General features: G+C 38.8%; 3 protein-coding genes, 3 long non-coding RNA genes and 1 pseudogene across 9 annotated transcripts in view; 3 read left to right on the top strand and 4 right to left on the bottom strand.

The window, feature by feature from the left end:
* Positions 1 to 9,807, top strand: part of LOC132533464 (uncharacterized) — a 15,910-nt gene extending 6,103 nt beyond the window's left edge. Inside the window, exon 3 of the long non-coding RNA XR_009545355.1 lies at positions 9,428 to 9,807. This is a non-coding gene — a long non-coding RNA (uncharacterized LOC132533464). The remainder of the gene's footprint in view (positions 1 to 9,427) is intronic.
* A 15,228-nt stretch (positions 9,808 to 25,035) lies between these two features.
* Positions 25,036 to 40,258, bottom strand: DTD2 (D-aminoacyl-tRNA deacylase 2). Its single transcript, XM_007516845.3, has 3 exons — positions 40,105 to 40,258; positions 35,631 to 35,700; positions 25,036 to 27,353 (listed from the first exon to the last, which is right to left on the bottom strand). Exons 1-3 carry the CDS (start codon positions 40,213 to 40,215, stop codon positions 27,028 to 27,030), a joined length of 507 nt encoding a protein of 168 aa, XP_007516907.1. The 5' UTR covers positions 40,216 to 40,258; the 3' UTR covers positions 25,036 to 27,027.
* A 94-nt stretch (positions 40,259 to 40,352) lies between these two features.
* LOC132533465 (uncharacterized) lies at positions 40,353 to 42,295 on the top strand. The gene is made up of 3 exons (XR_009545356.1): positions 40,353 to 40,413; positions 40,962 to 41,114; positions 42,082 to 42,295. It is a non-coding gene; the product is annotated as an uncharacterized LOC132533465 (long non-coding RNA).
* Positions 42,296 to 71,310: 29,015 nt separating this feature from the next.
* On the bottom strand, positions 71,311 to 72,333 carry GPR33 (G protein-coupled receptor 33). Its single transcript, XM_007516829.1, has one exon. The coding sequence runs from the start codon at positions 72,331 to 72,333 to the stop codon at positions 71,311 to 71,313; it is 1,023 nt and encodes a 340-aa protein (XP_007516891.1).
* A 40,852-nt stretch (positions 72,334 to 113,185) lies between these two features.
* Positions 113,186 to 227,186, top strand: NUBPL (NUBP iron-sulfur cluster assembly factor, mitochondrial). Of its 4 annotated transcripts, none has more exons than XM_060175216.1 (11): positions 113,186 to 113,250; positions 114,037 to 114,184; positions 119,126 to 119,154; positions 143,861 to 143,951; positions 149,132 to 149,171; positions 149,259 to 149,349; positions 177,233 to 177,326; positions 200,578 to 200,663; positions 216,618 to 216,738; positions 221,143 to 221,225; positions 226,933 to 227,186. In XM_060175216.1, exons 1-11 carry the CDS (start codon positions 113,245 to 113,247, stop codon positions 226,993 to 226,995), a joined length of 852 nt encoding a protein of 283 aa, XP_060031199.1. In that variant the 5' UTR covers positions 113,186 to 113,244; the 3' UTR covers positions 226,996 to 227,186. The 4 variants fall into 4 exon arrangements, with proteins under 4 accessions (XP_060031199.1, XP_016040932.1, XP_060031198.1 ...); XM_016185446.2 differs by having other exon boundaries at positions 113,211 to 113,352; XM_060175215.1 differs by lacking the exon at positions 221,143 to 221,225 and having other exon boundaries at positions 113,211 to 113,352.
* LOC132533463 (uncharacterized) lies at positions 221,848 to 253,371 on the bottom strand. The gene is made up of 2 exons (XR_009545354.1): positions 252,978 to 253,371; positions 221,848 to 222,180 (listed from the first exon to the last, which is right to left on the bottom strand). It is a non-coding gene; the product is annotated as an uncharacterized LOC132533463 (long non-coding RNA).
* Positions 253,372 to 253,773: 402 nt separating this feature from the next.
* Positions 253,774 to 254,477, bottom strand: LOC107522197 (small ribosomal subunit protein eS24-like; annotated as a pseudogene).
* Positions 254,478 to 288,358: the final 33,881 nt, after the last annotated feature.

Raw genomic sequence — 288,358 nt, 5'->3', positions numbered from 1 at the left:
CATGTGGCGCAAGGCGCAAGGACAGGAGTAAGGATCCCGGTTGGAGCCCCCGGCTCCCCACCTGCAGGGGAGTCACTTCACAAGTGGTGGGTGAAGAGTCTTTCTTTCTCTCTCCCCTCTGTCTTCCCCTCCTCTCTCCATTTCTCTCTGTCCTATCCAACAACGAACAACATCAACAATGGCAATAATAATAACCACAGCGAGGCTACAACAACAGGGGCAACAAAAGGGGAAAAAATGGCCTCCAGTAGCGGTGGATTCATGGTGCAGGCACCGAGCCCAGCAATAACCCTGGAGGAAAAAAAAAAAAAAAGAAAAAGCTTGATAAATCGTAAACTAGAAAAGTTACAAAAGATGAGCAGATCTTTAGTTAGAGGTGATAATCAATGTCATTTCAGGTTTCTGATCACATTGACATTGAAGAGTGAGAGATGACCCAACCCATATATTTCATGACATGAGTTCCCCACATTTTCATACCAGTTTCCTACATGGCTTTGTCAACATGGGCATGCAAACTTGACAAGAGTGAATCACTAAAAATTACAAAATTCTAGAATTGTTTTCCCCAAAGTGTGTAATCAAGAACACTAAATCTGAAAAGTATTAGCATGCATTCCTTTTCTAGAATACTAAACAGACATATATAAGAAGAAAATTGGTCCTCTTCACAAGCAGTGAAGCAGGTGTCTATCTTTCTCTCCCTCTCTCTATCTCTCTATCCTCTCTCAATTTTTCTCTGTCCAATCTAATAAAAATTAGAAATAAAAAAAAAAGGAAAGGGGGGGTCGGGCGGTGGCGCAGTGGGTTAAGCGCACGTGGCGCAAAGCACAGGGACCGGCGTAAGGATCCCGGTTCGAGCCCCCGGCTCCCCACCTGCAGGGGAGTCGCTTCACAGGCGGTAAAGCAGGTCTGCAGGTGTCTGTCTTTCTCTCCCCCTCTCTGTCTTCCCCTCCTCTCTCCATTTCTCTCTGTCCTATCCAACAACGAATTGTGTCAACAAGGGCAATAATGATAACCACAACGAAGCTACAACAAGGGCAACAAAAAGGGGGGAAAAAATGGCCTCCAGGAGCGGTGGATTCATGGTGCAGGCACCGAGCCCAGCAATAACCCTGGAGGAGGAAAAAAAAAAGGAAAAAAAAAGAAAAAAAAAAAAAGGAAAGGAAAAAATGGGCACCAGGAGTGGTGGATTCATAGTTCCAGCACCCAGTGATACCCTGGCAACAAGAAAAAGAAGAAAGAAAATACAGAGTGATCTTATCCATATGGGATAAATGAAGAAACTTAAAGCAAGGAAAAAGAGTCAAATAAAGACAAAATTTTAGATTCAGAATGCAGAATTAATGTTACCCAAGTGAACTTTCGAGATAAGGGGAAATGTCCTCTGGCGTATTATTCCTTTAATACAGTTTTGACCTACTTTAACAGACAGATAGGATGTGAACTTAAAGGACGATTTCCATAAAAGGGGGATGACTGGGTAGCAACAAGCTTATGGTGGTCAAGGAGAGAAAGCTCTAGATGATGGGATATAGAGCAGATCCAAGAAGAGGGTGGGGGAAGGAAGTGGTTTTTTTTATTGTTTTATTTTTTTTAATTGGAGAATTAATGTTTTACATTCAACAGTAAGTACAATAGTTTGTACATGCATAACATTCCCGTTTCCCATATAACAATACAAAAAGGAAGTGTTTTGAGGAATCAATAAAAGTGGTGCTGAGAGAAATTACAAGAGTCCTTGGTCAGACTGTCAATGTTGCCCTGCTAAAAAGTTCCTGATGAAAACCACAAAAAACACCACAAGAGAAATTAATCATGCACTTCATCTGTCAAGGTGAAAAAGCAAAATTTAATGACATTAGCGGCTCAGTTCTAAAATCAAGTACAGGATATATTGAGCTGGAGTTAGGACTGAGGAGAAAGGTAATGTTAATAAATTAATCCTCAATTTGGCTGCAAATTATTTAGATAAGTCAGCTATTAGCCTATAAACTGGTAACCTAAGAAAATAACTTAATACAGGGCTGGGCATTGGTGCACCTGCTTAAGTGCACATAGTACTAAGAGCAAGGACTCACACAAAGATCTGGATTCAAGGATCCAGATTCAGGGATCCGGATTCAAGCCTCCAGCTCTCACCTGCAGGCGAGGACACTTCATAAGTGGTGAAGCAGTTCTGCAGGTGTCTGTCTTTCTCTCTCCCTCTCTATATCCTGCTCCTCTGTCAATTTCTCTCTGTCATATTCAATAAAATGGGGGGGTGGCCGCAGGAGCAGTGGATTTGTAGTGCAGGCACTGAACCCCAGCAATAACCCTTGAGGAAAATACTACTACTACTACTACAACTACTACTACTACTATTACTACTACTACTAGTAATGTTTTCATTCAGGAATGTGTCATTCTCTAGATATAGAATATAAGCTGAGGGGTGGGTGTTGGCAGTATACCTGGTTGAGTGCACATATTACAATACACAAGGACTAGGTTTCAGGCCCCTAGTCTCCACCTACAGGGGGAAAGCATGCGAGTGGAGAAGCAGTGTTGCAGGTTTCTTACTCTCGGTCTCTCTCCTTCTCTAACACGCCCTTCCCTCTCGATTTCTGAATGTCTTTATCCAATAAATAAAGAGATAATTTACAAAAATTAACAAAAAAGTTAAAAGGGGCGTCGGCTGGTAGCGCAGTGGGTTAAGCGCATGTGTCACAAAGCACAAGGACCTGCATAAGGATCCGGTTGGAGCCCCCGGGTCCCCCACCTGCAGGGGAGTCACATCACAAGTTGCCAGGATAGCCTGAGCAAGTGCTCTGGGTTGGAGAGAACTCAACTGGAGCCAACCTAGGCTGCTGTGTGGGAGAGGGATCAGGGACTCGTGCCAAGCTAACGTGGCAGGAGATACACTCTGGGAGAAGGAAAGCAATTCCAAGTGTGTTTACTCAGAAAAGCAGCTGTATATATACTCACCAAGTAGGGTAGAAACAGGATGTGACTTAGAGAGGGTGGAGCGAAAAAAGACTGGTGGAAATCAGGGTGTACTAGGAAAGGGGGCGGAGCACCAGTGGGGATTAAACCAATGCCCTGGAGGCAGGGTGGTGCTTAGTTAATAATAGTTTATGTAAATAGACTGCAGCTTTAAGTGGGATCAAACCAATGCCCTGCAGGCATGTGGATGCTTGGTTAAGCAGGATTAGAGACAGAAGCTTTAAGCCGGGGGAGCTGACATGCTACCTAACAACAAGCAGTGAAGGAGGTCTGCGGGTGTCTACCTTTCTCTCTCCTTCTTTGTCTTCTCCATTTCTCTCTGTCTTAGCTAACAACGACGACATCAACAACAACGATTATATCTACAACAACAATGAAAAACAAGGGCAACAAGAGGGAAAATAAATATTAAAAAAAGATATAAAAAAAATTTTAAAGGATATAAAATATCCCACCAAAATTGTATTCACTAATGGGAGGCATAGTGAAGTGTGAAAACTGATGATGGTTTCTTATTTTAACTAATTAATTAATTTTTGACTCTTGGGTTATCATTGGATTCATTGTGCAAACACTGTGAATTCACCATTTCCAGTGGCCAGTTTTTCCTTTTTTTTTTTTCCTATAGGACAAAGCAAAACTGAGAGTGGGAGGGGGACACAGAGAAGGAGAGAGAAAGACAGACACCTGCATAACTACTTAATTAGTCATGAAACGTCTTGGCTGCAGGTGGGGTGTGGGGGTTCTAACCCAGGTCTTTGAGCATAGTACTGTGTGCAACACACAGCCCAGCCACCTCCCCAACCTCTTTTTTTCTGCTTTTTAAAATATATATGTATTTTTATTTATTTGTTTTGGATAGAGACAAAGAGTAAGAGATAAAGAGACACCTGCAGCACTACTGCCCCATTTGTGAAGCTTCCCCCCTGAAGGTGGGAACCAGGGACTTAAACTCCAGTCCTTACACACTGTTATATGTATGCTCAGCCAGATAAACCACATAAGTAATAATTTCTAAATGTTGTGTATGCATTAATATGTACACTCCCAGGGAAATGGGCAGTAGCACAGCAGGTTAAGTGCAAATGGCACAAAGCACAAGGACTGGCGTAAGGATCCCAGTTCGATCCCCCGGCTCCCCACGTGCAGGGGAGTCACTTTACAGGCCATGAAGCAGGCCAACAGGTTCATAGGAGGTGAAGCAGGTCTGCAGGTGTCTATCTTTCTCTCCCACTCTCTGTCTTCCCCCCCTCTCCATTTCTCTCTGTCCTATCTAACAATGACAACATCAATAACAACAACAATAATAACTACAACAATAAAAAAAGAACATGGGCAACAAAAGGGAAAATAAATAAATATTTAAAAAGTATGTACACTCCTTACAAGAAACTAATACCACAGGTATTGGTTATGGCCAGCATTTTAAGAAAGAAACAAATCTTGCCATAATGGTGACCCGGAAGGCTCCTAAATCTCCCTTTTTCCACTTGGACCAGTTCCTTCTCAGAGAAACTCAAAGACACTTGTGTGATTCCTACACATTGGGCAACTGAGAAAAACAAACATGTAAACATTCACACCATAAACTCATATATATAACAACTTACATTCAGGAGGAATCTGAATTGCAGATTCTGTCAGAGTAGTGAAGGGTTTGGAACTAACAGCCCAGTTTTTAAGATTGACATTCAAGGTCAAGTCTCCCAAAATGCCTTGCTCTGAAAGCCAGTGGGGCTTGTGCCCCATAGCCACCAAAGAAGCCCTTCTCCAATGGGCACAGTAGCACTCCCTGTGGTTCTACTAGTTGTAGAAAAGTTATGATGCATTTTTTTCTTTTTTTGCATAAAAAAAAATTTGCTCCTTCCTCCACAACCCCTCAGGATCTCCAGATCTGTTGTGACAGGATTCATCTTTATTGTCCTTTGCTGTGTTTCTTAGAGCCCAATTATGAGTGAGATCATCTGGTATTTGTCCACCTCCTCTGGCTTATCTCACTCAGTATGATGCCCTCTAGATTTCACGATGTACCAACATGTTGTCATTGTAATTGCACAAAATAATGACTTATTTTATCCTTACTTCTCTTTCAACCTCCTCCTCTCTCAATTTCTTTCTGTCCTATCAAAATAATTAAAAGGCACTAATTTCATTTTTATCCATTCACTTATAATCTTTGTTCCTAACTACATTTTATATACTTCAATTAGTATAAAAAGACTTTAAATTTTGTTTTGAAAAACATTTCCTCTTACACAAGGGACTTTAAAAAATTATCTGAGGTAGTGTAAAGTAGAGGAAGCAGACACAAGGAGAAAATGTGTAAGTCAGTAAATTATTATTAAGATGAGCAAGAATGGTCTATAAATGAATTTGTGCTCTGGTCTATAAATGCCTGAAGGCTAGCAAATTGAATTCAAGAGTGTATAATTCTATTCCATATTATTAACATTTTTCGTTTCTTCCTTATCTTTGACTCTGGCTCCACTGATTACCCAAACCACATATCACTAATTTAATTCCTAGCGGTTGTTCATACTGGTCTGTGAAATATTTGCATCTAAATAAGGCTCTTACCTCGAAGTCTGTAGCTAAACAAGATTGATATAGAAACCAATCTTTATTCAAAATTGCTTCAAGGATAATATGATCCAAATAAATTAATAATAGACACAAAGAATTTCCATAATTTTTCCCCTCCAGAGTTATTCCTGGAGCTCAGTGCAAGCACTACGAATCTAAGGCTCCTTGTGTCCATCATTTCCATCTTTTTTTATTTCTATTTTAGTTTTACTTTATAGGACAGAGAAATTGAGAGGGCAGGGGAGATAGGAAAATAGACAGGCACCTGGGGCCAGATGGTAGAGCAGAGGGTTAACTGCACATGGCTGGAAGCACAAGGACTGGCACAAGGTTGGAGCAGCCCACCACCACCTGCAGGGGGGTTGCTTCGCAAAAGTTGTGCAGCAGGTCTGTAGGTGTCTTTCTTTCTCCCCCCTCTCTGTCTTCCCCTCCCCTCTCGATTTCTCTCTATCCTATCAAACAATGACATCAATAACAATAATAGTAATAGCAACGTTAAACAAGGGCAAGAAAAGGGAAAAAATAGCCTCCAGGAGCAGTGGATTTGTAGTGCAGGCACCGAGCCCCAACAATAACTCTGGAGGAGAAAAAAAAAAAAAGAGTAAGGAATGAAGGAGGAAGGAAGGAAGGAAGGAAGGAAGGAAGGAAGGAAGGAAGGAAGGGAGAAAGAAACGGGGTTGGGCGGTAGGGCAGCGGGTTAAGCGCACGTGGCATGGCGCAAAGCACAAGGACCAGCATTAGGATCCTGAGTTGCTTTACAGGCAGTGAAGCAGGTCTGCAGATGTCTATCTTTCTCTCCCCCTCTGTCTGCTTCTCTCCATTTCTCTCTGTCCTATCCAACAACGAATAATATCAAAAACAACAATAATAACCACAACAAGGCTACAGCAACAATGGCAACAAAAGGGGGGGGGAAGAAATGGCCTCCAGGAGCAGTGGATTCATGGTGCAGGCATGAGCCCCAGCAATAACCCTGGAGGCAAAAAAAAAAAAAAAAAGAAAGACACCTGTAGACCTGCTTCACTGCTCCTGAATCCGCCTCCCTGTAGGTGGGGGGCAAGGCCTCGAACCCTGACTTTTGCACGTGGTTATATGTGCACATAACTGAGTTTGCCACTGCCTGGCTCCCTCCATAAGTATTTTTATAGCATAAATAATTTTTCTTTATATATAATTCAACAAGAATACTATTTAGCACCTGTTTTGAACTTTGCACTTTTGCTGGATAAGTTCAGTTTCTTAACCTGGACAGCTATTTTTTTATCGTGAATTTTACAATACTGGATTTGAGCCTGAATATTATACTATTATCTCATGTAATTTTTCTTCCAACATATTTGATACCTTTCTTGGGGAAATGTGGACATGTACCCTTGTGGCAACTATTAAAATTCAGTAAATCAGTATTTCCTTAATAAAGAGATATTGGAGAAATAATAGTATTTATTCATTTATACAGTATTTATTCACTTAGAAGATTTATTCTTCAGTAGATACCTGATGGAAGGCTTTTAATTACCTGACCTTGTATTAGCAGACTGTCCATATAGTTTATTTTTCTCACTTTTGAGAGTGAAAAGAGAAGTTATTGAGGCCTGGGAGGTTGGCACAGTAGATAGTGTTGAAATCTCAAGTATGAGATCCTCAGTTTGGTCTCTGGCACTACATACACCAGATTGATACTCTGGTTCCTCTATCTCCTTCTCATTAATAAATAAATTTTAATAATAAAACCAGGGTAGCTATTTTTAAATATTATGGATTCTAAAGCACAACCAAAGAATTGAACTTCATTTAAATTAAGGACATTGTCTTCAAAATACACTATCCTACACAGCTATTAAGAACAATGAACCCACCTTCTCTGACCCATCGTGGATGGAGCTAGAAGAAATTATGTTAAGTGAGCTAAGTCAGAAAGATAAAGACAATATGGGATGATCCCACTCATAAACATGCCAAAGAAGCACACTAAGGGCAGGTGAGGTAGCTCGCTTGGATCGTGTGCTTCTTTGGCATGTGTGAGACCTGGGTTCAAGCCTGAAGGAAGTTTCAGTGCTATGATCTCTTTCACTCTCTCTTAATTTCTGGCTGTCTCTATCCAATAAATAAATACACATAATTATTGTGCAATTCATTATGATCACTATTGTAAGCTTAGTAGGAGACACCTTGCAATATGCCCAACTGCATGCTCATTGCTTTGCATATGCCTGGTAGTAAATATCTTGCTCATTAAATAATCTTTATATTAATCAAATTGAGAGTAGCAGTGACCTAATATTGAAATGCTTGCCTATTTTCCTTCTTATTTTTTTTGAAACAGATTTAAAAAAAATTTTTTTAATATTTATTTTATTTATTTATTCCCTTTTGTTGCCCTTGTTGTTTTATTGTTGTAGTTATTATTGTTGTTGTCGTTGTTGGATAGGACAGAGAGAAATGGAGAGAGGGAGGGGAAGACAGAGAGGAGGAGAGAAAGATAGACACCTGTAGACCTGCTTCACCGCCTGTGAAGCGACTCCCCTGCAGGTGGGGAGCCGGGGTTCGAACCGGGATCCTTATGCCGGTCCTTGTGCTTTGCGCCACCTGCGCTTAGCCTGCTGAACTACAGCCCAACTCCTTTTCCTTCTTATTTTTAAGTGAGAATGTTAGAGGTAAGAGAATAGAAAATAAGGAAATTCAGGTATACTATTATACTCACATATTTTAGGATAAATGCTGTATGAACTTTATTCTGACTTTTTGATCTCAATAAAAGAAGAATCTTCCATTAAAGTTTTGGATAAGTTGAGCAAATAACAAAATTACAAGACTCCCATTAAAAAAATAAAAGATTGGGGGTGGGGCGGTAGCACAGTGGGTTAAGCGCATGTGGCGCAAAGCACAAAGACCACCTACAGGGGCATCGCTTCACAGGCAGTGAAGCAGGTCTGCAGGTGTTTGTCTTTCTCTCCCCCTCTCTGTCTTCCCTTCCTCTCTTCATTTCTCTCTGTCCTATCCAACAACAAAGGCATTAATAACAACAATAACAATTGTTGTATGATTTACATTGGGTTGTTCTAGCTCTCCCCCTGCCAAGAAAATTGGTTCAGTCCTGCTAGTTTTGCGGGCCACTTGTCCCCACCCCAAGGAACCCTGAGAGAGTTCCAGAGTTCCACAGTGTGAGAGTTGTTGGCGCCGCCGTGGGAGAAGGAGGCAGCAGAGTTCTATTTGGTGATTAGTTTGGTTTAGTTTATGAATCGTTGTTCTTGAATAAAGAAATACAGCTTCCCTGCCCAGCCGTGTGTCTTTGAGTCTCTGTTACCCGCCTGTGAAGCTAGCCCGGCCAGCTGGAGCCTCCGAATTTTAACAACAAACAATAATAATAACAAGAGCAACAAGGGCAACAAAAATGGGGAAAAATAATAATAACCACAATATGGCTACAACAACAAGAGCAATAAAAGGGGGGGAAATGGCCTCCAGGAGCAGTAGATTCATGGAGCAGGCACTGAGCCCCAGCATTAACCCTGGAGGCAAAAAAAAAAAAAGAACATTGAGAGGATATAGACACTTATCATTATTATTTATGAGATGATAGCAAGAACATGAGTAATATTTTAAGAAATACTCTGAAATCATCTTGAAACTAAAATTAGGCACATATTTCTAATGGAAAAAAAAAAAACCACTATCCCACACAAAGGTTACTGAGGACATAACATTCAATCACTGCTTAGAAGATAATAAAGAGAAAGCAGAAGTACACAATAGTCTGCAGTGAGTACCCCCCAACACTTCATCTCCACTATTCCAACCTTTGGGTCCATGATTGTTCAACAATTTGTTTGGCTTTGTATGCTAACTCTCTTTTCAGCCACCAGGTTCCAGATGCCAGCATGATGCCGACCAGGCTTCCCTGGACTGAAGACCCCACCAATATGTCCTGGAGCTCCGCTTCCCCCAGAGATCCACTCTACTAGGGAAAGAGAGAAGCAGACTAGGAATATGGATTGATCAGTCAACACCCATGTTCAGTGGGGAAGCAAATAATGAAGCCAAACCTTCCACATTCTGCAACCAACAACGACCCTGGGTCCATACTCCCAGAGGGATAGAGAATGGGAAAGCTATCAAGTGAGGGGATGGGATATGGAGATCAAGTGGTGGGAATTGTGTGGAGTTGTACCTCCTCCTATCCTACGGTTTTGTTAATGTCTCCTTTCTTAAATAAATTTAAAAAAAGATAATAAAGAATTCTTATCTTTCACTGTACATACAGATATAAAACTTAGAGTAAATAACTTTTGCCAACTCAGAATCCTGAGAAAATGCACTAGTCTCAATATAGGACAAAGAAGAAAAGGATATTGTCAACAGCAAAAAGGAATTCAGAGTAGTAATGGCTCAAAGTGAACCTGGCAGACTATGAACACTAAAATCACCAAGGAAACACAGAGCAATGAAATAGCAATAGGCTAAAAGAAATGTCTGAAGCTCATTCAATGGTTCAACCTTTAAACATCAAATGAAATTCAAGAATAACTTAGTTGTTGTTCTGAGTAATTAAAATTAAAAGAAATGAAAGTAGCACAAATAAACACATTTAGTTCATGTGAGTCAAGTTTAGTTAAGGACTTGTAATTTGTAAGGTTCAATTTTCATGGTGCCATAAAAGGGGGTGAACTTAATGGGATCTTAAAATTCATCAAGTACAATTCCCTCTCTTTTATAATGACTCCTAGAAGGATTGAATTACCCTAATGTAACATATGCAGTCCATAGAAAAGCTGAAACTCTAATACAGGACTCATGACACTTGATTCAGACATATTGCGGCTGTACAATTAGTTCTCAGATGCTGGTCTGTATAAGAATCACATGTGGGGAAAAATGTCATCTAAAATGAAAATTCTTAGAACTCTTTTTAAAAATTTGATGAAGTGGGCCCAGGGTGAGTTGAAGGGATATACACTTTAAACACATCTTCCTAGGAATTCTCACTAAGAGGCCATCAACCCATAACTTAAGAAACTGCTAGAAATTTAAGAAAACTGGGCTGGGTGGGTGGTGGCACACCTGGTTGAGTAAACATATTAACCAAGTGCAAGGACCTGAATTCCAGCCCCTGTTCCCCACCTAGAGGTAAAGCAGGTCTGCAGTTGTCTCTCCTTCTCTCCCTCTACCTCCCCTTCCTCTGTTTCTCTTTGTTGTATCTAAAAAAAAAAAAAAAAGAAAAAAAAAGAAAAATCAGATCTCATAAAAATATGAAAGACAAGTCAAGTAGAACACCTGGAGTAGCAGAGAGGCACTGTTTCTATTCTTATTTTAAACATTTGTTTTCCTGACACCAAACTTTATTCTGTCTGTGATCCTTACATACCACTACCAGGACTCTTCTCCTAAAAATGGCTTTAGTTGTGCCATGTTTTTCTCTAAAGCCTTCAAGGGCAGGCAGCTTATTACCCACTTACAGCCATTAGTGCATCGTGTGGAAAACCCTTTGCCACTAATTGTACCTACATAAATTCTGTTCTTTCCTCAAAGGATGGCCCAAGCTGCCATGCCTTTTTTTTTTTTAATCACAACATTCACCACTAATCTTTTTGGCTCACTGATATCATCATTCAGATGCCACTGATCACACAGTGCTAGCAAATTTCTCCTGCTAGATGGTAAGTAACTTGGAGTTAAAGCACATGTCTTGAATAACATGTTTTTTTTTTCCTTTTGTTACCCTTTTTTTTGTTGTTGTAGTTATTATTGTTGTTGTTGTTAATGTCGTCGTTGTTAGATAGGACAGAGAGAAATGGAGAGAGGAGGGGAAGACAGAGAGGGGGAAAGACACCTGCAGACCTGCTTCACTGCCTGTGAAGCGACTCCTCTGCATGTGGGGGTCGGGGCTGGAACCGGAATCCTTACGCTGGCCCTTGCGCTTTGCGCCATGTGTGCTTAACCTGCTGCTAACTACCGCCTGACTCCCCAATAACATGTGTTTTATGTTACTCCCAATTCCACTCTTTTTTTATTTTAATTTTTTATGTATTTTTTTTCTATTTTTTTCTTGCTTCCAGGGTTATCGCTAGGGCTTGGTGCCTGCACTATGAATCCACTGCTCTTGGAGGCCATTTTTTCCCATTTTTGTTGTCCTTGTTGTTATTATTATTATTGTTGTTGTTGTTGGATAGGACAGAGAGAAATCGAGACAGGAAAGGAAGACAGAGGGAGAAGAGAAAGATAGACACCTGCAGACCGGCTTCACGGGTTGTGAAGCGACCTCCGTACAGGTAGGGAACCAAGGACTCAAACCAGGATCCTTAAGCCAGTCGGAGAGCTTCACGCCATGTGTATTTAACCTGCTGCGCTGCCCCCCAGGTCCCTCCTTAACTTGCAGACTCTAAAAACTCCAACCTTTAACCGGAGAGCAATTACCTATGCTGCAGTACTAAGCAAATGTTTTCAACATCTGTGTTAAAAATAAAAAAAGAAGTATAAATACAATGCAAACGCAAATTTAGAAAAGCTGGGGGAAAATGAATGAAATCAAGGAGAAAAGGAATCCAAGCATTGCGCAAAGTAGACGTTGAAAATGATCACATCTTCTTCGTGTGATTATACGAAGAGCATCATTTCTTCTCTCAATGAGATTTACCTTGGGGCTACAAATTAAAAGAATGCCTAGAGAAATGTGCTTTAGTTTATCTTTTCGTACAAAGCTAATAAACAAAATCTTTAAGATAGAACAATGGTGGTATTTTTGCTAGTATGGTCAGACATTGCCTAAATTAGGAGTTCATACTGGGGCTAGAGAGATTGCAAAATGACTATGCAAACAGACTTTATGCCTGAGGCACCAAAGGTCCCCAGTTCAATCCCTAGCACCACCATAAACAGCTGAGTAATGCTCTGGTTAAAAAAAACAAAACAAAACAAAAAACTATACAAAAAAGTTCACAATTGTGTTTCCAACCCCAGTTGTTTATAACAGTATTAGCCAAAAGCTCTCAGATGCTGTTATTTACGGAATGGTGCATTTCCATACTCTTTTTCATAACAACAACAAAAAAAAGAGGCAAGTAACAGTTTAATAAACTTCTTAAGAGAAAAATGCTGCCTAGCCTAGTGAAGAAACTTCATTCATATGGAAAACTCCAGTAAGAAAAGGTAGGGCCATATATACTACAAAATTAGCCATTGTGATATGTCCTATAGAGCTGCTTTACAATGTAATTAAATGTATAAGAGTCTAAATAAAGCTTGTATCAGAATGCTATTTATTGTAGGGTTTACTATTATGTGTAGGGTGCTGGGGATGGAACTTAGGGTCTCATACATGGGAAGTGATAGCTCTAATTACCACTGTTGTACATTTGCAGGACCTGAGTTCATAATTTTTTTAACATAATTGTAAGAAAAAAAAAGACTAGTTTCATGTAGTGTTAAAGATAGAACTAAGGATCTCATGCATGTGTGATATCATAGAGTGGTCTTCCTTTCCAATTTGAAAAATATTTTTAAGAATTTTAATATTTTTACCACCAGGGTTATTGCTGGGGCTCCATGCCTGGATGACTCCAGCAGTCTCAGTGACCTTTTTCTTTTAATAGATGGGGAGACAGAGAGAAGGAGAGATAGAGGATAAAGTAAATGAGATCTATTCTAGAGTTTCTAAAAGAAGAAACAGACACCTTGCATTTATTTTTAATATTTATTTATTATTTATTCCCTTTTGTTGCCCTTGTTGTTGTAGCCTTGTTGTGGTTATTATTGTTGTTGTTGATGTATTTCATTGTTGGATAGGACAGAAAGAAATGGAGAGAGGAGGGGAAGACAGAGAGGGGGAGAGAAAGATAGACACCTGCAGATCTGCTTCACCACTTGTGAAACAACTTCCCTGCAGGTGGGGAGCCGGGGGCTCCATCCAGGATTCTTATGCCAGTCCCTGCGTTTTGCACCACCTGCCCTTAATCTGCTGCGTCAATGCCCGACTCCCACTTTACATTTTTTTAAATAATGTTTTAAGAGTACAATTTCACACCTCTCAAAACATTTTTACCATACCACACTCAACACCATAGTAGTAATAACTCTCCACCAAAGTCCATTGAATACCCTCTCCTCTGCCATTGCACACACCCTCCCCCTTTGAGTAACTCAAACCTGCAGTCCAAGTCCAAATACTTGTCTTTATTTGACTTTGCTTGTTTTCACTTGCTTTGTTTATTCATGTATCACGTATCAGCAAGATCATTCTGTATTTTCCTTTTATATCAATGTCCTTAGTATTTCTTATAGGGGCAGCTTAGTAGTGAAGAATTCATGTAAGGGGGCCAGATAATGGTGCACCTGGTTAAATGCACATATTACCCTGCATAAGGACACAGGCTCAAGCCCACGCTCCCTATTTGCAGGGGGAACACTTCACAAGCAGTGAAGCAGGTCTGTGGGTGTCCAGCTTTCTCTCTTCCTCTGTATCTGCCCCTTTTCTCTCAATTTCTCCTCTATCCAATAAACAATAAAATATTTTTAAAAGAATATTCTTTAAAAAAGTCCTTTAATAGTTATAAAGTTCTTCATTAGTCCTTCAAACCTGAGTGATTATCTAGCTGAAGAGAGTATTCTTCAGTGGAAGCCTTTTTTCATTCAATACTTTAAACATATCCTGCCATTTAGAGTTTCTGCTGAGCAAACAACTGATAATCGTGTGGGGGTTCCTTTCTAAATGACTCTTGGCTTTTCTTGTAGCTTCTTAAAATTCTCTATGTCTAGATGGCACAGTCGTAGAATTGTGTAGACTTACAAGCATGAGGTTGAATTTGATACCCACTATCACATATACCAGAATGTTGTTCCGGCCCTCTCTCTTCTCTCTTTTTTTTTTTTCCTCCAGGGTTATTGCTGATGCTCGGTGTCTGCACCACAAATCCACTACTCCTGGAGGCCATTTTTGTTGCCATTGTTGTTTTATCATTGTTGTGATTATTATTATTGCTGTTGTTGTTGTTGTTGGATAGGACAGAGAGAAATGGAGAGAGGAGGGGAAGACAGACGGGGGAGAGGAAGACACCTTCAGACCTGCTTCACCGCTTGTGAAGCCACCCCCCTGCAGGTGGGGAGCCAGGGGCTCAAACCTGATCCTTATGCGGGCCCTTGCGGTTCACACCATGTGTGCTTAACCTGTTGTGCTACCGCCGGACGCCCTCTCTCTCTTTCTATAAATAAAATAAATCTTTAAAAATAAAAATAAATAAAATTCTCTATGTCATTAGCAGGGAGGTGGCATAGTGAATTAAGCACTGGAAATAATGATTTACAAGACAGTTGTCATATTGATACAGTTTGCTATTTTTCCATGATAGGTGTATGCATACTACTACCAACTTAGGTTCTTGTACACCACTGTTCATTTGATCACTAATGCTCACTCAATCCAGTTGACTAGAGCCTTATACCTTATAGACAAATACGTTGTGGGTGTCGGGCGGTGGTGCAGTGGGTTAAGCGCATGTGGCGCAAAGTGCAAGGACCAGCATAAGGTTCCCGGTTCGAGCCCCCAGCTCCCCACCTGCAGGGGAGTCGCTTCACAGGCGGTGAAGCAGGTCTGCAGATGTCTATCTTTCTCTCCTCCTCTCTGTCTTCCCCTCCTTTCTCCATTTCTCTCTGTCCTATCCAACAACGAACAACATCAACAATGGCAATAATAATAACTACAACAAAGCTACAACAAGGGCAACAAAAGGGGGGAAAAATGGCCTCCAGGAGCGGTGCATTCATGGTGCAGGCACCGAGCCCAGCAATAACCCAGGAAGGAAAAAAAAAAATTGTAATTATGGCTTTATGTTGGGTTAGTTGTGTGAAAGGGATTTTCTCTTGAAAGTGTCTCTCTTTCCATTGCCTGGATACTGACAAATTTTGTCCCTTGCTACTAAAAGTCTGTCTATGTAGACTTCCATATGTATTACTGTAGTTTCGGTGTTAATTGTGGGAGAAGGGAGACCCAAGTCCTCTCTATTTAGTCATCTTGGCGCCATCCTGGATTAATTTATTTATTCTTTTTTTTTTTTTAGATTTTATTTATTATTAATGAGAAAGGAGGACAGAGAAAGAACCAGACATCACTCTGGCACATGTGCTGCCGGGGATCGAACTCAGGACCTCATGATTGAGAGTCCAAGGCCTTATCACTGTGCCACCTCCCAGACTACAATTTATTTATTCTTATACTTAGAACAAGATGTAAGAAAGGGAGAGACACCAAAGCATGGTTCTACCTGTTATGGTGCTTCAGTGTGTTGCCAAAGGTTAAATTTATGGCTTCAAGCATGGTAAGGTATGCACTTTGCCAAACTATCTCCTAACCCCTATAAAATTAATTGACTATTGGAGGCCGTGAGGTAGTGCACTGGGTTAAGCACACATAGTGCAAAGTATGAGCCCCTGGCTCCCCACCTGCAGGGGGGTCACTTAACAGGCAGTAAAGCAAATTTGCAGGTGTCTTTCTCTTCCCCTCTGTCTTCCCTTCTTCTCTCAATTTCTGTCTGTCCTATCCAACAACAACAATAATAGCAACAACAACTATGGGAAAAATGGCCTTTAGCAGCTGTGAATTCATAGTGCAAGCACTGAGCCCCAGTGATAACCCTGGAGGCTTAAAAAAAATTAATTGGGAGTCAGGCAGTAGCACAGTGGGTTAAGCGCACGTGGTGCAAAGCGCAAGGACTGGCGGAAGGATCCCGGTTGGAGCCCCCGGCTCCCCACCTGCAGGGGAGTCTCTTCACAGACAGTGAAGCAGGTCTGCAGGTGTCTGTCTTTCTCTCCTCCTCTCTGTCTTCCCCTCCTCTCTCCATTTCTCTCTGTCCTATTCAATAACGACGATATCAATAACAACAACAATGACTACAACAATGAAAAACAAGGGCAACAAAAGGGAAAAATAAATAAATATAAAAAAGAAAAAAATAATTAACTATTTTATATGGTTCATGAAAACTCTGTCTTAGAGTAAGTCTCAAATATGAGTTTTTTTTTCCATGTCCAGGTTTACTTGTTTTGTTCTCTTTATTAAATCAGTGGTTTAGCAGAGTTTTACAAAAATATAAGATTTGGAGGGGTATCATTTCACTACCATACAAAGTCAGTGTTAAATCACCACATCCTCCATCAAACTTCTGTGAACTCCTCACTCCACCAAAATAAAAACAAAACCAGTAAAACCAAAGTTCTTACAAAGTCCAAGATACAGTTTGGTAAGTATTTTTTTTTCCCCTTGCAAGTTCACTTGTTTTAGTCATCTACATTAAATGTGTTTCTGTCCTTTTTAAAAATTTTTTATTGGGGGATTAGTTTTACAGTTGACAAAAATGTAAATGGAATGGGTTCCCCTCTGCTATTTTAAGAGTGATTTGGTTTTGTCTTTCTTTTCTTTTTTTAAAATATTTATTTACTGGATAGAGAGCCAGAAATTGAGATGAAGGAGGAGATAGGGAGAGAGACAGAGAGACACCTGCAGCGCTGCTTCACCACTTGTGAAACTTTCCCCCCTACAGATGGGGACTAGTATGTCTTTCTTAGAGTTAGAGCTATTGCATATCATTATGATGTATTAGTAAGATATTACAGAATGATATAGAATGAACCTTAAAAACATGTAAATGATAAATATAAGAAAGTAATAAAGTAGAAACAACAATATATATGATTGTGTTGGAACTTAAAAATCTCTTACTTTGAATATGGACCCCAGATCAAATAGATGGGATTTATAGTTAACAATAATTATATCCTTTTCCCATATTTGGGATCTACTCGCTGCCCTGACCCAGCTTTCTAGTTTTATTTCCAACTCCGACACTAACTCCCCAGACAATACCTTTAGCCCACCTGCATGTTAGCTGTCAGGCTCAGGCAAAAATTAGTAAAGTCATGGGCCCCTAAAAATATACCTAAAATAGACCTACTAGCTTTTTCCAAAATGGAGATCCTAATCTCACCAGCTATATTTTCTTTTTTTTTTTTTTTTAATTTTTTTAAATTAATTTTATTTTTGAGAGATGAAGAGAGGAGAGAGAGAGAAACACCAGAGCACTGCTCAGCTCAGGCTTATGGTGGTGCGGGGGATTGAACCTGGGATTTAGGAGCCTCAGGCATGAGAGTCTGTTTGCATAACCATTATGCTGTCTCCCCCACCCACCAGCTATATTTTCACCTTTATATTCCTGATTATTAAATGATTTGTTCTGCTTTATAACTTTTTTTTTTGCCTCCAGGGTTATCGCTGGGACTCAGTGCCTGCACTATGAATCCATTATTTCCCTTTTGTTGTCCTTATTATTATTGCTGTCATTGCTGTTGGATAGGACAGAGAGAAATTGAGAGAGGAGGGGAAGACAGAGAGGGGGAGAGAAAGATAGACACCTGCAGACCTGCTTCATCACTTTTGAGGAAACCTCTCTGCAGGTGGGGAGCCAGAGGCTGGTACTTGAGCTTTGCACCATGTGCACTTAACCCGCTGTGCTACCACATGGATCCCTCTGCTTTATATCTTAATGCTTTTTCAGCCACCAAGTTGCAGATACTACCATGATGCCAACCTCACTTCCCTGGGCAGATGACCTCACCAATGTGTCGTCACCTCTCCACAGCCCTACCCCACTAGGGGAAGATAGAGACAGGGTGAAAGTATGGATGGACCTGCCAACATCCATGTTCAGCAAAGAAGCAATTACAGAAGCCAGACCTCCCAACTTCTGCACCTTATAATGATCCTGGGTCCATACTTCTAGAGGGATAAAGAATAGGAAAGCTTCCAATGGAAAGGGTGGGATGTGGAACTCTGGTGGTGGGAACTGTGTGGAATTGTACCCCTCTTATCCTATGGTCTTGATCATTATTAAATCAACAATAAAAAAGAAATAAAAATAAACTAAGATAAAATAAAAATAAAATGGTTTAACAACAGTAAAAAATCTTTCACTTTAGTCAATCTCTAAATTTTCTTATGTACAATACTTTTTGTTGGGGGGGAGTTAATGAATTACAGCTCATTTGTCTATACCAAGCTCTGTATAACAGGTATCTGCTACATACTTCCTCCCACCACTGAGGACCTCAGATCCCTCTCCTCCCAGACTCTCTATTCCATTCCCTCCCTAGAGTCCCTTGCTTTGTCGTCGTTTACCGCCCTCAGTCCAAGTTTCATCCAGTGTTCTCATTTTCTTTTTTTTTTTTTTTTAATATTTATTTATTTATTCCCTTTTGTTGCCCTGGTTGTTGTAGTTATAATTATTGTTATTGATGTCATTGTTGTTTGATAGGACAGAGAAAAATGGAGAGAGGAGGGGAAGACAGAGCGGGGAGAGAAAGATAGACACCTGCAGACCTGCTTCACCACCTGTGAAGCGACTCCCCTGCAGGTGGGGAGCTGGGGGCTCGAACCGGTCCTTGCACTTTGTGCCACCTGCACTTAACCCGCTGCACTACTGCGGGGGCCCCCCCAGTGTTCTCATTTTCTAAGTCTGTCTGCTGTTTCACCTACATGTGGAGTCATCCAGTATTCATTTTTCTCTTCCTTGAGAGCTTGTTTGGAGGTTCCAGCCGGGGAGAGCAAGAACCTACAATAGAGACCGTTCTGTCTCTATTCAGGGAAGGCACTATTCTTTGACCGAGTGCACAGCTTTGGGAGGGAAGCACAAGGAGCAGTGAGGGAGGAAGGGGACGCCCTCCTAGCCAGCCAGATCAACCGAATCAAGCTTGGCCATCAATGGGGTGACAAATGTCAGCCAGATCGCCCTCACATCCCATCACTCTCTTCCTGACCTATCTCACCCAGCACTTTTTCTTCTTCCTGCGAAGGTGAGGCAAAGATTAAGATTTTAACTTCCACATTTGTTCTTCTGATGGAATCTTCTATTTCACAGAGAAACGCTTCATTTTTCATGAACTTTTCCTTCTTCAGTAGCTTTATACTCCGAGGGTGTGGTGGTTTTATCTTCTACCCCCGACATTCTTTCCTCAAACTGACTTATTCTGGATACAAGGTCTCTTAGAAAGCTTTAATGCTATCTGAGTTTCCTTTAATTCAAGTGTTTCCTTTCAGAATTCTCTCTGTGATCTTCTTAGTTCTTTGGCAAAGAGATCTCTGGATTCCTTAATTTCTATTTATATGTTATAGTTGGAGTCTTGAATTGCCTTCATAATGAGTTTTCTGAATTCAAACTCAACTTTTTTTTTTCAAGTCCTTGTGATGGACATTTGCATTCTGGTCCATATTTTGATTGGGTGGGTTTCTGCTGTTCAACCAGGAGGTGGCACAGTGGTTGTATTGTTTGTATATGGTGGTGTGACAGGCGTAGGGAGAATCCTCCCTGTTACCTGGGTCTGGTTCTGGTAAACCCACATTGAGTGATAGGAGTGCTATGGCCCACAGCTCAGTGCCCAACTTCACTCTGGCCTCTGGCCACCCTTTGCCACTGTCCCAGCTGTTTCTATGTTGCTCCCTTCCACTAGAGGCTGAGTCTGTGCTTCAATACGGCTCTGTCTGCTTTCTATAAGCTACAGGTAGAGCTCTGAATTTGAGTCTTATGATGTTCTCCCTCAGCCCTTTACATTAACCCATATGCACGCACCTGACCCTCAACAAGTTTCCTCCAAATTTGTAGGTTGTAACATGAGATTTCGGTTGTTTATTTTTTACTGTTTTATCTAGTTTTTCCCAGGTGTGATGATTCAGTCTTTGTTATTCCAAGGCCACGCCCTGGAAGCTGAAGCTGTATTAAATTTGCTTCTTACAAATTTTGATCTTAGTGGCAAAAACAACAACAAAGTACTGACATGACATAACTGAATCAAAAGTGTTTGGCCACTGACATATTAAGGTAAGAACCCAAATAACTTCTTAAAATTGTTGAGTGTAGATAACATACATAGCTATGGAAGTACTATGGGTGGTGAAAAAAATCAAATTGTACTGTGTATACTATACTATGTCTCTTCAATACTATCTTTATTCTTTCAAAAAAATTTAAATTAACTTTATTTGATAAAGACAGCCAGAAATCGAGAGGAAGGGGGGGTGTAGAGAGGAAGTGAGACAGAGAGACACCTGCAACACTGCTTCACCACTCTGTGAAGAAGCTTTCCTCCTGCAGATGAGGACTGGGGGCTTGAACCCAAGTCCTTGCATATTGTAAAATGTGTGCTCAACCAGGTACACCACCACCCAGCCCCTATTATTTATATATTTACATCTCTCTCTCCATATATGTGTGTGTGTGTGTGTGTTTTAAATATTTTATTTTTGAGAGAAAAGTACCAGAGCACTGCTCAGCTCTGGCATATGGTGGTGTTGGGGATTGAACCGAGGATTTTGGAGCCTCAGGCATGAATCTCTTTGCATAAACATTATGCTATCTCCCCTGCCCTGTGTGTGTTTTACCTGACACTCCACCCACCACAACTCAGGTTATAGTGCAGGAAATTGAAACTGGGACTTGCCTCAAGCATAAAAGTATTTTTGCATAATCATTATGCTATCTCCCTCATCCACATCACTATATAGCCAAGAACTATAAACATAAAAAAGGTTAAAGTTGGGAGTCAAGCTGTGGTGCCACGGGTTAAGCGCACATGGTGCAGAGCACAAGGAGCAGTGTAAGGATCCTGGTTCGAGCCCCTGGCTCCCCACCCCCAGGGAAGTTGCTTCACAAGCAGTAAAGCAGGTCTGCAGGTGTCTGTCTTCCTCTCCCCTGTCTTCCCCTCCTCTCTCCATTTCTCTCTGTCCTATCCAACAATAACGACATCAATAACCACAACAATGTTAAACAACAAGGACAACAAAAGGGAAAATAAATAAGTAGATATATATATAAAAGAGCACCTGTGTATACTACCTCACTGTTGAAAAATAAACACACACACACAAAGAAAAGGTTAAAGTTGCAGGCTGGGGTAGATAGCATAATGGTTATGCAAAAAGACTTCCATGCCTAAGGCTCCAGAGTCCCAGGCTCAATCCCCTGCACCATCATAAACCAGAGTTGAGCAAAGCTCTGGTTAAAAAAAAAAAAAAAAAAAAAGTTAAAGTCTAAGTACTCAACCTCATTAAACACATCACAAATTCCTGTTGGGTAGAAGAAACTGGTCTGAGTTAGTGAATAAAGATGGATTTAGAGAACTGAGGGCATGACCTTAAACATATTTAGCACTATTTTGGAGAGCAGTAGGGAAGGAATTGGAAAATTGAGTTTGGAACCAGATTATAAATCCTTAGAAGTCTGGGCTTTGGGGCCAGGCGGTGGTGCACCTGGTTGAGTACACATATTACAGTGCGCAAGGAGCTGGGTTCTAGTCCCTGGTCCCCACCTGCAGGGGGAAAGCTTTGCAAGTGGTGAAGCAGGGTTGAAGGTGTTTCTCTGTCTCTCTCTACCTCCCCTTTCTCAATTTCTGACTGTCTCTATCCAATAAATAAATAAACATAATAAAAAATGTTTAAAAGGAAAAATAAAAATAAGTCTGGGCTTTTTACTGAGTAGCTAGTTCTGGGAATTCAGCGTACAGAAGAATCCCCCATTCGGCTGGGAGTGGATAATGCATGGATTCTCAACCATGAGATCCTGAGTTTAACCCTTGGCAGCACATGTACCAGAGTGATATCTGGTTCTTTCTCCCTCTCCTCCTATCTTTCTCATGAATAGATAAAATAATAATTTTTAAAAAATCCCCTGAAGGAGACTGTTGACTATATAAATTCTAAACTCTTGAGTTTTCTTAATTCATTAAACTAAATGAATTAAAGAAAAAAATTTTTTTCTTGTTTCATTCATTTATTAAAGACAGAGAAACTAATATGAAAGAGGGAGATAGTGAGGGACACACACTTGCAGCACTATTTAACCACTAGTGAAACTTTCCCCCCTGAAGCTGGGGACTGGGGACTTGAACCAGGTCCTTCTGCATGGTAATGAGCACTCATTTGAATACACCACCACCCAGTCCCCTGACAACCACATTCTTTTTTTTTTTTTTTTGCCTCCAGGGTTATTGCTGGGGCTCAATGCCTACACTACAGTCCACTGCTCCTGGAGGTTTTTTCCCCTCCTTTTGTTGCCGTTGTTATGGTTATTATTATTCTTGTTATTGCTGTCGTGTTTTTTTTTGTAGGATAGGACAGAGAAATGGAGAGATGAGGGGAAGACAGAGAGGTGGAGAGAAAGATAGACACCTGCAGACCTACTTCATCTTGTGAAACGACTCCCCTGCAGGTGGGGAGCCAGGGGCTCGAACCAGGATCCTTAGTACGTCCTTGCACTTCGTGCCATGTGCGCTTAACTCGCTGGGCTACCACCCAACTCCTCCACTAACACATTTTGAGACCCTCTGCCCTATGACAAAAGATAAAGACATATTTCTTGCTTCTACTTTTTATTTTTACCCTATTTTTCATAAGCTCAAAAACTACCTACATGGTACAAAGAGCTTTTCTCTTTGTTATCCAATTTATCTTCAATGTATGACACTGACTTTTGTCACTGTGAACATACTTTATGTTCTGAGGAAGATGGGTTCTGAAATTGGGGCAGCTTGGAATGTTCCTACTCATGACCACAGAATGTGAGCTCAGATCTACAGGGATGCAGAGGTCACAGAGGCTCCTAAGCTGAATATGGGCCCCAGATCACATCAAATTGATGGGGTTTACAGTCAACAATATTTATACACCTTTCCCATATTTGGGAGCTACTCTCTTCCCTGATCCAGCTTTCTGGTCCTTTTCCCAGCCATGACATCATCTCCCCAGACAATAACTTGTATCCACCTGCATATCAGATTTCAAGCTCAGGCAAAAACAAAACAAACAAACAAACAAAAAAAACAACTAGTAAAACTAGTATAGCCACAGACCCTTTGGAATATAACTAAAATATGACTATACTAGCTATCTATAAAACGGAGAGCCCCCCCACCCCAACTCTTCATCAGCACTATTCCAGCCTTTAGGTCCATGATTGTTCAACAATTTGTTTGGCTTTGTATGTTAACTCTTTTCAATCACCAGGTTCTAGATGCTAGCATGATGCCGACCAGACTTCCCTGGAAAGACAGCCCCACCAATGTGTCCTGTTGCTCTGATTCCCCAGAGCCCTTCCCCACTAGGTAAAGAGAGAGGCAGGCTGGGAGTATGGATTGACCTGCCAATGCCCATGTTCATCGGGGAAGAAACTACAGAAGCCAGACCTTCCGCCTTCTGCATCCCACAATGACCTTGGGTCCATACTCCCAGAGGGTTAAAGAATAGGAAAGCTATCAGGGGAGGGAATGGGATACAGAGTTCTGGTGGTGGGAATTGTGTGAAGTTGTACCCCTCTTATACTATGGTTTAGTCAATGTTTCCTTTTTATAAAAAATGAGAGAAAAAAAACCTGTCTTCAGTTAATAATGAATTTTTTTCCCCTCCATGGTTATTGCTGGGGCTCAGTTGCCTGCACCACAAATCCACTGCACCTGGAGGCTATTTTGTTCCCTTTTGTTGCCCTTGTTGTTTGACCATTGTGATTATTATTATTGTTGTTGATATTGTTGGATAGGACAGAGAGAAATAGAGGGAAAGACAGAGAGGGGGAGAGAAACATAGACACCTGCAGACCTGCTTCACTACTTGTGAAGTGTCCCCTCAAGCTGGTGGGGGAGGCCGGGGGGGCTCAAATTGAGACTTAGGCTTCTTGCCATGTGTGCTTAACCTGCTATGCTACTGCCTGACTCCCTCCTGCCTTTTACTTTTATTTATTTATTTTTAGCAGAGCATTGTTCTGCTCTGGTTTATGGCAGTATGGAGAATTGAACCTGAGACTTTGGAACCTTGAGCATGAAAAAGTCTTTTGCTCAACCATTATGCTCTCTCCCCCATTAATCAAGACATTCTAGAATTATAAGTGAAAGAAGGTACCTAAATTAGGTATAATCCTACAGCCAAATGACTTAGTAAATAAATGTTGGTTGTTCCTTTTCAAGTCATCCAAACTGGTAGACACTAAGTCTTTCATAAGATCAATCAAATTGTAATAATTTTTGTACAAGAACTTGTACTTCCTATTTTGTTTACCTGTGAAAATAACGCATCATCTTACTTTTATATCACTATCATAATTATATTCTGTGAAGTTTCTTTGGGCCAGAAAATTTACAGGAACTCAACATGTAGTTATTTTTATTTGTTTCTATTATCTTTTTCCTCTGTTTTAGTCACCTTGTAAATGGAACAAAACAGGCAGTCACCTGCTTAATAGAACTTTTAATAGTACCTAATGTGCTTGAATTTACTAGTCTCAAGGACCTTAGAGAGAGAGCAAGAGCTGCCTGAACTATAAAACAATCTAGGGCTATAAGCCAGCATTTCATTCAGACATAAAATCAAAGTTACTTAAAATAGAAAGTATATAGTATTTTTGAAATACATACATGCCTCCTTGGAACTTTGAGAAAAAAGTGTAGTTTGCAAGTTTATAAACAATTTATTAAATTTCAATAGCTGTATTGTCAATCAATAAGGGAAAAGGACAATGAGCAAATTATCAAGCCTATTATTGATTTTCAAGTTCCAAAATAGAGCAGTACAGGAAGGATATAAAAAATAGGATTTCTGTCAGAATAAAAGTATTAAGCATAAAAAAAAAAAGTATTAGGCATCTTAGGAACACAAGAAATTATTAGACACAAAGTAATTATTAGCAGTTACTTAGAATATTCAAGATAACTTCACCTTTTCAGAAGTAATTGGAAATATTTGGTTTTCACTTTTCAAATATTTAGGTTTTTATTAGGGAAAATAAAGTCAGAAACATTTGCAGAAAAAAAAAACTGATTATCTTTTGTTGATTAATTTACTCTTGACTTTTTATAGCTTCCTCATTTGTCACTAAAAAAACGAATTCACTAGTTGCCTTAAATATATCAATTCAATCAATGCAGGCAGTCATTACAACCCAGCATAAACTGGCAACAGAAATTTACTTTCTCATAGATCTAGAGACAAGGTACTAGCCTTGTTGGTTTCTGATAAGGATTATCATTATTTTGTTTAAGGATGGCTCACTCCTTACTATGTCTCCCTGTGAAGAGACCAAGCTCTCTGCCATTTCTTCTTTTGGATTTAATCATCAGTGCTCCAACCTCATCTAATGGCCTAATCTAAACCCTAATTACCTTCACACGCCCATCCCAAATACCAAGACCAAAGAACAAGACTTCAACATATGAAGTTTGGGGGCATATAAACATTGTCTACAACATTTAATAGAAAAAAGTGACAGTGGCTCCAAATAATTTAATAGGCAATGTGGAAATGAAAATGTGAACTTGCTTTCAAGTAATCCCAACAAAAACATTTTCTTCTTCTCACAGTAAGGAAGCTCCCCCAATCAAACAAATAAACAAAAATACTAATTTCACGAAGTACTAACTTAAAAATAAAAATTCTGTACACAATGCTTTTGCTTATTTGTGAAATATACAGAACTGAAACACAGAAACTTAAAAAAAAAAAAACTGGCCCTAAGACTTTGTGAAAACTATAGAGATATGTTGGAGCGTACAGGAATTTGGTGGTGCATGTGGTATGTAACTACACCCCAGTAGGCCATTAACAAATCACTAATAAAAATTTTTAAAAATCAGAAAAAATCTTTAAAAAAAATCAGTTTTGATAAAAAACAATGATAAACAGAACATTAGTATACCATCAGAATATTAAAAAATTAACCCATTATACTTTACTCCTTTACCAATGAAATACTCTTGATTTAAAGCACCTTGAAAAATATTACAATGTACAATAACATTCCCCCTTCAAAAATAATTTTTCTATTTAATGTATGTTAGAGAAAAACCAGAGGACTGCTTTGACATATGTAGTGTTGGGGACTCATGCATGCTAAGTCCCGTGCTCTCCGGCTTAGTCTCCTTTCCAGTTGCTGTGCAATAACATTTGTTTGTCATAATTTTACAAATACTGCTAAAGGAGATGATATAGTAAATATTCTTTCATTCAGAACATGGAAAAATAAAATACCAAAAAACAAACAAACTTACAAACCCCAGGCAAAACTGTAGGTTTAACTTACTTTCAATACAAATAGTAGTTTTTATTACATACTACATCACAGATATGTTCTGAATGAATTTTGTATCAAAATAATAAAATACAGCTCTCTGAGAACATTTCCACAGTGGCCATGATCTGAATAGTAAGTTATTCTTCAAATCTTTTAGTGGAAGTAGAGGAGAAGACAAAACAAAGAAAAGTGACTGAGATTCAGGGTTTAGGTGACTTGGCAAACTCATCCAGTCAGGCGTATAGAGTTGTGGATGACACAGAATTTCTAGCTTAAAAATGTAGATCTACATACTTAAGTGGAAGGTGGTGGAAAGCTAATTATAGCCCAGATCATTTTATACCAGAAAACTACTGCGGAAACTTAATTTTTTTCAAAACTCAATTAGGTGTGTGTATGGTCCATTGGTATCCAGCTTTAATACCTGCCTATTCCCGTAAGTACCATGTTTTACCACAACCCCAGCTTCAGCACACTTGCTGTTAGCAGCGAATTCTTTTTCACACAGAGTCACAAATTGGGAATAAAGTTCCAACCCTTCTGCTTTTCCAGAGTTAGAGTGATATTGCATGTTTCTTCCTTTTATTTTTCCCCCAAGGGTGGCTTGAGGGATGATAAGAATGTCTCCAGGCAGATCCAATATTGAGACGTGCTTGCCATTTTCTGTCTCACTTAATTTCACATTTAAGAGTGTGTTAACTGTGGATAGGGAAGAAAGGGGAGAATATTTTTAAGTGAATACAAACATTATGAAACATTTATTTATTCCCTTTTGCTGCCCTTGTTTTATTGTAGTTATCATTATTGTTGTTTATTGATGTCGTCATTGTTGGATAGGACACAGAGAAATGGAGAGAGGAGGGGAAGACAGAGGGGAGAAAGAAAGATAGACACCTGCAGACCTGCTTCACCACCTGTGAAGCGACTTCCCTGCAGGTGGGGAGCCGGGGGCTCGAACAGGGATCCTTATGCTGGTCCTTGTACATTGCGGCACCTGCACTTAACCCGCTGTGCTACAGTGGGACTCCCCGAAACAATTTTTTTTTAATTTTTAAATTTTTTAAATTTATTTATTTATTCCCTTTTGTTGTCCTTGTTGTTTTATTGTTGTAGTTATTATTGTTGTTGCCGTCATTGTTGGATAGGACAGAGAGAAATGGAGAGAGGAGGGGAAGACAGAGAGGAGGAGAGAAAGATAGACACCTGCAGACCTGCTTCACCACCTGTGAAGCGACTCCCCTGCAGGTGGGGAGCCGGGGTTCGAACCGGGATCCTTATGCCGGCCCCTGTGCTTTGCGCCACCTGCGCTTAACCCGCTGCGCTACAGCCCGACTCCCGAAACAATTTTTTTAAATAGTAAATCTATTGTAAAAAATTCAATTAGGGGCACAGCAGACACTTTTCCATTTGCAAGAACCCAGATATGAGCTCCTGGCATCACATAAGAACAGACTTTTATTGTCCCAGATACAGGCAAAAATGCTGACTTCCTGTTCCTGTTTATATTTCACCCAGCTAACCTCAATGAAAAAGATCACGGCAAAACCTCCTCATACCTGAGCAAGTTGTGGTATATATATATATATATATATATATATATATATACACACACACAATGGAATACTACTCAGCTATAAAAAATGGTGACTTCACCGTTTGCAGCCGATCTTGGATGGAGCTTGAAAATTTCATATTAAGTGAAATAAGTCAGAAACAGAAGGATGAATATGGGATGATCTCACTCTCAGGAAGAAGTTGAAAAACAAGATCAGAAAAGAAAACACAAGTGGAACTTGAACTGGAATTGGCATGTTGCACCAAAGTAAAAGACTCGGGGGTGGGCAGGGAGAAAACAACAACAACAACAAAAAACACCTCCTCATACCAAATTCTGTTTTATATCAAAGGATATAAATAAAAAGAACACTGCATTTATTATTTTAAACTTAGGTCCTGAGAGTTCTAGGCTGAGACAAAGGTTCCAAGCTCAGTTCTACTATAAAGCAACTGATTTTGAAGTTTCACAACTTAAAAGATGCTAATAACTAAAACCAATCTTTTTGTAGATAGAATCCATGGAAGAAGGGCTAAAGATGAAAGCAAGCATCATTAGAAATTCACTGTTTGATAAATTCACTGTTTTACACCTGGCAAAGTAGTCAAACTATATAGAGGTACTGGCAGTATACTATCTTCATATGCTTCGTGTACACATACACTTGTGTATACACATATACATTTATGTATACTTTGTGCACACAAGAAAATGATATTTTATGGTATTTATGAAACTATACCCTTCTAAGTGTCAAGGTTTCCACCAACAGTACATATAGTCATAAAAATTTTAAGTTAGAAAACTATTTTGTTTCAATATTAACCATAGTTAGAAAACTATTTTGTTTCAATATTAACCATTTTCAAAACAATCAATCAAAGAATTGCTCATTATAAATAGTTTTAGAGTTGCCCTACATCTCTAAAAGGCATAAGTTGGCTTTTAAAGCATAGTTTCCAGAGGACAAAGTATGAAAGGATATATATATTCTTTGGACGTGGCACAGTAGTAAGGAACTCTCAAGTATGAGGTTCCAAGTTCAATCCCTGGCATTGTATGTGCCAGAGTGATGCTTTGGTTCTTTTTTCTCTCCCACTCTCATATTAAGAATAACTCGATCTTTGAAACAAAAAAAAAAAAAAGGAAAAGAAAAAAGAATTAAATAAATCTCATGTTCCTGTCCAGCTAACTAACTGCTTGAAAAGATACACTTTTGTGGGATAGTAAATGATTTCAGTATTAGAGAATCTGAAGTAAATACTAGAAAGGATTAAACATAGCTGTCCCACTCTATAAACTAGAGAATAAAGACATTCCAAGGTTAATACCCAAATAAATGCCTATGCTATGTATCAAGCACTACCAATATTCACTTAACTGACAACTGTTTGAAAATGTCTCTAATTTTCTCTATTACAAATAGGATTTTACCCCCTACACCTATGGACATCTAATCTTTGACAAAGGGACCCAGACTATTAAATGGGGAAAGCAGAGTCTCTTCAACAAATGATGTTGGAAACAATGGGTTGAAACATGCAGAAGAATGAAACTGAACCACTGTATTTCACCAAATACAAAAGTAAATTCCAAGTGGATCAAGGACTTGGATGTTAGACCACAAACTATCAGATACTTAGAAGAAAATATTGGCAGAACTCTTTTCCACATAAATTTTAAAGACATCTTCAATGAAACAAATCCAATTACAAAGAAGACTAAGGCAAGTATAAACCTATGGGACTACATCAAATTAAAAAGCTTCTTCACAGTAAAAGAAACAACTACCCAAACCAAGAGACCCCTCACAGAATGGGAGAAGATCTTTACATGCCAAACATCAGATAAGAGTTTAATAACCAACATATATAAAGAGCTTGCCAAACTCAACAACAAGACAACAAATAACCCCATCCAAAAATGGGGGGAGGACTTGGACAGAATATTCACCACAGAAGAGATCCAAAAGGCCGAGAAACACGTGAAAAAATGCTCCAAGTCTCTGATTGTCAGAGAAATGCAAATAAAGACAACAATGAGATACCACTTCACTCCTGTGAGAATGTCACACATCAGAAAAGGTAACAGCAGCAAATGCTGGAGAGGGTGTGGGGTCAAAGGAACCCTCCTGCACTGCTGGTGGGAATGTCAATTGATCCAACCTCTGTGGAGAACAGTCTGGAGAACTCTCAGAAGGCTAGAAATGGACCTACAGTATGATCCTACAATTCCTCTCCTGGGGATATATCCTAAGGAACCCAACACATCCATCCAAAAAGATCTGTGTACACATATGATCTTGGCAGCACAATTTGTAATAGCCAAAACCTGGAAGCAACCCAGGTGTCCAACAACAGATGAGTGGCTGAGCAAGTTGTGGTCTATATACACAATGGAATACTACTCAGCTGTAAAAAATGGTGACTTCACTATTTTCAGCCGATCTTGGATGGACCTTGAAAAATTCATGTTAAGTGAAATAAGTCAGAAACAGAAGGATGAATATGGGATGATCTCACTCTCAGGCAGAAGTTGAAAAACAAGACCAGAAAAGAAAACAGAAGTAGAATCTGAAATGGAATTGGCATATTGCACCAAAGTAAAAGGCTCTGGGGTGGGTGGGTGAGGAGAATACAGGTCCAAGAAGGATTCAGCGGACCTAGTGGGGGTTGTATTGTTATATGGGAAACTGGGGAATGTTATGCATGTACAGAATGTTATGCATGTACAAACTATTGTACTTACTGTTGAATGTAAAACATTAATTCCCCAATTTAAAAAAAAGGAAAAACTAAACAAAGTTAAAAAAACAAATAGGATTTTACTGTAAAGTCAGCAGTACTGAGTGTCTAAGGAAATTGTAATTCTTGGAGCCAGGTGGTGGGGCACCTGGTTGAGTGCACATGTTACAATGTACAAGGACCCAGGAAAGAGTCCCCAGTTTCCACCTGCTGGCGGGAAGCTTCACAAGTGGAGAAGCAGTGCTGCAGCTGTCTCTCTATCACCCCTTTCTCTCTCAATTTCTGGCTGTCTCTAATCAATCAATCAAGATAATTTTTTTTAAAAGCCTATATGGCAAGAAAAAATTATTTAAAAAAAGGAAATTGTAACTCTCTAGAGCACCTTAATCCCAAGAAAATCCAGGTTTCAGGCTTAGGAAACAATTTCAAAATAGCAGGTCAGAGAAGTATAATTTATATATTTCCACACACCTCCCTCTACTGGCTGTGACTGAGAATTCAATTAACATAGTTGGGATATAAATATCACTATGTAGAAGTATAATACAAATACAGATGTCAGTAAGAGGAATAAAATATTTAATCAATGGTATGCTGGAAACTCAAAGATCCTAAGACAGGTCCTCAATCAAGTATTTCTACTGATGTATGTGAGCAGATTTGACATGTCCCTGGATCTCAGTTTTTAGTTATACTAAATGTTGTATGCTTTACATTGGGTTCTGTGGTTTCCACTCGCTCGGGCGAACTCAGAACAGACAGCGGGAAGAGCCAGCGGGCGGGAGGCGAGGCACGGAGCTGCTGTTTCCACCTGGTTAAACAGCCAGCCAGCCGGCTGCGCCCAGACAACCCCGCGCACCGCGCCCGCAGCCCCGCAGCCCGCAGGAGGCTGACGCCAGCCAGCAGGAGCCCGATGCCACCACACAAGAGCCCGATGCCAACACGCTAGAGCCCGACGCCAACACGCTGGAGCCCGATGCCAACACGCAAGATCCCGAGGCCAGCCCACAGGAGCCGGCTCGTGGCGCAGGGCACTGGATGCGTGATCCCTCCACGCTGCTCGGCCACTGCGAGCAGGGCAGCAGACATGGCAGGGCCATGGGGCAGGGCCGCGGCGGCCTATCATGGCCGCCACCCCTGGGCACCTAGGCCCACGCCTTCTACAATGCTGGCCCACCTGCCCTCTTGCTATGAATTCTAGAACGATCCTGGGCCTCCCGGACCCCCGGGGCTCCCTGCCGAAACTGGGCACACGAGATCTCCAGCTGTCGGTCCGGTCTGAAGACAGACAAGCTGGAGTATGCAGAGATTTGTGCAGAGATCGCAACCTGCAATTCCTAAAAGTGAAGCTGCGCGGGAAGCCACCTCCGGATGGTGAACCACCCCCCCCAACAACTAAGACAGTACAGATTTAAATTCGTGTTTAAAATGACATGTCTTCGTAACAAAGGTTTCTCTCCTTGTGTATTAATGACCATGTTTATGTGTATGTTTAAAGTTTGGTAAACAGTAACTTTAAGGCTAAATTCTTACTAGTCAAAGTTAAATGAAAAAGGTTTTCAACGTAATTCTCATAAAGATAAAATTAACTTACATTATTTAAAGTCTGAGGTAAAAATTAGTTAACAAGCAATATATTTTAACTAAGTTGGTCTAAACAAAAGGTTAAATAGACTTGTTGATATGTAAAACTCTTGATTACCTTCTCTATTAGAAATGGTAGATCACACAATGGTTATGCTAATTATTTTCATGCCTGAGGTTTCCTTTCCTGACTCCATCTTGAATGGGTGTAACAAAAGGTTAAAAGACGTTGTTGCTATGTAAAAGTCTCAAATTCCTTCTCTATTAGAAATATGCTAATACAAGTTTTGTTTCATAGTAAGTAAGTTGCAGCCAGCTGCCTTTGGGACTCTAGGCCGTTCCCCACCCCCATACAAATGTCCGTCGAGACAGGTACGCCCCCCAGAGGCAAGAAATGTTTTTTTTAAGCTGATAAAGTTTAGCCCACAGAGGCAGATATGGCCCCCTCAGGCCTTCCCATAGCAGCACACTGGTTCTTGTTACTTGCTTGCATGTTTCTCCATGTTTGTGCCAGTTTCTTTTTATAAAAATGCCTGTACGATATAGGTTTCTGTTCACCCCACACCCTTGATACTATAGCCATTTAGTTAAAAAAAAAAGAGAAATTGTTGTATGCTTTACATTGGGTTCTAGTTCTCCCCCGCCAAGAGAATTGGATCAGTCCAGTTAAGTTTTCGCGGGCCCGCTTGGCCCCGCCCCGAGGAAACCCAAGAGAGGGTTCCAAAGTGAGAGAGTTTCAGAGTTCAAGAGTTGGAGGGTGGCAGAGTTCGAGAGTGCTGGTGCCGCCGCCGTGGGGAAAAAGGCAGCAGAGTTTCAGAGTTCCAGAGTTCGAGAGAGTGCTTGTGCCGCCGAAAAGAGACAGCAGAGTTCTGTTTGGTGATTAGTTTGTCTTAGTTGTTCCTGAATAAAGAAATACAGCTTCCCTGCCCAGCCGTTGTCTCCGCGTCTCTGTTACCCGCCCGTGAAGCTAACCCGCCCGGCAAGAGCCGAGAATTTTAACAACAACTAAAGACAAATCAAGAAAGGTTCTGCATATCTCTGTTAGCTATGCTAGTGATATTTCAGACTTCATGAATATAACTGGTTGTCATGATCCCAAATGGTACATGCTTTGACGGGAAAGACCTGAAATTCATGTAACCAGTATAAGATGAAGTTTATGTGGATCACATCATTCTAACCTAGCCTTCTAAAAGAAAGGGAAATGCAAACTAACTATGAATACTAAGTTAGTACTTTTGCTTATAACTCACATCAGTACAACGGATTCTTAGAGTCACAGTTCTTTTTTTTTAATATTTATTTATTCACTTTTGTTGCCCTTCTTTTACTGTTGTAGTTACTATTGTTGTTGTTATTGGTATCATTGTTGGATAGGACAGAGAGAAATGGAGAGAGGAGGGGAAGACAGAGAGGGAAAGAGAAAGATACCTGCAGACCTGCTTCACCGCCTGTGAAGGGACTCCCATGCAGGTGGAGAGCTGGGGGCTTGAACTGGGATCCTTAGGCAGGTCCTTGCACTTAGTCTGCTGTGCTATCACCTGACTTCCCCTTAGAGTCACAGTTCTTTACCAAAAACTCATGATGTGTAAAACATTACAGGGGCAAGGTGGCAGTACACCCAGTTGAGTGCACATGTTACCATGCTCCAGGACCCTGGTTCAAGCTCCTGGTCCCCACTTGTAGGGCAAAAACTCCACAAGGTGTGAAGTAGTGATACAGGTCTCTCTCTTTTCTTCCTCTCTATCTTCCCTTTCCCCCTTGATTACTTTGTCTTTATCTAATAAAATAGAAATAAATATACTTTTTAAAATATTATATATTTTTAAAATCTTTCCTTTTTTAAAAATTTTATTTATTATTGGACAGAGACAAGGAGAAATTGAGAAAGGAGGGGGAGACAAAGAGGAGAGAAACAGAGAGGCACCTGCAGCCCTACTTCACCACTCATGAAGCTTTCCCCCTGCAGGTGGGGACAAGGGTCTTGAACTCAGGTCCTTGTGTACTGTAATGTAACTTAACCAGGTGTGCCACCACCTGGCCCCTCTTTTATTTTCTTTACTGAGAAAACTATAGAGAAAGAAAGGGATGAGTGAGAAAGAGAGTACAGAATACTCAGTTCATCTCTGGCTTATGGTGGTACCAGATTGAACTTTCAATCTCTGGGACCTCAAACATGACAGTCTGTTGCAGAAATTACTATGCTATGCTGCTATCTCACCAGTTCAAGAGTTGTATTTCTTACTTATATTTTAAATGTAAACACACATGAGGAGTCAGGGGGTAGTGCAGCAGGTTAAGCGTAAGGACCGGAGTGAGGATCCAGGTTCGAACCCTGGCTCCCCAGCTGCAGGGGAGTCACTTCACAGGCAGTGAAGCAGGTCTGCAGGTGTCTATCTTTCTCTCATCCTCTCTGTCTTCTCCTCCTCTCTCCACTTCTCTCTGTCCTATCCAACAACAACGATGTCAATAACAACAACAATAATAACTACAACAATAAAACAAGGGCAAGAAAAAGGGAATAAATAAATATTTAAAAAACATACACACATTTTTAAAAGATTTATTCATTAATTTGTGAGAGGATTAGACTATCACTTCAGGGAATCGGGCAGTAGCGCAGTGGGTTAAGCGCAGGTGGCGCAAAGCGCAAGGACCTGAGTAAGGATCCAGGTTTGAGGCCCCTGGCTCCCTACATGCAGGTGGTCGCTTCACAGGCGATGAAGCAGGTCTACAGGTATCTATCTTTCTCTCCTTCCACTCTCCATTTCACTCTGTCCTATCCAACAATGACGTCAATAACAACAATAATAACAACAATAAAAACAACAAAGGCAACAAAAGGGAATGAATAAATAAATACTTGCTTTCTTTCTACTAAAACAATCTATAAGCTCAGGATGTTTTAAATGAAGTCCACTACACTTACTTACTTCAAAACTTGGACTAGGTACATGGCTAAATCCAAAAATAGTAAGGAGTTAAGTTGTTTATAATTTGCATGCCAGTCTATTTTAAATTGCATTTTTTCCCCTTTCAAGTTCCCCTACTATTCATTATTATTCTCACAAAGAAACAACATCAAATACATACCCATTTTGGGAAGAAGTTCTTTATCAGCTCCCTTGAAAAAGCACACATAGATTACTAATCCTCTCTGAACCTATGAGAAACCAACACAATAAATATAGATTAGAAAGAAACTGGTGTATAAAGACACATTGCTAGATAAATGCAATATCACAACTGTTATATACAATTTAAAAGCTAAGGAAAAGAAATGTTTTTTTAAATAATGTGTTTGATCTCTTAATTCAGTATGACAGAAAAAAAACTTGCAATTTTCATTTATCTTAGTTATCATAATCAAACTTTTTTGGGGAAGTAGGTTGGAAGATAGCTTGCCCAGTAGAGTATACACTTTGCCATGTGCGGGGAGACCCAGGTTCAAGGCCACATACCACATGGAAAAACCAAGACGGCCCCCTGAGGTGGGGAGCAGGGGACTCAAACCACAATCCTCCTTGCTTTGTATTATGTGCGCTTAACCCGGTGCGCCACTGAGTGCACATGATCTCTGACATCTTGAACAATCACACACACAGGGGAAAAAAGGAAAAGCACAAAGAATAAAAAAAAAAAATCAATTTTAAAATATAGCGAAGTTCAACCTCCAAACATTTACGTTGGAGCTGTGCGGTGGTACATCTAATTGAGTGCACATGTACCATGCACAAGGATCCAGGTTCAGGTCCCCAGTCCCCACTTAAGTTTCACAAGCTGTGAAACAGTGCTGCAGGTGTTCCTCTGTCTCCCCTTCTGTCTCTCCATCTCCTCTAATTTCTCTCTGTACTATCAAAATAAATAAATATTAAAGAAACATTTATTATCTAATTACAATTACTAGAACTCAGAACTAGTCTCCTTTTGACTGATAGAAATATTTAGTTTTCAGAGCTCCATTTATTTAATACTAAAGGAATTCATTATACTAAATATGGTTGATATATATATATATATATATATCATGTGACTAATAGACATTTTGACATATTCACTCTTTATTCTTTCTAATCCATTTACTAATGAAAAAAGGGTCATATTCTATTTCAACGAATTTCCAAGAGACTGTCCAATTATTTTTTTGGTATCATTATTGCTTTAAATAAACATAGTGATTAGGTCTTGAAAATTGTATTTATAACATTAAGTTGTATGTCATGAGGTTTTCATCAGAAAAGTAACCTTATTTACTTGATATAGTAACTCAGATATGACTTTATTAGCTCTCACAGGATAGCTCTCATAGGAAAGGAGACATCTGATAAGTGGTTTAGATTTTGCTTCTGAGTGAATCATTATATTCATTTTGTATGTTAACCTTGAGTCCAAAAGCTATTAAAAAGATGAAATGAGTATATAAGATAAATGTAAGGGCAGAGACTCAATTTATTTTATATTTGAACTCACAGAGCACTTACAGACTGCTTTATACATGATAGGAATTAAGCTCATACGTTGGCTTCATCTGTGTTCAACTGTATTTTATAGGCATTAAGAGTTGCCTAGACGGTCTGCTAAGTAAGTCAAAAAAAAAAAAAAAGAAAGAAAGAAAGAAGCAGCTTTGCACTCATACCTTCTTGGAAAAGAAGTAATTAAAAAAGGGAGTCGGGCGGTGGCGCAGTGGGTTAAGTGCACATGGCGCATATCACAAGGATCGGTGTAATGATCTGGGTTGGAGCACCGGGCTCCCCACCTGCAGGGGAGTCGCTTCACAAGCGGTGAAGCAGGTCTGCAGGTGTCTATCTTTCTCTCCCCCTCTCTGTCTTCCCCTCCTCTCTCCATTTCTCTCTGTCTTATCCAACAACAACGACATCAATAACCACAACAATGTTAAACAACAAGGGCATTAAAAGGGAAAAAAAATGCATCTAAGCTTCCGAAAGAAAAAAAAAAAGCCTTCAACATATATCCACAAAGAGTTAAGTTGAAGACAGCTACTTATTTCACTGTCATAGACACTAGGATTGGTTTAGCATGCTCCAAACACCTCAAGCACATTCATTTTTGTTAAAAAGTATACTTATTTAATTATTATTTATTGGGTAGAGATAGATATAGAGAAAAATCAGGAGAGGAGATGAGAGACAACAATTCTTCACCACTCATGAAATTTCTCTCCTTGAACTCAGGTCCTTGTGCATTTTAACATGTATGCTCACTAAGTGCACCACTGCCCAGCCCCTAAGCATATTCACATATGTACACTTGCAATAATAAAATTTAACTATTTCAAAAAGACATTTGCTCTTTTCACTCACTACACTGCCTCATTAAGATTTTTGTTTGTTTGTTTGTTTGTTTAATCCAATAAAATATCTTAAGTTGTGGGGCCAGATGGTGGCACACCAGGTTGAGTGCACAGATTGCTATGCTGAAGGACTTGCGTTCAAGACTTCTGGTCCCCATCAGTACAAGGAAAGATTCATGAGTGGTGAAGCAGTGCTGCAGGTGTCTCTTTTTCTTTCTCCCTGCTTCCCCTTCTTGATTTCTGTCACTATACAGTAAATAATAAAGTATGAAAGTAAATGTTTAAAAAGTTATCAAAAATATCTTAAATTATAAATTAAAAATTTCCAAATCAGAAACACTTGTAATTTTCTTGTACACATAGTTGAGCACACATAACACACAAGGACTCTAGTTCAAGTTCCTGGCTCCCCACTTCTCTCTCCCAATTTCCACCCCCCCACCCCCGCCTCAATTTCTTTGTCCTATCAAATAAAACAAACAAACACAAACTAATAGGGACTTTGAAATGAAGTTTTTTTAAAAAATTCAAATGCATAGCAAAGTACAGATAATTCTCATTGTGACTTGAAAAATTTCACCTTCCAGGAAGAAAAAATAGTCTGTGATAGCAAAGGTCTAAATCTATGAAACTAAAGAAAAGCAAAGTAACCTTTAAATCTTTTGACAATATAAACTTATTTTTTTAATCAGAACTTCTAATAATAAGGAAAGTGATACTTGAGAAAATGGAAAGAAATCACTTTCACTATAACTTGTCAACTTTATACTGATTCAGTCATGTGTGGAAGTGGAAGGGAAAGCTTTGAAGATATGTTTAAAGATTACAAATGCAAACTAAATAGTTTGGAAGGCTACAACAAAACATCTGCAATCTTGCAGAAGGAGATGCAGCATGAATATAAAAAAGACAAAGGGAGAGATAAAAATGATCAATAGTTTGTAATCTATAGCTCCATGAGGAAATTATAAACATAAGCAACTCTTTAGCCAGGATGGCAAATGAAAGAGTAATCTTTTAAATGTAAAGTAAATCAAGACCTCAAAGAAGTAGTGAGAAGCATTGATTTTCAAGAAAGCAAAAGGAAGGGGTAAATATAGGAATGTTTATTTTCACAACTGACTTTCAAATTTGCAAAGGGTAACAGATTCTGATTTAAGAATAATGACCCTGTGGTAGGTGTAGTTTTGTTTCTTTTTAAATCATGTAAACCACTACTAAAGGTATGTAATTAAAGTATGATCCACAAAAGAGTTTTTAAAAAAAAACAAAAAAAAAAAAACTAGGATTGTTAAAGAATGCCAGATCTGGGGCCAAATTCCACTGCTGAGTGAATGCTATTCTCCTATAATGAAGTTTCTAACATCTCCCAAAGCCTTAATTATGAACTACGTATTTTTCTTCAATTTACTCCAAAAAATATGATAGTGAGGGTGATGAGGGGCTCAAATAACACTTTATTTTTCATGGAGTGAAGCTGTCTTAAAAATATAGATGGAAAATGGGGGTAGAGAGCATAATAATTATGTAGAGACTTTCATGTCCCAGGTTCAATATCCCCCCACCATAAGCCAGAGCTGATTCGTGCACTGGTTTAAAAAAAAAATTAAAAAATACAGATGGAGAAAAAATATAGAGATGTAGAAGGAAATCACTGGTGTCAATCTTTTAAGTTCTTAGGAGGCAGTGTGTTCGATAACAACGCAGCTATTGTATATGAAACTTGTGGTCTTTGTTTCTAGATCTACATAAACTACATATATATTTTTTTAATCCTGGGGGTGGGGAAAGGGTACTGTTTCTAAGGAAATTTCACGTCTAAACTAAGACCTATTAACCTTAAGAAGGAATTCAAAGAGCTAAGAAGCAGAAGTCAAAACAGACCTTGGACGCTGGCAACAAATCTAATCTTACACACAGGAAGTAAACCAGAAGAAACAGCCTGGAGCAGCTCAGGCAAAGCAGAGCAAGTGATCTGAAACAATAAAGCTCTCGGAGTTCTGGAAGGCAGATTCGAAGAAGCTGAATTCCCACGCCCCCCGCCCCTAAACGGGAGGCACGCTCTTCTTCTGGGCGAGTGGGTCTGGGAGAAGGTGCAGAGATCGCACCACTGGGGAGACCCGCGCAGCAGCCCACAGCACGTGCGGGCCACCACCAGAGAGATCCGGGCGCGCCCAAGTCACCCTGACAAGGAGGGAAAAAGGGCCACCCCTGAGTCCCGGGGCATAACCCGAGCTGCTGCGGGGTCTGCGTTACCTCCACCCACTGGGCTGCAGCGTCCCCCTCGGCGGGGCGCACTTGGAGGCGAGCGTGCAGACACTGCTGCAGCAGCGCCCGGGCCAGAGGTGTCGGGTCGTTGTCAGTCATGGCTGCAGCCCGGGCGGCGCGCACACGCGTCCAGGCTCCACCCCTGGCGCGCCGGGAGGAAGCAGCTGAGAGCAGCTCTGAGTCTCCCCGACCTCCCGCAGCCCCGCCCAAGGTTCTGGACGTCCCGGATGTTGGGTCCACCGAGCGAGGCGCCAGTGGGGGTGCATGAAGTATCCAATTCAGTAGAATGTACTCATTGTAAACATTATTTGTTTAATTGCCACCAGGAATTCGGTTGGGTTTCTTGTCTGCTTCGCTCCAGATGGACTCCTCTTTCTTTCTCTCCATCCTTCCCTCCACCCTCTTTTCTTTTCGTCCTCCCTCCCTCCGTTCCTCCCTCCCTCCCTTCCTCTGTTCCTCCCTTCCTCCCTTCCTTCCTTCCTTCCTTCCTCCCTTCCTCCCTTCCTCCCTCCCTTCCTCCCTTCCTTCTTTCTTTCCTTCCTTTCCTCTACTTCTTTCTCTCTCCTTTCTTTCCCATCTCCCTTCCACGTTTGAAGACTGAGAGGGACAGACACCACAGCTCTACTTTCTCCTTCATAAAGAGTCCCATGTGCAGGTGTGGCTTGTGGTGGCCTGGGGCTCAATCCTAGGTTTTTGCCTGTAGTAAAACCGGGTGATTTGTGGCCCCCGCCCTCTCATTGTATACTTTCAAACAGTGAAGATAATCAAAGAACTCTTTTCAAGACAGCTTTTTAAAAAAAATTTTTAAAAATATTTATTTAGTTTCCCTTTTGTTGCCCTGTTAGGTCCTGTTATTCAAGGAAGACACCAAGAGATGAGAGTGATGCAAAAGCACAGAGTCTGTTGCTAGTCAGGCTAGGGTCGAGACCATGCACCACACAGACACAGCTGCTCCAGGTGCTCGACCACGAACCCTAACACTACAGTGTATATATTAGGTAAGCTTAGCGGGACAAGTTCGGCCTTGCAATTATCTCCTTTACACATATGGGAGGGAAAATGTGGGGAAATGTATGACAGTCCCTATCTCTCTGGAGATGCTTTTCTTAATGCTCAGCTTATCTTTGTTCCTATTGACTCATGGTCATGGGTTCAATTTCCAGTAACCGTCCTGAATTCCGGGACTTGTTTTTCTGGAAACCGAGGCCTATCTTATTTCTGCAGTTTTTGGAGCCTGTCATGGAGTCACTGCAGTCTGCATCCTTCAGCCCTTGTTGTTTAACATTGTTGTGATTATTGGTGTCGTTGTTGGACTAGACAGCTTTTAATGCCACAATTTTTAGCTTAAAAGCTTTAGTTTCCAGACATTCAAAAAAAGTGAATGTTTAAACCCTTACATGCCCAGCATAAATATAAATAGAACGAATTAATTGAACTACAAAACAAGTGGAGATGGAAGTAAGAGGGATACATGTTTCAGAATGTTCTTTACCTCAATCAGTGAAACGACACTACCTCCTCCATCAGGAATGCTATACATTCTTAAAAAAAATTTTTTTGCTATAAATTATTCTAATCCAGAGATTACACAAAGGTATCAATATGCTCTATGCATAGATATCTAGAAATGAGTCCTTTAAAACTATTACTGCTAATTTATGTGATTATTAGTACTTTTTAGAAATATACGACTAGCTCAAAAGTGAAACAATATATTACGATAAACTATGGAATTCTGTGATGTGTTCCCTATGTACTGTATTAGAATGTAGATAAAATAAAGCAAGGACATGTTTTTCTTGCCTGTATAGAGGATTCCTTGAACATAGTCAGATTAGCATTATTTTTCTGTGGGCTTGGAGGGCTTAGATGAGGAATAATAGTATTACCCTGGCTACATTACCCAGGTCATTGATTTGGACTCTGTTGGCACAATGTGCCTATACATTTGGTCTGTTGTTTCAGAAGATGACATCACTGACAGTGTTGCTATCCATACAAAGTAGTACAACAGAAGAAAATTATCAATGCATGATCAACTTCTCTTCTACACAAAATTAGAACAGTCTATTTGCTAGTTATCTCTTAGGCTGTCGTACACTTCTTATAGAATTGAAAAGGCAAAATACCACATAATCTCTGCTGCATTGCAGGGGTTCCTACATTTGTTGACATTTATCTGCAAAATACAAAATTACTTAATGCCTGCACCTTTATGTTAGTACAATTATCATGTCTCTTTTCTCTTTTACTCCCAGACTCAAGTTTATCATAGCAGCACTAGGCCTTGATGGAGAATAATAAAGGACTTTGGTGTCTATTTGTATATGGGTGCAAGAAACAAGGATGTCTCTTGAAAAAAGGGCATATGGTACCCACGGATTTTAACCTTAGAAAATTGGTGGGAGTTGGGCGGTAGTGCAGCAGGTTAAGCGCACATGGAGCAAAGTGCAAGGACCAGAGTAAGGATCCCAGTTTGAGCCCCTAGCTCCCTACCTGCAGGGGAGTCACTTCACAATCGGTGAAGCAGGTCTGCAGGGGTCTTTCTTTCCCCCTCTCTGTCTTCCCCTCCTCTCTTGATTTCTCTCTGTCCTATCCAACAATAATAACGACATCAATAACAACAACAAATATTTTTAAGAGGTGAAACTGGAAAACATAAACACTTCATCTTAGGGAATGCTACAAGAAATATAATCCTCTACTTGCAAGTTCTTAGATTAATTTTTTTCAATGCTTAGGGAGATGATCAGATGCTGAGAAATCATACTGGTGAAAATGCAAATGAAATTGGAGTAGAACTAAAGTGCTAATTTATTCATTTACAATAACAAATAACGTTATGCCACAGAGGAAATTCTTGTGTAGGGCATGATTGGTACACTTCATCCTGTGGATCAGCATGGGATACTAGGTCATATTCAGAAGTTCCTTTATTATTTCTTTCTTTAATATTTTCATTTTTGTTGGGCCTTTGCATATGTGTGATTTCACTACCTCAGGCTAACTTTTTCATTCAAACAGAGTGAAAGAGAAACAGGGAGATGGATAGTAACCATAGCACCAGAATGCCACTTCAACCCCATCTCCAGCTCACTTACAGAAGTCCCTGCATGATGTGCTCAAGTTCAAACCTAGGCTCTGTACATGAGAGTCTGTTTGCATAACCATTATGCTATCTACCCTCTGCCCCAGGCTATGTACATGACGAGGACAGGCACCCTATCTGTTGAGCTTTTTATCTGCTCCCAGAACTCCTTTTGTTAACTTTCTATGGGAGGTAGCCAGTCTTCTATCAAAGCATCTGATACTGAGATTGTGAAAGAGATTCTTGAATTCTGGCATCAGGACACTTGCCACATGCTTTAAGACTGTGAAGAAAAGAAAACAAAAAGATATTTTTAAATAAGAGACTGAAATACTTCTGTTTTATATCTTAATGCTTTTCAGTCACCCAGTTGCAGATGCTACCATGACGCCAACCTGACTTTCCTGGGTAGCTGTGGACCTCGCCTATGTGTCCTGGAACCCAACTTCTCCAGAGCCCTGTCCCACTAGGGAAAGATAGAAACAGGCTGGGGGTATAGATCGACCTGTCAATACCCATATCCAGCAGGGAAGCAATTACAGAAGCCAGACCTCCCACCTTCCACATCCTATAAAAATCTTTGTTTCATACTCTTAAAGAGACAAAGACTAGGGACCCTTCCAATGGAGGGAAGGGTGTATGGAGCCCTGGTGGTGGGAATTATATGGAATTGTATCCCTCTCTTATCCCACAGTCTCGTCAATCATTAAATAAATCACCAATAAAAAAATTCCAAGAAATCAGATGCCCCAAACTGTAACTGTATTTTGTCATAAAACTTCTTAAAATGCAGAAGCTGAGGCCACAAGTGTTAGACTTCTTGAAACCCCTCTGTATGAAAATATGAGGCCTAGGAAAATGACAATATTGGGGCTAGGTGGTGGTGCACCTAGTTAAGCACACACACTACAGTGCACAAGGACCTGAGTTCAAGCCCTTGGTCTCTACCTGCAGGGGGGAAAGCTTTATGAATGGTGAAGAAGAGTTGCATGTCTCTCTCTGTCTCCCCACTTCTCAATTTATGTCTCTATTCAGTAATAAAAATAAATAAAATTTATTTAAAGAAAATGATACTATTCACTTAAAGTCTGAGTCTATCTTTAATTATTAAGGATAGTTTGTACAACTAAACAAGGGATGAGATTTAGTTTGGAACTAATGATAGTTCTTTTATTCATTTTTTCTATTTTTTTATTAGTACACCAACTATCTAGGTAACAATATAGTAAGTGCTGTTAACTCTAAGGCATATATATATATATATATATAACCTTTTTTTTGTCATTGCCAGTGCTGTTAATTCTTTTTTTAAACAGGGCTTCACATTTTTATTATGTTTAATTTATTTATTGGATAGAGACAGCCAGAAATCAGGAGGTTGGGGGTAATAGGGAGAGAGACAGAAAGACACCTGCAACACTGCTTCACCACTTGCAAAGCTTCCCCCCGCCCAGGTGTAGACTGGGGCCTTAACATGTGCACTCAACCAGGTGTACCACCACCAGGCCCCCTAGTGCTGTTAATTTTAAGGCAATTATGTATATCTTTTTTTCTTTTGTCATTGCCAAACCTGAATTTTACAGATAGAAAGAACAACTGAAGTTGGGTGGTAGCACAGTGTTAAGCACACGTGGCACAAAGTGCAAGGACCTGGTGTTAGGATCCCGGTTCCAGCCCCTGGCACCCCACCTGCAGGGGAGTCGCTTCACAGGCGGTGAAGCAGGTCTGCAGGTGTCTATCTTTCTCTCCTCCTCTCTGTCTTCCCCTCCTTTCTCCATTTCTCTCTGTCCTATCCAACAACAATGACATCAACAACAATAATAACTACAACAACAATGGAAACAACAGGGGCAACAAAAAGGAAATAATTAAATAAATATATAAAAAAGAACAAAACAAAGACAGAGAGATAAAGATACCACAGTACTGAAGCTCCCCCCAATATGGTGGGATCAGGATGGAACCTGGATTGTGTTCATGACAAAACAGGTGGACTAACCAGGAAAGTTATCATACCATCATATATATATTTGTATGTATATATATATATGTGTGTGTGTGTGTGTGTGTGTGTGTATTTGTGAAGCAGGTCTGCAGTTGTCTCTGTCTTTCTCCCTATTTCCCCCTGCTCTCTCAATTTCTCTCTGTCCTATTGAATAAAATGTGGGGGGGAGGAGTATGGCTGCCAGGAGCAGTGGAGTCATACGAAGCTCCAGCGATAACCCTGGATGCAAAAAAAAAAAAAGTATATCACATTCAATTTGAGATGTTGACAATAGGATGAGTTGGGTGAAAGGTGTATGACAACATTGCACTCACTATGTTTGCAACTTTTCTACAAACTTAACCTATTATAAAATGTTATCATATCTTGTTTAATTCATTCTAGAGATTTATTTTAAAAAGAGAACTCAAGCATCTTTAGGTAAAGTACTGAAATGAATTTATACATGGATCTAAAAGTAGCAAAACTGGTCAGTATCTACAGTTCCACCCCATTTTGTCTTTTGGACAGCCTGATTTCCTTTGTCAGGAGCCATTTCTCTGTTTGATAAGCTTTGAAACATGGAAGCCCTCGAGACAAGTTTTCATTTCCCCCACGGGCAGACCATTTCCCCTCAGGTAGACCATTTATCAGAAATCAAGTGACACAACACATAGTTGTGGTAACAAACATGGTTTCAGCCATTGTATGTTGCAAGGAACATTCCACTTTGATGATTGCTCCCCCTCCTCCTCCTCCTCCAGCACTCCCCCCTTCCCCAAAGCCTTATAATGCCTGTGAACACAATAAAATTTTGCAGCTTGATCAGAATTCTGTCTTGCTGTCATTCTTTCGTGTCTCTTGTCCCTGTCATTCCAGGTCCCGAGGTTCTTAGCCCCTGTTCACTGCCCTGCTGGCCGGGGCATTCCTTCCTTTCAGATTTCAAAACATTGTCTTTCTCTACAGAATTATAAGGTATCCTAGTAGAAGGCAAAACCGATGCAATTCTGTAGGACCAACTTATCCCCTGAGGTTTCAGCATTCCATTAAAATAAGATACAGAATATTCAAATTCTTTCATAATTTTTTTTTCAACAATGGATGTAGGTACTGAAAATACCAGAGTGGTGTGACTTGATAAAACAGCTATCAGGAATATACAACTATTCCAAAGTTTATGCAACACGTTGGTAAGTTATCACAACACAACTAAGTGAAAAATAAACCAAAGCTCAAATGATTACCTTATTTTAGAGACTCTCTGAAGACTGCCACAGATATATATATATATATATATACATATATATATATATATATGTATATATATATATGCATATATATATACATATATATTATTACTCTTAACAACGATCTAGGGGCCAGGTGGTGGCGCACCTGGTTGAGCATACATGTTACAGTGCTCAAGGACCGGGGTTTGAGCCTCTGGTCCCCACCAGTAAGGGGAAAGCTTTATAAGTGATAAAGCAGGTATTGCTCTCGGTCTCTCCTCCTATCACCCCCTTACCTCTCAATTTCTGGCTGTCTCTATCAAATAAATAAAGCTAAAAAATAAAATAAAATAAAAGCACAAAGATCTAGGTGTAGGAGAGCTGTAACTGGACTAGTTAGACTAGTTAGGGGAAGGAAAGCTAGAAGAATGATATACAATGCTCCTGAAGCAGATGATCAAACACTGAGTTGATAGAAGATTCCCAGCTTTCCAGGACTCTGATGACTGTCAAAACTGTCACCCAGGGTAATGCCCCAAGAAAGGAAAAACCTGAACTTTCCCCTTCTCAAATACCTAAAGGATACTAAAACTATAGATTAGCATACCATACCCTGTAATTTCCTTGAACATTAGAACAATATCTAAATAAAGGAACTCTGGTTCAGTTTTTTCTCCATTTAAGAGAAGTAGCTCATATAAAAATTTTTTAAAAATCAAAAAAAAAAAAAAAAAGAGGGAGAGAGAAGTAGCCTGTAGATTTTCCTTTACATTTGAATGAATTTTCTCTGTTCTAACTTCTCAGTGGCTGAAATTCTCCCACTTAGCAAGAACTATCTCTCTTCTGGGGAACCCTCTCTTTCTCCTTCCCTTCCACACCAATCTCTTTTTAAAATATTTATTTATTTATTACTGGGTAGAGGCAGAGAGTAATTGAGAGGGAGAAGATAGAGAGGAAGAGAGACAGAGAGACACCAGCAGCTCTGCTTCACAACTCGTGAAGCTTTCTTCTTGCAGCTGGGGACCAGAGGCTTGAACTCAGGGGCCTTGTACACTATAGTGTGTGCATGCTTAAGCAAGTGTGCCACCACCTGGCCCCCTCCCCCAATCTCCTTAAGGATCCTAACAGCAACAGAACCACACAGGGTAGTGTAGTAACCCAGGCAAAGTAAAAGTTAAGGTAATACCACAGCTAAGATAATTGGTATAGAGGGGGAAATGGTGGAATTCTGGAATTCAGAAATAGATTCTTAAGAAAAGTGTATAGATTCTTAAGAAAAGAAGTTATCAGTAAGAAAGAGAAGGATGAATATGGAATAATCTCAAAGACAGAAATTGAGAAACAGGATCAGAAGGGAAAACACAAAGCAGAACTTGGACCAGAGCTGGTGTATTGCACCAAAGTAAAAGACTCTGGAGTAGGGGGGGAGGGCTCAGGTCCTGGAACATGATGGCAGAGGAGGACCTAATAGGGGTTGAATTGTTATGTGGAAAACTGGGAAATGTTATACATGTACAAACTATTGTATTTTACTATTGACTGTAAATCATTAATCACCCAATAAAGAAATTAAAAGGAGAAGAGGAGGAGGGGGAAGAGGGGGAGAAGAAAGAAGGGGAAGGAGAAGGAGGAGGAGGAGGAGAAGGAGAAGGAGAAGGAGGAGAAGGAGGAGGAGGAGGAGGAGGAGGAGAAGGAGAAGGAGAAGAAGAAGAAGAAGAAGAAGAAGAAGAAGAAGAAGAAGAAGAAGAAGAATGTTGTTAAAATTCGGTGGCTCCAGCTGGCCGGGCTAGCTTCACGGGCGGGTTACAGAGACAACCAGAGACATACGGCTGGGTAGGGAAGCTGTATTTCTTCATTCAGGAACAATGATTCATAAACTAAACCAAACTAATCACCAAACAGAACTCTGCTGCCTCTTTCCCCCGCTGCGGCGCCAAGCACTCTCTGGAACTCTGGAACTCTCTTGGGGTTCCTTGGGGCGGGACCAAGCGGGCCCACGAAACTAGCAGGACTGATCCAATTTTCTTGGCAGGGGGAGAGCTAGAACAACCCAATGTAAAGCATACAACAATTCCCCCTTTTCTTTTTAACTAAATGACCACAGTACCAGAGGTTTGGGGTGAACAGAAACTTCTATCATACAGGCATTTTTAAAAAAGAAACTGGCACAAACATGGAGAAACATATAAGCAAGTAACAAGAACTGGTGTGCTGCCAAGGGAAGGCCTGAGGGGGACATCTTTTTGTCTCTGTGGGCAAAACTTTATCAGCTTAAAAAAAAACATTTCTTGCCTCTGGGGGGGCGTACTTGCCTCGACAGGCATTGCATGGGGGTGGGGAACGGCCTAGAGTCCCAAAGGCAGCTGGCTGCAATTTACTTACTATGAAACAAAACTTGTTATTAGCATAACCACAGCACAATCTAAAATTTCTAATAGAGAAGGAATTTGAGACTTTTACATATCAACAACGTCATTTTAACCTTTTGTTACACCCATTCAAGATGGAGACACACCCTAGGTGTGCGCAGGAAAGGAAACCTCAGGCATGAGAATAATTAGCATAGCCATTGTGTAATCTACCATTTCTAATAGAGAAGGTAATCGAGAGTTTTACATATCAACAAGTCTATTTAACCTTTTGTTTAGACCAACTTAGTTAAAATATATTGATTGTTAACTAAATTTTACCTCAGACTTTAAATGTAAGTTAATTTTATCTTTATGAGAATTACGTTGAAAACCTTTTTCATTTAACTTTGACTAGTAAGAATTTAGCCTTAAAGTTACTGTTTACCAAACTTTAAACATACACATAAACATGGTCATTAATGCACAAGGAGAGAAACCTTTGTTACGAAGACATGTCATTTCAAACACGAATTTAGATATGTACTGTATTAGTTGTTGGGGAGGTGCGTTGTCCAGTGGTGGTCTCTTGGGCAGCTTCACTTCTAGGAATTGCAGGTTGCGATCTCTGTACAAATCTCTGCGTACTCCAGCTTGTCTGCCTTCAGACTGGACCGGCAGCTGGAGATCTCGTGTGCCCAGTTTCGGCAGGGAGCCTGGGGGTCCGGAGGTCCGGGATCGTTCCAGAATTCATAACATGAGGGCGGGCAGGCCAGCCTTGTAGAAGGCGCGGGCCGAGGTGCCCAGGGGTGGTGACCATGATAGGCCGCTGCGGCCCTGCCCCATGGCCCTGCCATGTCTGCTGCCCTGTTCCATGGCCCTGTCATATCTGCTGCCCTGTTTGCAGTGGCCGAGCAGCGTGGAGAGATCCCGCGTCCAGTGCCCTGCGCCACGCGGTGGAGAGCTGGCTCCTGTGGGCTGGCATTGGGCTCCTGCGTGTTGGCATCAGGCTCCTGTATGTTGGCATCGGGCTCTAGCATGTTGGCATCGGGCTCCTGCGTGTTGGCGTCGGCCTCCTGCGGGCTGCAGGGCTGCGGGGCTGCGGGCGCAGTGCGCAGGGTTGTCTGGGCGCAGCCGGCTGGCTGGCTGTTCCACCAGGTGGAAAAGGCAGCTCCACGCCTCGCCTCTTGTCCGCTGACTCTTCCCGACTCCTCTGGCTGTTTTGAGTGCGCCTGAGCGCGTGGAAACCACAGAGTGGTCAAGAGATAAATGTTCCAGAAACAGCAAAACAGTCTCGTGAAGAAAGAGCAGATGCCTTTGGAGATCTCTTCACAAGCAGAAGAGAAGGCCATAGTACATAGGTAGCCAAATTGTCTTGACTTATCTGAGAGATGCGCAGATCAGGTCCACGTGGGCGCCATTTGTTGTTAAAATTCGGTGGCTCCAGCTGTCCGGGCTAGCTTCACGGGCAGGTAACAGAGACGACCAGAGACATACGGCTGGGCAGGGAAGCTGTATTTCTTTATTCAGGAACAACGATTCATAAACTAAACCAAACTAATCACCAAACAGAACTCTGCTGCCTCTTTCCTCCGCTGCAGCGCCAAGCACTCTCTGGAACTCTGGAACTCTGGAACTCTGGAACTCTGGAACTCTCTCGGGGTTCCTTGGGGCGGGGCCAAGTGGGCTCGCAAAACTAGCAGGACTGATCCAATTTTCTTGGCAGGGGGAGAGCTAGAACAACCCAATGTAAAGCATACAACAGAAGAAGAAGGAGGAGGAGGAGGAGGAGGAGGAGGAGGAGGAGGAGGAGGAGGAGGAGGAGGAGGAGAAGAAGAAGAAAAGTTATTCTGTCAAGAAGCACCAACCTTAGGTAAGCTTTTAGGCAAGGATCTTAGTCTATAAATACAGAAATCCATTCTCCATTTCCATTTCTTTTACTGTCAGATTTTCTCATAGGTAAAAAATAAACCAGAAGTCAGAAAACTTGGAGACCTATTGATATTCCTGCCTCTAGGGCTGAAAATAGAGTGAATAGTATTTGAATGTAGATCTAGAATGCTTGTTTGAGATATCTGGCTTATCAGTTGAGGAGGTCTCAAAGGCCACAGTTGGAACTCTTTTTGTTGGAAGATGATAGTGGGAAGAAAAGAAAGAAAAAAAAATGCAGTTAGCTGCTGCTTCTATTTTTGTTATTGTTTTGCCAGCAATTATTATTAGGGCTCAGTGCCTGTACCATAATTCTACCATTCCTTAGGATTCCTTCCTTCCTTCCTTCCTTCCTTCCTTCCTTCCTTCTTTCTTTCCTTCCTTCCTTCCTTCCTTCTTTCCTTCCTTCATTCCATCTTTCTTTCTTTCTTTAAAAATTTTTTTTTATTTTTTAAATATTTATTTTATTTATTTATTCCCTTTTGTTGCTCTTGTTGTTTTATTGTTGTAGTTATTATTGTTGTTGTTGTTGTTGGATAGGACAGAGAGAAATGGAGAGAGGAGGGGAAGACAGAGAGGGGGAGAGAAAGACAGACACCTGCAGACCTGCTTCACCGCCTGTGAAGCGACTCCCCTGCAGGTGGGGAGCCGGGGTTCAAACCGGGATCCTTATGCCGGTCCTTGTGCTTTGCGCCACCTGCGCTTATCCCACTGTGCTACAGCCCGACTCCCTCTTTCTTTCTTTCTTTCACTTCCCATCCTTCCTTCCTTCCTTTCTTCTTTCTTTCTTTCTTTCTTCCTTTCTTTCTTTCCGGGACTAGGACGTGGCACACCCAGTTAAGCACACATACCACCTTTCTCCTTTCTTTCTTTCTTTCTTTCTTTCTTTCTTTCTTTCTTTCTTTCTTTCTTTCTTTCTTTCTTTCTTTCTCAGTCTCAGACAAAGAGGCAGAGAGAAAGGGAGAGAGTAAGAGACCACAGCACTGATGCTTCCTTCTATGTGATGGAGATTAGATTCAAACCTGGGTGAAATGTCACACATATGGCAAAGCAGCAAATTATTTAAGTATTTTACCTCTCTCTGTGTGTGTCTATCATAATTAAAATAAGTAAATAAATAAATAAAAAGATAAATAATTTAAAAAGGGGGGAATGACTACTGGGAGACATAGATTTATCTGGCGGAACAGGCTGCAGGTGTTTCTTTTTCTCTCTCCCTCTTTCTCCCCCTCTGACACCCTATATCTGTCTTGGGTGGGGGCATAGCCACCTTGAGCAGTGAATTGATAGTGTAGTCAAAAAATAAACAAGCCTCTGGGAAATGTGAAGTCAGTGACAATACTGGCAGAGAGAGAGAGACAGACAGAATGGGAAACTAGAAGTCCCTTTCCCCTTTTTGCCACTGTGTTCTTTTCCTCTCAATAAGGGGACAGAACTTGGAAAGAGGAGCCGTCTGGATGTCCTGAACTAAGCCAGTCTAAGGAGACTGGCCTTAAATGGAGGGAAGATGAGGCCTGTGGCCCAAACAATTGGCATAAAATGAATTTTCTGGGCTATATCATTTCGAGGCTTTTTTCCTTAGCAATCAACTGAGTCTTTCTTCAGAATCTCTAGGTCTCCTTTCTCTTTTTTTTAAATACTTATTTATTTATTCCCTTTTGTTGCCCTTGTTTTATTGTTATAGTTATTGTTGTTGTTGCTGGATAGGACAGAGAGAAATGGAAAGAGGAGGGGGAAGACAGAGAGGGTGAGAGAAAGATAGACACCTGTAGACTGCTTCACTGCCTGTGAAGCAACTCCCCTGCAGGTGGGGAGCCGGGGGTTCAAACTGGGGTCCTTACGAAGGTCCTTGCGCTTTACTCCACATGCGCTTAACGTGCTGTGCTGCAGCGTGACTCCCAGGTCTCCTTTCTCTTATAGCACTTCCCTCTCTATATATCATATACCCTTCAGAGTCTCCAAAACTCACTCCAGGTTTAACCTCTAATTCAGTGGCTCCTTCCTGTAGGCTGCAATAAAAAATCTAGAGCTCTGAGTACCATGTTTAGCTGCACACTGCTGGGTGTGAAGCTGATTAAAGTAATTTCCATTAATTTGTGAATGAAACTCAACCTTCTTAAAAGATATATTTGCATTTTAATAGCAGTCCCTTAACACACATTAATCTCTAATTGGTAGAATGTGTGAGCTACTTTTTTTTGTAGGGAGAGGAAGGAGGAGGAATTTCTGCTTAATTCTCCACGTTTAAGAGTTGCTACTCTCAGATAGGCTGGGATTGCACCTCCCAGTTGCTGCTCAGCACAGTGCAATTGTATGTCTCTTTCTGAGAAAAGCTTTTTCTGTTAAATTCAGTGGGCACATTTTCGTCCTGTTCTTTAACTATTATTCTACATACCCAGCATCCTAAACCCAATATATTCTCTTTCCTGGCAGATTTGGTTTTCCTTCTCTATTGGGCTTTCCTAAAGTTTCCGTCATGGGACTACCTCCTTTGCTGATCTCTAAATGTGATTTTTATTCTTGGTTCCAGGTTTGGCTCTTAGTTCGTTTACTGCTGTGCACACTTGACTGTGACATTCTTCATTACCATGGATTCAATTACTATTTATTTTCTCACCCATTCAATTAGTTGTTATTGGGCACCAATGGTGTGCCAAAAACTGTGCTAATCAATTTAATATAGCAGAGCACAAAACCATAAATCCCCTGGGCTCACAAAGAGTGGCAAAGATGCAGAGTGCACAAATAGACAGATTTAATATAATGCCCGGTGATTACGATAAAGGCTGTGAAAAGAAACAGAAAAGGTTACAGCTAAAACATTCAGGGCCAGTTGGACAATGAATGCAGTGTGGTGGTTAGAAGACCTCTTGGAGAGATGACAGAGTCAAAAAATAGAGTTTGGGTGAAGGGGGGAGGGGGTCCATATTCTTGTAAGTTAAAATTTATCTTGAACTTTAGCATCTTTTTATTTTTTAAAAGATATTTATTTATTTATTTATTTATTTATGAGAGAGATAGGAGGGGAGAGAGAGAGAGAGAAGGGAGAGAGAAAGAGAGAGAGGAACCAGATGTCACACTGGTACGTGCACTACTGGGAATCTAACTCAGGATCTCATGACTGCAAGTCCAACACTTTATCCAGTGTGCCACCTTTTAGACCATGAACTTTAGCTTCTTAAACCCAAATACTCCACTTAGAGAACTGTCACCTAAAAGTTAACATGTCCAAGCAATTTATTCTTAATCTGATCCTTTTCTCTTTCACTTGTATTCCTTATACCTATGAATGGCATCACCATATGACATAATGTGAACACTTATCACCTTCTGTTGCAGGGAAGCATAATTTTGTCACCTCCTAGAATATGTCTATACTTTTAAAGTAGAGACTTAAAGTCAGTAGATGGAACACACAGTTTTCATGTTCACGGACTCACGTTTGAGCCCCTAGCATGACATAGGAGCACCACGCATGGCACCAAGGGGAAGCTCCTGGGCGTCGGGCGGTAATGCAGAGGGTTAAGCTCACCTGGCGTAAAGCGCAAGGACCGTGGTTGTAAGGACCCCGGTTCAAGCCCCCAGCTCCCCACCTGCAGGGGAGTTGCTTCATAGGAGGTGAAGCAGGTCTGCAGGTGTCTATCTTTCTCTCACCCTCTCTGTCTTCTCCTCCTCTCTCCATTTCTCTCTGTCCTATCCAACAATGAACGACATCAACAACAACAATAATAACCACAACAAGGTTACAACAACAAGGGCAACAAAAGGGGGGAAAATGGCCTCCAGGAACAGTGGATTCATGGTGCAGGCACAGAGTCTCAGCAAGAACCCTGGAGGAAAAAAAAAAAAAAGAGGAAGCTCCTTGAATAGTAGAGTGGGGTCATCTCTTCTCCCTCCCTCTCAGTATTGAAGATGAAAATGGGGAAATTGAAAATGGGGAAAAAAAACTGTCTGAAATTGAAATGGGGGGGGGGGAGTCAACTGAGAGCAGTGGAATTATATAGGAATAAGGCCCCAGAAGTGATTTAAAATAATCATCATAATCATCACCATCATAATAATAATTAAATGAAGTTGTTTAGGGAGGATTTCTTCTGTGGAAAGGGCAGAAATTGCCTTTGCTTCCAAGATCCTTCTTTTTTCTTTTTCTGCTTAAAAGAGGCATCTCTTAAATTTACATTTGAAAGAATGACTCTCCATGGTGGAAGTGGGACAGATTTTCTTGTCTCTAGCCACCTCGGAGAAGATTTGGTAAAACTGGTTTTTTCCAGGCATGCTTTTGGCCTGTAGCAAAAGTCATTGTGGCAATAAAAAGTCTCATGGAAAATTCAAATGTATTGATTAAGTTAAATTCTTAAAATGATGGCAAGGTCACAAAAGAGAAACTGGTGATAATGGTGGATACTTAGACTCTAATTAACTTTATTAATGCTCTTTAGATTCATGAATTTGAATTTAGTGTACAAAAGTTTTAGGAATTAGTGTGCCCTAGAGGCCAGTAAAACCTAGGAGTCTTTTATTATTCTGATTTTTAAATTTAGTTTCTTCCTACTGAACACTGTAGATTGAAGGCTCTCTGGAAATTTTTATTAGTCGACTAAGGATTTCAGAAGTGTTCAAATTTTAATCATGGTGCAACTAAGTTATTTATAATATTTTATTGCTTATTCTAAAGAGCCAGAGAAGTTAGCTTCACATGTTCTAATTCTCACTTTCCCCAAAAGTGTTACAATGTAGAAAATCCTACATTCCTTGACAAAGATCAAGCAATGAAGTTTTTATAGAGTTAGAGAAAAGAGAAAAAGACCAGAGCAACATTCTGCCATTTTATGTGGTGCACAGGATTGAATCCAATCCTTATACATTGCAAGAAATATTTTCTTTCACTGAGTCACCTAGTCCTCTGAGAGCAATGTCTTAAGACACCACAAAGAAAAGAAATTACCTTTTGGGGGGATGAGAACCCAGTATTTCAATGTCAAAGTCATAATGCCACAGTTATTTTACCCAAATATCTTCCTTTTTTTTTTTCTTTTTCCAGTATTAAATTGAGATAGAAATAAAATGAATGCCTCTGGGAGTCGGGCAGTAGTGTAGTGGGCTAAGTGCACATGGCGCAAAGCGCAAGGACCAGAGTAAGGATACAGGTTCGAGCCCTGGCTCCCCAACTGCAAGGGAGTCACTTCACAGGCGGTGAAGCAGGTCTGCAAGTGTCTATCTTCCTCTCCCCTTTCTCTGTCTTCCCCTCCTCTCTCCATTTCTCTCTGTCCTATCCAAGAACAACAACAATAAAACAACAAGGGCAACAAAAAGGGAATAAATAAATAAATACTAAAAAAAAAAAAGAAAAGAAAACTATTAAAAAAATAAAATGCCTCTTACCACTTATTTTCCTTTAGATTTCTTTTGAGAAAGAGAAAACAGGCATGTGATTTGGTAAATAGTTTTTATCTTAATATTATAGTTGGCTTCAGAAGTCTTATATCTTCTTTTTCCATAGCCACCTTGGGATCAAATATTTTCCCAGCCACTTTATAGTGCTCTGAATGGCTTGCTAAATTGTGAGTGTGGAAAGAAAACATCCTGTATTCCAGTGGGCTTTTCAAAGTCTGGGCAGATAATGAAATAATCATGAGCTAGATTGACAAGAAAAATAATAATTGGTTTGGGGAGATAGCATAATGGTTATATAAAAAACTTTTATGCCTGAGGCTACAAGATCCCAGCATCACTCCATAAGTCTAACTGAGCAGTACTCTGATTTAAAAAAAGTAAGAAAGAAAAATAATGATGAGAAATATATTAACAACATTCTGAGTAACTCAGAGTAGTTTTCAGCCTCATTTAAAAAATTTATTCCTTGTTGTTACCCTTGTTGTTTTATTGTTGAAGTTATTATTGTTGTTACTGTTGTCGTTGTTGTTGGATAGGACAGAGAGAAATGGAGAGAGGAGGGGAAGACAGAGAGGGGGAGAGAAAGATAGACACCTGCAGACCTGCTTCACTGCCTGTGAAGCAACTCCCCTGCAAGTGGGAGAGGGGGAGAGAAAGATAGACACCTGCTGACCTGCTTCACCGCTTGTGAAGCGACTCCCCTGCAGTTGGGGAGCCGGGGTTTGAACCTGTCCTTGCTCTTTGCGCCACTTGCATTTAACCTGCTGCGCTACCGCCTTTAAAAAAAAGAGACAGAGGGCAGAGAGACAGAGTGACAGATGACAGCAAGGAAACTTCCTTCATTGCAGTGGGGGCTGAGTTTGAACCTGGGTTGAGCCCACGGCATAGCAATATAATATCCAAATGAGGTATTTTACTAATCCTCAGCCTCATATTTAATAGCTTCTGTCTTCAGAGAATTCACAATAACTAGAAAAAAAGATGAGGGTTTATTGGCTTGAAAAGCAACTTGAGTGGTCCGGGAGGTGATGCAGTGGATAAAGTGTTGGTTTCTCAGGCATGAGGTCCTGAGTTCAATCCCTGGCAGCACATGTACCAGAGTGATGTCTGGTTCTTTCTCTCCTATCACTCTCATTAATAAATAAATTAAATTAAAAAAAAAAGAAAAGCAACTTGAATTGGTAAGGGTGTGTATGTGTGTAGATGAGGGGTACTCAACTGTTGAAGTAGGAGGAGGTAGCTTGATGATAAGCTTCAAAGAAGATGAGAATTTTGTTATTGTTGTTAAAGAATGAGAGACAGAGAGAAATATATATAGAGAAAAAGATACTGCAGTACCACTCCATTATTCATCAAACTTCCCTTTTTGTGGTACTTCCATGTAATGGTCCCAGACTCCACCATAGACCTTGTTAAGGTAACCTGTGAGCTGTACTGGGTAAGCTACCTCTGAGACCAATTGTTGATGTTTTTAATATTTACAGACCTATTTTTCTTAAAAAAAATTATTTATTTGTTTATTTATGAGAGAGAGAGAGAAATGATGATGATATATCACCTGTATGGGTGATTTTTCCAGGAAAAATCATTAATATTTATGAAAGGGAGGGATGGGCTTGTACAGTTGAGGAACATACAATGATTATACATTACATATAAGAAAATAATGGATAAAGCATCATCAGGGGCATGTTTTTTTAGTATGATGATAGGACAAAGCTATGGTGGGAGTCCACTGTGCAAACTCAATTTATCAGTTCTGTCTGGTCAAGGTCCTGTATCATTATCAGTACAATGGCATTTTGTAAGGGGTAAGACAAAACAATGTAACCGTATGTCTTTTCCCAAGGAGCATTTGTCTCATCTTCTAAACCACTAGCCTGGGGCCAGTTTAATTCTGTTTTTCCAAGCCCCTGAGTCCATCTCAGTTTTGTTGGAGGAAAAAAAATGGTGCAAAGTTCCAAAAATGTTAACACTTACATCCTAATGAAGAAGACTTTGAGGGTGGAGAAGACAGTTTAATGGTTATGCAAAAGACTCTCATACCTGAATCTCTAAAGTTCTAGGTTCAATAGTTTGTTGCACCACAATAAAAGCTGAGTAGATCCCCAGCCTCCATTGCAGTTAGGATTCAACCCCCATGCAAGACTAAATTGGAAGGTGGGGGGGAATATAATAGTGGTTATGTGAGAGACTTTCAAGCCTGAGGTTCTGAAGTATGAGGTTCAATCCCCCACATTGCCATAACCCAGAGCTGTATCTCTCTCTCATTAAAAAAATTATTTATTTATTTATTTTGCCTTTTGTTGCTCTTGTTGTTTAACATTGTTGTGGTTATTAATGTTGTTGTTGGATAGGACAGAGAGAAATGGAGAGAGGAGGGGAAAACAGAGGGGGAGAGAAAGACAGGCACCTATAGACCTACTTCAATGCTTCTTCACCGCTTGTGAAGCGACTCCCCTGCAGGTGGGGAGCTGGGGGCTCGAACCAGGATCCTTCTGCATCCTTGCGCTTTGTGCCAGGTGCACTTAACCTGCAGCGCCACCACCCAACTCCCTAAAATAAAGTGTTAAAAGACTAGATTTAGAAGTAAATGATTCATATAAACAGGATTTTCTCGGGACTTCCATTTCTCCCATTGTGTGGTCAGATCTACTAGGCATAGAAGGATTCAAGACTTAAAACAAAAGTGGCATTGGTAGTAGTAGCAGGTGCAGTAAAAACAAGTTGCTGGTATTTTGGGCTCAGTGGCAGTAGCAGGAATAATTGGTACTATTGATTGACATTGAGAATATCAGTGACAGTTTTGGGTACTGTTCCTGGATACTTAAACCTGAATTTTTCCCCAGCCATCCAAAATTCTTTGAGCTATTTAAGATCCCCAAATCACTTTTTTGTTAAAATAACCAGATAGAATCCACTGTCTATAACTCAGAGCACTGATAAAGGAATCATCCTAAATTTTCATCTCTTACCCTCTACCAGAATTTAAGTTCTCTATTTTTCATCGTTCTTCCCCCCTCGTCACTTTTTGCCATTCTTTATCATTTTCTTTCTTTCTTTTTTTTAATTGCCACTAGGGTTATCTCTGAGGCTTGGTACTGGCACTACAAACCCACCTCTCTGGGTGGCCATTTTTCCTTTTCCTTTTTCTTTATTTCTTTCTATTATGTTTGACAGGACAAAGAGAAACTGGGAGGGAGAGGGGAGATAGAGAAGAAGACAGATAGACACACTTGTGTTAAGGAACTATGATAACTGAAGCTGAGGTGGGTGGAGGAAGAAAGGAGCCTTTGGTTTACACATGGGCCAGGAGCTCAGATCATTCTGATAACTCTGGCCCTAAACAAAGGGACAGTACAAGCTTATATAGGTGGTACAGGCTTGAGAACAAAAAGATTTTTTACATTTTCTTAACCCTTTATTATATTTTCAGTCTTTCTGTCTTGTATTGAGGCCTACTTACAAATACATCACAATCATATTATAAGCATATCCAGGAGCTAAAATCTTGAAATTTCCTATCACCTGCAGATCTGAAGCATTCCCCTGCTGGTGGGGAGTTGGGGCTTGAACCCAGGTCTTTGCACATGGTAATGTGTGTGCTCAACCAGGTGTGCCACAACCAGATCACCTATTTTTCACCATTTTTACTTCCACTTACTTATTTCAGACCACCCCATCATTTAGTTACTTGAATTACTGCAACATTGCCCTATTTGATTTTTATTTCCAGTTTTTATCTCTCTCGTAGCAACTACATGGAGTAAAAATCTGCCATCCCATAACATGTTTTTGGAAAAGGTTAATTTTATTGGAGCAACCCTGAAAGAAGGATGAAAGTTAAGTTCTCAGGGAAGAAGACTGACCTTAAATCTTCATGCCTCTTTCTTTCTTTCTTCCTTCCTCCCTTCCTTCCTTCTTTCCTTCCTTCCTTCCTTTCTTTCTCCTTGGTAACTTTACTGTTATCATCCTTTTTCCCCTCTTTATTGCCCTATATATTAGTTTGTCTATTTAAAATGGTAACCTTGGGGTCTGTGCGGTGATGCACTGGGTTAAGTACACATAGTATGAAGTGTAAGGACCTGAGCAGGGATCCGGGTTCAACCCCCCAGCTCCCCACCTGCAAGGGGGTCACTTTACAAGCGGTGAAACAGGTCTGCAGGTGTCTTTTTGTCTCTCTCTCTCTCTGCCTTCCCCTCCCCTCTCAATTTCTTTCTGTCCTATCAAGAAAAAAAAAAAAGGCCACAGGAGCAGTGGATTTGTAGTGCAGGCACCGAGCTCCAGCAATAACCCTGGAGGCAATAAATAAATAAATAATAAAAATGGCTTCCAAAACCATCTGGTGTGTTACTCAGTTTTAGTGGACCTTTCTCATGTATACAGGAGGCCTATGTGACATTAGTAAATTTTGCTCTTACATTTGCCTTTTGATTATTTGGTTGTTTTTCCAGTATCTAAAGAATGCAGTAGAGTACTGGATGACTTCTTTTGCACCCCAGCTGAGTCAGAGTAATCTTTCTATTATGCAAATCTAAGTCTATCATTCTTTGACTTAAGAATCTCTGTGAAAGAAATAAATTAAAAAAAAAAAAGAATCTCTGTGATGTAAATGACTGCCTGACACTTTAAGGATAAAAAGTCTAGGATGTAGTCCAAATTCCTTTATGTCTGATCGTTACATGTCATCATAGACATGTCTACTTCATGTGCCTATTCTTCATTCATAATTTTGCAAGTGAGTAGATTTATTATTTATTTATATTTTATTGCAAGTGAGTATATTTAGTTATGTATACTATTATTATTTTAACTAGTGTATTGCTCAGCTTATGGTGGTGCTGGGAAATTGTACCTGGGCCCCCTAATTACTTAGAAATGAAAGTCTTTTACACTATCATTGTAATTATCTTCCCCTACCCATTTCAATCATTTTCTCTTGCTCTGGACCAATGGGTACATTGGAATTTGATTAGAAATGCAAACTCTTGAGGGTCAGGAGGTGGGACACTTTGTCGAGCACACATGTTAACACACAAGGACCTCAGTTCAAACTTCCAATCCCCACCCGCAGGGGGAAAGTTTCATGAGTGGTGAAGCAGTGCTGCAGGTATCTCTTTTATTCTTTTCTCTCTTCCCCCTCCCTCTCTATTTCTCTCTGACTCTATGAAAAACAAGAAGGAAAAAAAAAAAAAAAAAAAAAAAAAAAAAAGAAAAACAAGAAGGAAAAAAATAAAAAGGAAAATTGGCTGCCTGGAGCAGTGCATTTGTCATGCAGGCACTAAGCCCTAGTGATAACCCTGGTGGCAAAAATAAACAAATAAAAATATTTTAAAATGCAGAGACTCAGCCCTACTCCAGATTCACTAAATCAGAAGCAGCATTTTAACAGTATCACTAGGTCATTTATATGCATATTCACATCTGGATAGTACAGGTTTATAGCATTGTGATTTCTTTCCCTCTGGGACTACTATACACATTCTGTTTCCTCTGTTGGACTGTCTCCCCACTCCCACTTTTTTTTTTTAAATACGTTTAACACTGTCCCACAAGACTTATCCTGCCCACCTGCATGGGAGTCGCTTCACAGGCGGTGAAGCAGGTCTGCAGGTGTCTATCTTTCTCTCCCCCTCTTTGTCTTCCCCTCCTCTCTCCATTTCTCTCTGTCCTATCTAACAATGATGACATCAATAACAACAATAATAACTACAACAACAATGGAAAACAACAAGGACAACAAAAGGGAAAATAAATACATAAATATAAAAAAGCATTAAAAAAAAGAGACTTATCCTGAAAAGTTTCTCTGACTTGTATAGGCTGAATTGGGGACTTTATTTTGTTACTCAAATATTGTACTTACTCTTTTGTACTATAATGATCTATTTGTTGTTGTTGTTACCATAATTTCACTGACTCAAGACAACTTTTTCAGGTAGAAATAGAAAGAGATGGAAAGAAGGGAAAGATAAGAAAGCACCAAGGCTTCCTGTGTGTGGTGGGAAACAGACTTGAGTCTGTGTATGACAAAGCAGGCTCACTATCCAGGTGATCTATTTTCCTGGCCTTGTAAATATCTTTATTTTTTAAAGAATTTATTTATTTATTTATGAGAAAGATAAGAGGAGAGAGAAAGAACCAGACATCACTCTGGTACATGTGCTGCCAGAAATTGAAACTCAGGACCTCATGCTTAAGAGTCTGATGCTTATTCACTGCACCACCTCCCGGACCACTGTAAATATCTTTTAATTGATTTTCCTCTTACAAAGTATTCTTTTTTTTTTTTTTTTTACACTTTTGTTGTACTTTAGAATTAACTTGAAAACTTAACAAAAATATTGATTCTTGGGGCTTGCCCCCCAAGAGATTTTGGTTTTAATTGATTTGGACAAGACCTATACATTGATTAAAAAAAAATCCCAGGTGATTATAATGTGGATCCAAATTCAGAACCCTTGCATTAGACTTTCTGCTTTTTGAGTATAAGGATTCTGTCTTATTCACTGTTATATTCCCAGAGCCCAGCATAGTGCATGGCACATAGACTTTACAATTAAACAACTGTTGCCATTAGTTTCTCAGGATATGCAGTCAGCTTTGTGTTGTAGCCACTGTCCTGTTTTACACCTCAATCCCTCTCATACTGATTATTGTCTGGGTAGCCCAATCATATTCTTAAAACTAAGAATCATTTCTTGAGTAAAGAACCCAAGCTGACTTATCCCGGTATTCTGTTCTTCAGCATGTTTGAAACTGATAGAAAGGAACTTATTTGTAAATTGTATAGTGATAGGCACATTGTTTTGAAACACTGTCTCTGAATTCCATTTCTACTTAGTAAAGTCACTATTTATTTAAAACTTTTAGATCCTGGGATTCATAGTAATGAGATTGATGAAATAGCAAGTAGGTTCCAGAAGTTAACTATGGTAAGTTAAAACTACATTTTGGGAACATTTTCTTAAGCTTACACCTTATTTTCTTGAAGTTCAAAGTGACCTCTAAAAATTATTTTTTTCAGACTTTATTTTATTTGTGATTTAATAATGATCTACATGACTGTGGGATAAGAGGGATACTATACCCACCACCAGAGTTCTGTGTTCCATCCCTTCCATTGGAAGTTTCCCCATTCTTTATCCCTCTGAGAGTATGGACCAAAGATCTTTAAGGGGTGCAGCAGGTGGGAGGTCTGGCTTCTGTAATTGCTTCTCCACATGGACATTGACAGGTTGACCCTTACCCTCAGCCTCTTTCTATCTTTCCCGAGTGGGGTATGGCTCTGGGGAAATGGGGTTTCAGAACATATTGGTGAGGTCATCTGCCCAGGAAAGTCAGGTGCTTAAAAGTATTGTTAGGATTTGATTACAGCAATAACTATCTACTGCCTTCTTAAACCCTAAGACAGCAGGAACCTCCCACTTCCTCTATAGAGCCTACATTTCCCCTAGTCCTGGAACCTCTAGGGTGGGGCTGTCTTTCCTGGATGCTTCTCTCAATTCATACCAAATGATATTGCACCTGCTGATCTCAACGAGTACCACCTCAGCAAATTTCACCTCAAACTGTGTCCAGAGACATCAGGAGTGGAATGTCAACCCTTCAGCCTGATTACTCGGGTGAGACCTTTCTTTTCATAGGATTCTCTAATTCCATTTTGGGTGGTCCACTTCCTAACGAAGTCTCAAAACCTAGATATAGACCAGGTCCTATGAGATAGGGTATAGGTTCACATGTATCCATAAATTAGGTCAAAATATATACCTGAAAGCAAAAATGCGCAATGGTCTGCACTGAGTCAATAAATGAAACAAGCAAGTAGAAAGACCTAAAAAAACACCATAAAGTTCCTAATGAAATAGTTAGACTATTAGACTTAGATAACCTCCTCACCTACGTCCTATTATACTTTCCTCAGTCACTCCAAAGCTAAACTTATCAAAGTAAGGACTACAAAAGCTGAATAAGGGCAAGAGACTGGCATACTTTAACGATGACTCTTTAGTCACTATCAGGCCACCCGGATCAGCTGGGGCCCTAGTTTGGAAGTCCTGAGATTCCCACACAGAGATGATGGGCCTAGACCTTGAATAAATCCCTCTCTCCATTGTTACTGGTCATCTCTATCAGGAACAACAAAATAGACCCCTTTGTGGGCCCCCATAGGACCTTGCCCTCAGTGTGGATCAACAATGGTAGAGAATGTTCCATCCTCTGAAGGGAGGATGGACAACATACTCTATGTTCCACCTGAGGAAGATGGGTCCTGAAATTGTGACAGAAGGTGGAAGGTCTGGCTTCTGTAATTGCTTCCCCACTGAACATGGGTGTTGACTGGTCAATCCATACTCCCAGACTGCCTCTCTTTCCCTAGTAGGATGGGTCTCTGGGGAAGCAGAGCTCCAGGACATATTGGTGAGGTCGTCTGTTCAGGGAAGTCTGATCGGCATCATGCTGGCATCTGGAACCTGGTGGCTGAAAAGAGAGTTAACATACAAAGTCAAACAAATTATTGAACCATTATAGACCTGAAGGCTGGAAAAGTACAGATGAAGTTTTGGGGGGTACTCACTGCACACTATTGTGTACTTCTGCTTTCAGGTATGTAATTTGCCCTAGTTTATGGATATGTGTGAATATATGCTCTATCTCAGGAGACCTGGTCTGTATCTAGGTTTTGAGACTTTTTTAGGAACTGAACCACCTGGAATGGAATTAGAGAATACTATGAAAGGAAAGGTCTCAGCCGAGTAATGAAGCTGAAGGGTTGTCATTCCACACCTGAAGTCTCTGGACACAGTCTGAAGTGAAGCATGCTGGGGTGGCACTCGTTGGGTTGATTAGGTTGCTAAAGAACACTTTCTTATTTGTTACTGTTGCAGTTCTAAGAAGGGAAATTGTTGCTTCTAGGTCTCTAAGGTTGGATTATTGTTTTTATTTTTGTTTCAAAGAATCACGTGTTCCATTCAACAGGTTTTTGTTTTTAGATAGACAGAGAACCAGAGAGAAAGAGAGAGAGTGAAAGAGGCCATAGCACTGAAGCTTCCTTCAATGTGGTAAGGCCCAGGCTGAACCTGGGTCCTGGACATGGCAAAGGAGCACACTGTCCAAGTGAACTGTTTTTCTGGACCTCAATAACTTTCTTAAATCCTGCTTCATAAACTTGTCAAGGACCTGGATGTATTGTTGATGTAGGTAGGAAGAAACACCAGCCTCTTCTTGTTGTAGTGAGACTCAGAACCACAGGCTGGTCATCAATCCTAATCTTCCCTCTTTAGGAAAACTGATTAGACTCCAAAAGCATGAAAGAAAGGGGCAATACTCTACCTACTACCTGTTCCTAGTTGTGACAACAGAGTGCGAGCTCAGACCTACAGGGATGCAAAAGTTACACAGACTCCTGTGCTGAATATGGGCCCCAGATCAAATTGATGGGGTTTACAGTTAACAATAGTTATATACTTTCCCCATATTTGGGAGCTACTTGCTTCCTTGATCCAGCTTTCCAGTCCTTTTTCCAATTATGACACCATCTCCCCAGACAATAACCTGGGTCCACCTGCACATTAGACTCAAGGTCAGGCAAAAACTAGTAATGTCATGGGCCCCTTGGAATATACCTAAAATAGACCTACTAGCTATTTCCAAAATGGATACCCTAAATCTCAATAATATTCTTGCCTTTAGGTTCATGATTAGTCAACAATTTTTTCTGCTTTATATCTCAACTCTTTTTTCAGCCACCAGATTCCAGATGCTAACATGATGTCAACTTGACTTTTCTGGGCAGATGACCCCACCAATGAGTCCAGATCCCTTCCCCACTAGGGAAGGAAAGAGACAGGCTGGGAGTATGGATTGACCTATCAATGCCCATGTTCAGCAGGGAAGCAATTACAGAAACCAGGCCTTCCACCTTCTGCATCCCACAATGATCCTGGCTCCATAATCCCAGAAAGTTAAAGAATAGGAAAGTTATCAAGGGAGGAGATTGGATATGGAATTCTGGTGGTGGTAATTGTGCGGAAATGTACCCCTCTTATCCTATAGTCTTGCAAATATTTCCATTTTATAAATAAAAATTAAAAAGAAAGGAGAGAACCTTAGAAAAAATGGGCAAATATGTATAAATATAGATAGTTATAGAAATAATAGTTAACCCATATCTGTTAACTTGGGAGAACTACTGCAGTTTCCAATGGAGGGAATGGGGACACAGAACTCTGGTGGTGGGAAAGGTATGGAATTATACCACTGCTATCTCATAATTTTGTAAATCACTATTAAATCATTAATAAGAAAAACTGAGGAAAAAAAGAGGGGGAAATAATAGGAATTTTCCTCTACCTAAAGATTTTCATCCTTCATAGTCAAAATGGGAAAAAAAAAATGCACCAGTTGCCATAAAAACACTCATATGAAGTCACTTAGCAAGATTTCTTTTTTTTTAAATTATTTATTTATTTTATTTTTGAGAGAGATGCAGACAGAGAGAGACACAGAGAGAAACACCAGAGCACTGCTCAGCTCTGGCTTATGGTGGTATGGGGAACTGAACCTGGGATTTTGGAACTTCAGGCATTAGAGTCTGTTTGCATAACCATTATGCTATCTCCCCCACCCACAGAATTTCTAAGGTATTAAACTATTACTTTCTCTCAATAAAAAGTTAATAGTGAATGTTAATTTTTCTTCCTGTAAAGCCTTGTAATTAATATGTATTTTTGGAAATGGCTTATCCAAAAGTAGCTGGAATATTAGTGTTGTGTTCCCCCCCCTTCTTCTTCTTCTCTTCCTTCTCCTTATCCTCCTCCTCCTTTTTCCAGAGCACTGATCAGCTTTGGCTTATGGTGGTTCTGTGAATTGAACCTGGGGTCTCAGAGCTTCAGGCATTAAAGTTTTTTTGTATAACCATTACCCTATCTTCTCAGTAGTTGGAATGTTAGGGATGAGTATTGATTGCGGTCTCCATATTTCATTCTGAATGGGATAGATAGAATTATTTAATGAATGACATTATTAATGATACCTACTAAATAATCTATTTGTGATATCAATTAATATTTGATTTATGTAATATATTATAAAAAAAACTTAAAGCAAAGGTGCTGAGTGGTGGCACAGCTGAGTTGAGTGCACATGTTACAATGCTCAAGGACCCAGGTTTAAACCCTTGATCCCCACCTGAGGAAGGAAGCTTCACTAGTGAAGCAGTGCTGCAGGTCTCTCTCCTCTCCCTCTCCCCCTCACTTCCCTCTCAGTTTCTCTGTCCAAATAAATACATAAATAAATTGAATGAAAATAAAACTTGATAATCAGAGAAGATAAATTTATATAATTTTTGCTACTTTAAAATAAAATATAGTATGGGATTATCTTGAGAATTCTTTTTTTTTTAATCTTTTTAAAAAATTTATAAAATGGAAACACTGACAAGACCATAGGATAAGAGGGATAAAATTTCCACCAACAATCTTAGGCCCATATTTCTGAGTAGTTTAATCTGTAGTACTAAAAGGATACATTTAAGATATCTTTATACTTAAACATTAAAGTTTCAATACCTTTGTACTTTGACATGGATAATGACACAATGAGTACCATGTCAACTTCATATTAATTTTTGTCTATATTAGTTAAATATGGGTCCTATTGAAATAAAGAACCTCTATCCAAATGTCTATTTGCTAAAATATTCTGTAAGTGAAAATTCAGAGTAGTGAATATTGTTTTTTATTTTTATTTATCTTTAAAAGATTAGTGGATAAATATTGATTTACAAAGTTATAAGATAACAGGTGTATAATTTTGCACTGTGCCCACCACCAGAGTTCTGTGTCCCCATTCTCTCTATTGGAAGTTACAGTAGTTTTTACAAGGTTGTAGATATAGGTTGACTATTATTTGTATAATTAGTTGTCTGTTTTTACATATATTTCCACATTTTTTCCCTCTGGTTCTGCCTTCTTTTCCAAGTCTCACCTAAACCTATTAATACTTTTGAATGTCCTTCCTTCTTTCCTCATCTCTCTCTGGGTCCTTATGGAGTTGGAGTTCAGAGCCCTCTGTTCATGTTCCCTTATCATTTCTCCCCCTCTAGGAATATGAACCAAAATTCTTTTTGGAGTGCAGAAGGTGGGAGTTTTGGCTTTTGTAATTACTTCTCCTCTGGACATGGGTATTGACAGGTTGATCCATAACCCCAGTCTGTTTCTATATTTTCCTAGTGTAGTAGGGTTCTGGAGAGGTGAAATTCTGGGACGTATTGGTGAGGTCATCTGCCGAGGGAATGGAATCATAGTAGCATCTGCAACTCGGTGGCTGAGAGGTGGTAAGATATAAAGCAGGACATATTGTTTAATAAGCAGGTTCTAAAAGGTAGGAATAGAGATGAAATTAGGGGTCTTAGGGTGAAAAGAATCAAGAAAGTCTATTTTAGGTATGTTCCTGGGGGCCCATGAATAGCTTAGGTTTTTTTTTTTTTTTTTTTGAGTTTGATAGCTAACATGAAAGTGGACTAAAAATATTGTCTGGAAAGATGGTGTCAGAGTTGAGAACAGGGCTAGAAAGTTGGATTAGGTCAAAGAGTAGCTCCCAAACTTGAAGAAAATCTATGAATAAAATTAACTGTTTACTCCATCTATTTGCCCTAGGATCCATATATATTCATATATTCTGAATCCCTAGATTAGTCTGAGCTTGCAGTTCATGGTCATAGCTGACACCATTCTAGGCTGCACTCATTTCAGGGCGAGTCTTCCTTGAGTGGCAGGGTACGCTGAACCAGCTTCCCTTAGGAGAGTGGGGCAATCCCTACCGTTGCTACTTTATAGGGAGGACAAGTTCCTGGAGTGGCTTATAAGATTGCCAAGCTTATTAGGTCTAAATCTAATCACTCAGAGAATTTATAAGCCTTCTTTAGGCCCTTCTGCTAGGATCTCAGGCTTATTAGGTCTAAGTATAATCATGAAGGTGCTATTTTTACATTTGACTTTGCTATTAAGAATTTTTTACTTTGAGTTATATGCTTGTCCCTTGTTTATGGACACATGTACACTTGTACCCAGTACCCTAGGCCCTGACCTATATCTAATATCTATAACTTTATTAGATAACGTGCCATCTGAAATGCAGTTTAGTAGTCCCAGGGGTTAAGGAAAGATCTCACCAGATTAGAGGAGTTGGGAGATTGACATCTCGGGCTTGGTGTCTCTAGCAACAATCTGCTGTAACCAGTCAGTAACAGCATAACATGTCATAGCAGCATTGGCAGCATTGATTTAGTTGAGGTCAACAGAGGCAGTATATATATTTTTAAGATTAATATTCCTATATCCTCAGAAATCAAAAGGTAAGAACCACATTTACATCATTTCATACTGATGAGAATGTCTCTATTTCCTTTCTTCTTTTTATTTTTTAAGAGGGAAATGGTAAGTGTTGGTGAAGATGTACAGAAATTAGAATTTTTGTACATTGTTGGTGGAAATGTAGGATGGTACAGCTACTCTGGAAAAGCGTGGAAGTTCTTTGAAAAGTTAAACATTAATATCATATGATCCAGTAATTAAAAAATAATTGAGAGCAAGAACTCAAGTAGATACTCTATGCCAGTGTACATAATAGCATTATTCACAATAGCCAAAATGTAGATACAACCCAAATATTCTTCTATAAATGAATGCAATATGTTATGTCTATACAGTATTGTTTAGGCATAAAAAAGAATGAAGTCCTGATATATATCATGTCAAGGATAAACCTGGAAAACATTATACTAAGTGAAATAAGCTAATCAAAAAGGGAGACGTATTATATGATCTAGAATAGATAAATTCATAGTGACAGAGAATAGATTAGAGATTATGAGGGCCTAGGATGTTAGTGGGATATGGAATGGCAGAAAGTTACTCCACAGAGTTTCTCTTTGGAATAATACAAAATTTGGGAAATAGTGGTGATGGTTGCAAAATATTGTGAATATGGTTAATGACACTGAAATCTACACTTAAAAGTAGAGAAATGGCAAATATTTTGTTACATATATTTGTCACAGTAGAAAATTCTGTTGGCTTACTTTCTTTCTTTTCTTTTTTTCTTTTTTTCCCCTCCAGGATTATCTCTGGGGCTTTGGTGCCTACACTACAAATCTACTGCTCCAGGAGGCCATTTTTCCCATTTTTGTTGCCCTTGTTGTTGCACTTGTTGTAGTTGTTTTTGTTATTGTTGTCATAGCTATTATTGTTGTTGGACAGGACAGAGAGAAATGGAGAGAGGAGGAGAGAAAGATAGACACCTGCAGACCTCCTTCACCGCTTGTGAAGCAGCCTCCTGCAGGTGGGGTTGGCTTACTTTCTTACAGCTGTTAATAGCTATTGATCTATCTGTAAGGCTAATAGGAGTGTGGGACTATGTGATAGCTTGGTAGAGCATAGGGGAGCTCTCCTACCCTTGGATGGAGGTCTGGATAGACACCCTGCTTCTAAGTCTCTTTTGTCATAGAGGTGAGCCAAGAGGGAAAATGTCTTCCAGACTAAGCTTGCCTTGTTAGTCTCTCAAGCCCACAGAAACCTCAGTACTTCTCCCCATTAACTGCAGGCTACATGCCCGCCTACTTTAAGATTCAAAGTTCACCTCACCTTCTGATCACAGAGGAGAACACACCTTATCATACACTCCTAACACTTCCCTTTGATGTCTTTAATTTGCTTATCTTCTCTCTATCTTGCCTTAACTGGTTCAACCCCTCTCCTCCCCTCAAAGGCCTTTGGGTAATTAAATGCCTGCATCAGGAGACTAATTAGCTTGACCTTTATGTATCTGCATCAATTCTTGTCATACCAGCCCCCTACCATAGGGGCAAGCTGACCTTTAAGAAACCTGTAATTTCTGACATATTTTAATAATGTTCTTTGTTTGTTTTTCTATTTAACTCATGTCCACCTGCTAATAAATGAGACCTGAGATCTGACACCTGAGATCTGAGACCTTTGATCTGAGATCTGAGATCTGAGATTTGAGCATACTGCAGGTCTCTCTGCTGTCTTTACTTTGTGTCATCCCTTGCGTGAGCGAGAAAGAACCGGTCCGTTACCTTTCTCCTGGAGATCACCCCACCAGAAAACCAACATAAGAGGACTATCTTATACAAAAACACAAGGCATAACTGTATGGTATAATTGACCATGAATCCATGTTTGTTCTGTAATCCAGAATTTAAATGTAGGCTTCTGAACTTAGGTGTTGTACCCTGTCTACAGAAAGATCCTCACTGAATGTTGACTCAAACAAAGAAAGAATGGAATTCTTGAAAACTCTTTTGAAGTTCTCCCCAGCAAACAGGTAGAGTGTGGTAGAAAAGACAGTATTGAAAGATGTGCTTATCACTGTAAGTATCAAAGTCAACTGTAATAATAATGACTGATTCTTTGTGACCAGTAATCCTTGGAATATATGGTAGGGCATCCAACACACAAAGAAAGAAATGATAGCAACCATCATGACTTTGAAGGGCTTATTGGATTTTGACAGTCCCCTTTCTTTCATCTTGTTAGCTACTTTTCCATAACAAAAGGTGATGATGAAGAAAGGCAGAAGGAAACCCAAGAAGAAGCGAATGATGAAACAGGCGATGTGAATCTGTTTCCGTAGTGTTTGCATCACCTTGCTTTCCCAGTTAGTAGACACAGCATAGTTATTTTTACAGGTCACGGTTCCTTTTTGGTCTTTATATGTTTCTCTAAAAACCAAATAAGGCATGCTGAGGACAGTGGCAGAGATCCAAACTCCTAGGATGATACTGGAAGCCCAGCGTGGTGTTCGGTTCAGTTGTGCCCACACTGGATGAAGAGTCAGAATGTAACGATCCACACTTATGGCTGAGAGTAAGAAAACAGAGGTATACATGCCCATAGACAAAGTGCTGTTAATGATCTTGCACATGACAATTCCAAAACTCCAATGATTGTCCTGAAGAAAGGTGACGGCCATAAATGGAAAAGTCAATGTTGAAATAAAATATGAAAGAATGAGATGAAAAAATAAATGTGTATTAACGGTCTTTTTCATCTTGAATTTTAGCACCCAAAGATAGAGCCCATTGGTGATAGTACCAATTATAAATGATATAAACAATAAAAAAGCAACTACCATATTTGGGGCAGAAACTGGAAAATGAGTACTATTTCCTACTAAAGTAGAGATATTAAGCCAGTAATCAGTAGCGTTGATGAGATCCATATTCACCTGTGAAGAGAGAAGTTAAAAAGAATAACAAAATCAAAAGCAAAGATTAAATATAGAAATTAAAATACTGTAGTACTTTTTACACAGTAATAGTAGAAATGGCAATGTTGTTAAAATGGGAAAGATTTTTGCTGTCTTATAATGCAAACATTTTTCTAAGACTCATACTTTCATTTTATGTAGGGAATTAAGATCAGAAGATCCTTGTAGGCACCAAAATGTAAATACTACAGGTAAAATAAAATTAGTGTGAAAGAAAAGTAAAGCTTGAGGTATTTTGGCTCTGCTAAGTAATTTAGTTAGCTGTTTAGTTAGATGTTCTATTTAGACATTAACCAGAAGTTTGACCCTTCTTGATGGTTACAACTTGAATGGGGTATATAGGATCAGTTTTTTTTTTTTTTTTAACTAAGATTTGGTTCTAATGGTTGCTAATGAAAATGGATAGCAAAAAATAACAATTAATACAAATTACTAATTATGCAGAGCTATATAATTTGACTTATTCCATGAACTGATTATACAATGTAAATGGTGTTTTTTCCCTAATTGTCTAGTACCACACATTAACAGAAAGAACTTGGAGAGATGTCTTCAGAATCATCCATGGATAGAGGAGGAGTACTTTGGGGTCTCCTTCTCTCTCTTCTTTCTTTTCCTTGCAAAAGTGTAGAATTAGGAAGATAACATAGTTGTTATTCAAAATAAGTAAGTAAATAAATAAATAAAGCCTCAGGCTCCAAGGTGCCAGGCTCAATCCTTGGTATCACTATAAGCTAGAACTAAATAGTGGTATATTACACATATAAATACATAAATAAATAAGTATAAAATAAAAAAACTTGGACTGGAAGGTTAATTGTAAAACAAATAAACAGGGAAAAAAAATTCCACAAATTAATTCCACTTTCTTATTGAGTTACACATTTTTTCCCTCTATAGTTGAAAAAATGGTTCTCTCTTCCAAGGAAAAAAATGTTGTAGTCTGTTTCAGTAGTAAAAAATCCAAGTTCTAGACATAGAATGGAGATATAGCAGTGGTGAAATAATAGAATCCGGAGAAAGTCTCTAAATGTCTGTTTTCTGGAGCACTCTCAGATTCAGAATTGTTTGGCAACCTTATGATACCTTTGACACAAGAAAGACCCACCTGCTTTAGGACACATAATTATTATGAAGGAGGGCATCATCTGAACCTGGAGAAATTGATTTGGAGTAAATTTAGAGAAAATGTTGACATGACAGAATTAAGATAAAGCTTCTGAGCCAGGGAATCTTACCTTGGATTTTTATCTTCATGCCAGATGGTTTTGGGAAGGGTAGAGGGACTTCATATCAGCAGCCTTATATTTAGGGAAAGAGACAAAAAATCATCAATGCTTTTGTCTTCATTTCATCCTTCAGCCTTGAGTCTACTATCTAAATAGTCAGTGAGGCCGTACTCACTTCTAGTTCCTTTTTCTGTGAAATATATTGCATTAGATATGGAGGTAGATAGTACTTCTTCAAATTATTTCTCCATTTTAAAGAGACATTAAAAATAACCAATAACCTGCAGGTGGGACACTTCACAAGCGGTGAAACAGGGCTGCAGGTGTCTTTCTGTCTCCTCTTCCTCTCTATCTCCCCTCCTCTCTCAACTTCTCTCTGTCTCTATCCAATAATAAATTTAAAAAATGATTTTTAAAAATAACCAATAATATTATTCTACATTTATGATTAATAAACTCATTTTACTGATAAGGCATTGACCTAAAATTACCTCCTCATGTGCTTTCATCCCACCAGGTATCTATTCTGCCTCAGTGTTTATTAGCACATGGATACTTGGTGTTGGGTACATAGGTTACTTGGTGTTGGGTACATGGTAAATATCAAGTATGAAAAAAAAAAAACAAGAAACCTAGAATCTGGAAATGAGATACCACCTCTTATGGCAGAAAATGACTGGAAAGAAAAACTTAAACACTGAGTTTCACATTAAAACAAAATGTATGAGGACAAGGTCAAATATTTAGTTTGGAAAGATGAAGATTGACAGACAGAATCATCTGTATTTGTACAATTGTTGGGAATGGTTGGAAAAAACATAGAGCTGCTTCTCACATCCTAGAAGGCAATCTCATTAAAAGAAAATCCTACAGAACAGGCAATACATTTATGAATTGACTGAGTCCTGCATTTTCTGTTGGCCTCTCTAATTCTAATTTTAGGATCAGACTCTGTGCTGACCTCAGTGTCCTGGATTCTTTTCTGTTGCCTTTCCTTTCATCTCTGCACTGCCAGCGAAGAAAATACATTGAAAACCACAGTCTGACTTCAATGGTGAATCTATGGAATCAACTCCCTGTCTGTATTAGTCTTATAATTTTAAAGTTCTCATACTACTGTAGCCTTATTAAAAACAGGCTTATTATTATTATTTTTTAGTTCTATACCAGTATGAAAATATGAACTTTAACCTTAAAACTGATCAATATTTCAGTTTGGAATCTTTTTCAAAATACTGCTGCATCTTATTAGCAATTCGTTGCAAGGTTTTTGTAAACTTTGGGCTATTTCACAGACTTGAAAGCAATACGGGGCGGGGGGTAGATAGCATAATGGTTATGCAAAGAGTCTCTCATGCTTGGGGCTCCAAAGTCCCAGGTTCAATCCCCTGCTCCACAATAAACCAGAGCTGTGCAGTGCTCTGGTGTTTCTCTCTGTGTCTTTCTCTGCATCTCTCTCAAAAATAGTAAATAAATAAATAAATAAGAGAGCAATGCGACTTATTATTGGGTCCAAGACCACTACTTTTGAAGACTAGAAAACTTGAATACAGACAGATTAAGTGATTCACAATAGGTTTTTACCAAGAAAGGAGCCATAGGATCCTCTCATTGTTCTATGCCATTTGATTAATTTTAAAAAGGAGATTGGACCAAGTTCTTTCTCTTCTCCAATGCTTCTCTGTATTTCTAAATTCTACAATTAGCAAAATTAATAAATAACAATTATGTTAAGGACTAGAGCTTGTACTTCCCACTTCCCAAGGCTGGTTATATTATTAGTCTAAAATTTAATACATTCACAAAGTTTCCTTAGACATCCTCTTATTAGTTTACTGTTATTTTATAAATAGGTAATTAAACCAATATTACTAACTCTGTTGGAAAACATGCAGAACACTGTGTTTAAGGAAGTGACTCTTCTGTGGCTTTGTGATAGGTCCTTACTTCACTTTTCAAATTTCCTATTGACAGGTGACTTCAAGAAAATGGGAACAGATTTCATGTTATTTAGATACACTCACAGTATGAAATATATACTGAACAGGTGATATTGCTTATCAAAAACTTAAAAGCCTAGAAACTCACATGTGTATGCAATTTTCAGACCTGTGGAGCCCAAGAAGTTGTTTTCAATTAATTTTATTATGTTTAAAAAATTTTTTTTATTTGTTATTGGATAGAGACAGAGAAACTGAGTGAGAAGAGGGAGATAGAGAGGAAAGATGTAGATTGACAGACAGAATAATCTGTATTTTTACAATTGTTGGGAGACAGAGAGACACCTGCAGACTTGCTTCACCACCTGTGAAGTGACTCCCCTGCAGGTGGAGAGCCGGGGATTTAAACCGGGATCCTAACTGGTCCTTGCGCTTTGCGCCACGTGCGCTTAACCCGCTGTGCTACCGCCCGACTCCCTATTTTATTATTTTTAAATATATACATATTTTTATTAGTGATTTAATAATGACTGGCAAGACTGTGGGATAAGAAGGGTATAATTCCATACAATTCCCACCACCAGAGTTCCATATCCTCTCTCCTCCATTGGAAGTCTCTCTATTCGTTATCCTTCTGGGAATATGAACAAAGAACTTTATGGGGTACAGAAGGTGGAAAGTATGGCTTGTGTAATTGCTTCTCTGCTGGACATGGGCGTTGACAGTTAGATCCATACCCCCAGGCAGTTTCTATCTTTCCCTAGTGGGGCAGGGCTCTGGGGAGGTGGGGTTCCAGCACACATTGGCTGTCCAGGAAATTCAAGTTGGTGTCATGGTAGCATCTACAACTTGATGGCTGAAAAGCATTAAGATATAAAACAGATGGGGTCGGGTGATAGCACAGCAGGTTAAGCGCAGGTGGCGCAAAGTGCAAGAACCTGCGTACAGATCCCTGTTGAGCGCCCTGGCTCCCCACCTGCAGGGGGGGGTCACTTCACAGGCGGTGAAGTAGGTCTGCAGGTACCTGTCTTTCTCTCCCCATCTCTGTCTCTCCCGCCTCTCTCCATTTCTCTATGGCCTATCCAACAACAATGACAGTAACAACAACAATAATAACCACAATAATGATAAAAACAAGGGCAACAAAAGGGGAAAATTAGCCTCCAGGAACAGTGGATTCGTGGTGCAGGCATAGAGCCCCAACAATAACCCTGGAGGCAAAAAAAAAAAAAGATATAAAGCAGAACAAATTATTTAATAATCAGGAACCTAAAAGTAAGAGTATAACTGCTGAAATTTGGAGTCTTTATTTTGGAAGGAGCTGAGAGGTCTATTTTCGATATATTCCAAGTGACACGTGACTTTAATAATTTTTACCTGAGTCTGACAGCTAATATGCAGGTGGGTTAGTAGTATAGTCTGGGAAGATGGTGTCAGAGTTGAGGATAGGACTAGAAAGCTAGATCAGGGTAGAGAGTAGCTCCCAAATATGGGAAAAGTATATAAATACCATTAACTGTAAACTCCATCCATCTGACCTAGGGCCCATACATATTCATATTTAGCACTGGAGCCTGTGTAACCTCTGCATCCTTGTTGGTCTGAGCTCACATTCCATGGTCACAGCTAGGAACATTCTAGTCTGCACTCATTTCAGGACCAGTCTTCCTTGAGCAACAGAGTATGTTGGCCCAGTCTCCATATGGAGAGTGGTAGTGACCAAAAGGGCCATCATTAAAGTGTGCTGGTCTCTTGCTCATATCCAAATTTTGTAGTCCTTACTTTATCTGACAAGGTTAGATAAAGTGTTAGAGTGATTGAGGGAAGTGAAATAGGCAATAAGTGAGGATGGTATCTAGGTCTAAGTAGAAAATATTTGATTAAGTACTTCATGTTTTCTCTTTTAGGTATTTTTACTTGCTTGCTGCACTTATTGAGTCACTGCAGACTATTGTGCATTTTTACTTCAAGGCATATATTTTCCTCCAATTTATGGATACATGTGCACATGTGCCCTGTCTCATGCACTCTAGTCTATATCTAGGTTTTTGAAACTTTGTTAGGAAGTGAAGACCCAAAATGGAACTAAGGAGTGCTATAAACTAGGAAAGGTTTCACCAGAGTATTGGAGCAGGTTGACATGCTAGGCTTGGCGTTTCTGGATACAGTCGAAAATGAAACATATTGAGGTGACTCTGGCTGCATTGATTTGGTTGAGATTAGCAGATGCTGTATCAAATATATCAAGAGAAGCATGAAGGAAAATGAGCAAACTCCCAGAGGTTCCAGTACTGGGGGAAATAAGAATTTTACATAGAATGAGAAAGTTACCTTGCTGTCTTAAGAGTTTAAGAAGGCAAGAGGTAATTATTATTATAACCTAGTTTTTTGGGAATTGGTTTACTTTGAAAAATCCCATGATTAGGATTTGCTGTACTATATAAGACCTTACCATGATTTATGTTATTTAATGCTATTTAAAAATAACTATGTCTTAAAACTGTTTACTTCTGGTCTCCTTAGTCTAATACTATAGGTGATTTAATATGTTTTTTAAAAGGCATTATTAGAAATGCATTAACAATTTAATCCCAGTGTTAAAATTCAAGCAGTCTACTCATTTGAAACCTTAAGTACCTAGATTGAAGGAATATATATTCAGAACTTAAGTCTATGCATTAAAAAGCTCAAGACATTCAATTGATTTTACCCCTCTCCTATTAATTAAATAGTGATTTATAAGACCATAAGTTAATAGGAATATATATATATAATTTATTTATAAAATGGAAGTATTGACAAGACCATAGGATAAGATTGGTACAGTTCCACACAATTCCTACCCCCAGAACTCTATATCCCATCCCTTCCCTTAAAAGCTTTTCTATTTTTTATCCCTCTGGGAGCATGGACCCAGGATCATTTGGGATACATAAGGTGGGTCTGGCTTCTATAATTGCTTCTCTGCTGAACATGGGTGTTGGTAGGTCAATCCATACTCCCAGCCTGTCTCTCTCTTCCCTGGGCAGACAACCTCACCAATGTGTCCTCGAATCCTGCCTTCCGGGAGCCCTGCCCCACTAGGAAAAGAGAGGAGTGTATATTAACACCATCCTGCCACCAAAGGTCTTGTGTCCCTATGCTCATACCCTAATAGTGAAGCTAAAAATCTACTCTCCCTCTAGTTTTTTACTTTGGTGCAATATTCCAAACTCAGTCAAATTCTGCTTTGTGTTTCTCTTTCTGTTCTTCTTTCTCAACTCCAAGAAGTTAATTGTATCTATTAACAATTCTTGACTCTATAAAGAGACTAAGATAGACAACTGAGAACTTAGCATGGATTTCATTATTTATTTTTGAAAGAGTTGGGGCATAAAGAATGTATGCTAAGTACTGATGCACTGGTTTTTTTTTTAATTTATATATCTAAATATATAAATTTTCTGAGTCTCAGTTCTTCTTTTGTAAATATAAAAACACATAAATCCCTTATTATTATTATTTTTAAGATAGAGAGAGGCAGAAACCAGGAGAGACACCATACCATCATCACTCTACCACTTGAAGCTTTCACTAAACAGGTGCTCACATGTGGTGTCTAGAAGCTCTAACTCAAGTCCTTGCACAAGTTAAAATGTGTTTTCCATCTGGTGAACCATCCCTTCAGTATCTCTCTCTTTTTAAAAAAAATTATTTATTTATTTTTCCTTTTGTTGCCATTGTTTTTTATTGTTGTTATAGTTATTATTGTTGTTGTTGATGTCATCGTTGTTAGATAGGACAGAAAAATGGCAAGAGGAGGGGAAGACAGAGAGGGGGAGAGAAAGATAGACACCTGCAGACCTGCTTCACCGCCTGTGAAGCAACTCCCCTGCAGGTGGGGAGCCGGGGGCTAGAACCAAGATCCTTACAATTGGTCCTTGCACTTTGCGCCACATGTGCTTAACCTGCTGCGCTACCACTTGAATCCCCCTTTAGTATCTCTTAAGTGTTCTTTTGAGGATTGATTAAGATGCTATTGGTAAGGACTTTAGTATTGCAATTGACACATGGTAACTTTAAATAAATGATGACATATATTATTATAAGTTGTAGCAGAGAAAACCATCAAGCTCAGTGGGCTGGAACACATTTCTTTTTTATAATATTATTTATTTCATTTATTTATTATTGGATAGAGATAGACAGAAATTGAGAGGTCAGGGGAGCTAGAGAGGGAAGAGACAGAGAGACACCTGCAGCACTGCTTCACCACTTGTGAAGCTTCCCTCACTGCAGGTGGGGACTGGGGGCTTGAACCTGTATCTTTGCACATTATAATGTGTGCACTCAACCAGGTGCACCACCAGCTGTCCTCTCTCTCCTCTCTTTCTTTCTTTCTTTCCTCCCTCCTTTCCTTTCCTTTCCTTTCCTTTCCTTTCCTTTCCTTTCCTTTCCTTTCCTTTCCTTTCCTTTCCTTTCCTTTCCTTTTCTTTCTTCCTTCCTTCCTTCCTTCCTTCCTTCCTTCCTTCCTTCCTTTCTTTCTTCCTTTCTTTTTTTCTTCCTTCCTTCCCTCCCTCCCATCTTCCTTCCTTCCTTCTTTCTTTTCCTCCTTCCTCTCTCTTTCTTTCTTTCTTTCTCTCTTTCTTTGTCCCTTTCTTTCTCTCTTTCTTCCTTCCTTTCTTTCTCTCATTCTTTCTTGTTCTTTTTTTAAAAATTTATTTATTTAAAAAAGGAGGCATTAACAAAACCATAGGATAAGAGGGGTACAACTCCACACAATTCCCACCACCAGATCTCTGTATCCCATCTCCTCTCCTGATAGTTTTCCCATTCTTTATCCTTCTGGGAGTATGGACCCAAGGTCATTGTGGGTTGAGGAATCTTTCTTGTTCTTTAACCCCTGCCCTGCCTGTTTCCTTAACCATTATAGCCCAGCCCTGTTCTATCTGCTCAACTCCCCCTACCTAACTGGCTTCACCTCAATTACAACTTTGTGCACACAACTTAATAATTTCTTTTTCCTTAAAAGAAAAGTTATAAATGCCTGGGGGGATTTCAGGGCAGTCTTTCATAGCAGTTTGACTGCAGCTACATTGGAATTCAGTCTCTGAGATAGGCAGAAAGGGGAAATGACCATAGTAAGGAACTCTGGGGTTAGAGCAGCAGAGAAGAACTCTATTTACTGTCCTTTCCTATCAGAGCCTGTTCTCCCATACTCTGCAGTGTACCTGGAATCTCAAACATCTGTTTTTTTTCCCCAAACTTGGTGCTATAGTCTGAGCCAGGCATTTTTGTGACTGTGAACCTTGGTCATTGCCTAAGGCTGTTCAAACACAGACCCTGGCCCTAGTTCCCTTGGAGAATCAAGCATTGATAGGAGCATAAATGAAATCATCTGCAATGCTGAAGCAGCATAGCAACTTGAGATAAATCCCTTGAGAAAAATTCACCAAAGCTATATAAACTTTCTTCAAGACTTCAAAGCTGTAGTTCTAAGAATGTTCACTGAAATGAAAAGCTTGATGGGAGACAACTTTAGCAAATTCAGAGACAATTAGATAAAACATTAAAGAATCCATAATATCAAGAGAACTCAGAGAAGGTCAAGGAGAAAGCATAATGGTTATGCAAAATGACTTTCATGCTAGGCTCCAAGACCCCATATTCAACCCTAGCACTTTGGATGTATTGTATGTCAAAGCTGAACAGTGCTCTGGTTAAAGGAAGAAAAGAAAAAGAAAAAGGACAGTCAAAATACTTCATTTGAATAGTGTACTTTGCTTTTGGAAGGAAGCTTTGCTGTTGTGTCTTCTCTCTCTCTCTCTCTCTCTCTCTCTCTCTCTCTGCCTGTATTTAAATAATAGAAAGAAAAAGAAGGAAACCAGAGATATAGTTCCAACAAGATAGCGCACCCGGGAGGATTCCTGTTTTCCCATGAATACAGCTTAGGTTTGATTCTCTGGTAGACCAGAAGACCTGTGGACCAGTGGGAACTTCAGTGCTATGGTACTGATTACTCCATCTGAAAAAAAGAGAGATGTCAATCTTCCAACTTCAGAAATCTGATGAGACCTTTCCGAACACATGGGACTACCTAGTTCCATTTTGCACTGTTAATCCACTGTTGTTGCTGCTGCTATTGTTGTTGGATAGGACAGAGAGAAATTGAGACAGGAGGGGAAGACAAAGAGGGGGAGAGAAAGACACCTGCAGATCTTCTTCACTGCTTGCAAAGCGACACCCCCCAGCATGTGGGGAGCTGGGGGCCCATCCAGAATCCTTGTGTGGGTTCTTGCACTTCGCACTATTTGCTCTTTACCTGGTGTACTACCACCCAGCCCTCTATCTCAGTGTAGTTTTTTATTTTATTTTTTTATTTATTTAAAAAAAGAGACATTAACAAAACCATAGGATAAGAGGGGTACAACTCCACTCAATTCCCACCATCAGATCTCCGTATCCCATCACCTCCCCTGATAGTTTTCCTATTCTTTATCCCTCTGGGAGTATGGACCCAAGGTCATTGTGGGATGCAGAAGATGCTCAGTGTAGTTTTTAACTTGCATTTCTCTAGTGATAACTGAAAGGGAGCATTTCTTCATGTTTCTGTGGACTATGTATATTTCTTTAGAAAATGCTTTAGTTCTTTGGCTCACTTTTTTATTGGGTTATTTTTATTTTTTTACCTACTTGTTTAAAAAAAGTACTTATTATTTATTTATTTGACAGAGAGAATTTGAAAGGGAAGAGGGAAATAGAGAGATAGAAACATCAATAGCATTGCTTAACCACTTATGAAGTTTTCCCCTGAAGATGAGGACAGGAGGCTTGAATCCAGGTCCTTGCACACTGTAATATAGTGTCACCTACTTATAAAGGTAGGTGCCAAGAGACTATCATCTGCTATCTCAACAGATACTAAAGTCTAGAAAGAACTGGCAACGTATATTCAAAAATTTGAATGAAGAAAATATCCACCCAAGAATACTCTATCCAGCTGGGTTACCAATTAGGTTTGAAGTAGTGGTGAAGGAGACCTTTTCAGACAAGCAACAGTTAAAGGAAATCACTACCACTAAGAAATATTTGTTGGATGGTAGAGGACCTAGTGGGGGTTGTATTGTTGTGTGGGAAAACTGAGAAATATTATGCATGTACAAACTGTTGTATTTACTGTCAACTATAAAACATTAATACCCCAATAAAGAAATTGAAAAAAAAGAAATATCTGTTGTTCTTCTTGTTTCACTACTCTAGACTGACTTTTTCAAATATAAACACAGAAAAAGAAAGAGAGTAAAAGGTGCTGTAGCATCAAAGCTTCCTTTAATGAATAAGTGTTAAGCTTGAAACTGGGCTGGGCACATGACAAAGCATATATAGTATCCAGATAAGTTATCTTGCCAGACCTAAAGGAATGTATAGAAAAGGAAAATACTGTATACCCTCTTTCTATTATATTGAGGAAATAAAAAAATTAAGCAAGGGTGCTGGATGGTGACACACCTGGTTAAGTGAACATGTTACCATACATATAGACCCAGGATCAAGCCCCTACTCCCCACCTGTGTATGTGTGTGTGTGTGTGTGTGTGTGTGTGTGTGTGTGTGTGTGTGTGTAAGCTCAGGAGCAGTGAAGCAGTGCTGAAGGTGTCTCTCTCTCCTTCTCTACCCCCCTTCCCTCTCAACTTCTCGGTCCTATCAAAATAAATAAATATAAAACAGGAAAACAAACAAAATAAATAAAGGCAAGATGATGACCTCAAACTGCAGAACTGAGGTTTTCAGGGGGAATTAGGTGGGGGAACTGTGTTATTAGTGTGGGTGCGGGTCCAGGATGGAGCAATGTTTGTGCTTTGGTGAGGGATAAAATGTGGTGATAGATTTTGAAGAGTGTGAAATTATACTTCTAAAACACTTATAGTCTTACAAACCAAGATTACCTCAAAAGAGATAAAAACTATTATGTAATAACAAAGACTATGCCTGAGCTTTAATATATTTGTCTAATAGTTATCAGGAATGTACTTCATTTTAAGCACTACTTTTGCTTCAGAAGATAGAGTGAATGAGAGGAGCTTTGTTTCCATGAAGCTGACATTCTAATGGGGAGAGATGGACAACAGACGAGCAAATAAAGGAATATTAGTGCTGCAGTAATATATGGATTATTAAAAAACATGGGGAGTAACGAAGTGACTGCTTGGATAGAGTGGCTAAGAAACGTCTTTAAGTAGCTGCATTAAATGAGATTCAAATTACAGAAAGAAACCAATTGTGTGGTAAGAGGAAGAACATTGACCTTGATCTAACTCACATCTTGCCCCATTTCACTTCCCTTCTTTTAGCTCCTTCTTTTAAAAATTTTTTTCTTTCTTTCTTTTTTAATTTTTTATTTATAAAAAGGAAACATTGACAAAATCATAGGATAAGAGGGGCTTCTTAGCTTCTATTATCTCCTGTCTGTTGCTCTCCTAGTTAGGTCTCTCCTTTTATAGGCATTTTTGACTTATGGCTTTTCAATGTCATTCCATGAATTATGTTTTACATTCTCCTGTGTGGCAGCATCCTTAATATGATAACAGCACTGCAAACAAGAATTCAGCCTTATTCAGCAGATTGTCCTATCTTTGTTGGATATAGGCCACCATATCCATGTCTGGCTGGTATCCCCCACAGCTGCCGGCAGGTTGTATCTGCAGGAGTAGGAGGTGAGGCTTGGAATTAGATCTTGCCATTGTTTATGAAATGACATGAGTTCAAGTTCAGATCTGGGGAGAAAGGTCTTGTTTTTGGAACACAAGCAGAGAGATAAACTTACTTTGGGAGTAAAAGAGTTAAGGTTTTGCATATTTAATTTCCCTGAAAATGCAGACCTTAGGTAATTTTCTAAGAGTAAACAAAGGAAAGATGTTGGAACATGGTGAAGTTTTCGAATTTCTAGTGGAAGTAATGAGACATATAAATTTTGTTGTGTTTGTTCATGGTGTGATTGTAGCTAGGGAGCACTCATTTGTGCTTCTCTTCTTTTGAGAAGGAGGAAACTGCTATTTGTGGACATATTAAATTCTGAGCAACTTGCTCTGTTGTTATATTACTTGTGGATTACATGTAGAAGCAGAAGTAGACTGTCAAACATTTGGGCCTGAGGGTTTCCAAGGAAATAAAATATCAGAAGAGGAAGTGAGTAGAGTTGAATGCACTGATAAGATTTTTCTCTGATGGGAGACAGTAAAATGTTGAGGCTCTTTAGAGAAAGAAAATATATATTATGCTGGTCCAAGACCTAGAAGACCAGGAGACCATAGAGGAAAGAAAAACTTGAGCTGCTCCTGAGAGCAGAAAGTTAACTTTCCTCTTTGTGAAGTTCTTCACTTCTGGCACCCTGAATGTGTTTTTTCCCTTCCTGTATAAGTACCGCGCGCTAACCTATTGCGCCACTGGAGCTCCATTTGTTCCCTTCCTAATGGAACAAATCTCAGCTAATGACCTCCCACTTTAATGTGATGATGAGAACATGAGGAACACTTCAGATTTCTATTTGAAAATATGTATTCCTCCTCCTACTTTTCTAGTTTTAAAATACCCCCTTTAACATTCTAAGAATTATTTTTGCAGATGATCTTGACTGTAATTCAAAGCACCATATGCAGCATTTGCTAGGCTAGTTGATCTCTGCATACCATTTTATGGAAGTGCTTTCAGATGCTCTCCAACAGAGACAAATTATAGGCTGAGCTTGCATGGGGCAATGTCTAAGAGAGGAATTTTGAGGTCTATTGTTAGTCATTCCGCCTTTATACTATATCTCTTGTGTAGGATCCTCAGAGCTGTAGGCATCCATGAAAATATAGTCTTTTGAGTGAAGCATATTTGACAACTTATGATATGATTCCAGTGGTTTCTCTAAGCCAATTGATGTCTCAAGTCCTAAACAGTTGTTATCTATATATATTGTATGTAAAACAGTATCAGTCACATTGTCAACTGGTATTTACTGCAGGCATTTTTGTTATCAAGTTCTGTGCTGAGCTGTAGGAGTCATGAAGACTTCCTTCAGCAAGTGACATTTAATCCGAGACTTAGTTTAGTTGGTAATGAGAAATGGCAACTGGAAAATATCTTGTGAAAAGCAAAGGAAATATCTTGTGAAAAGGTCCAAGTGTGTTTGCAAACAGAGAGATGTTCAATAAGGTCAGAAGTCAGAGAGATAGGGAAGGAATAGATGTTTACAGGGACAAAATATCTAAAGTTTTGTAGATTGTGCTAATTACACTGTATTTTATTCTTAGAGTGGTGATGTTGGGGGAAGATACTATATGTATAAATTTTCCAGGGCTTCAAAAAATTGGCTGTTTTCAGCAAGGCTACATTTATTTATTTATAAAAAGGAAACATTGACTAAACCACAGGATAAGAGGGGTACAACTTCACACAATTCCCACCACCAGAACTCTGTATCCCATCCCGTCCCGATAGCTTTCCTACTCTTTTTCCTTTTCATCATTTTTTTCTTTTTTAAAATATTTATTTCTTTATTCCCTTTTGTTGCCCTTGTTGTTTTTTATTGTTGTAGTTATTATTGTTGTCGTTGTTGGATAGGACAGAGAGAAATGGAGAGAAGAGGGGAAGACAGAGAGGGGGAGAGAAAGATAGACACCTGCAGACCTGCTTCACTGCTTGTGAAGCGACTCCCCTGCACGTGGGGAGCTGGGGGCTTGAACCAGGATCCTTACACTTTTCCTTGAGCTTTGCGCCACGTGCACTTAAATTGCTGCGCTACCGCCGACTCCCAGCTTTCCTATTCTTTAACCCTCTGGGAGTATGGACCCAAAGGTCATTGTGAGATGCAGAAGGTGGAAGGTCTGGCTTCTGTAATTGCTTCCCTGCTGAACATGGGCATTGACAGGTCGATCCATACGCCCAGCCTGCCTCTCTCTTTCCCTAGTGGGGTAGGGCTCTGGGAAAGCAGAGCTGCAGGACACATTGGTGGGGCTGTCTGTCCAGGGAAGTCTGGTCAGTATCATGCTGTCATCTGGAATCTGGTGGTTGAAAAGAGAGTTAACATACAAAGCCAAACAAATTGTTGACCAGTCATGAACCTAAAGGCTGGCATAGTGCAGATGAAGAGTTGGGGGGAGTCCTCCATTTTGTAGATAGCTAGTAGGCATATTTTAGTTATATTCCAAAGGGACTGTGGCTATACTAGTTTTTTTTTTCTTTTTCTTTTCTCCCCTCAGCCTAAAATCTGATATGCAGGTGGATCCTAGTTATTGTCTGAGGAGATGATGTCATGGCTGGAAAAAGGACCAGAAAGCTGGATCAGGGAAGAGAGTAGCTCCCAAATATGGGAAAGGTGTATAAATATTTTGACTGTAAACCCCATAGATTTGATCTGATCTGGGGCGCATATTCAGCTTAGGAGTCTATGTGACCTCTGCATCCCTGTAGATCTGAGCTCACATTCTGTGGTCATGAGTAGGAACATTCCAATCTGCCCCAATTTCAGGAGCCATCTTCCTCATGTGTAGCATACAGTATGTTGTCCATCCTCCAAGGCTATTTAAATAAAAGGCTGACTTAACAGAAATTTACTTTCTGGGGCCGGGGAGGTGATGCATTGACTAAGTTTACAAAGTATAAAGTTAAAAAAAAAGTACGAAGTTCAAGGACCGGCTCATGGGTCCCTGTTTGAGTCCCCAGCTCCCCACATGCAGGGGGGGGGTTTGCTCCATAAGCAGTGAAGCAGGTCTGCAGGTGTCTATCCTTCTCTCCCTTCTCTGTATTCCCTTCCCCTCTCAATTTCTTTCTGTCCTGTCCAAAAAAAAAAAAAATTGAAATGAACACAGGAGTATTGGATTTGTAGTGCCAGCACTGAGCCCCAGAGATAACCCTGGAGGAAAGAAAAAAAAAAGCGAGAGAAAGAAAGGAAGGAAGAAAGAAAATTTTCACATATCTGGAGGCTTTATGATAATAAATAAGTTCAAGATCAAGGTTCTGGAAGGACTAATAGCCCTCTCCCTTTTGCTGACCCTTCATATACACTATGTGTGCATGTCCCTGTGTGACTTTGCCCAAATTTCCTCTTTTTGTAAGGATATCAGTCACATTGGGTTAGGGCCCACCACAGCAACCTTGTTTTAACTTAGTTATCTCTGGAAGGGCCCTATTTTCAAATTCTGTCACATTCTGAGGTAGTGTGGGCCTAGGGGTTCAATAGATGGCTTTACAAGTAACTCAGTAAAGCTATGATGCTGTTTGTGAAACTAGCATGTAGGATGGATTAGAGAGAAACACAATAGAAGAGATGCTGGGAGACTACTGTGAAAAGGATGGTGGTCTGTCCAGTATATGTGTTGTGTAGATAGAGCAAAAGTAATAAGTTTAGAAGCTTTTCAGTGGAGAGCTGATGAATCTAAGGGTGAAGGAGAGGAAAGGATTGACTTCTAAATTTCTGGCTTCTGTATCTGGTTGGAAAGTGAAACAGTTCATTTAGAAAAAGAGCAATAAAATAGAGAGAATAGTTTGTGCAGAAAGAGCTGATGAATTCACTTTTGCTCATATTCAGATTGAGGTGGCTATGGAGTAGATTGTTTTCTGGAAGAGTAGTCAGTTTCCATTACAGAAATGAGTATCAGATACATCAGTGTCTAGAACTGACAAAGTTGCTGTCACCTGCCCCTCATACATTTTTAAAAAATTATCTTTATTTATTGTATAGAGACAGCCAGAAATGGAGAGGGCAGGGAGGATAGAAAGGGAGAGAGACACCCCATCAGCTAGGGCCCTAGTTGGGGAGTCCTGAGATTCCCAAACAGACATGAAGGGCCTAGATCTCAAATAGATTCCTCTCTCCATTATTACTGGTCATCTCTATCAGGAATAACACAATGGACCCCTTTGTGGACCCCCCATAAGACCTTGCCCTCAATGTGGATCAACAATAGAGAGTGTTCCATCCTCCGAAGGGAGGCTGGATAATATACTCTATGTTCCACCTGAGGAAGATGGGTCCTGAAATTGAGGCAGCTTGGAATGTTCCTACTCATGACCACAGAATATGAGCTCAGATCTACAGGGATGCAGAGGTCACATAGGCTTCTAAGCTGAATATGGGCCCCGGATCGGATCAAATCGATGGGGTTTACAGTCAGTAATATTTATATACCTTTCCCAATTTGGTAGCTACTCTTTCCTGATCCAGCTTTCTGGTCTTTTTTCTAGCCATGACATTATCTCCCCAGACAATAACTTAGGCCCACCTGCATATCAGACTTCAGGCTCAGGAAAAAAAAAAATTTAGTATAGTCATGGGCCCTTTGGAATATAACTAAAATAGGTCTACTAACTATCTACAAAACAGAGACACCCCCCCCCCCAACTCTTCATAAGAACTTCTCCAGCCCTTAGGTTCATGATTAGTCAACAAATTGTTTGGCTCTAATGTTGACTCTTTTTTCAGCCACCAGGTTCCAGATGCTAACATGATGCCAACCAGACTTTCCTGGGCAGATGATCCCACCAATCTGTCCTGGAGCCCCACTTCCCCAGAAACCCACCCCACTAGGGATTGAGAGAGACAGGCTGGGAGTATGGATAAACCTACCAATGCCCCTATTCAGCGGGGAGGCGATTACAGAAGCCAGACCTTCCACCTTCTGCACCCCATAATGACCCTGGGTCCATACTCCCAGAAGGATAAAGAATAGGAAAGCTATCAGGATGGGATACGGAGTTCTGGTGGTGGGAATTGTGTGGAGCTGTCCCCCTCTTATCTTATGATTTTTGTCAGTGTTTCCTTTTTATAAATAAAAAGGGCAACAAAAGGGAAAATAAATAAATATAAAAATTTAAATAAAGGGATAAGAAAGAGACACCTTCAGCACTGCTTCCCCATTTGCAAAGCTTTCCTCCTTACAGGTGGGGGTTGGGGGTCCAGGGCTTAAACCTGAGTCCCTGAGTACTGTGACATGTACACTCAAATAGATGTACCACCACCTGCCCCACCTGCCCTTATACTTTTCTTCCTTTAAAAAAGTAGACTTTCTTTTTGTGTTTGTGGGGGCTAGATAGCATAATGGTTATGTAACGAGACTTTATGCCTGAGGGTCCAGAAGTTCCAGGTTCAATTACCACACCACCATAAGCCTGAGCTGATAAGTGTTCTGGTAAAAATAAATAAATAATAAAATAAAAAAATAAACTAGAAGTAGATTTATTTATTTTTTGAGAGACATACAGAGAGAAACCAGAGATCTGCTGTGGCATATGTGATACTAGGAATCAGATACTGATTTTTACTTTATTACTGAGCCACCTCCTCAAGTACTAGACATAGATTTCTATTAAATATATGTGTAGCCTTTTCAAAAATGCAATCTTGGTATCTTTAGAAATGCATACTCACAATCTGTTAGACTTGGGCCCCTTAAATTTTTATGACTTACTGTGCCCAAAGAAATTGACTAATACTGAGGGTATGGATTGACTTGTCAACACCCAAATCCAGCATAGGAGCAAGTACGGAAGCCAGAACTCCTACCTTCTGCACCCCAAAAACAACTTTGATCCATACTCCCAGTGGGGGAGAAGTAATAGGAGGAAGAGGATAAAAGGGCTCTGAACTCCAGCTCCATCAGGTCCTAGAGAGGAGGACTAAAAGGGGAGAGATATATGAATGTAGTAACAGGGTTATGTGAGGTTTGGAGAAGAAAGGATTGGACCTGGAAGAAAAAGGGGGCAATTATGTACAAATGTAGACAGATTGTTGAAGTGATGCTGTTTAGCCCATGTCTGCAACCTTGGGAGAACTGCGGTGGTTTGCAATGGAGGGATTGGGGATTCACAACTCTGGTGGTGAAAATGGTGTGGAATTACATCCTTGTTGACATGTAATTTTGTAAACCAATGTTAAATTGCTAATAAAAAATAAAATAAAATAAAACAAACAAAAAAAAGAAATTGCCTAGGGGTTGTGTGGTGGCCCACCTGGTTGAGCGTACATGTTACAGTGCACAAGGACCCAGGTTCAAGTCCCTGGTCCCCATCTGCAGGGGGAAAACTTCATGAATGGTAAAGCAGTGCTGCAGGTGTCTCTCTGTCTCTCTCCTCTATCACCCTCTTCCCCTTCTCAATTTCTGGCTGTGTCTATCCAATAAATAAATAAAGATTTGGAGAATAGTCTGGAGAATTCTGAGAAGGCTAGAAACAGAGCTACCCTATGATCCTGCAACTCCTCTCCTGGGGATATATCCTAAGGAACCCAACACACCCATCCAAAAATATCTGTGTACACATATGTTTTTAGCAGCACAATTTGCAATAGCCAAAACCTGGAAGCAACCCAGGTGTCCAACAACAGATGAGTGACTGAGCAAGTTGTGGTATATATACACAATGGAATACTACTCAGCTATTAAAAACAGTGACCTCACCATTTTCAGCTGATCTTGGATGGACCTTGAAAAATTCATGTTAAGTGAAATAAGTCAGAAACAGAAGGATGAATATGGGATGATCTCACTCTCAGGCAGAAGTTGAAAAACAAGATCAGAAGAGAAAACACAAGTAGAACCTGAACTGGAATTGGCATATTGCACCAAAGTAAAAGACTCTGGGGTGGGTAGGGGTAAGAATATAGGTCCAAAAGGGATAACAGAGGACCTAGTGGGGGTTGTATTGTTATATGAAAAACTGGGTATGTCATGCATGTACAAACTATTGTATTTACTGTATAATGTAAAACATTAATTTCCCAATAAAGAAATAAAAAAAAAGAAATCACAGAAGCAAAAAAGACATTTGAAAATTGCTGAGAGTAGATATTCAGAGTTTTCTCATGAGGAAAAAAATATAGTAACTATATGTAGTGATGAATATTAACTAAATTTATTGTGATAATTTAGCATTATTTACAGAATATTGTATCATTGTTATAGACCTGATACTAAAATAATGTTATGTCATTAATATAGTCCAATTAAAAGAAAATAAACACTCCCACTCTTTTCATTTCCTTTTTTTTTCATTTCATAACTTCATAGAGGATAAAGTTTTGTACTGAAAAGGAAGTCTGTATGAACAAGGCCTTTCTGTGGTAACATAAGGTCTTCCACAATGGGAACTTTGTGTACATATTACAAAATGGTCACCACAATAAGTTTAGTGAGAACAAGAATATATAACACTGTTTCATTGGATAAGGATGAGATACTGTGACTATAGCAGGTAGCAGTGGTCTTATAAATCATTATTTCCCCCAATAAAATAATTTTGGGTGGCATCTTCAGTGCTTTATTATTCTGGGCTGACTTTTTCAGTGAGAGGAAGAGGGAGAGGGAGAGGGAGAGAGAAAGGTAGAGAGAGTGGGAGAGAGCCAGAGAGACAAGATACAGAAAGAGACACATAGGAAAGAGACCACAGTACTAAAGCTTCCTTTAATGCTGTGGGAGCCAGACTCAAACTTGGGTGGCACATGACAAAGCAGGACACTATCCAAGTGAGCTATTTTGCTCACCTGACAGTGATTTAAAAGAAAAAGAAAGTAGGGGCTAGGTTGTGGTACATCTGGTTGGAGCACACACATTATTATGTGCAAGGATTGAGGTTCAAACTCCCTAGTCCTCACCTGCTAGGGAGAAGTTTCACAAGCAGTGAAGTAGTGTTGCAGGTATTTCTGTCTCCCCCTTCCCTCTCAATTTCTTTTTACTCCCTAAAGACATACTACTACTACTACTACTACTACTACTACTACTACTACTACTACTACTACTACTACTAAAGTTTATCAAAATAGAGAAGAGGAAAACTTACTTTAAATATTTGAAAAGAGGGCTAGGAGAGAGTAAAATAGTTTTTAAAGTGAACTTCCTGCCTGAGGCCCAAAGCTCCCAGCTTCAATTCCCAGCACTACCATAAGCCAGAGCTGAGTAATGCTTTGGTAGAAATAAACTAAAGTTTGGGCCCAGGTGGTAAAGCAGGGGGTTAAGTGCACATGGCACAAAGTGCAAGGACAGTCGAAAGGATCCTAGTTCAAGGCCTAGCTCCCCACCTGCAGGAGGGTCACTTCACAAGTGGTGAAGCAGGTCTGCAGGTGTCTTTCTCTCCCCCTCTCTGTCTCACCTGTCTCTCTTGATTTCTCTTTGCCCTATCCAATAACAATAACAGCAACAAGTGCAGCAAAAAGGGGAAACAATAGCCTTCAGGAGCAGTGTATTTGTAGTGCAGACTTAAAAGTAGACAGTTCTTGGGAAATTGTGATGAATTGGTTATCCTACAGATTCTAATTGAGCCTTGGATTTTGATCTGTGAATGGGTTTAGAATAAATATGTTTAACCTAAAGCAAATAAAATGGCACAATTAACATTAACTTTTTTTTTTTTGTAAAAGGATGATTAAAATTTACTTTTTAATTTCTTTTTCTGTCTCTTGAGCACTGGCTTATCGTGGTGTGGGTGACTGAAATTGGGACCTCTGGTGCCTCAAACATGAAAATCTTTTGCATAATCATTATGCTATCTTTTCCACCCTTGCTTTGTTTTTGATGGATTAAACAATTTATGTTCTCTCTTAACAAATTAGAGATTGGATAATTTTTCCAGTTTTCCTGGGACAGTCCTGTTTTATATCTATTGTTTTACATTACTATTGTTGTCCTCTTCAGTCTTGAAATGTTAGATGTTGATGGTAAATTATTAGATCATTATCTTTATTTATTTTTGCAAAGATATATTAATTTAGACAAGAATGTCACTGTACTCTGCCAGAAATGGAACCCTGTAGTCCTGTGCTCTATCTGCTGAACTACCTACCCTGCTACTGGTTATACTACATTTAATCAAATTATCTTTCTAATTTACAAAGAGTATTATTTTATCTATGTTGCCAAAGAAGGCCAATATTATATTGTGTTTTATGACAGTCTTCCTTTTAAGATGATTTACCATATACTACTTTTAATAAATAAAATGCTGAAATTAATTTTTTTCTATTCAGGAGTACTTGACTATAGTTGTACCTCTGCAGTCAGGATGTATGACACACATTTCCTCTTTATCTCACATTTTATGTACAAAAATAACATGCCATCAAAACTTGTATTTCCAGTTAGACAAATTTCCCATAGTATTTTATAAGAAAGTAATCAGAGCTTGAAAGAGGAAGCATTACGTAATGGCAAATAGCCAATACAAAAAGGAGAAATATCATTTTATTAAATAAACTTTTAAAATGAAGTATTTATCATGATAAAATATTATTCAGAGAATGACTACAGAGTTTTTGTGTGTAGTATCTAAAGAAATTGTATCCCGTATAAGTTTTTTTTCTCTGTTATAGACATCAATTTGAATATGTTTCACATTTATATTTACAAGAATTGAATGTTCATCCCCATCTTTCACCAGCATTTAAGATCACCTTTGCCTGGCTTTCTATCCCAAAGAAGGCTATGACCACTAGAGGGAGAAACAAGAAAAGATTTGAAATTTTTGACAAATAGAAGATTAGTTAATTACAGGTAGTAAAATGAACTGACTGTAGTTAAAGATAAACTTGAAGAAAGCACTGGCAGATACTATTGGTTGTTGGAACGCTGTCGATTTTGTAGGATCCTATAGAAGTAAGGTAACAGGGGGTCGGGCGGTGGCGCAGTGGGTTAAGCGCAGTGGGTTATGCACGTGTGGCGCAAAGCGCAAGGACCAGCGTTAAGGATCCCGGTTTGAGCCCCCGGCTCCCCACCTGCAGGGGAGTCGCTTCACAGCTGGTGAAGCAGGTCTGCAGGTGTCTATCTTTCTCTCCCCCTCTCTGTCTCCCCCTCTTCTCTCCATTTCTCTCTGTCCTATCCAACAACGAACAACATCAACAATGGCAATAATAATAACCACAACGAGGCTACAACAAGGGCAACAACAACAACAACAAAATGGCCTCCAGGAGCAGTGGATTCATGGTGCAGGCACCGAGCCCAGCAATAACCCTGGAGGAAAAAAAAAAGAAGTAAGGTAACAAAAAGATGATTTGACTAGGGAGTGGGGCGGTAGTGCAGGGGCTTAAGTGCAGGTGGCGCAAAGTGCAAGGACGGGCAGAAGGATCCCGGTTCGAGTCCTCAGCTCCCCACCTGCAGGGGAGTCGCTTCATAGGCGGTGAAGCAGGTCTGCAGGTGTCTATCTTTCTCTCCCCCTCTCTGTCTTCCCCTCCTTTCTGCATTTCTCTCTGTCCTATGCAACAATGACGGCATCAATAACAACAACAATAATGAGTACAACAATAGAACAATAAGGGCAACAAAAGGAAATAAATAAAATTTAAAAAAGATGATTTGACTTTTCTAAAGTAGGAAGAACAATATGATCTTTGTCTAAGTAAGTTATAGTTTTGTTCAGCTTATGCATTTAGCCAAACAGTAAGTGAAATAAATAAACATATCTAATAAAGAGGAAGACTTAAAGGGGTAACTTCTTCAGATTCCAAAGTTGGGCAAAGTGGCAATAAAAGAAAAATACTATTGTAGTCAAACTGAATTCCTTGTACTTTGCATTAAATATATCTGATAACTTATTAACTTATTCTAACATTACAATTGAGTATGTAAAAATTACTTGTAAAATAGGGTCCAGTTGGTGGCGAACCTGGGTGAGCGCATATATTACAATAAGCAAGAACCCTAGCTCAGATTGATGGGGTTTACAGTTTAATAGTATTTATATTATTTTCCCATATTTGGGAGCTTTTCTCTGATACAGCTTTCTAGTCCTGTCCTCAACTCTGATACCATCTCCCCCAGACAATACTTCTAGCCACCTGCAAGTTAGCTATTGGGCTCAGGCAAAAATTAATAAAGTCATGGGACCCTTGGAATATACCTAAAATAGACTTCTTAGAATGAAGACCCCAAATTTCACCTGTTATCTTTTACCTTTAGGTCCTTGATTATTAAACAACTTCTTCTACTTTATATCTTAATGCTTTTCAGCTACCAAGTTGTAGATGCTACCATGACACCAATCTGACTTCCTGACCTCACCAATGTGTTCTGGAACCCTACCTCTCCAGAGCCTCACCCACTAGGGAAAGATAGAAACTGCCCGGGGGTATGGATTGACATGTTAACACCCATGTCCAGCAGAGAAGGAATTACAGAAGCCAGACTTTATACCTTCTGCATCCCATAAAGATCTTTGGTCCATACTCCCAGAGGGACAAAGAATAGAGAATCTTCCAATGGAGGGGAGGGTATATAGAACTCTGGTGGCAAGAACTGTATGGAATTTTATGAGTCTTATGCCACAATCTTGTCAATAATTATCAAATCACGAATAATTTTTTTTTTTTAAAAAAAGAGCATGCCTAGAATGGACTTCCTAGTTTCTTTCCACCTTAAGATCCCTATTCTCATCTGCTCTACTCTTACTTTTTGTTTCTTGTTCACTAATCATTTTTTCAAGTTTTTTTTAATTAATTTTATTTTTGAGAGACATGGAGAGAGAGAGGGAGAGAGAGAGAGAGAGAGAGAGAGAAACACCAGAGCACTGCTCAGCTCAGGCTTATGGTGGTGCGGGGGATTGAACCTGGGACTTAGGAGCCTCAGGCATGAGTGTCTGTTTGCATTACCATTATGCTGTCTCCCCCGCCCCACTAATCATTTTGTCCCGCTTTGTATCTTGCCACTTTTCAGCCACGAAGCTGCAGATGCTATCATAATTCCACCCTGACTTCCCTGGGCAGATGACCTCATCAAAGTGTCCTGGAACCTCACCACTTCAGAGCCTGGCCCCACTAGAGAAAGAGAGAAACAGGCTAGGGATATGAATTGACCCGCCAACATCCATGTCCAGTGGAGAAGCAATTACAGAAGCCAGAACTCAGAATTACTAAAATTACTATAGCTTACGATGGAGGAATTGGGGATCCAGAATTCTGGTGGTAGGAACGGTGCAGAGTTGTACCCTTATTATCTTGTAATTTTGTAAATCAATATTAAATCACTAATAAAAGTTTAAAAATGGCCACCAGGAATGGTGAAGTCATTGTACAGGCCATGAACCCCAATGGTAACACTGGAGGAAAAAAAAAAAAAGAAAAAGTATCATCTTTTTTTAAATTGAGGAAATTAATGGTTTGTAGTCAATGGTAAATACACTCGTTGGTAAAAATATAAAATTTCTCAGTTTTCTGCAAGACATTCTAATATCCCACCTAAGTCTTCCTCTATCATCATACTCCAGGACTTGAAAGCCTCAAATTCATCCTCAATCACTGATTCATTCCTGGAATCTACCTAGAGGAGTTGCTCTCTGTAGAGAGCCTTTGTCTCGCTGGCTCCTCTTACTTCCCAATAAGCAGCATCTGGGTTTGTGGATGGGGTGGGGCATGCTGCAATGGAAAACTTAATAGTCAGCTTTTCCTTTGTCTTTTTCAGCTCCCTTTTTTCAGTTCATAGATGGGTTATAATTCTCCACTATGGCTTCTCTTTGTCCCTTCCTCTGTAGTTTCTCCTCTATGGCCTGGAAATCCCACTTCCACTCAGAGATGCTAGGATCTGAAGAGATTTTTCTGAGAAGAGTTAGCTCCAAAAAAGTGTCTTTCTTATGATGCCTATGTAGACATAGTCTGAAATCCCTAAATGTGGTGATAACAGTGGCAATTTTGCTAGACATAAATTTAATCAATAGGTGTTCTTGTGTCATGTGATCTATTTAGTGTAGTGAGGTCACACATATAGTACATAGATACCTCTTCTGGAAGTTAACTGAATTGATTTTAATACATATTACTTTGTGAGAATGTCTCTTTAGTTATTATTCTGGCATATTGCCATTATGAGTTAGTCCCTGAAAATGAATTATTCAAAATAAGACTTAAAAACACATTCAGCATTTAAGATTTAGGTTGAAGGCTAGAAGTGAGACAAAAATGTGTTCTTTTAGGTAGCCTGGAGGATCTTTTTTGGTAAGCAATACATTTTTTATTACCTTTTAAATTTCATAAATATCCATTCAATTGGTGTTTATAGAAATCACTTTGCAAAGCACAAGGACTGGCATAAGGATCCCGGTTTGAACCCTGGCTCCCCACCTGCAGGGGAGTCGCTTCACAGGCGGTGAAGCAGGTCTGCAGGTGTCTATCTTTCTCTCCTCCTGTCTGTCTTCCCCTCCTCTCTCCATTTCTCTCTGTCCTATCCAACAATGACAACAACAATAATAACTACAACAATAAAACAACAAGGGCAACAAAAGGGAATAAATAAAATAAATATTAAAAAAATTAAAAAAAAAGAAATCACTTCATATATTGTTATAGTCTACATGGGAACTGAAGATTTTCTGGAGACTAGAGGCAGTGATTGCAGATTCTCTAATGCTTTACTTCCAGGCTTTGATGACAGAGGATTTCTAGGGTATTGCGGGAGGCAGAGGCGTTAGAAACTAAGCCATTGGTATGTGCAGCTTTGCCAACATACTCCCACCAAACTGAATTTAAATGCCCTTCAAAAGAGGGAAGACAGAAGTGTAAAAATAAGAGATGTATTGGTTGTACCACATACTAAACATATTAAATAAGTTTGAATTCCCTCTTCTTTCCAGAGAAAGTTTGGTGATAGAAGTGAAAGAAAAGCTTTTCTTTGCTAGTGTGGCTGGCTGCTCCAGACCACTACCACTTGCAGTCATGCACCCTGAAATGCTGATAGTCCTGAGGAAGGAAGTTTTTTTTTTTTCTTTTTGCCTCCAGGGTTATCACTGGGGCTCGTATTTGCACTACAAATCCACTGCTACTGGAGGCCATTTATTTTTCCCATTTTGTTGCTCTTGTTGTTCCTGGTATTATTGCTGTTGCTGTTGTTGTTGCTGGGGCTGTTGTTGAACAGTATAGAGAGAAACTGAGAGAAGAGGAGGGGAAGACAGAGAGGGGAAGAGAAAGACACCTGCAGACTTGCTTCACCACTTGTGAACCAACCCCCCCGGCAGGTGGGGAGCTAGGAGCTCAGACTGGTCCTTACGCTGGTCCTTGTGTTTTGCCCTTGAAGCTTATATTATAATGACCCCATCATGTTTCTGTTTTTCCCTAGAGGGGTAAGGCTCTGGAGAGCTTAGGTTTTGGGTCACATTGGTGAGGTCACCTACCCAGGGAGTTCAGTATGGAATCACAATAGTATCTGCTACTGGTGGTTGAGAGGCAATAAGATATAAAGTAGAAAAAAATGTTTAATAAACAGGAACCAAAAAGTAGGAATACAGTGGATGAGAATAGGGAGCTTAGGGTGGAAAGAAGCTAGGAAGTCTATTTTAGGTATGTACCTATGGACCCATGACTTTAGTCAATTTTGTATGAGCTTGATTGCTAACATGGAGGTGGACTAAAAATATTGTCTGGGTAGATAGTGTCAGAGCTGAGAATAGAACTAGACAACTGGGTTAGGATAGATAGTCTTGAAGAAAATATATAAATACAGTTAACTGTTACCACAATGATATGACCCATGACACATGTATATTCGTATTTAGTATAGGAACCTGTGTAACCTCTGAGTCCCTGTCAGTATGAACTCACAGTCCATGGTAGGTGCTAATTTTATGTCGAAAGTCAGAGGTGTATTACGAGCACCAACTGTGGGGAAGCTGCTCTTGATGTCATATTGTCTGTTCTTGCTTTCTGTCTTGCCTTCCCCACTTTCCTTCTCTTCTTTTCTTTTTTCCAATAGGGCTTTCGACAGGAATTTTTTCCTGTATGATTCCACCACTCCTACTTGAGATTGAACTCGATATACTATAGTTTTGTTTTGTTTTTTATTGCCACCAGATTTATTGCTGGCTGGGGCTGCACTACAAATTTTTTCCTTTTTCTTTCCTTTAAACTTTAAAGGAAAAATGGCCACCAGGAGCTGTGAACTTGATAGGACAGAGAGAAATGAGAAGGGAAGGAAGGGTAGATATGGAAAGGGGTAGTCAGTTTTATTTATCCCTAAATAAATTATTCTGTCAGATACTACTGAAAGTGAATTGTTTTCTTATTTTTACTTCTGGGTTATTTTTTATTTTTAATACATTAAAAAGTTTATTATTGGATAGAGACAGAGAGAAATTGAGAAGGGAGGGGGAAGATAGAGAGGGAAAGAGAGAGAGAGAGACATCTGCAATCCTACATCAGCTCTTGCAAAGCTTTACCCCTGCATGTGGGGATCAGAGGCTTGAAGCCCTATGCTTGTGCGCTGTGATGTGTGCACTTAACCAGGTGTGCCACTGCCTGGCCTACTATTGGGTTATTTATGAAGAAGTATGAAGAAGTAAAATTGATTTTTATATCCTACAAGCATTTATTATCTCCTGTATTTTGGGGTCAATTTATTAGGGACTCGATATATAAGTTAATTTCATCCACAAATAGATATGATTTTACTTTTCACACTTCCTATCTGGATTATTTTAATTTGTTTTCTTAGATGTTGCCCCTGAATAGGATCTCCAGAATAATGTTGAATAGAAGTAGTGAGAATACACATTTTTGTCTTACTCTTGATCTTTTTTTAAAATTTTTATTTATAAAAAGGAAACACTGACAAAACCATAGGATAAGAGGGGGACAACTCCACACAATTCCCACCACCAGAACTCTGTATCCCATTCTCTCCCCTGATAGCTTTCCTATTCTTTAACTGTCTAGGGGTATGGACCTAGGGTCATTATGGAGTGCAGAAGGTGGAAAGTCTGGCTTCTGTAATTGCTTCCCTGCTGAACATGGGCATTGGCTGGTCAATCCATACTCCCAGCCTGTCTCTCTCTTTCCCTAGTGGGACAGGGTTCTGGGGAATCAGAGCTCCAGGACACATTGGTGAGGTTGTTATGTCCAGGGAAGTCCAGTTGGCATCACGGTAGTATCTGGAACGTGGTGGCTGAAAAAAGAGTTAACATATCAAGCCAAACAAATTGCTGATTAATCATGAACCTAAAGGCTGGGATATTGCAGGTGAAGATTTGGGGGTTTCTGTTTTGAAGATAGCTAGTAGGCCTATTTTCGTTATATTCCAAAGGGCCCATGACTATACTAGTTTTTTTCCTGAGCCTGACATCTGATATGCAGGTGGACCAAGTTGTTGACTGGGGAGATGATGTCATGGCTGGAAAAAGGGCTAGAAAGGTGGGTCAGGGAAAAGAGTAGCTCCCAAATATGGGAAAGTATATAAATATTGTTGACTGTAAACCCCATCGATTTGATCCAGGGCTCATATTCAGCTTATGAGCCTATGTGACCTCTGCATTCCTATGTCTGAGCTCGCATTCTGTGGTCATGAGTAGGAATGTTCCAAGCTGCCCAAATTTCAGGATCCATCTTCCTCAGGTGGAACATAGAGTATGTTATCCAGCCTCCCTTCAGATTATGGAACACTGTCTATTGTTGATCCACATTGAGGGCAAGGTCTTATAGGGTCCCAGATGATGGTGTGGCCAATAGTAACTAAAGAGTCATCATTAACGTATGCCAGTCTCTTGCCCTTCCTTATTCATGTGTACATATGCCCTATATTATGGAACCTGGTCGATATCTAGGTTTTGGGAGTTTGTTAGGAAGTGAACCACCTGGAATGGAATTAGAGAATACTATGAAATGAAAGGTCTCACCCGAGTAATGAGGCTGAAGGGTTGACGTTCCACACCTGATGTCTCTGGACACAGTCTGAGGTGAAGCATGCTGAGGTGATACACGTTACATTGATTAGGTTGGGATCAGCAGATGCAGTATCAGTTGGTATGAGTTGAGTGAAGCATGCAAAAAAGTGAGCCCCACCCTAGAAGTTCCAGGACTGGGGGAAATATGGGCTTTATAGAGGAAATGGGAGGTTCTTGCTGTCTTAGGGTTTAAGAAGGTAATAGATAGTTATTGTTGTAATCAAATTATTTGGCAATTGGGTTAACTTTGAAAGCTTTTAGGAGAGTCAACATTTCAAAGAACAAGTCATTATTATAAATGTATTAACACTTTTGGGTTGGGTGGTGGCACACCTGGTTGAGAACACATATTACAGTGTGCAAGGACCTGGCTTCGAGTCCTTGGACCCCACCTGCAGGGGGAAAGTTTCATGAATGGTGAAGCAGGGCTGTAGGTGTCTCTCTGTCTATCTCCCTGTCTCCCAGTTCCTCTCAATTTCTAGCTGTCTCTAATAAAAATAAAGATAAGAAAAAAATTTTAAAAAGAAATGTATTAACAATTTGAGACCACTGTTAACATTCAGCCTGATTACGTTTGAAGTCTTAAATGCTTAGATTGAAGGAATATATACTCAGCCTATGTCTGTGCATTAAAAGGTTTGAGAAATTCAGCCAGTTTTTCTCCTCTCATATTAATTAGATTTTTAAAAAAATATTTATTTATTTATTCCCTTTTGTTGCCCTTATTGTTTTATTGTTGTAGTTATTATTGTTGTTGTTGGATAGGACAGAGAGAAGTGGAGAGAGGAGGGGAAGACAGAGAGGGGGAGAGAAAGACAGATACCTGCAGACCTGCTTCACTGCTTGTGAAGCAACTCCCCTGCAGGTGGGGAGCCAGGGGCTCAAACCAGGATCCTTATGCTGATCCTTGCACTTTGTGCCACCTGCGCTTAATCCGCTGTGCTACTGACCAACTCCCTAGATAGTAATTTAGGGGACTACAAATTAATAGGAGTGTACATCAACACCCTTCCCACCACCAAAGGGTGTGTACTGATACCCACTACAACCTTCCCCTCCCCCTCAGTGAAGCTGAACATCTACTCTCACCCTCCACCCAGAGATTTTTACTTTGGTGCCCTACTCCAAACTCAGTCAGATCTTGCTTTGAGTTTCCCTTTCTCTTCTTTCTCAACTTCTGTTTATGAGTGGGATCATCCCATACTCATCTCTGTCTTTCTGACTTAGCTGACTTAACATAATTCCTTCTAGCTCCATCCAAGATGGGTCAGAGAAGGTGGGTTCATTGTTCTTATACCTGTACTTACTCTTGGTCTTAAGGAATAAATTATTCACTAAGAAGTAGGATGGTCCTTGAGAGCTTGTTTGGAGGTTCTAGCAGGGGAGCGCAGCTACTCGCTACTCGTATACCCTAGACTGAAGACTGGTCCGTCTCTAATCGGGGAAGGCCGTCCTTGGGAGGGACGCACATGGAGCGGTGAGGGAGGAAGGGGAGACCAGCCTAGCCAGCCAGATCAGCCGAGAATCAACCCTGGCGATCAATGGGGTAACAGATGTCGCAGCCAGATTGCCCTCACATCCTCACATGAATATGGGATGATCTCACTCTCAGGCAGAAGTTGAAAAACAAGATCAGAAACAAAAACACAAGTAGAACCTGAAATGTAACTGGCATATTGCACCAAAGTAAAAGACTCTGGGGTGGGAGTGGGTGGGTGGGGAGAATACAGGTCCATGAAGGATGATAAATGACATAGTGGGGGTTGTGTTGTTAAATGGGAAACTGGGGGATGTTATGCATGTACAAACTATTGTATTTACTGTTGAATGTAAAACATTAATTCCCCAGTAAAGAAATAAAAAAATTAAAAATAAATAAATAAATAAATAATGTCGAAGGACAAAAAAAAAAAATGAAGTAGGATGGTGGCTGTGGATCCTTATCGGTAGTGTTTCAGAAAAACAAATATAACAAAGATGTGATGGGAAAATAGATGTTCATAGCTCTCATTTGGAAAGCTTATGCTCTTTAGATGAGGCTCCAAAAAGAAGATAACATCCATGACTATTCAAAACATCAGGCACAACTGAAAATTGAAATAGAAACTTAATTAACCTGTAGGAAAATAAACCAAATTTTATTTCTTGTTCACTCAATTTGTGTACTGAGACTCATAATCACTGTGTTATTTTTAGTCATTAAGTAGCTCTTATACGAGGTCTTTCTTCACTCATAACTGGCAATGGACAGAATAGTAATTTTTTCCAGTAATGGACTCTTTTTGGATGCCAGTCTTGTGAAATATGAATCAATTCAGTGTCTTACTAAATAAGAATTTAAAATGCTAAAACTTTTTTTTGAAATTAGCATTGATTTGTTAGAGTCTCCTGTGGATATAGCAGGGTATCTTTAATTGATTTGGAATCATAGAACAATGCATTTATAGGAAAAAACAATCTCATTTTACACAGAAATCAATGCTATTTTAGTATGTAAAGGTTGTTGTAAAGCTGACTGAAGAACTGAATCTTGAGACACTCTCTTTTATACAGTCAAAGGAAATAATGCTTCATTTGGGTAAAATAAAAAAATTATGCTTTTTTTATAAGATTATTGTGTAATCAGGAAATGAATTTTATGCAAAATGTAGAAATACATTATGATTTTCCTAGCATGATAATTACTACCCTCCATTTTAATTAAAGGAAAAATGCATCTAAGTTTTTAAATTTAGTTGTAAAATTCAAATCAAAATAATACTTGAAATACTCATTTGTCCTACTTTTTCAAATATACTAATTTAAAAAGTCAACATTAGGGAGTCGGGCTGTAGTGCAGCGGGCTAAGCGCAGGTGGCACAAAGCACAAGGACCGGCATAAGGATTCCGGTTCGAACCCCGGCTCCCCACCTGCAGGGGAGTCGCAGGTGTCTATCTTTCTCTCCTCCTCTCTGTCTTCCCCTCCCTCTCTCCATTTCTCTCTGTCCTATCCAACAACGACAACAACAATAATAACTACAACAATAAAACAACAAGGGCAACAAAAGGGAATAAAAAAAAAGTCTACATTATATCTATCTGAGTGTTTGTTTCATGTCTTTGTGACAATTTAGAAAAACATTGACATTGTGTACTTTTTAAACCAGTATATTAAAAAATATTTAACTTATTCTTTATCTGATAGGCCATAGGCAGGAGAGAAACTAAAAGGGAGGGGAAGATAGAGAAGGAAAGAAACAGACACCTAAAGTACTTTCTTCACTGTTCACGAAGCCACACACCCCTTCCCTGTCCCGCATAGGTGGGGAGCGGAGCTTGAACCCAGGTCCTTGTCAATGGCAACATGTGTACTTAGCCAAGTGAGCCACCACCTGGCCCCCTAAACCAGTGAATCTTAGTCATCATGCAGTTGAGTATCAGTTATGTTGCTTAGAAAAAAAAAAAAAAAACAGTATCTGTGTTGAGGTGTTTCTGGGAGTGGGAGACAGTTACTGGTATTCATTAAAACTCATCAGTTCAACACCCATGATCAGTGGAGAAGCAATTACAGAAGCTAGACCTTCCACTTTATGCACCCCATAATGACCCTGGGTCCATACTCCCATAGGGATAAAGAATAAGAAAGCTATCAGGGGACAGGATAGCATAAGGAGTTCTGGTGGTGGGAATTATGTGGAATTGTACCCCTCTTATCCTATGGTCTTGTCAGTGTTTCCATTTTATATAAAAAAAAATACAAGAAAAAAACTCATCAGTGACTTTAATGTGTATTCTGGGTTCAGACTTGTTTTGAATGGTCACCTCTTAAATTTAAAAGGGTGGGTAAACTGGGGAAAAGTGATCAGTTGTATGGTGAAAGATAGAACTATAAGCTTAGTGGTGAATTAAATTAGTATGTACAGACATTGATTTATTATGATGCACCCTTGAAGCTTATATTATAATGAAAAAATATACTACTAAAGTAAAAAAAAAAAAAGCTAGACTGACAAAAAAAGGGGCCGCCAGAACTAGTGGGTTTTTTTAGTATGTGAATTATAAAATTGTTAAAACAAACAAACAAAAAAAACCCAAATCACCAGCAGGTATCCAAAACATTACAAAAAGATAATGGAATGTTATATGAATACCAGTTGCTAACCTCCCACATATTCATTCATGACTAAGAGGCTTCCCTACCTGTGGGACTTTTAGTGCTAAACATCCTGAACAAACTGGGAGTTTGTCATTCTATAATTTGGAAGAGATGACCTCAATGAACAGAAGACTTTTTCTCTGTTGGAAAAGTTCTTTCAAGTGAGAAAGACAGTGCTAATCACACTTCCAGGGGATACTGTTGCTACTTATCCACCACACATTCATGTTCTTTGACTTCAAAGTCCACTGCTTCGTTTTAATTATTTAATTATTGGGAAGACCGAGGACTTTGCTTCCAAATTTCAGTGGCTCACCAGTGCCAACAGCTGATCTTTTCCTCCATTCTCTCTTACTTTATGTGTCAAAATATCAGACTTTATTTCCTATATCTGCTTAAATTATTTGTTTCTTATTCTAACTTCATTTCCTCTTGATTGTCCTGAAAAAGTTTTCTTAGCTTTCTTTTCCTATCTTTGTATGCTTGTAACGTTTTTTGTCATTGTTGTGACTTAATTACTCTGAGCTGAATTTTTCTATCTGAAAAGCAAAAAATAACAAAGTTTTCTCCAGGACTGTCTGTACTATTTCCTTGCGGTGCTCTGGGGACCCAAACTTGGGTTGTGTGTGTGGCAACACAGGCACCTTCCCAGGTGAGATGTATTCTAGCCCCTAAAGATCATGATTTTGCCTCACTCATATGTTTTTTTGTTGTCAGTAGTTGTAATGACTGGAATACCCATCCCTCCCTCAGATTTATGAGACTATGTGTATTGACACAGTAATGATTCTTACTGATTGAGATGTTATATGTACTATCGTAATGACCCTTGCTGAATGAAAGGTGGGTCATTTGAAATGGACTGTAAACCACTAGCTTACAAAAATACTGGTGTCTAAAATCTTAGAAAGCTTCACTGTATTCATGATGAGTTCTAGCATTATGGAGGTCAGAAGTGTGATGCAACATCTGAAACAGATTCACAGAAATTAACATTTACAAAGATTTATATTTCCTGATTAAATGAATTCCATGAAGAATTTATATTATTCTGCCTTTATTTTGTTGTCTTTTTTAAAAAAATATTTTATTCATTTATTTTTATTAAGTTTTATTTATTGTTGGATAGAGATAGCAAGAAATTGGGGGAGATAGAGAGTGGGAAGATACAGAGAGACACCTGCAGATCTACTTCACCACTTGTGAAGTTTTTCCCCTGCAGGTGGGGACCAGGGACTTGAACCTGGGTCCTTGTGCACTGTGATGTGTACACTTAAACAGGTGTGCTACCGTCTAGCTCCCTCATTTATTTTTAATGACAGAAGGATAATGAGAGAGAGACCAGAGCATCACTCAGCTCTTGCTTATGGTGGTACTGGAGATTGAACCTGGGACCTCAGAGCCTCAGGCATGAAAGTCTTTTGCATAACCGTTTTGCTGTCTCCTCAGCCCCATGTTCTTCTGTCTTCCTCTACCATGATACTAAGTCTTTCAAGGTCAGTGTTTTTGCATTTTTTTATTCACTACTGTGCAATAATATTTTCAGTTGTGTGGTGAGTATTCTATGAATATTTGTTGAGTAATCTTTACCCAAAACTTGCTTCTCTTCTGGTTTCTCATTGGTGTTTGTAACACTACAGTTACGAATTTTATTTAGGTTCAAATACTTGTAATGATTTTTGACTTTTCCCTATTCTCCTCCTCTATTCATTTAGTAAATAATTTTTAATTGTTGTTTCAGAGTAACTTTTAAATTAATATTCTTTTGTTCTTAATTGCTAACTTTATAAGTCAGAAACTTTAAAACCCTAACTGGGACTAAGAATAGAACCTACTAAGTCTCATCTTCTCACCGTTTTTGCTACTTTAATTAAACTTACATAACCACTGCCAGATCAGTCTTATTTGGAGCTGAGCTCTCATTATGTCACTCTACTACGTCGTTCAATACTTTAAAGACAGAATCCTTAGCCTGGCATTTATATCATCCTTAATATGATCCCAGTCTGTCTCTTTAGTTTTATCCCTCACTTCTTTAAAAATTTCTTATGTTACAAACAAAATGAGCTGTTTGCTTTTTAAGTACTCTCTTGAGTTTTTCATTTCTTTTTCTCACAGTTATCTTCTTTAGCTGTTTCTTGCGGCATTTGCTCTTATCTTTTCCCATTTTATTGGATAGGACAGAGAGAAATTGAGTGGAGGGGAGATAGAAACCTGCAGACCTGGGGGAGTCAGGTGTTAGCACAGCAGGTTAAGTGCATGTGGTGCAAAGCGCAAGGACCGGCTTAAGGAACTCAGTTCGAGCCCCTGGCTCCCCACTTGCAGGAGAGTTGCTTCACAAGTAGTGAAGCAGGTCTGCAGGTATCTTTCTCTCCCTCTCTCTGTCTTCCCCTCCTCTCTCCATTTCTCTCTGTCCTATCTATCAACGACGAAATAAACAACAACAATAATAACTACAACAACAATAAAAAATAACAAGGGCAACAAAAGGAAAAAAAAATATGAATGAAACCTGCAGACCTGCTTTGCTGCTTGTGAAGTGTCCCCTCCTGGATGTAGGGATCTTGGGAGCATGGACCCAGGATCATTATGGTGTGCAGAAGGTGGAAAGTCTGGCTTCTGTAATTGCTTCTCTGATGAATATAGGCATTGGCAGGTCAATCCATACTCCTAGCCGAGATAGAACTATTTTATATGAGCTAAGGTACATAAAACTATACATATGAGCTAAGGCCACAACGTCTGTGATAAAGAAAAGATCCACAAACTTCCTACAATAGATTTCATACAGAGAGAGCAGTAAACTGGTATATGATTCACAAGCTATATTACCTCTAACAGACCCCTCTCTCCAAATTCACTGGTTAAAGAAAAGATAAAGAGAGATAAAGAAAAAGGGAAACTTCCAGTGGAGGGAATGGGATACGGAACTCTGGTGGTGGGAATTGTATGGACTTGTACCTCTCTTGTCCTACAATCTTGTTGATCATTATTAAATCAATAAAAAAGATATAGCCTGTATTTTAATATCGCATTTTGTATTAGATATAGGTAACAGACAGCTTCATGGATAGCCATGGACAAAGACTTGAAAGTAAAATCACACCATAGAGTAAAGTAGGATAAATTATAAGGGTTATCATTTAGATAAATCCAGAGATGGGCTGATGTTTCCATTCCAATGAGCCTTTTATATAGAATGAAAATGAGAAGTTCAGTTGGGGATACTAACCTTAAACTAAAGGAACTAACATTAGTTTTTAAGCTATATTTAGCATATTCAATAGAGAAGAGGAAACAGCTGATACTCTTATTTTCTCTACTGAATTTACAAAAGAGAAAAGGAAGTTCTCAGCTGAACTGAGAGTCTGAAGAAATAGGGGGGGGGGGTAGCGCAGCTGGTTAAGCACACGTGGCGCAAAGCGCAAAGACCCGCGTAAAGAACCCGGTTCAAACCCCAGCTCCCTACCTGCAGGGGAATCGCTCCACAGGCGGTGAAGCAGGTCTGCAGGTGTCTTATCTTTCTCTCACCTGTTCTGTCTTCCCCTTCTCTCTCCATTTCTCTCTGTCCTATCTAACAACGATAACAACAATAATAACTACAACAACAATAAAAAAAATACAAGGGCAACAAAAGGGAAAATAAATTAATTAATTAAAAAAAAGAAATGAAGAAATAGAATAAACACTCATCTCCCTGAAAAAAATAGAAGAAATGAAGGAATGTAAACTTTATGCGCTCTTGGACATCTAAGGTGTGGGAGCGGGGAGACAATTATAGATTCCGTTTTTTAAAAAAAATTTATTTATAAAAAGTAAACACTGACAAAAGAACATAGGATAAGAGGGGGACAACTCCACACAATTTCCACCACCAGACTCTGTACCCCATCCCTTCCCTTAATAGCTTTCCTATTCTTTATTCCTTTGGGAGTATGGACCCAGGGTCATTATGGGGTGCAGACGGTGGAAGTTCTGGCTTCCGTAATTACTTCCCTGCTGAGCATGGGCATTGGCAGGTGGATCCATACTCCCAGCCTGCCTCTCTCTTTCCCTAGTGGGGCAGGGATTGAGATATCTGTTTTAAGTTTTTTAAAAAATCTTTATTTGTTGGATAGAGACAGTCAGAAATTGAGAGGGAAGGGGGTGACAGAGAGGGACAGAGAGACACCTGCAGCACTGCTTCACTACTTGTGAAACTTTCCCCCTGCAGGTTGGGGCCGGGGGCTCGAACCTGGGTCCTTGCACACTTAACATGTGCGCTCAACCAGGTGCGCCACCACCTGGCCCAAGATACCTTCTTTTAAGAAAACAATATGTTGCTCCATACACTACTGGGAAACTTTAAAAGAATTTTCTTTGATCAGTATTTATTTATCAATCTCTCTCAAGGTGACAGAACCTTAAATACATATTCTACCAGGTTTGAGCCTATGCATTATATGGATATCCACAAGGTAAAGTGAGTTTTATTGTTAGTCTTTATTTATCTTTATCACTATTCTCCTGAGATGTTACACATAACTACAGATTGCTGCCAAGTTTTCCTTCATTGATGATCTTAAGGCCTCTTTGAGAATAGTAGCCTTCTCTCTATTCCATGTAAGGGAATACATATAAGGGGGAATTCCTATGAAGCTGCCATAGTTCATCTGCTTGATTTGTTTAAACTCAACTGTTTTTATTCTGTGGTCCTGCCATTGCACTGAGTTCAGTCTAGGAAGGATAGCATTGACTCTTTTCTTTCACAAACACTACACTGATTTGTGGAGTCTTCATTTTGAGTCCCCCTCATTGGAGTTCAATTTTAGATGAACAGGTAGGAGGCAGTTTCATATATGGTGGTTCTTATTAACTGTAATAGACACAGATTAATGTATCTTCAAATAACACAAATCATAACCAACAGTTATTTACCCATAACTTCTATAATCACATCAACTAATATTTGTTGAATATGCATACTGTGTGGTGGTCTACACACATTAGTTTAAGGTCAAACTCACAGCAATCTAATAAGTAGATTATCATCTCTTTTGTGAACAAAGCAAAGCAAAACATAGACATTAAGCTGTGCTTTTAAAATATCTTTTGGATTACTGTGATAGCCTCCTGTTCATCTTTTAATTGGATATCATGGTGGTATTTCTAATATGCAAGTCTGTAACCACATCACTTTCTTGCTTAAAATACTTCGTTTGCTCTTCAGGATGAAAACGAACTTCCTTTATATGATATATAGCCTTTCATGATCTGGACAACTTCAATCTTTCATCTCTTTCATTTTGCATCTCACTCAGTGTCTGTCATCAATCCCAGAGAGTATTTGCAATTTGTAATAATTTTTTAAAAATCTCTGCAAAGGACAGTGTCACACCCAGTTAAGCATACACATTACCATGCTCAAGGACCTGGATTTGAGTCCCCACACCTCAATTGCAGGAGAGATGCTTGACAAGTGGCAAGCAGGTGTCTCAATTTCTATGTGACTTATCTAATAAAAAATGGCTGCAGGGAGCAGTGGATTTGTAGTGTATGCATCCAACCACAGCATAGCCCTGGTGGCAATAAAAAAATAAGTAAAATAACTGTTGAATGTAAAACATTAATCCCCAATAAAGAAATTAAAATAAAAATAAGTAAAATACATAAAATAAACTATCTACATAATAACTTCAAAGTTGTTCCCACAGCTGTTGCCTACACATTTAAAGTAGCTTAGATATTATCCTATCTCAAACCCTTCCATGATTAAATTGGATGACTTCCCCCCCCTTTCTTTAAAAAATTTTGTATCACTCGGAGCTTTTCTTCTGTACTTATCATACTGTGATTGCCTATTAACATATTATTTCTCACATCACAGTGTAAAATTTATTTTTAAAATATTTTTTTATTAATGAGAAAGATAGGGGAGAGAGGGAGAGGGACAGAGAGAGAGAAAGAACCAAACATTACTGGTACATGTGCTGTCGGGGATTGAACTCAAGACCTCATACTTCAGAGTCTAGTTCCTTAGCCACTGTGCCACCTCCTGGACCACAAAATTCATTTTTAAAAATTTATTTATTATTGAATAGAGACAGAAATTGAGAAGGAAGAGGGAGATAAGAAAGAGACAGGAGACACCTGCAGCCCTGCTTCACCACTCATGAAGCTTCCCCCCTGCAGATGGGGACCAGGAGCTTGAACCTGGCTCCTTGTGCATTATCATGTGGGCGGCACCACTTGGCCCTGATTGTAAAATTCTTGAGCGGCAAGATTATGTCTAGTTCAATGCTGAATACCCTGAGATAAGTGTAAATTTGAAGCATAACTATCGCTCAAAGGTTTTTATTAAATAATATTCAGTAAAAGACTGGAAAAATAGTCAAAGCTACCTGGAGAGAAACAAATACTCAGCATTTCTTGTTTAGTGAATAGATATTCTGACATTCTGATAACTAAGAAAGCATATCACAATGTAATAAAATGAAAGAAATTAAAATGAGTATTAAAAATATTATGGAGAATATGGAAAGGTAAATGAGTCTCTATACCCTAATCATTTGGCTCCCTCTGTATTCCAGTATCCACTTTCCAGCTTTCTCTCCTAAAAGTGATTCCCTTTACTCTCTCATCTGCTTTGGATCTAGGGATAGTTTCTTCACCCTACCAGGGCAAATTCCACCTCTTTGATCAGCTCAGCCTCACTTAAATTCCTTCCTGACTAGAACTTGCTTTATTAGACATACCTTGGAATTTAGCTAAGCTTACTCTAACTTAATGCGCTTGGAAACATCTTTCAGATAACTGTCAACAACACTAAAGACTAAATACCGTCACAAAGAAAACTATTTTATAGATCACACAGAAATATGAAAGGTAAAATCCTTGACAATAGTAGAGTTTAATTGACCTTATTCTATTCAGTGAGGAAAATTGGAGTAATTTTCCAGTTCCTACTTTCTTTATTTTCCCCCTTTTGTTGCCCTTGTTTATCGTTGCTGTTATCATTATTGTTGTTGGTAGTACTGTTGTTGGATAGGACAGAGAGAAATAAGAGAGAGGAGGGAAAGAAAGACGGGGGAGAGAAAGATAGACACCTGCAGACCTGCTTCACCGCTTGTGAAGCGACTCCCCTGCAGGTGGGGCGCCAGGGGCTCAAACCGGAATCCTTGGGCCGGTTCTTGAGCTTCACGCCATATGCGATTAACCCGCTGCACCAACGCCCGGAGCCTTCAAATTCCTACTTTTATTCGCAGCAGTTCTCTCAAATTTCCAAGTCTCAGTTTTCTTAGTAATAAAAAGTGTATATTGGTGGTCGGGCGGTAGCACAGCAGGTTAAGTACACATGGTGCAAAGCGCAAGGACCGGCATAAGGATCCCGGTTCCAGCCCCAGCATCCCCACCTGCAGGGGAGTCGCTTCACAGGTGGTGAAGCAGGTCTGCAGGTGTCTATCTTTCTCTCCCCCTCTCTGTCTCCCCCTCCTCTCTCCATTTCTCTCTGTCCTATCCAACAACAATGGCATCAATAATAATAATAATAACCACAACAATGATAAGACAACAAGGGCAACAAAAAGGAAAAAAATGGCCTCCAGGAGCAGTGGATTCTTGGTGCAGGCACCGAGCCCCAGCAATAACCCTGGAGGCAAAAAAAAAAAAAGTGGATTAGTAAGAATTTCCTACGTATGTCCTCCAGGACTTCTATGAGGCCCAAATAAATATGTGAAGGAAAAAAGCACTTCACAAAAATTTAGTAAAACACTGTAAAATGTTTCTACCTAGCCACCCACGAGCTAGGACAATTTGAGAAAAGGTCTGAACTGCAGAGGGCCAGTCGCTAGGGAGAGGAAGCGGCGCGGTGCCCCGTGACGTCATCACTCCACGTCGGCGACGGTTTCCGGACTGTGCTCAGGGCTGCGTTCCACACAATGGGGGTTTGGCGCCGTCTGTTGTTTTCTGGTGGGGTGTCGCTTCTGGGTAGCGGCGGGACTTCTGTTTGGCTTGGGGGACGTCGAGTGTTGTTTTGTCAGCGCCAGGTCCGTCGTGCTTCAGGGGAGGGGGAGGCGGGCGGTACAGACATGTGGGGCGGGGAGGAAGGCAGGTGCATTGCTCCAAATGTCAGATTCTCCTCTGCCGCTCGTGGGCCGCGTCCATTTGGTAACTCATTGATGCCCCCGCCCCCCCTTTGGCTATTTGTCCCCACTTTCTGGGCAGCCCCGCAGTAAGGCCATATGAGGCGTGGGGTAGGGATACAATATGTGATTAGCACATGTCTGTGTGGCTTGCACATTGCATTCTTAGTGTTGCCATATTTATGGATTGAAGATGAAGAAACACTTGCAAGATTTAATTCTGCAAACAGACGTTTGTTGATTTTTTAATTTTATTTTTTTGCTCTCTCTGGGGCTTAACCACTGTGGGTGGCTTTTTAAGAGAGAGAGGGAGAGCCAGGGATGGTTGGATGGGAAAGATACCTCAGCACCAAAGCTTCCTTATGTGTGACGGACGAGGACCAACTGAAATCAAGGCCTGTTCATGGCAAAGCAGGTGCATTATCCAAGTGAGCCGTTTTGCTGGCAGACAAATTTCATTTTAAACAATCGTGTTTTAATGAAACACTTCTAGAGTAGAAAGTCCTTTAATCATAAACTCCAAATTGCTCTCACTTTTATACACGATAATTTAGATGTATTTTAAAAATTCTTTTTTTTTTTTTTAAGTTATCTGGCCCTGAGAGTGAGACCCTAAAACAAAGAAGAACAGAAATCACATCTCGAGGACTTCCAAAGCAGAAGCGAATAGAAGGTGTTAAGCAAGTTATAGTTGTGGCTTCTGGAAAGGGTGGAGTTGGAAAGTCGACTACAGCAGGTATTATAGAATGTTGATTCTTATTTATTTATTTATTTATTTTAGGAATATGAGCCAACTTATGTACTTTAGACAAGTGCATAGTATTGCAGGTACGGTTTTTAAATTATTTTCTGTGAAATTCTTAGTAGATATCTTAAACTTTGGATAAATCTGGAAACACGTGCAGGTGTTTGATTCCTGGGAAAGATGTTGAGATTTTCTATCAGATTTTTAGTTTACTTAACTACAAATGGCAGTGATAATAGGTTTCTGTGGAAGATGGTTATACTAAGTAAGTCACTTAGCCCAGTATGTACAACATAGTAAATACTCAGTATTTGGCTTCTTTTATTGCTTTAAAAACATCTAGTAACTTTAATGCCAAATTACCTCTGTTCTATGATGTTCTTTTCCAGTCTTTATCAGTATCTCTCTATATATAGCTAGATAGTTACAGTAAAATTAACATCTTCACCCTTTTTTAATCAAACTATTATATAATTTTAAACATTTGTAGTCTGTATAAACCTAATATTGGAAAATGCTTTACAAATTTAACAGTATTTTAACTTTTAAAACTGACTTACAATATTTTTATCTTTATGCTAATATACTCAAATTACTTTTGGTAACTCCTTTTAATTGTCTGTAATTTTATTGTGACTGACATACTGCTTTCAGAACCCACCAATATGATGCCTTCAGAAATAAAAGTGACCATCTATACTACTAGTGACATATTCCCCAAGTTTTTCAAAGGAAGCTTATTTATCTACTTTTTGTTATCTTCATTTATTTATTGGATAGAGACAGCCAGAAATTGAGTGGGAATGGGTAGGTAGAGAGGGAGAGAGCCAGATATCTGCAGCACGGCTTCACCACTTGCAAATCTTAGCCCCTGCAGGTAGGGACAGGGGCTTGAACCTGGGTCCTGTGCATTGTAACATGTGCACTCGACCAGATGTGCCACCACCCATCCCCAGAAACCTCTTATTTCTAAAGGAAATTATTCTAGTGAAATAATGCAAAAGGGTAACTTCCCTCTCTGCAAATCTGCCCTATATAGGTAATTTGCATTGCTAATTTGAAGTCACAAAACACTCATATTTTAGTAACAAGTAATAATGCCTCATACTTACTTTTATATAACTTCCATAGGGATGACTGTTAATTCAGGCCTTGTTCAGTCTATCTTTTTTGCAGTTTTTTTAAAAAAGATTAATTTTTATGAGAGAGAGAGAGAGAGAGAGAGAGAGAGAGACTATAGACATAGAACAGAGTACTGCTCAGCTTTAGCATGTGGCTCTCTTAGGTATTGGGCCTGAAACTGAGCCATACAAGTCCAGTCCTTTAACACTGACTTATCTCCCTGATCCCTCATACAGCTGATTAAAAAAAGAAAGACTATGCATATTCTTTATTTAATTAATTCTGGCATAGGTTATGCTGACAGGGTCTTTTAAAGCTTGATTTTTTTCTTCCAGCTTATCAGCCTAATGTGGGCATATATCTTTGAAAAATTATTATGTCATTTGAAATCAGTGACATTTTAAAATGAATGCGAAGTACTGAGTCTTGTGACTGTCACTATTTCCTAATTATAGCAGTTTTACAGTTGTATGACCAACAACACATCCAGATTGTAGTGTTAACTCAATGTTTTTTATTACTACTATTATTATTAGTTAATTAATGTATTATTTTTCATTTTGGCCCAAGATGACTATGGGAGAGTTTTGAGCTCTTTTGAAGAAGTTAAAAGACTACCATGTACTGTAGATATGATAGAACACTTATATGCTACCATTGATAAGTACTGAATATTTACTAATATCATCATTTAGTAATTGTTATTAGTGAATTCATGCTGTATTTTATATATTCTAGGATTTTCTTTTTCTTTATTATTATTATTATTTTTGCCTCCAAGGTTATTGCTGGGGCTTGGTGCTGGCACTACAAATTGACTGCTCTTGGCATCCATTTTTTTCCATTTTATTGGCTAGGACCAAGAGAAAATGAGAGGAGAAGGGAAGATAGGGAGAAAGATATACATCTGCAGACCTGCTTCACTGCTTGTGAAGCATCCCCCGCCCCCCAGTAGATGGGGATCTGGGGCCCAAACTTGGATACTTGTGCAGGTCCCTGTGTTTAGTACTATGTATGCTAACTGGGTGTGCCACTGCCTTGCCCCTCTTAAAGTGTTTTCTAATGATCTGTAGTCCATCTGTTTGAGACCTTGTTTTTAAAATTTAGGAGTGCCTAATCTTTTGTTCTTAAATCTACCTCTTTTTTCTTTTCTTTGCTCTGTTACTACTTGGGATTGCTAAAGATAACACCTATTTTTTTGTGATTGTTGTTGTAAGTCATTTGGTTTTATGTAATATAATTTGTTAGGTATGTCTATATTGTCATTTGTTTCCAACACATTATTTGTTTTTATTTCTATTATTTTTGCCTCCAGAACCTGGCCCATGCATGATTTCACCACTCTGGGCCAACTTTTTTCAGAGAGAGATAGAGAGACAGAGACACACACAAAGATACATCATAACACTGATATTCTCCCCAGTGCTGTTGTAGTCCTATAAGGTCTCCTATAAGGTGTGCTGGTCACATGCATGGCAAGGCAGGAGAGCTACAAAGTGAGCTATCTTAGTGAGTCCTGCCTATTGTCTTTAGTCAGAAGTAATCTGTTACCATGGGATGTGATAACATTTAAATAGGAAAAATATATAGTATGTGACACATAGTAGGTGCTTCATGATTGTCTCTTCCCTGCTTTTACCTTTGCTAATATTATATGTAAATAAAATATTAATGTTTATTTTAGTTACAGAATAATGGTTTTGAAGATGCCTTTTCTTTTTTTATTAGGGGGATTAATGGTTTATAGTCAACAATAAAATACAGTAACAAAAAAGTAAAATATAATAGTTTGTGAACATGTATAACATTTCTGTTTTATGTATAACAATTCAACCTCCTCTAGGTCCTCTGACATCATGTTCCACAACATGAACCCTTCCCTCCCAACCCAGAGTTTTTTACTTTGGTGCAACACACCACCAAACCCAGTCCAGGTTCTGCTTTATGTTTTATTTTTCAACTTTATTTGTTTGTTTGTTTGTTTATTTATTTATTTTTAGTGATGTAATGATGACTGACAAGATAGTGGGATAAGAGAGGTACAATTCATATAATTCCCACCACTGGTATGCCATATCCCATCCCCTCCATTGGAGTTTTTCCCTATTCTTTATCCCTTTGGGAGTATGAACTGAAGATCTCTAGTGGATGCAGAAGGTGGAAGGTCTGGTTTCCGTATTTCCTTCTCTGCTAGCCATGGGCATTGACAGGTCAATCCATAGTCCAAGCCTGTTTTTTATCTTTCTTAGTGGGCAGGGCTTTGGGGAGGTGGGGTTCCAGGACACATTGGAGAGGTCATCTGACCAGGGAAGGCAGACCAGTGAAGACATCTTTTCTAGTTAGCATTAACTTATTAAATTAAAATAAATATTTATTCATTTATTAACATGAGAGAGAAAACCAGAGCATCATTCTGGTACATGTGATATCAGGTATCAAATTCGGGACGTCACGCTTGAGAGTCAAATGCCATATTCAGTGTGTCACCTCCTGAAATGCACCATTTGCTTTTATTATTCTTATTTTTTTATTTATTGGTGACTAGTAGTGGTTTACAAGATTGTATGATTAACAGATGTAGTTCCATACTGCACTCACCACCAGAGTCGTCAGTCCTAATTCTCCCAGTGATGTAAAAACCACCATAGTTTTTACAAACTCTTAGAGACTGTTTCACACCATTTTTAAAAGGAAATAGGGTCACCGCTGGGGAGGTACCTCAGAAATACAGTAGATGCCTTGCATGTGTGAGGTCCTGGGTTTGACCCCTGCCACAGATTATGACAGAGTGGTTCTCTGGTCTCTCACATAACAAATAATCAAAAACCCAAAAAGCATTCTAACAAAGACAATAGGATATATCCACTTTTTTTTTTTATCTTGCAAAGTAAAACCTGAAAAGCCACATACATGCCTCATCTCCATCAAAGCTGGCTCAGAGACTGGTGACCTTGTCTCTATTCTTTTCTTTTTAAAAATCTATTTATTTATTTATTATTGAATAGAGACAGACAGAAATTGAGAGGGGAGGGAGAGAGACAGAGAGACACCTACAGACCTGCTTCACCACTTGTACAGCTTTCCCCCTGCAGGTGGCAATCAGGGGCTTGAACCCAGGTCCTTGTGCATTATAGTGTGTGCACTTAAGCAGGTGTGCCACCACCTGGCCCCAGATATATCCACTTTTATTTATTAAAATGTAGATAATTCTTCTACAAAATGTTTTGAAAATTGAATTATATAAACATTGATTTTTTTTTAAACTGTAAGTAGATAATTTCAATTAAATTTTAGAAGATTATAAATGTGTTCTTTAAAGTGTTTTGGGCAGATATCTGTTGCTTATTTGGAATATTTTATTTCTGTATTTTTACTCTATTCTGTATTCTTGATTTTTAAAATTTTGTTTATTTATTTATTTTATTTATTCCCTTTTTGTTTTGTTGTCCTTGTTGTTTTATTGTTGTAGTTATTATTGATGTCATTTTTATTGGATAGGACAGAGAGATGGAGAGAGGAGGGGAAGACAGAGAGGAGGAGAGAAAGACAGACACCTGCAGATCTGCTTCACCGCCTGTGAAGCGACTCCCCTGCAGGTGGGGAGCCCGGGGCTCGAACCGGTATTCTTAAGCCAATCGCGCTTTGCGCCACCTGCGCTTAACCCGCTGCACTACTGCCGACTCCCTGTACTCTTGATTTTTATAACTAAAAGACATATACTCTAGTTATTTCACTAGAAATGTTAATAGACAGAATGAATTTTAATAGTAGGAAAGTTACTAAATTTAGTTACTTTTTTGTTTCTTACAGTGAATCTGGCACTCGCACTAGCAACAAATGTAAGTATTTACTAATACAACGTTTTTAAAATTTTTTTTAAAGCAATGATAAAAAGCATTTTGTTTTTCATTTTTCTTACCAGAAGCTATGTAGTGTAACTTAAGTCACCTACAAGTCTTTAATGAACTCAAAGTGATACCTTAAATATTGGTTACCTTTAATGATGAAGAGGACCACTGGTCAAGGAATTCAGGCAACCTATAGAAGCTAGAAAAGAAAGGAAGTACACACTATTTAGAGCTTCCAAAAGATATGTAATCCTGCTGATAGCTTAATTTTGGCTCATCAGAGTCTATTTTGTACTGCCTTAGTAATTTCTCACAATAGAAACAGGAAGGTAGTATACATAGGAAGTCAATTTTTAGTTGTATTTCCAAAGATGTTTTTATTTTGCCTTTATATTTGATTGATAAAATGTAGAATTCCAAGTTCAAAATTTCCTCTCTGAAACTCGAAAATGTAATCTTTTTTTAGTATGCTAATGACATTTCAGATGTTAGTCTGATTCATATTACTTGGTAAGATCCTCCCATCAAATCTTAGAAGCGCTTTTTAAAAAAAATTTATTATTATTATTTTTTAAATTTATTATTAAAAAAAATTTTTTTATTTAAGAAAGGAGACATTAACAAAACCATAGGATAAGAGGGGTACAATTCCACACAATTCCCACCACCCAATCTCCATATCCCATCCCTCCCCTGATAGCTTTCCCATTCTCTATCCCTCTGGGAGTATGGACCCAGGGTCATTGTGGGTTGCAGAAGGTGGAAGGTCTGGCTTCTGTAATTGCTTCCCTGATGAACATGGGTGTTGACAGGTTGGTCCATATTCCCAGCCTGCCTCTCTCTTTCCCTAGTAGGGTGGGTCTCTGGGAAAGCAGAGCTCCAGAACACATTGGTGGGGTCGTCAGTCCAGGGAAGTCTGATCGGCATCATTTTTTTTTGGTCCTCCAAGGTTAGAAGTGTTACAAATATTTATCTAGTCTTGGCTTTAAAAATGTTTACCTGCTTGGAAATTGACTAAGCAATATTAAGATATTAAGACTTGAGTCTTTTTTTAAAATAAGGAAAATTTCTTCATTGATTACCTTTTGTGAAGTGTCTTTGTTCTCTGCAGAGATCTACTAAGTAGGTATTGACCCTTTATGCTAACAGTGTTATCCTCATATTTTCCATCTTATTTTTTTTGGAAGATGTCTTACCTAAACTTTTCTACATTGCTCTTTTGGGCTTTATTTGTTATTTTCCTCTTCATTTCACTAAGTTGGAAACTATAATTTTGAAAGTATTCTAGAACTGTTTCTACTTTTCCCATTGCTGTCTCTACCTTAGTAAAAAGGTTGTACCATTCTTATGAATCACTCTGAGGATACAAATTAGAATTCATAAATATTTCTTTAAATTATTTTTATCTACTTAGTATTTTAGTATGATGGTTCAGAGTATGTGATCCTCAGACCAACAGAATCAGTACCACCTGAGAATTAGTTTAAGAGATCTTAACTACATATGAAAGAAAGTTTCATAAATAGAACCTCACCTATTCAGAGCCCTACTCCACTAGGGAAAGATAGAGACAGGCTGGGGTATGTATTGATCTGCCAATGCCCATGGAGAAGCAATTACAGAAACCAGAACTCCCACCTTCTGCAGCAGATAAAGAACTTTGGTCCATACTCCCTGAGGCGGGGGGGGGGTTGGGGAATGTTAGGGAAAGATGACCAGAGGGCTCTAAACTCTAATTACATTGGGACCCAGAGAAAGAAGAAGAAAAAAGGAAGGACATTCAGAAGTAGTGATAGGTATAGGTCTGACTTAGAAAGGAAGAGAAGGCAGGACCACAGGAAAAAATGGTCAAGTCTATATAAATAGAGACAGATAGTTATAGAAATAATAGTCAGCCTACATCTGTGAACTTTGGAAGAACTACTACATTTTCCAATGGAGAGGACAGGAACACAGAATTCTGGTGGTAGGAATGGTGTTATCAAGGTTAGCCCTGTATCTCAGAATTTTGTAAATCAGTATTAAATCACTAAAGAGAGGGAGAGAGAAAGGGAAAAGAGAGTGATAGAGACAAGCCAGAGAACCCTCCAGTACATGTGGCACTCGGAACCAAACCAAGATCCTCAGGCATGCAAGTGTGATGGTGCTTTGTCAGTTGGCCTTTGGTTTCTTTTGTTTATCCTCAGTTGCTAGTCCAATGATGGCATATAGTAGGCTCTTGCTTAATGTTTCTAAGGACATTGAAACATGTTACTTGAAGAGTTAACTCCAGTATACACATGTGTCATAAGATATGAAGTGTATATATACATATATTTATATGAAATTTAATGCCAAATTCTAAGTGTTGGATAAATTTTCTATAGTTTGTTCAATGCAAGATTGTGCTTTCCCCCTCCTCCCCTTTGAGCACATGAAATAATGAAAATCTAAGTGGGGTAATGTGTCTGAAGTACTCAACCCAATGCATAGTAAGTTCTCAATCACTAGTATTGGCAGCTCAATAAAAGCTTATTAACATAGTATTTCAAAAGAAAATGTTGATGTTTTTCATTAAAATTAAAATTAGTAAAAGAAAGTTAACAAAATAATAAAAATTAATAAAACTCTTATTAATAAAATTAATAAAACTCTTATTAATAAAAAATCAATAACCAGGCAGTAGCACACCTGGTTAAGCATTACATTACATTACAGTGCACAAGGACCCAGGCTCAAGCCCCTGGTCCCCACACTCAGGGTGGCAGGTGTCTGTCTGTCTCTTTCCTTTTATCTCCCTTACCTCCCTCAATTACTCTTTGTCTCTATCCAATGATAATAAATAAATAAAATGGAAAAAATAAAAAGAAAAATACATTTTGTTTAACAACAGCAAAATTTGAGTTTTATTCATTTTTCATTGCTAGACTGACCAATTAGCTAGAACTTTGTTTCATTTTATTATTATTATTATTATTATTTACCAGAGCACTGCTCAGCTCTGGTTTATGGTGGTGCAAGGGATTAAACCTGGACTTAGAGCTTTTGGCATGAGATTCTGTTTGCATAACTACCATGCTATCTCCCCTGCCCAGCTAGAATTTTAATCGGACTTAAATATAAAAAAGGAAGGAATATTATCTTCAAAGAAAATGTTTATTTTTTTTATCTTTCCATTGACATAACATCTCATCTCAAAATACTTATTTTTTCTGTAGTAACTTAATATCTTTACGCTTATTTTCCTTCCATATTGCTATATTTATACAAAATTCTGTGAGTGATTCGTTAAATATAATTAAAATTATTGTGTTTAAAGTTCTGTGATTATGTTAGGAAAATCTTGGAAGTTTTAGTTCAGGATTTTGATTTTGGTTCTGTAAGTTCAAAGATCTTGGAACAGGACACATTACATACTAATACTTATAACTCTAGCTTAGAACGGCACACTTGGTTTTAGCTTGCTTCTGCAAATTGTAAGATTTAAGGTTGTATTAGAAGAGATAATGCAGGGGGGTTGGTTGTTGGCTTACCTGGTTGAGCAAACATGTCACCATGCTCAAAGACTTGGTTTAAGTCACAGGCCCCCACCTGTAGGGGAAAGCTTCACAAGCAGTAAAGCAGAGCTGTAGGTGTCTTTCTTTTGTTCTCTCTTACTCTCTCCCCCTTCTCTACCAATTTCTTTCATCTCTATCCAATAAATAAAATATTAAAAAAGAAGAGATAATACATAAACACATAGCAGTATGTGGCATCGTAAATGCTCATAAGAACTAATTCATTATAATATTCCAAATGCCACTGGACGTCTTATTATAACCTATACTACTAGTTATTATATGAATTCAGATTAAATAGAAGTGAAACTACAGATCTGACAATTAATTACACATGAGATACCCTGATACCTGTTACAGTATTTCAGGTTCATAGGGTTGAGATTCATTTTTTGTTTAACTGACATTGTTGTAAGTCATAACTATTCTATGGCTAGTGATTTTTGGGGAAACAGTATACCATTAGTGTTTAAAGTGTAGTTAGTTATTCTAAAGCCAAAACTGGAACAATAGATTCAGGAGGAGTAGTAACAAATTTTTGTTTCTTCTTTTTGTTCTTAAATTTAAATTTAATTCTTGTTCAGTAGTGCGTCCTTTTAAATCTATTTTTTGTTGTCATATAGTTGATATGTAACATATTTCAGGTGTGCAATATAATGATTTAGTATTTGTGTAGATTAAAATGTTCTTAACTACATGTCTAGCTTAAATTTGTCATACATAGTTACATTTTCTTTTTCTTGTGATGAGGACTTCTAAGATGGACTCTTAGCAACTTTCACATATATAATACAGTATTAACTGTCGTTATTCTGACTGTATGCTACACTCAGAATGTTGTTCCTTTTCTTTTTTCTACTTGATTTCCAATAGTCTTAAATGCTACTGACCTTAGATGCTGATACTTTAGGGAATCTTTGTCTTTCTGTCATATCTTTCTGTATTAATCTTTCTTTGATCCTTTTAGTTTTCTCTTAATACTTTGCCTTACTTAAATTATTTGAAGGTCTTTATTTCCTTTTTGTTTATTTTTTAATACTTTTTTTACATTTATTTACTCCCTTTTGTTGCCCTTGTTTTTTTTATTGTAGCTATTACTGTTGTTGTTACTGATGTCATAGTTGTTGGATAGGACAGAGAGAAGGAGGGGAAAACAGGGAGAAAGACAGACACTTGCAGACCTGATTCACTGCCTGTGAAGCGACTCCCCTGCAGGTGGGGAGCCAGGAGCTTGAACTGGGATCCTCACGCTGGTCCTTGTGTTTTGCACCACCTGCGCTTAACCCACTGAGCTACCGCCCGATTCCCCCCCCCCCCCTTTTTTTTTAAATTGCTGCCAGGGATGTGGCTGGGGCTCTATAATTAAATGCTGGCTTTTAAAAAAAAACATTCTTTTTTTACTAATATTTTTTAATAATTATTTTATTTAGTAAGCCTTATTGATGTTGTCGTTGTTAGATAGGACAGAGAGAAATGGAGAGAGGAGGGGAAAACAGAGAGGGGGAGAGAAAGATAAGACACCTGCAGACCTGCTTCACCACCTGTGAAGCGACTCCCCTGCAGGTGGGGAGCCGGGGGCTTGAACTGAGATCCTTACGCTGGTCCTTGCGCTTTGCGCCACCTGTGCTTAACCCACTGTGCTACTGCCCAACTCCCGGATTTTTTTTTTTTTTTTGACAAACATTTTGTTATCATTAACTAGGAAAGAATTTATTTTATTTTATTAATGATTTAATATTGTTTTATAAAATTAAGATAACGGGTGTAATTCCACACTATTCCCACCACTAGAGTTTTGTTTCCCCATTCCCTCCATTGGAAGCTACAGCAGTTGACTGGGGAGTGCGAAATGCAGCACAGCATACTCCATAACCACACCTCAGAAACTTTACATCAGGCTCAACCTGACGCTGTTGACTGGCTACGGAAGAAGGGCAAACGCTAGAAGAAGAAAGGAAGTCTAGGTTAGGCTCTAAAGGATTGGCTCAACATAAATTCCCGTTGAACTTGATTTTGCTTAACTGCTCCTTTTTTATTAACTGTCTTCCTTACTTTCTTCAGCCAGCAACTGTCATTGTTTAGTTTCTATGTTATATGTCACTTCCTCTGAAGCTTTCTTAGTGACTTCAAATAATGTCATTCTCTTGTATGTTGCTTTACCATGCCTCTCTTCTGCAGTTAAAGTGATCATATCTTCCACAGTATCATGGATGCCATCTTAAATCATCTGTCTTTAGTGCCTGGCTCACCTTTACAGATTCCAATAAATACTTGCTAGCTTATTAAACATAGATAATACTTTGTTGAAATTTGTCAAAGGCTTGAAAGAGTTTACCTGGATTTTTAAAAGGTATGTAAAAATACCAAGGAATCATTTTTGCTTTGAGATGCTCTTACATAAAGTTTGCATCCTTTTACTCAGCATTTTTATTTCTCTTACAAATATAACAAAGCCGGGAGTCGGGCGGTAGCGCAGCAGGTTAAGCGCATGTGGCGCAAAGCACAAGGACTGGCATAAGGATCCCGGTTCCAGCCTCCGGTTCCCCACCTGCAGGGGTGTCGCTTTACAAGCAGTGAAGCAGGTCTGCAGGTGTATGTCTTTCTCGCCCCCTCTCTCGTCTTCCCCTCCTCTCTCCATTTCTCTCTATTCTATCCAACAATGACAACAACAATAATAACTACAACAATAAAACAACAAGGGCAACAAAAGGGAATGAATACATAAATAAATAAATATTAAAAAAATAATATAACAAAGCCAACGTCCATGCTCAGTGGAGAAGCAATTACAGAAGCCAGACCTTCCACCTTCTGCACCCATGATGACCCTGGTCCATACTCCCATAGGGATAAAGAATAGGAAAGCTATTAAGGGATGGGATTGGATTTGGAATTCCGGTGGTATGAATTGTGTGGAATTGTACTCCTCTTATCCTATGGTCTTGTCAATATTTCCATTTTCCTAAATAAATAAAAAATAATAAAAAGAAGATAAAGATATAACAGACCCCCAAACTTATATTTAGATAGTGTTTTTAGGGAAGTGGGCAAGTGCTAGATTAAAAAAAAAATCTTTTGATAGTATTAAAGACTATGAGCATAAAATTGAAATAAGAGCAGTATTGTTTTCAGTTGTGACATTTTTAGAGCTTTAATTTTGATCTGGAAATATTTTACATTACATTTTGTTCCAGCCTATTTCTTTTGGTCAAGAACGTGATATTTCATTTTTGGCAATAGCACTATGTGAAAGGGCTGGGGTCAGTACTGATATGTAGAAATGGGTTAAAGAGTGTTAAGATGAAAGGGAGTAACTTTTAAAGAGTCTTTATTGTTTGTGTAATAAGACAACATAATTATAAGCTTGCATCTCTTACTATGTTCTTGATTCCTTTTTCATTCTCAAATGCTTTGTAAATTAACCACGTCAACCAATTTTACAGAAATTGAATTGTGGTCTTCAGTAGTTCCTTGGCCATTCTTCCTAACAGGCTTCTTTAGAAAGTTTCTCTTCTTTTCTTTCCCAAATGGACACAAATCTTTTTTATTTTATTTTTATTTTAATTTAATTTTTTAATTTTTATATTACAGAATTACATGTTGACAGGGGTTTGAATCCACATCATTCCTTTTTGTACTTTTGTAAAAAGATAAATGACTACTTAAAGGGAGCATATAGCATATTCTACTTTAGTGAGTGATAAATTTCAATCACCTAGTTTTTAACTGAGTGGAAAGGAAAAACTCATCTTTATATTGCTTTAAAATATTATTTTAATGTGTCAGTAACTGTATTATAAACCAATAACCTCTCCCCCAATAGAGTGTGGGGGGGAGGTTGTTATTACTGTCATAACATAACAAGTTAGGATTTTCTAAGAGTAATAAATGACAAGTTCTTTATTGCCTCTGTCTCTTGGATAACACAACATTCTTCAGATATGGTAGGCAGGTCCTTGGGTTATCTTTGAAAGCCGTCTAGATCCCCCTGCCTGGGGAAAAGGTTGATGTCTGCTTAGAGTTTTCTAAGAACAAAACAAACAAGATTTCTCTAAACCCTGGAGTAGCCTTTGCTCTCAAATTTGTGTTGGAATGTTATTTGGAGGTATGAAGTGGCTCTTTGCCGTTACTATGGAACGAACCTGAGATTCTTATCTAGTGTTATCTTTTGGGCTATTTGGGATGGCTTAAATACAAGATAACTAACACATCTAGTCCTATTCTATATGTAGATAACTACTTTAAAATTGTTTAAAGTTACAGCTTGTTGGGGCCAGGAGATAGCTTACTTGGTAGAGTATACACTTTTCCATGCATGAAGATCTGGGTTTGAGTCCCTGGCCACCATGTGAGATCACCATGTATAGGGGAATTTTGGTGGAGTGGTGCTGTGTTATCTTTCCTGTCTCTGTCTCTCTTCCCCTCTTTTTCTTTCGCCCTTTATTGAGAGGGGTGGGGGGAGAAAAGGAGTTCACCAGGAGCAGTGGGTGTGTGAAGCCCTACCAAAAACCCCAATGGCATATAAATAAATTAAGCTTACTACTAGACAGATAGGATATTTGTACCATTTTTCTATTAGACAATTTAAAACATGTACACCTGAAGAGTACCAGACAAGAAACAAAATTAGAAATTGTCATTTTGAAATTTTGTTTGTTTAACCAAAGCACTGCTCCACTCTGGGTTCTGTGGTTTATGGGAATTGAATCTGGGACTCTGGAGTCCCAGACATGAAAGTTTTTTTATATAACCATTATGTCATTTGCTCTGCCGGCAGTCTTATTTGGGTGGACCTAATTCTATTGTTTTGTGATTTTGTTTGTTGGGCTCTGTGCTTATATATACAACAGAATAACTAATACTAAATATCCATTTGCCTGGTTAGTGATGGAGAGGGACATGCCATAGAAATTATGGCAGAGGCCAGGTGGTGGCGCACCTTGTTGAGCACACACATTACAGTGCACAAGGACCCACGTTTAAGCCTCTGGTCCCCACCTGCAGACGGAAAGCTTCACAAGTGATGAAGCAGTGATACAGATGTCTCTCTGTCTCCCTCTCTAGCTCTCAATTTCTTTCTGTCTCCATCCAATAATAAACAAACAAAAATATTTTTAAAATTTCTTTTAAAAAAAAGCAATTACTGGGGTAGTGTGCTGCTTTCCCATGTGCATGACCCAGGTTCCAGCCCATTCCCCACCTCACTGAAGGGAGCTTTGGTGTTGTAGTCTCTTTTACTCTCTTTCTCCTCCTCTGTCACTATCTTAAAAAGCAGAGGAATAGGGGGCCTGGTAGTGGTGTGCCAGGATGAATGCATGTACACATCACCATGCTGCAGGATCTGGTTTTAAGCTCCTAGTCATCAGCTGGAGTGGAAAACTTCACAAGTAGTGAAACAGTGCAGTAAGTGTGTCTCTCTGCCTCTTGTTTTCTATCTTCCCTTCCCTTTCCTTCTCTATATCTTTATCCAGTAAGTAAATAAGTAAATAAAGGTATAAGTATTTTATATTATTGCCATGTGATATATGTTAAATGATTTCAGAGTCATGAAAGTATCTGTGAGCAATTAAGGTAATTTATATTCAGCTGTTCTAAACATCCACTCTGTCCCTCAACCCAGAGATTTTTCTTTCTTTTTAGGTTCTTTGGCTTTGGTTTAAGCAACTGTGTGAAGGGTAGTATTTCCTGAGACAGAGAAGATTTTTAAATGAGAAAATTAGTACTGTCTTCACATGTTAAGTTTAAAATACATAACAGATACCACTATGGATATGTTGAATAAATCCAGAACTCAAAAGGAGAAGTTGGGGGATGAGGATTCAGATTTGGTTGCTGAGGTAAGTGGTATTTAAGGCTAGGGAAACTGGTTAAGATTACTTGCAGAGTAGATTTGAGAAAATAGTCTTTTGACTAACAGTACATTTTAATGTTGTAATAAAGAAATGCATACTAAATTTATTTAAGTTGCTAAATCTATAAAGAGTTAAAATTGAGATTGGCTTTAAATGTTCAAATTGGTTTAACACGTTGGTTTTAAACAGTTCTCTGCTTATCATTTTACTAGCCAATTCTCTTAACTTTCACTGGCTCAAAATAGTAGTAAGCTTTGTTCCTTTAGCAGTTCTCTGAGGAATTTTTTTTTTTTTCTAAAGTGCCAGGATGAATTGGGTACTGACTAGAATAGTATTTCCAGAACCTACATGGCATAGAAATTTTAATGCGGTAGGGACAATTTGGAAATTAATAGATGCCAGTGGTAATAGAATAGAGGAGACTTGTTTATGAAAGGAGTATTTTAGTGAGCAAACACCAGCTGTGCATGACTAAGGGTGGCACTCATCCAGGGAAAGGACGTTTTAGGGAAAATATGTGTACTTTTTTTTTTTTGAATAGCAGAGAAGCTTTTACTTAAGACTACTGGTCTCTTTTCTTTTCCGAAGGATTAAGCTTCAAAAGAAGGATCAGTCTGCTCTGGTGGGTGACATGGGGGTGGGGGACATTTGTAATAAGAAGGATATTTGCAGTAATACTGGGGTAGAATTTTCCCTAGACACAGGTTCCTAGGCATTTGACCAAGTGTTTAAGAACCAAATCTTAAAATTACTTGTTTTTCTCCACTTAATGAGAATTGCTCAGCTAATTAGCTCCCACTTTTGTCTTTACAGTGGTCACAGCAGAAAGCTTGTGAATATCAGTACTTTCTAAAGAGTTTTCTTTATTATAAATGGCACATGTTTTGAGCATTGGATGTCTGTAAAAGTAGTCTAATCATAGAAGTTGTTTTCATAATGGAGAAAAAGGGGTTTGGTTTCATTTTACTAAAGGGTGTAAGAAGTAATTAACAGGAAAAGGGAATTTTTTGAATTTAGAAATCTACCAAATACAATTTTTTTTTTTCCCACTGAGACTCAGTGCCTATACTGCAAATCATCTGTTTCTGGCCATTTTTTCAATTTTGTTTATTTGTTTATTTTTGGATAGGACAGAAATTGAGAGGGAAGGGAAAGGAAGATAGGGAGAAAGATAAGACACCTGCAGACCTGCCTCACCACTTGTGACGTGACCACCCTGCAGGTGGGGAGCTGAGTGCTCTAACTGGGATCCTTATGCTCTTCCTATGTATGTTTAACCCAGTGTGCCTCTGCCCTGCCCCCTCTACCACATATAATTTTTAAAGGTTGAAATTGAAGTCAGTCAAGAATAGACTTGCTTGAAAACAAGATATATAAATGGAACTAGAGTAGCTAACATCTGCCTTTGATAAAATCACTTGCAAAGCTGCTACTTTTCCTTTTGGTCCTTGGACTAGGACCCTGACATTTCAGATGTGTTGTGAAAATGATTGTGACAACAGAAATGTTTTATTTTTACACTTGATTCAGTAGGAGAGATGAAAACCAGCTGTTGGCTAGGTGTACATTTTATGACACATTACTACAATATGCCATAGGCAGTAATAAATCAAAGATAGCAGAGAGAGAGGGTGTTGCTAAGACTCATGGAAAAGGGGTTATCTAACCCCTCTTTTTTCTCTTGGTGACTTTTGGTTGTTTTTGACTCTAGCAGAATTGTATGTGATACTCACTGTGTCATATGACCTATGGTTTTATGATTTAGTTTGTGAACTGGGAAGAGGCATTCCTTTTAAAATTTATCTATTAACTACTGTGGTAGGAAAAACTTTTTTTTTTTTTTTTTAACTTCAGATCGATTGTCTTGCTGAGGCCTACAAGGCACTTCAGACCCCTATGGACCCCCCTCCATTCCAAGTCAAAATATCCTTTCCTGCCACCTTATGCCGAGCCTTCTGCCCTCCTCTTGTTATCCCCCGTCTTTGCCAACCGCTCCACCTTCTGACAAGGAAAAAAAATTCTTTTTTGAAAATTATATATTCTGCATTTTATTTATAAATTATTTCTTTCTCATTCTCTTTATATTATTGGGGGAGTTTAGTGGTTTATAGTACAATAGATGACACATAGGTTCACCCCCTCATTGTTCCCATGTTAGGTGTCTGGATACTCTAATCTAGGACCCCTAATCTACTCTAATCTAGGGCTACTCTAATCTAGGGCCTCTCCTCCATCATACACCAGGAACCCGATGTCCCTTCTTCCCATCCTTTCTCACATTCCCCTTTCTTTCTTTTGGTGTAATACACCACACCCAGTTCCACCTTACTGTCCTTTTATCTTAAGTTCCACCTGTGAGTGAGATTTGGTATTGGTCCTCTTTCTGCTTTATCTCACTCAACATGATATGTGGTGGGAATTTCAAAGAGCAGTAAGTAATATAGGCCAAGTTATTTAGCCAGGTCTCTTGATAAGTGCCACAAAGGGGGAATCCTGCTAGCAATAGGATAGCTTAGCAGGATAACTAACTTAATCTGAGGGTTGAAGGAAGACTTCTTTTGGGTAGTAATACTAATGGTCTTATTTTCCTACATACATCTTTGTTTTTTTTTTTTGTTTTTTTTTTTACTTATTTATTGTGGAAGTAGTCATTACCACCCCCAATTTTTACCTTTTTCATGTTTCTTCATCTTAGCTTTCCACTGGTTCACCTTGAATAGAATGAAATCTTTTAAAGAGTTCAGGGATCTTTATGTGAGAATATGCTGAATTAAAAGGGGGGAGGTGGAGAAACCAATAGAAAATCAGTGAATTGGCAATCAGTGTGAGAGTGAAAACTTTGGAGACCATGTCAAGAATTTAAGAATTTATCCTAAGAGGAATGGGAAGAAAACAGCCCCCCCCCCCAATCAGTTTAGTGGGAGGATAAGGATTTATAGTATAGCTGTTGCCACATGGGTACAATTTCTCATCTCCCCATGGCATATGAGGTATGTGCATACTGTTCCCACTCTCTGTCATTGTTTACTAGATCCCTAGCTCCTACTTGGAGGTTTGAAGAGAAACTTCTTTGGGTAAGGTGTATGCCTTACCATGTACATGACCCGGGTTTGACTCTCAGGACCACATGGGACTATCACTACTGGGGGGGAAGCTGTGGTGCTGTGTTGTCTCTCCCTCTATGTCGGCCTTTCTAACTCTGTCTGAAAGAAAACCCGATTTATATGATTATCAACAATTTCAGATGAACAATCCAAGGATCATCCTGTATTAGACTTGTATTTACTCATGTGTGCAGCTTCACACAGTTTTATATGTGAGACAAATATATATCCTTATTTATTTTTTATTAGTGATTTAATAATGATTAACAAGATTGCAAGATAACTGGGGTACAATTCTGTACAGTTCCCACCACCAGAGTTCCGTTCCCCATCCCCTCCATTGGAAATTTCCCTATTCTTTATCCTTCTCTAGGAGTACAGACCAAAACTCTTTTTGGGGTGTAGAAGGTGGGAGGTCTGACTTCTGTAATTGTTTCTCTGCTGGACATGTATGTTGGCAGTTGGACCCATACATATATTGAGAGAGGAGAGGGTGATAGAGAGGGGGAGAGAGACAGAGAAGACTGGTTATATAGTGTGGTGGCTCTGCAGAAAGACCTTCATGCCAAAGCTCCAGAGTTTTATGTTGTTAAAATTTCGGAAGGCTCTGGTCGGGCTGGCTTGCTTCACAGCGGGTAACAGAGACGCGGAGACAACGGCTGGGCAGGGAAGCTGTATTTCTTTATTCAGGAACAACGATTCATAAACTAAGACAAACTAATCACCAAACAGAACTCTGCTGTCTCTTTGCGGCGGCACAAGCACTCCCTCTTACTCTTGAACTCAGGAACTCTCCAACTCTAGAACTCTCCGAACTCAGGAACCCAGGAACTCTCTCTCTCTGGAACTCTCGGACTCAGGAACCCTCAGGTTCCTTGGGGCGGGGCCAAGCAGGCCCGCGAAATTAACAAGACTGATCCAATTCTCTTGGCGGGGGGAGGGCTAGGACAAACCAATGTAAAGCATACGACAGTTTTAGGCTCAAATTCCAGTATCACCAGAAGCCAGAGTTAGGCACCTCTGGGAGAGAGAGAGGGAGAGAGAGAGAGAGAGAGAGAGAGGAGAAACTGAGACTGACTGACTGACTGACTGACTGACTGACTGACTGGAGAGAGACCTGCAAACCTGCACTGCTTATGAAGAGTTCCCCCCTGCAGGTGGGGAACTTAAGTCCTGGTACATGTGAATGTGTGCACTTAAGATTGTGCCACCACCTGGCCCCACACTTGAGAAAGTATCATTTGTTGAGACCAGCCAGAATTAGGTTTTTGGAATCTGCCTTCTTTGAGCCTTTCTGCTAGGAGTGCGCAGAACTCTTCTTGTGGAATCGGTCCCCAGATTCTGTTTCTGTGAAGACTGAATTCCAATATGACACCCACTATTTCTGTATTCACCCAGGTTACAGAGATGGTTAGAAAGATTGCTTCCTTGTTTCCCACTCAGTTTTTAGTCTATAGTTGATAGGCCCAGATTGAAATACTGCCGTGTAGAATTGTAATAGGATGGGGTACTGGGAATTTGGTCTAGCCTGTCCTCTGCTTCTCAGATTAAAGTACCACACTTTAGATATTGCTTTCTGATTATGGCTTCTTGCATGATAGGGTTTCTTTCTTGGGGTAGGATTTCTATGTCCTCACTGCCTGGATGATAATCTTTTGCCCTTCATTGTGGAAGTGTGTTCCTGTGAGTTTAAGGTTTGTCTTTGTGCATATTTCACAGTGTACCATTTCTGTTATTGTGGAAGATGGTAAGCAAAGATCATCTTTGGGTTTGCAGTTGAAAACAGTTTACATAGCAAGGAAAAGATGACATTTGAATACAGATCTGAAGGAGAGTAGAGAATGGGCAATGTGACTGGAAAGGTGTGCATGTAAAATAACAGCTAGTCCAAAGGCCAGAAGTGAGTGTCTGCTTAGCTTATTATTCAAGGAGTAGTAGGAAGGCTACTTGTAGCTTTTAGAGTAAGAGGTAGAGTAATAGACTAAGATTTAGTAAAGTTGGGAGCAAGGGGTTGGGGTAATGGTCTTTAGCATGTGGGGGTCTGATGTAGAGGTGTTGCATTTTACATGTATGAAATGATGGTGGAGGAGTCAGCAGTGAAGGGTGTTAAGCAGAAATGGTCTGATTTACATTTCATTGATATCATTCCACTTGTACTATTGAGAAGAGATACTGAGGTGAGTTACTAGATTTAGGTGAAAAGAAAATTAAGGTATTGACCATTAGAGAAAAAACAAAAAGGCTCCTTTGGGACATTTTGGGGTATTTAAAATTGGCAGTTTTATTAGGTTCCTAAATAAGGCTAAGTTATACTGAGAAAAAAGTTTCAACTTCAGCCATGTTACATAAATCCTAAGTCTTTAATCATCCATTCTTTAGCCATGCACATGTGCTTCCAGAGCTCAAGTGAGCATGGATCCAATGAAAGCGAAGGGCCAGAGCCAGAGAGAAAAGGCAAAAAGGGTAAAAGGGAAGTGTTTCTGCCAAATGTCTGCTTAAATCAAATTCATGAGTTCTTGATTATGCTGATGCCATGGCTCCACTTTCCTCTTTGTTCATTGGTTCTGATAAGTCATGTATTTCCTATACATTCAGTTTGAAATCAAATTTCAGATAGCAATGAATAAAAAAAGTTTTATTGACGAACTATGTTATATATGATTGGTCACCCTGTGGCAGAATGTTAACTAATCTTTTATGGTGTCTTTTCTGTCTTTTTCTTTTCTCTCTCTTTTTTTAAAGAGAGAAATGGAGAGAGGAGGGGAAGACAGAGAGGGGGAGAGAAAGACACCTGCAGACCTGCTTCACCGCCTGTGAAGCAACTCCCCTGCAGGTGGGGAGCTGGGGGCTCGAACCCGGATCATTACACCGGTTTTGCGCTTTGCGCCACGTACGCTTAACCCACTGCGCTACCGCCCGACTACCTCTCTCTCTCTCTCTTTTTTTTTTTTTTTTTTAAGATTTTATTTATTTACTAATGAGAAAGATGGGAGGAGAGAGAGAGAAAGAACCAGACATCACTCTGGTACATGTGCTGCCGGGGATTGAACTCAAGAACTCACGCTTGAGAGTCCATTGCTTTATCCACTGTGCCACCTCCTGGACCACTCTTGTCTTTGCAAATGCCTCTTTTGATTATTATGGATTACTATTACCATAATACTATTGGTTCTGAGGGTTGGGCCCTAATAGCATTTTTCAAAAAAATCTCTTTCCTATGTTATCTATATTGTTGTTTTTCATATTGTGTTCACCATAGATCCTAGAATAGATATAAGTTCTGTATGTTAAACCCCAGCCTACATCTGCTGAATAAGAACTTCTTGGAATGGAACAAAGTATCAGCATGGCCACCTACTGTTCTAAATTCTAGATACAATAGTAAACAAAGCATGCAGTAATTCTCAGTTTAATGGATTTAGCATTCTAATGATGGAAGACACAGTAGACAAATATGTTAATCTGTGGTGCATTAAATATTGATTGAGCCACTGAAGAGGAAGAAAATTAGGAGACAGAATAGGGACTGCCCAATGTAGTGATGAGAAAATTTTAAGTTAGGGTGGGCTGGCTAGTAAAGATGACACTCTGGTAATGTTTGAGTTAAAACTTCAAGGATGTGATGGAGAGTATTAGGTCAACACTTAGGTCAGTGTGATTCTAAATTGAAAGGGCAACTGCAGTAATTCTAAGGCATGTGCATACTTGGTATATGTAAAACACTGACAATGGGCAGTGTGCTTTGAATGGAATAGGACTATAGTAGGGAGTGAAATACCACAGCTAAGGAAGACTAGATGATGATTAACAGACTTTGTGATATGTTGGAGAGAAACTTGGATTCTAGGTCTAACTGTGACATTAATACTGGACCCATTATTAAAAAGTGGACAGAAGACTAAACTGGCTTATTATGTTTCTTCCTGCTTTAAAGTAGTCTTGAATTTTAAATCTGTTATTGTTTTTTATATTTCCATGTTTTCAACTCTTTTGCAAACATTAAATTTATCATATGAGCTTCTGTAATTAAAAGACTTTGAAGATTGAGCTAGCCCTTTGCTAAATAGTAGGGAATTGTTCTCCTTTCATCTTGTCTATTATTCTTATGACAATTAGTATCTTATTTAGTCATAGCTAATGGAATTAAGAAACTTTTTTTCTACTAAGATTAAAATTTTTATGAGCCTCAGCTTGACTTAAAGCAGGTAGAAGGAGAGAATTTTTTTTCCCCCCAGAGCACTGTTCAGCTCTGATTTCTGGTGGTATAGGGGATTGAACCTGGGCCCCTGGATCTTCAGGCATGAAGGTCTCTTTGCATAAACCATTATACTATGTATCCTCACCCTAAGGGAGAGCATTGACTCAATTTTATGTTGAATCATTATGAACTGCTGGTTCAAAATTGAATGGGGAAGGGGCAGGTGGTAGTGCACTCAGTTAAACTCTCATAGTACCAAGCACAAGCACCTGTGCAAGGACCCATGCAAGGATTCGGGTTCGTGCCTCCACACCCTACCTGCAAGCAGTGAAGCAGGTTTGCAGGTGTCTATTTTTCTTGCTCTCTGTCTCTCTCTCTCTCTCCCCTCTTAATTTCTCTCTGACTTAACCATTAAAATGGAAAAAGTGGCCTCCAGGAGCAGTGGATTCATAGTGCCGGCACCTAGCCCCAGCAATAACCCTGGAGGCCAAAAAAAAAAAAAGATTGAATGGTATATATATAAGGTATGTAATTTGCTGACAATTATGGGAGTCTTTACCACTGATTTCTAGGAAAGAACTACCTAAAGGTACATCTTAATCTTAAGCAAGTATTAAAATAACGGAGTGAGACTGCTATATGGTATCCTTTTGATGGATTTTGTTAGAAGACATGGATAAAAGGAGTATGTCATAAACTTAACCGTTTTTAAAATAAAATCTTGTGGAAGAACAAAGTGATATCAAACTGTTCTTGGTGCCCTTGAAATCAACACACAAGGAAAGAGTTGTAGGCTAATTGCAGCTTTCTTTTTTTTCTTTTTTTTTTTTTAAAGGCTTTTTTTTTTTTTTTTTTTTTCCTCCTCCAGGGTTATTGCTGGGCTCGGTGCCTGCACCATGAATCCACCGCTCCTGGAGGCCATTTCCCCCCCCCCCTTTTGTTGCCCTTGTTGTAGCTTCGTTGTGGCTATTATTATTGCCCTTGTTGACGCAATTCGTTGTTGGATAGGACAGAGAGAAATGGAGAGAGGAGGGGAAGACAGAGAAGGGGAGAGAAAGATAGACACCTGCAGACCTGCTTCACCGCCTGTGAAGCGACTCCCCTGCAGGTGGGGAGCCAGGGGCTCGAACCGGGATCCTTAGGCCGGTCCCTGCGCTTTGCGCCACATGCGCTTAACCCACTGCGCCACCGCCTGACCCCTAATTGCAGCTTTCATACAGTAGTAATGAGATAGTATAATCACCGGATAATTCTGTCCTTCTTGTACAGCTTTTAGAGGGTGTTATGAATTAAAGAAATAAATACAAATAACTAAATAGAATCTTGGGGGTTTGATCTTTCTTGTTTTATATTGTTTTCTAGATATTTTTTTTGTACTGCAGAAAAGTTAGAACAAGTGAGATGTCAACAATATAGGGGGCAGGGGTAGATAGCATAATGGTTATGCAAAGAGACTCTCATGCCTGAGGCTTCAAAGTCCCAGGTTCAGTCCCCTGAACCACCATAAGCCAGAGCTGAACAGTGCTCTGGTTTAAAAAAAAAAAAAAAAAGTTAGCTTTATTTTGACATTAAAAGTGACAGTCATATTGTTTATTAATTTTATAGTTATTTTTGCTAATAATCCTTTCCCTTTATCTGTTATGTATTTGGCAAAGTTTTTTTTTAGTGATTATTCTTTGGAACATGGCTAGAGTTAAAGATAAAGAAAATCCTAATTGGAGCTGCTCTGACTAAATGTAATTAAGAGAAGTGAGGTGGAAAGGATTCATATGATTTAGCAAGTAAGATGCTCAGCTGCACTTATTTATTTATAGCCTACTTTCTACCTTGCTAACTTATTTTCCTACAGTGTAGAACTTTCATTTTGGAAATTTATATTGAAAGATAGTATTCAAAATAGGAGACAATTTAAAAGTAATGGAGTAAATCATGAAAAACACGATTTATTTATTTATTAGCATTATTGAATTCAAGACTTACAAATATGTCTAAGCAGATTTTTGTAGCTGTGATAGTTTTACTGGTTCAGAAGCTGTGCCAGCTTGTACACATGCCTTAATTAATGTAGGCATTGGTTTTTCTGGACACTGGTTTTATTCATGGTATTTTTGTAAAACTTAGGCATGACTGACATACTAGTGTGGTACCAGTGAAACAGCTGAGAAACTGTTGTTTGTTATTTTAAAAATAAGTGGCTGGGGAAATAGCTCTGCTGGTAGAGCATGAAACTTGCATGTGTGGTTCTCTAACCTCTCTCATGTGAAACTCACTTTCTCCTGTGAAATAAATGAAATAACTTATCAGTTTATTTTTATTGCCACCAGGGTTATCACTGGAGCTCAGTGCTTACATGATGAATCCACTACTTGTGGCCATTTTCCTCCTCCCTCTCCTCTTCTTCCCTCTGCTTCCCTCCCCTTACTCCTTCTTTCCCTTCTTCCCTCCATCTCCCCTTCCCTCCTGTTTCTTCTTTTTTCTCCTCTCTCCTTTCTCTCTTCTCTTCTCCTTTTCTTTCCCTTTCCCTCTCCCTTGATAAACTAAGGAGAAATTGAGAAGGGAGGGGGAGTTAGAGGGAGAGACACCTACAGCACTAGTTTAGTGCTCATCAAGCTTCCCATTGTAGATGGGTACCAGGGGTTTGAACCTGGGTCTCTGCTCATTGTAATGTGTGCGCACAGCCTGTGTGCTACTGCCCAGCACCAGAATAACATTTTTAGCAAACAAGTTAAGCGAGCAAGAGAAAATAAATTTTCGTTGAAATAACTCTTCTGACACTAAAAGGGATGAGTATTTTCTGCCTTTCTTGGCCTTACCTAATTATATTGTTGGGTGATTGAATCCTTGGTTATGAAAACGTCTTTTTTGGGGGCCGGGTGGTGGTGCACCTGATTGAGTGCACATGCTACAGTACACAAGGACCCAGGTTCGAGAGCTCGGTCCCCACCTGCAGGGGGAAAGCTTTGCGAGTGGTCAAGCAGATCTGCAGGTGTCTCTCCATCTCTCTCCTTCTCTAGCTTCCCTCCTCTCAACTTCTGGCTGTCTCGATTCAATAAATAAATAAAGATAATAAAAAAATTAAAAAAGAATCCTTTAAGAGAAAAAGAGAACATCTTTTTTTTTTTCTTCCTCGTTGACAACCTGGCCTATGAGTGAAATTCTTCTTGCTTTTGTGAATAAAGTTTTATTGGAACTATTGTCTATGACTGGTTTGATCGTATAATGGTAGTGTTGATTAGTTATGAATTATATGGTCACAAGGCCAAAATATTATTTTGCTTTTTCCATAAAATGTGTTGAACCCTTCTGAGTCTTTTCTAGTCAGATCAAGTTCTGATGGAAGTTTATAAAATTAGTATTTTTCTTTGTTAATTTCCTATTTTTGCGTTATTCTGAGAATATTTTTTAAAAAGTTATTTAGAGTTAGTTTTATACTTCCTCATCCATAAGTAGAGATAATAACAATTTGTAGGGTTGCTGTGAGGAACCAAGGAGAGGTGTAAGGAGAATGATTAGCAGGGTGCCTCGTACTAGAGAAGAAGTTCGGCTAATGGGATGATATGATCAAAGCTTAGATGTTTATTTGGCTAATTTAGGATGACATGTTTTAGAGATTCTGATTTGTTTACAGACCTGGCAGTAAAGCCTTAGTTTATTCAGGTTGTTATTAGAATTTCTCTTCATCTTTCTGTCCTTCCTTCCCAGCTGTTGACCCTCTATCTTTCCACTTTTTTTTTTTCATATATACATACCCCCTCCCTTTATTTTCTTTTTTGACATTTGCCATTTAGATAAATTTAGATTCCTTGGCAACTTCTTATAGGAAGAGAATGCAAACATAACACACATGGTCATCTATTCCTTATTCCCATTTTCTCTAAAATCTTGTTCTTTGGTGTCCCCATTGTTTTTGAAAGCTTGTTTGGAGGTTCTAGAAGAGGAGCATAACTACTTCAGCGAAAACAGACCTTTCCATCTCTATTTGGGGGAGGTTGTCCATTTTGACTGAGCATACATCTTCAGGAGGGACACACATGGAGCAGTGAAGGAGGAAGACACCTGCCTATCCAACCAAGTCAACTGAATCAACCTTTGTGATTAATGAAGGGACCAGTCACCCTCACCCCCCACCATTCTTATATGGCGATATAATATATTAATAGTCCTGTCAGCATATTTGAGAGCAATTTTTTTGAAGTCTAGTTTTTTTTTTTTTTTTTAGAAATATATTTTATTTTCAGTAGGGTGAGATAGAGACACCAGAAGAGTGCTCACTCTGACTTATGATGGTTTTGGGGACTGAACCTATCTATGACTTCAGGGTCTCAGGCAAGAGTCTTCTGTATAACCATTATGCTATCTCTCCAGCTGGTAAAATCCACTCTTATGATAGAAAATTTGGGGCACATCTTCAGTTTTGTCTTGAACCATGATGCTTAAAGCTCACTTTTGTTGATTTACTCATTTTATACCATTTTCCAAAGTTTTTTTCACATAAATTATGATATATTTTATAAACATAGTTCATATAAAATTTGCTTAAAATAATTAGTTCTTTCATTAGGGCCATTTACCACTTAGTTTTCTCTCAGAATGCATAGGTAAACAGCATAGGTCAGGGCTTTCTAGGGAGGGAATAAGTCAACCTCTAAGTAGACAATATTAAGGTGAGACATGAATATGAAGAAGAAGATTAACAGTGCAACCTTCAGGGAAAAGTGCTTGTCAAAGCAGAGAGCCCTGAAGCATAGTGAGGTAAGAGAGTAGTAGATGAGGTCAGTGAAGAGGAACAGGTAGATCACACAGTTCTTTATGAGCATGCATAAAGAATATGAGTTTAAATCTGTAAAGGAGAAACTATTAATAGGTCTTTAAAAAGGAAGCAACATAATCTACATTATACTTTTCTTGGATATTTTGTTTGTAAAAATCATTTTGGGAATTGTAGAGAATGGATTTGGGGGGGGTTGAGGACAATAGGAAAGCAGATTCACAGATGATTTTTGACTAAAGCTAAAATGATGTTTGTGAAAGTGAAAAGATGAATCGAATTATATTTTAGTTTTAGTGATCCATAGGATGGATAAAAGGCAGGAAGAGGTGTAAATTCATTTCAGACCATTTGTGTGATTCTTAAGACTCTCTGTAATGCCTTATAAGTTTCTCATAGAATTATATTTGCAATTTTACTTTTAAAAAATAACCAGTGAGCTAGGGGAATATGGTTATACAAAGACTTTTCATGCCTGAGGTTCTTAAATCCCAGGTTCAATTCTCTGCACTATCATAAACTATTTGCTTGTTTAAAACACCATTTGTTTCAGTTCAATCCCGCATAACACCATAAACCAGAACTGAGCAGTGCTCTAGTAAAAAAAAAAAAATATATATATATATATATGTGTGTGTGTGTGTGTGTGTGTGTGTGTGTATAAAATAAATATTTTTAAAAAGAAAGAAAAAACCACCATTTGATTAAAACAAAAACCAATTTTTACTAATTTCTTTTATTATTATTTTTATTTATTAGATAGAGACAGCCAGAAATTGAAAGGGGAAGAAAGGATGTAGAGAGGGAAAGAAAGACACCTGCAGCACTGCTTCACCATTTGTAATGCTTTTCTCCTGCAGATGGGGACTAGGGGCTTGAACCCAGGTCTCTTCAGCATTTGTTGTTGCTACGTTTTCTGATGTATGACATTCTTTCTCGCAGGAATGAAGTGATATCTCATTGTTGTCTTTATTTGCATTTCTCTGACAATCAATGACTTATACAGCATTTTTTTTCATGACTGTTGGCCTTTTGGATCTCTTCTTTGGTGAATATTCTGTCCATATCCTCTCCCTACTCATGGATGGGGTCATTTGTTTTTTTGTTGCTGAGTTTGGTGAGCTCTTTAAATATTTTGGTTATTAGGCTTTTTTCTAATGTATGGCATGTAAAGATCTTTTCCCATTCTGTAAGGAGTCTCTGTTTGGGTGGTGGTTTATTTTGCTGTGCAGAAGAGTTTCAATTTGATGTAGTCTCAATGGTTTATTTTTTTATATTGTCTTCTTTGCCATTGGACTTGAGTCATTAAAGATTCCTATAAAACTTAGATGATAAAGAGTGCTGTCAATATTTTCCTCTAAGTATTTGTAGTTTCTGATGCAACATCCAGGTCTTTGATGTATTTGGAGTTTACTTTTGTGTCTGGTAAAATTTAGTGATTCAGTTCCTCAGCATGTTTCATCTCAGTTATTTTCAGCACCATTTCTGGAAGAGTTTCTCCATTTTTCTTTTGATATTTTGGGCCCCCTTGTCAGAAAATTTATATGTCCATAGGTATTGGAGCTTATTTCTGGGCTCTCAGTTCTATTCCACTGGTCAGTATGTTTTTGTTCTAGTACCAGACAGTTTTGATTACAGTGGCTCTATAATAAAGTTTGATATCTGGGAGCATGATGCCTCCAGTTCTGTTGTTGTTGTTGTTGTTCTTCTCCTTTTTTTTTTTAAATTGCTTTAGCAATTCTAGGTGTTTTTTGGTTACAAATAAACTTTTGTAGCTTTTGTTCTATCCTTTTAGAAAATTTTTGGTGACAAAAATCCAACATCTTTTCTTGATTAAAACACTACAAAACATGGGAACAGATGAAAAATTCTTAAATCTAGTTGAGCCCATATAAAGAAAACCTATAGCCATGGTGAGAAACCACTTCCACTTAGATCAGATAGTAGGCAGGGCTGACCATTGTCACTGTTACTATTCACAACATAGTGTTGGAAGTTCTTGGATAGCAATTAGGCAAGAGAAATGAATCAAAGATTACAGATTAGAAGACAAGAAGTTAAACTGTTATTATTTACAGATGTTATGATAATATGCATAGCAAAACCTAAAGAATCTAATAGGATTCTGAAAATTATCAATATAGTAAGGTGCTATGCTACTAACATACAAAAAGTCAGTGGCATTCCTTTATGCAAACACTAAGTCAGAAGAAAAAAATTCAGAAATTGTTTCTATTCACTGTAGCAGCAAAAATAATGAATTATCTAGGAATAAACCTAACAAAAAGAATTGAAAAACTTGTATACTAAAAATTATGTGACACTATTCAAGGAAATAGTAAAAGAGATGAAGAAGTGGAAAGATATTCCATGTTCGTAGACTGGAAAAATTAACATCATCAAAATGAGTATTCTACCTAGAGCAATCTATAAACTAAATGCAATCCTCATCAAGCTCCCACAAACAAACAAACAAACAAACAAAAAAACACCACAATTTTAAATTGTTTAAGAATGATTGGTTCAGTGGTGGGCAGTGGTGCACCTGATTAAGTACACATATTACCATACACAGGGACCTGGGTTAATGCCCCGGACCCCCACTTGTAGGGGGAAAACTCTGTGAATGGTGAAACAGTGCTGCAGGGCTATTTATCTTTCCCTCTGTATTTCCCCTTTGTTTCTCAATTTCTCTCTTTTCTATCAAATAAAATGGTAAAAATGGTAAAATAAAATAGTAAAAAGAAAAAAAAAACCAATCATCACAGTTTGAATGGGAAGTGAGGAAATAGGAGTAATCAAAAAGTTTAGATTAGTGATCCTGTTCTCCATAACTGTTCAGAAATAGAACATCTGTTGCTTTGGGGATGACCTGTCTGTCCTTCATGCTGGGTCAGTGTCCTTCACTGAGGTCTCAGGTTCAGACTATATTCTTTTAAGGAGGCCAGTGGCACCGACCACAATATTTTGATCTCACACTAGTCCCACTGGTCTCAGTCTAATGCAATGCATATAGAGTATGCTGTAGATTACTTATGGTCAGTCATCCAAAAGAAATTAGTAAAATAGCAAATGTATATTTACTCTAGGTATTACACTCTTTTAACTTACTGCTGCTTCGAAAATTTAGGTTATAATTTTAGCATGTTATACAAATTGTTTTTCTTATATTCAGATTCACTGTTCATGTGTACTTTTTGATAAAAAGTAAGAAAATCTTAAATTCTATTTTCTTACAGTCAAAGGCTGTTGGACTGTTAGATGCGGATGTGTATGGCCCATCAGTTCCAAAGATGATGAATCTGAAAGGAAATCCAGAACTATCACAGAGTAAGTAGATATAGCTACTGTAATAGTTACACTGTATTCAGTACCTTTGGGTATCCAGCATAATGTCATGTGTATTCCATACATAGCACAGTATACTAAGTCTGAAGTCAAATATGGAGCCATCTGGATTAGAAACTACATGGATTGGGAGTCGGGCAATATCGCAGTGGGTTAAGTGCATGTGGTGCAAAGTGCAAGGACTGGCGTACGGATCATGGTTCGAGCCCCTGGCTCCCCACCTGCAGGGGAGTCGCTTCACAAGCAGTAAAGCAGGTCTGCAGGTGTCTATCTTTCTCTCCCCTTCTTTGTCTTCCCCTCCTCTCTTCATTTCTCTCTGTCCTATCCAACAACAATGTATCCAACAACAAGGAGATCAATAATAACTACAACAATAAAACAAGGGTGACAAAAGGGAATAAATTAATAAATAAATATTTAAAAAAAGACTACATGGATTAGAATTTTAGCTGTATCATTTCTGTGGGACTTTGAGTGAATTGTTTTTTTGACTTGAGCTACCCCTTCATGTAAAATATTTTTAACAGTTGTGCTCATCAAATAGGAATGCTATGAGTAAGTGGTTCATTTGCACAATTCTAGCACATAATAAATGATAAAAAAATTAGCTCATGGGTGAAATAGCTAACTTGGATAGTGTGTGATTTTGTCATGTCTGAGACCTAGATTTTTCTTTAAAAAATTTTATTTTTTTAAAAAAGGAGACCTTAACAAAACCATAGGATAAGAGAGTACACTCCACACATTTCCCACCACCAGAACTCTGTATACCATCCCCTGCCCTGATAACTTTCCTAGTCTTTATCCTCTGGGAGTATGGACCCAAGGTCATTGTGGGATGCAGAAGGTGGAAGGTCTGGCTTCTGTAATTGCTTCCCCGCTGAACATGGGCCTGCCTCTCTCTTCCCCTAGTAGGGTGGGGCTCTGGGGAAGCGAAGCTCCAGGACACATTGGTGGGGTCGTCTGTCCAGGGAAGTCTGGTCAGCATCATGCTAGCATCTGGAACCTGGTGGCTGAAAAGAGACCTAGATTTAAACTTGACCCCCCATTCTCATTAAAGGAGGCTTCAGTGCTATCATCTCTGTTACTGTCTCTATATGCCTCTCTGTCTCTATCTAAAACAATAGCAAAACAAAACAAAAACTTATAGCCATTATGTCTTTATTTGAAATACATGAATTAGTGGAGTATATTAATAGAGTGGTATATATTTTTGCTTTATGAGAGGCAAGAGCTATTTTTTAGATTCAAGTTTTGGTCATGTTTGCCATAAAGTGTAGAAGAAGAAGAAGAAGGAGAAGGAGAAGGAGAAGGAGAAGGAGAAGAAGAACGAGGAGGAGGAGGAGGAGGAGGAAGAGGAGGAAGAGGAAGAAGAAGAAGAAGAGGAAGAAGAAAAACACAGTAGTTTCTTTACTAGGCTTCATTGTTCTTTTTTTATATTTACTATTTATTTATTTTCACTAGAGCAGTGCTCAGCTTTGGTTTATGGTGATGCAGGGGATTGAACCTGGAACTTTGGAGCCTCAGGCACGAGAGTCTCTTTGCATTACCATTATGCTATTTATCCCCACCCAGGACAAAGTACTTTCTTTCTTTTTTAATTAGTGATTTAATATTGATTTACAAAATTGCAAGATAACAGGGGTACAACTCCACACCATTCCTACCACCAGAGCCCTGGATCCCCACCCCCCCCACCCCCTATTGTAAGCTATAGCAGTTCTACCAAGGTTGCAGATATGGGTCTTACTATAATTTCTACAACCATTGGACAAAATAATTTCTTTGAAGAAATCGTTAGTATTTATTAGTTTTATCATTGCACTTTCTTACAAATTTATCAAATGTAAAGCTTCATGAAGGAGGAGTTACTATGCTCAAAGATGAAAGTGGGGATTTTTTTTTTTCTTTTACCAGAGCACTGCTCAGCTCTATTTTCTGGTGCATGGGATTGAACCCAGAACTTGGGAGCCTCTGGCATGGGACTCTCCTTGCATAACTAGTATGCTGTCTATCCCAACCCGAAATGTTTTTTAATTTAAATTATTTATTAAAATTTATTCTAATTATAATGATAAAATTCAGTATTTTCACTTGATGTTGGGCTTTTAAATTTTCACCCACACATAACAGTATGCATTTACTGTAGAGAATTTATTAGGTTATCTGTGTAGATAATAGTTTTTTGTGATTAACATTAAAAGTTGATATGGCTAAACTATAAAAGCTTAGTTTGACAACTGGAGAGACAGCTCAGCAGGTAGAGTGCATACCTTGCATGGCCTTGGTGGTTCAGTCTCTGGCATTACATTTGACTGAGCAGTACTCAGGCTTCTCCTTTGCTTTTTTCTTGCTCAAGAAATCTTTTTTAAAAAGCTAGTCTAAGTGTGTGTGTTTTAGTTTCTTGACTTTTTGCCTTTTTAATTGAATGCTTAGTTTGCAAATATGTGATATGAACCAAAGTGTCAAATTTTCACCAAGGTAGAAAGATTTGAATGCTTTAAATGATAAAGTCATCATTATGTCTGTCTACTGAGTGTAGTGTGGAAACTATTGCATGTAGCACATGAGTGATGGCAAAAGGGAACCCTTTGTTTCAGTCTTAAGTATTCTTTTCATTTTATGCCAACTTCCAGTTTCTTTTTGTTTTACTGAAGCTGTAATCTTAAATTTGATGCTTGCAGATTAATTGTTCCTAAATAAGTTTTCTCATAAAGATAAGATACTGGAAATCTTGGAAAGCCTCATGTAAATTTATTTTAATTCTTTATAGAAATAAAATGATCAAGACTTTCACTTAAATAATGTGGATTCTTACTTTTTAGGATTTACTTATTTGTTTATTCATTTATGACATTTATTCCTCAGTGTCACATCTGTGACGTGACACTGAGGATCAAACATGCTTGCAAGTCTAGTGCTTTAGCTACTAAGCAGCTTTCTGGGTCACCGTTAAGTCGAATTTGTAAACCATTTTGGAATCTTAAATAAATCTGTCACTGTCATACTTGACATCATTTTGACATTTCTATAATTTATCATGTATTATTACAGAAAACATTGTGCAACATAAAATTATCATTAGCAACAAAGAAAAACTGAAAGTTGTTTTTAGGAAAAAAAAGAAAGGAGGGATAGGACAGTGGCCTGAATTTCAGCTTTATAAATATTCTTCTATTCTTGAATATAAACAATTTTGGGGATATTGGGACTTCTTAATGATTATCCTTTCTCTTCATTTTTTTTAAATATTTAACATGTTCCTTTTTTATACTTTTAATTTTTTTATTAGCTTTATGTGTTTATTGGATAGAGACAGCCAGCAATTGAGAGGGAAGGGAAAGATAGAGAGGGAGAGAGACAGAGACACCTGCAGCCCTACTTTACCATTTAGGAAGCTTTCCCTCTGCAGGTGGAGATCAGGGGCTTGAACCTGGGTCCTTGCACATTGTAGTGCGCTCAACCAGGTGCACCTTCACTTGGACCTTTTTCATTGTTTATTTTACTTTTCTTTGTTTACTTGCAGAATAGCCCTAGACTCTCTTACACATAGAAAACTGCTGATATACCTTCCAGGCTCTGCTTTTATTTTATATTTTTGGAAAAGGGGAGAAAGAGACGTCAAAGCATTGCTCCACCATCCATAGTGCTGCATTTGTTGCTCCCAAGTGTTAGGGATCAAATCTAGGACTTCATACTTGGTAGGGAAAGCATGAACTTTTCTGAACTCTGAGCCATCTTCCAGACCTTCTTCTCAGAGTCTGTTTATAAAGGCACATAGTAATGTATTTTAGTCAGTTTGTACATTTAAAAGCTCTGTGTTGGGAGTTGGGCAGTAGTGCAGTGGGTTAAGCGCATGGGGCGCAAAGTGCAAGGACTGACGTAAGGATCCTGGTTCAATCCCCAGCTCCCCACCTGCAGGGGAGTCGCTGCACAGGCTATGAAGCAGGTCTGCAGGTGTCTATCTCTCCCCGTCTGTCTTCCCCTCCTCTCTCCATTTCTCTCTTTCCTATCCAACAAAAACAACATCAATAACAACAATAATAATAACTACAACAATAAAATAATAAGGGCAACAAAAGGGAATAAATTAATAAATATTAAAATAAATAAAAGCTCTGTATTAGGACTGGCATATTTTATATTTATTCACATTCTCATGTCTTTTTTTTTTCTTTTAAGGATGCTTGTGGAGAAACCATACTTTTCTCCTGTTATTCAACATTTAAACCTTGATTGTCAAGATAAATTTTATATTTGATTTAAAGAAGTAAATACAGTAAAAAAAATTATTTGTAATGGTTTTGAGTTTCTTAGATTGAGAGTTTTTGTTAATTTAAAAGGACAACAGTGAGGGCCAGGCAGTGGCATATCTGGTTGAGCATTCACATTACAGTGCGCAAGGACTGGGTTTTAAGCCCCTGGGTCCCCCCACCTGCAGGGGGGAAGCTTCACGAAGGGAAAAGCTTCATGAAAGGTAAAGCAGGGCTGCAGGTATCTCTCTGTCTCTTTCCCTATTTCCCTCTCTCAGCTTCTCCCTGTCTCTATCCAGTTATAAGTAAATAAAAACATATTTTAAAAAGTAAATTTTTTTAAAAAAAACGACAGTAGTCTTTGTTATTTTTGCAAAATTACAGAATTGGAAGTCTAGCTAATTTGCACAACAAATATTAAGCCTCAACAGACTGACATTATAATGACTGCAAATTACCAGTTGTTTTGGGAACATAGTTGGGGAGATGATCATGAAGTAATTATACTTTATTTTTATACTTTTAACTTTCCAAGTAAAGTAATACTCTCACACATGGCAAAGCAACACACTGTCAAGTAAACTAATACCAGTTCAGAATGAATAATTACTTAAATAAGCATAAGCATCTGTTTTTAGATGTTGCATTTATTAGGATTATCAGTTGTATGCTTGGATAATGGTTTAATCTACAAACTGAGGTGAATTAGATAGGAGTTTTAAGGACAGCAATACAAGCCACCTATTTGTATTTTTACCTTTTTCAAAAATAGTGGTAAAGTTGGTTTATATAGCCACTTGTGATTTTGGGGTACAATTTCACCTCTCATCAGATTTTCAAATACCCTTTGATAAGATAACAAGTCAGTATTTGACGTAATCTTCTAACTTTATGTTTTCCTTATTTCAGGAAGTCTAATGAGGCCTCTTTTGAATTATGGTATTGCTTGGTGAGCATTTCTTTTCTACTTTGTTACTTTTTAGAACAATATTGATTTACTTAGGTAAGTTATTTGTATCTCTGGTTTATGTTGCAGTATGTCTATGGGTTTCCTGGTTGAAGAGTCTACACCAGTTGTTTGGAGAGGCCTTATGGTAATGTCAGCCATTGAGAAATTGTTGAGGCAGGTAAGAAGATTAGATTAGCTATCTAGTTATTGGCACAGTATGCTTAACTGATTGAAGAGTTTATTGATTGAAGAGTTGTTAGAATTTGCAACTGGGTTTGAAATGTTTTGCAAAGGAGTGTTGTTGATGAACTGAACATGTAATGGGGTTGCATGGCACCAAGACCAAATTTCACTTATATTATCTTTCCCATTGCATTTTAGTATTAAACCTGTCTTTTTTATAGTGTATGTTGCTCTATTGAATCTGTAAAACAAGAAAACTGATTTTTGTTAGCAATTGCCTTCTTTACATTGTTGGTTAACCTCATTGTGACTAATATTGAGTTATAGAGACAAAATGTCAAAATTCCTAAGATGTCTACATATAAACACCATCATGATTATGACTTTAAAGTTACTTCAGGCCAAAATGAAATTTTGCTTTACTCTAAGTATATCTGGCTATGTATTCTCTATGTAATAATTTGTCCATCAACTTAAAATTTATCCTTAATGGAGGAAGAAAAGAGTTAGGTAATCTCAAATATTGGATGGCTTATATGGTATTTATTGGAATGAAATTTGTTTTTTATTAGTAGTTATACACTTGCAATTAATTATAGTAATTATCTGGATAAATATAAGTAATTCAAATTTTTCTACCAGCTTATGACCATTTTTATTTATTTATATTTTACTTTGGGTCATACATTATACTATAGATTGATGTTTCTAATTAAAGATAGTCCTACATTTATTTTCTTATTTATTGAATCGAGACAGAAATCAAAAGGAAAGGCAGAATTAGAGAGGGAGAGAGACAGATAGACATCTGTAGAACTACTTAACTACCTGCAAAGTTTTCCCCCATAGGGGGGTTTACATTCATTTTCACTGTAAAAGTAGTTAAATGAAATATATCTTGGGTTCAGGTGGTGGCACAGATGGTTAAGTGCACACAATACAGTGTGCAAAGACCCAGGTTCAAGCCCTTCGTCCACACCTGCAGGGGGAAAGCTTCACAAGTGGTGAAGTAGAGCTGCATGTGTCTCTCTGTCTCTCTCTATCTCCCCATCCCTTCTCAATTTCTCTCTGTATACAATATTAACTAAATTTTTTTATCTTTTTTTTATTAAATATTTATTTATTCTTTTTTGCTGTCCCTAGTTTTATTGTTGTAGCCATTGTTAGATAGGACAGAGAGAAATGGAGAGAGGAGGGGAAGACAGAGAAGGGGAGAGAAAGATAGACACCTGTAGACCTGCTTCACCGCCTGTGAAGTGACTCCCCTGCAGGTGGGGAGCCGGGGTTCGAACCAGGATCCTTATGCCGGTCCTTGTGCTTTGCGCCACCTGCGTAACCCGCTGCGCTACAGCCCGACTCCCTTAACTAATTTTTTTTTTTTTAAAAGAAATAGATCTTGAATTGTGAAATTCTTCATAGTATGTCTTGTTTTATGTTACTTTTCTGTTTGAGTTCTAATAAGTGTGTTGTTTGCTCTTTGATCTAGAGTTCTATTTTCCTATTGTATTTAAATCTCTTAGTTGTATTTGGTCAGCTTTTACACTCAGACATATCCCATGATCAGTTATTTCAGGTATCTCAGCACTCCTACTAATTCTTTTGACTTTTACCTTTAGTTGTTTGGATTAATCTAATCTTTTATTATTGTTTTCTGGATTAAAAAAAATCTTTTAAAAGTTTATTATTTTTATTTATTATTGGATAGAGATAGAGAAAAATTGAGAGGGAAGGAGGAAAAAGAAAGGAAGAGAGAGAGAGATAAACACCTGCAGCTCTGCTTCACCACTTGTGAAGCTTTCCCCCTGCAGGTGGGGACTAGAGGCTTGAACTTGGGTCCTTGTGCACTGTAGTGTGTGCACTTAACTGGGTGAGCCACTGCCTGGCCCATATTCTAGATTTTTTTTTTTTAAAGAAATTGGGTATTATAGATTGGTAGTTACTTAAAATCTATTTATTTACTTTTTTTTTTTTTATGAGAGAAACTACCAGAGTAGCTGATAGCTGGCGTATTGGCAATGCTGGGGATCAAACCTGGGGTGTCAGATGTGCAAGTTCTGAGCTTTTGCGCTAAGCCTGGGTGGCTTTAAAAAAATGTCTAATGGAAAATTTAAAGCTGTGCTATTTAGTTATAATTAACATTAGAGTGGGGGAAAATTACAAAAGAGCAAAAAGAAAATTCTGATTTTGTTGTGGGGCTACTTTATTTTATTTTTTAAAGTTTATTTGCTTCTCTGTGTGTGTTTAAATAGTTTGTTTGCTTATTTTGCAAGTTCTTGTGCCTCAGTTCTCTAGATTCTACATATGAATGAAGCATCTGGTAGATGTCTTTCATCACTTTTGTCCCAAAGGCATAATATCACCTTTTTTTTTTTTTCTTCATTGGGAGGGATTAATGGTTTACAGTTGACAGTAAAATATAGTAGTTTGTACATGTGTAACATTTCTCAGTTTTCCACACAACAATCTAACCCCTCCTAGACCCTCCTCTGCCATCATGTTCATGTTTCCCTTCTGTTCTTATTTTTCAACATCTGTGATTGAGATCATCCCATACTCATTCTTCTTTTTCTGACTTATCTCACTTAACTTGATTTGTTCAAGCTCTAAGATGAGGTGAAGAAGCTGAATTCACCATTTTTAATAGCTGAGTAGTATTGCATTGTGTATATATACTGATAATGCTCTGATAATAAATAGTAAAAACAAAATGAATTTTAAAAAGTACATCTATAAGGTAAATAAACTGCATTTTTCTTTTGCAATACAAAGTATGAGATATCATCCAAAGAATTTTAGTTGAGAATGGAAGATGCAATTCAAATGAGGTATTAGAGTGGGAAGTGGGGCAAAGAAATATGCTAGCATAGGTAGCTCTGCTAGGATCATTATACTTTGTGAAGGAAGATGTGTTGTTAACTTCTTTTACCAACATATTCAACTTCTTTGAAGGATAACTAAACTTTTCTGGATATAGAAGAATAGTTACAGGAGTCTCAAGATTTCTACTTGCTAGTGTCTAGTTTTCTACATAGTTTTCACCTACCTCCTTTTACCTCATCTGCCTAAAGGAAAAGGAAGTGATTGGCAAATAAATAAAGCAACATTCATGAATGCATTTGTGATGGATGCATTGTGCAAAAAAATCTGCCAACCCATAAAAATAGAAGTTACACTTTATAAGAATTAACTAGGAAAACTAGGTGGAAAAATGAGATGAGGTCATAGTGAATATCAGATTTATCAGTACTCTTCCTTTTTAATCTTCTGATACTTGAAATTCTTTTTATTTTCCATTTTAACTTTAAAGGGATAAATATCTAGTACCTTTCAATAAATAAGTTATTTCTTGTTATTTTTTTAATATTTCAGACTTGTATTTTTCACCTAAATTGTATTCATTTATAGATAAAAATTAGCTGAAATGGGAAAGAATCTTTGATTTTTAAAGTGTAAGATAGTAGAAAAAATAACTTTATTAGTGTTTTTCAAACAGTTATTAGAAATAGAACTGCAGAAAGGAAAACTTCAAAGGCTAGTTTGATGTCAGCACCTGCTTTGGTCACAGTATAAACCTTGGAGACAAGGGATTTTGTCAGTAGTTTCTGTGCTTTTAGTTCAATCTCCAGTATTCCCAAATGTGAAGCTGATGCCAGTTTTCTTCGGTAGGGTTCTGATAATGGCATATAATGAGTTGGTTGTTTCCTAGCAACTAAAGAAGCAGTTTCACTTTAGTTGATATTGCAATAGGACTGAAACATTTTCCCTTGATAGTTGGTATTAGTGATTTCTCTGACAGTGGAATTTTACTTTTGAATAAGGGATGTTCTCAGCCTTTGGCTTCCTAAAGAATTCTGCTTTTGAGTGTGGGCTAAGCTGTGCTTAATCCTGTATAAATTGAGGAAGAAATTGATCTAAGCACCTCTCATGGGAAGAGCCAGAAGAGTTTAAAACATCATTTTTCAAATGACAAGTAATTATATAAAAAGCTAAAAAAAAATATTTTCCTAGGGTTTAACAAGATAATTAGTAACCCTCCCCAATAAAAAATTTTTTTTGGCATCCATTGGCAATGCCAAAAAAAAATTTTTAATTAAATGTTTGTGATAACAGAGGCTTATGACATCTTATTACCAGTGCCATTTCAATATAATCAGTATAATAAAATTGTATTTTTGAATCTTTAATCCGTTTGATTTAAAATTTTTCTGTACAAATAATTATACCAGTTATCATTAACTAATATTTAACTTAAACCGTTAGTATTTATAGAGTATCTGTACTTAATTGAATAACATCTAATTCCTCATAATTTGATAGTGGTAATAAGTTTAGATATTTTGCCTTATATAGTGAAGTCTGAGAAAATGATCTCAACTTGCTTGTAGTCCTTCTTAAACAGTATCTAAGGAGCTATTCATTTTTCTTCATTTGACATTATATAATTTATATAAATTACCTCCCTCACCCAGATTTATAGTGTTATTCAGTTTCACAAGTCCATGGACACTTGGGCAATGAAATTAAATATTAAATGATGCTATTAATATAATTAAGTTAGCTGTATCTTAAACATACTGAGGAAATTTATAGCCTGGCACGAGAAAGGTTACAGACTATGCATTAGCTATAGATACAGTTATTGAATGTCATTATTATAAGTTTTGGGCATCTGATCTTATTCATTCCTTTTTTTATGATTTTTGTATTATCAAATATCTTAGCAGGTTTCACATCTAAAAATACTAGATTTCCATAGATCGTTAATAAATTAAGAATATGTATTATTTTGATACATCAGTAGTGAACTATTTCTGGCCTGAAATGCTGTGTCTTAGGTTACTGTGACATAGAATTTCAGGTCAGAAGTAGCTCACTTGAATAGCATGCTGCTTTGTCCTGTGCATGACTCAGGTTCTAGCCTAGCTCACACTGTATTGAAGGAACCTTTATTGGTGTGATCTCTTTCACTTCTCTCCCTGTCTTAAGGAAGAAAGAATAGAAGGGAGTGATGGAGGAAATAGAATTTCTCATGAATCCTGTAAACATGAAGCAATTTTTTTTTATATAACTCAGCTATTGCTCTTAGATTTCTTTTAAAAATTTTTTATATATATATTTATTTACTTTCCCTTTTGTTGCCCTTGTTTTTTTCTTTATTGTTGTTGTAGTTATTATTGTTATTGATGTTGTCATTGTTGGATAGGACAGAGAGAAATGGAGAGAGGAGGGGAGAAAGAGAGGAAGAGAGAGAGAGATACCTGTAGACCTGCTTTACCGCCTGTAAAGCGACTCCCCTGCAGGTGGGGAGCCGGGGGCTCAAACCAGGATCATTGAGCCGGTCCTTGAGCTTCTTACCTGGTGCATTTAACCCGCTGCGCTACTGCCCCAACTCCCGCTCTTAGACTTATTTAGGACTTTAATCTGGGACTCAGTAGTAAGCAGTGATAAACACAGTTCTAAATTCTCCTGTCTTTTTTTAAAACTGTAGATTAATGAGGAAATAGAGGTAACTTAAGTCCATTGCTTTGAAATATTTTTTTTCCTGAGGCATTCTTGCCTAGAAATTACTCAGTTTGATTAAAAAATATAGCAATATTTTTATTGTTATATATTTATTCACTTAACGGGTATTTATTGAACTGACTTCACAGAATTACTGCTGTACTTTAAAAAATGGTGAATTCACCTTCTTTACCTCATCTTGGATGGGGCTTGAAGGAATCATGTTAAGTAAGATCAGTCAGAAAGACAAAGATGAATATGGGATGATCTCATCCATAGACAGAAGTTGAAAAATAAGAACAAAAGGGAAAACACAGAGCAGAACTTGGACTGGAGTTGGTCTATTGGACCAAAGTAAAAGATTCTGAGGTGGAGGGGAGGGTTCAGGTCCTGGAACATGATGGCAGAGGAGGACCTTGTAGGGAGTTGAATTATTATGTGGAAAACTGAGAAGTGGTACACATATACAAACTACTACAGTATTTTACTGTCATCTGTAAACCATTAATCCTCCATTAAAAGAAAAAAAGTCTTCATAAAACATGGAAGTACATCAGGTCCACAAGAGCCATAAAAAGATGTCATGGGGTACACCAGGTTAAGTGCACATAGTGCAAAGTGCAAGGATCCCAGTTTGAGCCCCCGGCTTCCCACCTGCAGGGGGGTCACTTCACAAGAATCAGATCTACAGGTGTCTTATCTTTCTCTCCCCCTTTTGTGTCTTACCCTCCTTTCTCAGTTTCTCTTTGTCTTATCTAACAACAATAACAGTGGAGAACAGATGGCCTCCAGGAACAGTGTATAGCCCCAGTGATAACCCTAGGAGCAAAAAAAAAAAAAAGTCATTGGACTTTTTGTCATCTTCAGCAGCAGGACTGACTGGGGCATTTGTTAGATGTTGAAGACATAGCTGTGTAAAACATAGTTGCAATTTTCAAATTACACAGTTTTTAGTTACAACCCTACTTTTTTTTTTTTTAATTTGAAGTTCAAATAACTTTTTCCCCTTTATATTTTTTATATAGAGATAAATTGAGAGGGAAGAAGGAGAAAGAGAGAAACCTGCAGCACTGCTTCAACCACTTGTGAAACTTCTCCGTTGGTAGGGGCCCTAGGGCTTGAACCTGGGTTCCTGCACGTTGGGATGTGTGTACTCATCAAGTAACATCTATTTAACTTGAAAGCAATTCTTAAAACTCAAATAAAAACTCTGATATAAAAAGGATATAGTAGAAGTGTATAGTGGCTCACTGGGTAGAATACCATACATAAGGACTGGGTGTATCCCCATCTGTGGTGGTGGTAGGGGGAGAGAGAGAGAGAGAGAGAGAGAGAGAGAGAGAGAGAGAGATTGGTGTGTGTGTGTTTCATGAGCAGTGGAGCAGTCTGCAGGTGTCTGTCCTTTCTGTCTCTCCTCCTATCTCCCATTTGCCTTCAAACCCCCCCCCCCCATACTGCCAATAGTGGTGGAGAGAGATATAGATAGACAGGGAGGGAGGGAGAAAGAGGGGGGAGAAGTGGGGGGCTTACAACATTATTTCACCACTCATGAAGCTTTCCAGCCCCAAGTGGGGACCATGAACTTGAACCCGAGTCCTTGAACACTATAATGTGTGCACTGAACCAGGTGTGCCACCACCCAACCCCATACTTTTACTTAAAAAAATATATATATGGGGCTAGGCAGTGTTGCACTGGGTTGAACATACATGTTACAAAGTGCAAAGACCCAAGTTCAAGCTTCAGTATCTGTTTTTCTCTCTTGCTATTTCCCCATTCACTCTCAGTTTCTCTCTCTCTCTCACTATATATATATATATATATATATATATATATATATATATATATATATATATATATATAAAAGAATAGATTAAAATAAACACATTCAATATTTTCTGGTCACTTATAAGATCATCATTCTTTCTTTCTGTTTTTTTTTTTTTTTTTTTCTTCCAGGGCTATTACTGGGGCTTGGTGCCTGCACTATGAATCCACTGCTTCTGGTGGCCATTTTGCCATTTTTGTTGTCCTTATTATTGTTTCCATTGCTGGTGTTGTTGTTGGATAGGACAGAGAAAAATTGAGAGAGGAGGGGAAGACAGAGAGGGGGAGAGCAGTCCTGCTTCACCACCTGTGAAGTGACCCCCCTGCAGGTGAGGAGCTGAGGGCTTGAACTGGAGATCCTTGTGCTGGTCCTTGTGCTTAAGCCACTGTGCCACTGCCCAGGCCCCAGATCATCATTCTTTATAAAAATTCTTTACTATTGGATATGGAAGATAACATAATGATTATGCAAAGAGACACTAGTGCTTGAAGCTCCAAAGTCCCAGGTTCAAATACCCCACAAAGCCAGAGCTAAGCAGTGCTCTGGTTAAAAAAAAAAAAAAAAAAAAAAAAAATTACTGTTTTCTAAGGAGAGAAGGGGGCAGGGTAACATGAAGCAGAAGTACCGGAACATCTTTCTAGCATATATGGTGCCATGGATTTACTCAGTACCTTACATGTACAAGTCCTGCACTCTACCATTGTACAGTCTCTCTGACTACTACAAGAATGTTATAAACTGCTAGTGATAGTTTTGGTAATGTCTTCATCTTCTTTCCTCCCCCTCTTCCTTGCCAACTAAATTGATTATTTTCCTGTTGTTACTAGAGACTGCCAGATTACTCTTTTCTGTTTATTGTTTGTGTCATGTTGGTCATTTCAAAGTCTGTCAGTAGAGTGGTGACAGCCTAGTTAAGTGCACACATTACCACTCTCAAGGACCCAGTTTCTAGCCCTCCTTCAAGCCCCCCCCCTTTCAGGGGGCACTCTTCAAAGTGATGAAACAGGTCTTCAGGTGTCTTTCTTTCTCTCTCTCCATCTCCCTTCCCCTCTCAATTTCTCTGTCCTGTCAAATAAAAACATAGAAAAATAAATGGAAACAAAGTCTATTAGTATCTCCTTGCTATTTTTTTTTTCTACATGGTTATTGCTAGGATTCAGCACCTGTACAGCTCCAACATATCTGGTGGTCCCCAGACAGATGATGGGCTATAGAAAGAGAGATAGAGACAAAGAGACAAAAAGAGGAGAGAAACTGTAGAACTTCTCTACCTCTCATAAAACTTCTCCACAGCTTTCACTTCCATATAGTGACCTGAAGTTTGAACCTGGGTCCTGGTGCATGGTGATTTGTGTGCTTGCTATTGGATGATCCACTTTCCAACTCCTGTCATCCTAATATTAAAGTAACATACCATCCTAGTTTATTCATTCTTTTATGGTAAGATTTTAGAGAAATTGTAAATACAAAAGGCATGAAATCTGCTATAGATATTTTTGAATATCTGAATTTTTATTGCATTAAATATTGTCAAGTCTATGTGATCATTCATAGTTTGAAAAAAATGCTATGCTAGTTTATGCTCATTGATGTTTATTGGTGTTCATCTTGATTTATATAGTATTATTTTTGTGTTGATAAAAGTCCTCCAGAAGAAATGACTGATACAGACTGTTACTAAAGCATACTCCTTTTTTGTACTTAAAGAAAGCATATGCTAATTCTATAAAAATAGAGAACAAAAAATAGAAAATATACATTTATATTTTATTTGTAGTTTGATATTTTGAATCTTGTGTGTTTTTACTTGCATGTAGAAGGCATCAGATAGGTTAACTTAGTGTTTTATTGCTAGATAATTCAGCACTACTGAAAACTACTATTACTATTAAGTACTTTTCACGTTATTTTTTTCATCTGTATTATTATCTATCCAGGGAAGAGAATAGGCTAGAGAGACTTGTGAACGTTTGGACTTGAAAGGAGGGTCTACCTCATTTTGTGGGTGTAATCTGGTGCGACTTGGCCCTTTCCAGGATGGCTGCAGTCCTGTCTCCCATTCCAAGTGCCATTTATTTATTTATTTATTTATTTATTTTCCCACCAGGATTATTTCTAGGACTTTATGCCTGCACACAACCATTCCTGATGATCATATTGATAAAGGAAAACAGAGAAGGAGAGATATGAGGGAAAAGAGATTGAGGACAGATAGCTGTAGCACTGCTCCACCGTTTGTGAAGGTTCTCTCCTGCATGTGGGGGCTGGGAACTTGAAGCTGGAACCTTGTACATGATAATGTGTGTGGTCTACTGGGTGAGCCAGTACTGGTAGAAGCATCTGCCTTCACCTGTAGCATTACATTTCAATCACACAATTATAATTAATAGATAGCTGTTCTTATTTTTTCAAATTGTAAGACTGGTGAATAAGGAAGTTAAATGACTGACAAACTATAATATGTCCAATTTCCTACAATGAATTTTTAGTTTTAAATTTGTACTTAAAAGAATGAGAGCAAATCAGCTAATGCCAATTCTCTAATGCTAATTTATATTAATATTTAAAGACATTTGCTACTCCTTACTCTGTTTACAGCTGTCGTAAACTTGTTTCTATTTCTGAATTCATTTTGCTATGTGATGTCTCTAGAACTCTAGTCAGACCCTTTCTTCTTGCTGGGATACACTATTCTATAACTCCATCTTTCAGGTCTTAACTCTGAAGTCACCTTTCTTGGGAACATATTCTGATATAATGTCTTATTCCTCACTAAGAACTGACATGCTTACAATGCTTTCAAAGCCCCATTTATTCTCTTGTCCGGAGGCCTTTATACATGCTGCATCCTCTGCTTCCCTTTCTTTCCTGCCTCCTCTCTGGTTCTATTCATTCCAGATAATGCTTTGTGATAGTCTTACATTTTCCCTCATCATTGCTTAAGATACCCTTCTGCTCATACTGTGAAATTTGTAAGAATTCTATTATTGCATGCCTGTGTTTTAGAATTGTGAACAGTTTGCTTTTGATTTATCTTCTTCCCCTTTAACTGAGCTTGTTCTTTAGCTTTATGCTTCTCCAAGCAAGCTGACATTGCCTAAGTTGAGGATCGATTATGTGCCAGAAGTCAGCTGCCGTTGTTTGTAGAAAGAAAGAAAAAGTGGCATTTGCAGCTTTCAGCTTTAGCCATTGAACCTGACAAGTTCTGACTTCTCTTGGCTGACTCTCATTTCTTCTACTGTTTCCATGGAAATGGACATCAGATTACAGAAGCAGAGTAAGGTTCTGATGGCTAATTGCTATTATAAATTCCTGAATTTTCTTTGTGGTGTGATTATTTTAGTGACTCTTAGACAACATTTGATATGACACCAAATAGCATATGATAGTTAGCCAAAACATCTAAGACAGTTTCTAGATTTGAGAGGTTTGTGATGTTTCCCAGTTGTCACTAACTAGTATACTAGCTACATTACTGATTTCAACTCTGAGGGAAAATAAACTTTCAGAAGCTAAATTTTGTCAAGAGGAGCACTAAATTTCAAGCCACGAGACTTGTCCCTAGTCCTAGATCCACTGATGTTTTACCTTGGTCAGTATTGTTAATTTATATTGAGTGAGTCCATTATTTCTTCTTTGCCCAGAATTTGTTCACAGATGTTCGAGGTATAAATAAATAACAAATAAATAAAGCCTCTTCCAGAGTGTCTTAATGGAAAAGCATTATTAGTGGTGAGGAGATAAGTTATACAAAAGATATCCATGCCTAATGTGCTGAGATCCCAGGTTCAATCCCCCTGTACCACAGCAAACCAGAGTTGAACAGTACTCTAGTTAGAAAAGAAAAGTACCTAGGTAAGACAGACACTTAATTTCAGTCAAGGAAGTAGAAAATGCCTTTAATTCTAACCCTTTGCTTTTTATTATTATTATTATTATTATTATTTTTAACCTTCTATAAAATGATCAGAATAAAGTTTGTCATGTCACTTAGAATGTTGATTCTCGGGAGTCGGGTAGGTAGCGCAACATGTTGAATGCATATGGCGCAAAGCACAAGGACCGGCATAAGGATCCCGGTTCGAGCCCCCGGCTCCCCACCTGCAGGGGAGTCGCTTCACAGGCGGTGAAGCAGGTCTGCAGGTGTCTGTCTTTCTCTCCCCTTCTCTGTCTTCCCCTCCTCTCTCCATTTCTCTCTGTCCTATCCAACAACAAACAACATCAACAACAACAATAATAACCACAACAAGGCTACAATAACAAGGGCAACAAAAGGGAATAAATAAATATTAACAAAAAAAGAATGCTGATTCTCTTTTATAATTTACATATACCCAAGGGTATATAAATTTATATAAATTTACCCATGTCCAATACAGTCTATCATAATGGCACAATAAAGTGATTAAAATTGTAGTTAAGTAATTTTATTTTCTAATTTTATGAAGGGAATTATTACATTGCTAATCTTAATTCAGATTTTATTTACTCCCACAATGTAGGAGAGTTTTCATAACCAGATACCTATACCTATATATTAGTCTTAGCAATATTAGATCATGATTTCCTTGTATATCTAAATTTAGAATTTGAAAAGCCTGGTTTTGTTAAGTACATAAAGGAACTAGCATTTAACTATAAAAGTATTAGCATTTATTTAGTCATTTCTTCTGTTGTGTCCGACATTAAATGAACTTGAATAATTGAAATTGAGTTTGAGAAGAATAAATAGCTTTGCATGATTACACAAAGTAAAATGAAGGTTTATATTAAATTCTGACTATAATTGCATGCATATATATATTTATATTTGTATTACCAAATCTTCCACTTTTATAAATCAGTGTTAAATTGCTAGTAGTAAAGTACTATTAAAAAAATTCTACAGCACTGTACCTTAAAGCACTGGGGACAATAGTAAATTAACTGAAGGCTGAAGTTGTATCACAGCAGAGAGAATTTGACATAACTAGTCCCACAAGTTCATTATGGGAGAGTAAATTCGCAGTAAATTGAGGCTGTTCTTCTTTAGCAATAAACTCCACAATTACAAAATATAAAATGGATTATTTCCCTTTTACTTTTCTTCATGTGTTATCATAGCTAGCTTTTTAATTTTCTATATTATTCCATTGTAGTTATATGCTTATTTTCCAATGGATGTTGTGTTTCTTGATTACATATTTTTTTTTGTAATTTTTATTTATAAAAAGGTAACACTGACAAAACCATAGGATAAGAGGGGTATAACTCCACATAATTCCCACCACCAGAACTGTGTATCCCATCCCCTCCCCTGATAGCTTTCCTATTCTTTATCCCTCTGGGATTATGGACCCAGAGCTATAATGGGGTGCAGATTACGTTATTTTTTAATAGACAGTATTTTTTTTGCCTCCAGGGTTATTGCTGGGGCTCAGTGCCTACACCATGAATCCACTGCTCCTGGAGGCCATTTTTCCTCCTTTTGTTGCCCTTGTTGTTGTAGCCTTGTTGTGGTTATTATTGTTATTATTGATGTCGTTCATTGTTGGATAGGATAGAGAGAAATGGAGAGAGGAGGGGAAGACAGAGAGGGGAAGAGAAAGAGAGACACCTGCAGACCTGCTTCACCATGTGTGAAGCGACTCCCCTGTAGGTGGGGAGCTGGGGCCTCAAACCAGGATCCTTACGCTTTGCACCACATGCACTTAACCCGTGGTGCTACTGCCCGACCCCTAAGAGACAGCATTTTGTGAAAGCATGTATTGCCTAGAATTTTTCAGTTAAACAATTGTCTCTATATGGAACATCACATAGGACAAGAATATGTGTATTTTAATTTAAAAAGTACTTGGTGTTAGAATTTTTTTCTTTGTAAATAAATAGTTTCTTTTTAACATTTTAACAAACTGTAGAAATGACCCCTGAAAATATTGTGTTCCTTTTGTAATGTTTTTATTAGTGATTTAGCATTATTTTACAAAATTACCTGATTTCAAGTGTGTTTTCATACTCAAACATGATGCATGTAAGTCACTACCACACCCCAATGTTCTGTACCCTCTTCCAAACTGCAGCCCCCATCCCCATAGCCATCTTATTTCTTAAATTATACAAGAGACAGTCTGGTGGTTTTTTTTCTCATTGTTCATTTGGTTTAGTCATATGTAGATGTATTTCACATATGAGCAAAATCATTTGCTATTTGACCTTCACCTTTTATTTCACTCAGAAATATCACCTCCAATACTGTCTATTGTTTTCAAATGATACAGTCTTATCCTTTGTGATTATAGCGATATAAATTTATAGATGTCTAAATATCTATGTATCTGTATCTATTACCCACTTCTTTATTCAATCATTTGTCATTGTTAGGTTGTTGCATACTTTAGCTATTGTAAATAGTGCAGCTATAAACTTAGGGTTACATGTATCTTTTCAAAGGTGTGTTTCCATGTCCTTTTAGTATATGTGTAGGAATGGTGTTGCTGGATCATAGGGTATGTCCTTGTTTATTTAAATATTCCGTAAACTGTTTTCTATAGGAACGCACCAATTCACATTCCCACCAACAGTGTATGTAACAAAGTTCCTTTCTGTCCATGTCCTAGCTAACAATTGTCATTGCCTGTTTTGTTGATGTGGGTCATTCTCACATTTAAGAATGCTTTTTTTTTTTTTTAACAGCTTTTGCCTTTATGCAGACATATAAGCTACACTGAGATTTAGCTTCATTGTAAAACTGGTTCATTCAGTAACTAGGTAGCATAGTTTAAGAAAAAGAATCAAAGCTTAGAAAATGAATCTCATCTTCAAAAAATCCTTTTAATCTTTTCTAAATTTAAATTCTTCTTGATAAAAATTAAAATAGCATTATTTCCTTCAGCTGTTGTGGTAATAAATATCATAATACTAATAGTGTGCCAGCCATGTTGCTTTGTACAAGGGTTAGTATCTGTTAAATTCTTTCTTATTAAAATTAGTTTTTTGGGCTTAAGAAGGATAACTCAAGGAAATTTATGTGGCAAGTACTAACCAAAAGCCTTGTATTATTATAAAACAGAATTTTACTCATCTTCCAACATTAAGGATCGTGTCTTCTAAAGAGGTGTAGAAGTACTGGTGCAATTTTTTAGCCTTTAGGAGACTTCCTCTGAGCCATTTCAATGAATGCCTTCAGACATTGCCAAATATCCCTTGGGGAGCACATCAACCTCTTGCTGGATACTGTACAGCTGAATTAGTGATTAACCTACTAGATCTCTGCAAATAGATAAATTCAGTGTTTTCATGAGAGAAAATGATACCATTTAAGAAAACCCACTGTTTTTATATAATCTGTGCAGTATATCTTGAAAGGTATGTTGGGACTTACAAATAATGAAGTTGTTCTATAATGAAGTTGTATGTACAATGTTTCTGGGTTTCTATCAAGTGGAAGGGGAAGATCACAACAAATACCACATAACTCTGAAACAAAATGCAAGGTTTTTACAAACAATGCTGCCAAACTAGAGAACCTGGAAAAAAATGAATGAGTTCCTAGAAGCAAACAACCTGCCAGCTGAGCCAGGAAGACCTGTCTAACTGAATATACTAATTATGACCAAATAGATTGAAGCAACCATCAAAAACCTTCCTACCAACAGAAGTTCAGGCCTAGAAAGACTAGAAAGCTTTACAAATGAATTCTGCCAGACTTTCAAGGAAAAGTTAACACCTCTACTTTACAAGCTCTTCTGAAATATGGAAGATACAGGGATATTTCCTTCCACTTTTATGAAGCCAATATCACCCTGATACTGAAAGCAGACAGAGATCCAACCCAAAAAGGAAACTACAGACCAGTATTTCTGATAAACATAGATGCTAAGATCCTAGACAAAATCCTATCCTGCTTTGTTACATCAACACAAGGAATTCCAATAATCATATGATAATCTCAGTAGATGCAGAGAAAGCATTCTACAAGATTCAACATCCCTTCATGATCCAAAACATTAAAAATAATAGGGATAGGTGGAAAATTCCTTAAACTAGTAGAATCTATATACAGCTACAGCCAAATCATACTCAATGGAGAGAAACTGAAAGCTGGAAGTCAGGTACAAGACAGGGCTGCCCACTGTCTCCATTACTATTCAACACATTCTTAGAAGTCCTAGCTTTAGTAATCAAACAAGAGAAAAAAAAATAAAGGGATATAGATACTTGAAGTCAAACGTCACTATTCACAGATGATATGACAGTATAACATAGAAAATCCAAGAGAAGAGAGTAGCTCCCAAATATGGGAAAGGTGTATAAATATTGTTGAATGTAAACTTCATCGATTTGATGTGTCATTTTTCCAGCCATGCCATGTCATCTCCCCAGACAATAACTTGGATCTACCTGCATATCAATTTCAGACTCAGGGGAAAAAAAAAAACTAGTATAGCCACAGGCTGTTTGGAATATAACTGAAATATGCCTACTAGCTATCTACAAAATGGAGACCCCCTCCAACTCTTTATCTGCACTATTCCTTTAGGTTCATGATTAGTCAACAATTTGTTTGGCTTTATAGGTTAACTCTCTTTTCAGCCACCAGGTTTTGGATGCTACCATTATGCCAACTAGACTTCCCTGGACAGACAACTCCACCAATGTGTCCTGGAGCTCCTATTCTCCAGATCCCTGCCCCACTAGGGAAAAAGAGAGACAGGCTGGGAGTATGGATCGGCCTGTCAATGCCCATGTTCAGCGGGAAAGCAATTACAGAAGCCAGACCTTCCACTTTCTGCATTCTACAATGACCTTGGGTCCATGCTCCCAGAGGGTTAAAGAATAGGAAAGCTATCAAGGGAGGGGATGGGATACGGAGTTCTGGTGGAGGGAATTGTGTGGAGTTGTACCCCTCTTATCCTATGGTTTTGCCAGTGTTTCCTTTTTATAAGTAAAATGAAAAAAAAAAAAAAGAAGAAGAAAATCCAAAAGAATACAGTAGGAAAATCCTGGAAATTATCAAGCAAGGCAAATGTCAGACTATAAGATCAACATACAAAAAAATTAATGGCACTCCTCTATGCAAACACCAAACCAGAAGAAGAAACCCAGAAATCATTTCCATTAAACAATCAAGCAGGGGTCTGAACGGTAGTGCAGTGGGTTAATCTGCACATGGTGCAAGGTGGAAGGACCAGTGTAAGGATCCTAGTTCAAACCCTCAGTTCCCTACTTGCAGGGAGGTTGTTTCATAAGTGGTGAAGCAGGTCTGCAGGTGTCTATCTTCCTCTCTCCCTCTCTGTCTTCCCCTTCTCTCTCCATTTCTCTCAGTTCCATCCAACAGCTGCAGTGGCAACAATAACAAGGGCAACAAAATGGAGAAAGTGGCATTCAGGAGCAGTGGATTCATAGTGCATGCACTGAGCCCCAGCAATAACCCTGGAGGCAGAAAAAAAAAAGAAAAAGAAAAAAAAAAAGCAAGCAGCAAAAAACCAAATATCTAGCGATAAACCCACCAAAGAGAGTGAAGGACTTAAAATTTTTTTTAATATTTTTTTATTTTCCCTTTTGTTGCCCTTGTTTTTTATTGTTGTTGTTGTTATTGTTTTAGTTCTGTCTTTGTTGTCGGATAGGACAGAGAGAAATTGAGAGAGGAAGGGAAGATGGGGGAGAGAAAGCTAGACACCTGCAGACCTGCTTCACCGCTTGTGAAGTGACTCCCCTGCAGCTGGGGAGCCGGGGGCTTGAACCAGGATCCTTACGCTGGTCCTTGAGCTTCGCAACACTATGCCCTTAACCTGCTGCACTATCGCCCAATTCCCGAGTGAAAGACTTTTATACTGAAAACTGTGAAAACACTTCTCAAGGAAATCAAAAAAGATGTGGAAAGAAATCCAATGTTCACTGGAAAAAATAACATCAAAATGACTATCTACTCAGAGTCATATACAGATTTAATGCAACCCCTATCAGGTTCTCACCAAATTTCAAGAGAACAGAACAAAAGATACAAAAGTTTATCTGGAGACAGAAAATACCAAGGATAATCAAAGCAATCCTGAGGGAAATGAGTAAGAATGGAGGCATTACTCTTTCTCACCTTAAAACATACTACAGAATCACCATAATCAAAAGGATTTGGTACTGAAATCAAAATAGACACAAAGACCAGTGGAATAGAATTGAGAGTTAAGAAATTAGCCACCACACCTATAGTCTACTTTGCTTTGAAACAAGTTTAATAGCCAAAGGCTTTACCATTGGAAAAATGGTTAATGACACAGAAATTTATATTTAAATTTATATTTTTATGCTTACTGGAATATAAATATTAGACACACTTATTTATACCTAAATTCTCATTACTTTCACATACAGGGAATCTTTTGTTCTCTTGTGTGTTATACATAGATATATGTATATTTGGAAGCTATATATATAATTTATTTTTTCATTGAAAGGGTTAATGCTTTACAGTGCAGTCATTGACATAAATATACAATTATATTATGTACTAGGTCCTCAAAATTTTCTTCCTTTCCATTCTCTCTTTCCCTCCTCCCCCCTCCCCAGTCCTTTGCTTTGGTACAATACACCATGGCCAGCCCTTGTTTTACTTTGTGCTCCCCATTCTTTACTTTATTAAGTCTCACTGTAAGTGAGGTCATTTGATATTCATCTCTTTTTGGTTTATCTCACTCAACGTGATGTCCTCAAGTTTCATCCAAGAGGATACAGAGGAGACAGCTTCATAGTATTCCATTGTATATTTAGCCTACTTTTTTTTTTTTAAGTCACTCATCTGATGTTGGACATCTGGGTTGATTCCAGGATCTCACTCTATGAACGTAGGTATACATAGATCTCTTCTGATAGATGTTTCTGTTTCCTTGGGGTAAATCCCCAGGAGAAGAATTGCAAGGATCTGGATTGCAGGGTAGGTCCATTCCTAGTGTTCCAGTAAGTCTCCAAATATCTTTCCCAAATGGTTGTACTATGTTGCACCCTCACTAGCAGTACAGAAGTGTCCCTTTTCTCCACATCCTCGCCAACATTTGTCATTTCTGTCCTTTCTGATATATGAAGTTCTCACAGGTGTAAAGTGGCATCTCATTATTGTCTTTATTTGCATTTTTCTGATGATCAGTACTTGGAGCACCTTCTCATATATTTGTCTCATATCTGTTGTTCTTCTGGATCTCTTCCTGGTGAAATGTTTGTCCATGTCCTGGTCCCATTTATTAGTTCTTTGTCTGATGCATGTTGTGTAAAGATCTTCTCCCACGCCATTGGGTGTTTTTCTGTTTGGGTAGTGGTTTCCTTTGCTGTGTAGGAGCTTTTTGGTTTGATATAGTCCCACTGGTTTATTTTGTTCAGCAACTACTCTATGTAGAAAGAACACGGCATGCCTATCTTCTAGTGGAGCACATGGGATGCAGAAGCTCATAAAGGCTCTCTGCAACACTGGGGGCCCCCAATTTGGTCTGAAGCTCCTCCTACCCACAGAAACCAGAAAACCCCAGAAAAACCTGGGTGGGGTGTATGGTGGCTCTGGTGTCAAGTGGGGGCATGAGTTACATCCCTGTGTGTCCTGGTGGGCTGGCTGTGGTACAGAGGAGTGTTGACTCATGAGTGCAGTGATCTGGGTCATGGTGTATGCTGGATGAGGCTGGTTACTAGTGGCAGGTTACTCTTCCAGGGCTGGCTGTGGAAGGCATTTTGTAGGACTGGGGGCCAGCGATTCAGACCGCCTGGGTAGGTGTATGGTGATGCTGTGTCCCCAGTGTGTGTGTGGGGAACCAGCCCAGCAGAGTAGATTATTTTTAGGAGGGGCAGAGTAAGATCCCAGTTTGAGCCCCAGGCTTCCCATCAGCAGGGGGGTCGCTTCATAAGTTGTGAAGCAGAACTGCAGGTGTCTATCTTTCTTCTTCTTCTCTGTCTCCTCCTCCTCTCTCAATTCTCTCTGTCCTATCCAGTAGAGAAAAAAAAAAAAAAAGGAAAAAACGACGACCAGGAGCAGTGGATTCCCCCCATTTTGTCCCTAAGAACATAGTAGTGGGAGTCGGGCATAGCTCAGCGGGTTAAGCGCAGGTGGTGCAAAGCACAACGATTGGCATAAGGATCCCGGTTCGAGCCCCCGCCTCCCCACCTGCAGGGGAGTTGCTTCACAGGCGGTGAAGCAGGTCCGCAGGTGTCTATCTTTCTCTCCCCCTCTCTGTCTTCTCCTCTTCTCTCCATTTCTCTCTGTCCTATCCAACAACGATGACAGCAATAACAACAACGATAAACAACAAGGACAACGAAAGGGAAAATAAATAAATAAATGAGAAAATTAAAAAAAAGAACATAGCATCTTTTTAAATTGCAGAATAGTATTCCATAGAATATATATCCCACAACTTCTTTAAATTTTTATTATCTTTATTTATTGGATAGAGACAGCCAGAAATCAAGAGGATGGGGAGATAGAGAGGGAGAGAGGCAGAGACACCTGCAGCCCTGCTTCACCACTCATGAAGCTTTCCTTCTGCAAATAGGGACCAGGGGCTTGAACTCAGGTCCTTGTAGACTGTAATGTGAATACTTAATCAGGTGCACCACTGCATGCCCCCCCTTTTGAAAAGGTTTTATTTGTTCATTAGAAAGATAGAAAAAGAAAAAGAAGAACAAGAAGAAGAAGAAGAAGAAAAGAAGAAGAAGAAGAAAGAGAGAGAGAGAGAGAGAAAACGAGACATCACTCTGGTGCATGTGCTTGCAAGGATTGAACTCAGGACCTCATGCTCAAGAGTCCGATGCTTTATCCATTATGACACCTCCCAGACCACATCAATAACTTCTTATTTATTTATTTATTTATTTATTTATTCCTCCTCCAGGGTTATTGCTGGGCTCAGTGCCTGCACCATGAATCCACCGCTCCTGGAGGCCATTTTTTCCCCCCTTTTGTTGCCCTTGTTGTAGCTTCGTTGTGGTTATTATTATTGCCCTTGTTGACGCAATTCGTTGTTGGATAGGACAGAGAGAAATGGAGAGAGGAGGGGAAGACAGAGAAGGGGAGAGAAAGATAGACACCTGCAGACCTGCTTCACCGCCTGTGAAGCGACTCCCCTGCAGGTGGGGAGCCGGGGGCTCGAACCGGGATCCTTACTCTGGTCCCTGCGCTTTGCCCCACATGCGCTTAACCCACTGCGCCACCGCCTGACCCCCTGATTTATTATTTATTAGTGATTTAATAATAACTGACAAGATTGTGGTATAAGAGGGGTACAATTCCATACAGTTCCCACCACCAGAGTTCCATAATCCCCTCTTCTCCATTGGAAGTTTCCCTATTTATCTCTCTGGGAGTATGGACCAATGATTTTTATGGGGTGTAGAAGGTAGAAGTTCTGGCTTCTGTAATTGCTTCTCTGCTATACATGGGCATTGACAGTTTGATCCATACCACCATCCTGTTTATATCGTTCCCTAGTGGATAGTGGCCCACTTTTTTACTGGGTTATTTTTGCTTCTTTTGTAGGTCTGTACCAAATCTGCATAGCTGTTTTATATCAGTCACTTATGAAATGTGTGATGTGCAAATATCTTCTCTTGTTTACTGGGTTGCCTGGTTATCCTTATGTAGTTTGCTTTTGATGTGAGAAACTCTTTAGTTTAATGTAATCCCATTTATTTACTCTTGTTTTCATTTCCTGTGCCCAGAGGGTTGAGTCTTTAAATATATCTTTGATGTGAAGGTCCTGCAAAGTTTCACTGACATTTTCTTCTATAAACTTTCGAGCTTCTGGTCTCTTCTCTAAATCTCTAATCCATTTTGATTTGACTTTGGTGTATGATGGTGGTATAGTTTCACTTTTCCCAGCATCATTTATAAGAAACATTCTTGATCACACTGAATAGTTGTGACCTCTTTATCATATTAGGTGTTTATATATGTGTGGGCTCATTTCTGGACTTTCAATTCTGTTCATTGATGCCAGTGTCCATTTTTATTGTGGTACCATGTTTTTTTTATCATGTGTTACCATGTCGGTTTAGTGTCTTTAATGTTAACACAGTGTTCCAGCTTCTCGGGGGAGGAAGGGGAACAGCCTTGGAAAATTCCTTTCTCTTTAGTGTTCAAAGATTTATCTCCCTAGCAAGGTATCAATACTTGGCATAGCCCACACAGGACTAGTTCTCATCCAGATTTTGCCATGAACCCTGGTGATACTTGTGAACATTTCAATATATTGACACCGCTGGGTTCACTGTTTAAGGCCCCAGAAATTTCCTGCCTTCTTTTCTCAGATCATGCTTTTTGAAAGCCTCTACTCACTTCTGAGCACACTTGCCTATACCCACTTGTGGATAAGTGAGCTACTTAAGAAGTCACAGTTGTAAATTGGTGAGTTTTTTAGTGATTAAAAAAAAAAGTTGTTGTTGCTTTAACTCAGTCCCTTAGAGAGACATGCCTTAGCTGCTAATCCCTTGCCATACCACCAGAAATTGGCAGGGTTTTTGTTTTTAATTGATTTAATTATGATTGGCAAGTTCATTGGATAAGAGGGGTACAAATCCACACAATTCCCACCACTACATTCTGCATCCTATACCCTTCATTGGAGGCTTTCCTATTCTTTATCCCACTGGGAATATGGACCAAAATTCTTTATGGGGTGCAGAAGGCTTCTGTTAATTGCTTCTCAGCTGGATTTGGGCATTGGCAGGTGGATCCATAGCCCCAGCCTATTTCTAGCTTTCCCTAGTAGGGCAGGGCTCTGGACATGTGGGGTTCCACGACATATTGGTGAGGTCGTCTGCCTGGGGAAGTCAGGTTGGCGTCATGGTAGCACTATTTCTTTTTTTAGCCATTTTAATGGGGGGGATTTGATGGTTTACAGTACTGTTATTGACACATGGATACAGTTTCTTCTCTTCTTGTGAAAGGTGTCTGCAGAACACTCACTTCCAACTCCATCCTCATACAACTGGCCTCCAAGACATTCTTTACCTTTTCCCTGTTTTAAATAGTCTGTTTAAGAAACAATAGCCTATTTAGCTGAAGGTAGTTTCTATATAGAATATAGGCTTATATTTTGCCCTATCCCAATCCAGTTATTCTATTTCATGGCATGACTTATACTTCCTACTCTGGCCTATGTTATTTTATATCTGACCACTGAAGTCAGGGAAAATTGGATTGCAAGCTTTTTTTTTTTGCCTGGTTTTGACTTGAGAAGGATTTGGTGATATTTAGCTAAGTAATTTCTTTTCCAGTGTTATAGATAGCAGGCTGAAATAAAAAAAAATCTCTTTGATCAAGATTATTACAAGTGATATATTAATTGGTTTGTATATTGTCTTCTCAGTTCACAAAGGAGACAGTTTGAGTGATTTTGAACAATGTTATGTAAATGTTGGTATTAATGTCCAAGTTAGGGTAAGAAACTGACCTCTTCTTTATTTTTTTGAATTTATTGATTTAATATTGATTTACAAAATTACATGTCAACAGGGGTATAGTTCCACACCGTTCCCACAGCCAGAGTTGAATCCCCAATCTCCCCACTACAAGCCACTTTAGTTCTAAGGTTGTAGACATGGGCCAGCCATCATCTCTACAACTATCTGTCTACATTTATACATAATTTCCCCCTTTTTCTTCCAGGTCCCTTCCTCTCTTACACTTAAAGCCACTCATGACACCATTACTACATCCAAATGTCCCTCTCCTTTCCCTCCTCTCTCCCTGGGTGCTGATAGAGCTGGAGTTTAGAGCTTGCGTATCTTCTTACTCCTATTACTTCTCCCCCACTGGGAGTATGGACCAGAGTTGTTTTGGGGGTGCAGAAGGTAGGAGTTCTGGCTTCTGTAATTGCTTCTCTGCTTGATTGGAGCGTTAGCAGATCGATCTATACCCCTGCCATGTTTCTGTCTTTCCCTAGTGGGCTAGAACTCTGGAGAGGGTGAGGTCATCTGCCCAGAGAAGTCAGGATGGAATCATGGTAGCATCTGTAGTTTGGTGTCTGGAAGGTGGCAGGAAATAAAGTGAGACAAAAATGGTTAATGAACTGGAACCAAAAAGTAGGAATAGAGTAGATAAGCCTAGGGATATTAGGTGGAAGAAAGCTTGGAAGTCCATTTTAGGCATGTTTCTTGGGGCCCACAACTATGGTAGTTTTGCTTGAGTTTGATAGCTATCCTGAAGCTGGATAAAAATATTGTCTGAGACAGGCTGGGAGTATGGATCAACCTGTCAACTCCCATGTTCAGTGGGGAAGCAGTTACAGAAGCCAGACCTTCCACCTTTGACACCCCATAATGACCCTGGGTCCATACTCCCACGGGGTTAAAGAATAGGAAAGCTATCAGGGGAGGGGATGGGATACGGAGCTCTGGTGGTGGGAATTGTACCCCTCTTATCCTATGGTCTTGTCAGTGTTTCCATTTTATAAATAACTAACTAAATAAATAAATAAAAATATTGTCTGAGAAAATAGTGTCAGAGTTGAGAAAACAGCTAGAAAGTTGGATTAGGATTAGAAAATTGGATTAGCTTGCATTCTTGAAAAAATTCTGTGAATAAAATTAACTGCTTACCTCCATCCACCTGACCCAGGGCCCATATATATTTTATATTTAGCACAAGAGTCTGTGTAACCTCTAAGTCCCTGTTGGTCTGAGCTCACAGCTCATAGTCACAGCGGGGATCATTGTAGGCTGCAATCATTTCAGGACCAGTCTTCCTCAAGTGGCAGGGCAGGATATTCTAGCCTCCCTTCAGAGACTGGTGAATTCCCGATCATCTCTGTGTTATAGTGAGGACAAGGTCCTGGGAAGGCCCATGAGAGGACTTATGATGATGGAAGTTACTGATGGAAGTGGTCTCGCCTCTTCTTTATACTATGGCTTTAAGCTCATACAATAATGTGTGATCTATGGTAATGTTAAGATAAATATGAAGGCATTCAATACCTGTTCAGACATGAAAAACTTTTGCTGTGCATTGGCACATTCAGTTGCTCACCAGGATTCGAGATTATTGTGAACAAGTCTAGATATTATGACCACTGCTTAAATGAAAATGAAGGAACAGCTATTTTTAAAATAGCCTTTTAATGAGATGCATACAATTCAGTCTATTTTCTTATTTCTTTGCAAATTTAATGATCTCACTTCTCAGATTTCAGGTTCCAAATCTTTTTGATTGTTCTAAAGTAATTATGTAATTTTGGAAGTTGGAAAATGCTGAAGTTAATGAGATAGGAGTTTAGTTTGTCTACATGCTTTTTATTTCCCCCAATCTTCGACTCTGTTTCTCATTTAGATCTGAAATCTTCATGGCCATCTAGCCTCTTTTTTTTTTTTTTTTTCCTGCCAGGGTTATTGCTGGGGCTCAGTGTCTGCACCATATAGCCACTGCTTCCGAGGTGATTTTTTTCTCCTCTTCCTCTCCCCCTTCTTTTTCCAGTCTCCTACTTTTCTTCCATTCTTCTTCTTCTTTTTTCATTTTTCTCCCTCTTCTCCTCCTCCTCCTTTTCTTCTTTTTCCATTCTTCTTTTTCTTCTTCTTCCCATTTTCCTCCTCCTCCTCCTCTTTTTCTTTTTCTTCTATTTTTGTTGGAGAGGACAGAGAGAAATTGAGAGGGTAGGGGTGATAAATAGATAAGATAGATAGATAGGTAGGTAGGTAGGTAGATAAGTAGGTAGATAGATAGACAGACAGACCAACCAACCTGCACACCTGCTTCTCCACTAGTGAAGTGTTCCCCTGTAGGTGAGAATTGAAGGCTGGACACAGGTGTTTGTGCATGGTAATATGTGCTCGTAACTGGGTGCTCCACTGCTGGTTTCCCTATCCCTCTATTCTAATACATGTGTTGCTGAGTATATCTTAACATCCTTTGTACTCAAAGCAATTATAACTAAAGCAATTATAGCTAAAAGCTGCTGAATTTTTTAGGTCTCACTAGAAAAATCACTTGTAGTAATAAACTTATTGTTTTCAGCTTTGCAGGCAGTAGGTGTTCTTTACTGGAGCAAGGCATTGACCACTAAAATGAAAAAAAAAAGTATTACATTGCAATAACAGATGTGATATCTTTTCTGCTCAGTTTCTTATCCTTATATTTAGTCATTACATGTTTCTAATTGTATGTTCAACAACAACAAAAAGTTATGTTTAGCCTTAGTTTTACTCATAGGAAATTTTTAAGTTGTAAAAAGCAGTTTAACTCTGCCAAGTCATGTAGGCATGTGTAAAGAATATTTGAAACTTACTTGTTCATTTCAATTTACAGTGCCATGACCTCAGAAATGGAGAAATGTTTTAATGGTATGCTCATTGAAAAAAAATTAACTTGAATGATCTCACAAGCTTTTAAATTTTTTAAAGCATTATCCAGTGTAATACTACTTACTACTTAATGTCCTAGCGACTTTTACAAATCCATAATCAAATTTTTTCTTTTGAAAAAAGCCTCTATCAGGCAGATACTTAAAAAATATATATATATTATTTATTTACTAGAGAGAAAGAACCAAAATATCAGTCTGGTACATGTATTGCTGGGGATTGAACTCAGAATCTCTTCTTATAAGTCCAATGCTTTATCCATCTCCTGGACCACAATATACTTTTTTTTTTTTTTAATGCCTACTACTACCTCATACCTGTGCATATAAATTTCTCTTTATCTGATTAGAAAATTATTTTTTCAAAAATGAGGGAGATAGCTCAAAATGTTGGAGCATAAAATTTACATGTATGAGGACTCAGTCTTTGGCACTGCTACATGCCAATCTGAGTGGTCCTCTAGTTTCTGTCTCTTAAAACAATAAACCTTGTTTTAAAAATGTAATATTTAGCAATGATAGGTACTGCCCCACTCTCCAAAGGGAGGCTGGGTCATCCTACTCTACCACTCATGGAAGACTGGTCCAGAAATGAGTGCAGCGTAGAATGTTCCTAGCTGTAACCACTGACTATGAGCTCAGGCTGATAGAGACTCAGAGGTTACACTGGCTTTTGTGCTAACTATGAATAGACACAGGCCTAGGTCAGATCAATAAAGTAAACAGTTAATGGTATTTATATACTTTCCTTATGCTTAGGAGCTACTCCTTGCCCTAATCCAGTTTTCTAATCCTATTCTCAACTCTGACATCATCTTTCCAGACAATATTTTTATTCTGCCTGCATGTTAGCTATCAGGCTCAGGCAAAATTACCAAAGTTATGGGCCCCTTGGAACATACTTAAAATAGGCTTCCTAGCATCTTCCCACTTGAAGATCCCTAAGTTCGTCTGCTCTGTTCCTATCTTTGGGTTTTTGTTTATTAAACAATTTGTTTTGCTTTATGCCTTACTGCCTTTCAGCCACCAAGTTGCAGATGCTATTATGATTCCTGAATTCCCTGGGCAGATGACTTCACCAGTATATACCAGAACCTCACCTCTCTAAAGCCATACCTACTAGGGAAAGAAACAGGCTGGGGGCAGTGGGGGAGGGCTGCAGCACACTGGGTTAAGGACACTTAATATGAGCGCAAGGACCCAAGCAAGGATCCCACTTCAAGCCTCCAGCTCCCCACCTGCAGGGGGGGGTCACCTCACAAGTGGTAAAGCAGGTCTGTAGATGTCTATCTTCCTCTCCCCCTTCAATTTCTCTCTGTCCTATCCAATAAAATGAAAAGAAAAAAATGGCCACAAGAGCACTAGATTCATAGTGCCAGAACCGAGCCCCAGTGATAAACCTGAGATGGACCTGACAATGTCCATATCCAGCAGAGAAGCAATTAAAGAAGCCAGACCTTCCACTTTCTGCACTCCAAGAAGAATTTTGATTCATACTCCCAGAGAGAGATAACAAACAAGGAAGTTTTGGGGCCAGGTGGTGGCACACCTGATTGAGCAATAGACATTACAATGTGCAAGGACCAGGGATCAAGACCCTGGTCCTTACCTGCAGGGGGATGCTTCACAGGTGGTGCAGCAGTACTATAGGTTTCCCTCTGTCTTTCTCTTTCTTAATCTTTGTCTCCTCTCTCAATTTCCCTCTGACTCTATCCAAAATAAATAAATAAAGATTAAAAAAAAAAAAGAACAGGGAAGTTTCGATGAAGGGGCTATAACACAGAACTCTGGTGGTAGGAACTGTATGAAATTATACCCCAGTTTCTTATAATCTTGTTAATCATTATTAAATCACTAATAAAAAAAAACTAGGAAAAGTTATATTATTAGGAACAACCATATGATAAAACTCAAAGGACAAAAAGCTGAGTTCTTCTAAGGTACACTAATGTGCTATTTATATTAAAATGTTGACTGGTCTTGATTAGAAGATCACTGTGATAGGGTTTCTTTTTACTGGATGGGGGAGTTAAAGGGTAAACATTTGGGTTATTTACATTATCCTTCAAAACAGGTCTGCTTAAGGCAGGAACTGTCTCTTTTTCATCCATAGCACCTGGTACTTGTTTATATTTGTTATTGATATACTTTTTTTAATTCATACCACTATTTACTGCAGTTGTTATACAATGATGCTGTTTCATCTTGCGTGTGTCTGTTTTGTTTGTTTGTTTTTTTAGGTAGATTGGGGTCAACTGGATTATTTAGTTATTGACATGCCACCAGGGACTGGAGATGTACAGTTATCAATCTCACAAAATATTCCCATATCAGGTAAACTTTGACTTAAACTAATTTGTTCTATCTTTGAGGTTCTGCTCTTGCAATATAGGATTATAAATTTATTTAGAACTAGGGGAAGAAGACATACCCCACATTTAGAATGTAGGCTCTCTCTTATGGTCTTATGATGAGTGACCCAGATAAACTATATATATAATCAATTTACTAATGAGAAAGATAGGAGAAAGAGTTCTGGTACATGTGCTGCTGGGGATTGAACCCAGGACCTCATGCTTGAGAGTCTTATGTCTTATCCACTGAACTACCTCCTGTACTACAAAAAGAAAAAAAAATATATAATTTATTTATACTGGGTAGAGAGAGTATCTTACAGACACCAATTATAGGGAAATGAGAAATTCTACCTATGTGTCAATAACTGTACTGTAAACCATTACTCCCCCAAGTTGAAAAAACTGTCTATTTATGTTGCAGTTGAAAGCAAACTAGAGCATTTTTAAAAAATTATTTTATTAGCAATTTAATAATGATCAGAAAGATTATAAGATAAGGGTAGTATAGTCCACACTACACCTAACACCATAGTTTGTGCCTTTCCTTCCTACATTCCCCTCCACCCCCAAGGATAATCATCATTGTTCTCCCAAAAGGTCTTAAGAGACAGATTAGCTACATTTGTTGCTGTAAGTTCATGTGTTTCAATTCTCTCTATTCCACATATGAGTGAAACTATGTAATAGTTGTCTTTTACTTCCTTCCTTACTTCACTAGTATAATCACCTTTCTATTTTGTTCTAGAGGATATAATCTTTTTTTAACTGCCAAACAGTACTTCACTGAGAATATATGTCCCACAACTTCTTTATCTTGTGATCTGTTGATGGGCATTTAGATTGCTTTCATATTTTGGTTGTTATGAGCAATGCAGCTGTGAACATGGGGTTGCATATGTCCCTTTAAATTAGTGTTTTCATGTCTTTAAGATATATGCCTAGGAATAGAATTGCTGGATCATATTATCTCCATTTTTATTTAAAGACTCTCCATACAGTTTTCCAAAGGGGCTGCACCAGATTGCATTCCCACCAGAAGTGTAACAGAGACCTTCTTTCTTTACATACTCAACAATATTTATTTTATCATAGTTTGCTAATGTTGACCATTCTCACATGTGTGAAGTGGAATCTCAGTGTAGTTTTAATTTGCATATCTTTAGTGGTAAGTGAAGTTGCTGAGTTGCCTGTTAGGGGTTAGGGAGATAGAATAATGGTTATGCAAATAACTTTCATGCCTGAGGGTCTGAAGGCACAGGTTCAGTCCACAGTACCACTGTAAGTCAGAGCTGAGCAGTGCTCTGGTCTCTCTCTGTCTCTGTATCATTATCTCTGTATCTCTCATTAAAACAATAAAATATATTTAAAAAAACAGAGATCTATTTACAACTATGTTCATAGCAGCACAATTTGTTTTTTTTTTAATTTTTTTAAAAGTGTTTTTTTTCTTTTTTTTTCTTTAATATTTATTTAATTTATTCCCTTTTGTTGCTCTTGTTGTTTTATTGTTGTAGTTATTATTGTTGTTGTCGTTGTTGGATAGTGCGCTTAACCCACTGCGCTACAGCCCGACGACTCCCAGCAGCACAATTTGTAATAGCTCATACTAGGCTGTAACCCAAATGTCGATGATTACAGATGAGTGGCTAATATATTTATGAAATATGTACATACAGGGGAGTCGGGCGGTGGCGCAGTGGGTTAAGCGCACGTGGCGCAAAGCGCAGGGACCGGCTTACGATCCCGGTTCGAGCCCCCGGCTCCCCACATGCAGGGGAGTCGCTTCACAGGCGGTGAAGCAGGTCTGCAGGTGTCTATCTTTCTCTCCCCTCTCTCTCTGTCTTCCCCTCCTCTCTCCATTTCTCTCTGTCCTATCCAACAACAAAGCAACATCAACAATGGCAATAATAACCGCAACGAGGCTGCAACAACTAGGGCAACAAAAAGGGGGAAAAATGGCCTCCAGGAGCGGTGGATTCATGGTGCAGGCACCAAGCCCAGCAATAACCCTGGAGGGAAAAAAAAAAAAAAAAGAAATATGTACATACATATACATACACTTGCTGTTATAATAAAATTATCTTGCAAAATCTTGGCTGGAACCTGAAGGAATCATACTAAGTGAGATGAGCCAAAAAGAGAAGAATGTTTCCATTTTATAAATAAAAACTTAAAAAAAAAGGAGAGAAGAATGACTACTGGATGGTCTCTTATAGGTAGAACTTAAGAAACAAGGACAGAGAGGGAAAACACAAAGCAAAACATGGACTGGGTATGGTGTACTGCAACAAAGCAAAAGACTCCAGGGAAGGAGAGCAAGGAAGGGGTTGGAAAGGGCCTTGGGGATCTGGTGCCAGATAATTATGGAAAAGGACCTTCGTTGGTGATGAAAGTATTCTGCAAACATCTATCATGGAGAGATGAGTAATTGTACCCATGTATCACTAACTGTGTTATAAGCGATTAACCTCCCAATGAAATGATTAAAAAAATAAAAAGACACATTAGTTCTAGAACTGGAGAAATACTACTGTGATTGTGCAAGATTCTCATAGTTGAGACACCAAGGTCTCAGGTTCAGTTCTCAGTACCACCTTAAGTTAGAACTGTGCAGTTAAAAAAAACAAAAGTAGTGAGTTAAGGGATGTGGCCATGGAGTATCAAAGACTGAAAATCATACCTAGGAGGAACAGATAAAACAATTTAAAAAAGAACACCTGGAACCTTACATTGCAAACTACAAAGTTTGAGGAAACTTGCTGAGGGTCACATGCGTTGTAAACAGTTATATGGAAAGGGGTGGGGTAGATGGGACAGAGGTGGTTTGAATTCAGAGCCATATTGAAGCACAGACTGGGCCCCCAAGCAGCAGGCACCAGCAAGGAACAGCTGAGACCATGGCACAGGGTAGCCAGAGGCTAGAGTACAGTCTGAAACAAGGCAAACACAGTTGGGTTCCAAGCTGTGGGCAATAATATTCCCATCACCCAATGTGGGTTTATCCAAACCTGACCTGAATAACAGAGAGGACTCTCTCCACCCTTGTCACACCACTACATATAAACAATACAATCACAGTGCCACCTTCTCATTGAACAACAGAAACCACACTCAACACGAACATGGACAAGAATGCAAATCTCTGTCACAAAGACTTTGCAAAAAAGTCTGAGTTTTAATTCAGAAAGCTCATTATGAAGGCAATTTAGGACTCCAGCCATAACATACAAGTGCAGATTAAGGAATCCAGAGATCTCTTCACCAAAGAACTAAAAAAAAATTTACAAAGAGAACTCTGAAAGGAAATATTTCAGTTAAAGGAAACTCTGGATAGCACTAGAACTTATCTGAGAGGCCTTGTATTCAGTATAAATTAGCTTGAAGAAAGGATGGCAGGAATAAAAGATAAAACCACCATGCTCTAGGAGGGTAAGGCTGCTGAAGAAAGGTTTATGAAAAATGAAGCACTTCTCTGTGAAATAGTAGACTCCATCAGAAGAAAAACTGTAGAAGTTACTAGGACTCCTAAGATAAAAGATAAGGAAAGAGGAGCAGAGAGCATATTCAAAGAAATTATTGCTGAAAACATTCAGTACCTGGGCAGTGGTCAAAATATAGAGGAAGCTGAACAGAAACCAAAACGACTGAATCCCCAACAGCCATTGCCAAGACACATAGTAGCAACACTTTCCAAAAGTAAGGATAAGGAAGACATACTTCAAGCTTCAAGGGAAAGGAAGAAACTAATTTACAGAAACAAAACCACCAGGCTTTCACCAGATTCTTATCATAAATCCAGGAAGCTAGAATGAAATGGAATGACATTTTACAGTTTTAAGAGATAAGAAAAATCAGCCATGCATACTCTGTCCAAACTATTCTTCATGTATGGAAGAGAAATAAAAAGCTTGTTAAACATATAGAAACTGAAGTAATTCACAACAATCAACCCTGTCTTGCAAGAACTAGTAAAAAGAGTACTACAGGAAAAGAAGTGTAGGAACTCTTTTAACTCCAAATGAGATAATTTGTGGTAGAATAGGAATGGGAACTCAAACAAGAGCAACAAAAGGAGTAAGCATGTAGGAAAAGAGAGGGCAGAAAGACAAAGTGATATGACCAATGTTGGCGAACCAAGGCCAACTATCAGACCTAGACATCAGATCAAAATCTCAATCTTTGCCTCACCTTCACTAGAAGCTGAAGGAAAAGTGTTGGGTGGGATAGGTCAGGAAGAGAGGGATGAATAATGGATGACTTCACATGTAGATGGAACGTGACAGAGTTAGAAAGAAGTCATGGGATGAAACCTGGACTCGGGGTGGTAAACTGCACCAAAGCAAGGGACTCCGGGGAGGGAATTGAATAGGGGCTTTGTGGGGAGAGTGGGTCTGGGGTTTTTGATGGGCGGGGTAAAGAGTATGTAGCAGACATCTGTTATGCAGAACTGGGAAGCCATAAACATGTATAGATAACTGCTGTAATTCATTAACCTCAATAAAAAAGAGGTATTGCTTACACATTATTTAAGTAGAATATGACTCATTCACAGCTCTCCAACACTTAGATTATAATATTAGATTCTCAGTGGCAAGCATTTAGCAAATATTTATCAAATAAATATGAATAAGTATAATCATTGGGGAATTTTGGCTTGGGGATATGTACAACTGTGATAAAATTTTATATTCTGGTAATTGCTAGATATTACTATTGAGAGCAATACACATACTATCTTATATTAAATATGCAGCACTGCAATATGGGAGTAAATATATTTTTTCCACCAGGGCTTTTCCCCACACTTACTACGGCTTTGTACCCACATAGTTCCACTGCTTCCAGTGAACTTCTGTGGGGAAGGGCCCACTGTCTGGGAAGTCCAAGCTATTATTTTCATCAGAGTCTGAGCAGGTTGACCCCGAGCCCTTTCCTTCTCAGGAAAGGTGGTAGGCTGGTCCCTCCTGACCTTGTAAACTTATGATGGATGGGCTTTTTCAGACTGGGAACCTTCCTGCACATGCTTCTCCATTCCCATTGTTTTCCAGATAGAGCTTTAGAAGTAGAGAAGCAGAGAGACAGAAAGAAAGGAGAGATGCTATAGCATTTCACCATTGCTTCTAAAACTTTGCTTTTGCATGGTGCTCCCATGTGGTGGCCGAGGCTCAAGCCTGGATTCTTATACATGGTAAAGTGTACTAATAAAAATGGTGTACTTTACCAGACAGGCTGTTTCTAGGCCCCTAAATACCTTTCTTATGTCTAGAAATTGGCTTAGAAGTTTGCTTTTATGTTAAATCTATTTCTAAGGCCTCTCACCCCCTTGTTCTACTAGAGAAATAATTATAAATTTTCTCAAGAAATTTTGGAACAAAATAGAATATCTAAGTACCTATGCGAATCAGTTATCTACTGGTAAAAATTATAGAGATGTATCTTTGATTTCATTTTTAAAAGAAATTTGACATTCAATATAGGTAGAGGGGGAGAGGGTATGGGAAAGAGAAAGACTGAAGTTTAGTTCAGTGCAGTGGGGATAGACACACTTATATGGGGCACCACTGATTTGAAAACAATTAAAGCAATAAAAGACAAGGATGGACATTACACAATGCTCAGGGGATTAGTCGGCCAAGAGGAACTCACAATCAACATCTGTGCTCCAAACGAAGGTACTGCAAAATACATAAAGTAACTACTGAGACACCTGACAAAAGAACATCAATGGTAATGCAGTAATAATAGGGGACTTTAACTCCCCACTCTCTCCAGCTCAACCAGATAAAGAATTATTAAACAAGAGTGCTAAATGAAGAAATGGACAGATGAGGTGTTTTTTCTTTGGTGAAGTAGGCTATAAATAAGAGATGGAGGTGGGCAAGGTGGTAGCGCAGTGGGTTAAACTTACGTGGTGTGAAGCGCAAGGACCGGTGTAAGAATCCCGGATCGAGCCTCGGGTCCCCACCAGCAGGCATGTTGCTTCACAGGTGGTGAAGCAGGCCTGCAGGTGTCTATCTTTCTCTCCCCATCTCTGTCTTCTGGTCCTCTCTCGATTTCTCTCTGTCCTATCCAACAACAACAATAAGAATAAACAACAGGGGCAACAAAAGGGATACAATAGCCTCCAGGAGCAGTGGATTCATAGTGCAGGCTCCGAGCCCCAGAAATAGCCTTGGGGGAATAAATAAAATAAAATAAAATATGAGATGGAGTAAAGTGAAATGTGGAAAAGTAGTCTTTTTACATGATCAGTGTTGTTATACAACCTGTTTTTAAAGTAGTTTAGTAGTTTTAGAACTTATATTTCTACATGTGAAGACAGCTCGCTGGAGCCAGAGAAATAGCTCAGCAGTAGAGCAAAAGATGTGAAAGCTTAGCCCCCAGCCTCTGTCCCTGGTAATTCTCATATGCTGGAACTGAGTGGCCCCTCTCTATTTCTCTCAAAGAAATATATATATATGGATCCTTGAAACGCCTGTTGCAGTCTTTCAGAGCATTTACATGGAGCTGGGGAGATAGCCACAGGGATAGCATAATGTACTTTCAGGTCTGAGACACCCAGAGGGCCTAGGTTTCATCTCTGGTATTATCATAAGCCAGAGCTGAGCAGTGCTGATTCACAAGGAAAAATGATTATTTCATTATTCACTTGGATAATACATTAATAAAATTGGACTAAATTATCTTTTATTCTTAGTTGAGACTTTATGCCCTGGAAAAGTTTATTTCACACAGATAAACTGTTGTCCTTCAGTAATTTACTTTTTTTTTTAAACTCAGATAACAGGTCCTCTGCTTAGATATGAATTATGATTTTATCACTGTATTTTAATTTATGTTTATACTCTTTTAAGACCTGCAGTGCATAGATGTCTGTTAAGATTTTTTTTTTCTTTATCTTTGTTTTTGGATAGTTTTACAGTCGTGTTGTGTGCTGTTTTGATTGGTTTAGGGATTGGGTACTGCACCAAAGTGAGGAACTCTGGATAAGGAATGGGAGAGGGGGCTTGGGAGTGGGGGTGAGAGTATTTTGTAGACACTCATGATGCAGAATGGTGAAATGGATCCCATGTGTAGACAACTGTGCTATAAACCATTAACTTCCAAATAAGATGGGAAGAGAAAAAAAACGATTTGGTTTTCCTTTTAGGATCCCTTTCTTATATCCTAAAAGCAAACCAGTATATTTCTTTATTTTATTCCACTAATAGTGAATGTGCCATTACATAAGTGACTAGTACTATATGAGAATTAAAAGCTATTTTTTTTTAGTTTTTTTTAATTATCTTTATTTATTGGATAGCGACAGCCAGAAATCAAGAGGGTAGGGGAGATAGAGAGGGAGAGAGACAGAGAGACACCTGCAGCCCTGCTTCACCACTTGAGAAGCTTTCCCCCTGCAGGTGGGGACTGGGGACTTGAACCTGTGTCCTTGTGCACTGCTATGTGTGCACTCAGTCAGGTGTGCCACACCCAGCCCCCTAAAAGCAATTATTTTGTAAAATAAAGATAATATTACAATGACTTAAAGTCCATTCACATTATTACTACCATCCATCTCTAATACTTTCTCATCTTCCCAAACTGATGTTCTGTCCTCATTAAACAATAACTTTTTAATTTAATTTAATTTATTTTTTATTTTTATTTATTTATTTATTTTTTACCAGAGCACTGCTCAGCTCTGGCTTATGGTGGTGCGGGGGATTGAACCTGGGATTTGACGGAGCCTCAGGCTTGAGAGTCTGTTTGCATAACCATTATGCTATCTACCCCCACCCATAATTTAATTTAATTTAATTTTTTTTTTTTTTGCCTCCAGAGTTATTGCTGGGGCTTGGTGCCTGCACTATGAATCCACTGCACCTGGAGGCTATTTTTCCCATTTTGTTGCCCTTGTTGTGCTTGCTGTCATAGCTGTTGTTGGATAGGACAGAGAGAAATGGGGAGAGGAGGGGAAGACAGAGAGAAGGAGAAAAAGATAAGACACCTGCAGACCTGCTTCACCACTTGCAAAGTGACCTCCTGTATGTGGGGAGCCGGGGGCTCGAACTGGGATCCTTACGCCGGTCCTTGCGCTTTGCGCCATGTGCGCTTAACCAACTGTGCTACCGCCCGACTCCCTATTTTAATTAAAAAAAATTAGAGACAGAGAGGAAGAGAGAAAGAGACCCCAGTACTTCCCCAGATGCTTCCTTCACTGTGATAGAGGCCAGGTTTGAACCTGGGTCACACATATGGCAAAGCAAGTCACTATCCAAATGAGTGATTTTGCTGACCCTAAACAATAACTCTTATATTTTCTCTTCCCCCTAATCTTTGGTTTCAGCTGTTCCCTATTCAAGTTGTATTTTGTGTTACCAGAAGATGGCTTACCTGATAGAGTGTACACCTACTATCTGGTAGAGCACATGTTTTACTGTGTTCAACGACCTGGGTTAAACCTAGGTTGAAGCATTTCCAATCTAGGTAATTTCTGATAAAAATTAGCTTTTGTTGTTTGTTTTAGTTTATGCATAAATTTTCCCAAGCCTGTGTACCTGTATATGTTGAGTATCCAACCAATGGTTTGCATTGATGTTTACTATTATTTTATTCTTGTTTTGTGTCCTCACATATTGCTTTGGTCTTTAATTCATAAATTTTAAGGGAGTTTGAGGAGCTTTCTAGAAAGTCTTCTTTGGTCACTAGAATTAAAGCCCTAGATGAAGCTTAGAGAGTCCATTATTATGGAGGCCAGGCAGTAGAGCATCGGCTTAAGTGTACATAGTACGAAGCACAAGGACACACAGAAGGATCCTGGTTCAAGTCTCTGGCTCCCCTTCTGCAGGGAAGTCACTTACAAGTGGTAAAACAGGTCTGTAGGTGTCTGCCCCCCCCCCCGGCCCCATCTTCTCCTCCTCTCTCAGTTTTTCTTTGTCCTATCCTATTAAAAAGGTGGAAAAAATGGCCTGCAAGAACAGTGGATTCGTAGTGGTGGCACTGAGTCCCAGTGGTAACCCTGGGGAAATAAATAAATAATCCATTATTGCCATAGTGCTGATGATATTGGTGTAGGACATTTGACTAGTTTTGAAGCTTACTGGATTCTATTTAGAATTGCAGTTGCCATTGTTAGTGCATTCATACTTATGTCAATATTTAACAAATTAACAGTGACAAGATTATCTACATAGAACATGTACTAATTTTATCATTACAAAAAATGGCAATTAGTAAAATATCTTACCAAAAAGGATGTAAGAGAGAGTTGGGAGGATGATGCATATGGTTAGAGTTTGTGTGTGTATGTGTGTGTGTGTGTGTGTGTGTGTGTTTGGGTGTGTGTTTGGGTGTGTGTTTGGGCTTATTTCCTAAGCTTTAGTGTCATTTCATACCAGCCATATCTAAGTAGTTACCAAAATTGAGGCATCTCAGAGGATTTAGAGAAAAGAACACTACAAAAAAATTTTTAAAAAAATTTTTTTATTTAAGAAAGGATTAATTAACAAAACCATAGGGTAGGAGGGGTACAACTCCACACAATTCCCACCACCCAATCTCCATATCCCACCCCCTCCCCTGATAGCTTTCCCATTCTCTATCCCTCTGGGAGCATGGACCCAGGGTCATTGTGGGTTGTGCAGAAGGTAGAAGGTCTGGCTTCTGTAATTGCTTCCCCTCTGAACATGGGCGTTGACTGGTCAATCCATACTCCCAGTCTGCCTCTCTCTTTCCCTAGTTGGGTGGGTCTCTGGGGAAGCTGAGCTCCAGGACACATTGGGGTCTTCAATCCAGGGAAGCCTGGCCAGTATCCTGATGGCATCTGGAACCTGGTGACTGAAAAGAGAGTTAACATACGAAGCCAAACAAATTGTTGAGCAATCATGTACCCAAAGCTTGGAATAGTGGAGAGGAAGTGTTAGGGGGGTACTCACTGCAAACTCTAGTGTACTTCTGCTTTCAGGTATATATTTTGCAGTAGTTTATGGATAGGTGTGAAGATATGCTCTCTCTCACAGAAACTGGTGTATATCTAGGTTTTGGGACTTTGTTAGAAAGTGAACCACCTGAGATGAAATTAGAGTGTACTGTAAAAGGAAAGGTCTCACCCGAGTAATGAAGTTGAAGGGTTGTCATTCCACACGTGAAGTCTCTGGACACAGTCTGAAGTGAAGCATTTTGAGGTGGCAATCGTTGCGTTGGTTAGGTTGTGATCGGCGGATGCAATATTATTTAATATGGATTGGGAGAGGCATACGGGAAAGTGGGCCCTATCCAAGGGTTCCAGGACTGGGGGAAGTAGGGGCTCTATAGTGGAGATGTGAGGTTCCTGCTGTCTTAGGGTTCAAAAAGACAATCGATAGTTAATGTTATCATCACATTATTTAGTAATTGGGTTAACTTTGAAAAGTCCTTTTGTTATGGTTTGCTGTACAGTACCCAGTATCTTGTATATAGCTGTGCTATTGGTTGCTTCTGATCTACTTGGTCTAGGCTTTTGAGAGACTCCGCTTATCAAATACACAGCCTATATATTAAAAAGATTCAGTTTGTGTTTTGAAAAACTTTGAGACATTCAATTAATTTTACCCCTCTCAAATTAATTAACTAGTGAATTATATGTCTACATTTTGCTAGGAGTGTACATAAACACCATTCCCACCACCAAAAGACTGTGACCCATCCCTCCCACCCACTCCCTCCCCCCACTGGCCCAGGAAGCTGCATGTCTACCCTCTCCCTCACCACAGGGTTTTTACTTTGGTGTGCTACTTACAATTTGGTCAGGTCCTGGTTTTAGTTTCCCTTTCATATCTTCTTATTCAACTTCTGTTGATGAGTGGGATCATCCCATACTCATCTTTATCTTTCTGACTTAGCTCACTTAACATAATTCCTTCTAGCTCTGTCCAAGAAGGGTCAGAGAAGGTGGGTTCATTGTTCTTGATAGTTGCATAGTATTCCATTGTGTATATATACCACAGCTTTCTCAGCCACTCATCTGATGTTGGGCACCTGGGTTGCTTCCAGGTTTTAGCTATTATGAATTGTGCTGCTATGAACATAGGAGTACACACCTCTTTTTGGTTGGGTGTTATGGAGTCCTTGGGGTATAACCCCAGGAGAGGAATTACTGGATCATATGGAAGGTCCATGTCTAGCCTTCTGAGAGTTTTCCAGACTGCTCTCCACAGAGGCTGTACCAATTTACATTCCCACCAGCAATGTAAAAGGGTTCCTCTGTCCCCACATCCTCTCCAGCATTTGTTGCTGCTGTCCTTTTTGATGTATGCCATTCTTACAGGAGTGAGGTGGTATCTTAGTGTTGTCTTAATTTGCATTCCTCTGACAATCAGTGACCTAGAGCAGTTTTTCATATGTTTGTTAGCCTTTTGGATCTTCTCTGAGGTGCATGTTTTGTTCATATCCTCTGCCCATTTTTGGATGGGGTCATTTGCTTTTTTGGTGCTAAGTTTGCTGAGCTCGTTATATATTTTGGTGATTAGTTTCTTGTCTGATGTATGGCATGTGAAGATCCCCTCCCATTCTGGGAGGGGTCTCTTTGTTTGTTTAATAGTTTCTTTGGATGTGAAGAAGTTTTTCAATTTGATGTAGTCCCATTGGTTTGTTTCTGCTTTAGTCTTCCTTGCAATTGGGTTTGATTCATCAAAGATGTCCTTGAGGTGTAGGTGGGAAAGTGTTTTACCAATGTTTTCCTCTAAGTATTTGTTTCTGGTCTGACATCTAGGTCTTTGATCCATTTGGAGTTGATTTTTGTTTCTGGTGAGATAAAGTGGTTCAATTTCATTCTTCTGCATGTTACAACCCAGTTTTCCCAGCACCATTTATTGAAGAGAGCCTCCTTTTTCCATTTAATCCTTTGGGCCCCCTTATCGAAGATTAGATGTCCATAGGTGTGGGGACTAAAAAAAATTTCTGACCTGACTTCTATCTGGAATAACCTATCAGAATCATACTTGCCTAGCTGGATTACTTATTCTTTTTTTCTTTCTTGTTAAGAAGTCTTTGTATTTGTTATTGGATAGAGATAGAGAGAACTTGAGAGGAGCAGGGGGACATAGAAAGGGAAAGACACAGAAACACCTATAGCACTGCTTCATGAAGGTCATGAAGCTCATTTAAGCTTTCTACTCATGAAGCTTTCCCCCTGCAGATGTTGGACCAAGGGCTTGAATTTAGGACCTGGCGTTCTGTAATGTGTGCACTTAAGCAGGTACACCACCACTTGGTCCTTGGATTATTTATTCTCTAACCATGGTTCTGATTTTCTTTTCCTTTTATCATTGACTTTAGAACTTAAAAAAAAAAAAGATATCCTATGCTTTTCATGTGTGTATTGTTCTTCCTTTTCTCAAAACTAAACCACATCAGCATTTAAATCACTTGTGACTTGACATTCCTTTCTTCCCCAATAAACTTCTTCATATAACTTGGGATATTCTTCCCAAAACTCCTGTTTTCACTACTCTGTCTTTCCTACCTTTATTTTCCACAGTTTCTCTCTGTAACCCTTACTTAGAATATCTTTCCTCAAGGCCAGTTGATGGTGCATCTGGTTAAGTGAACATATTATAATGCTCAAGGATCCTGGATTCAAGCCCCCGATCCCCACCTGCAGGTGGGGGGAGCTTCGTGAGTGGTAAAGCAGGGCTGCAGGTGCCACTCTCCCTCTTATCCATCTCCCCTCCCTGTCAATTCTATCAATTAAAATAAAGTTTAAATTGAAAAAAAGTATATTTCCTCTTCAATCAGTCGATCCCTGAATGCCATTTGCCTTTTATTTCAAATGCCTGCTTTTGCCATCTCCCCCAAGCCTCCAGTTAGGAATCATTGCTGTCTTTTTGGAATTATATAGCATGTTATTTGAACCACTTCTTTGGTATTTCTTGTGTTCTTCATTCAAGAACTGCATAATCATGTTACCTTCATTACCAGACTGTTACTCTATATAGGACCAACGTTGTTTCATCTTTGCATTTTCACAGTGCCAAACTCAGTGCCATCCTAGAGCTATTTGGAAATGCTGAGTCAGTGAATAATGATTTAGCTGTGTCTAATATCTCCTCAACTGAGTTGTACCTTAAAAGCAGTGTTTTTTTCCCCATTCATTACAGTATTTCTCAATGTAATTTAATGAATGGCCCATGCAATCAAATCGCAAAGCTAATTAACTAATTAGTACTGTTTATGTGAATGGATTTTTATTTCTTTCATTTCTGTGATTTCCCCCTCTCAGACTACCTTTTACCCAGAGGTGTGTGTGTATATGTGTGTGTGTGTGTATATGTGTGTGTTCAACGCATTTCTTCAGATCATACATTTTAGAGAAGACTGCCTTTATGATTTTATGCTTTTTTTCATTTCCTATACTATGTATAATACCCTTATAATTAGTTAGCATCTTTTAGGATTGACTTTATTTTTGTGTTGAAGATAATTATATGTGTGGAGATACTAGCTCCTTGGTTTCATGCTGGTTGTGTATTAAATTACAAATGAGAATCAGTAACATTACTCTATTGTGACAGGATAGATTGTTTTACTTACTTATACTTGCAGGGCTATTTAGCAAGTTCTGTCTCTGTTTTTACCTTTGAAACAGCTGTCTACCCTACAGACTTTTAAGGATAGACAGAATATAAAAAAAGCAATAGTTTTGACAATGTTACCTTTTTTAATTTAATTTTTAATTTATAAAAAGGAAATATTGACTAAACCATAGGATAAGAGGGTACGGTACACCGTCACACAATTCCCACTGCCAGAACTCTGTATTCCATCCCATCCCGATAGCTTTTCTATCTTTAACCCTCTGGGAGTATGGACCCAGGGTCATTGTGGGATGCAGAAGATGGAAGGTCTGGCTTCTGTAATTGCTTCTCCACTGAACATGGGCATTGACAGGTTGATTCATACTCCCAACCTGTCTCCCTCTTTCCCTAGTGGGGAAGGGCTCCGGGGAAGTAGAGCTCCAGGACACATTGGTGGGGTGTATGTCCAGAGAAGTCTGGTCGGCATCCTGCTAGCAACTGGAACCTGGTGGTTGAAAAGAGAGTTAACATACAAAGCCAAACAAATTGTTGACCAATCACGGACCTAAAGGCTGGAATAGTACAGATGAAGAGTTAGGGGCCCCTCCATTTTGTAGATAGCTAGTAGGCATATTTTAGTTATATTCCAAAGGGCCTGTGGCTATATTGATATATATATATTTTTTCCCCTGAGCTTGAAATCTGATATGCAAGTAGATCCTAATTGTCTGGGGAGGTGATGTCATGGCTGGCAGAAGGACCAGAAAGCTGGATCAGGGAATAGAATAGCTCCCAAATATGGGAAAGGTGTATTAATAGTTTTGCCTGTAAAGACAGTGTTTCCTTTTTATAAATAAAAATAAAAAGAAGAAGAAGATGAAGAAGCTCTGCAGAGATCAATGGTAGCACAGCAGATTAATCGCATATGGCGCAAAGCGCGAGGACCAGTGTAAGGATTCCAGTTCAAGCCCCTTGCTCCCCACCTGCAAGCATAAAGCAGGTCGGCAGGTGTCTGTCTTTCTCTTCCTCTCTCAGTCTTCCCCTCCTCTCTCGATTTCTCTCTGTGCTATCCAACAACAATAGCAATGACAATAACAAGGGCAACAAAAATGGGGAAAAATAGCCTCCAGGAGCAGTGGATTCATAGTGCAGGTACCAAGCCTCAGCGATAACCATGGAGGCAAAAATAAGTAAATAAATAAAATAATAAAAATAAAGAAGCTCCCTTTAGTTTGTGGTCTTTTAGTGGGCTGCTATGGCTCATCTGGTAGAGCACACATTTTACTATGTTTAATGACCTGGGTTCAAGCCCCAGCATCTGAGGTGGAACAGTGCTATTGTGTCATCTGTCTATGTCTCTGATTCTGTCTCTGAAATTTAAAGGAGGAGGAAAAAAAAATCTTGTGAAACAGTGGAATCACTCAAGTGTGAGACACCATCCACAGGGCAGGAAAAAAAAAAGTGTGTGGTGTTCTTAAGAAACTAATTGCATACCTTTAAAGAACTTTATCCCCATCTTGAGGTGGTGGTGGAGGAGGTAAAAGTTAGAAAGAGCCTTTATATCAACTTTGAATTTCTTCAAATCATGTTAAAAATGACAAGTTAAATGTTATACTTTGTAAGATAAATTTTCTTTTTGGAAAATTGGGGTTGAGGGTAGTCAGGCCTGTACAAATAAAAAAATAAAGATCTCTCTAAGAATATTAGAGAATGTGTTCTTTGGGTTGTATAGCAAGCTCATTATAAGAAGAAACTTTAAAGAAAAAAACCTCGTATTTGTGTAGAACAGCAGTAATGAATGTGTTGATAGGGTATTAGAGACTAATGATTTAAATTTGAACTTACGTAGCGTCTACTGAATCATTACATGTTAGTATTCCTAGTAATTGCTAGAGGGGAAGAAAACAGGATAAATAATGGGAAGTAACCTATTATAGTCTTTAGATTTGCTCTTGTCTGTTGAAGTTCTTCAAGTGGAAAGGTAGTGTTTTGTTTTTTTGATAAATTAGTTTAATTATTCCCCACCAGAGTTTTCTATAGTGCGTAGCTCCTGCACGATTCCATTGTTCTTGCTGCCCTCCCTTTAAAAATCAATCTCGCTGGGAGTATGGATCGACCTGCCAAAGCCCATGGCCAGCCGGGAAGCAGACCCTCCACCTTCTGCACCTCATAGTGACCCTGGGTCCATACTCCCAGAAGGATAAAGAATTGGGAAGCTGGGAGTCGGGCGATAGCGCAGCTGGTTAAGTGCACGTGGCACTAAGTGCAAGGACCTGCGTAATGATCTTGGTTCAAACCCCCGGCTCCCCACCTGCAGGGGAGTCACTTCACAAGCGGTGAAGCAGGTCTACAGGTGTCTGTCTTCTCTCTCTCCATTTCTCTCTGTCCTATATAACAATGACAACATCAACAACAACAACAATAATAACTATAGCAATAATTAAAAAAAAAAACAAGGGCAACAAAAGGGAAAATAAGAAAGAATAGGGAAGCTGTTAGTGGAGAGGATGAGATTCGGAGTTCTGGTGGTGGGAATTGTGTGGAGTTGTACTCTTCTTATCCTATGGTTTTTGTCAGTGTTTCCTTTTTATAAATAAAAATAAAAAAAATAAAAACCACTCTGTCTATATTATTTATTTATTTATTGGATAGAGACAGGAAAATTAAGGGGGAAGGGGAGAGGGAGAGAGAGAGAAAGAAGGAGACTTGCAGCACTGCTTTACCACTTGTGAAACTTCACCCTGTAGGTAGGGACCAAGGACTTGAACCCAGGTCCTTGTGCATTGTAGCATGTGCTCTCTATTGGGTGTGCTACCACTGCCCCCTTCCATCTTTTTTTTCTTTAAATCTCTCTATCTCCCACCCTTCCTTTTAAAATTTTTCTTGAAAGAGTGTAAGAGAGATATACAGATGGAGGAAGGAGAGACACCACAGCATTGTTCTACCACTTGTGAAACTTCTCTTTTGTGTTGTGTTTTCAGGTGGATAAAGTTTGTACTGTATTGGATAAGCTATGTCCTGGCCATGTTTGAAAATTTCTGGACACTTCATTATCCACCTGATGGCCAAACTTTCTTAGTGTCCTAAAGTTCAGTGGATGGCCAATGAATAGATAGAGTTGGGGAGTGGGGAAAAAGTAGCCCAACACATCTAGATCAGTTTGAGTCATTAAGCAAATTAACATTAGACAGCTTAGTAGGAGAAACCCCCCAAATATAATAACATGTATGGAAAACTTATACAACTATAAATTCTAAAGTAAAGTCTGGTCCAGTGATAGGTAACCCATGTCATTAAATTCTTGGGCATCAAGAAGCAAGAAGGGGAACATTTCACATGACTAGGAAGGGATGACTTCATCACTACTCTATGAGTAAAGATGAGATTATCAGAGAGTATATGTGCATTAGTAGAAGCCTACACCTGGACTGGGAGTATGGATTTACCAGTCAATGCCCATGTTCAGTGGGAAAGCAATTACAGAAGCCAGACCTTCCACCTTCTGCAACCCACAATGACCTTGGATCCATACTTCCAGAGGGATAAAGAATAGGAAAGCTATCAGGGGAGGGGATGGGATATGGAGATCTGGTGGTGGGAATTGTGTGGAGTTGTACCCCTCCTATCCTATGGTTTTGTTAATGTCTCCTTTTTTAAATAAATAAATAAATAAGAAAAGCTCAAACCTACACCTGGATGACCCCCCCCCAAAAAAAAAAAAAAAAACCTACTTTCTTCTAGGTCATATCAAGGGGAGTAGTAATTGCTTTCCCATCAGCAAAATGGCACCAGACTGAGACAAGAATTTCTTCTTAGCCTCTAGTAAGTTCACTGCTTTTAAAATATTTTGCCTTCTTTGGATAGTGGTAACAGTTTCTTCAGAGCCCCTCAGGGGTCTATCGACCTCTAGTACTTCATACCAAGGCAACTCTTAATAGAAGAGGTCTACTTGGATATATTGAGTATAACCTATCTGACCTTTTCAGGTAGACATCCACATTACTTATATTCATATCTAAGACAACTTTTTAAATCTTTTAAACATTTAGATGTAGAAGGAGTACCACTCCCATGATCTACAAATGAAAAAAAAATCACACTTGCTTATAGATAGCAGAAATTTCATCAGGGAGTATAGTTCTAAAGAATGATTTTACACTTTATACAGCATTTGGAAATAGAGCAAAGATTTTCAATATAAAGTTGTAGTCTTTATTTTCTAGCACAAACCTGGTTAAATAAAGTCACAGTAACCAGGGAATAACAATTCTCCTCTCTGGAGTTTATATATGTATAAAAAGAAATGTGTTACATTATTAAACAAACAGCCTTGGTGATGGCTCACTTTGAGCCCAGGCAGGCTGAGCTGTGTGGATCTAACAGAATGTGAAATACAAAATACTAAATCTAAGAGTCCAACAAGAACAGATGCTTGCTTACAGAAGAGCGAAAGAGCTTTGCTGAGTTGTATGCACAACTGGTGGGTTCCCCAAGGTGCTCACTGATCCTTACAAAGATGGATTCAAGACTGGTAAGAAGAGAGGACTTTTAACTTTACTGGAAATGTCAGATGGAGGGAGGTTGAAAATGAGATTTTCTTTTTTAAAGGTGCTAAAGAGAGCTAGTGTGGTTGTGAAAGAATGAGTTTCAGCTGAAACTCTTAAGCTGTCTGAAAACCATATGTGTTCCCATTTGTTCCTATTGAACACAGCCTGGCGTAGCCTTAGTATTTTCTTTATTAACATCATTAAGGTGAGGTGATTAGAAGGCTGTTACATGTTGATTATTACACTGAGGAGTCAATCTTTATCTCTAAACAATAGGTAAGCATCCAGAGGCCTTCTACAAACCTTAATTCTTAATGAAGTTAAAAAATACACATGCTCTCTTTCAATAAATTGGAAATACGTGTTTTCTAATTATTGGTTTTATAATTATTGGTAATCACTGACATAATTTTATATGATTCATTGCTAAGGTAAAAGAAAAGGTGACTAATATTTAATAAAGCACTGTACCTGATCTGATACTGATATTAATATATGTTCCTGGATCATATAGCAAATAACATTTATAATTCAGGAAGTTTTAGGATTGCAGAGGAATAAGACAGAGCTTTAAAAAAATACCAAAGTCAACCTGGCTTATAGTTAATAAACAGTTGTATATTTGTTAAGCTAGCAGAAGTTGAGTGATTATATATATAATATTCTTTTAAACAAATTTTAGTGCTTATCTTTTACTTATTAATTTTTTTGCTTGGTACATTTAAAATTAAAAAAAATTTTTATCTATTTCCTTTTGTTGCCCTTGTTTTTTTATTGTTATAATTATTATTGTTGTTGTTATTGATGTCATTGTTGTTGGATAGGACAGAGAGAAATGGAGAGAGGAGGGGAAGACAGAGAGGGGAGAGAAAGATAGATACCTGCTGACCTGCTTCACCACCTGTGAAGTGACTACCCTGCAGTTGGGGAGCCAGGGGCTCAAACCAGGATCCTTATGCCGGTCATGGCGCTTCGTGCCATGTGCGCTTAACTCACTGCACTACTGCTTGACTCCTGTATTTGTTCATTTTTTATAGAGGCAGAGAAATTGAGAATGTTGGGGGAGAGAGACACCTGCAACATTGCTTCACTGCTCATGAAGCTTCTCTCCTGTAGGTGGAGACCAGGGGCTTGAACCTGTATCCTTGACATTGTATTGTGTACATTTAACCAGATGTACTACCACCTGGCCCTGAGTTCTTTTGCTGCAAGTATATCTAAATAAAAGAATCAGCAGCACTTAATACTAGTGTACTATGAATGTTAAATATAATTAGTTCTTTGAAATCTTAGTTGACTTTACATTGTTGTGCTTAAGAGTTACAAATTAATAGAATTACTCAGCTAGCTACAATAATGAACAGTATGTGTTATACATAGTTACTTGGTTCCAGCACTATAGTTCTCAATCAAGCATAGGAATTAGATACAATCTGTGCTCTGGAGATTTAGAATGGCATAGTTGAATGAAAGTTCCTCACTGGTGTGTAATTATGATAAGCCTACCATCTGGAATAGTCAGTTGTAAATGTTTAACAACTCTGAACTCTGACCCAAAATCTCAATTTTGCAGTTAAGAGTAGACTTCCATCTTATTGGTCAAGAGGATTAACAATTAAAGCAATACTCCAGATAATAATTTTTAAGATGGCTACCTATTTGCAGCAATCTGCCATTCACCCTTCTGTAGTAAACCTCAGCTAGTAAAGAACCTGTTAGAAAAGAATACAACTTAGGCAGTATCATTTAAACAATGTTATTTGTTTGGACTTAAAACATTGTACCTTGAAAAATGTATAGACTTAATGCTAGTGTGCTGTGAATATAATATGAAAATAACATGAAATTTCTCCATGAAATTCTTGAGATAGGTGTTTTATAGTACTGTGTTTTTTTCCCCTCAGAAAACAATATTTTTGTTTCTACTGACATTGTTCATAGTAAGTAGAGAGAGCACACATTTCCTAACAAGCACTAAATTGAGTTGGCATCAGCAGTACTGGCATAAAGGTGAAATTATTTAGACTAGTTTATATTGGTTTGTGTTCCATGAGGCTTGAGAACAATTTAAAAAGAAAATGCTTAAGTAGAAAGTCAACAACTATAAGGATGAGATGCATCAGGACTGTAGACTACATTTTGATTAGTGAGATATATAAGAAAAAGATTGATATAATCCTTAAATTTTGGATTTTGATATGCAAATTGACTGATTAAATTTCATTTGTTAGAAGTTTTGTTTACTGTAATTTTACTTGATCTTAGGGTCACTCTAAGGATATTTACTGATAACATGTACTCAATTTGAGTACCACAAATGAGGTAATAGTTTGTGTATGGACCATTTGTGTGTGTGTGTTCTTCAAGTACTAGTGGTTTTTTTTTTTTTTTTTCTCAAAACAGTGTTCTAAATGTGGATTGCATTGTAAGTAAGGACCTAATCATTAGTTACTAATATATATCTCAGGGGGAAAAAAAAGGTTCTTAGACCAAAGAACCTTCATAAATGTGACTGGTGGCTTCAATGGAAGGTTTACATGTTTTGTGATCATTTGTCCTTGTCAAAAAGTTATTATTGTACAAATAGTACAATATAGATTTCTCTTTAATTAAACTCAGGTGGCATGGATGCTTGCTTGTGATGCTGTGTTAGACTTTTGTACAGAGAAAAATAAGTCATTTTCACATCTCTAGAATCTTACAGTTGTCCACATAATGTCATTGAGCACTTACAATACTTTCACATATTTTTAGTGGAAAAGGACTTTAAATAGAGCCAATGGGAATAGATTTATTTCAGAGGGGTGTTAATTGAGACTTAGTAAGCTTGTTAAGATTATGTCATACCTTAGCAGAGTCAGCTAAACACAATTTCAGAGGTCTTGAATCCAGGGTTCAAGGAGTTACCAACTATGAGTTCATGTAGCAATCCTCTAGTCTATAGATGATATGAAAATTGTTAAGTACCTATTCTGTGTAAAAAAAAAAAACAAAACAACAAATTGTCATTACTTTAATTCCACTAAAAAATAAGAGAACTCATAACTGCCAATAAAACTGTAATGTGTTGTGGAAAACTGAGCAATGTTATGCATGTACAAACTATTGTATTACTGTTGGATATAAAACATTAATCTCCAATAAAGAAATTAAAAAAACTATAATGTGTTATGTTAATACTAGTAGACAAAGTATGTATGTATGTATGTATATACATATAAAAATATATGTATTTTTTTCATTGCCACCAGGGTTATCACTGGGGCTTGGGTATGCAAAGTACATTTATAACACAAATGTGTATTACATTTGAATGCTAGTGGTGGTTTTTAGGAATAATACAATAGCAACATGCATTGAGAGAATTTGGAGGAGATAGCATGGTTCTGTTGTCACTTCCCTATTCTGACTTCTCAGAATGTTGCTTTAAATAATACTGTGTGTCATTTAACCTTCACTTGGTATTTATTGTTAACCCTACTTCTATTTTCATTAGCTGTAATCTTCATTGCCACTAAGAACCAATAGTTTTAGGCTTTGAAAGATCATGACAGTATATTTAGTTATAAGGTAATGGCTACCCAGGTGATTTGGAGTGTTTATGTTATTTTTCATGTTATCCTTTAGAAGAAACCACAAAATTTAAGAAATTCATAGACTCTGCAGATCATAACCAGGCCCTGCTTTTATTCTTTTCTTATAAAAAATCTTTATTTCTTTCATAGAGATAGGCAGAAATTGAGAGGAAGGGGGATATATAGAGAAAAGGAGATAGAGAGATATCTGCAGCACTGCTTTACCACTTGTGAAGCTTTCCCCCTGTAGGTGGGGACCAGAGGCTCGAACCTGGGTCCTTGCACACTGTAATGTATGTGCTCAACCAGGTGCACCATCACCTGGCCCCTGCTTTTTCTACTTAGAGGTGAAATATAGCCCCCCCCCACATACATTCTATCCTAGAATCTATCTGATTTCTGCCAAGTAATAGTAGAGATCCAGGGAAGCCTCCATCTCCACCCATTTTTTAATACTACCTTGTAACAGACCCACTACCATTTTCATCTGAACTTTTGCCACAACTCCCTAGTTTTACCCTTGCCAAACTATTCTCTACAGTATGTTGCTCACAAGTGGATTTCCTATAATATAAAATTTTATACTTAGCTTAGGAATCATGTATTTCTGGAAATTTTCTATTATTGTTGTTATTATTTTGGTGGCACTGAGGCCCATGGACATACATGATTTCACTGCTTCTAAGTCAATTTTTTAATGTTTTTATTTCTGATAGGGACAAATAGGGGAAGATACCACCATTTCTGGTGTTGTGGCACTCCATTTGGCAATGGGGTTTGAGCTGCAGCCACATACTTAGTAAGATGGTGAGCTGTCTTAAAACTCCCACTTACTACTTTTCTTTATCTCCTGCTTCCTCACCCTCACCTATGATCTTGTTTGCTAGCTTCTCCCCCAGACTGAATTAGTTATCATTCTTTTATTCCTCTGTAATAACAGCACATGTGTACCTAGTTAAGATATGTCAAACCTTAGCATAGTCAACTAAATACAGTTTCAGAGGTCTTGGATCCTGGGTTCAAGAAGTTACCAATTTTGAGTTCATGTAGCAATCATCTAGTCTATAGATGATATGAAAATTGTTAAGTACCTGTTCTGTGTAAAAAAAAAATAAACTTGTCATTAATTTCACTAAAAGTAAGAAAACTCATAACTTCCAATAAAACTATAATTTCTTGTGTTAATACAAGTAGTTTTAATGCTTAGCACAGTCTTTATGGTCCTTAATTTTTGCTTTTCCTAAGTATTAGCTTCTTGAAAGTTATACCTATCTTGCTTGTAACTTCTAACTAGCACATTGACTGGGAGGACAGTTTTGGTATTAGAATGATCTTGAAGTAGTGGTCAGTGAACTGTAATTATAGATGTAAAGAATTAAAAATAGGCAAAAAATAAAGCAACTTTTCTCATCTTCCCATTCATGTATATAAAAATTACACAAATTGCTTTGTTAATGCAGTAGACTCTTCTAACATCAACATAATTTAGGAGATAAATCTTTCCACAAATAGTAAAAAAGATAACATCATTTTGCTCTCTTCTTGTTTGTTTGTTTTTCCTTTTTGATTAGGTGCCATAATTGTCTCCACACCCCAAGATATTGCATTGATAGATGCACACAAGGGTGCTGAGATGTTTCGAAAAGTCCATGTACCTGTAAGTATATACAACATCATTGTTGGAAAGACTTCTAAAGATAGGAAAGACTTCTAAGTAAAGAAGCAAAACAATTGAGAAATACAATCCACATTTTAGTTTAGTGCATAAATCTTTATGGAAACTCTGTTTCATCTTATGGTTATTTTGAAAACTCACAGGTATATGCAAATATGTATATGTTAAACGGAAAATTCAGATACCTGTCACTAACAAAAAAAGTAACTTAGGAACATTTATTCAGTTGTTACTGTTGTTGTTATTATCACCATCATTACAGCTCCAAGACCTCACACATGTGTGATTCCATTGCTCCCAGACCAATATGTGTTCTTTCTACTCTAGATCAGGTGAAGGGAAACAGAGAGGGAGAGATACCATAGCATAGCTCTATTATCTATGGAGCTCTTTCTCTGCACCAGTGTTTCTATATACTGTCAGGGCTTCTGCCCGGGACCTCAGACTTGGTAAAGCTTGTACCCTATGGAGTGAGCTATCTCCTGCACCTAAGAAATTAGTTGGATAGATTAACTTGAACAAATAACTGTAGGGCATGAGAAAAAAAAAATCTTTTCCTTCTGTATCTACCAGTTTCACTTGTTTATAGTCCACCTTCTTTTAAAACTGTTTTTTCTATACAATATGGCAAAATAAAAAAATGTTGAAACATAATAAAAATAAGATTAAAAGGACAATTAAAACCAGATGGAATATGTAAACAAATTGGATGTCATTAATTGACTTAAGTATGTGCTAGAAGTATGTTTCAAATTTTCTAACAGCCATGGGAAAAGAAATATAGAACCATTGTAAAACTGCCCATTTCCATGAACTTGGAAAGAGCTTTTAAAAAAGGAAATTGATGTTCAAAGTAAACAGAGCTTACAACAGAAAGATGTAGGTTCTAAGAGTAATGATACTGTTTCATAAACACATCTTTAAAAAAATTTTTTTTTACTATTTATTTTCCCTTTTGTTGCCCTTGTTTTTTATTGTTGTTGTTATTATTATTGTTGTTGTCATTGGATAGAACAGAGAGAAATGGAGAGAGGAGAGGAAAACAGAGAGGGGAAGAGAAAGATAGACACCTGAAGACCTTCTTCACCTCTTGTGAAGCAACTCCCCTGCAGGTGGGGAGCCAGGGGCTCGAACCAGAATCCTTACGCTGGTCCTTGCACCTTGTGCCACGTGTGCTTAACCTGCTGCGCCACCACCCAACTCCCACATCTTTTTTCCCCCTATAAACCAAATTTCGTCCTCCTAATGTGCCTCAGCAAAAGCAAGTCTTGTGCCATAGTCTGACTTTGAACATTTTGAAATAAGATCTAGGTAGTGTTTTCATTATTCATTGATTCACTGGAAATGGTTATGGATATGGGGTAGGTCTTATATGTATTTTACATGTTGGAGAAATAGGTCTAAAGTGACTATAGTTGCCAAATTCAGCATTTGACCATTTAGTCCTTATCTTAAACTCACTTACATATATAGCACTTGCTACTTACCATCCTTAAAGTAGTGAAGCAAACAGTCTCACACTGTTCTGACAGTTCTCTAGATTTTAAAGCAGGAGGTAGAACAAAGAATCCTTATGGATTGAACAGTGGTAAGAGGAGTGATGGTTACTATTTCAGCTTAGACTGCAGATAGGTAGTAGCACAAAAGGAAGTACTGTGAGGAAATGCTTCCTTTTTCCAAGTCATTTTATTGGGGGAAATAATGGTTTACAGGACAGTTAACACATGGGTATAGCCTCTTATCTCTTCATGTTATATGTCTGCACACCACTCTCACCTTGCACTCAAGTCTTCTCCGCCCTCACCCTTTTTCTAGTTCCCTTCTCCCAGAGTCCTTTACTTCACTGTGCAGCACCACACCTAGCCTATGTTTCACCTTGAGCTTTCCCTTTTCCTTAGTTTCCACCTATGTATGAGATCAGCTTAGCTCATACTTTTCCTCCTAGATTATGTCATTTGACATGATTTCTTCAAGTTCCATTTAAGAAGAAGACCTCATAATTTTTACGGCAGTGTAGTATTCCATTGTGTATATATACCACAACTTTTTTAGCTGCTTGTCTGTCCTTGGGCATCTAGGCTGTTAGCTAGTTTGAGGTATTATAAATTGTGCTGCTATGAACATAGGTGTGTATAGGTCTCTGGGATGAGTGTTTCTGTGTTCTTTGGATAGATTCCCTAGGACAGGGAATGCCAGATCATTGGGTAGGATCATTACCACTGAGGAAACTCCAGACCATGTTCCACGGGGATTGGAACAATTTGCATTCCCACCAGCAGTGTAGAAGGATTCCTTTTTCCCCACATCCTCAAAACACTCCTACCCTTTCGAATGTATGGCATTCTCACAGGTGTAAAGTGGTATCTCGTCTTTATTTGCATTTCTCTAATAACTAGTGACTTTGAGCATTTTTTTATCATGTCTGATTTCCATTTACATATTTTTGGTGAAGATTCTGTTTATGTTGTGAGAAAATATTCTAAATAATATATCTTGGACTACATGAGGTTCATAAGTCCAATGCTGGGATTACTAGAATGTAAAAAATATATATTTGTTAAACTGTGGATCATGACAAAGTACAGCATGTGGCTTTGCCATGGACATGTGGAGCAGAAGTGGAGTGTGAGTTAAAAGTCATCAGGACTATATAATACCTCCAGTCTGACTTTAATTTTTATTTTTATTTGTTTATCTATTTATTTTTGCCTCTAGGGTTATCATTGGGACTGGGTGCCTGCACCATGAATCCACTGTTCCTGGTGGTCATCTTTTCCATTTGTTGTTGTTGTTGGATAGGACAGAGAGAAATTGAAAGAAGAGGGGAAGACAAAGAGGGGGAGAGAAAGACACCTGCAGACCAGCCTCACCACTGGTGAAGTGACCCCCCTGCAGGTAGCGAGCTGAGGCCTCAAAAACGGCCCTTGCACTCCATGCTATGTGCGCTTAACCTGGTGCACTACCGTCTGGTCCCCCTAAATCTAACTTTAAAAAAGTATTTTTATTTATTAATCATTTTATATATAGAGAGAAATTGGAGGGGAAAGGGAGAGAGAGAGGGAGAGAAGCAGGCACCTGCAGCCCTGCTTCACCACTTGTGAAGCTGCCCCCCTGCAGGTGGGGTCAGGGAGCTTGAACCCAGGTCCTTGCACACTGTAATGTGTGCACTTAACTAGGTGCATCACTGCTTGGCCCCCACTTTTTTTATTTTTACATTTTTCTCTTTCTTTAATATAGACCTCTTATTTTCATCCCTATATTTTAATTATTTTCCCTCTAAGTAAGAAAAAAATATTTAAAGGAGGTATACTGGATGAACTATCTCTTCGAAACTTGCAAAACAGGATAGGTGATCATTTTTTGCAAGTGAATCAACTCTGTAAGCAGCAGAAAACATGGTGCAGCTAAATGCAAAGAGGATCCTGGATGCAGATTCGATTACTTCAGAGATCCCTCTCCCTCTGCCTCTTAAAATCTACACTATCCAAGTAACAGCAAAGCATTTGAAACTAGAAAGTATCCCATATATGAAAAGAAGCATTTTCTTTGTTTATACCACTTTATTCCATCCCCCCCCTTTTTTTTTAGTCTTGCTCTGTTTTTTTCCCTTTTAAAGTGCATTAGTTACCATGGAAACAGTGGTGTCATTGGAATTCATTGGTATGGACAGAGTTTAGTAATGTCTACAAGAACATTCTGAAGTGAAATGATTTCTTAAAAGCCAAGGCTCTGAGAGGAAAAAGAAGAAAAGACAAACTATAAAATTATCTGTTTTCTGCTCTATCAACTCTGCCAACTTCTTGAGTATCTCAATATTTGCAGATATACTATTTTTTAAAAGCTAGTAAAATTTAACTTCAAACATTTTTAATGGTGAGGTTACTTTATGTGTTTTACCATTCTCACCCATTTATGCTGCCTTCTTTTACAAAAGAGGACAGCTGCCTCAGCTTAGAGTCCTTGTCCTGCCATGTAAACTTTGGAGTCTGTACTTAAGGAATCAATTAACTTTAATTAAAATATATATACCTATATGTTGATACTAAACTGAGTCCTTTCCATAAGTAATGTACTGTGATAAACTCTATTAGTGATTTTTAAAAACGAATGAAATCTTTTTTCTTCAAGTTCTTTATCATAGTGTATACTAGTCACATTTGGTGAAGAGACCCTGAATTCTGAGGAATATAAGATTTTCTTCTCTGCACTATTAGGGAAGACATCTGTGGACTTTTATGACTTTTATTATGTCCCTGATTTTTTTCCAGCTGTTACCAACACTAATAAGCCATTGTCAGCTGGATAACTTGCTTTTTTTTTTCCTTTCTCAAACTCCTACTTAGACATTACTACCTTTAGGAATCTTCCCAAAGTACCAGAGAAAGTCAGTTATTCTGCTCTGAAGTGCTTGAACATATGCTTAGTTTGGCTCTTATCCCACTAAAGGCTTGCCTGACAGTCTCCAGAGGTGATTGTGAGTTCCTTAAAGACAAGAAAACTTGTTTTCAAGATTCTTGAATGCATTGTTACCTGGCATAGAGTAAATGATATTTATGCTGACATTTGTCCTGAGTTAGACTAGCATCCACTATCTTCTATTGCTTTGGGGTTTCCATACCATGGTCTTCATTATGCTGTTTCTGCTCACAAAATATATATTGAATGAATAATGAAGTTTGATTTTCATGAGTATATCAGGAAACTGGCAGAGGCACAGAACTGAATCTAAAAGAATCAGGAAATCACAAGTTGTGTTCAGTTATTCATTTGTCTATAATTAAAATAATGTATTTGAATGTGTCTTTGTTGAAGCCACATTTGGTTGAACCTTAAATACTAGGCTAAGGGATTTGAGCAACCTTAAAAAAGAAGTGGAAAGAGGGAGTGAGAGAGGAAGCACAGAGAATGACACAGAGAGAAAGCCACTCTAGAACAAGAGGCATAGAATCAGACCAGGAGCCTCAGGCATTCAAGTCTTATACTCTGACAGCTGAGATGTTTTCCCAGCTGCTGGATTTTCTTCTTGAGATTTTTTTTTTTTTTTTTTGCCTCCAGGGTTATTGCTGGGGCTTAGTGCCTGCACTACGAATCCACTGCTCCTGGAGGCTAGTTTTTCCCTTTTGTTGCCCTTGTTGTTTACCATTGTTGTTGTTGTTATTATTGCTGTCATTGTTGGATAGGACAGAGAGAAGTCGAGAGAAGAGGGGAAGACAGAGGGGGAGAGAAAGATAGGTACCTGCAGATCTGCTTCACCGCCTGTGAAGCAACCCACCTGCAGGTGGGGAGCCAGAGGCTCCAACTGGGATCCTTACTGTCAGTCCTTGTGCTTTGAGTCATGTGTGCTTAACCTCCTGTGCCACTGCCCAGCCCCCTCTGCTTGAGATTTTTTTAGGAATCTATAAAGAATGTTGTATAATAAATAAGCAAAATTAGAATGGAACTTTAAAAGGATTTAACCTAGTGGAGCTGAATAGAACAGACAAGCACCAGAGAAGTATGGGAACATTTGCAGTGGTCACTTACTCACACTGCAGGTTGTGAGCCCCTCTCCCTGAGTCATAAAGTTAATACAGTGAGGCACATAACCATATATCCTGCAGTGGGGAAGCTTTACAAGCAGTGAAACAGTGCTGTCTCTCCCTCTTCCTCTCTATCTTCCCCTCCCCTCTCGATTTTCTTGCTGTCCTATCAAATAAAAATAAAAAAACAAATAAAAATAATTATGATTTCTATACACATTCTTCAAAGAATATGCCAAAAACTGAGTTAAGACTAATGGAGAACTGAAAAGCACTGTAAATCTAATCTATTTCAACTAGTATTATGCATTATTTAACAGTGAATTTTCCTCCTCATTTTTCTTTAAATTATAGGTTTTAATCTTTGTGACAGATTATAACCAGCAAGAAGTTAACCTGATTGTGACTTGGAAAAATTGGGTTACACTGTAGCCTGAAAACCTTTCATGTTACTTACTTGAATTCTGGTTTAAAATGCCAAGAATAAATTAAAGCTGGGCCGTTTTAAGCTTTCTTCTTCTTTTTTTTAACCAGAGTACTGGCTCAGCTCTGGCTTATGGTGGTGCAGAGGATTGAACCTGGACTTTGGAGCCTCAGGCATAAGAGTCTGTTTGCATAACCGTTATGCTATCTGCCCCTGCCCCCTTTAATGCTTTCTTAATTTAATACATTTAGACACAAAGAAGCTGATATTTCAGAGCAATGTTGGTATTTCAAGAGAGTCAGTATTCTAAAATTTACGGGATGATCTCACAGACAGAAGTTGAAAAACAAGATCAGAAGAGAAAACACAAGTAGAACCTGAACTGGAATTGGCATATTGCACCAAAGTAAAAGACTCTGGGGTGCGTTGTGGGGAGAATACAGGTCCAAAAAGGATGGCAGAGGAACTAGTACGGGTTGTATTGTTATATGGAAAACTGGGAAATGTTATGCATGTGCAAACTATTGTATTTACTATTGAATGGAAAACATTTAATTCCCCAATAAAGAAATTTTAAAAACATGTTCTAAAACTTAATAAAAGAAGTAGCCTCCTGTACCAGTGACTGACTGGGATTACACATAAGGATAACTTATAAAAGGTTTATGGCAGTTTACGTTAGGTAGCATTTACTCCTAAAACTGCTTGTAAAACAGTAAAACTGCTTGAGGCAAATTGAGGGGAAAAAGAAGTTCTTTGAGATATTAAAAATGGAAAAAACTTGAAGGCTAAAGAGATACACAGTGGTAGTGTCCCAGATTTACATGCCTGGCACTTTCCTTTTTCCCAGTTAACCCATGTTTTAAATGTTGTCTGCCACAGGTCTGCATATATCTATATGGACTTCTTTATGAATCCAATATACACACCTATATGTATATGTGTCTAAGTATGGGCATATAACTGTTATATGTGCTTCTTAATCAAATGGGACAGTTACACCTGAGTGTTACACTTAGTTGATAGATGTCAACTAAAAGCAAAGAAACTTGACAGCTGATCTGTCCTATATAGTCACAAAGGCAAATAGATAGCTTATATCTGTTCAGTTTTTAAAAATATTTATGAATTTCAGGTCCTAATAAATGTTTTGTATGCCTTCTGTACGTGATTTTAAAATAGCACTAAATAGAACTGTCAAAATAAGTTCTACAATCTCTTTAATTTTCTGTACTGTTCAATGGAACTATATAGTATAAGCAATAGTTCTAACATTTTGAAAAGTTATCTTTTAATAAACAAAGTTAATTTTAGTAACATACTTCTCACTGTATGAAAGTATTATTATGTTATCATGAAATCAATATAAAAACTGAGCTTTGACCAACAAAGGAATTTTCTTTAAAAATACTATGAGCTAGGAGGTAGCTCACCTGGTAGACTGTGCACATTACTATGCAAGAGTACCTGGGTTCGAGCCCCTGGCTACCACATGGGAGTGCCTGCAGGAGTAGGTTCACAAATGATAAAGCAGTGCTGTGGTGTCTCTCTTTATCTCCCTGTCTCCCTTTTGTGTCTCTCACAATCTGAAAAGAAAGAAAAAAGAAGAGAAAAAGGCTACAGGAAGTGGTAGAGTTGTATAGACACCAAGCCTCAGCAATAATCCTGGTGGCAAAATAAATAAATAAATAAGTGATGTGAATTTTAAATGTTTAATTAGGAAAACACATAATCAATGGGAAGAAAGAAAGGGAGAGAATAAATACTATAAAGAAGAATATATAAATGTATAATTTAATAATTCTGGCAGATTAAGACCTTGGTAGAAAGGAAAGCTGGGTACAACATCAGGAAGAGTAAGGACAAATGAATTGTACTGTATGCCTTGGTCTTTTTTTCACTGCCTCTAACAAAGGAAACTTTTAGAGTCTAAAATCTTCATCTCCCAAATGTTCTGCTGCTTTGCTTTTAGTAAAATTTAGCTAGTAGGATTAAAGAGGAAAAGATTCTAGGAAATATTGTTCCCAATATAGACAATTGAACAATCTTCCACAATAAAATACCACTACATGCTCACTTTGATACTTGCTCAAAATGGAAAAAGACTGGAGATACCAAGTTTGTCAAAGCTGTGAAACTTATGTATAGTTGGTTGGAGTAGTAAAACTAGTAGAACTTTGTTGGAAAATCTTAGCATTTTTGGTGAAGTCAAATATGCATAACCTAAAATATTCAGCAAAAAAGATATAAATGGAACTGAAGAGACAGCTCAGTTGGAGAGCACCTGCTTCGCTATGCACACAACCAAAGTTCAAGTTCCTGGTCTGCCACATGGGAGGTACTATGTATTAGGGAATCTTCTGTGTTGTTTTATCTCTCCCTCTCTCAATCTTGCTCTTTCTTGATCTGAAAAAGCTCTGATAGTGAAGCCCCATTTATGAAAACAAAACATATATATTTGTCTTGCTTTATATATATTTGTTTTGCTTTATTGGGATGATGAATTATAGCACATTTGTTTATATATGTGTATGATTTCTCGGTTTTGTGTATCAGGTGTCTACTACATAATCTTAGCCCTTCTCCTCCTATCAAGGACTCAGAACCCCCTCTCCCCTGCCAGACTACCTATTGTATTTTTAAAATTTCTTTATTGGGGGATTAATGGTTTGCAGTCAACAGTAAAATACAATAGTTTGTACATGCGTAACATTTCTGTTTTCAACATAACAATTCAACGCCCACTAGGTCCTCTGCCATCATGTTCCAGGACCTGAACCTCCACCACCCCACCCCCCCGGCCCACCCCAGAGTCTTTTACTTTGGTGCTATACACCAACTCCAGTCCAAGTTCCCTTCTGATCTTGTTTTTCAACTTCTCAGACCACCTATTCTATTCCCTCCCCAGAATCCCTATTTTGGTGCAGAGCACCATTCCTAGTCCAGGTTTCATCCCATGTTCTTTCTTGCTTTCTTTCTTTCTCTCTTTCTAGCTCTGTCTCCCATGTTTCACCTATATGTGGAGTTATCCAGTATTCATCCCTCTATTTGACTCATCCCCATCCAACACATTTCCTTCTGCTTCCAGTGGAGGAGAGGCAAAGATTATGATTTAGGACTTTCTGTTCTGATGTCTAGGTCTGATAGCTGGCCTTGGTTCACCAATATTGGTCATATCACTCTGTCCTTTCTACCTTCTCTTTTCCTTTATGTTTGTTCCTTTTGTTGCTGTTGTTTGAGTTCCCATTTCTTTTTTTTTTTCCCTCCAGGGTTATTGCTGGGCTCGGTGCCTGCACCATGAGTCCACCACTCCTGGAGGCCATTTTTTCCCCCTTTTGTTGTCCTTGTTGTAGCCTCGTTGTGGTTATTATTATTGCCATTGTTGATGTTGTTCGTTGTTGGATAGGACAGAGAGAAATGGAGAGAGGAGGGGAAGACAGAGAGGGGGCGAGAAAGATAGACAGACACCTGCAGACCTGCTTCACCACCTGTGAAGTGACTCCCCTGCAGGTGGGGAGCCGGGGCTCGAACCGGGATCCTTAACACCGGTCCTTGCGCTTTGCACCACATGCGCTTAACCCACTGCGCCACCGCTCTACCCCTGAGTTCCCATTTCTATTCTACCACAGATTACCTCCTTTGGAGTTAGAGTTCTTATACTTCTTTTCCTGTAGGTCTCCTTTCAGTAGTTCTTGCAAGACAAGGTTGGTGGTAGTGAATTCCTTTATGTTAGCTTCTTTCTTTCCTTTGCATCCTGAAATATTTCTTCCATGTCTTTACTTTTGGAAAATGTTACTATTATGTTTCTCGACACTGACTGTTAGGGATTCAGTACTTTTGGTTTCTGTTCAGCTTCCTCTATAACTATAATTTGACCATTGATCAGGTGTAGAAATTTTCTGAAATAATTTCTCTGAATATGCTTTCTGCTCCTCTTTCCTTCTGTCCATCCTCAGGCACCCCAATAATTTTCACATTTTTTTCTCCTGATGGAGTCTGCTATTTCACAAAGAATTGTTTTACTTTTCGAAAGCCTTTCCTCCTCAGCTGCTTTGCATTTTGACATTCTTCCTGTCCTGCTATTCTATCTTCAAGCTGGTTTACTCTGGTTACACGGCCTCTTAAATATGCTTTCATGCTGTCAACTGTTTCCTTTATTTCCAATATTTAATTTCAGAGTTCTCTTTGTGAAATTCTTAGCTATTGGTGAAGAAACCTCTGATTTCCTTGTTTGCTATGGGTTAAGTCTGGATCACCTTTATAATTAGCTTCCTGAATTTAGCCTCAGATATCTTTTCCAAATCTTAAAGATGGTGAATTTCTGTTTTTTTCCCCCCATAGTTTTTGCTATTCAACCAGCAGGTGGCACTGTGGTTGTATTTTTAATGGTGGTGCTAATGTGTCTGGGATGAGGAGTCATCTGTATTACTTAAGTCTGGTTAGGGCAAGCCCCTGGGTTTCATTATGGCTTCAGCTTTCCACTGCTGCTTTCCCAGTTCTGATCCAAGATGGTTGGTGTGGGTGTTGCTTGGGTGTTACTCTTCGTGGTTCAGGACCCAGCTTTTTTTCAGATTATTCTGGCCTCTGGCTGCCTTGCTCCACAGTCTTGTGTGTCCCTGCACTACTGTCTGCCCACTGCTCAGGTGTCTGAGCTTCAAGATGGCTCCAACAGCTTCTCATGACTGCTGGTATTGCTCAGTAGTTCATATCTCTACATATATGTTTTAATAGAAGCTTTATTTATGATAGACTGAACTTGGAAACAACACAAATGATCCACCTGCAAGAGGAGGAAACTTCACAAGAGGTGAAGAAGTACTGCAGGCATTTCTCTTTCTCTATCTTCCACATCTCTCTCAATTTCTATCTTTATCAAAATAAATAAACGATTTTTAAAAGATTTCTTGTTTTCCATTTTCAGTTCTTTGTCATCTCTCAAGTTAATCATTAATGTTTATAAATTTGCCTTGGGGGCTCTTTGTTCTGTTGCATTGCAGGTGTGTATGTGTGTGTGTGTGTTAAGCAAAGTAGCATATGTATGGGAAGTTCTCAAGATAAGTGGGATTAATTTATTCAGGGTACTCTATAAAATAATAATAAGGCATGTACCTTTTAACTGAGGAAGAGAGCCAAACTTGTCAAAATTCATGACTCTCAAACATATAGAGAATTCTTTTATCTTCAGTTTTTTTTATTATATATCATTATCAGTATGTTTGGTGTATATTTATAAACATCATTTAAAGAAAAAATGCATGTATTACTATATTTATATTTTCATTACAAAATACACAAAGTGGAATTTTTATATAACGAAATCATAAAACAGAAATATATAATATTCTTTTCCAGTATACTTATGTCAGCCAGCATGGGTTAGGTTGAGTATGTTAATAACCCTTAAAATTCAGTGGCTTACAATACCACCAGTTCATTTCTTTTGTGATATATGTTCTTGATGGTTAGACTTCAACACTCCTCTGTATTGTTAATACTCTGGCATTCAGACTGACAGAGCAGCCACTACCTGGAACCTCGATGGTCACAGGGACAGAGGGAAAGATAATGAGGAATTAGCACTTAACAATTCTGCCTAGATGTGACACATGTCATTTCTATTCACATTTCATTGTTCAAAGCAAATTACATGTCTTCAGCTTATTATAGGGATGAAAAATCCAGTATTGTGCCTAAGATGATAACTGAAAATAGCTTAGACAGCACCTTAAAAAATGTTACTTTTGAGGCTGGGAGATGGCTCACCCTAGTAGAATATACGCTTTGCCATGCATGAGGATATGGGTTTGAGCCTCCAGTCATCACATGGTACCACCAGGAAAAGGGAAATTTCACAAGCAGTGAAACAGTGCTGTGGTGTGTCTCCTCCCTCTCTCTCTCTTTCTCTGTCTGTCTGTCTCTCATACACACATACACACTGTCATTTTCCTTCCCTTAAAAAAAAAAAAAAAAAAAAAAGGGAGTCAGGAGGTGGCGCTGAGGGTTAAGCGCACATGGCGCAAAGCGCAAGGACCATCGGAAGGTTCCCGGTTCAAGCCCCTGGCTCCCCACCTGCAGGGGAGTCACTTCACAAGCGGTGAAGCAGGTCTGCAGGTGTCTGTCTTTCTCTCCCCTCTCTGTCTTCCCCTCCTCTCCATTTCTCTCTGTCCTATCCAACAACAATGACATCAATAACCACAACAATGTTAAACAAGGGCAACAAAAGGGAAAAAAAAAAAAAGGCAAGTGTCGGGCGGCAGCACAGCGGGTTAAGTGCACATGGTGTAAAGCGCAAGGACCAGTGTAAGGATCCCGGTTTGAGCCCCTGGCTCCCCACCTGCAGGAAGGTCGCTTCACAAGTGGTGAAGCCAGTCTGCAGGTACTTATCTTTCTCTCCCCCTCTCTGTCTCCCCTCCTCTCTCCATTTCTCTCTGTCCTATCCAACAACAACAACATCAGTGGCAACAAGGGCAACAAAAGGGAAAAAATAGCCTCCAGGAGCAATGGATTTGTAGTGCAGGCACTGAGCCCCAGCAATAACCCTAGAGGCAAAAAAAAAAAAAAAAAAAAAAGGCAAAAGAAGTTCCCTAGGAATGGTAAAATCATTGAAACATGAAGTGAAGCTTCAATGACCAACTGGAAGTGGGGGGGGGGGGGGGAGGGAGAGAGAGGAGAAGGAGGGAAAGAAAGAGAAAGGAAAGAAGGAAAGGAAAGAGAGAGCCTGAGTTCCCATTGCCACCTTCCGGGTGGGAAGTTTTTTGAAAGGTGAAGCAGTGCTGCAATTGTCTCTCCCTCTCTATGCCCCCTTCCCTCTCAATTTCTTGTCTCTATCCAATAAATAAATAAACAAAAGGAGAAAAGAAACACATACATGCACACACGCACACGCACACGCACACACACACAGAGGCAAGCCACAATTCCGTGTTGTTTTTAAAGCCTTATAGTCCTGGGTCAGACACTGGTGCCCCTGGTTTGAGCGCAGGTTACAATGCATAGAGATTGAGGTTCAAGCCCTGGATCCCCACCTGGAGGGGGTGAGCTTCACAAGTAGTGAAGCAGTGCTACAGATGTCTCTACTTTTCTCTCTCTCTATCTCCCCCTTCCTTGTTGATTTCTTTCTGTTTCTGTCCAATAAATAAAATATAAAAAAGAAGAAAGCCTTATAGTCTTAACATATATGTCTAAGATTGTAGACATAATGGTTTTTCTTGCTTAAAACCCTCTAATGACTTCTCTGTATAGTCTTTATAACATCAGTACCTAGTGTAACTTTTCTAGTCTCCTGATCTTTAAAATAAAATATATTGATAAATCAGAGTATTGTTTAGCTGTAGATTATGGTAGTGCTGGAGATTGAATCTGAGACCACTGAGCTTCATGTATAAGAGATTTGTTCTCTAACAATGGCTCTCTCTGGTCCTTCAGCCTGGCCTTACACCGTAATGCCGTACCTCAACCATACTAACCTTCCAGTTCCTGTAAGGAAAATTGTACTCAGGGGCCAGGTGGTGGTGCACCTGGTTGAGTGCACATGTTACAGTGCACAAGGACTCAGATTTGAGTCCCTGGTCCCCACCTGCAGGGAGAAATCTTCGAATGGTGAAGCAGTGCTGTAGGTTTCTCTTTGTCTCTCTCCCTCTCTGTCTTCTCCTCTCTTCATTTCTGTCTTCATCCAACAAATAAATGAAAATAATTTTTAAAAAATTTAAAAAGGAGAATTATACTTCACTCTGTCTTGATTATTTTTTTCTTTTCTTTTTTGTTTTTTTTAACCTAAACAGTCCCTCTGAGTGTTGTTTTCATGTTTTAAGTTCCTCAGTCGGGATATATCACACTAATAATGTTCATGGCAGTAAGATTTCCCAATTAACAAGAGTGTTGAATAAACAAAAGAAGCTGTGTGATATTAAATTGTGTTTTCTTCTAGCTTACTTGAGGTGGTACTAAATTACCAAAATATATCATGCTTTAGTTTCTTTGTGATATTTCACATCAACAAAAAGGGCATAATAGATGTTTAGAAAGTAATTAACTACAAACAAATCCTTCACTGTTTGTCTTCCTTCACACGTATTGTGAGAATCTTTAGTATTTTTTATTTTTAGGCTGAATAACAAAAGTTGACCACCATTTATTTACTTATTTATTTATTTGCTGCCTGGGTCATCACTGGGACTCAGTCCCAGCACTATGAATCCATTGCTCCCAGCAGCCTTTTATCCCCCTCCCCAGTTTATTGGGTAGGCAGAGAAAAACTGAGAGAGGAGGAGGAAGTAAAGAAGGAGAGAGGAGGAGGAAAGAGAAAGACCATCTGCAGACCTGCTTTAATAGTGAAGTGTTACTCCTGTAGGTGGGGAGCAGGGTTTTGAACCTGGGTCCTTGCACATGGTAATATGTACACGTAACTGGGTACACCACTGCCTGCCCCCCCATTTGATCACCTTCTTGTTTCCTTTTGAGTTATCACTATTTATTTATTTAGGGGTAAATGGTACAATATAAAATATAGTCTGTATATGCATACCATTTCTACATAACAATACAACCCCCACTAGGTCCTCCTCTGCCATCATGTTCCAGGGCCTGAACCCTCCCCCACCACTCCAGAGTCTTTCACTTTGATGCAGTACCAACTCTAGTCCAAGTTCTGCTTAGTGATTTCCCTTCTGGCCTTGTTTTTCAACTTCTGCCTGAGAGTGAGATCATCCCATATATTCATCCTTCTGTTTCTGACTTATCTCACTTAACATGATTCCTTTAAGCTTTACCCAAGATGAGGTGAAGAAGGTGAATTTACCATTTTTTTTCCAGAGCCACTTTTATTTTCATTTAAATTGAGATATTCAATCAATTTTCCCCTCTCATATTAATTAGTGATTTATATGACTGCAAATTGATAGGAGTGTACATAAACACCATTCCCACCACCAAAAGACTGTGTCCCATCCCTGCCCCTAACCTATGAAGCTGAACATTCCTCACCCTCCACCTAGGGTTTTTTCTTTGGTGCCCTACTCCAAATTCAGTTAACTCCTGCTTTGAATTTCCCTTTCTGTTCTTCTGATACCACTCATAAACAGAAGTTGAGAATTCACCATTTTTAATAGCTGAGTAGTATTCTATTGTGTATATACACCACAACTTACTCAGCTGGTCATCTATTATTGGACACCTGGGTTGCTTCCAGGTTTTGGCTATTACAGATTGTTCTGCTATGAACATAGGTATACACAGATCTTTTTTGGATGGGTATGTTTGGATTTTTAGGATATATCCTGAATTTTCTTCTTTATCAGGTTCTGTTTCCACTTTTCCCTCCCTAACTCAAAATCTCTCAACCTCTTTTTATCAGTGTTTTGTTGATTTAAACTTGGTTTGCAAAATTAAAAAATTTCAGGAATGTAGTTTCACACTTAATTCATATACGTGTGTACAAGTCACAGCACTCACAACTGAAGTTCCTATGTCCTTTCATCTAGTCACCCAATCCCTCCTTTCCCTCTGATAACCACCATAGTTGTCACAGAATCTTAGAAACAATTTGTAGAATTCTTTTCTTACCCCCAATTCAGAGGGAAAAAATATTTGTGGGCAATTTACACATAAGTTCCTCTCACTTTTTGTCAGAATTTTTGAACCATTTCTATTAGTATGGCTTTTGTTTTTAAGATAGATATTGGTAGAGAAATAAGAGATACCACAGCTTCTTCCTTCAATGCTGTCAAGGTTGAACTTATACCAGGGCCATTTTCATGGCAAAACAGTTCATTCATTATCCAAGTGGGCTATTTCACTTGCCCTGTGTCTCATATTGTTAAAGTTAATTTCATTGTTTATTGCTTTTCATCTAACCTAGTTGCTTGTTGAGAGCAAAGACCAAAACATATTCTCCATTGTATCACTAGTACTTACTAGACAGGGAAACTTGTTGAAATCATAGATTGAGGTTTGGTTTAACTTTGTTTTGATTGCTCTGTATTTTTCTTATTATAGGTTCTGGGTCTTGTCCAAAATATGAGTGTTTTCCAGTGTCCAAAATGTAAACACAAGACTCATATTTTTGGTGATGATGGTGCAAGGAAACTAGCACAGACTCTTGATCTTGATGTTCTAGGTAAGAGTATTCTCAGCTATTCTTTTTTTTTTTTAAATTTATTTTTATTTTTTATTTAGTTATTCCCTTTTGTTGCCCTTGTTGTTTTATTGTTGTAGTTATTATTGATGTCGTTGTTGTTGGATAGGACAGAGAGAAATGGAGAGAGGAGGGGAAGACAGAGAGGGGGAGAGAAAGACAGACACCTGCAGACCTGCTTTACCGCCTGTGAAGGGACCTGCCTGCAGGTGGGGAGCTGGGGGCTCGAACCGGGATCCTGACGCTGGTCCTTGAGCTTAGCACCACCTGCGCTTAACCCGCTGCGCTACAGCCCGACTCCCTCAGCTATTCTTTTATAAATAAAAGGGCAGAAGAGAAAGTGAGGATAAGTCATGATGAGGGAGAATATCTTAGGAAAATATGAATTCCCTTAGGCTTTTGTTTTAAATTTAGTTACTATAGCACGGTTCTTTGTGCTGTTCTTTCTCTGGCTCTTAGAATTCTTCATGAGTGGATAATTTTTTGAATAGGAGGCTTGTTCTACTAATTATGTCTTCTTGTACAGATAGAAACTGCTAATCTTGAATTTAAGGAGTTTTGCAGAGAGAATACTGTGATTTGAAGCCTCTGTCTTAATGATCATCAATTTTTTTGCTGAGTTGAGACCCCCCTCCATATATATATAGTTGTTGTCATAACTGGAAGTGTTGACTTTTGGTGTATGTGTAAAAATGCCTTCCTGATCACTTCAGAATATATCATCCCTTAGTTCTAGGAAGAAAAGCAATATTCAGTGCTTTTTAAAATCTTTTCAAGTGTATTTTTTACATCTGTAAAATAAGGATTTGAGATTTATATTGATATACTGTGTAAGTTTCTGAACTCATTATGAGAACTAGAATCACAAATTTATAAAAATTGATCTGATATTGGTTTTAATATTAAAAAATAGTAAGATTATATTTTCATGCTTTTATGTTTGTATGTTGCTTAACCATACCCACCACCAGAATCCCAATGCCATTTCAACAGAGAGACCCCTTTATTTACCATTTTGATTTCTCCCAATAACCATCATAGTTTTCACAGAGTCTAAAAAGTCTCTTTGGTTATTATTATTTTTCTTTTGAAAATTCATTTGCTTTAGTTATTTATAATTCACATATAAGCAAAAACATCTAGTAGTTGTTTTTTACCTCTTTCACTTAACATAATCACTTCTATGTCCATCCATTTTTTCTTAAAAGACACATCATCATTCTACTGGTAGAAGAGTATTTCACTGAGTATATACCCCACAGCTTCTTTATCCAGTCACTGTTAATGGGTAGGTATATAGCTTGATTCTATAGTTTGGCTTTTGTGACCCAGTACTGTGAACACAAAGAGGGATGCATACATCCTTTCAATTAGTGTTTTCAAAATACAAGTTTTAGTAAAACATGATTTTAAAGAAGTCAGAAGCTACTGAATGGCCCTTTTAAGGAACATACTTTGATATTTGAATGAATTTCTGTTCTGGGTAAAGACAGATATTAGATACTAGGTAAAAGGGGAATAGAGTGAATTGTTAGTTTCAGATGACAATTAAGATCCCTTAGAGATCAAACGGTTTCAAACATTCTTTATTATAATTAAGTTTCTTAAAGTGATGTTAAATATATTGTTATGCATTTGCACTATAGCAGCCACCACAATGCCAGGTGAATACTAATGATATATTTTGATACACTGCTATAATTATAGTCATTAATTATATTCTGTAACTGTTTTTCATTTAACTAACCTAGAAAGTTCAATTTCCCACATTTGCATAACAACATAACAGACTTGCATTCACTTATATAATAAAAGAAATATGTAATTATAATGGCATTATTGACTAATGCTGACAATATTATAATTCCTTAATTTATAAATGGGTGGAACAATTTAGTAAGTCACTTTTTAGAGTTTGATGTATCTTCTAGAGAAACAACTTCACATATGGAAGTTATATTTTAATCAAAAGCTCACAAACTATGCAGTTACATTAAAAATCAGAAATATTTGATTACTGGTCACAGGAACTGAATAGTGCCAGAGATTGCTGTGTCTAATCATTTTAGAGGGAAAGTAATGTACGATTCCCACTCAGTATGTTTCAACTTTTTTATTTTTAAATTTGTTTATTTTCATGAGAGAAATAGATACCAAAACACTTCTTGGCTCTGTCATGTGGTAGTACCAGGAATTGTGCTTGGGACCTCTGCTGTCTCAGACTTGAAAATATGGTAAACTACCACGGTGCTATTTCCTCAGTCCCTGGGCACATCTTCTATTAATGCAGTTGTAGGGTCCCAGAGCCACCTCCTATGGACTGGAACTTAGACTGCAATAGGCCCTAAGGGTTGAGAAACTATTGTCAGAGAAGAAATTCTCACAGTTATAGCCTCCTAGATAATTCCTCCCTCTGCATCACCCACAACCTTTATTTATTATTACTGGTTCCCTGACTACCATTTAATTCATTTGTATCCACCGGACTATCTTTTAAACTATCACTTGCTAAATATGATAAAGAAACAGGGTTAATGATTTTGTTTGTTTTACTTTTTTCCCCTTTACTGTAGTTAAAAAAGAAAGCATTCAGGAATTTTACAATAATGGCAGCTGTTAAGTCAAGAGGGCCAGTGAAATAGATCACTTGGACAGTGTGCTGTTATGCCATGCATGTGACCCAGGTTCAAGTGCAGCCTCTACCACACTGTAGGAAGCTTCAGTGCTGTGGTTTCTTTCATACACACTCTCTTTGTCTCTCTACTTCTTTATCTCTATCTAAAAACAAACAGAAATCAAGAGAAAGATGTCATGGGTTTCTAAGTAATTTTGGTGATATATTTTTCCTGTCTGTCCCATAATAGTTTCCTACAGTCTCATGTAAAATTTACTGAAAAGCTAATTTTCAGATGATTGCTAAAATACTTTGCAAAGTGTTTTGCCACTTGGTTATTGAACTTCTAGGAAATATTTAACAAGCTAAGATCTCAAAATTTGCTGACACAAGGAACATGCAATATTTTTTCCTCTACCATGTGCTTCATATTTTCAGTCGTCATAGCTTTGTAGTTTTATAACATACAATTATTATGGATTATATATCATGCCTGCTGTGGTCCTGGTATTGTGGTGTATTACATAAAATACACCCGATTCCTTATTATATATATTTGAAGTGATTCTAGGAATACTGAGTACTGTGACCCCCAAAGATGGCACAGTGGATAAAGTGTTGGATTCTTAGCATGAGGCCCTTAGTTCCATCCACAGCAATACATGTACAGGGGTGGTGTTCTTTTTCTCACTCCCTTTTCATATTAATAAATAAACCTTTGACCTTTGAAAAAATAGAAGAGCCTGTGAAATAGCTCACTTGGATAGTGTACTACTTTGCCATGTGTGCCATGTATACAACCCAGCCTGCCTCCTACTGCAGTGAAGGAAGCTTTGGTGCTGTGGTCTCTCTGTGTGTGTGTGTGTGTGTATGTCTGCCTGCCTGCCTGCCTGCCTGTCTGTCTGAAAGAGGGAGGAGGGAAAGACGGGAGAGGAGGATGGGGAAGAAGAGGAAAGAAAGGGAGGGAGGAGGGAAAAAGGAAGGAAGGAAGGAAAGAAGGAAGGAAGGCCAGCCAGATAGTAGTATAAGTACCATAATAGTTCAATTCTTAGTTTCTACATGAGATTCCACTTATCAAATTTAAATCTCTGCCTTTTTGAAAAGCTTCATTTATGGTGGTGTGATAGGAAAAAGCCTTTTAGTTAATGACTCAAAGAATTTTCCTATATATTTTAGGAAACAATGTCTCCGACCTGAAATCTGTGTCAGAGGTTCTTACGATATACTTAATGAGAGTAGATTAACACATAATAAAAGAAAAACAGTTTTACCTGATAATCATATAGTTGAGATAATAAGTCTAGTCTACTTTTCAGCAGTTCACTTAGCTCAATCATCTAGCAACAGGAGAAAGATACAGACTTGTACTTTTATGAACTACTTTTTTTCCCCATCTTGCTCTCTTCAATTTCCCTTTATTATGTAGTCCAAAATATCTATATTAGATATTGAAGGGAGAAATAATTCACAAAGGTCTTTCAAACTATTTGTTGTTGCAAGGCCTTTAGCAAAGAATAACTGAGGTACCTTGTTCTTTGATTACTGCCTTATAGCTTTCATATGCAGTCAGTGTACTACCTTGAAATGGAATACTTTGCCTCTAATTTCATTTGAAATTCCTTCTTCAAAGATTTAGCAATTTGAAGATAGTTATAACTTAACTTGATCTGAATCAATGTAGTTTAGATTTCATTTCTTTCTGAAGTTGAAATAATTCCAAACATCTCTATAAACTTTTGTGGTAATAATAAATATCTGGTGGGATTTTCTAGGAGATATTCCTTTACACCTCAACATAAGGGAAGCTTCAGATACAGGCCAGCCAATTGTATTTTCACAGCCTGAAAGTGATGTGGTAAGTTGTATTTTTAAATATATATTTTATATTCACAAAATATATTTTTTTCATATATAAAATGTTGGTAATATCCAGCTTATCTATTTACTATATATATGTGTGTGTGTATATATATACATATATATATATATACACACACACACACACAAATATTGGTTAACTTATCTAAAGTATCATTAAGCCACTGTTTAATAAGGCAGTACTTGCCGGTACTGGCTCTGAATTATCAGCTCTCATTCACAAAAAATTATCATTCAAAACTGGTTTTCTAATGAAGAGCATGGGTAATGAAAATTTGTAACGTTCTTATCTTGCTGGTTAGCAATATTTTTATTGATTTAAATATTTATTTATTCCCTTTTGTTGCCCTTGTTTTTATTGTTGTAGTTATTGATGTTGTTGTTGTTGGATAAGAGAGAAATGGAGAGAGGAAGGGAAGACAGAGAGAGACACCTGCAGACCTGCTTCACCACCTGTAAAGTGACTCCCCTGCAGGTGGGGAGCCAGGGGCTCAAACCAGGACCCTCATGCCGGTCCTTGCACTTTGCGCTACCTGCGCTTATCCCGCTGCACTACAGCCCAACTCCCTTTTTTTTGTTTTGTTTTGTTAATAATGATCAACAAGGCCATAGGATAAGAGGGGCATAATTCCACACCGTTCCCATTACCAGAGTCCCATATTCCATCCCTCCATAGGAAGCTTTCTTATTCTTTATCCCTCTGGAAATATGGACCCAGGATTATTATGGGGTGCAAGAGGTGGAAGGTCTGGCTTCTGTAATTGCTTTTCTGCTGAACATGGGTGTTGACAGATCAAACCATACTCCCAGCCCGTTTCTATCTTTCCCCAGTGGGGCAGGGCTCTGGGAAGATGAGGTTCCAGGACACATTGGTGAGGTCATCTTTCCAGGGTAGTCAGGTTGGCATCATGGTAGTATCTGCAACTTGGTGTCTGAAAAAGCATTAAGATATAAAGCAGAACAATTTGTTTAATAATCAGGAATCTAAAGGTAAAAACAACGCAGTTGAGATTTGGGGTCTCCAATTTGGAAAAAGCTAGAAAATCTATTTTATGTATATTCCAAGGGGCTGAGCCCAACAGCTAACATGCAGGCTGGCTAAAAGTCCTGGGATTCCCACATACACATGATGGGCCTAGACCTCTAATAGACCCCTCTCTTCACTCTCATTGGTCATCTCCATCAGGAACAACATAATGGACCTTCTTGTGGACCTCTATAGGACCTTGACCTCGATGTGTATCAACAGTAGTAGGGACTGCCCCATTCTCCAAAGGGAGGTTGGATCAACATTGCCACTCGAGGAAGACAGGTCCTGCAATGAGTACACCAAGAACATTCCTAGCTATGACTACAGAATTTAAGCTCAGACCTATAGGGATGCAGAGGTTACACAGGCTCCTGTGCTGAATATGCGCCCCAGATCAAATTGATGAGGTTTACAGTTAATGATATTTACATACTCTTCCCATATTTGGGAGCTATTCTAGTTCTATTTCCAACTCGACACCATCTTCCCAGATAATACCTTTAGCCAACCTGAAGGTTAGCAATATTTTTAACTGCTCAAGGTTATTATACTTAAATATTAAGAAGTTCAACTTATTGTTGGGAGAGGAGACCACAGTGTAAGAAGTTATTGAACTGGATATATGGAAATTGTGTAAACCATTAGAAATGAGATTATCATTGCAGTTATTTTTTTTTTATTATTATTTTTTTCTTTTTCCTCCCGAGACAGAGAAGGAGAGAGAAAGATAGACACCTGCAGACGTGCTTCACCGCCTGTGAAGCGACTCCCCTGCAGGTGGGGAGCCGGGGGCTCGAACCGGGATCCTTACGCCGGTCCCTGCGCTTTGCGCCACATGCGCTTAACCCACTGCGCCACCGCCCGACCCCCCATTGCAGTTATTTTAATAAATTCAATTGAAGAGTTGAGGCAGAAAAACTAGTTATGTTTCATTAGCCAGCATTATTGGTTATACAGTTGGTGGATTCCCAAGATAACTGGTTTTACTATTTTATGAATAAAATATATTATTTTAATCTTTTTAAAGAAATAAAATTAACCATACATTTGTTTTATTTCCTAAATTTTTGAGCTGTAAGCTAACCTGTCATCTGGTGCATCAGTTCTAATGTAGTTTTGTCCTCCTTTGTTGAACAGCTTTGCTCACTTTTCTAGTAATGTTTCTTTATTTTCCTTCACTAAGGGGTATAACTTTATAGTCCTGTTAATTTTGTTCAACCAGAGCTACTATTCCTTTTATTCTAACTTGTAACTTTCTCTGGTCTTGTGTGAACTGAAAAACAAAAGTGCCAAGCTTGGTTAGAGCCAAAAGTAAAACAAGACCCCCACAACGACCCTGCCAGAGGGATAGAGAATGGGAAGGCTGTCAGGGGAGGGGATGGGATATGGAGATTGGGTGGTGGGAATTGTGTGGAGTTGTACCCCTCCTACCCTATGGTTTTGTTAATCTATCCTTTCTTAAATAAAAAATTAATTAAAAATTAAAAAAATAATAATAAATAGAATCAATACCCTTAAAAAAAAAAAAGTAAAACAAGACCAAAAATATGCTCAAGAGCCTTAAGTACATAAAGTCAGGTCATTTTGAGTTATCTTGCTTAGGACCCAGATATTCTTTCTCTTTCTTAAGGGGTGGTCATTATGAATGACTGAGTTGCTGGGAGTACAATATTAGAGTAAGCAGCATATCTCACTTATCAATGTCTTTTCTCTGTCTTTATGTACTGTTAAATTCCCAGTCTTTTCTTACAAACTTTTTATAAAAGCAAAAACCATAACCCTCTGTTGCTTTCCTAATTATAGTCTAACAGTCCCAACCTACCATAAGTGTATTTTATGCAGTGAATGAAAAGTCGTATGAAAACTGAGGGTTTTTTTTTTAAGTACATACTTTTTAGTGCTCCCTGAAAACAGGCTTCTGAAGCCATTCTGTGGTGATTCTATCATCTATGGATCTTCTTCTAGTGCTATGATGCCCTCAGATGTTACTGGTTCTAAACCCAGGGCTCTAAACCCACGGCTTTATGTGTGGTAAGGCCTGTGTATTGCCAGGTGCTATTTTCTGACCCCATGAAGTTATTTATAACTGTTAATTCAACTGTACCTCCCCCCTCCCTTTATTCAGTTTGGGATATATTTATAGACTAATGATTGACTACTAATTTTGTGATTTCTTCCTTTTTACAAAGTACAGATTTTATTGTATTATCGAAAGATATGCTGGACCAGCTCAGCTTGTTAGGCCTTAGAAATTATCGGACCAGCTCAACTTGTTAGACCTTAGAAATTATCCACCTGAGATTCCAGAGGCCACAAGTTCAATCCACAACACCATCTTATACCAGAACTGAGTAGTACTCTCATCTCTCCTCTTTCTTTTTCTCTCATAATCTTTTTAGTGCCCTATCCTACAGTATAAAAAAGGTATGCTATAAGATAGTCCTGGTAAAGACTTTCAAATAAAAGTAGAAACCGTATTATCTTATAATTTCTAATATTACCTCATAGCCTTCACATTAAAGAACTACATAATAAGTTACAATGCCAACTCCAAGTGGAAAATCCAGGTGGAAAAGCTTTCCATAAAACTTCTTGTATTTTGATTTCCATCTCCTTTTACTTGTTAATGATAGAACAGATAACTGGAATTCAGCTTTTTTATCTATGCTTCTGGCTAACACAACAAAGATACTGAAAAGGAGAACGGGTTGAATTGATGAGATTACTAATGCTTAAATCTGAATCAAGGGTTTTTTTGTTTTGCCTCCAGGGTTATCGCTGGGGCTCCTCGAATCCACTGCTCCTGGAAGCGATTTTTGCCATTTTTGTTGCCTTTGTTGCTATTATTATTTTATTGTTGTAATTGCTACCATTGTTTTTGGATAGGACAGAGAGAAATTGTGAGTGGAGGGGGAGACAGAGAGTTGGAGAGAAAGACAGACAATTGCACCGCCTGTGAAGTGAACCCTCCCCCCGCAGGTGGGAAGCTGGGGGCTCGAACCAGTATCCTTACTCCGGTTCTAGTGCTTTGCACCACTGCGCTACTGCCCAGCTCCTCTGAATCAAGTTTTATGTGTGCTATAATGTGTATTGCCTTTTTGCTGATAGGGGTTTAACAAAAAGGGAGGGATATATTTATTTCTCAGTCAGGAAAAGTGCCCTAAATGACATTCATATAAATTCTTCAATGTGATTGCAGATTTCTTGAGATCATATAGTAATAATAGCAGCTGCTGATAGCTGTTACTTGCTTCTATGCAAGCATGTTATGGATTTATTCTTACCTACTATTCCCCAACCATTTGAAGTATATAAGTATTTTATAGATGTGAAAATTGAACCTAGATAAAGTAACTTACACAAGCAAGAAAATAAGCAGCCCCATAAAACAAATAAAATGGGGAGAAGAGCTGAACAGACAGTTCTCCAAAGAGGGCTTAGAGATGGATAGTAGGTGCATGAAAAAATGCTCATGATCAGTCACTAGGAGGAAGTACTGAGAGAACATCTCATACCTGTGAGAATGCTTACATAAACAAGGCAGAAACAAACCGTGGCAAGGATATAGAGAAAAGGAAATCTATATGCAGTGTGTTGGTGGGAATGTAAACTGATCCATCCTCTGTGGAAACAGAATGGAGATTTCTCAAAAAAAAATCAAGATAAAATTGCCCTTGGGTTTGGAAACTCCTTTACTGGCTATCTATTCAAAGGAAGCATAAACACTAATCTGAAAAGAATATGCACATCTATGTTCATTGCAGTGTTATTCACAAATCACAAGATTTGGGAACTATCCAACTACAGATGAGTGGATTGGGAGGCTGTGCTGTTTACATCCACTGTGGAATATTACTGAACTTTAAGGAAAGATCTTGCCTTTTGCTGCAACATGCATGGAACTAGAGGCAATGCTTAGTGAAATAAGCCAGAAGGAGAAAGACAAATAGTGGATGATCTCTCACTCATATGTGGGATTTAAGAAAGAAAACAAATAAACAGGGTAAAAAATGAATAAACCCTTATCTGCATACCTGAGGCTACTAAAAGTGAAGAGAATAATTGATTTCCACTAAGTGGGAGCTGCACTTAGATGTTCTTCTGGGGGATCCCAAGGAGGAAGAGAGTAGCAACTGATTCCAGGAATTCTTGCATGGAACCCAAAATTCTTCCAACGAGAGGAACTTTTAGGTGCTGATTCTGGCATTGCATGCCATTCTCAAAATGAAGAAAAATTTTCTGAAAGATAAAGCATGGTGAGATAAAATAAATTGTCCTCTTTGAAATGACTAACAACTCTCATGCCAACAAAATTTTGGTAGTACCTAGCTAAGGATATCAGCTTTTTAGGGTGAAATTTTTTCTTCAGCTAGGCTGGATTACTAGTTTGCAAGTATGAGAATTAGTTTGAAAAACAGTAGTTTCTGGTTCTAAGTATCTTTTTAAGAAATTCACTTTCTAAACAGTTGCCCTCTGAGTAATCTAAAATCCTTGCTTCCTGTTATGCTTGCCATAAAAACAGCAGCATCTTCTCTCATAGAATTTCCTCTTCCCACTCAGTGTTTTCACTGTTAAGTTCAGTGGACAGCTATGGAAAACAAGTCATGACTCTACTGTGGTGAAATACACAACAAACAAGTCTGCTCTTTTCCAGGCCAAAGCTTATCTGAAGATTGCTGCAGAAGTAGTGAGAAGACTGCCACTACCTCTAGAGTGATTCCCCAAGTGACCTAGAAATATGCCTGGTGCTTGACAATAAGAAGACCTTTGATAATCAGCAGTGCTGTGGTGAAATCTAGCAAAACAATCATAGTCATAATTGCTATCTTGTATTTATAAGGAAATTATGTCTTATTTCAGATTTTATTTGCTACACCGTGACTCACAAATAAAAATGTTATATGTGAATGCTGCTACATTTAGGAATTTTTTTTTGAAACATGCCATATACAAAGTCCACATGACTTCCTTTTATTTTACTGAAACCGCTCCTTGAGAAATCATGAATTGATATTACAAATCCAGATTTCAGTTCAGAAGACAACTCTACTCTTTATAAGACTGTAGAGTTAGTTATTTAATTAAAGAATTGCTAAATTCACGTAAGGACTTATGTGTGATGCTTCTATTTAAAATATTTTTTATATTTTATGTATTGAATAGAGACATAAACTGAGATGGAAGTGGGGAATAGAGAGGGAGAGAGATAAAGAGACACCTGTAACACTGCCTCACCATTTGTGAAGCTTCCCCACTGCAGCTGGGGACCAGGAACTTGAACCCCAGTCCTTGTGCATGATAATGTTTGTGCTCAGCTGAGTACACCATTACCTAGCCCATGACACCTCTCTATAGGGTGGTTGGGTCACAGTTTGTACTGATGTACAAAAGCATCCACTATGCAACCACTCAAGTTCAAATTCCAGCTTTACCACTTGTTAGCATATCAACCCTCAGGAGACCCTTATTCTCATACTTCTGTTTTATGTCCTTATAATTAACCTTCCATTCATATGAGTGGGGCACTGATATCTTGTTTTACCAAAATCAGAAACAGTGGCTGGAGAAATAAAAGTGTCTTCCTGAGGGTTGTTATACTAGCAACTGATAGAGATGGAATTTGACCTTGAATGGTTGGATACTAGATATTTCCTTTTGTACATCAGTGGGTATTTGTTATTTAAAAAAAAAAAAAAACAAGTTATATCAACTTCTTCAAATTTATTTGAACATGAATTCACCACTCCTCTCTCCTCTTTTAGAAATAGTTTTGTTTTGCATAATATACTTTGGAAAATGTTTGTCTGTCTGAGTCTTCAGAGAGTTAAGGACTTCCCAATGTCAGCAAGTCAGTCACTAATTAATTCTCACAAGGAAGTGGGTCATGATATATCTTAAGTATAGTGAGGTCCTTTGCTCTGTAGTTAGCAGCCAGAAAAATCAATCAATGGGTTATGCTATTATAAACATGTTTTCGTACACTTATGTCCACATATAAACCTTTACATAGATGTTTATGACAGCTTTATTTGTAAAAGCCCAGAAAAGATCCATGTTCTTTTAATGGGGGACTAGTTAAATGAATTTTGATATATTCACAACATGAAATTGAGTTAATACTCAGCCATAAAAAAGAACAAACTGTGGATACATGCAGCTTGACCTGGTCACACTCTAGAGAATTATACAGAATGAAAGAACTAATCCCAAAAGGCTGTATACCATATAATTCTGTTTATATAACATTCTTGAAATGACAAAAAATTATGCAAATTAACATTTTCAGGAGTCAGAAGGGGCTGGGTATGGGTAGAATGCATGTGACTATAAAGTAAAATGAGGGATCCTTCTGATGATAGGAATGTGCTATATCAGTGATCGCATTATTATCCTCATCTTGCTTATGAGAGGGTACTGTATTTGTGCAAGAATACCCCTATTAATTGTAACACTACAATTAATCTCAAAATAAAAGTTTGATTAAAGCAAGTAAACATATCTGAACAAAAATTTCCTTGACCAAATTATTCATGCTAAGTAAAATTATGAATAATAGGAATTTGTGGGCATGTAGTAATCATCAATGATCACTCCAAAAGGACTCAGTAGTGTTAAGTTGTAGCTATTTATGTCTTTCTGTTGTCTTTAGGGGATGAGACAAATATATATATAGTCATTGAACATTTCTCAATACCAAAAAGGATAGTGCTTGAACCAATATTAACTTGAAACAAGAAAAATTATTTAAATAAATTTAGCTCAGAGGTGCATAAAGTTGCATGCCATAATTTAGCATTTCTCAGGAAGAAATAGGAAAAGAAAGTCTTCAGTAGTAAATATATGACTTAGAGAAAATCCATATATATGACCTCCTACTTTCTTCTCTTCATACTTGTCTCTTCAGATGCTTTGAAGAAAACCACTTAAGGTGGTTGCAGTAGGTATGCAGATTAAGAAGTGGAGGAAGGGAAGTTTCTGTTAAGAATAAGTCTTATTCTAAGATTTTGCCTATAGGAGATTCATCCCCATTACACATACATATTGGTTAATTGAGCTATTTTATATAGTGCCCAGTTAAACCTCTTGTACATTTTTCCATTGTGTCATTAGCGTGCTGTATATATTCTTAGTATGAGTCCAAGTCAATTCTGTTGTTGATATCTTCTCCACTCTGTGACTTACTCTTTTTCTTTTTTTAAATATTTATTTATTCTCTTTTGTTGCCCTTGTTTTATTGTTGTAGTTATTATTGTTGTTGTTGTTGTTATTGGATAGAACAGAGAGAAATGAATAGAGGAGGGGAACACAAAGAAGGAGAGAAAGACACCTGCAGATCTCCTTCACCTTGTGAAGCGATTCCCCTGCAGGTGGTGAGCCGGGAGCTCGAACCGGGATCCTTACTCCAGTACTTGCACTTTGTGCCACCTGCGCTTAACCCACTGCACTACGAATTGACTCCTGACTTACTCTTCTTAATATATTTTGATTTAAAAAATGACATTAATATTAATCTAATTGAATTTATTATTCATTTCTTTTGTAATTGATTTTATACAGTACCATAAGGTCATGAAGATATTCTATATTAACTTTTAGAAGCTATAGAAATATTTTGTTTTTAATTTTTGATTCTACCATTAACTTGGAATTATTTTTGGTTGTTAAGTAAGATAAACTTAGGAGAGACTTCCAGAGGCGGGACTACGAGGAGCAGCAGATCTGTTTCTCTTTTCCTATAGCAGCTTTTGCTAAGCTTTAAAGCACTGACTTCAAAGTTTCTAAAACACAACTCGTCTTTCTGTTATTAGGGGTAATATTTATTTTATATTCTTCACATTTCCATAGAGTAAAGAATTTCTTTTACACTATCCAGGAGGGAAAGTCAAGCTTCCCACTCACTACATTCCAGGGAAGGAAGAATGACTCATCTTATAGATTAATTTCTTCCTCTCCGCATTTCTTTGACTTCAGACAAATTCTGGGCTTCCCAAGTCAGGCCGCAGGAAAAACTAAAATTGTTACCTCTGTCCCAACTATTGTTTGGGCAAGTTCACCTAATTTAGTGTAGGATATTTGGTGGTCTATTGTGCTCACATAACATTCAAACCAGTTTTTGTTAGTAATAAATCTAAGGATATTAGTTTTGCCTCATTTCTCTAATCAAATATTTATTATTTAGGCCTAGACACCCTCTCTTTTACCCCCTACTTTATATACCTCAGTCATTGTATTTACTCAAGTAACTATACAAAGAAAAGTAAGAAAGATGTATTTTCCATCTTTTAATCTCTTATGACAGGGCATCAGCATTATCATCACTCTTGACAATCTTTAGAAGAAACATTATAGAGGAAACTTCAGGAGGCAGGGCTATGAGCAGCAGCAGATGTGTTTCTCTCCTCTCCTCTCCCGGATCAACTAGGAATACCAAAGGAGACCAGCTGGGACTGAAACAAGACAGGACTAGAACTACTTCAGGAACCCACCAAATCACCCGTGAGTGCAAACACATGTGGCTGGTGGTCAGAGAGGAGCCTAGGGAGAGATTAAGTGGCCGGTAGCAATCTAGCAGTTTATCAGTTGAGACACCACCTCCAGTCAGTTCCACCAACAAAGGAATGGCTGAAGGGAGGAGAGGACTCCCCTGAGACTCACCAAGTACAAATCTGAGTCTCCATTGCTACTGCCCTCAGAATCTGGAGCAGTGGCAAGGAGGCCCTGAGCTGACACCAGGGGACATAGAACTCACAAGGAAACTCAGGAGAAGACCTATACCTATAGTGGTGGGGCTGTGAATGTCTCTTTGCATAACCACTGGATTATCTCTGCCACACCCTGCTTTATCTCTTGGTCAAGAGTCAGTGATTAAGCTAAGAAGCCTACTTACACTTTAAAAGCCCTCAGACTCCCATATCCTACAGGGAAGAAAAAGCACAAAAGAGGCTTTTAAGCCACTGAGCTCCAAATCAGGGATTAAAATACTATTGAAACAACTGTTAACTTCCACCACTGTGAACCCTTTAATTACCTTACTTAGACACAAGTCAATCCAGGCAATAGTGATCAGTAATTTGAAAAGTACTGAGAGAGGGAACTCATAACATAATATATAAACTGGTTAAACCAACAAGAAGAAATATTGGAGAAAGGAACCAGGACAAGAGTCCAGCTAAAAGCCCCCCAAAGGGTGAAGCACAAAATAATGAGGTCAACATCCTAACACTAGCTAAGGAAATTATCACAGAAGTGAGTAAAGAGTTTGAAAGAATTGTAATCAGAAACACAAGAACAACAAATGAGACTCTAGAAGAAAACACTAATTATCTCAAGGTTATTAGAGAGCTGAAAGCTGAAATAGCTGAGGTAAGAATACAACTTGCTGAACAAGCTAAAACAATATCAGAACAGGGTAACAAAATAGATGAACTCCAGAAAACAGAGGGGAGAGAGAATAGAATCAATGAGGCTGAAGACAGAATTAGCAAGATCGAGGACGAATTAGAGACAACTAAAAAAGAAATAAGAGGTCTCAAAAAGAGATTAAGAGATACTGAAAACAAGAACAGAGACCTATGGGATGACTTCAAAAGAAACAATATATGCATTATCAGCTTACCAGAGGAAGAAAGAGAAGGAGAGGAATAAAGCATTTTTTCAGGCCATGATAGCTGAAAACTTCTCTAGTCTAGACAACATCAAAGACATAAAGATTCAAGAAGCCCAGAGGGTTCCAAACAGAATTAACCCAGACTTAAAGACACATCATATAAAATGGAAAAGAATAAGGATAAAGAAAGAATCCTGAAGGCTGCAAGAGAAAAAGAGTCAACTACAGAGGAAAACCCATAAGATTAGCAGCAGACTTCACACAAACACTACAGGCCCAAAGAGAATGGCAAGATATCTATTGAGTACTCAAAGAGAAAGGCTTTCAACCAAGAATACTGTATCCTGCTAGACTGTCATTCAGACTAGATGGAGGCATAAAAACCTTCTCAGACAAGCAACAGTTGAAAGAATCAACTATCACCAAGCCTGCCCTGAAAGAAGTTCTGAAAGGTCTCCTATAAATAGACCACCATAAATAGGCCATATATCAGAACACTCTAAAACTCTATAAGAATGGCATTAAAATATCTTCAATTCTTGATACCAATAAATGTCAGTGGCCTGAATTCACCTATTAAAAGACACAGAGTAGGAAGATGGATTAGAAAACACAACCCAACAATAGGCTGTCTACAGGAAACCCACCTAATTTAACAAGACAAACACAGAGTAAAAGTGAAAGGATGGAAAACTATCATACAGGCCAATGGCCCTCAAAAAAGGGCAGGAACAGCAATTCTCATATCTGACACGATAGACTTTAAAATAGATAAGATGAAAAAAGATAGGAATGGACATTACTTAATGCTCAAAGGATCAGTCAATCAAGAGGACTTAACAATTATTAACATCTATGCACCCAGTGAGAAGCCATCTAAAAATAAATGCATCAAACGTCTACTGAAAGAGCTACAATAATACATTAACAGCAACACAGTCATAGTAGGGGACTTCAACACCCCACTCTTTCAACTTGACAGATCATCCAGGCAGAAAATCAATAAAGACATAAGGGAGCTAAATGAAGAGATAGATAAACTAGAACAATTGGACATTTTCAGAGTCATTCATCCCAAGAAACTGGAATATACATTTTACTCAAGTCCACATGGGTCATTCTCAAGGATAGACCATATGTTAGGCCACAAAGACAGCATCAGCAAATTCAAGAGCATTGAAATCATCCCAAGCATCTTCTCAGACCACAATGGAATTAAACTAATACTTAACAATCAACAAAAAATTAGTAATAGTCCCAAAATGTGGAAGCTCAACACTACACTCCTTAACAACTATTGGGACAAAAAGGAAATAAAGGAAGAAATCAGAATGTTTTGAGAGTTCAATGAAAATGAAGACACAAGATATCAAAATATTTGGGACACAGCTAAAGCAGTACTAAGAGGGAAGTACTGAGATGGAAGTTCATAGCCATACAGCACATATTAGGAAACAATAAAAAGCACAAATAAACAGCTTGATTGCACATCTTCAAAACCTAGAAGAAGAAAAAGAAGAACAATGAAACCCTAAAGCAACCAAAAGGGCAGAAATCAATAACATTGAAAATAAGAAAACCATACAAAAGATCAACAAAAGTAAATGTTGGTTCTTTGAAAGAGTGAAAAAAATCGACAAACCTTTAGCCAGACTCACAAAACAAAAAAGGGAGAAGACCCAAATAAATCGGATACTACATGAAAGAGGAGATATCATAACACCGCAGAAATTCAACATATCATGTGAGGCTTCTATGAACAACTATATGCCACCAAGCTAGAGAACCTGGAAGAAATGGACAATTTCCTAGATACCTACCAACTTCCAAAACTAAGTAAAGAAAAGTGAATAACACAGCTAATGAAATTGAAACAGTTATCAAAAATCTTCCCCAAAATAAAAGTCCTGGACCAGATCATTTTTACAAATGAATTTTACAAAACCTTCAAAGAAGAACTAATACCTCTACTTTTAAAAGTCTTCCAGAAGATTGAAGACACTGGAATACTCCCTTCCAGCTTCTATGAAGCCAATAACAGTTTGATACCAAAAGCAGACAGGGACACAACCAAAAAAGAAAACTACAGACCAATATCTCTGATGAACATAGATGCGAAAATATTGAACAAAATTCTAGCCAACCGGATACAGCAGTATATTAAAAAGATTGCTCATCAAGACCGAGTGGGGTTTATCCCAGGCATGCAAGGTTGGTTTAATATACGTAAATCAATCAATGTGACCCACCACATCAACAAAACCAAGACCAAAAACCTCATGGTCATATCAGTAGATTCAGAGAAAGCCTTTGACCAAATACAACATCCCTTTATGATCAAAACATTACAAAAAATGGGAATAGATGGAAAATTCCTGAAGATAATGGAGTCTATATATAGCAAACCTACAGCAAACATCATATTCAGTGGTGAAAAACATGATAATATTCATAGAAAAACCTAAGGAATCCAGCAAGAAGCTTTTGGAAATCATCAGGCAATAGAGTAAGGTGTCAGGCTACAAAATTAATTCAAAAGTCAGTGGCATTCCTCTATGCAAACACTAAGTTAGAAGAAGTTGAAATCCAGAAATCAATTCCTTTTACTATAGCAACAAAAACAATAAAATATCTAGGAGTAAACCTAACCAAAGAAGTGAAAGACTTGTATACTGAAAATTATGAGTCACTACTCAAGAAATTGAAAAAGACACAAAGAAGTGGAAAGATATTCTATGTTCACGGTTGGAAGAATTAACATCATCAAAATGAATATACTACCCAGAGCCATCAACAAATTTAATGCTATCCCCATCAGGATCCCAAGCACAATTTTTAGGAGACTAGAACAAATGCTACAAATGTTTATCTGGAACCAGAAAAGACCTAGAATTGCCAAAACAATCTTGAGAAAAAAGAACAGAACTGGAGGCATCACACTCCCAGATCTCAAATTGTATTATAGGGCCATTGTCATCAAAACCGCTTGGTTCTGGAACATGAATATAGACATACTGACCAGTAGAATAGAGTTGAGAGCCCAGAAGTAAGCCCCCACACCTATGGACATCTAATCTTTGACAAAGGTGCCCAGACTATTAGATGGGGAAAGCAGAGTCTCTTCAACAAATGGTGTTGGAAACAATGGGTTGAAACATGCAGAAGAATGAAACTGAACCACTGTATTTCACCAAATACAAAAGTAAATTCCAAGTGGATCAAGGACTTGGATTTTAGATCACAAACTATCAGATACTTAGAAGAAAATATTGGCAGAACTCTTTTCCGCATAAATTTTAAAGACATCTTCAATGAAATGAATCCAATTACAAAGAAGACTAAGGCAAGTATAAACCTATGGGACTACATCAAATTAAAAAGCTTATGCACAGCTAAAGAAACTACTACCCAAACCAAGAGACTCCTCTCTGTTGTATGCTTTACATTGAGTTCTAGTTCTCCCTCGCCAAGAGAATTGGATCAGTCCATTTAGTTTTCGCGGGGCCCACTTGGCCCCGCCCCTAGGAACCCCAAGAGAGGGTTCCAAAGTGGGAGAGTTCGAGAGTTCCGGAGTTGGGGAGGGTTCCTGAGTTCCAGAGTAAGAGAGAGTGCTTGCGCCGCCGCAAAGAGACAGCAGAGTTCTGTTTGGTCATTAGTTTGGTTTAGTTTATGAATCGTTGTTCCTGAATAAAGAAATACAGCTTCCCTGCCCAGCCGTTGTCTCTGCGTCTCTGTTACCCGCCCGTGAAGCTAGCCCGGCCAGAAAGAGCTTCCCAAATTTTAACAACACCTCTCAGGATGACAGAAGATCTTTACATGCCATACATCAAACAAGAGGCTAATAACCAGAATATATAAAGAACTTGCAAATCTCAACAACAAGACAACAAATAACCCCATCCAAAAATGGGGGGAGGACACGTACAGAATATTCACCACAGAAGAGATCCAAAAGGCCAAGAAACACATGAAAAAATGCTTCAAGTCTTTGTCAGAGAAATGCAAATAAAGACAACAGTGAGATACCACTTCACTCCTGTGAGAATGTCATACATCAGAAAAGGTAACAGCAGCAAATGCTGGAGAGGGTGTGGGGTCAAAGGAACCCTCCTGCACTGCTGGTGGGAATGTCAATTGGTCCAAGCTCTGTGGAGAACAATCTGGAGAACTTTCAGAAGGCTAGAAATGGACCTACCCTATGACCCTGCAATTCCTCTCCTGGGGATATATCCTAAGGACCCCAACACACCCATCCAAAAGATCTGTGTACACATATGTTCTTGGCAGCACAATTTGTAATAGCTAAAACCTGGAAGCAACCCAGGTGTCCAATAACAGATGAGTGGCTGAGCAAGTTGTGATATATATACATACACACACACACACACACACACACACACACACACACATATACATACAATGGAATACTACTCAGCTATAAAAAATGGTGGCTTCACCATTTTTAGTCAATCTTGGATGGACCTTGAAAAATTCATGTTAAGTGAAATAAGTCAGGAACAGAAGGATGAATATGAGATGATATCACTCTCAGGCAGAAGTTGAAAAACAAGATCAGAAAAGAAAACCTAAGTAGAACCTGAACTGGTATTGGTGTATTGCACCAAAGTAAAAGACTCTGGGGTGGGTCAGTGGGGAGAATACAGATCCAAGAAGGATGACAGAGGACCTAGTAGGGCTTGTATTATTATATGGAAAACGGGAAAATGTTATGCATGTACAAAATATTGTATGTACTGTTGAATGGGAAACATTAATTCCCCAATAAAGAAATAAAAAAGTAAGATAAACTTAGTCTTTTCTTTTTAATAATATTTCTCCCAGTACAACTAGGACTGACTGTATACCCATTGTTGTACCACCTTTGTTATAAATCAAATGTCTGTTCCATTGGCTTGTTTGTCTGTCTTTGCATTAATAGAATACTGTCTTTTTTTTTTATCATCACCTATTTTCCAAGAATATTTGACCATTGTTTATTCTTTTCATTTTCACATAAATATTTCCAACTTGTGAAATTTGAAAACAAAATGCTAGAGAGTCTCAGTTTTACTTACAATGGTAAAGACTAATTTTTAACTTACATTTCCCTTATTGCAAATGTAATTCATCCCCTTTACATATGTGTATTGGCTAATTGAGCTATTTTGTATAGCCCAGTTAAACCTCTTGTACAATTTTCTGTTGTGTCATTAGCATTTTGGGACCTTATCATGTGCAAGGACCCTAGTTCAAGCTCCCAGCCCCCACTTACAGGGAGGAAATTTCACAAGCCATAAACAATACTATAGGTATCTCTCTATCTCCCTCTTTGTCTCTCACTTCCCTTTCAGTTTCTGTCTCTTTAAATAAAAAGAAAAAAAAACATATTATCTTTATCTCTCACTTCCCTTTCAGTTTCTGTCTCTTTCAATAAAAAGAAAGAAAAGAACATATTACCCACCCCTAAAACAAAGGGAAAAAAAAACAAATATTATGAAATAAGAGAGACTCATGCTCCCTACAAAGAAATAAAAAAGCAAATTGTTAAATGCTGAGTATAGTGAGACTATCAACAAACATTCCTCATAAATATAGTTACAGTATCCTTCAGCAAAATATTATTTAATAGAATCTAATATTATCTTAAAAGGGGGGGTAATGCATTGTAATTGAGAAGCTGTTTTCTTGGGAGTACAAGGGTAAGTTAATATTTGAAAAACAGTATAAACAGTAGATTATAGAATAAATTGACCTACTGAGTTGAACACAGGGTTTTCATATGTGACCTTAGATTTGATCCCTTAGACCACATATACCTGAATGGTGCTCTGTCTCTTTCAATAAATCTTAAAAATAGGAAGGGGAAAAAAAGACTGTGAACAGGATAAAGAAATATGTGTTTATCTCAACAGATACAGAAAAGGATTATATGACAGCATTTACTTATTTAGGGCATCTTTGGGACTTCACCAATCTGTACTAAATTTTTCAGATAGAGGCAAAGAAGTGAATGGGGGGGGGCATAGGACAGAGCTTCTTTAAGTGTGTTAGAGATCAAACTTGAGCATGGATCACCCACATGGCAAAACAGTACATTAACCAAGAGAGCTGTTTTGCCAGTTTGACAGCATTTACTTGTGATTTACAAATAGTAGGAATGAAAGAAATTGTCTAGTTTTATAAAAGACATCTACAAAAACACCACAGCTAACATTATAACTAATTATTAAAAATGAATTTTTCCCTTCTAAGATTGGAAACAAGGCAAAGTTGTCCAAGTTGAATCAACCATGTTTATTTAATATGCTGACAAAATGAATGGAACTGTTTTGATTATGCTTAGTGAAGTAATTAAGGAAATGAAGGACAGCTACTCATGTGAAAATCTCTAAGTCTTTTGTGAAATCTAAATTTCATGCATTGCCACTACATAGCCACAAAGGAAGGAAAGCAGGCATGGAAGGAGGGGAAGAAAGAGAGGAAGGAAAAGAAAGGAAAGGAAAGGAAAATAAAAGGAGGAAAGGGAAAGGAAAGGAAAGAAAAGGAAAGGAATAGAAAAAGGAAAGGAATAAGGAAAGGAAAGGAAAGGAAAGGAAAGGAAGAAGGGAAGGGAAGGAAAAGAAAGGAAAAGAAGAAAACTATAATGAAAAATGTTGATCATCCTGAGTGTTAAAGATGATATGGATCCACTGGAATTCACATACAGTGCTGATGGGAATTTGAAATAGCACATTTACGTTCAGAAATATAACATTAAAAAAAATTAAAGAGCAGTTAGCATATAATAAAATTATTTTGTTCCTACTTACTTGCTTGGAAAAGTGAAACATGGCCACCAGAATTTCTGGCAATGTTGTTTATGTGAAAGCTGAAAATAAATGTCTGCCCAAAAGTGAATCTATAAGCTAAATGAGTTATATTAATCAATCTAATACTCCTTAGTAATACAACTAATACAGGAATATGAAAGAATATTGAATTAACAGTACTGATGTAAAAGGATGATCAAAATGTTCAATATGTATAAAGCCATGTATACACAATTCTAGGAAATACATAAAACTATGGAGATATGGGTGGATTAAAAAGGACTCAGGAAACTTTAGGAAGTGATAGAAATGTTCATTATGTTGATTATGGTGAAGGAAGGTTTCATAGGTATATACATAGGAAAAACTCGTCAAATTGCATATTTTTAAAGATTTATCTTAATAAGTCAGATTCTGGAGTCTTTTATAGATATATATTTTAAGTTTTATTTCTTTTATTGTATAGAGACAGAGAAATCAGGAGGGAAAGGGGAGATGAGAGAGGGGAAAAGGGGGTCAGGCAGTGGCGTGCCAGGTTAAGCACACATAGTCCAAGCCCAAGGACCCATGCAAGGATCCAGTTTAAGCCCTCTGTTCCCCACCTTCGGGGGGCTAGCTTCACAAGCTGTGAAGCAGGTCTGCAGGTGTCTTTCTCTCTGTCTTCCCCTCCCCTCTCAATTTCTGTCTTATAGAAAGAAACTGAAAGAATAGCCACAGGAGCAGAGAATTCATAGTGCAAGTACCAAGCCACAGCAATAACCGTGGAGCCAAAAAAAAAAGGGGGGGTGTGGAGAGAGAGAGAGAGACAGAGAGAGAGAGAGACAGAGACAGACCTGCAGCACTGCTTTATCACCTGCAGGTGGAGACCAGGGGATTGAATTCAGGTCCTTGTAACCTGTGTGCTCAACAAGGTGCTCCACTCAGCCCCTTTTTATAGATATTTCAAAGTTCTATACTTTTTGATCTTTTGCCAACTCATTTATGCTCCATACTTTTGGTAGTTTTTATATTGCAGGTTAGTTCAGGCCTTTGCAATAATATCAGTTGTCTTTTTCAAATTAAATATATCAGGCAAAAATGATTTTTATTTTTATTATTTTAATTGAGAAATAAGATAGGAACACTATATTATCTTCAAGTATGTCTGTTTCACACATTAAAAAGCATTTGGGTGAGTATGGGTATTGCAGCTGTTGAATTGTTGTTTAAACATTATTTCTCACACTGCGCTAATGGATTTAATTATGGTTCACATACTTGTTTCTTTACCCTCTCTTTTGATGGAGAACTATACAAATATATTGTAAACCACTGTGAGAACATGTTATTAGGCTGTCTCTGCTGGTGAAGGAATTTTCAATTAAAGTCCTTGAAAATATATATTTTTTTAGCACTGGCTTATTTTGCAGTTCACTAGTCATAGTTACCTATGTCAAGTACAAAAGTAAGCCAACCAGAACCCAGAGGTCAGCAGTAGTGATTAATCTAAAAGTCAATTAACATTGCAAAGAATCAATAAAAAAATGTTGCTTTCACTCTTTTGAAACCCAGACTTTCCCCCTAGAGAACTCATACTTTCATTGAGGAGACTACCCTACCACAGATAAGGTCAATTTTAGTTTAAATATTTATTTACTTATTCCCTTTTGTTGCTCTTGTAGTTATTATTGTTGCTATTGATGTCATTGTTGTTGGATAGGACAGAGAGAAATGGAGAGAGGAGGGGAAGACAGAGAGGGGGAGAGAAAGATAGACACCTGCAGTCCTGCTTCACTGCCTGTGAAGCGACCCCCCCTGCAGGTGGGGAGCCGAAGGCTCGATCCGGGATCCTTACACTGGTCCTTGCACTTTGTCTCACTTGTGCTTTGTGCCACCTGCGCTTAACCTACTGCACCACCGCCTAGCTCCTGATAAGGTAAAATTTAAAACTATTAGGTGCTAGACTCTGATAATAGGCACACTAGTAGTTTTAGGGAAGTGGGTTAGATAAACATCTAGAATCATATTTGAGAATATGATGATATAATACTAGCAAAGAAACTTTGGTTATAAGTGTGCTGGATATGGATACATGGGGGAACTATGGTAAACATGGCCAACTCATACTTGTTTCATATTTGAAAGTAATGAATAATTGGATGGAAAAAACTGACTAGACTACAGAGAATCTTGAATAACAAGGTGTTGCTTAGCCTTGACACAATGAATTATTAAGAATTTTAAAAATCACCTTTTATAATGCATGCTTGTCTCCAAGCAAAAATTTAAAAGGTGCAGAAGGGTGTTCCATGAAAAACAACTTTCCCTTTTAATAAAGATTAGCAAACCATGAAAAATCAATTTTAGTAGTATCTGTGAAATTTTCTTCACTAGAAAAAAAAAGAGGAGGTATAAAGCAACATGGCATGCCAGCTATAAATATATAATTAATGCAGTTTGTTCTTACCACAGGGATAGCAAATATATAAGAACCATAGCAAAAATTTGTACAGATTTGAATATTTGTTTTCTGACAAAATGGGCATTATACATTACTGGGAAAGACAGTACTGGGACAACTGAATAGCCGGACTGGTAAAAGAGAAAAAGATGCAACCTAAAAAATAAATCATAATGGTAAAATTTTGAGGAAATATTGCATCTTTGTTACCTTAAGGGTAAGAATCTCTTAAACAAGTGACAAAAGGCACTAATCATAAGTGAAAAATACTAATTATGTCTGCATAGTCTGGCTGGATAAATGCACTTTTTTACCATTAAGCCACATAGGCTGAAACCTGGTCCTAACCGCACTAGAAAAAAATTTCCATATTGTGATGTTTGTCCCTCTCTTCCTCTTTATCTGTCTTCATCTCCCTCTCTCTCTCTCTCTCTCTCTCTCTCTCTCTCTCCCTCACTCTCTCTCTCTATTTATTATTGGGTAGAGATGAAATCAAGAGAGGAGGGGGAGATAGCGAGACAGAGACCTGCACACCTGCTTCGCTGCTTATGAAGCTTCCCCCCTGCAGGTGGGGCACCTTTCTCTTTACATCTGAAAAATCCTGGAGAATTAAAGTGGTGGTGCACTGGGTTAAGCACATGTAGGATAAAGTGCAAGGACACTAGCAATAATTGCAGTTCTCCCCCCTCTCCCCCACAACCTGCAGGGAGTGACTTCACAAGTGGTGAAGCAGGTCTGCAGGTGTCTCTTTCTCCTTTTCTGTCTCCTCCTCCCACTAAGTTTCTCTCTGTCCTATCCAATCAAATGGAAAAAAAAAAAAAAAGGCCTCCAGGAGCAGTGGCGTCATAGTACCTCACCAAGCCCCAGTGATAATCCTGGAGGCAAATAAATAAATAAATAGAAAACTTCCACAGGGAAGTGAAAATCATACCTCTGTCAAAAAACTGCACTGCGAACCATTTATCCCTCCCCCCATAAAATGAGAAGAATGAGGAGGCAGAGAAAGAGAAGAATGACAAATGGAAGAGCAGGTGGCAGGAGATAGTAGACCATGAGCCTTGCCATGCTTGAAGTACTGGTTTTGAACCCCAGCACCACATAACAGCAAATGGACAGCAATAGGGAAATGCTACATGTGGTGGAGTAATGCTGTAGTGCCTCTTCTCTCTGGATCCGTCTCTCCATTTCCCTACCCCTAGCCAAATTCAATAATAGAAGAATTGGTCTGGGGACTACTCAGCACTATCATCACCATGCACAGATGGCCTTCCACATTCAAGAAAAGAAAGGAAGAACATAGTAAATGCAACATTTATTTGATACTGCAATGATTAAGCAATTGCTTACTGTTTAATTGCTATTACCTAAAAGCCAGTAGTCTAAAAAGTGATGAAAACTAAGCTTTTAACCTAAATGCAGTTTATTATATTATCTTATTTTTGACTTGCTAGAACCAAGGTGTCGTTATGGACTGTCACATCAGAAATTGTCTTAAGAGGTTAAAATTAGAAGGAAGAAAATTGCTACAAAATCTGAAATTCTCCGAGATTTTTTTTTTCATCTTTCATTCTGAAGTCTTAATTTATGACTTTAGTGGAAATACAGAAATGCTTGTCTACTACTGTGCTTTATGTAACAATGCAAAAATATCATCCCAAGTTACATTATCTGCAAGCTACATTGGTGATATGAATTTGTGCATATATACTGTTATATGTTATCTGTACAATTATGACCTATTGATTTCCCTTAGTTCATCTTATCAATTACTGAGATGCCCATAAGATATATATATATCTTATATATTGCCTTCAGGGTTATCTCTGGGGCTTGGTGCCAGCACTACAAATCCACTGTTCCTAGCAGCCATTTTTTTTATATTGGCTGAATCAACTTTATTTATTTATTTATTTATTATTTTCACAGCTTACAGAGTGTTTTTACATAGTCATTACAAGGCACAGCCTCTACAACAGGCCAGTCATCTTCCAATTTCTCAGGCTCCAACTGTATTTAAGAATGCATAAACTACAAGATATGCTTCATAGTTATATTTTTACTGTTTACACTAAAGTACTTTAGTGCCCATGTACACATGCACACACAGACATACATAGCCCTACAACATTTCTTTTTGAGTATACTGTTAAGGTAATTACAGAAAAAAAATAAAATCAATTATTTATAAAGCTTTATGGGGAATATATTCAGGAATAAGGCATGCATTTACAGTCCTAAGCTTGTTGTCTTTTTATTTTGGTCTAGTAATGTATCTTAGTGACTGTGGGTATGACCTTCTAGAATATGAGTCTGTGCACAAGCTTGGTCTATTGTTGCCACTGTGATAGGTTAATTTTAAGACAATGGTTCTTCATTGGCACCAGGAGGTACTTCTAGCTTCCTACACTTCATGGTTGCTGTTTCAGGGCCATTCTTGTTATTTAATATTTTTAAACATACACTGGCAGCCATTTCCCCCCCCCCCATTTTTTCCCTTTTTGTTTGATTAGACAGACTGAGAGGGGAGGGGGAGATAGCGAGGGAAAGAGAATGATAGATACCTATAGACCTGCTTCACAGCTCATGAAGCATCCCCACTGCAGGTGGAGAACTGGGGCCTCAAACCTGGGTCCTTGTGTAGGTTCTTGTGCTTAGTACTATATGCACCACTGCCCAGCCCCCCATTTGTTATATTTCAATAGAATACTGGCAGTCTAAAATAAAATAGCCTACCCATCTCCCTGCCCCACTTCGCTTTCTTCAGCACTTCTTGCCATTATCACTCTTCTTGTAGCTAGTCTTTTGTTAAAGTCAGACCACAGCCACCTGTATGCAGACATACTGATTGTAGTGTTGTGCGTGTTGACTTTCTGTTGTTTTATTTTCCTGAACTTCAGGTGCAGTCACCGCTCTCTCTAATACAAATAAATTACTTTGAGGCCATTTTTTCCCTTTTTTTTTTCTTTTGTTGCTATTGTTATTGCTGTTGTTGGATAGGACAGAGAGAAATTGGGAGAGGAGGGGAAGACAGAGAGAGAGAAAGATAGACACCTGCAGATCTGCTTCACCACTTGTGTGAGCCACCCCCTCCCCTGCAGGTGGGGAGCTGGGGGCTTGAACCAGGATACTTGAGCAAGTCCTTGCGCTTCGTGCCATGTGCGTTTAACCCACTATGCTACCTCCCAACCCCCTCCCCCAATCAACATCTGAATCTTTGGACATCTGTTGTCCTTTACATCATTTATGCGTCTCAGAAAAGATCCTCTTGAACTTTTTTCTTTTATACTACAGAGATTTTCTAAAATTCATGCTATTTCCTGCCGCTTAGATATGGCCTCATTTTCCTGCAGGAGGGAGAAAGAGGGATCTAAAAGCATCCTGTGTTTGCATAAAGTTTGTTTTAGCAACTAAAACTGTGCCCCTCTTTTCTTATTTTACCATATCTTCCTTTATAAAGAATCTGTAGAGAATGTTGAGTGATATTTATTTCTTTGCACCAAGGAAATATTTCTTTTATGAACTAGAATTTCTTTTAAATAAATACTTAGTCCAAATTTCAAATTTGGTATGTTTTATGAAAGGGAAAAAAATTGGAATCTTATTTCCTTGGTTTTTAATTAGTGTTCAGATTTTCGCTTGAAATAGTGTCCTATTAGTGTCCACATTAGTGCCCCTTTATACCAGCCAGTTTTAATAACCAGTGTAGATAAAGCCATCAGTAAAAATATCAAAGTCTTTATTAGTTTATATATGTATTATTTTGAGGAAAGTTTTTACTACATTGAATTAGCAAGTAATTATTTTGTTGAATTAGGGAAATTTGTCATCCTTTCTGAAAGGGAGGAATTTTCACATAAACAAGCTTCTTGTGTCTGTTTAAGGCTTCAGTTAATTCCACTTTGTAATGAACATAAAGATTCATAATAATCAGTTCCTGTTAGTAAATAGTAGGATTCAGGAGCTATCTGGTCAAATTGCTTCATATATATATATGGAGTGAAATATTTAAAGGATAAGAATATGTCTTCTAAGCATTTAGACTAGAGCCTTTAAAATTCATTTTTACTGGGGGTCGGGCGGTGGCGCAGTGGGTTAAGCGCACGTCAACAAAGCAACGTCAACAATGGCAATGATAACCGCAACGAGGCTGCAACAACTAGGGCAACAAAAAGGGGGGAAAATGGCCTCCAGGAGCGGTGGATTCATGGTGCAGGCACTGAGCCCAGCAATAACCCTGGAGGAAAAAAAAAATTCACTTTTACTTTGAAATGATGCCTTAATTGCCATGCTTCTTGGAGTACTTTCGTGTCCTAAGCTTTGATAAATAAATAGGTTACTCACTTGCACATTTTTTAAAGTCTTTTTTTTTTAATTTATTTTTCCTTTTGTTGCCCTTGTTGTTTTTCATTGTTGTTGTAGTTATTGATGTTGTTATTGATGTCATCATTGTTAGATAGGAAAGAGAGAAATGGAGAGAGGAGTGGAAGGCAGAGTGGGCAGAGAAAGACAGACACCTGCAGACCTGCTTCACCACCTGTGAAGCGATTCCCCTGCAGGTGGGGAGTCGGGGGCTCGAACTGGGATCCTTATGCTGGTCCTTACGCTTTGCGCCACCTGCACTTAACCCGCTGTGCTACCACCTGACTCCCACTTGCACATTTTTTAAGCACAAGGTTTTCAAAATGCAGAATATTGTTGTCACTTAAGTTTTGGCTTTACATCACAATTCTGTCAATAACAACTTTTATTAAAAGCTAATTTTCCTTGATAATTCATAGCAACCCTAATACTTTATTATTTTAAGAAAGAAATTGCCAGTTAGCATAAAAATGGGAGCATTCGTCATTGCTGCAAAATTGGCTTGAGAAACTGGGGAAAAGTTGACCTGATGATGACACTGGAGAACAGTCATTCCGTCATTGTGGGAATAATTTCCTTTCGTGTAGTTAAGTAGGAAATACCTTGCCAATGTGAATTTCTTTCCTGGTGGAGGGTAGATAGCATATGGTTATGCAAAGAGGCTCTCAAACCTGAGGCTCCAAAGTCCCAGGTTCAATCCCCGCACACCAACATAAGCCAGAGCTAGTCAGTGCTCTGGTTAAAAAAGCAAAAACAAACAAACAAAAAAACCAGACAAAGTTTTGCTTTGTGTTTCCCCTTCTGTTCTCATTTATCAGCTTCTGTCTGTGAGTGAGATTATCCTATATTCATCCTCTTTCTGGCTTATCTCACTTAACTTGGTTCCTTCAAGCTCCATCTAAGATGAGGTGAAGAAAGTGAAATCATCATTTTTAAAAGCTGAATAGTATTCCATTGTGTATATATACCACAACTTCCTCACCACTCATCTGTTGTGGGACATACCTGAGTTGCTTCCAGGTTTTGGCTATTACAAATTGTGCTGCTATAAACATAGATATACACAGATCTTTCTGGATGGGTGTGTTTGGTTCCTTAGAGAAATTGCCAGGTCATAGGGCCGACTGTCCATTTTTAGCCTTCTGAGGGTTCTCCAGACCACTCTCTACAGGGGTTGGACCAACTGACATTCCCAATAGCAGTGAAGGAGGGCTCCTTTGTCCCCACAACATCTCCAGCATTTGTTGTTGCTATCATTTCTGATGTATGACATTCCCACAGGGGTGAAGTGGTATCTCATTGTTGTCTTTATTTGCTTTTATCTGACAATGACTTGGAGCATTTTTTCATGTTCATTATCCTTTTGGATCTCTTCTTTGGTGAATATCTCTTTTTTGGTGAATATTCATATCCTCTCTCCATTTTTTGATGAGGTCATTTGTTTTATTTTTATTGTTGCCAAGTTTGGTGAGCTCTTTATATATTTATATATTTTGATTATTAGCCTTTTTGTCTGATGTATGCTGTGTAAAGATCTCCCATTCTGTAAGTCTCTTTGTTTAGGTGGTGGTTTCTTTTGCTGTAAGCTTTTTAATTTCATATAGTACCATTAGTTTATTTTTTATTTAGCCTTTTTTGCAATTGGATTTGTATCATTTGAGGTGCTTATAAAATTTAGGTGGAAAAGAGTTCTGCCAATATTTTCCTTTAAGTATTTGATAGTTTCTGGTATAACATACAAGTCCTTGATCCTTGTTCAAGGATATATAGAGAAAAACACAGATAAATTGTTCCACCTTCTGTCTAAACAGCAGATACCACTCTTTTTTTTTTTTTTTTTTTTTCCTCCAGGGTTATTGCTGGGCTCAGTGCCTGCACCATGAATCCACTGCTCCTGGAGGTTATTTTTTCCCCTATTGTTGCCCTTGTTGTTGTAGCCTTGTTGTGGTTATTATTATTGCCATTGTTGATGTTGTTCGTTGTCGGATAGGACAGAGAGAAATAGAGAGAGGAGGGGAAGATAGAGGGGGAGAGAAAGACACCTACAGACCTGCTTCACCGCCTGTGAAGCGACTCCCCTGTAGGTAGGGAGCCGGGGGCTCGAACCAGGATCCTTACGCTGGTCCTTGCACTTTGCTCCACATGTACTCAATCCACCGCGCCACTGCCCAACCCCCACCACTCTTAAATAAAACATGGATGGGTAAAATAATTTGGAAAAAATGTCTGAGTTGGAATTCAGTAAACTTATTATGAAAGAAAATCAGGACTCCAACCATAACATACACAAATTCACTATCTTAGAGATCATTTCACCAAAGAGTTACAAAATTCACAAAGATAATCTTGAGGGGCTGGGTGGTGGCACACTTGGTTGAGTGCACATGTTGCAGTGCATGAGGACCCTGGTTCAAACCCCCAGTTCCCACCTGTAGGGGGAAAGTTTCATAAGTGGTGAAGCAGGGTTGCAGGTGTCTCTCTGTATCTCTACTAATCTTCCCATCCCTTCTCAATTTCTGGCTGTCTCTATCCAATGAATAAAGATAATTAAAAAAAAAAGAAAATCGGGAGTCGGGCTGTAGCGCAGCGGGTTAAGCGCAGGTGGCGCAAAGCACAAGGACCGGCATAAGGATCCCGGTTTGAACCCCGGCTCCCCACCTGCAGGGGAGTCGCTTCACAGGCGGTGAAGCAGGTCTGCAGGTGTCTGTCTTTCTCTCCCCCTCTCTGTCTTCCCCTCCTCTCTCCATTTCTCTCTATCCTATCCAACAACAATGACAACAACAATAATAACTACAACAATAAAACAACAAGGGCAACAAAAGGGAATAAATAAAATAAATATTAAAAAAAAATTTAAAAAAAAAGAAAATCTTGGATGATACATGAAGTGAAGGATGCTCTGGAAGGAATTAGGGTTAGAAAAGGGCGGGGGGAACACAGGGTGAAACTTAGACTGGAGTCTGAGTACTGGGCTAAAGAAACTCCAGGGAAGGAATAGAAGAGTGGTTGGAGGGGGCTTGGGTCCTATATTGGAGGTGAGACTACTTTAAAAACACCCATGATGGGAGCTGGGAAATGGAGCCCATGAGTAGACGATTGTTCTGTAAACCATTAACCTCCTAATAAAACTGGGGGCATAATGTTGTTGTTCTCTATTACTATGAAGAATCTGGAGAAGGTGATGGAGAATGATGGACAAAAACACAAGGATAGCCACTTGAGTTCAGTCCCCTAGAATTTCTCCCTACTCCCATACAGTATATATGAAGGGGAGAAAATTAACTATGTGAATTTTTCTTATGCAAAGGAAAGAAATCAGAGTTTCTGATTTCTTTGCTTCTAATCTAGTTATCAGTTGGCAAGTCATGAATCAAATGTAATTGGTTAATATCCTTTTGTTCTGCTATATATTGAATTGCCTTATGCTTTAGAAGTTAAGATATGACTCATGTTTTATTTACCACTTTTTAAGTAAAGCATTAAGTTCAAGAGAGGCTGGAGAAGGAAAAGTAAGTATCAGGAAAAGAAATCAGTGCAAAAAAAAAAGCATATATCTGCACTAAAAAATGAAAATGGGAGTATGTAGAAGGATGGCAGTAAAACTATATGCAGAACATGAAGAGCTTGGGTGAAGGTACTTGTTGTCACCAGCTGCTGGCTCATTGTAATCTTCACAAGTAATTAATTCTGTTTGATACTTGAATTAAGCCTAGAAAGTTCAAAGCCTGGGATATGATGGAGCTTGAACAGCCTAGGTTGGAAGTGAGAGTATTAGTACACAAGGAGATGATGGGATTAAATCCAGGACTTCATGTGTGAGATATTTGTTCTGCCACTGAACTATATCCATAGTCCTAGCTTGAAACTCAAAGAATTTGTAGACCATGAGGTTCTGGGGAGGGGATGGGATATGGAGACCGGGTGGTGGGAATTGTGTGGAGTTGTATCCCTCTTATCCTATGGTTTTGTTGATGTCTCCTTTCTTAAATAAATAAATTTAAAAAGAAAGAAAGAAAGAAAGAAAAGAAAAGAAAAGTACTGCTGTTTGATGCAACATTTAGCTAATAACTAAGCAAGAACTTCTCCTGACTTTTAAAGAGACTATTGCATAGATGGCCTGTGCTATATTAGGAGTACTGGTCAAGGTAGGTTTCTTTTCAGCTTCATTTGAAGCTACCAGTATGGAGCAAGAGTGAGGTGAAGAGTAGAACAGAATGTACAACAAAGACTTAAAGTTCCAAGAACATAGCTTCCAGGCCACAGACTAAACGGCAAATGAGACTGATGTTGGCTGTGCTTGAACTGTGACCTGGAAAGATTGGGACTGAGGTCATGAGGACTTCCTCCCTTGAGGAGTTGGACTTTCCCTATAGATGATAAGAAGCCAATGGAGAATGTTAGCAAGCAGCCCTCCCTGTGTACTGACATGCTACTTTATGGAATATGGGGCAGCTATCCAGCACCTACACTTTCTCAGTTTCTATATGCTGTACTACCTCCACTCCTATCTTGTTTAGATCCCAATACATGCAAAGTCAGAAACTCTCCTAATTCTGAATGTACTGACTTACCATCCTTCTGGGTCCCACATTCTATTATCCTCACCTGCTTCTGATGCCTCCTTTTCCCTTTAGTCAGTCCTTCCTCTCTTCCACATTTATCTTCTGTTTAGTCAGAATTCTTAGACAAAGAGATCCATTAGGATATGTATATATGTAAATTTATGCATATATATGCAGATAGATAGATATGATAGATAGATTTTAAGGAACTGGTTTACACAACCATGAGGCAAGTCAGTTTGGAGGGGGTGGGGAAGTGGTTGAGAGGCAGAAGCGTGTACAAAAGCTTGAAGGCCAAGAATTTAATTAGTAAAATCTGCAGAGTGGACTAAGAGGCTGGGGAACCATGGAAATTGGAAGCTCTGGTGTTAGATTCAAATTGAAAGACTATCTGTTGGCTGAATTCTTTCTTATTCAAGGGAGGTCAGTGCTTTGCACTATTCAGACTTTCAACTGATTAGATGAGACCCAACCACATTCTGGAGATCCAGTCTTCTTAGAGTTAACCAATTTGATTGTTAACTTTGTCCAGCACCCTCATAGAAACATCCAGGATGATGTTTAACCCAGACAAATTGAAACTTAAAATTAGGTATCACATCTTCCTTCTCAAACCTAAACCCACATAGTGAATAGTCTAATATGTGACTTCCATATTCCTTACCCTTTGGAGTAACCACTGTATCTGTTTGTTAATGTCAATGCTTGTATAACTTCAACAGTGTGCTACCTCTCCTCCTGATGCTTTTTAGTAGCGAACAAGCCCTGGCCCTCTCAACTTACATTGAAAATGGATTCCAGAAGAATTTAAAGACGGGTGCTGTCTTTGTTGATCTCACAGCAGCCTATGACACGGTCTGGCACCGTGGTCTCCTAGTCAAGATCTCAAGATGCCTGCCTCCATGGGTGGCCAACACTATATCGTTTCTTCTCCAAAACAGAAGATTCCGGGTGCATCTGGGTGACAAGTCTAGCAGATGGAGACTTGTCTCAAGTGGCCTCCCCCAGGGCTCTGTTCTGGCTCCTACGCTATTAATATTTACATCAATGACCTCCCAGAAACTTCTTCAAGGAAGTTCATCTACGCCGATGACATCTGCTGTGCAACTCAGGCATCCAAGTTCGACATCCTCGAGGAAACACTCACGAAAGATATGTCTCTGATATCTGATTACTGTAAAAAAATGGCGACTAATCCCTAGCACTGCAAAAACGGTATCATCTGTTTTCCATCTACACCATGCCTCGGCCTCGCATGAGCTTAATGTGCAGCTTGGCGATACGAGAATCCGGCATGAAGCCCAGCTAGTCTATCTTGGCGTTACTCTCGATCGCACATTTCACGAACATCTCATAAAAACTGCAGCAAAGGTGGGCGCGAGGAATAACATCATTGCAAGACTGGCCAGCTCCTCATGGGGCGCGAGCGCTTCCACACTACGATCATCATCTCTGGCATTATGCTATTCCACTGCAGAATACTGTGCCCCAGTATGGTTCCGTAGCCCCCATGTCCACTTGGTTGATTCCAAATTATATTCCTCCATGAGGATAATTTCTGGAACCATCCGTTCCACCCCGGTTCCATGGCTGCCAGTTCTTAGCAACATCGCCCCGCCAGATATTCATCGGGATGCGGCATCATCTAAGTTCATTTCCCACGTCTACGCTCGACCAGACCTGCCAATATACGTGGATATCTTCGCCCACCCTGTCCAACGCTTGACGTCTCGTCACCCAATCTGGTCCCCTACGCCTACACTGAACTTCTCTGTTCCAGACTCTTGGAAACAGAGTTGGCAGTCAGCTGAGGTAAAGAACAAACACCTCATCACAGACCCCCTGCAAGCATCAACCCGGCTTTGACCTAGCACGTTATGATTGGGCCCTCCTCAATCACTATCGAACAGGCCATGGCCGGTGCGCCACTATGTTCCATCGCTGGGGAGCCATAGACGACCCGAACTGCCCCTGTGGCTACAGACAGACTATGACCCACATAGTCAACGACTGCCACCTCTCCAGATTCAAAGGAGGTCTCGAAACTCTACATCAGGCTCAACCTGATGCTGTTGACTGGCTACGGAAGAAGGGCAAACGCTAAAAGAAGAAGAAGAAGCACTAAAGAAAAACACACACCCAGTGGTAATGGTGCTATAACAAATGTGTGGTCACTAGCTTCAACTGAGGACTGCTGAATATTGTCCATGTGTTTCAGGTCAACTCCCTCTACAGGTCTGCAGAGCTCCCACATCTCTAATATCTCTGTGTCAGGTTTACTTATTACTGTGAGGTGAACTTATGGGTTTTAAGCTTCAGCCAACTCAACTTACTGCTCTTCACCCCTCAGTAATTGGCAAGGTCTTGACTCTTCTCATAAGAGTCAGTTGGGGAGGGGGGGGAGATAGTGAATGCAACAGGCATTTATAGTTTTATCTTCAGAATTAATCCATAACAACTCTGCCTTTACTTTTAAAAATATATTTATCAACATGAGATGGAGAGAGAGCGAGAGAGAAAACCAGAGCATCACTAGCACATGCAATGCCAGAATCCACTCAAGACCTCATGCTTCCATCACCCTACTCACTGTGTCACCCCCTGTGCCCCACCTTTTCTCAGCTTTGTCTTGCCTTGACTCCATGCCCCATTTTTCTATTCTCTTCCTTTTACCTTTGTCTTGTCTCTTTAGTCAGTGACTCTTTAATCAGTGACAGAGAGGGAAAGAGACAGAGAGACACCTGCAGCACTGCTTAACCACTCTCAAAGCTTTCCCCTAGCAGGTGTGAACTAGGTGCTCAAACCCAGGTCCTTGTAATGTGTGCTCAACCCAGGTGCACCAATACCCAATCCCCAAAATAGTTTTTTTAAAACTGTAAAAATTTCCTCAACAAGCATGAGTCTCTTCTAGATTTCACTCACCTTCTGATGGGGGTGGGAATCCTGAGAATCCCATTTCAATACTGTGAATTATCTGAGATCTGTAAAATTCTTGTTGTGAGGTTTTTATCTTGAAAGCAGAGGGGACTGTGACTCTCCAGAGAGGACTGAGAGAAGTGGCTTCACCTGTGTCCCTCTTTAGGTCACAGTGTTTATTTTTACATTTTTGTGCTTCCTGTTAAATGACCAGCAGTGACTGGGTTGAGGGTCTTGCTCAGCACTTTGGCATCAAGCTTTCTGGGGTTTCCTGAGGCAAGAGCCCCAGGAAGTTGGGAAACAACCAGAGACCAGCCCTTCTCTGTCAAGAGTCTCTTGCCAAGTGAGTTGAGGATGGGGCTGATGCTATTGGTTGCCTAGTCACTGGGGTTCTAAGTTCTATTGAGAGTTACAGTCCAGAAACTGACCTCTCTCTCTGGGGTTCTCTTCCCTGAGACCCTCCTTCCTCAAATCACAGTTATCGTGATTTTCTTTTTGTTTTTGGAGATATCCATGAGGGTGGCGGCTTCTACTGTGTTTCGAATGACAAACTTCTTAATGGCCTTGTCCTGGGACATATATCAGGCGCGGTTGGTGCAGCAGATAGGCTGCACATGGCCATGGCCCTTTTTGGCACAGCCATTGTTCCTTGTCTTCTTGGTCATCTTGGAAGCGAGGAGCCCAGAGAGCAACATGATGTTTATTTTCCGGCAAGGTTATTGATGAAGCTCAGTGCCTGCACAGCCCCACCATTCCCAAGGGCCACTTTTCTCCTTGCTTTCTGACAGGATCAATTTCAACATCAGTTTGATGCTCTGGATCCCAGATGGTGAGATGAGTCCTCCTCCCCATGTTTGATAACACAGGTGACAGATTTGCGGTAGTGCATTTCTGGGATATTTTCAACAAGGCCCTGCTGGTCTTTGCTGGGCCCTGTGGTTCATGTTCTCAGCTGAGCAGCTGCCCTGTGAATCACCATTTTCCATTCAAGGCCAATTACCATGAGAAATGAAGTTCTTTGGGTTTTGGCCAGGCACTTGTGGAAGGTCTGGATTAGGCCTTTTTTTTTTTTTTTTCAATTTATTAATCTTTTGATGAAATATCTGGACAAAAAGCATAGAAAGTCACTTCAGAATCTCTACTCCTTTTTGCCAGCACCGACATTGGCCTTTGCAGTTCCCCTTGAGTTTCTTCATTCTGTTCTTACATTCCTTTCGCTGTTTTCTTGAGTTCTTTTTCTTCTCATTCGTTTTTCTTTGCATAATCCCAGGAATCATAAATCATTCCAAAGCCAGTTGTCTTGCCACCACCAAAATGAGTCCTGAATCCAAACACAAAGCTGACATCTGGGGCAGTGTTGCACAATTAAGCTAGTTTTTCCCGGATTTCTGTTTTAGGTACAGTTAGTTGCCTTTTGGGGTGAAGACCATTGATGACCATTTGCTTCTTCTGACGTAGTTGGTTAGTCATGAACTTCCTTATGCCATATAAGTAGCTGTGGAGTGTCCACCCTGGATCCTCAGGTCAGCCTAGGCTAGGAGGCAAGGCAAGCACTGGAGTCAGAGGAGGTGAGCAAGGACCTCAGTGTGAAGGAACCAGTCTCAAAGTCAAATCTCAGTTCCAGAAACTTAAAGCCCTTCATTAGGTTAAGCTCTCCACTCAGGGATGGGAGTGGGAGGTGGGGGGGACAGAGAACACAAAGGCTTTGAGGACTCAGTCCCCACCCCACCTGACTCACTCGCAGAGCAGTAGGGCCCCTCCAGCCTGAGCCTTAGCTTCCTGGTGTTCTGCTGCTGGGCTCCAAGCAAGTATGGCCACATTCCAGGAGTGAGGACCCACCAGTGTCACCTGGTGCTCAGGATGCCCATGCTGGCACAGGGATCCTGGGTGCAGATGGGGCATCAGGCCTGGCACTGGAGCCACTGCCTTCCAGGACCAGGCATCCCACCCAGGGTGCCTCCAGCATAGCTAAAGCTCCAGCCAGCTCCTCCTCTAGAAGCGATATATATATATATTTAATTTAATTTTTTATTTATGAAAAGGAAACATTGACTAAACCATAGGATAAGACAGACAGGTACAACTCCACACAATTCCTACCACCAGAACTCTGTATCCCATCCCTCCCCTGATAGCTTTCCTATTCTTTAACCCTCTGGGAATATGGACCCAAGGTCATTGTGGGATGCAGAAGGTGGAAGGTCTGGCTTCTGTAATTGCTTCCCCGCTGAACATGGGCATTGACAGGTCGATCCATACTCCCAGCCTGTCTTTCTCTTTCCCTAGTGGTGAAGGGCTCTAGGGAAGTAGAGCTCCAGGACATATTGGTGGGGTTGTCTTCCCAGGGAAGTCTGGTCAGCATCATGCTGGCATCTGCAACTTGGTGGATGAAAAGAGAGTTAACATACAAAGCCAAACAAATTGTTGACCAATCATGGACCTAAAGGCTGGAATAGTGCAGATGAAGAGTTGGAGGCCCCTCCATTTTAAAAATAGCTAGTAGGTGTATTTTAGTTATATTCCAAAGGACCTGTGGCTATACTAGTGTTTTTTTGTTTGTTTGTTTGTTTGTTTGTTTTTGCCTGAGCCTGAAATCTGATATGCCGGTGGATCCTAATTATTGTCTGGGGAGGTGATGTCATGGCTGGCAGAAGGACCAGAAAGCTGGGTTAAGTCAGAAAGATAAAGATAAGTGTGGGGTGATCCCACTCATAAACAGAAGTTGAGAAAGAATAACAGAAAGGGAAACTCAAAGCAGGATTTGACTGAATTTGGAGTAGGGCACCAAAGTAAAAACCCTGGGTTGAGGGCGAGGGTGGATGTTCAGCTTCATGGGGTGGGGATGGGGGGGGCAGAGGGGGGGTTGGACACAGTCTTTTAGTGATATTTTTTTAAATAGCATTTCAAGGATGGGACAGATAATGGTTTAAAAAAAAAGTCTTTTATGCCTGAGGCTGTGAAGGATATTCAATCCCTGTCGCCACCATAATCTAGAGCTGAGCAGTACTCAGATTTCTCTATATGTATCTCTCTCATTAAAATTTTAAAAATGTGTTTAAAATAAAAAGCACTACCAGTTTCTGGAGTGGGAAATAGGGTTTGAATCTTCTCTAGACACAAATGGTTCACTCACATAGGTTAGAAATAATTAGCTCACTGTCTAAGAAGTTATTACCACCTGCCTTCTCACTTCTCCGCCCCTTCCAGAGTTGTCCCTTCCAGCTTTCAATTTGCCTCACCTGCTAAATGTTCACTTTTAACATTAATATTTGACTCAACAGAGTAGTGAACCCAGTGGACTTTACAAATAGGAGGGCATTATATGATGTGCTTGAGCAGAAAGCATCAACTACAGAGTCATAACAAGTCATGTCAAGTCTCAAGTGCTTGTGCGACAAGTGCAACCAAATAACCTCTTGAGGAATTTTTCCTTGACTTAGATCACATGTTCTGAATTACTTCCTTTCCTCAAAGCCATGTGAGTTCATGTTTCTAAAACAAGCAGTGATACTGGTCACCTACTCTTAGTCACTGGAATAAGAGGGGAATTACCGTATGAAGCTGAAAGTCGTTGTTATAGCAAGAATAACATCTACGCATCAAAGATAGGTCCAAGTTCATGGCAACATCAGGAATCACTTTATATCCTGGTCTGAAGTTTATTCCAAAGAAAGCAACTCAGACAATGGTGAGCTAATTAATAGTGAGGGAGGAAACATCTCTAAAGTTAGTGACTGCCAATTTTACTGTTTGGGTCAGAAGCATGGTTTCTGCACAACTGGTCAATAAGTTTCTTGAAAAAGATATTTGTTTATTTGTCAGCTAATCTAGACATGTAAAATAATTGTTATTCCTCGAAGTGCTAGCCAGTAAAGGGGTGGGGGGGGTCAGTGGGTAGTAAGGACAGCTCCTATCTGTAGGCATTTGGGCAGATTTGGAATTGCCAGTTGCTTTTTGCAGAGTGGTTGGCATCAGAAACAGGCATGAAAGAAAATGTGTGCTGAGATGTCTCCTGAGCCTATGTCTAGATGGAGAACCTGGCTCACATAAATGTTCACTCTTAAAAGACTATTTCATGAATTTATGGTAGCAGATACCAGGTGCATGTGCATGTGCACATGTGTGTCTAGCTACACATTTGACTGCTAAGCCTTTGAGACATGCTCTACTCATCGATAAAGTCATAATAACAGTGTCAGGGGAAGCAGCATTACAGAGTGAAGCTTAGAAAGGAGAGGAAGCTTACAGAAAGAGCTTTGGGATTCATTTCATACAGATGGAGGTTGAAACATATTGTTTTTAACTCCTGTAACCTTCAGCTCTTAGGTTCCCTGATTTCAGTATTGTAAGTCAATGCTTGTTCTTTACTACGAAGTTTCAACAGGCATGTGACTGTAAAATAAGAGGTATAACAATTTTTTTCTTACTGCACAGTTTGTGAACAACAGTTCTATATAGTTTTAGGTAACTTAATTTTCTTCAATTCTAGGTTTTCTCCAAAGTGGCTTTTTATAGTAGGAGAAAAGAAACAGAGAAAGGGACAAAGACACCACAGCAACAGAGCTTCCTTCAGTGCATTGGAGTCTGGGTTTAAATCTAGGTTCAGATCATGGCAAAGCAGTCACTCTAAGTGAAATATTTTCCAGCCCTTAAATAACACTTTTTAAAAATTTTTATTTATAAAGTGGAAACACTGATAAGACCATAGGATAAGAGGGATATAATTCCCACCACCAGAACTCTATATCCCATCCCCTCCCCTGATTGCTTTCCTATTCTTTATCCCTCTGGGAGCATGGGCCCAGGGTCATTATGGGGTGCAGAAGGTGGAAGGTCTGGCTTCTGTAATTGCTTCCCCGCTGAACATGGGTGTTGGCAGGTTGATCCATACTCCCAGCCTGTCTCTCTCTTTCCCTAGTGGGGCAGAGCTCTGGGGAAGCAAGGCTCCAGGACACATTGGTGGGGTCATCTGCCCAGGGAAGTCTGGTTGGCATCATAGTAGCATCTGGAACCTGGTGGCTGAAAAAAAAGTTAACATATAGAGTCAAAGAAATTGTTGACTAATCATGAACCTAAAGTCTGGAATATTGCAGATGAAGATTAGGGGTCTCCATTTTGGAAATAGCTAGTGAGTCTATTTCAGGTATATTCCAAAGGGCCCATGACTTTATTAGTTTTTGCCTGAACCTGACATCTGATATGCAGGTGGACCCAAGTTATTATCTGGGGAGATGATTTCATGGCTGGAAAAAGGGCTAGAAAGGTGGATCAGGGAAGAGAGTAGCTCCCAAATATGAGAAAAGCATAAATACTGTTGGCTGTAAATAACATTTTAATGGACAAATCAAAGGAGGGGGCATATAAAATTTAAAATAACATTTTCAAACTTTTTATGAATTTCAAAAATATTGGAGAGCAAAGAGAGACCTTTTAAATGTCTTATAAGAATGAAATCCTTGAGGCCAGCTGGTGGGGCACCTGGTTGAGTGTACATAGTACAGTTTAGGCCAGGGTTTAGGCCCTGGTCACCACCTCAGAGAATAGGGAAGCTTCACAAGTGATAAAAACAGTCCTGCAAGTGTCTTTCTATCTCCCCCTTCTCTCTCAGTTTCTATTTCTGTCCCAAATTTTTAAAAAAAGAGAGAGAATGAAATCCTGGAAGAGTTTGTAGTCATTGAAATTAACCCAGTAGAACGAAGAAGACAAACAATTCAGTTATCCACCTTTAAACTCTAAAGTATACATAACTATGCCCCCAAGTACAGGTTTATGGGGAATCAAATGAAGGAAGGAAGGAAAGAAGGAAGGAAAGAAGGAAGAAAGGAAGGGAGAGAGGGAGGAAGGGAGGAGTAAATTAAACTCTATGGTATGTCCTTTATCTTCCTTAGTCTACTTAAAATTAATGGATAGTATTCCTTTTGTGCCTGGGGTTTCCCCTCTACTCCTGGATGAAAAATAAGTAATGATTGATCCAGTTTTCTATTAATTCATTGGTTAACTCTGCATTATTCAAGTTCCAGCAAAGAATAGTTGTCAGTCACTCAGTTTTCTTATGTTCAAAGTTGCTCCAGGTAATATCTGCTTTTCATTCACTCTCTGTATCAGATCTCCAAGACAGATGGTGTCCCCAGGCCAAGAGACCAAACTTTCAATTTTGATGACAGATCTACACTGATGAAACCAAATGTTTTGCTCAGAATATTGATAAAGCTATTTGCTTTTTTTTTTTTTTTTTTTAAAGAGAGCCATTCACACTGATAGTTGGTCAGATTAAGGAAGTAAAATAAATATGGATGATCCTGGCATTACCTCCTCTGATAGTTTATTACTTTAATTTTTTTCCCTATATACTCTATAAATGTGGGTGGGTGCATCTGGGCTTCTATGCAATTAGTCTTATAAACTCATTCTTAAAGGAGAAAAAAATTGATAAAGATGTGGTATTTCTATTTGGTAGTATGACTGCTGCTTTCTAAAGAATGAATTAAAATTTAAATAACAAAGATATGTGTTTAATGACATATGCAGATTAATATAAATTTAGCATTATTAAAACCTTCCTAAAACCAAAAATTCATAATTTCCTACCTTTATAAATTATATTGCTTGGTCTTCTGTTAATTAATCTGGATTGTGTCATGCTTCAAACTATAAGCAATCACTTATGCTTCTTCTGTAGTATACATATATATGTAGTAGAAGAAGTAATTTCCTTTCTATTTCCAGAGTCTAGACTCAGAATTGCATTTAAAACAATAATCTTTTATATCCATTTGTTTTCTTTTACTTGCCTTTTGACGTAAAGATTGAATGAATATTGTCCCAAATTTAATTCATTGGGAACACAGTTATTTGAGGTTTTCAAATCACCATTAATCTTCTTCTCAATTTTACCTGAAAGTCATACATTTTAATAAGATTTAGTAGGTTTAAGTTGCTGACTAAGCTAAGAAAATGAATTTCCCTGAGTTTAAAAAAGCAAGCCTTTTTAAGCAAAAATTTTAGATTATCTTAGTTGTGAATTTATCTTTTAGTCAAATAATCTTCACCAGCCTTTCTCCTAACTCTTCATTTATTGTTCAGACAATGAATATTTATTAGGTGTCTATAATCTGTCAGATCCTGGAGAACACACAGATAACAAAACATAGTGTCTTCCTTCAATGTAGTTATAAGGTGACAGGGTTCTCTTTTCAGCATCTCTGACTGATAGAATCAAGGCTATACTTCACATTCACTGTTTTCAGTTAACAAAACAAAACTCTAGCATATTTTCTGCAAAATTCAACTCTGACTGCAGAAGTCTGGGAGATATATTAATAAAGCCAGTGGTTCTAGCTCAATATATTTCTAACTGTTGTGTCTGGAATTATTGGAAGGGTTGTTAAAATACAGATTGTTTAGGCTCCAACCCGAGATTCAAGCCAGTAGGTCTGAGGTTGGAGGAGGAAGGATTTGAATGTCTAAGAAGTTCTCAAGTGAAGCAGATCCTTCTGGCTTGGAGACAACAACTAGAGAACAACTCATCTGAAAAAGAAGCCAGCCTTCCTACCTTCTGCACCCCATAAAGATCTCTGGTCCATACTCCCAGAGGGATAAAGAACAGGGAAGCTTCCAATGGAAGGGCTGGGATACAGAACTCTGGTGGTAGGAATTTTATGGAATTGTACCCCTCTTATCCTACAATCTTGTTTATCATTATTAAATCACTAATAATTTTTTTTCTCTTGTTAGATCTTCTAGGTTGCAGTGATAATGTTGATAATGATGATGGTAATAGCTCACACCTACTAAGATCTTGTGGTGTGTGTCTTACCGTGTTTTCCCCTCCACATCCATCATTACATTCAGTTCTCACAGAAACCCATAGTGAATTAGTTGTGATTTGGATCCTCAGTTTACAGATGACGAAATAAACATTTGAAGAAGTATACTAATTTGCCCAGTGCCACTGAATTAGTGACAATAGTTTGGACTTGAAATTGAGTCATTCTAACACGTCTGTGCTCCACCCTTCATTTATTCTGTCTTCTGTGGCAGCTAGCACACTCAGTAGTGATAGAATGATGCAATCATCATCACCTTGGAAGACACCTATGAATATCTATTGTCTCCACCTCCTGCACCCAGGGGATAATGAATATGGGTGGCTCTTTAGATTCTTAGGAGAAGGAGATAGCAAAAATTCTTTTACTAAGGTGTCTCCCCTAAGGGCTAAGAACTTTTTTAGGAGGTTCTTTTTAGTTGGATAAAATGTTTCTGTTTTACAGATTGTTTAAAAGATACCACACCACCAATAATTAGATGACTATAACACTTTACACCCAATTGGTCGCAGCTCTAGATGAGACCTGATTTGACAATGAGAGCAGAGACAAAGTTGCCTTTTCGAGAAAGTCATACAAACCCCTTTCCAATTTTCATCTACTGACAGTCCTTTTCAAAAGGTGTTTATGAGATTAGTTGGAGCTTTCCTAGCCTATCTGAATTAAATTACTGACATAGAAATAGTAATTATTTGTTTATTAATTAATAGGAAGTCAGTAGGAGGGTCATTTATCTTCATAGTGTGAGAAAAATCAAAGAATGTGCTGAAAGTTCATCAACATACTGGGGAGAGTTAGCTTGCTTCTTGGGTGTCTGTCGGAGAATTATTTCTGTATTGTGATTCTTCTCCCACCTATAGAGTGTGGGAACTACCTTCACTTGGACCGCTATATACATTTCTTATTTATTATTATTATTTTTTTGTTTCCAGGGCTATTGCTGGGGCTCGGTGCCTACACTGCTCCTGGAGGCCATTTTTTTTCCCGTTTTGAGGCCCTTGTTGTTGTTGTTATTGTTGTTGTTGCCACTGATGTTGTTACTGTTGGACAGGACAGAGAGAAATCGAGAGAGAAGGGGAAGACAGAGAAGGGAAGTGAAAGACACCTGCAAGCCTGTTTCACTGCTTATGAAGAGACCCCCCTGTAGGTGGGGAGCCGGGGGCTTGAACCAGGATCCTTACACCAATTTTTTTTTAAGATAGAAACAAAGCAGAGACAGAGTGAAAGAGAACCTGAAAGAGAAGCACTGATAGTTCCTTCAATGCAGTGGGGGCTGGTTTAATTATTATTTAATGAGTATTATAAAAACAGCACAGATAAACAATGTAAAATAATTGTAAGACTTAACAAATTATTCTGAAGTGAACATTAAAACCAACACCAAGTCATGAAATAGAACTTAGTCACCTACTTTAATGGTTAATTTTATGTGTTAATTATACTAAGCTAAGGCGTACCCAGATAAACGATAAAGCATTATTTTTAGGTGTATCTCTGAAGATGTCTCTAGAGGAAATTAACTTGTGAATCAGGAAACTGAGTAAAGATCATCCTCACTGGTGTGTGTTGGCATCATCCATTTCCTTCAGGTCCTACTAAATTTAAATCTTCTCTTGTACTTGGACGTCAGTGCTTCTTATGCTCAAAGCAGAGCTTACACCATGAACTTTCTTGTCTTTCCAGGTGATAGATGACAGATGTTGGGACTGCTCAGATTCCACAATTAGATATGAGTCAACTCCTGTAATGAATCTCCATATACAGTGAGATTTATACACCTACTAGAAGTTCCACCTCCACACAAAAGTAATCATTTACTGACTTTAATATATTCACTTTGCTGCATTTTAAGTGTTACCCTATATGGGGGTATTCTTAGCACTATAGTTTAGTCTCATTAAAAAAATAATAATGTATAGAGACCAAAACATAACACACCTGGTAGATTGCACCCCTCACCCTGCACAGAACCCTGAGTACAAGCCCTGCCAACACATGGAAACACTACTGATAGATAACAGCAAGAGAGCCCCATATGTGATGCTGAGGTGCTAGTGTGTCTCCCCTTTCTTTTCTTTTTTTTTTTTTTAAATTTTTTATTTAAGAAAGGATTAGTGAACAAAAGCATAAGGTAGGAGGGGTACAACTCCACACAATTCCCACCACCCGATCCCCATAACCCACTCCCTCCCATGGTAGCTTTCCCATTCTCTATCCCTCTGGGAGCATGGACCCAGGGTCGTTGTGGGTTGCAGAAGGTAGAAGGTCTGGCTTCTGTAGTTGCTTCCCCGCTGAACATGGGCGTTGACTGGTCGGTCCATACCCCCAGTCTGCCTCTCTCTTTCCCTAGTAGGGTGTGTCTCTGGGGAAGCTGAGCTCCAGGACACATTGGTGGGGTCTTCAATCCAGGGAAGCCTAGCCAGCATCCTGGTGGCATCTGGAACCTGGTGATTGAAAAGAGTTAACATATGAAGCCAAACAATTTGTTGAGCAATCATGGATCCCAAGCTTGGAATAGTGGAGAGGAAGTGTTAGGGAGGTACTCACTGCAAACTCTAGTGTAATCCTGCTTTCAGGTATATATTTTGCAGTAGTTTATGGATACGTGTGCACATAAGCTCTCTCTCACAGAAACTGGTGTATATCTAGGTTATGGGACTTTGTTAGAAAGTGAACTACCTGAGATGAAATTAGAGTGTACTATTAAAGGAAAGGTCTCACCCGAGTAATGAAGCTGAAGGGTTGTCATTCCACACGTGAAGTCTCTGGACACAGTCTGAGGTGAAGCATGTTGAGATGGCAATCGTTGCTTTGGTTAGGTTGTGATGCAATATTATTTGGTTTGGATTGGGAGATGTATACGGGAAAGTGGGCCCTATCCGAGGGTTCCAGGACTGGGGGAAGTAGGGGCTCTATAGTGAAGATGTGAGGTTCCTGCTGTCTTAGGGGTGTCTCCCCTTTCTGTCTGTCTTCCTGTCTTTTCTCTTTCTAAGCACAGAAGAGAGAACAAGTTGGTCCTTCCTCCGTGGTATCTCCCATGCATAAAGCTCTGAGTTAATTTCCTGGCACCACATTAAAAAATAGTAAGAAAGCAATTACAGAAGCCAGACCTTCTACCTTCTGCAACCCACAATGACCCTGGGTCCATGCTCCCAGAGGGATAGAGAATGGGAAAACTATCAGGGGAGGGGGTGGGATATGGAGATTGGGTGGTGGGAATTGTATGGAATTGTACCCCTCCTATCCTATGGTTTTGTTAATTAATACTTTCTTAAATAAAAATAAATAAATAAAAAGAAAAAATAGTAAGATAAAAATTAATAATATATGTCTAAATAACTGACATATTTCCTCATCATCTCTTTCTTTTCCTTAAGATTTGTACAGAAGAATCCAAGTCATTTGACCTTTAGAGTTCCCCCCAAATCTGAGTTTTGTCAATTGCAGTCTCTCCGTGCAGTATAACATATTCACTTGTCTTTATTTACTTTTTGAAAATTGGCAGCTGATGCAGACTGGAGACCTAGTATGGTGGTTCTGCAGAAAGGCCTTCATGAAGCAGCAGGGGTTTGGGTTCAAACCCCAGTCCCACTAGACTTTGCTCTGGTAAAAAAAAAAAAAAAAAAAAAAACATCAAAAACGCTTTTGGGAGTCCAGGCAGTGGTGCACTGGGTAAGAGCACAAGGTACAAAGCACAAGAGCCTGCACAGGGATCTCAGTTTGAACCCTCAGCTCTACACCCCTGGCTCCACACCCCCGGCTCCACACCTGCAGGGGGATCGCGTCACAAGATTTGAAGCAGGTCTAGAGGTGTCTGTCTTTCTCTCTCCCTCTCTATTTTCCCCTCCCCCTCTTAATTCCTCTCTGTCCTATCCTATTAAAAACTGGTAGAGAAAATGGCCTCCAGGAGCAGTGGATTCATTATGTAGGCACTGAGCCCCAGCAAAAACCCTGGAGGCAAAAAAACAAATAAACAAACAAATAAAAAAATGGGAGCTGGATTCGGACACTAGGTCAGACTCACATCTACTCTCTTTGATAGGATTCTAGGTATTCAACAAGAGCTTGGAAGTACATGATATCTTAGGTTTTTTTTTATGATAGCAACTTTGATGCGTAATGCCTACATTATTGATTCATTAGAGTTGCAATATGATGCTATTATAATATTGACATTTCTTTTTAATTAGTTGGAATACATTGATAGAGGTACTTCATTTGCTATTGATTTATAGTAAATGATATGTATTTGATACTTTGCTGATTCTTTTCCTTTATGTACTAATTCTCAAGATAATAAACTAACTGTTGTCACACTTCAACCATACTAATTACTATTTTATTTTATCTTTTTTTTAAATTTTAATTTACTTATAAAATAAAAAATAAAAAATATCAACAAAACTATAGGATAAGAGGGATAAAATTCCACAATTTCCCACACCAGGGTTCCATTTCCCATCCCCTCCACTGGAAGATTTCCTATTTATTTTGCCTCTAGGGTTTTCACTGGGGCTTGGTGCCTGCACTACAAATCCACTTCTTTGCCTCTGGGATACTATTTGATCCCTTATAGTTACCTTGTATGATATCCATCTTGATACCTTTTGATAACTCAATTTTAGTGAAATCATTTTTTCTGAGCTGAATGAGGTGGGGTTCAGGAAAACATTCTTCACAAAGCATTCTCTTTTGTTGTTTTTATGAAGTATTTGTGTATATAGGAACTTGCTTCCTCTGTTTTTTCCTGCCTGTCTTGGACTAGACTTTTTCTCTCCTTAGGCTTATTATCTCTATTCTGCTTCGCTTTTGTCATTCCGATCAGCTTCTCCCAGTGTGTGTGCCCTATCCTAGAGGAGAATCTTCTTATTGCAGTCCCCTTGCATTCTCTTAGTATTGAAGAGGAAAGACCTCCCAATCTCAATGGCTGTTCTCAAATTGGTCTTTTCGTTAATCCACTGATACCTGCCAACTATCTTGTGCTTTACTCTGGTCAGAAAATAGAGGTCAGAAGGCCTCTATTTCCTCTCCTTTTCTTCTTGCATGGACAGGCTACTTTGCACATCTTGTGAGTGTTGTTTTGTCTCTATGTTCGTTTTCTTTACTTTTAGTATCCACATAGGATTTACACAAATAAATACCCAAACACTCAAGTCTGGGACTTGAAGGGTGGGGAAGTGGCTATCCTTTAAGAATACAGAAAATAATGCAGTGCCTAGCTAATAAAAGAAATGTATTTTTGAGCTTACCAGTGCAACAAAGTGGAGGCCACATTCCTCCTATCTTGCTCTTTACAGGACTGAACCAAAAGGTGAGAAGTAACAGAATGTTTCAGAGATGAAAGCTGTTTCTGTTCATGGAGCTTTAGTGACTCATTCTTAAAGAGGAAGAAATCATGTAAAATATAACTTTTCTGGGCTTGATATTACATTTTCAGATGGAGACAGGCACCACTAGGGGAAATCAGCATGGTGAGCTGAGAAGCATTTTTAGTACTCTTCACACAGTGGAATTGAAGAGGCCTAGAGTTTTAACCCTATCTTGAAGAGTAGATTTGGGACTGTAAAGATGTAGCCTCCCACTCAAAGTGGTTTGCCTTCTTATTCTGATTTCTGAAAGCAAGCAAGCAGCAGGGTGACTGGTCAGCTCTGCTTTCCTGTGTTGACCCTGTACCCTCCCTGGATTGGAGAACTGTCACTCTCCATACATTGTAGTTTCTGTGTGTAGGTGCTAGACATCCTGCTTGGGGCATCATTGACAGCTAGGGCTTATTCTGAGTTTCAGATCAGGTGGAAGACCTTCTTTAATTGGCATTTCTTTTATTAGCCAGGAGTCTACAAATAATCAGCCCTTGCACCACATACTAGCATTTGGTGTTTGGCTGGAAAGTGTCTCTTGGTGACCTTTATTTGCATTGGCCTGCAGACAATAGTAAGTTTCCTTAGTGAGGAGGAGGTAGGAGGTGCTAAAGGGCATGTGTGAAGTCTAAGTATTAACTGTGAAGACTTAAGTATAGGATGTGCAGCCTTTTCTGGCAACCCCAGTTTCTCTGCCCTTTACGAAAGGGACACTGGCTGTATCATTAACTGTCCTGGCCAGCCAGCACTTCACAAGCACTTATAAGTTCAAGATTTCAGATATTAAACTGCTCATGTACTTCTTAAAACCAGGAGGCCATCCCTGGTAATCAGGGAAAGAATAAAACTGCCGCATAGGATGTCTGGCAATTGTTAACCTCTAGCTGACTTTCATTTGGACTTCAGGAGGTTGAATGTATTTTAAATTTTTTACTTGCTGATATTTAAATATTAGGAGACTTCTGTATTTTTTTTTAAAGCCATTTTTCTGACTTCCATTGAAAAACCAGAGACCTGGCAGTAAATGATTAGTTATATAATGATAGTAAAGGGACATGTTTACTTCTTGTTTCCCTCTTTAACATCATTTTGATTCTTTCTCCTGGATTATTCCCATCAGTGTACAAAAATAATATTACTTCTGTGTTCTTAAGAAAAGGCCAGCCTTTTTTTTTTCTCCCCTTAAATTACTTTATTTGGGAGGCTAATGGTTTACAGTACAGTTGTTGACACATGGGTACAATTTCCTTTCTTGCCTTTACTTCCACTGCTTCCCCTTCCATGCCTTTCTCATTTGTACAGTAGAAATTCCTCAGTAATTCCTTGCCCTAGCAATCTCCATTTCTCTGCTCCCATTCTCCCAGAGGAGCTCTGCATGTTCTGTCCCCTCAGCCTCCCCCACAACACCGGGAAATCACTGGTAATGTCATGTCTCCCATTGCTCCATGTGAGCTGCTTATAACACAAGCAGTCAGTCACCATCCCACCCTACACTCAGTGCTTGCTCTTCACTTAGCTATCCTCCAGGTTCAAAACTCCTGACTTCCCCTTCTCACTGGCCTGTTAGAAGAGCTACAGATCTTTGTCACTAGTCCTCATCTCTCCCATACCTACTTTGTTATGACTTTTAGTATTACAGATTTAAAAAAGCATCTATGGGGTCAGCAAAACAACTCACTTGGATTGTGCTATGGTTTGCCATGTGTGCAACCCAGGTTCAATCCTAGCTACCACCACACTGAAAGAAGCTTTGGCACTGTTGTTTCTTTCCCCACTTCTCTTTCTCTTGGCCTCTCTCTATCTCAAAACAAGTCAGCAAAGTACAGAAAGCCCTAGAGGAAACCTACAAAAAGCATTTTTAGTGTGCTGAGTCCCAGGTGTACATGTCCAGTACAGGTTCAGCCAGAAATATAATCAGAGATGTAGCTGCCTCCTTTATACCTACCCGTGATATCCAACAGATCTATCATATGAGGCATGTCCAAACTTTACTCCTGGGCTTTCTTCTTTGCTCAGCTGCATCTCTGGATCTTTCCATGTTAATTCCCCTCCCTTTCCCATTTTCTGCCTTGATAGAATAATGTGTCTGAGGTGTTCAATTCCAGATCTTACTTGGATTCTTCCAGTGCAGAACCCAGCAGGAAATGTGAGGAGAGAGAAGAATGAGATCAGGGTATTTTTGTCTGGGGCTCCTTCCCTGCCAGGATCACCCAAGACTGACTGCCTACACAGACGTCATGAGATTCTGTCCATGTTGGGTCTGTCACTACACCCTTTAAGTCTAGGACTGGTCACGTCCTCACTCTTTATCAGACTTGGAGTACCACTTGTGGTTTCCTATACCCCCAGCCATGCCTTTGTAAATGGTTCCTTCATTAACAGAAGTTCTCATGAATTATCCTGATGTGTGTGGTTCATCTATTTCTTGCTGAGACCCTGATTGTACCTCATGTCTTTGCCCTTTTCATTTGAAGCTGTCATTGAAAACCTCCATCCATTGTGTGAAGACAATTACATAAGGTGATATGTGTCCATTGTTTTAATGTTACACTGTGACAGAAGACTTCAGGCAAAGTAGAGCCTTATAATCATTCCAGTAAATATCTGTAACTAGTCCTTCACCTAAGAGGATACATAACAATTGGATACATAACAATTGTAAATGCAAATGAGATAAAAGAGCATTTACTTTATACAATGACCCTGCTGCACATTCCAAGCCAGTTGCAGATACATATGACTTACTACAATTGTGGGAATATAAAATTGCAGTTCAAAGATACCTTCCAAGTAGACTGTCACCTTCATTCTTACTCATTTCCAATTTTGCCTAGGTAGATGTACTGAGGAATTATTGCCTCTCCCTTATCTGAAGAGTGGTCATTGATTTAGCTGCCATCAGCAGCAGAAGCTAGAATCATTATTCATTTATCTGTAGCCACTGACCCAAGCCATTCAATAAACAGGAGGTCTGGTGCACAGATTGCATTTTATTAATGCTTTTGTTTATTTTTGTTGTTAATTCTGCCTATATGCTCAGCAAAAACTCAATTAAGCAAGATTCTGGGTTGTTAATGTTACATGTCCTTTTAGATCTGAGTATGTGTAAAGGAAAGTCTAAGATACGGTTGTGACAAAAGGAAAATGAAGACTTTGTATTATAGCATTGTGAAATAGCAGAGGTTCTCTTTCTAATTTCACCTCTACTTCCTTTCTCTTTGCCCCTCCCCAAACCCTTTTTGTCTTTAAATTCTAGGTGTTAGATACAGTCTTCTACAGAGAAAGCAATCTAATAAATGTATTAACATGAAGTCTTCAGAGATAAAAATCTATGGATTTTTTCCAAGAGTATTTTTTTTTAAACTTTAAGACATAAAAGAATCTAAATAGCAAAGATAAACCAAGGTGAACTAAATATTATACACTTAGGGGTCAAAAATTGTTTTTATAAAGAAAATGATTGCAAAAAAAGGCAAATAATAAGAGAAGTTAAATAAATATATACACATTCAAGCTTTTTCTGCAATTACTTATCTGGTAGAAGCAATAAAATATTATAGATAAATTGGGACTTATCCACTTACTGGTTAAGTAAGTTATTATAAGTCTATAAGCACCCCAGATTTTTAAAAAATTGTATTTCTACTTGTACTTTACAAGATTATCAGATAATATGGGTATAATTCTACACCACTCCCACTACCAAAGTTCTGTACTCCCAGCTCCCTCTAGCAGTAACCACCACAGTTATCCCAAGGTCACAGTTATAGGTTGAATATATATATATATATATATACTTTTTTTCAAGTTCAAACTTTTCAATTCCCTATATTCCACATAAGAATGAAAACATCTGGTATTTACCCATCACTTCCTTCCATACTTCAGTAAGCATAATCACTACTAGTTCTACTTCTTCTTCTAGCGTTTGCCCTTCTTCTGTAGCCAGTCAACAGCGTCAGGTTGAGCCTGATATAAAGTTTCGAGACCTCCTTTGAATCTGGAGAGGTGGCAGTCGTTGACTATGTGGGTCATAGTCTGTCTGTAGCCGCAGGGGCAGTTCGGGTCGACTCTGGCTCCCCAGCGATGGAACATAGCTGCGCACCGGCCATGGCCTGTTCGATAGTGATTGAGGAGGGCCCAATCATAACGTGCTAGGTCAAAGCCGGGTTGATGCTTGCAGGGGTCTGTGATGAGGTGTTTGTTCTTTACCTCAGCTGACTGCCAACTCTGTTTCCAAGAGTCAGGAACAGAGAAGTTCAGTGTAGGCGTAGGGGACCAGATTGGGTGACGAGATCCACTTAGTTTGTCCCAAAGGATACAATGCAGTTTTTTTAACTGCTGTGTAGTACTCCATTGAGTCTCCTGATGACTTTTTTTTTTTTAATTTATAAGCTCAAATGAGAGATTTTTATTTCATTGTTTAAGGCTTCTCCAACTCTTTTACTCTCCTCATAGAGTTTTGTTTGTTGGGTTTTTTTTTTTCCTTCAGATATTTTAAACTTTTAATCAGGGAAATGAAAAAGCACGTGCCAGAGAAGCACATGGGCCATTTGGGCAAAGATGGATGATCATATGTAGAAGCTGATGCCCATTTTTATTTACTTCTAAGGCCCTGCCTTTACTTCCTTTCTAAACCACACCTATATCTATCTGACTCCTGGGTGTGCTTCCTTTTCCTTCTTCCTTCTCAGCTAGGGGAAATAAAGCCTGACTTTCTCAAGTGTTCTTCAAATTCTCTTTAGTCTCAGCGATGGGTCAAAACAAAGGTTCTTGGTCCCCAAAGTCCCAAGTCTCAGTGGAACTAGAGTTCTCTCTGGTCATCATCCCTTAGCATTTTCCTCCCTAGGGGACCAAAATTCTTTATGGGGTGCAGAAGGAAAGACTTCTGGCCTCTGTAATTGCTTCTCTGCTGGACATGGATGTTGGTTGGGCAATCCATATCCCCAGCCTATCTCTTATCTTTCCCCTAGTAGGGTAGGCCTCTGGAGGTTGGATACATTGGTGAGGCCGTATGCCCAGGAAGGTCAGTATGGGATCATAGTAACATCTGGAACTTGTTGGCTGAAAGGCAATAAGATATAAAGCAGGGGAAAAAATGCTTAATAAGCAGGGACCAAAGAGTAGGATCAGAGCCAATGAGAATATGGATGCTAGGGTGGAAAGAAGGTGGATGTCTATTTTAGGTATGTTCCTAGAAGCCCAGGACTATAGTAATTTAAAAAAAAAAAATTATTGCCACCAAAATTATTGATGGAGTTCGGTGTGTTGGCACTACAAAGCTACTGCTCCCTAAGGCCATTTTTCACCTTTTTTCCTATTTTATTTGGTAATATAGAGAGAAATTGAAAGGGGAGGGGAGGGCAGAGAGAGAGAAGATAGACACCTACAGACCTGCTTCACCGTTTGTGAAATGTCCTTCTGTATGTGTGGAGTGGGGCTCAAACCCAAGTCCTCGCACATGGTACTATGTGCACTTAACCAGGCATGCTATTGCCTGGCCTGGACTTTAGTGATCTTTAGAAATATTATCTGGGAGGATGGTATGAAAGTGGACAGTGAAACTTGAGAGCTGGTTTAGCACAGAGAGTGGCTTCCATAACTGAAAAAATATATATAAATACAATTAACTACTTATCAACCTGGACTGGGGGTCTATGGCGACTAATCCCTAGCACTGCAAAAACGGTATCATCTGTTTTCCATCTACACCATGCCTCGGCCTCGCGTGAGCTTAATGTGCAGCTTGGCGATACGAGAATCCGGCATGAAGCCCAGCCAGTCTATCTTGGCGTTACTCTCGATCGCACCCTGTCATTTCATGAACATCTCATAAAAACTGCAGCAAAGGTGGGCGCGAGGAATAACATAATTGCAAGACTGGCCAGCTCCTCATGGGGCGCGAGCGCTTCCACACTACGATCATCATCTCTGGCATTATGCTATTCCACTGCAGAATACTGTGCCCCAGTATGGTTCTGTAGCCCCCATGTCCACTTGGTCGATTCCAAATTATATTCCTCCATGAGGATAATTTCTGGAACCTTCCGTTCCACCCCGGTTCCATGGCTGCCAGTTCTTTTTTTTTTTTTTTTTTAATTTTTTATTTAAGAAAGGATTAGTAAACAAAAACATAAGGTAGGAGGGGTACAACTCCACACAATTCCCACCACCCAATCTCCATAACCCACCCCATCCCATGGTAGCTTTCCCATTCTCTAGCCCTCTGGGAGCATGGACCCAGGGTCGTTGAGGGTTGCAGAAGGTAGAAGGTCTGGCTTCTGTAATTGCTTCCCCGCTGAACATGGGCGTTGACTGGTCGGTCCATACCCCCAGTCTGCCTCTCTCTTTCCCTAGTAAGGTGTGTCTCTGGGGAAGCTGAGCTCCAGGACACATTGGTGGGGTCTTCAATCCAGGGAAGCCTAGCCAGCATCCTGGTGGCATCTGGAACCTGGTGATTGAAAAGAGAGTTAACATATGAAGCCAAACAATTTGTTGAGCAATCATGGATCCCAAGCTTGGAATAGTGGAGAGGAAGTGTTAGGGAGGTACTCACTGCAAACTCTAGTGTACTTCTGCTTTCAGGTATATATTTTGCAGTAGTTTATGGATACGTGTGCACATAAGCTCTCTCTCACAGAAACTGGTGTATATCTAGGTTCAGTCCTTTGGTGGTGGGAATGGTGTTTATGTACACTCCTAGCAAAATGTAGACATATAAATCAGTAGTTAATTAATATGAGAGGCTGCCAGTTCTTAGCAACATCGCCCTGCCAGACATTCGTCGGGATGCGGCATCATCTAAGTTCATTTCCCACGTCTACGCTCGACCGGACCTGCCAATATACGCGGATATCTTCGCCCACCCTGTCCAACGCTTGACGTCTCATCACCCAATCTGGTCCCCTACGCCTACACTGAACTTCTCTGTTCCAGTCTCTTGGAAACAGAGTTGGCAGTCAGCTGAGATAAAGAACAAACACCTCATCACAGACCCCTGCAAGCATCAACCCGGCTTTGACCTAGCACGTTATGATTGGGCCCTCCTCAATCACTATCGAACAGGCCATGGCCGGTGCGCAGCTATGTTCCATCGCTGGGGAGCCATAGACGACCCGAACTGCCCCTGCGGCTACAGACAGACTATGACCCACATAGTCAACGACTGCCACCTCTCCAGATTCAAAGGAGGTCTCGAAACTCTACATCAGGCTCAACCTGACGCTGTTGACTGGCTACGGAAGAAGGGCAAACGCTAGAAGAAGAAGGGGGTCTATGTATATTAATACTTAGCAAAGGAATCTGTATTAACTATGAGTCCCTGGCAGTCTGAGCCCACAGTCCATGGCCACAGCTTGGGGCATTCTAGGCTACACACATTACAGGATAAGTTTTCCTTGAGTGGCAGAATAGGATAACCTAGCCTCTTTTCGGAAAGTGGGGCAGTCCTTACCATTGCTAATTTGTAGTGAGAATAAAGTCTGAGAGAAGCCCACAAAAAGACTAATGACAGCATTATCGATTCCCAATGGAAGTGACCAGTTGATGGCAAAGAGAAGGATCCTGTAGAGGTCTTTAGTATCTAAGGGGAAAATCTAAAGATTCGCTGTCTAGGACCCTAGGCAATAAGGTGGCCTGGCATTGGCCAAAATGGCCATGATTAAGTGAGCTACTGTCGTGCTTCTTTTCAATTTTTGTAGCCTTTTTTTTTGGTTTGACAAGCTTAAACTTTCTCCCACTTGTTAAACCCTTGAAGGCCTTTTGTTTTATCCAAGCCTGTATGAGATTTACAGTCTGACTTTGACTTAGGAAGAAAATAGACCTAGGTTTTTAGTGGGGTCTAGGTTAACCTCAGGCTTTGGCATTTACTTTTTCTATAATTATAATAAAGGTTGTCTTAGAGACAACAGTTTTCATTTACTTGATACATATATATATATATGTATATATACATATATATGTGTATATATATATATATATATATATATATATACACACACACATATTGCCAATTGTATTCAGTGTTTCTTCTAAAGATTGGCAAGTGATGGCAATAATGTTGATCTCCTGCCAGATGAAATTAAAAGATGGAAGAGTTCACCTTATTTACTATCTCTTGTACAGTTAATTGAATAGCTAGAATGTATGAGGGAAGTGAAATAAGAGTAGGAGAGGGAGTTATCTTGGGCTAAGTAATAAATCCTTAATTGACGAATTTATGGTGCCTTCTTTAGGCCATTCTACTAGGCTGACAAGCTTATTAGGTCTAAGTCTACTCATAGAGGACCATTAAAGCACCTTTACTTGAAAAGTTACTCCTTTTGTTGTTGCTATAAAAAGATTCAAAGGGGGCTGGGCACTAGTGCAGTGGATTAAGCACACATGGCACAAAGCAAAGAGTAAGGATCCCGGTTCAAGCCCCCGGCTCCCCACCTGCAGGGTGGTGAAGCAGGTCTGTAGGTGTCTATCTTTCTCTCCCCATCTCTATCTTCCCCTCCTCTCTCCATTTCTCTGTCCTATCCAACAACAATGACAGCAATAACAACAGCAATAATAACAACAACAATAAAAACAAGGGCAACAAATGGAAAAAAAATAGCCTTCAGGAGCAGTGGATTTGTAGTGTAGGCACTGAGCCCCAGCAATAACCCTGGAGGCAAAAAAAAAAAAAAAAGATTCAAAGATTTTATGGGAGAAAGAGAGCAGAACACCACCACTCTGTCATATATTATGCCAGAGATTGAACTGGGAACTGACACATGCAAGTGCTGTGTGCCTTCTGTCAACCATGAAAAGTTATTCTTTAAAATGGAAAACTTAAGTTTACAGAAAGATACTGTCGAATGCAGCAGTTAAATTTTTTTGAGGAAACATTGATTTACAGGATTGTTGTCATAAGGGTACAATTCTACATCTTCCTCAAAGGAATGGGCATTTTAATGTGTATGAAAGCCATCTACTACATCACACATAATAGACAACAATAATTGACAACAGATTTCATAGAATAATGATAATGAACCCTTATCCTGTGCTTACCATTTGCCAGGCACCACACATTAGCATACTTTATATTCATTGAGTCTCTTTTAATTCTCTTAACAGCACTATGCAGGAAGGTACTAGAATTACCCTGAAGAGTCAACTGAGGTTTGGAGATGTTACATACATTGGTTAGGGTAAAGCAAATTGCTGTGATCTAAAACAGAATTTATTTAGCTTAATAAAAGAAAGATGATTCCATAATCATACGGCCATGTAAGATCATTTTTTTTAATCATGTGAAATCCCAGTGATAATACCAGTGGGGGCTAGTATGGATTTTTCCACTCCATCAACTGAAAGAGAAACAGTTTTCTTTGACACATAGCTCCAAGTTTACCCTGAATGTTCATATATAGAACCAGCAGCCAAGGTAATTGAAATAATAGAGGACTGTGCAAGTTTCGTGGGCCAGAACTCCAACTTATATTTCATCAACCAAAATTCAATCATGTGGTCACTCCTAACTGCAAGGGAGGCTAGAAAATAGAGACTGGTTGTGTTCTGAGGAGGAAAGGGAAATGGGTTTGAAGAATGACTAAATTCTTCTATCTGAGATATCTTACTGCAGATCATATACCAACTAAGAAAGAGTAGAATTTGAATACTGTCAATCCTACTTTAAAGCTGACCATCTTAATCACAGTTACACATTCACACTAGTATATAGATTGAGTATTTACAAACTAATTCCCATAAGTACTAACTTATCACTTAATGTCTTTGGAAATGAGATATTCAGCCTATGGATTATACTTTCTTTTTGATTTATAATGCTTTTTTTTTTCTTTGAAAAGGTCTTCTCACTTTCCCTTTCAAAAGTCCAGTCCAAATTGAAAGGAAATTTTTAGGTTTGACCAAGGCTAACACTAAAGAGTATAACAAATATCTAAAAGTTATAAATAGGATTAACTGTGTTTAAAAGAAAAACCCTTTTCAGTCATTATAGAGTAGATCATAAAAGAATGTTATGCAAGAACAATATTATGTTACAAACTGATGACAAAAGAAGTGAAAATTTACATAATTCATATTCTATCTCAAATGGTCTTAGAAAGCATAAATAAGAGGGAATTCAACTGATATAGCAGTGAACCTATAGTTCATTATTCTGTAAAATCAGTTCCACTGAAGCTGTTTTATGAAGATGGACTAGGTATACATATTTGTCTTCTATTACTGCCAAGATTTAATCAAAATGAAAGTACAGAAATACATCTCTATCATGGAAGAGAATGAGCTGGGGTTTACTGTAGTGATTAAAAATATAATAAAAGGACTTTGGAGCATGGCTTGGTGAGGGTTTAAGACAAATCATAGGTTTATTATATCATGGTACAGCGGATGGAATGGTATTATTTAGGTACAGCAAGATAGGTGATGGAACAGAGATATAGGTTGTTCATTGTGGTTATAAGAGGAGAGTCTTAAGCTGTTTACAAGTGCAGTTATATGTGTTCAGTTTCTTGTGAGAGGCAGCAAGGCTGCCTCTGAAAACATTAATGAAACATGGATTCAGTGTTTGTTTACTAGAGCACTGCTTAGCTCAGGTTTTTGGTGGTATTGGGGATTGAACTTGGGACCTCTGGTGCCTCAGATAGGAAAGTATTTTGCATAACTATTATACTAGCTCCCCAACCTAAGAAGACATTATGGTAGACAACAAGTTAATGCAGATTTTAAGGGAAGTGAAGTTTAGAGTTAGAGTTTCTTAGAAAAACTAAAAGTAAGAACCAAAGGGAAAGTTAGTAAGAATGGAAATTTTAAGTCCATATGAGGACTATCTGACCTCAGTTGAACTAGTTTTCAAAAATTTCTCAAACTGTAGAATTATCTGCCATGAATAACACATAAGTGATCTCAGCACGGGGTTGCCATCCCACCAAAAGACCTTGCAGGTCTCTCTGACTTCTGTGTCTCCATGATATTCTGTTATAATTATAAGTTCCCACTGAGATCGCAGATGGCTTGGTATCTAATTTTTTTTTGTAATGGTAATATCAGCGGTATTTTTTTTTTAGTTGAGAAATAAATTGGTTTGATACCTTTATTTTACTGAATTAGTTACTGTCTACTTCTGACTAAAGAAAGCCCTCTAAGGTCACTTTAGAAATGAGCTCCAAGACTGAAGTGGTATCAGATGGGGAGGCAGTGCTGTTACTGAAACAATGCTCTTGGCATCTTCTGGTCACAGATTTGCTATGGCTGCACATTTAGAGGAAAATTTATAGCTTCTGCTTCTTAGTCGTAAATGGGAATTTACTTGACTGAGGTAATGGATTGTGGGGGTTCTGTAATTGTCTCCGTGGGTGGTTAGCAGCCATTTGTTAGCTGCACTAGAAGTCAAGGGTTTACTTAGCTGCCTGTTTTCCTTTATACTTTTACTACAGTTTGAATGAGTTTCCCACTTGGAGGTTGGGTAAGGGTACATTTTATTCCCAGAACAACTAACTTTTTACTAAAAACCAAGAAGATTACTTATTATTTCCATGCCTTGGGACCTTTTGTGTGATGTGTTTTGAAACATTGGCAGGCAAGATTAACAGTGACCCTGGGATTGCCATGGTTCTCAGGGAATTCTGACACAATATACTTAGAAAGCCCTCACTTAAGGGATCTGGACGGTAGCGCAGCGGGTTAATCACACATGGTGCAAAGCACAAGGACTGGCACAAGGATCCCAGTTTGAGCCCCTGGCTCCTTACCTACAGGGGAGTCGCTTCACAGGTGGTGAAGCAGGTCTGTCCATTGTCTATCTTTCTCTCCCCCTCTCTGTCTTCCCCTCCTCTCTCCATTTCTTTCTGTCCTATCTAACAACAACAAAAAAACAACAGGGGCAACAAAAGGGAAAATAAAAAATTTTTTAATTATTAAAAAAAATGCTCACTTAGCTGGACCAAATACCTACTCTTTTTGAGAAGTTTTATAAGATAGAAAAGTAAGGGAGTCAGGCTGTAGCGCAGCGGGTTAAGCGCAGGTGGCGCAAAGCACAAGGATCGGCATAAGGATCCCGGTTCCAACCCCGGCTCCCCACTTGCAGGGGAGTCGCTTCACAGGCGGTGAAGCAGGTCTGCAGGTGTCTATCTTTCTCTCCTCCTCTCTGTCTTCCCCTCCTCTCTCCATTTCTCTCTGTCCTATCCAACAATGACAACAACAATAATAACTACAACAATAAAACAACAAGGGCAACAAAAGGGAATAAATAAAATAAATATTAAAAAAAAAGATAGAAAAGTACTAGAGGTAACTGGACAATTCTGTTTTATTAATATTATTCTAATTAAATCTTGAAGCCCTGGCTAATGTCCTCGGGGGAAAATGGTCAGTACAATTAATTAGTTGTGCTTCTTTTTACCTTTCTGTTTTGAGAAGTGGCTAATTAGAGGTTTATAGCAAAATATTTTTCTTTAGCAAGGATAAATGTTTGATTTCATAAAGCTTATGTCTTGTATAAGGAAACAAACTCAACAAGTAAATTTTGAGAATTGTATCTGTTCTCCTTGATCATTTAGCCTGGGGAATAGAAAACTAAAGGGAAATATATAATATCAATTGCCATTAGCATTCTTATTGAATATAAGGCTAGGTCCATAGCACGATATAATCAATAAAACACTTTCTTCTGTAACTTAATGTGTCCTATATCCCTTAACCTCTCATTCATGTAAGAACACATTCAGCAGTCCATTATGCCACTCTGTTGCTTCCAGTTGCTCATGAATAAAAGAGAAATAACAGTATTTGAGATGCTGGCTCCTGGAGTATGTGTTCTTTTACACTCAACCATTGTCCTGTAGTTAAAAGAACCTCTTTAAAATTCTTGCAAATTTATTGTGTCCTATTTTTATCAAACCTGATGCTACAGTAGCAAGATATTTAAATTATTTACATTTGCAATATAATGAATAAAAAAGGGATATATGTAATTGTCCATGGCTCAGGCTAACAGGATTAAAATTTAGATGGTATGTGTTACGAGCATATGGCTCGTTTTCATGACTGATCACATGAGATATGTAAATGGTGTCACCATAGAAGCAGCAGAAGGAAATATAAAAATATGTGATATAATTATGTTTCTGAGGAATAACCCAATTATAGTATAGGATCAGCTCTAAAGGAATCAAGAAACTCCTTGTGTGGGGATAAATATCAAAGAATGCTTTATTTTATAGCCTCAAATTCAAAAGCCAGAGTCCAAAGTTCTTAAAGGATTGTCGTAAGAGATGCAAAATCTTTAGCTGAGGTATGATCTTTGATGCAAATGTCACAGTTCTAAAAACCTCGTGATAGTGCTGGGTATCCTTTGAAAGTGATTTATATGTTAAGCTTGTCAATGGATTATCTATACATCCAGAGGCTGAAAGTCAGTTCTTTCCTTTGATCACTTAGAGGGGGGTATATGTGCAAAATTTTGTGTTCATTCATTATATGTACAAGGCTACATCTGTTATTTATTTATTTTTCATCTGCATTCTTCCTTCAAACTACATTAAATAATCATAGACATAAACATTATGTTTGATATTTGCTAATGCAAAAGCAAAATAAGTATGTAGGAATATTGCCTGTACTAGAGCTCAGCAGGAATGTACCAGCTGTTAAAACACTAAGCCCTTCCTTGTTAGTTGGTCAATAGCTATGATCCTGACACTCCCAAGAGCTATCTGCCCCAGACACTCCCATGGTACTCTTTAGACTTTTATAATCTAGTGCTGGAGGGGTAGTTGCTTGGTATAAAAGGGTCTCCAGGTCCCTGATAGGGCACTATGCTAAAATTTTCCAATAGTATCGCTGATTTACCTCTCTGGAAATCAGACTTCATATATATAACTGGAATGTTTCCAGTCCTCTTTATTGAGCAATAAAATATTATCTAGTTAGAAGTTTAAAGGTGATTTATTGAGTCTATTTATAAGGGACCTGTTTACATCGGTGTAGGTGTGTGTGGTTGGACTAGGAAGAAAAGGGTGAGCCAAAAGAGCAGTGCAGTAAACTAAGGATAGGAGAAGCATAACTGCCACCACCCTGGGTTCTGGTAGAACAAATGACCATAGTGTAGAGAAGGTCACCATGGAAAGTAAGAGCTTATGTCAAATGTACAGTCAACCAGAAACAGTCTTGAAAGTAGGCAGTTTGATTAACTGTGGACAACCAACTCATAGAGACAGTCATCTTCTTTGAGTTCCCCACAGGCAGAGCTCAGTAAGAAATCAGGAAACCCAGAGCCCACTGACAGTCTGCAGCTAGTGCAGGGGTGAGGTGGGGAGAACAGTATGCTGAGTAGAGGGTAAGGGAAGACACCCAGTCCACCTCTAATAATTGTCCTTCAGGGAAAATTTTCAATATAGTTCATCTTACACAAGAACAAAAAAAAAATAGGAAAAACAACTTTCACATTTTGATTCAAATGTATTGCACTAGGAAATGTCCCTCTTTTTTTGTTTTGTTAACTAAACTCATCCTCCATGTTGTTCTTAGCGTCATATCAAAGCAACACTTCTCAAATGGAATTTTTGTAATCAGTCAGGTTTACACAAGATTTTAGTATTAGAATGATGAACAAGTTAGCACACATTTATCTAACAGAGGCTCCTGAAAAGAAAGTTACAGAAATGCTGATAGATGTAATTGCCCTTGAAGTAGAGCAGTGTAATAAGTTATTCTCAGTAAGATTCAGCTGAGTCCCTGTACTATATACAAAAATAAAAATACAACTTTCATAGTAACTCTTTCATAGTAACATAGTCTGTCTTACTATTATCTAAGACTGTAGTGACTCGTGTTCCTTCCTCATGCTAAAACAAATACTTATTCTCTTCAGACTAAAAGATCAAAACATAGATTATAGATCACAGAGAAACTGTGTTTCTTTCTTGCTTTTGTTCCTTTCCAGTTCCACCTCCAAAAAGTTAGCACATATTGGCTTTGGTCAGAGTTGAATTTGTGTTGCTAAAAAGTGCCACAGTTCTCTGTTGCCATACTCACTCCTTTTGGTGTCTTCCAATTCCAAGGGAGCACCTCATTGTAGAGTGAATACCTGTCTAGTAGTGGGAGAAATGACTTCCAATGTGTGGGCAGAGCAGAATCCTTTTGCTCTGTTGACTTAGTTTTAGTCCATAAATGACCACTAGCATAGACCAGTTATTCCCAGGAGTAAAGTACTTATTACCAGCTGGTAACTTGAAGTTACTGAGTTCTATATTTCAGTTAAGCAAATTGTTTGATCTCTTATGAGTTGGAATGATATTTGACTTCAAAGGACTTTGTGATGACTATTCATATATTCAGATGAGGTCTTGGATGACCATTTTTACTCCTTTGTCAGCTATAGTTTTTGTACTCTGGATGATGTCAGTCCTTGGTACAGAGCTGAGGAAGTTATTCCAACCCAGAACCACCTAGCAGAGTAGAGAAGGGTAAGTTTGGAGCTGAGATTGGAGCTCAGCAGCTACCACAGTTGTCATTTCCAGAGTAGATAATAATGAGTGACAAGAAATGAGGTAGACATCTTAGAAGTGAAAACGTTCCCTTGAATATTAGCAGTTGATCAGTTACAATGAGGTAGACATCTTAGAAGCGAAAAAGTTCCCTGGAATATTAGCAGTTGGTCAATTACCATTTTCTCCTACTTTAAAAATTCATTCTATTGAGAGCTTAATGGTTTACAGTATACAATTACTGACACTTGGGTATAATTTCTCATCTCTTCATGATACTTGTCTATAAAACAGTCTCATTCCCAATTTAGGTTCAAAGTCCATTTCCACCATTATATACCCAAACCCCAATATCCTCATTTCTATGTTTTTTAATTTCATTATCAGATTAAAAATGAAACCTTTAGTGGTCCCGGAGGTGGCTAAGGCACTAGACTCTCAAGCATGAGGTCTTGAGTTCAATCCCTGGCAGCACATGTACCAGAGTGATGTCTGGTTCTTTCTCTCCCTCTCTCTCCCTCTCTCCCCTATCTTTCTCATTAATAAATAAATAAAATCTTTATAAAAAATGAAACCTTTACATTTTCTGGGATACCATATTCCTTAGGTTTATCTTAAAAGCATATTTGAACAGAGTCATTTCCTTGTAATCTAAGAAGTGTAATGACTTCTAATGGTCAATCACCTTTTAGAAATTTTGTAAAAAGAATTGCTTATAAATGCTATCAGCTGCCTATGTGATTTTTAATTCACATTTTTCTTTGATGATTTTGGTCTTAATTGTGTTGTGTGTATTTTTTTACACCCTCCAATCTCTATTATCCTGTGGATCTGTTATTAAATTTCGGGAACAAACAAAAATTAGGGAACAGACTGAGTGAGCACAGGTATTTTTTTTAATTTTTAAATTATCTTTATTTATTGGGTAGAGACAGTCAGAAGTCAAAAGGGAGGGGGAGACAGGGAGGTAAAGAGACAGAAAGACACCTGCAACCCTGCTTCACCACTTGCAGAACTTTCCCCCTTCAGGTGGGGACTGGGGCTCGAACCTGGGTCCTTGCGCATTGCAACATGTGCGCTCAACCCGATGTGTCACCACCCAGCCCTGAGCACAAGTATTTTTGAAAGTGGACAGTGCCATACTAGGCCTATAGCCTCATGCCTGTCATCAGTGACCTCGGACTAAATGATATGAGGCATACATAGTTGCATTTGATAGAAAAGTCATGCTCAAGGTGGGTGTGGTATAGGAAGGCATGACTTTGTAGTCAACAGAATTCAATTCAAACCCCAACTTTGACAATTAAGTACTTTGAGCAACTCAGTTATTTTCTCTGAGCCTTAAATTGCTTCACCTGCAATATACAGTAAAGTATCTATTTTTACTGAATTGTGATTCTAAAATGAAATGAGCACAGAACCTTGTCCTTAATAGGTGTTTAATTATGTGCTCCCCTCCTCCTTTTTATTTTACATCACTTTTTAATAATCTTATCATACCAAAAATACAGTAACATTGGTGACCCAACATAGCAAAATTGGGATGTTGTAGAACTCTTTAAGGAACAAAACATAAAGGTTTTTACACAGCTGAAATCTTCCCCAAGCATCTATAACACTGGATACACCAACATACTTTCCTAAATGTATAATGACTATGAGTTCTTTCTAGAGAGAAAGGTCATCTTCAGTGTGTGTGGACATAAGCGGCCGGATACTGTGTCAGAACAATAGCTATTCAATATGTTGGTTTCAAAGCTGGCTCTTGCAAGCTAGTATTCCAGTGTTGTTCCCACACAAACAGATCTCAAGCAAAATTTCCATGACCCTGAGAATTGGTGTAAACAGCTCATTGCAAGAACTTTTTAACTCTGTCTCCAAGTCATTCATTTAAACATTCAGTGATTTTTTTTCAGGGAGGTTTGTAAACAGCTTAAGAATTAATGATCTTTTAAACAAACATTTATCAACCCCCTACCCTCAGAATTGTGTTTTGTTACTGAGTACACATGGTAAACAGCTTGGTTCCTTCCACCAGAGCTGTAGAAGGGAGATTCAGCTACCAGATAACACAGGCTGAAGGAAAAGTCCTTTAAGGGACTGTAGCATAACAGGCTGACAGAAGTGTAAAGGAGGCCAGAGTTCATGACTCTTGGTCTACAGAATAATAACAGGCTTTTTATTTTTAGTAGTAGTTAGCATTTGATAGTGCTTAATATTTGCGGTGACCTTTACAGCTACTGTTATTAGTTATTCCTCCCAGTGGTTCTTTGAACTAAATGACAAAACTATTTTTAATCTAGCCCACCAACTCCCTTTCTCCTACTCCAGTCATGAGGCTGCTGGGATTCTCCACACACTGTGGAGACATTCATTTAGCTTTAAGGGCCATTTCTTCATGCACAGCAATCTCAGTGATGAATATTTTCAAGTTAGAACATCATTACATGCCATGTATTTTAACAGATTTAGTATAAGTCAAACTATCCATACTTCCTCCTCTTATTGGTCAAAAGTCTCTTCAGGGTTCTGCAGGACTTAGTTACTCTCTCACTGTTTGAACCTCACTTCCTTGTACTCACCCTCTCTCTCACCTGCCCTAGTACATTGGCCTCTTTGATGCTTCTTCAACCTGACAGGCTTTTATACCAGTCTTTTGCATTGATTGTTTTCTCTGACTTGACTATAATGTTTTTCCTCCAGTATCCATATGGCTAACTCCAATCCCTTGTTTCTCATAGAGGTCTCCCTTAACAATCTAATTCAAAACTGCAACTCTACGGGCTAGGCAGTGGTGCACTCAATTAAGCACAAATATCAGCATGCACAAGAACCTGGGGTTTGAGCCCCTGCTCCCCCAATGCAGAGAGGATGCTTCACAGGCGGTGAAGCAGGTCTAAAGCTGTCTTTCTCTTTCCCTTTCTATCTACCCTTCCTTCTCAATTTCTCTCTGCCCTGTCAAATAAAAAAAAAAATAGGGGACCAGATGGTGGCACACCAAGTTAAGCACACATAGTGCAAAGCGAAAGGACAAGAGTAAAGACCCTGGTTCAAGCCCTTGGTTCCCCTCCTGCGGGGGAGATCACTTTGCAAGTGGTGAAGCAGGTCTGCACGTGTCTTTCTCTTCCCCTCTGTCTTCTCCTCCTCTCCCAATTTCTCTCTGTCTTATCCAACAATAACAGCAGCAGCAGCAGCAACAGCAGCAGCAACAACAACAGCAACAACAAAATAACAGCAACAACAATGGAAAAAATAGACTGTGTGGTCCTAGACCCCACCAGCTGCCTCTGTTCTTTCTCCCAGTAGATGTCAGCAAATTTCCTTTGTTATGCAAATTTAGACTGTTCTTTGTAGAGGGAGGTACTGAAAATCTAGTTCACGTACCATTAAAATCCCTCTGTAGGGATCGGTAGATAGCTCACCCACTATAGTGTGCCTCAGACCCTGGGTTCTAGTTCTGACACCACAGAGGATCACAATAGCTAGCACCAAAGGAGCTCCATAGATGGTGGGGCAGTGCTGTAGTGTCTCTGCCTAACTCTCTTCTCTGCCTCTCTTTCTCTCTCTCTCTCTCTCTCGAAGAATGAAAAGAATCAGTCAGGGAAAGACTTACTGGTGGTATTGCACATGCATGACACCCTGTATTCATTTCCCATAGTGATAAAACAAACAAACCACCAAAAATCCCTCTCCAAACTGATGTTAACCTGTTTTCAAGTTCTCTTTGAGGATCACAGTTGAGGCACTCTTTGTGTACCTAATTGGAGCCTATATTTTTCTGTCCTATTCACAGAGACATAGGGTAGCCTTATTTGTTACCTTGTCCTTCTCTATAATGATGGACCAGTTACCACCCTAGGAAAACAAAGACATTGGTCTGACAATATTCACCTTTCCTGGTCAATCTAAAGCATCTCATCTGTAAAATGTTCCTGAAACTCTCTTACCAAATTGAGACATTTGCCTCTTTGCAAGTTTATAGAATGTTAACAATATTTCTCATATATTGTGATATTGCTATTATTTTAGATACTGTGATCATAAATTTGTGTGCTTCTAGAGTTGTAGGGCTGTTTATTGCTCTTGTCCACTTTGCAATGAGTATTTGTATGCAACTACAGATGGTGCTGAGATGTGACTCATTGGAGCCTGGAGACTTAAATATAGCAGCCAGGTGCTCCCCTATCTCTTCACTATCTCAGACTTTAATTTCCTCTTGGCCATGTTTATGCTCTCCTTTCTGGCTCACAGATCATTTTCCTTGATAGAGAAGATGAAGACAAACTATAAATTGAGTAATCGTGTTTTCACTACATCATCTTTCAGTTAACGGTGTCATCTGATCCAAGCAGTAGGCCAACCCTTCTCTTGCTCTTTTCCTTGTGCTAAGCAAACCCCAATGGCTATTTTTCTTGTCCTATGTGTACATCAATACCAAGTGTCAGCTTTCCACTTTCCTAACTTGATTCTTCTATTGTATGCCATTCCTTTGTGTCTGCTTTTAGCTCCTCCCTGCCTTTAAAAGTATTCTTGCAAAATGTAAGCTTACTAGATAGAGATCTAGTGATTTCTTTGTCCAACTCCCTGTCATTCTTCAGAATAATATATGAATAGATTGTCAGAAATACGTTGTGTGGCACCTGTAGTCTTTCTAGAGTGGAATTCTATATAGTCAGAGTCTGTCCGTGGGATCAAAGATGACTGTGTAATCAAATAAGGCCTGTCATAATAATAACAGCAGCAATAATTACCAGTTTTTTTGAGTATTTACCATGATTTAGGTAGGAATTTTATTTACATTATCTCAGTTAATTTTCACAATCAGGCTTTATTATTCATGATAGTAGAGAGGAACCTGAACGCAGGAAGGTGACATCTGTGAGGCTGTAGGGCAGAACCAAGAGCCTCAGGTTTGTCCACATTCCTAAGAGTATACTTTAGCCTCCCCATTATGCTGCCCTCTATGTTTTTTTGTTTGTTTGTTTTTCGTTCTTGTGTCAGTCCTTCCTCCTCCCACCATCTATTCCTCCCCCCACTCTACTTGTAGAGTTTTGTTTCCTTATATTCTCAGGGACACAAAATTTTCATATTCATATTTAAAATTTTTTTTAATTGGGGAGATTAGTAGTTTACAGTTGACAGTAAATACAGCTGTGGGTACATGTGTAAAATTTCTCAGTTTACTGCAGAATACTCTAATCCTCTGCCTAGGTCCTCCTCTACCATCGTGCACCAGGACCTGAGCCCCTCCCCCCAACCCCCACTCCCAGAGTCCTTTACTCTGGTGCAACATATTCCCTTCTTTGACTCTTATAAACCATATGATGACAAGGTCTTGTTTCTCTCTAAATGTCAGTTACCTCAACTCTAATCTATCTAGCATATTCTCTCATTGAACAAAAGTAGGTCTAAACAGTAGCTGTCTTCACTATATCCTTGTCCTTTTGTGATGAAAGATTGTCAGCAAAGCAAGGCTTAAAAGAATTAGATGCTCAGTTTCTATCAGAGTGGGCTACTCTAAAAGACCTCTGGATAGATCTTCCATGACCCCTAAGCCTGCAAAGGACAGAATCTGCTGATGAAGGGACAGGTGTGCCCAATTGAGTGAGCCTGAAGGGGGCTAGCCTTTCACCTCCTCCTCCTCCTCACTGAGCTTTTCACACACTGGGAATATTGTGTTGGTTTGATTTTTTTTTTTCTGTGCGATTTATGTGTCACCTATTCTCAAAAAAAAAATCTGAAAGTAGTTTATAATAAAATATGACTCAAATAGGATGGCTAAAACACATTACAAAAAGAGAAACAAAGAAAGATTAGAAATAACTTGATTCAAGGCCAGACAGATAGCTTACCAGGTAGTACACATGACTTGTCATGCACATGGCCCAAATCCAAGCACCAGTTTGGTGAGGATCCTGGTTCAAGCCTCCAGCTCCCCACCTGCAGGGCGTTGCTTCACTGGTGGTGAACCAGGTCTGCAGGTGTCTGCCTTTCTCTCCCCCTCTCTGTCTCCCCTTCTCTCTTGATTTCTCTCTATCCTATCCAACAACAATAAAAAAAAAGCTAAAAAAAAAAAAGGACAACAAAAAGGGGAAAAAATCAAATTAAAAGATCCTAGCATAGAGGGCAGGGAGAAAAAGAGGGAGAAAGAAACAGAGGATAAAGAGAGGAAGGAAAGGAAAAACAATAATCTGGTTTGCATTCCTAATATGAAAGTTTACAGGGTATGAATATATTTGATTTTGACTAATTCACAATATAAACATCTAGGTGTATAGGAATGAAGAAATGGGGGGGCTGGGTGGTGGCACACCCAGTTAAGTGCACATAATACCATGTGCAAGGACCTCCTCAAGGACACAGGTTCAAGCCCCCACTCCCCAGCAGCAAGGAGGTTACTTCAGGAGAGGTGAAGCAGATCTGTAGGTTTCTGTCTTTCTCCTTTCTATTTTCCCTTCCCCTCTCAATTCCTCTCTGTCCTATCAAGTAAAATGGAGGGGGAAAAAGAAAAAATTGCCAATAGGAGCAGTGGATTCATACTGAGCCCCAGCGACTGGAGGCAAAAAAAAAAAGGAGAGAGAGAGAAAGAGCCTGCAAATAGGGGAATGAGGATGGAGGGTGGTGGGGAACCTAGAACTTCAGAATATACATATATATACTCAAAACCAACCCTAATAATGCCTATAGAAATACTCAGTGTTTTGACTTCCTTCCAGGAAGCC

This window comes from Erinaceus europaeus, chromosome 16, assembly GCF_950295315.1.
Source record: "Erinaceus europaeus chromosome 16, mEriEur2.1, whole genome shotgun sequence".
Lineage (NCBI taxonomy): Eukaryota > Metazoa > Chordata > Mammalia > Eulipotyphla > Erinaceidae > Erinaceus > Erinaceus europaeus.
The sequence above is the reverse complement of the archived record's forward strand: the minus strand, read 5'-3'. Positions and strand labels throughout refer to the sequence as shown.

Coding starts and splice junctions, on each gene's coding strand:
- GPR33 (XM_007516829.1), bottom strand. CDS start 72,333: ATGGATCTCATCAACGCTACTGATTACTGGCTTAATATCTCTACTTTA.
- DTD2 (XM_007516845.3), bottom strand. CDS start 40,215: ATGACTGACAACGACCCGACACCTCTGGCCCGGGCGCTGCTGCAGCAG. Junction 35,701..40,104: donor CTGCAGCCCAGTGGGTGGAG/GTAACGCAGACC, acceptor GGTTTCTCATAG/GTTCAGAGAGGATTAGTAAT. Junction 27,354..35,630: donor AGAACTTCTTCCCAAAATGG/GTATGTATTTGA, acceptor CCCTATCCACAG/TTAACACACTCTTAAATGTG.
- NUBPL (XM_016185446.2), top strand. CDS start 113,245: ATGGGGGTTTGGCGCCGTCTGTTGTTTTCTGGTGGGGTGTCGCTTCTG. Junction 114,185..119,125: donor TGGAAAGTCGACTACAGCAG/GTATTATAGAAT, acceptor TGTTTCTTACAG/TGAATCTGGCACTCGCACTA. Junction 149,350..177,232: donor TTGAGAAATTGTTGAGGCAG/GTAAGAAGATTA, acceptor TTGTTTTTTTAG/GTAGATTGGGGTCAACTGGA.